General features: G+C 44.4%; 4 protein-coding genes across 6 annotated transcripts; 2 read left to right on the forward strand and 2 right to left on the reverse strand.

Moving 5' to 3' along the window:
• Window positions 1–2,091: 2,091 nt before the first annotated feature.
• Window positions 2,092–7,626, forward strand: LOC132080233 (serine/threonine-protein kinase PAK 3-like). Its single transcript, XM_059483262.1, has 5 exons — window positions 2,092–2,267; window positions 3,108–3,225; window positions 4,481–4,580; window positions 4,698–4,894; window positions 7,481–7,626. The coding sequence occupies exons 1-5, from the start codon at window positions 2,170–2,172 to the stop codon at window positions 7,607–7,609; spliced, it is 642 nt and encodes a 213-aa protein (XP_059339245.1). The 5' UTR covers window positions 2,092–2,169; the 3' UTR covers window positions 7,610–7,626.
• A 1,111-nt stretch (window positions 7,627–8,737) lies between these two features.
• On the reverse strand, window positions 8,738–66,255 carry CAPN6 (calpain 6). 3 transcript variants are annotated; one of them, XM_059483006.1, is made up of 14 exons: window positions 66,036–66,255; window positions 59,116–59,202; window positions 58,119–58,290; window positions 31,979–32,110; window positions 30,934–31,142; window positions 30,060–30,252; window positions 25,638–25,831; window positions 24,000–24,077; window positions 22,636–22,831; window positions 19,969–20,091; window positions 17,387–17,589; window positions 16,172–16,293; window positions 12,690–12,820; window positions 8,738–11,887 (listed from the first exon to the last, which is right to left on the reverse strand). In XM_059483006.1, the coding sequence occupies exons 3-14, from the start codon at window positions 58,281–58,283 to the stop codon at window positions 11,705–11,707; spliced, it is 1,929 nt and encodes a 642-aa protein (XP_059338989.1). In that variant the 5' UTR covers window positions 58,284–58,290; window positions 59,116–59,202; window positions 66,036–66,255; the 3' UTR covers window positions 8,738–11,704. The 3 variants fall into 3 exon arrangements, with proteins under 3 accessions (XP_059338989.1, XP_059338987.1, XP_059338988.1); XM_059483004.1 differs by having other exon boundaries at window positions 12,690–12,826; XM_059483005.1 differs by lacking the exon at window positions 66,036–66,255 and adding an exon at window positions 60,686–60,864 and having other exon boundaries at window positions 12,690–12,826.
• Window positions 66,256–75,743: 9,488 nt separating this feature from the next.
• Window positions 75,744–159,264, reverse strand: DCX (doublecortin). The gene is made up of 7 exons (XM_059482863.1): window positions 159,238–159,264; window positions 157,355–157,745; window positions 147,176–147,516; window positions 101,346–101,448; window positions 96,522–96,659; window positions 89,362–89,456; window positions 75,744–86,946 (listed from the first exon to the last, which is right to left on the reverse strand). Exons 2-7 carry the CDS (start codon window positions 157,716–157,718, stop codon window positions 86,890–86,892), a joined length of 1,098 nt encoding a protein of 365 aa, XP_059338846.1. The 5' UTR covers window positions 157,719–157,745; window positions 159,238–159,264; the 3' UTR covers window positions 75,744–86,889.
• Window positions 159,265–189,703: 30,439 nt separating this feature from the next.
• Window positions 189,704–196,762, forward strand: SERTM2 (serine rich and transmembrane domain containing 2). Its single transcript, XM_059483046.1, has 2 exons — window positions 189,704–189,912; window positions 192,858–196,762. Exon 2 carries the CDS (start codon window positions 193,437–193,439, stop codon window positions 193,710–193,712), a length of 276 nt encoding a protein of 91 aa, XP_059339029.1. The 5' UTR covers window positions 189,704–189,912; window positions 192,858–193,436; the 3' UTR covers window positions 193,713–196,762.
• The last annotated feature ends 12,421 nt before the right edge of the window (window positions 196,763–209,183 follow it).

Below are 209,183 nucleotides of genomic sequence, written 5' to 3' on the forward strand. Positions count from 1 at the left end.
TGCTGTAATATCAAGTGTGAATCCAGGCAAGCTCCAAACATGATGTGGGTTTAGATCCTCCATCTCAGTACAGGTCAGAATTAATAATTGTGGTCAGAAGCTGTTGTCAAAGAAAACTCGATGCTGGCAATGCCTCACCTGCAACAAGGAGCAGGACCTGAAAAATCTCCCATCCCTCAAACCTTATTGCCTAAAAGAACACCTTACCACCCCACAGCTGTCAGATAAAATTCTCAGTAACACTTGTTTCAAATATTTTGCTAAAAAAATATTTGGTACTCTGGATTATACACTTGCGGGACCTGCAAGATCTCTCATCCCTCAAACCTTATTGCCTAAAAGAGCACCTTACTACCCCACAGCTGTGTGATAAAAGTTCTCAATGACATTTGTTTCAAATATTTTACTTAAAAACCTTCAGTAATCCAGATTATAACCACATCGTTTAGCAATTGAAACTGGAGGTGAAATAATAAATTTTTGCACTGTCATACAAAATCCCACCCTGTGTAGTCTGCAGCATGCATTCTGTGGGAAAAAAAGACACACAGAGATACAAAAAGAAGGAAAAAACCCAATGCAATAAGGCAAAATTGATAAAATTTAAATATTTCTCAGTTTTTGTAGGCACACCCTCCCCCTGCTCTTAGGTTTTGAAGATCTGTGCTCCAGCTCTTTTTCTTCAGAGGGCTGCTGTGCTGCTGTTTGAAGAATAGATGAACCAAGGTGTTTTAAAACACTTCATGCAGCAGAGATCTCCTGTCTGGGCGGGCTTTCACCCCCAGCACCTGAACTGCTTCTCCTTTCTTCACTGCTCTTTTGTTTCCAGGGGTTTCGGGACTGTTTACAAAGCCACGGACCCAGCCACAGGAGATGTGGTGAGTGCCAGTGTGCTCCCAGCACACTGAGCGGCTCTTCAGGGCTTTCCCCTCTGCTGTGAGCTCTGCTGGAGCTTTGGGTGCCCAGTAGAGCTTTCCTGCACAGCCTTTCCTCAAGCACAGAGCAATGGCAGCCTGCAAAAAACTCATTTTGGACAAGCTTTGTTCCTACTCAGGTGCAGAAAGAATGCTAGAGGGCCAGTGGTGTCTTTAAGAGAGGGACATAATTAAGGCTTAAAATACCAGAGAATGGGTTATTTCTTTAGAAACCCAGAAAATAATTGCAAATCTGAACTGTGGAGTTCAGATTGCTTATGGAGTAGCAAAATCGAAGTTTAAGAGCTGAGAAATTTTGTGGGATCATAATTTTTTTTTGTGTGTGTGTAACTGCTATGATCTTTTAGGATGGGATTTTATCCATCATGTACACATGTGTTTGCTTTGTTATGCAACCAAGACAGGCAGCAGTTGCTGAAATAATGGCCAAACCCCATTGAATTGCTGAAGGATTCCCAGCTGTTTTGATGTATTTTCGAAGTCACTGAATCCTGCTTGCAAAAACCTGTGTGAATAACAACAGAGGTGATAAACTGAGGCCATCAGGGAAGAATGTGGGTGCAGGGTGTTGTCAGAGATCTGTGGGTGATAGTTTAGGGAAATTTTTGCAGAGTTTAGAAGGCAAAATGTGTCTGGCAAGTGTCCTGTAAGTGGCACCTAAACAAGTGGTGAAACCAGCTGTTGTCCTGTCACTTCCTGAGCCCTGGTGTGTGGTCACAGGGCAGTTGGCACAGCCTGGCCCCATCATTCCAAAAACACTCTTTCCATGGTCATTTTGCTCTATCCAAGCTAGGCACCCCCAATGCAGCAAATAATGTGCTCTGACTTCGTGATTCAGAAGGTTGAACAATTGCTTTATTAAAACTATACTATATTACACTAATACTATATTATAACTATACTAAAGAAAACCCATAACTGTCTCCAGACAAACACAGCTTTGAGCGATTGGCTAATCACTCAAAACTACTTTCACTTGTGTCCAATTAACAACTCACTTCCGGTCAACAATCTCCATAACACATTCCACATGTGAAAAAACAGGAGCAGTGAATAGGGCTAAGAATTGTTTTCTCTTCTTCTCTCTGTGCTTCTCACTGCCTTCCCCAGGAAAAATCCTTGGGGAGTTGTGCCTGCTGCTCTCTGTGAAGAGAGCTGTGGCCACAGTGCTCTCCTGCAGCAGAACTTCTGGAGCCCCTGGGCTCCACTCTCATTTCAGGTGGCCCTAAAGAAGATGCCTCTGCGCAGACGGAGCAGGAAGGAACTCCTTGTCAACGAGATTCAGATCATGAAGGAAAACAGGCATCCCAATATTGTCAATTATATAGACAGGTGAGTGGTTCTGCTGTTAGCATGGGAATGTTTGTTCACACACAGCAAGGCAAAGGTTAAAAAACCCCTTTGGGCACTGGCAGAACATGGAGCTCTTTCTTATTTCTCTATTCATCTCTAGTGGATGGGTGGAGATGGCCTTGGGTCTCCATTAATCTTTTCTCGTGTTTGTAGTTGGAAACCTCTTTTCAAAACCCTGGATGTGCCATGTCTTACTGAAACAACAGCCTGTCAGTTCATTACCTCTGTGTTGTTTGGGGGGTTTGGTTTTTACAGGTTGATCATATTTTCTATGCCTTAATGACAAGTGCTGATAAACCATCATAGAAATTATCTCCCTTGGGCTGTTTTCCATTTTTCATTGCTGTGGAAGCCAGGAAGACTAAATTCTCATTTGGAGATCCACATAATTTGCCAGGTTTTACATAGTTTTTCCTGTTTCTGACTGTATTTTATGCAGTGTTTTCAAAATGGTTGGCCAACAGCTGTCCTCAGTGCTCCAGAGCCTCCTCCCACAGATAACTCTGGAGTTGTGTTGCCTTGTTCCTGGAGTGAATGGTGGAAGTGATAAATTAAGACAATGATTCAGTTGATGGCAAGTGTCCTGGTTCCAGATTGGTCTCTGCTGTTACTAAATTGTATTTTTCATTTCATTTCTCATGAGCCTTTCTCATTTAGACTGCACAGGTTCCAGATACTCTGTAGCCTACAAGGAACGTCTCTCCATTTCATTCTGCCTCCATTTACAAGTGACCCAGAAACAAAACCCCCCTGCAGTCTTTCCCACAAGGTAATTTAGCTGTGCACATTGATCTCCATGCCATTGCTTTCTTCTCTCAGCTACCTGGTGAATGAAGACCTGTGGCTCGTGATGGAATATGTGGATGGAGGCACTTTAACCAGTGTTCTTGTCCGAGTCTTAATGGAGGAAGGAATGATAGCTGCTATCAGCAAGGAGGTGAGGGACCCTGCTTGGGCTTCCAATAGCTTGGACAGGAGTGACTTCGTGTTCAGAGCACTTTATTTCAGTGCTGCTGTTATGAAATGTAAAATAAAAGGGTGTCTTGGTTTGAAAAGACAGGTGTCTATTAAGCAAGGCAGGAGCTTCTCTTGAAATGGAAAATGTAAACCCCTCTCTCTGAATTATTATAATTTTGAAATTAAGAGGCTCTCAGGAAAGATAGGGGAATAGGAATAACAGTTCTTTACTAGGAAAGTTAAAAATGCAAATGAAATAGTACACTGCCAACAGAACCACAGGCAGTGGAGGACAGAAAATGGGCAAAGTCTTGGAGGAGATGGGGTCACTCACAAAGATGCATTTTGTGGGAAATAGACTTAAAGAAACCCCAAAAAGCCGTGCCACAAAATCACAAAGCGTACCTAGATCCACACCTCTATTCCCTATGGCTCTTCTCCCTTAACAGAATTTCCTTTTGTCAGAAGATTTGACTAGGAAAAAATTCCATTTTTGTGAGGTGTTGTGAACTGTTTTTACTACTTGTAATAACCATCCCGGGTCTGAGTATTCCTGTAATGCAATGCCATGCAGCAGAGAACCTGTCCACTTTATAGCTTTGCTCTCAATATTTGTTACTCATTGTTTTCTCATCTAAATGTACATTTGCAAAAAGTGTGTCAACCTAAGACAAAGGGCATCTAAGTGAGCCTCCTGCCAATACAACTGCATTTCTTATACTCTGTTATTAGACACTTTTGTCAGTCTCTTTTTTTATTTATTTAACATTCTAAACTTTGCCTCATTAAACTGGAGCATGTCTGCACTGCATTCTTGGCCAGTAAAAGCAAACATGCTGGTGGCAGAATTTTAAACTAACAGCAAATTAAAACAGAGACTCATTTCTCACAGCCCTCAGCTTAAAAGGAGAGCATTGCATCCCAAATGGTGTTTGTTTCTGTAAAGTGACTAATGTGCTGCTTAATGTGCTGTTGAGGCCAACATAAAACCTCTGTCATGCAGCCTCCCACACAAAACTGATCCACCTCATAATGGAGGGAGAGATTTTTTTTTTTTGGCAAACTTTCCTTTGTCACCTGGATGGAGAGAGCAGAACCACTGGCTGGGTTAGGAATGGACAGTCTATAGCAACAATTGGTGTTTCACCTAGAAATTCAATCTTTTAGAGCCATTTCCTTGTCTTGTGTGATGAAATGAGGTTAACTAACTTTTACCCTCATGGGTTTTGTCTCAGTGCCTCAAAGCCCTGGATTTTCTTCATTCAAAGAATGTGATCCACAGAGATGTCAAAAGTGACAATATTCTTCTCGGGATGGACGGCTCTGTGAAACTGAGTAGGTGTTCTTGGTCGGGCACAGCATCCCTCTGTTCTCAGACACAGAGTGGGGAATTCTTGTGCTTGGTTCCATGGTTCAAGCTGGCTTTGACAGTATTTTTGTTTTCCTCCTCAGCTGATTTTGGCCTGTGTGCTCAGCTGAGCCCGGAGCGGAGCACACGGTGCACGATGCTTGGCTCTCCTTACTGGGTAGCACCAGAAATTGTGAAAAGAAAGGAATATGACACCCAAGTGGACATCTGGGCCCTTGGGATTGTGGCCATTGAAATGCTGGAGGGAGAACCTCCATACTTTAAAGAAAGCCCCATCCAGGTAAGGTGCGAACACTGTCAGATGCCACTGTCTTGCCAATCTGTCCCATTCTTTGTCTCCCATGAACCAAAATCCCACTTAAATCAGCCTGAAATAGTTCCACCAAGGCCTACTTCTAGAAATGTCCCTGCAGAGCATCTCATCAGAGGAGAAGTGACCTGTTCCAGTGCAAAAATGTGCCTTTTTTTCCTCCAGCACTGTTTGAGTTCCTCTTGCTGTGTTTGATCTCTCTCTGAGCTGGAGCTGGGAATGACAGCAGCAGGTTTCTCCAATTGGGAAATTATTATGAAAAGCATTACAAGTGTATCTGCAGGCCCAGGAGCCTCTTCAAATTCTGACCAGTGCCTTTAAGGGAGAGTCACTGGCTCTAGTGATGCCATAATTATGTATTACCATAAAAATTTCTAAAAGTATATTTGAGCAAAGCTACTTGTAGTAAACATATTTTGAAGCTTTCAGTTTTAGATCCTAATTCCTTAAAATGAAATTATGAGTTCTTATACCAAACAAGCAAGGAATAGTGGAAGAATGTATACCAGGATAAAATCTCATGGCTATTAGCTGAAACCAGGTTAAATGCTGCACAGTTAATTCCCGAGGAATACAACAGTTTTGAAGATTTCAGTCTTCTACTCTTTTTTAAAAAGTTCCTAGACTTTTCTTGGAAGACCATTTTGGATTGCTTTTGCCTTGTATAAGGCAGCAAACCCAGATGAAGAGAATGATTTCCAGATCCCAGAATATTCTGAGTTGGGAGGGATCACCAAGTCCAGCTCCTGAGAGAATGGCCCATCTGGGGATTGCTGTTACCAGCACCATGCTCTGACCAGCTCGGCTACGCTCAGGCTCATTGTCAGCACTGCTCTGGAGGCTGACAGTTCCCGCCTTCCTTGCCCTCAAACGCTGATCACAGCCCCTCGAGAGGCACCAGGAGCTCTCAGACAGCCAGGAGGGGCCTGCAGTGGAGCTGTCAGCCCAGGGATGGTCAGTGGCTGTCCCGTGCTTCCTCTGTCCCCAGGCTCAGCGCCTGATTGCCCGGAACAGGTACCCCCCTCTGAGGATGCCCAGCAAGATGTCGATTCTGTTCCACGCCTTCCTGCACTCCTGCCTGGACACCAACCCCAGCATCCGCTGGACAGCCAGGGAGCTCCTGCAGGTACAGGCCCAGGGGCTGCAGGGGGAAGTCTCCTCTCCTGATAATCCCCAGTTGTGAAGGTGTTCACAGGGTTTCTTGGATGAGGGAAGAGATGGAGATCTGACTCTGTGTTTCAGAAGGTTTGATTTATTATTTTATGATATATTAAAACTATACTAAAAGAAGAAAGGATTTCATCAGAAGGCTGGCTAAGAATACAATAGGAAAGAATAACAAAGCTTCTGTCTCAGAGAGTCTGAGCCAGCTGACTGTGATTGGCCATTAATTACAAATAAACCAACATGAGCCAATCCCAGATGCACCTGTTGCATTCCACAGCAGCAGATAACCATTGTTTACATTTTGTTCCTGAGGCCTCCCAGATTCTCAGGAGGAAGAATGCTAAGGAAAAGATTTTTCAGAAAGGATGTCTGCAACACCCAATCTGGGTGCTTTGCAAAGTAGAATCATACAAGAATTTGGCTTGGAAGGGACCTTTAAAGTCCATCTGGTCCAACCTCCCTGCCATGAGTGGGGATGTCTTCAACTTGATCAGGTTGCTCAGAGCTCTGTCTGACCTGACTTTGGATGCATCCAATACCTCTCTGGACAACCTGTGCCAGCGTTTCACCACCCCTAGCATAAACAGTTTCTTCCTTAGACCTAACCTGAATCTCTCCTCTTTTCATTTAAAACCATTATCCTTTGTCCCTTTGTCCCTTTGCAACAGGCCCTACTAAAAATGGGTCCCCTTGAAGTTTTGAAAGGCTGCAGTAAGGTCTCCCTGGGGCCTTCTCTCCTCCAGGCTGAACAATCCCAGTTCTCTTGGCCTTTCCTCAGAGGAAGGGTGTTCCATCCACCCTCTGACCATTTCTGTGTTGTATTTTGGGAGTGCATTCAGTTTTAGCTGGTGGCAAGAGAACTGCAGTAGAATGGTGCCAAAATGGTGTTGGTGGAAAAGGAACCCAGTCCCAGCCCAGCAGTCAGAGATTTGGCTGTTCTTGTCTTGGTGCTGAAAACCTGCACCTCAGTGTTCTTCAGAACAGCACAGCCCTAAATCCTCATGGGATCAGCCTTTCTTAGAGGTGCTGGAGTTCCCTGTGGAACAGCTTGCACTCATCTTTTCTGACAACTGAAGCAGCCCCTACCTTTAGAAAAAAGGAACCTAAGTGAGTCCTTTGAGTTTCCTGAAATGGAAAAAGCCCTAAGGCAGCAAGTGGCATTCCCAGAGTGCTGGCAGGGTCAAAATCCCAGCAAGCTGAAGACACCTTGATAAATTGATTATTGCCTCTGACAGCAAGGTCTGAATATTAAGACTGAAGTAGAGATGGTCCCCTCAGTCCTATTTATGTGTATTTCTGGTAAGCAGAGAATTCATGCTTCTTCTTGTGAGAAACTGGCTTTGGAAAGTAACAGTTCCTTTCTTTCTTTCTTTTTTTCCCCTTGGGCAGCATCCATTTTTACGAACAGCCATAAGTCTCTCTGTCCTGCCTGACTTGATCTGTATAGCCAGGAAAGTCTGTCAGACCACGGAAACAGCTCAGGACAGCAGTGCCAACACAGAGGAAAAGAAGGAATAAAATTTTCACTCCTTTGGGAGATTTGCTCCCTTCTCACCCAATGGTTCCATTCACTTCTGAATTATTGGTTGCTTCTCAAAGATGCAAAGTCCCAATTATGGGGGTTTTGGAATGGTTTGGAAATGGGGAAGGGTCTCCTTCATTCATCAGCTCCAGACCATGCTGGCTCTGAAATGCCCATGGGCTGGGATTTGCCCACTTGTGGCACTTCTGGGTGAGGGAGAAAGTGCAATGCATTTCCAGCCAAATGGGGGAGGCAAAACATCCTGTTGGATACGCACAGTCAGCTGGGACTGTGGAGTGTTTGGAGAATTCCCTGTCCTCCCTCCACCTGGCAGAACACATTGACAAAAACAAAAAAAAAATAGAGATTACAGAGGAAGATATGTATATAACATAGATTGCTAAATGGGGGGGGGGGGGAGGGGTGCAAATGTACATAGACACGTGATATACTGGATAATTATTACATGTGTAAATATACATGTGTATAATTATTATATGTATAAATATTTATAGAATATACATACTTGTATATATACTATATATGTATAAACACTATATATATAATGTTTTTATATAATTATATGTATAGATAGCGTGTTACAGAGCTGTGGACATATATTTACCTTGTACCTTATATTGTCCCCTATGCACAAACCCCCCCATAACTCTCCTGAACTGTAGTTCCTTATATAATGCTCCTTTTATATATATATATATATATATATATAAGATATAAAAAATATGTATCAGTATATACATATATGGAATATATATCAGTATATACATATATATATTGGGGGTGTGTATTATAGTGTGTGAATATATGTATAAATGCATATATGTACATATATTAAAAATATATTAAATTTTTATATTAATATATGTGTATATATATATATAATTTTTATATTAACTCACAGGTGCTTCTATACCTGTTAGACAGTGTGTAGAGAGCTATAATAGCGTGTATAGGGCAACTATATAAATTAAACACCGTTTTTATCCGGGTGTGTTGCACCCACCGCGGTCAGGTGTCGGTACCTGGCCCTGGTCACACCTGTGTGGGTGGACACCGAGCGCCCTCTTGCGGCCGCAGCAGGCGCAGAAATCACTAAAATGGAATTTTTTGGTAACATTTTATTTAGGTCACTTCGTATTGAAAAGTTCCAAAATGTTGCAATGAAATATTTTACACCCTTTCCCACCTGTTTTTATTTTTGAGGTGGTTCGAGTGTGTACATAAATGCAGCCCTTCTCCCCTCCCAAAAAACCAACCCCAAGATATTTTCCCACGTGCTGATATTGTTACAAAATGAACAATTTTAAGTACCAATGTTAAAAGCAGGCAGCAGCACAAGCCCCTATCAGTCTGCCCTTGCCTGGCTTCACCTGGGAAGGCAGAAGCATCTGTAAACCAGCAGAGTCAGCTGTGTTCCCAGGCTGGATCAGCTCCCCTTATGGGTAAACCAAAGAGTTTTCCCAAAAATAATCTCTGCAGAGGTGCAGGCATCCTGCTGAGCCTCCTGCAGCTCCCAGCCCTGCCAGTCCCTCAGGGCAGCACTGGCCAGCAGTGCCTGTCCCCATGCCACAGGGACAAACTGGGGCAATGTCTGGAGCTGGCACAGTGATCAAGGCCTAGAAGTCACCCTGTCTGTGCCCCCCACCCTGAATTCCCACTTTGCCAGGTTGTACATGCCTGAAAACTGCTGGTCACACTCCCTGTGTCCCACTGATGCTGGGGACAGCCCTGGACAGAGCCTGGAGCAGGCTGGTGGTGCTGGCATTGGGGCCAGGGCTGTGTGGCTGCAAGGAATGAGCCAAGGGACTCCCCTCCTGCTTGGGGCTGAGCTGGCTTTGTGCCCTCAGTGGGCTCAGGAGCCTTCTCAGCCAAATTGTGGGGCAGGCAGGCACAAACCTCTGCTGCCATCTCGGTGTGGAACGTTTTTCAGGATAAACACTGATCTTTGGGCAAGCCATGCCCTGGGAATGGCCCCCATCCCATAGGGAACACTGCAGGAAGCAGCTCCCACAGCCTGGAGCACAGTGTGAGGAAAAGTAAAGCAAACAGCTCTCAGTGCAGGACGAGGGCAGCCCTGACCTTTCCAGTTCCCCTCGTCCAAGCTCTGGTCTGCACGAGACAGTTATGCTTTATGCTTTTAAAGAGAGAAATCTCAGTTTACAAACATTTTTGGAGTCAGCAGCCCTGCAGCCATGAGATCACAGAGAATGTCACCTGCCTGTGGGGCCTGTAGTTCACACCTCTGACAAGATCTCTGTTGTGCCAAAGGGCCTGAGCCCAAACTGTCTGAAAAGAGCTGGGTTTTCATCCTTGGTAGGTGCAAGCTGATGGCACTGCAGCATCATTCACAGCCCCGCAGACCATCTCTGGCATGTCAGAAAAAGCATTTTCCTACCACAGCAATGATCCTTTTGCAGCCCTGAGGAGACCTTTTGTGAAAACATTAGCTCTGTCAAGGGCCATTTCATAAACTGTAAAAATCGCAGTGTGGCTGAAGTGGCTACGAGGCACTAGAAATCCAAATTTCCTGGCTGTGAAAAGGCAGAATGGTCCTTCTGCTTAGAAATCCAAATTTCCTGGCTGTAAAAAGGCAGAATGGTCCCTCAGCTTCACTTTCCCACCCGGAATGTGCAGCTGTGTAAAATCCATTTCTGAGTGTGTGGCACAGAGCCCCTGCACTGCCAGGGTCACTGCCCAGCGTGCCCACCCCAGACAGCTGCTGAGGGAACCCTGCCCAGGGCTGCAGGGGAAGGGGAGAGCTGGCACCAGAGCCCTGCTATGAGGGAAATGTGAAATAACACCCATCCTCCATGGTACCCGAGTGAAACTCTAGCAAACATCAGCGTGCCAGCAATAAACGACTGCAAAATTTTGAGAGTGGGACCTGACAAGTGCCAGGGAACAGCACCCTGCTTTTAAAAACCCACCCTTCTCATGAGCTCATTTTCTCCTCTTTTGGGCTGGTGCTACATCCACCAAAACAAGAGGGCTGTTATCTCATTTTTAGCATTATGTGGCTTAAACAAAGCAAGGAGGCTCCCATTACTGAATCTGTGCTCTGAGCAAAGCCCCAGCTGAACTGTGAGGTGCCCTTGGATAGAAATATCAAACTGTGAGTCATCAGCTCAAGGTGGAGAAGAGAACAATCAGAAAGTCAATCTGAGAGCCTTTGGGTGGACAAAGTTGGTATTTGCTGTGGTGTTCAAACAGGCACTGCAAGATCTGCCCCTCTATTCTAGTGTTGTCCTGGCAAGACTGGTCTTAAGGCCATGAGCTATGACTGAGCTCCTCAAGTAGTGACATTTTCACCAAGGAACAGAAACACCTAATCTGTAGTGAAATTCATCAAGAAATGTATACCCTTCTATGGGAAGGATATGGAAAAAAATCCCCACGAATCCCCCTTGTATTTGCCAGTCCCCAAGCTGCTGGTGGGTGCCGGAAGGAGCTGCAGCCATTCCTGCCTGCATCCTCAAGGATGCTCCCATCCTCACAAGCTTACCTCAGTATTCCATTTGGCCCCTCTCCTCTCACCCTGTTCTTCTAAGTTCTTCTGATGTTTACATTCTTGTAATGGAGTTTCTCACGCACTTTTATGTAAATAATTCTTGTTTTTACATTCCTCTCTGGAGGAGGAGAAATTTGATGGACTGTTGGTTTGTCCAGTGTCATTGGAGAAGTGGCACTTTCATCCTCCAATGCACTGTCACTTTTGAAAGTCTATAAATGTTAGAGTCCAGAAATAAACCACCCTTCTTCTTCCCTTGCTGGTCCACGTAGTTTTGTTTTGTGTCCTACTGCATGAGCTGTACCATAGATATTAATATGCATTAATATGTATTAATAATACATATTAATAGATATTAATAATAGATATTAATAATATATATCAATAATAGATATTAATAATAGATATTAACATATATATTAATAATACATATTAATAGATACTAATATGTATTAATATGCATTCCCCCTTTCCCAACGGAGGGCTTTTCTTTCCCCCCTTTATAGCGATTATGCTGATGCGCTCCCCGCGCTGCCCAGCGGTGACAGCAGCTCCGCGGCGCTCAGAGCTCGCCGAGGTCATCGCTGCACAGCACGGTGACGCTGATGTGCCCCGGCACCTCGGCCGCTTCCCCGCCGCCCCTGCCCCGCAGCTTCAGCCGCTGCTGCTGGCGGGGCTCGCCGGGGGACGCTGCCAGCACCGCCTGCCCCAGGAGCCGGTCCCTCAGGAGGTTGCTGTTCCACACCTGGGCGGCGAGGGGACACAAAGAACGCGGCTGTCACGCTCCGCCGGGAAGGGTCACCCCCGATAACCCCTTGGAAAAGAGTGTGTCTAAATTTAGCTAATTGTCTAGAGAGCATGAGGGAGAGTCTGGATTTGCATGCTCATTTACACAGACTATGCAAATAAGGAGAGAAATGCAGCGTTTTGCTTTCTAGGTCAGAGCCTGCCTAGGAGAGGAATAAAAATGACCTTTATTAGCTCATCAGCAGTAAAACCTACCTAGTGTAGCCTGTCTGCTGCTCTGCCTGCCTGTGCCTACCTCTGCCCCTCCTCAGTGCTAGAGTTTTAGAGCCTGGCCCACAGACTAGGCTGAAGACAAACTTTTCCTGGACTGCATCATCTCAATGCCAGGCTCTATTTCTCCAGCTAGTGCTGAGGTAAAGAGTGAGGTCTCGTTCTCACAGGACTAGAACTCAGGGTAGAAAACTTCTTAATAGCATCCTTAGCTTTGGGTTTGTTTCCAACACTGACTTGAGAGAGCACTTGGCTTTTCTTTGTCTCTGTTTCATCAGGGGCAAAAGAAATTCTGTAAATTCCTTCAAAGCCTTGGAATTAAACATTCCTTGGAAAGAAATATGCATTGGAATGAAACATTCCTTGTGATCCCCAAGTGCCATCAGCTGGTGCTTGTGGAGCAGCAGAGCTCCAGGCAGAGCCCAGCAAGGGGAGCAGAGGCTCTCACTCTTCTCTCATGGGTCACACAAAGAATAGCTGGCCCAGTGAAGCCCAGGGCTGCTGCTGTGCTGCCCCTGAGGCTGTCTCACCTGGATGGTGACAGGACTGTCGATGTCCTTCCTGTAGAAGATCACCTGGGTGTTGAACACGGGGCTGGTGGTGTCGTGCTGCACCGGGGAGCGCCGGCTCTGGTTCTCACACTTGATGAGCACATAGGGATCTGCCCCTGGAACACAGTGAGCAGCACAGCTCTGGGCACACAGAATGGCAGCTGAGAGCTGCCCAGAAACCCAGCAGAGACAATCCCCTCCTGTGCCTGGCAGCACCAGAGCACATCACAGCCACGGCTCCCTGTCCCGGCGAAAACACAGAATCATGGAATGGTTTGGGTTGGGAGGGACCTTAAAACCCATCCAGTTCCACCCCCTGCCATGGGCAAGGACACCTTCCATTGTCCCAGATTGCTCCAAGCCCCATCCAGCCTGGCCTTGGACACTGCCAGGGATCCAGAGGCAGCCACAGCTGCTCTGGGCACCCTGTGCCAGGGCCTGCCCACCCTCACAGGGAACAATTTCTCCCTAATATCCAATCTAACCCTCATATATGACCCCCTGCAATTGTTCAACATTCTAAAAAATGTCTTGTTTAGACACTGAGCTTTTTTTCTTTCTTATTAAAGTTGATATTCTCTTTCCTTTACAATGAGGAGCAAGATCCATTTTGGAAACACCAAACACATTCAAATAGAATGGGCCATTCAATTTTCTAATTAATTTTTAATTAAACAAATGCAATACTATGTTTTTATTTCAACACAACTCTATCCCTTTCTATTGTTAATGACAGAATACCTTTTTTTCCCACACCTTGCAACTTCTTAGATACAGATTTTAAATAAACTCAGGGTATCTGTAAGTCAGGCTCATGAGAGTTTCTAACACACTTTATTTCACCGTCGACTTGAAAATACCATTGCAGCCAGAAGGCAGCACAATTTTAGGCAACTTTAGCTTTTTAATAAACCATAGCCAGATGATTTCCCTCAAACTCATCACTCATTTACCAACACGACCAGGTACCAACACGAACAAACCACACAACAGCTGCATCCAAGGCAGACACAGAGTTTTCCATATGTTGCTCTGTGGTTACACCTGGCCAGAGCTGTTTCCCTGACAACCCCTCACAGCTCCATGGCAGGTAGCAGGATATTGGCTTTTCTGATGGGCAATTGCCTTCTGTGTCACTGAGCTGTGAATTCAGCTCTGGGGCATGGGGTGGCACCAGGCTGTGTCACCAGGGGTGGAAGAGCTGCCTTCCTTGCAAAGCAATTTGGAAAATGGATCTGGATAAAACGGGGTCTTGCCTGTTACCCCAATGGTGTTAACAGCTTTGTTTGAGGGCAAAGAGCAGAGCAGCACCCGATCATTAGCAGTAATTATGAGATAGAGAGCATAAGGAGGGGTGGGGAAAGGGCACAGAGCTAAAGAGGTGACAGGCACATCTGCTGGATGGATGAGGGAGCAGTTAATGAGGGAACTGGCTAAGTGAAGGGAAAAGGAAAGAAAATATCTGAAGGAAACATTCACATTCTCAGCAAGACCTCACAGAGGGAGGTAGAAGGGGGACACAAAATATTCCTGTAGCCATGATGCTCCAAAATGTTCTGACCCCGTGATGGCAGTGCTGGATGGGTCAGTTGTTTTAGGAAAACTGGCTCCAATTCCACAACAAAAGCAAGCAGTGGGAGAGCACATGGGGGATCAGATGTTCTCAGCTATGGATGGCCCAGTTCTGCGCCTGGTTTATTTACAGGACAAAGAAAAAACACCAAGGTCTGCTAGAGTGGAAAAGCAATGTCCTGGTATTGGCCATGAGGTGGGAGTGAAACTGGAGCTGCTGCTCAAGGGAACAGCTCTGGCAGAGGAAGGAGGGCTGGGTTCAGCTCTGGGGCACACAAATGGCTCCAGCCCTGCCCTGAACCCCGAAACAGCTCTCCTGCCTCAGCCCTGGCCATGCTGCTGCTTTGGGAAGTTGTGCAAAAGAACAGTGCAAAGGAAAAAGTTGGAATCTGTAAAAGCCAGGAACACCTGAACAGTAATGGCATTTCTAAGGCTTAAGGAAATCTGTGCTCAGTAGTCTAAGGCTTAATTTTTGGGTTTTTGAGAACTGCTCCAAGGATCTAACACCCACACCCTGCAGCACTGTACCAAGGCAAAAGGCTTTCAGGAAAACACTCCTGAGGGAACATTGCCAGCTGCATTCCCACTCCTCTGCTGCTCTTCACAGAACCTGGGGAGCTCTTACAGCCTCAGCCACTGGAAAAGGGCATGGCCCAAAGAGCAGGAACAGTGCTGAGACACAAGCACTGCCCTGGCAGTCACAGCAGGTTGTTTTGCCCCTTGCAGGTGAATCTCTGCTCCTCCTTCCTCCTGCTTCTCAGGCTGCTCCCACTAAAGATTCTCTGCCTCCAGGGCTGTCACACACCACAGATCTCAGCACTCAGTTCATATTCTAAGAGGTGAAAAACAATTCAATGTCCAAATCCAACGTGGAATGTCAGCAGGAAGACTTAAAAGTGCAAAAGGTGATTTGTTCTCAGAGAGAAACTCAGGGAAAAGGCCTGACAGACAGTAGTGAGAGCCATTTTAAAACCAGGCTGGGGAATGAGTGACAGAAAATCCTCTAGCACAGAGTTTCCTCATCATCCTGCAGACCTGCCACTGTGCCTGGCTCACAGACAGCTGGATCCACTTCAGAACACTGACTTGGAGAGAGGTACTTCCACAAGGAGCATCCAGGACTGAGTCTGGATTCATCCACTATTCCTGACAACAGCAAACCATCCATTATCTTGTCCAGACAGAGCAATGGATCAAAGACAGCACCAAGGAGGAGCTTTCCAATAAACATTTAAAATAAAAATAAAATAAATTTCCTCTGGCCTGGAACAGGGCTCTAATAACAACCAGCATTGAGCTGTGAAAAATGAAGACTATCAGACAGAGCAGGAGTAGAAAACGAAAAAGCAAATGACAACTGGGCAAGTTTCCTAATTAACTCAACATCAGGTGCTATAAAGCCATTTTGATGTCCTTCAGGACACTTCCTCTGACAGACACAGTCATGTATAAAGCATATAACCCCTGTTCTACTTTACCCAGCTGAAAATGAATGTTTGAAAACCACAAAGTCCTCCCTGAAGTGCTCTAACGAGGTAAATGTAACACACTGCATGAGTCTGTGCCATTCAGCTGCCTCCTGGATATTTTCCATTTAGAAAACACACAGCCCTGACAGAAGAACCTTACTAATCCCCACAATTAGCTCCTCAGGAGGGTCTGGCCACTCCTGCCCATCCTGACCAGCTACGGACCTGCCCATAACTTGCTGTTGTGCATTCCCATATTCATCTGATCTCTCCACTGGGGCAGGTTTTACAGCAAGATGGAAAAAACAAGTCCCATGAATCCTCAGTTTGGATAATTTCTGATTGCTAACATATCAACCCAAATCATCTTTAGAGGACCGAAAAGCCAATCCCACTCGTCCACACTCTCTTTCCACTTACCTCCTGATCTGTCTTGTTTCTGCAAACCCTCTGCAGAGTGGACTTTGATTTGGGTGACTCTGCGTGGGTAGCCACAAAGAAGACTCCAACACGTCATTTTAGGCCTATCTTCCTTCAGCTCCCTGAAAAATCATGGAAAAAGCAACCTAAGCAAAGAGTGTCAAGCAAGCAATCAATGATTGTGGAAATCTGGCATTTTTAGAACATGAGATTTGTAGCTTTTCCTCATCTGCCGTTTTTGAAGTCTGTGGTGCAGAAATGACAGATGTAAGAAATAAAAATAGAGCAAAGCAAAGTAAAACAAATTTGTGTCATCTTTTGTGTAGAAGCAAAAATGGTGAATAAACCCGCAACTTTAAATAGTGGAAAATACTATCAAATCAAGAAATAAATGCAGCGGGCCTGATTCATGAAGCACTGGTTCTACTCTTGCAGCAGCCACTGCTTTCAGAGGAGATGGCCACAGAAACAACAAGTATCACTGTAACCACAAGCACCAGTGCTCAGGGTCCTGACCTAGAACTGGGGGCCACTGCAAGAACTGAACTAAAAAAGCCAAAAGACTCAAAGTGAATCATCCAAGATGCCCTTAACTAAACATTTCCTGACTATGTACAATAAAAACGAGAGCAGGCTCCTGGTTCTAAAGTGATTTCAGCATTTATTATAAGAAAAGAAAGGCCTAAAGCAAGGGGGCCCTGGGCAGGAGCGTTCCCGGTGCTGGGGCTGCTCAGCAGCGATGGCCCTGATGTCCCAGATGGAACAGCACATATTCAGTGGGTCAGAAGCCTCTTTTTATCCTGTTTTTTGTCCCTTTGGATTGGTTTCTTTCTGGATCCTTCATTTTCATGAAGGTTTAAAGCGCTCGATTGGCCATTACAGTTCTGTCCAGGCTGGCTGGTGCTGCACTTTACTGAGCTGTGTTCTGGTACCTTGAGTACCGTATTTCTTACAACTCCCCTTTTAACCCCCTTTACAATATAATAACCAAACTAACAGTACATCCCTAACAATCTATCAACTATTTTACAACAGCTTCTAACCTATTTTTAACAATGGACAAACCTGGATATCCTCAGAGCTGCTCATGATGTCTCCAAGGCCCAGTTCTGGAGCCATATGTGCCAGTGAGCTGCAGGACAACCTGGCAACCCCTTCATGGAGCTGCAGCCTGTGGGCTAAGGAAGACCTCCTGCAGCTGTGAGTGGCACCCACCTGAGTTTTGAAGGCACATCTGTGTAGAGCCTGAGGATGAATTTTGTGGGGACACCTGGGATGTAGGTGGTGGGGACCAGGACGTAGCGGCCTTGCTGCAGGGTCCTTCTCAGGAACACGCTGCGAGTGTTGGAATAGGGAGACGTGGCCACTCTCTCCTGCACCGTCAGCTTGTGCAGCCTGTACCTCCTGTTGTCCTCCACCTGCAGCAGGAGAGGGGTTAGGGACAGCAGGGCTAAGGGCAGGGCTCTCCCTGAGCACCACACAGCTTCTCACCCTACAAGGCAAATCCTTTGGGAAGTGTTTTCTCATCCAGTTAAGCTGTGGCAGGTGAAAGTTTGGGGCTGGCAAAGACAGGAGCCCACTGAAAGAGATGATGTGATGCTGCTGCAGAGCTTGGAACACTTCCAGAGATGGACAAACAGCCCAAGGATTGCACCTGCTCAGACAAGGGTGAGACAAGGCTGAGATTGCATGGAAGAGGTTTCACAGTGACTTCTGTAAGCCAGAGAGAAATTTAATAAGAGGATCCATGTTTGATAAGAGAATCCATGTTTACCCCTGAAAGAATTTTCTACCAAGGTCATTGACGTAGAAACCAAGAAAGAAAGAAGAATAAATAAGAGAAACCTGCAACTGCCTATTCCAATGAGCATTTTCTTTGTCTTTCCTGACCAATTGTCACAGACATCTTTTATGAAAAATCCTTTCCCTTGGATTTTTTCCTCCTGAGAAGCTGAAAGGCCTCAGGAACAAAATGTAAACAATGGTTATCTGCTGCTGTGGAATGCAACAGGTGCATCTGGGATTGGTCTCATGTGGTTGTTTCTAATTAATGGCCAATCACAGTCAGCTGGCTCAGATTCTGTCTGAGACAGAAGCCTTTGCTATAATTCCTTCTTTTTTTTTCTATTCTTAGCTAGCCTTCTGATGAAATCCTTTCTTCTATTCTTTTAGTATAGTTTTAATGTAATATATATCATAAAATAATAAGTCAATCCTTCTGAAACATGGAGTCAGATCCTCGTCTCTTCCCTCATCCTCAGACCCCTGTGAACACTGTCACAACCAATGAGTAAAGTGTAAACTGATGGGTTTTGTTAGGATGTATAAAAAGCATACAGGCTATAAAAACAAAAAAAACAAAAACAGTTTGAAGCCTTCTGAAAATGGAGTGTTGCTTTGTGTGGTCTCCATCTCAACTACAACAAGATCCCTCTGCCTCCCTCCTCTAGCCTTTCACAGCAGGCTCCCAATCCAGAAGCGCACAGCTGGATTTTCCTTGCCCTTTCCTGAATACAAAAGCCACAGAATAACCATGAATGTTTTGTTCTAAGCCTTGAAGTCGTGCTTAACTCATCCTCCTCAGAGTACTGTTATTGCCAGAGTACAGTTTAAATCTAAACCTCTCTCTCAAGCAGCTCTTGAGCAAAGGCAGCTCTTCATTCTTTTCTGGAAGCTCTCTTCCCAAGGCCTTTAGTCATGCTAATGAGCCTGGTGTGTTAGAATATATCTAAAATAGAAAAATTATTGATCAGAAATAAAAATAGAGCACTGAAGCTTTTAGGAAGGTGTGATTTTCTTTTTCAAGCCTTTCCAAATTACAGGCAAGAACAAGGGAAATTATTCTTTCTGCAACAACACATTTCAATATATGTGGTTAACAGGTGATTGGCAAATGAGTAGGTGTGATGCAGATGTCAGCAGCTCTAACCAACTGTTAAAAATTGACTTTTTTTTTTTTTAGCAGGACCATAGATTTAATGTAGTCCCAGGAGCTGTGGCAACAGATGACAGGATTACCCCAATCCTCAGTGAAAGAGTAGAAAAATTGCTGTTTCTTTGCTTCCCTCCCCTGAGTTTGAGTGTTTTCATTTTACTCAATCTGCCTTGAGAGTGCAATTAAATTACCTTTTGAGATCCTGTGGTTCCTTTTCTCATATATTCATTTCCTGCTCACAAGTCCAGCTTTTGAAAAGACTTTTTTTCTAAGTGGCAAAAGACAAACTGCAGACTTTTCAACTTCATTCTCCTGGCTGTATTTGTTGGTGAAATGGAGGCAGAAGGAGGAGAAAAACCCTCCATGTTTTAAGTATTGATATAATTTTCCCTTTCTAGAGAAAGTTCTGAGGTAGGAAAAACACTTAAAATTCTTTTGCAAGGTGCAAAATTTATTTATCTCAAATAAATGAAATTTATTCAAATAGAGTTTGAGCTGAACTAAAATCAATTGAGTTCCCATGGCCTGAGTGCAGTGCCCACACAGAGTTTGAGCACAGAGCCAGAGCCTAGGATAATCCTGGTATATTATCTGAAAGATCCATTTTCAAAGTAGTAACTACCAGAGTGAGTGCCCAGCACCCACAGACAGTAACAGAAGTTATAGGTCTGAATTTTCATGTGCTGGGAGAGAGAAGGTCAGGAAGGTGGGAAAGGGAGTAGGCATGGATGAACATATCACTGATTATCTAGATTTATCTATCTAGAGATGATCTCTAGCTGCCAAAGACCTCACTGTCAGGGAGAAGCAGGACTGAGCAAACTGAACAAGCTCTGCACCAGGAGCACAGCTGGCTGCCTACCTTGAGGATTTCAAAGCCAATGGTGATGTTGTCTCCTTTGCCTTCTTTCTTGTACTTGCGGCGATCCTCCTGCTGTAAGGACACCAGCACTTTGTCCTGGGCCTTCTTAACATCAAAGAGGTACTGGGAGGAGACAGGAGAGAGAAGAGCTGTTGGAATTTTACCCTCAGGAGGCTGAGGGTAAAGCCATCATCAAGGAAATATGTTATCTTAGGTTAGAAATGGGGCTGTGTGTTCTATTTGCTATCTGTCAGAGCTGGGGCAGTTCTCTGGTGTCCATGGGCAGTTTTTCCTTTCTCTCTCCCACACCAACCCTCCCTGCAGGAGATCTCTGCTGTCCATGGCCACTGAGTGTCCCTGCAGGGCTGATCCAATCCCAGCATCCCATGGGGAGCTGCTCCGCCCAGGGGAGGAGCCAAGCATTCCTACCTGGGCACAATCTGAGCCTGGCACAGCACAGCAGCCTTTGCCCCCTGCATTGCCAGAGGAGCAGCTTTCTGCTGCCCTGCGTGGCCAGAGGGAGCCCAGGCCCATCTTACTAAATCCCACTTGAACAGTTACCTTACTAAAAATCACTACCAGACCAGTTCATAAGTATGAACAAAAGAAGGTCAGACAGATGTCTCTTTATATGATAAGGAATTTAATTAATTTGTTCATTATTAGAGAGTCCTTTAAATTTTGCTTTGTGCATGCAGAGACCAAACCTGAGTTGTCAGGACCAGAGGAGAGGGGATAATTTACCCCAAGTTTGGACAGATGCTGTACTCTCCCATCCTCAAAAACATTTAAATGTGAAGAAAATAAATAGAAACATAAACCTGCAGCAGTGCACAGCTGGGTACCATGTGCACCACATGTTCTGATTTAAGCAGAAATTCTTTGGCAGCATAGAGAGGGATATCATCATTGGTTCAATTCCCCCTTCCCTCTTCCTTTGACTGCTGCTAAAACACAAATTATTGAGCTTTGCTTTGAGGTAGATATTGAGATTGCCTTGGTTGCAGAACCATCCACATCCCTCTGCCTTGGAGCTCTGCTGAGCAAGGCCCCATCCCAAGCTCTGATTTGTGTTTTATACCACTTACTGCAGCAGAGAAAGCACAGGGCCTGGGAGAGTCCCAGGGGTTGTAAGAGAACCTAGAAAGTGAGATATAAAATGCAGCAACACCCAGTAAGGCACATTTTAATCGTTGTCCATGTTGAGCCATGCACAGGTTACCCCCAGGATGCTCCAAGGCCATGGAGGGGTGGAAGGGCAACAAGTGGAATCAGGAAAGTTCTCCTGGTATGGTGACAGCTCTGCAGCTGTGACCTTCTTCTGATGGCACCTCAGCTGTCCCAACGGGAAATGATCTAGAATTCAGCACATGAATACACAAATACTTGGCTGAAATTGCCTTATCAAAGGGACTGCAAGTGGCACAGTCCCTCTCTGCCCAGATAAACCTCACAGGAGGCCTCAGAGCCAGGAGAACAGAGAGATTATCTCTAGATTATGGTGGGGTGTGCCACAGTAGCCTAAGATAACAGAAATGTGTTCCAGCACTGCTGCTAAGAGCCTTTTAATCACCTGGCCCAGAGATAATACTGGAACACAGAGGCCTTCCACTGCATCAGGCATTGCACTCAGCTGGAACTGTGCATTTTGTTCTCTGTGACAGCTAAACACTTACAAATGAGACCAGACAAACTCTTGGAACACATCCAGAATCTCATCCAGGCCAATACCTGAATTCCATCACCCCCTGGAAATGAGGCACTGACAGAAGGCAGAGCAGTGAGGATGAGCTGGGAAGCTGAGACCTGATGTGAGCAGCAGAGGCTGCACTGCTGCAGCATCCTGCTCTGAAACAGGCTGCAGGCAGAAACCTCCCCTGCAAGTGCACAGAAGCAGATGCAAAAATATCTTTAATTAATCTGGACAGAAAAATCCATTCTCAAAGTAGTAACTACCAGAGTGAGTGCCCAGACCCCACAGACAGTAACAGAAGTTATAGGTCTGAATTTGCATGTGCTGAGAGAGAGAAGGGCAGGAAGGTGGGAAAGGGAGTAGGCATGGATGAGTAGATCAACTGAATAGCTTGAAATGACCAGGTAGGATGAGACAAGGAAAATTCCATAATGCTGATGAGAGGGTGAGCTTGCAGAAGAGATCAGGTACTTCCAGAATCTCACAGTAATGCCAGTGGATACTAACTAAATACAGTGGATCAAATCCCTGAGCTGTTTAAGGGGGTTAAGTGGGTTCTGTCATTATAAAATCAGACTTGCTGCCTTTCTATGACTGGGAAAATGAAAGAAGTCCAGGCAGGACATCAGTAATTCTGTTGTGTGTGTGACTCACCAGCCCCAAGCATGATCAGTCCTAAGTAAATACATAAACCCTTCTGAGAAATTGCACCAGAACATGCAGCACACAGCACACCCCCAGGGCAATGAGATTTTTTGTTTGGTAGTCACTGCCAACTCCTAAACAGCATGGGTACTTCAGGAGCCCCAGTTAAAGTGGATACACTTGAATCCCTCACAAAACTTCCCACCTGGGGGTTCTGCAGGAAGGTCTCTGTTATCAAATACCCCACAAAACACAGGAGTTCCCACCTGGGGGTTCTGCAGGAAGGTCCCTTTATTATCAAATACCTCACAAAACACAGGGGCTCCCACCTGGGGGTTCTGCAGGAAGGTCTCTCTGTTATCAAAGCAGCCCCCAGATCGGTTCAGCAGGGCCTCTGGATGCTTTGCCCAAGCCCCATACATCATTTCCTTCTCCCAGGTCTTGTGGAGGCTGAAGCAGGAGGTGTTCACAGTCCTGCAGATGTCCACATCTGTGAAATTCTTACACCAGTCCTCAAACGTCATCCTGCTCCAGGCAACACCAGGGAAGAAATGGTTTGTTTAAAAATAAACAGTGATATTCACGCACAGAGCCAAAACAAAACACAAAATCTTCCAGTAATTTGAAGAGGAGGCATTGCTCAGCTGTCCAGGGGACAAACTGATTCACTGGAAAGCTTTCCATGTGGAAATACTTGTGAAACCACAATCACAGAGTTTTAATTCAGAGCAGCATCACTCAGTGTGTTTGGTCAGATCAGGATCTGTCCTGTTGCATCTCCTAAGCATAAATGACTGCCTGAACCTCCAAGGTTGGATTTGATAACACATTTTACAAAGGCCAGAGAGATCACCTGCAATTAAAGCAGGATGCACTCCTCACTATTACAGTCCTTATTGTCACATCTGTCCCTGAGCACAACTCCAATCTCTGCCCTCTGGACAGAGCTTTCCTTTAACCCCATCTTGCCTGTGCCTGCTAAAGGAAGAGGCTGGACTGCAGAGCAACTGAAAACCAGCTTGGTTCTTTGAATTACCATCATGTCCTGGCTAATTCATGGCCCAGAGCCAAACCTTGCAGCTGCCAGTCCTGACAAAGCCAACAGAATGATTTCCACTGTGAGCCCTGCCAGCTCACTTGATGCAATATTGATCATCTCCTGAAGGACCTGCTGGGCTAAGGATCTAAGCTTTAAGCAAGGTCAAAATTAACAGAGCTCTAAACATTGGACAGAGAATGAACACTTGGAGAACACCAACAAATATCAAAATTCACTGGATGCAACTCTATTTTTAGGTGCCTCAGCCATGGCTGACTGGAGACAGGCATAGTGCTCAGTAAACAAGGTGTGAAATGCACATGGTACTTTCTCAGATATTTTTGCCTATTTCAAAATTTAACTGGTCTAAACAGTGTTCAACATTGGGCATTGTGTCCTGTAAACCAGCCCATGCTCTCCTCGTTTCTGAGAGATTATCCTAAATATAGGCAATAGATTGTGAGAGCTACTAATTCTGTTCTACTAGTTTTAAATCCATTTTTATTATTCTTCCCTGTGACCCCTTGGGAGTTTGAAAGAAACAGACATTGGGATAACTTTGCCCATCTGTTTTTGAAGCTGTTAAATGGCAGATTAATGACAGTTCCTCAGTGTAGCCAGTGTCTCCAAACCTTTCTCATCACTCCCACTCACCAGAACTCTCCATCGTTCTCAACAGTGAGCCCCAAATTCTTGCGCTCAGAATCGCTGACTTTCTTCCACTCTTTAGAGCTAAAAGGAAATAATTAAAAAAGGGGGAAAAAAATCAACAATAAAGATGATTAATAATTTAAAATAAAAACCCTCATCTGGAAAAAAAAATGAAGCAAAAAAAAATCTCTCCTGCTCTGTGGTTTTAAAAAGAATATCAGGGTACTGAAAGGGCAGATGATATTGATGAAAGTGTGAAGCTTTCAGGAGGGGTTTTAAAACATTAATTGATTTGAAAGCTACTAAAAAAGAAAGAGATTAATAGGAAATAGGCTCAACTAGAGCAGAACTTTATTGATTTCCTTTGTCACACCCTCCATTAGGACTCTTAAACACTTGAACAGCTGGTTTCCAAGGTCACAGGAGATTGACTCCATTCCCTGAAGGCCCCTCAAATGAAACCTGGTTTTCCTCCTCGGGAGCTTATTGAACGCTTCACTTAGACCAGAGTATTCTCTTTGTCTTTTAATCACCTTAATAAAACAGCCCTGAGGTCTGAGATTTCCCCGGGGGCCTTTGAGCAGAAACTGCTGGAGCCTGAGCTCACTGTCCAGTGTGCAGAGGGGTATTCCACTGCACAGACCCTTCAGGCACACAGCCCCTGCAGGGGAGCACAGACCCTAAATTCCAGCAGCCTCCTGCTGAAACCCAACCCAGACCCTGGTCCTGATGGGTTACACCAGACAAACAGAGCCACAACTCCTCCCTGCTCCTCCAAAAGCACCCGGAGGCTAAAGCTGGAAGAGGCCGGAAGGAGGGAAGGGAGGCTGCTCACCCTAACAGTCATTTTCTTAACCTATTTGGAAATTGTCAATTTAATTCTGCTAGACCAAAGCCATGGGCCACTTTTAGAGTGCTCAGTGCTGGCATGAGTGGCATCTGTGCCAGGCTACCAGAGAACCCCAAGGGCTTCAGCTAACAGCTCTTTTGTGCATTCTCTTCATTTCACCCAGACCAATCTCTCAAAGTAGTAGATTTTTGCTTGCTAAAGCAGGGATTATAAGAAATTAATATGCTGCTGTTCAGAGCACTGCAATTTAAATACTAAATGCTAGCTGGTGAGCCCAGTGCTGAACTGTCACATATTTTTCATGTATAAATCACCCATGATAGGAGACATCCCCTCCAGCAACAATTTCTCTTGCTGTGGATGTACCTGCCCACAAGAAAACTAATTAGAAAAAAAAATCACAAATATGGCACTTTTACAGCATTTTTCACCAGTCACTTAAACTACCTACAATACTTTTACCATCCTCATCAGCTGGAAATGACAGGTGAGAAACTGAGTCACAGACAAGCTCAGTGGTGAAGCCGGGAATGATCCTTGTGTTCTTGACTCCTGAGCTGTTTTTCTTCCCGTGTTCCAGTGGGCCAGAAGAATGATGTAAACAGTAAATAAGGTCGAGGGAGCCAGGACAGTAAATAAGGTCCAGACTCCTCCAGGACACGCTCATTTTCTCAGAGGAAAATGGGCAGAGGTGGCAAAGAGGTCCAACCATTTCTGAGTAGGAGTGTGTCCCACAAATTGCAGTGCCCCAGCACAGCTTCACCCCTTGACACTGGGTTTGCAGCTCTTACCTGTCACTCCAAGCACCATGCCACTCCTTCTTGCCCCAGGGGTTCCTCAGCCTGATCATGAACAGCTTTTGTGCCTTGAAGGAGAGCACCATGGTCTCCCCGAGGCGCAGCTTCCTGATGGCAGTCACAGAGTAGGCATGGCCCACGATCAGCCCCTTCTCTGTCTCTGCCTCGCTGGGCCGCCCAGGGGACTCCTGGGGCATGGAAAATGACAATTAAACAAAAAGAACTCACATCTCTGAAGAACCTGATGTGGCAGCAGCTCTCAGGCCACAGAGAGAAACAGACAACTTTGCCAGGCATCGTTCTGGGAAGGGCTGGGAGAAGATCAGAGAAAAGAATGAGAAACAATTCTTATCTTCACTTGCTGCACCTGGTATTGTGAACATGTGGAATGTGTTATGGAGATTTGTTTACCAAAGGGTGGTTTCTTAATTAGCCAATGGTGATGGTGTTTTAACTAAAGGACCAATTAGGTCAACCCTGTAGCAAACTAGAGTATAAAAAGTATGGGTTTCTTAATAAAGAAATTATCATCCTTCTGAAATACATACAGTTTATATCAATTATTATCTAGCTGGGGAACTGTTGTGCTGACAACCTGACAGCTCCACCTTCAAGGGGAAGGACAAGAAATATTTGTTTTTCATTCTCTTCCTGAGTGATTTTACTGTGCATAATAATGCCACTAGGAATCAGAACTAGGGGCTCACTAGCGTGGTGTTGTTAGTGCCAGACAATCCCAGGGCACGGGGGAATCCTGCCTGCTGCAGCCAGTCTGTCTCCTCCTGGCCTCAGAGTTAGAAAATCAGCCCTCCCAAAATCTTGGCATCTCTACCAAATGGCTCTTCTGGACACTGATGGCTGTGCCCAGACTGTCTGGGGTGTCCTCACCTGGGCACTCATGAATTTATTTGGCTATCCAATGCTTGTTCTTGTGTTGGAATAAATTAATAGGAAGAGCTACTGGCAGTGGGTAAAAATGGGAGAGCACAGACACAAGTAAAAAGGCTTCCAAGGCATTTGTGTCCTTCACCTCACTCACTCCTGGCAGGGCTCTCTTACATGGCAAAGGGAAGATCTTTAAGGTGCTTTAGGAACTGTGTTTGCTCATCATAAACTCCACATAAGAATCCCAGTTTCCAGCAGTGATCAGGCTGTCCCTAAACTAACCTGTTTGATGTCCCTAAACTGTCCTGTTTGATGGCCTAGGCCTGATCAGATGCTGATCTAAGAATACAAAAAGTAGTCAAGCTCTGAAAAAGAGCACAGTTTCATTTAATGCATCCAAATCTCCTGATCTAAACCCAGAAAAGCAGCACCATACAAAGATGTTGGAGTTGTTTTGATGGTGCTGGATCCAGATTCTCCTCACCCTCACTGAATCCAGCCAAACCATCTTTGAGTCTCTCATCTATCACCCACAGGGCCTGGAAACACTCATTCCCTTGGACATCAAGGAAGGAAAATTTGACTCAGTGCAGATCCTTGTGTGTAAACTTGTAATTACCTAATTAATGCTCAATCAAGCCTTGGCTGGGGTGGAGAGAGCAAGAGGTGTGGTCTCTTGGTGTTACTAATGCAAATATTTAAACATAAATATGTTTTTATAATTAGGCATTCATATATTAGTATAAATATATGAATATTTAAATATAAATAAGGACTTACCACAAGTGTGAAATGCACATAGTATTTCCTCAGATATTTTTACCCATTTCAAAATTTAACTGGTCTAGACAGACAAGATCTTTGTCCTAAGGCAAATGTTGCACTGATACAACAGTGCTCAGCCCCAAATGTAAGAAATCACATTAAAAAAAAAAAAAAAAAGAAAAAAAAAGAGGAAGGAGAAATTCCTATCAAATTGGAGCTGACAGATGGGCTGGCAACTGTGAGAGTGTCACCAAGGCCTCTGTGCCTCTCACTGACAGCAGCTCCCAGAGAATCAGCTCAAGTGCTCCCCCAGCCTGGCTGACATCCCCTGGCTCTGGGCTCCCTCCTGTGTAACACTTTCACTGGCATTTTTCACAACTAAAAGCAAACAAAGAGTCCTTGACAGCACGGGAGTCTGTAACTTCTCCTGCTGCCTTTATCACCCCCCAGGCTTTTCTCACTGCTGGCCTTTCCCACCTCATTCTGCAGATACTTATTTATTTCTTTATTCAAATGAGATATTGAAGCATCTCCTGTCTGTTCAGATTTCCAAATGGTGATGCTCAGGGCCATTCTGTAATCCAAGGCAAATGATGACATGTTTGTAAGGCAGCAATGAAGCCACTCGAGTACTGAATATTCTACACCTAGCAAGCTCCACTGGGTGCATATTACATCAAAAAGTGACAAATGCAGGCAAACTTAGGAATGGCCTCTCTGCAATCAATGTTTAGAAGCATTTGTGTTTAATTTGGAAGGCAGAAACATAATGCCAGGAATTAGTGGAAGCACTACAACTGCCTAATTAATTGCTCTTTAAAATACAGCTCCTTGTGTCCTGGTCAATCACCTCAGTAAATTCTTGTTAACAAACAGAACTGCTCTAGCATTTGGGAGCAGCCCATCATTCTGGAAACAATGTCTGCAGCAACAATTCACACCAGGCAGTCTGCTCTGAGCAAATCAGATGGAATTCTTGCAAATAAAAATTCAGGTCTTATGAAAAAAAGGTAAAACAAAACCCAAAGACCTTGAAGCTTTTGTTTCTGAGCTGTTTCCTGATGTTGCTGAAGGGACAGTCCCTGTTCTATCTCAGGGTAAAGTTTGTGTCCCAGAAAGTACCAAGTGTATCAAATTCAGGTGCCCCTGATGTGAGGAATGATTGGCATTGATTCAGAATGCTGAACAATTGCTTTATTAAAGCTGTACTATATTACTTAATACTGTATTATAACTATACTAAAAAGATACTATACTCTATTAAAGAGATACTGAAGAAAAATCCATAACTGTCTGAGACAGCCAGGACACAGCTTTGAGCCAATTGGCCAAGGAATGAAAACAATCCTCAGCAGAATCCAACTGACAAATCCCTCCAGGTAAACAATCTTCCTAAAACATTACACAACAGGAGCACAGAATAGAGATAAGAATTAAAAATGCTGTGTGGATTTGTGAATGTGGAAAAATCCAGTGTGGATTTGGGAAAGCTTGTGCCTCCTGCTTTCTGTGAAGAGAGCTGATGCCACACCAGATGTTCCTCTTTGGTGCCAGGCCCTGATGCAGGACCAGGGCTAGATCAACAGGTAACATTCTGAGGAACCCCCAAAACCAGCTGGTTTTCTACTGTTCTTGACAATTCCACAGCTCTCTTTATAGTAACAAGAATTTCTGAATGAATCATCTTCATTCACAGAGAGGGAAATTAAAGCAAAATGTTTAAGTGATTTAACTAAGATCAGCCTTAGCTAAGGCCTTAAACTGAAGCAGGGGCTGTGGGAAGAAGATGCTGAAATGCACTTAGACGCCAACCCTGCAGCTCCTAGAAAATGATCCCTTTTCTGTGGGCTGCTGGATTAATGGTTCATTATAAATTATTAAAAAAATAATTTTAAAGTGATTTTTAAGGAAATATTCAGGTGCCATTGCAGTTTGTTAGCCCTTCAGATGTGATAATAACTGTGGACCAGATGAGGATTTCAGACTCTCCAGCCAGGGTCTGACATTGCAGACTTAGGGGAGTTCAGTCCAGCTGTCAATGGTTTGCCTCCTGTGGCCAGGGGCTGGGCCATAGGTGCTTTGTGAAGCACAGAGCATCCTCTGGGAGCTGTTATTCAACCATCTTCTAGCATAGGACTGGAGAGGGGTAAATCTTCCTCAGACACCATCCCCTCTCTACTGACTGCAGGAACTTCAGGGCTCCTAATGTGGGCACTGAGATACCTGAGCCCCACATGAGCCAGCATAGGCAAGCTCTGCAGGTTAATTCCTGTGGGGAAATTATTCAATATATTGACTGTATTTAATATATTCAATAGCAAATAGCTGAAATATCAATTAAATATCAAATACCTGAATAACCAGGTGAGCTCAGCCCTTCAGCTCAGCTCCACTGTTACCCAGGGCTGCACTGGCACAACCAAAGTCAAGAGGTCTCAGCAGCTCTATGCCAGAAGTGTTTTCTCTAAAGAGATTTCTCTAAGAAATAAAGCAGTTGAATGCTGCTATCTGCTGTGTAAATTAAGGTGGATTTACCTCAGGTCAGTTCACAACTGTGACCATGCAGAAAAAAAGAATTTCAGACACACAGTGAAGTGGCAGCACAAGCAGTTGTGATTGTATTTAGTGGCTCCTGGAGCTGGAAGCACTTGCTAGATTTCTCCATACAAAGCTTTTCCAAACATGCCAAGGAAGGACATACTCAATATCCTAATAATGGTATTTCTTTCAGAGTATTTTCATTGAAATCCAGCTCTCTGTACTCACCGAAATGGAGCAGCTGATGAACCCTCCTCTTTTATGCACTTTCATCAAGTCTTCAAACAGCTTCATCTGCTCAGGAATAACCTCACCGTATTTGCCCTCCTCCAAACTGATGGATTCTGCCACTGCTCCAGTGAAATCCACCAGGGCTTCTGCAGCACAGCCCCCATCCAGGGCTTGGTAGGATCCAGCCAGCCTGGGGGCAACACAGAACATCCTCAGTTTACAGGGGGCTGGAACAAGTGCTCTGATTTGGCTTGAATGAAGGGAACATGTTTGTGTTTCACCAAGAAAATCAGAACAAAAAAGAACAGACCAAAATAGAGGTGGAGAGAGCAAGAGGTGTGGTATCTTGGTGTTATTAATGCAAATATTTAAATATAAATATGTTTTTGTCATTGCACATTAATATATTAGTATAAATATATGAATATTTAAATATAAATAAGGACTTACCGCCAGTATGAAATGCACATAGTATTTCCTCAGATATTTTTACCCATTGCAAAATTTAGGTGGTCTAAACAGACAAGGTCCCTGAATTAAGGCAAATGTTGCATTGATACAACAGTGCTCAGCCTCAAAGGTAAGAAATCACATAAGTGAACAGAATCACATATAAGAACAGAGCAAAAAAGCCTGAGCAAACTGCAGATAAACCTTCTCTGGTTTCTAGGGTCCTTAAGGATTTGGCTGCTGAAGTAAACAGAATTGCAGTAATTTATTATTTTAACAGAGATTAAAGGAGTTTGCAGTCTTTTTTTAGGTTCTCTACCAGCAGCAAAACTAAAACCTGTGGAAAGTTTGACAGAATTGAAAGACAAATCAGACAAATGGACAACACTGAGGACTACAAGGACAAGGAACCAGCTCATACTTAGCATAAGCTTTCTCCAGCAGAGCACTCCAGAATTCATTCCTCACATTGGAATGGCAGTAGATGAGCCTGCCATTCTCAGTGGGCAGCAGATCATCCACCACCACCTCTGTCCACTCTCCAAAGCGCCAGAAGCGGAAACGGAAAATCCCAGCGTACTTCCTTGGGCTTTTGGGGTCCCACTCCTGCTCACTGTAGTCTGGAATCACCTGAGAAACCATGGAAGGGTTGGGAAAAGGCCAAATCACTTGGTTTTAGGATTTTAAAAGTTTAATAGTAATAAAATGGTTATGGAAAGAGTAATATAATCAGAGTAATAAAAATTTGGACAATTAGGATTTAGGTAAATACGAGACAATAAAAACAAAGAGTTATGGACAGTCTGGGTACCTCTTTTTGGGCAAAATAAGCCCAAAAAAGGACCCTCGTTAACAGAGCACTAACCCTTAAAAGCAATAGCCTGCTGCATATTCATACACCTCATACACGATGTATAAATTTCATTCAAACACAGGATTCTGTCTGGTCAGTGTCAGCTTCTTCCTCTGAATCCTGACAGCATCTTCAGAGCTGAGTAAGGTGGGGAGAAGTTCATTTCTCCTAATAAAGGAGCAATAAATTCTCTTTCTCTGAAAGATTCAGGTGTCCTATGGCTGGTATCTGGTGTGAGTACCTCATTCCTCTCTTTAAAAAAATATCTTACATACATAGTTTCTATTTTAACGTTATGTTAGAACCTAAAACTATATTTAACACTCTACTTAAGAAAATTAATACAGCATAACTTTCTAACATAACAAATGTAATATTCATTTTAATATTTGTGAAAAGCCAATCATAAAATATGCATTTTTCACAGAGGGGAAGTTCAGCAAGTGCGCTGTGCTGAGGTTTATTCCCAGGGCAGACTGCCCTAGAACATGTTAAAGAAAAGGAAGATTTGAATCCACCAAAATTCACCCCTTGTTAGTCTAGGGAGAAAAACAACCAAGGCTAGCTTGGTTTATCAGTTTTATTTCCTGCACCACACACTCCGATCACCCACCTGCTGCCAGAGGCTCTTCCTCAAAGCCAGGCAGGAGCACGCAGCCACAAACCAGCAGTTCCCCAGCTTGCCCTGGTGGAAGTCATGGGAGCTCATTCCGTCCACAAGCAGGTGGGGATCGTCACAGAGGTCCTGGCAAAACAAACCAGAGATTGCTGGAGACTCCACTCCCAAAATGAGCACAGCATCCTTCTGTTGTCTTATATATTACAACAGTTCTCTTATCATTAACAGTGCAATGTTGTCTTATATGTATTGAGTTCTATTATCATTATGGTGCAAGGATTCCGTAGCTCAGAGTTGGATACCTCCTCAAAGTTTTCTGTAGGCAGCTCCTCTAAGCACTGACTGTTCTTGGTCCTTGCAGCAGCCATCTGACTCCAGTTCCCACTAATCCATTCTCTTATGCCACTTGTTTTTCTTGGCTACAGGTGTGGCCTGTAAAGATCAGTCCTGCTCCTAATCTTTAGTAATTGGTTCCAGTTGAAACTCTTTGGGGGATAAGATTACATTCTACATTACCTTCATTTATCCATACTGTGTCCCCCTACATCCTTCCAGTCAAGAAAAGCAGCGGGAATTGATGCTGCTGACACCTGAGCTCTGAGATTCTCCTTGTCAAGCCTCTAAAGGGGGGGAATGCCGCCTTAAGACTTTAGCCTTTATATTTTTCAAATCCTGTGCTACAATAGTGCATAACTCTACACTTCATATAAAGTATTAACTACTGTCTTCAAACTTTGGTCAGACAAAACAATTCCTCTGGACCTGGAACCCAAGGACAGCCTACAGCCCCAGGCCCCAAAAAAGTACAAACAAAAGTGAATTGGGGAGAAGCAAACTGAGGGAATGTGACTTCATTACCTGAAGCTGTAATTGGGGAATGAACCTCTGATATGCAAATAGACCAAACTTATATCTGTCCAAAGAACTCGTGACCATTGTCCATCTTGGGTGTAGCCTCTGCCAGGCTCCTGCACTGCCCAAGGTGTGCCTGTTAAAGGCCTTTAATAAATACCCACTTTATTATTGTAACTTTGTCCTTTGCCTTATTCTAGGTGGCCACTCCAAGGCATCATCTCCACTGCCATTCCTTTGGCTGACACATTGGAAACCCTCCTTCACCAACAGCCTGGGTCACTGCAGTGACCCCAAGAGAACATCCCTTTGTGAAGCACACTTTTCATTCTCTGGGTCTCACGGCTCTGGCTCCTGTTAGAATTATTTGTCCCTCCTTTCCTGGCTCCATTTCTCTCCACATGCAGATTCCCACCAGAATGTGGCTGGGATGTCTCCCTGCTCCTCCCTGGATTACACCTTGCACTAAAGGGAGTGTTTCATGGACCATGGGAAAGCCACAGGGGTGCATTTTGCAGCAGTGATGTGTTTGTCCCCACAAAATCCTTGGCAGAGGTGTCCTGCTGAATGGAGAGGGAACCTCCCACCAACACTTCATCCCTAACTGGTGTGGAACCTGCAGGGTTCACCCCAGTCACTACTCCTGACACTCTCCTGTCAGTCACAGCTCCTCCTGACTGGCTGAGAAGATGGCAAAGAAGTTCTGCTCTTTCACAGTTTAATAACCCTCAATTTCAACACTGTGAAGATGATCCTGTACCCAAGCATTAGAAATGCAGAATAAGTAACTCCATCTCATCTCAAAATGGCAGGAGACCCCAGATCTCCTGCAGTCTGTCCTGTCTGCCATCAGCAGCAGAGGAAGGAGCTGTGCTCCTTAGCTATGGAATCCTCTCTGCCCTTTGGCAATTTAAGATGATGATCCCAAAATAACAGGAGTGCAACGCAAGCATGGCTACACACCACAGGCATCCATCCCTCTGATGTGACTCTGACAAATCAGTGCCAGATTAACTCATTTCCAGAGAAAGAGCCACCTCAGTGCTCAGCTGATGGTTTCAAAATCTGGGCTGGTTTGGGTGATAGATCCTGAAATCAGCTCACAGCATGGAATTCATAGAGCTGCAGCCATTCTCCTTAAGGAAATTATATTTTGGGCATGAGGCTTTTCTCATTAAATAGCAGCTGACATTTTAAATGCCTTTTGAGAAACAAGCAACTGATCATTGCATGATCCTGCTCTCCTGTCAGGAATTCTCATGTGTCTGCATTTAGAGAAAATTCAAAGCTTATTAAGAGACCTCAACAAAAATCTGAGTAACAAACTGGTGCCCAGGAGGAAAACTGAGCACAAACAATATGCTCATCAGCATTATGGACACATTCATTGAGCCTCCCTGGATGTTCTGACATGGAATGGCACCTCAGAGATGTGAATCCACCTGGCTGCAGGGGTGGACATCATTTGGCCACTTGGCTTTCATGGTGGTAGCACACATCCCACATCCACATGGGCCAGATTCCATTTTATATCCCATTTCCTGGCAGCTCTGGCATTAATAATTTCTAGTTTGTTTTTCCTTTCAAAATGTTATTTTCTTAGAATAGTAAATGAGGGATAAATGGAGCCATTTGGGTTAGAACTGTCCAAACTTTTCTGTCACTAGTGGAAGCCAAAGCTTTAATTGGTTTTAAAAAGAAATTAAGCACTGCTGTGTATTATGAATATCTTATTTGGTTTGTTTTGATAAAAATAACCACATTAAACTGCCATTTTTTAATTGAAGTGTGTCTTGCATCTCACAAAGTCCTCAGAGGAAAAACAGAGCAGCATGTGCCAACTGCCAAAATTTATGGATGAGATCAGCATTTGCTGAGTGCTGGGGTCCAAAGCAAACAGGGAACAGCAGAGCTCAGAAACAGAACCTCCCTGCTTCCCCCAGAGCCACCAAATCCTCCAGGATCCTGCCTGATAAACCCTTTCTGATTAAACCACCTAAGAACCCTGGAGTTCTGGGGCTAAAGAACAGTGTAAGAAAATGCCACAAATTCAGTTTCTTTTATTAATTAATAAATTAATAAATTAAAGAATTAATGTCATTATAACACCTTCTGTGGTGACTGTCACTATGTGGCTCAGATGAGACACAATAACACTGAGGCACAGCCCAGAGCTCACTTCAGCTCTTTGCTCTCTTCTGGGCTTTGGGATTTTCACCACTTATGCCATATAGTCAATTCTTAGGAATACTTTTATCTATCTAAGCCACAATTCCCCCAACACAAGTTAGAAATGTGCTATTTCAATGTATTATTCTGCAGTCCTTGTGAGGGTCTCTAAGCATTTTTGGTTGCCCTAAGCATGCAAAAATAGAAATTAAAAAGAAAATATATTAAAAAATTTAAAAATATGTTTGTCTACAATGCTCCCAGCATTTAGTATATCTAATGTGACCGTGTTCACAGGGGTCTCAGGAAGAGGGAAGAGACGAGGATCTGACTCCATGTTTCAGAAGGCTGATTTATTATTTTATGATATATATTTTATTAAAACTATACTAAAAGAATAGAAGAAAGGATTTCATCAGAAGGCTAGCTAAGAATAGAATAGGAAAGAATGATAACAAAGGTTTGTGGCTTGGCTCTCTGTCCAAGCCAGCTGTGCTGTGATTGGCCATTAATTAGAAACAAGCACATGAGACCAATCCCAGATGCACCTGTTGCATTCCACAGCAGCAGATAATCATTGTTTACATTTTGTACCTGAGGCCTCTCAGCTTCTCAGGAGGAAAAATCCTAAGGAAAGGATTTTTCATAAAAGATGTCTGTGACAATATAATGTTCCCAATTTAGGATAGCTGAGGATCAAGCCAGTTACTCTCAGAGGAATTCCAAGGAGGAGACACTGACAGGAGATGTGATCCAGGCACTTCAGGAGTCCCAATCCCTTCTCTCTCTTGCTGCCTGAGCACCCAAGCACTGGGGCTGGGAGTTCCACCAGAACCTCCTCCTTTGCAGACACAATGGTTTAACCCCAATCCTTTTTCTCAGGATCATCTCGCATCATCTGTGCTGTGAAGGAGAGAAATATCTTCCCATTTCCAAGGAAACATTTAATTGTAGTTACTACAGGATCCCACTACACACCATTAATGCCTAACAGCCACCCTGTTTCTGACACAGCCCCACAATAAAAGCAGTTGTTGCAGTATTTGTGCCTGCAGGGAGCATCCCAAATGGGAGAGCAGAGCTCTGCCCATTTCTCCCCTCACACAATGAAATAAACACCATCTGCAGAGCTCTAATTGGGCTGGGCACAGTCTGGAAGTGAGGTTGGAGGTTTCAGGGCCTCCTGGCTCTGCTGAAAGCCCTGATGCCCTCATTGTCCTACCAGGCTTTGATTTGCATGGCAGAAGTCTGGTTGTGTCACCTCCCATCCTTGCTGTGCAGTTGAAATATCTGACATTCAGAAACTGATGCTGTGAGGAATAAAGTGGCTAAGAAACTCCTTTTTCCTGATTTTAAATGGTCCCTTTATTTGTAACAGAGCAACCTTGTCAGCTGGCTTGTAATCTTGTCCCAGTCTGGATCCTACAGAATTCCCATTCCTACCTTCCTAGCCCCTCATCCAAGCAGCAATGAAAATTGTGATGGGGGATTTTCCTGTAGGACTCCTGCAACACAATCTGAGAGTACTACAAGTAATTTATTTCACCAGCTATGCATCCCCATGAAGGAGTTTTGCAAAACAGTGTGAACCATGGTAGACAACAGACACTCATTTCACTGGAGCCATGAAATGGTTTGTGTGTTGTTCTGCCACAATTCCCTAAAATTAAAAAAATAAATAAATAAAAAAGAAAGAATGTGCTTTTTTTGAGACCAGATGCACCACTGAAAGTCCAGCAGGTAACTGATTGTGCATTGATAAATGCATTGACTCTTGGAGTAATTTAGCTAAAGGAAAAAAATTCCCCTTAGCTCTGAACATGCATCTCCTGGTGTGAGTATTACAAATATTCATTAACTAAAGGTTATGCAGTATTGGTTAGAGATAGGGAGAAAGACATTCAGAGGGTTATTAATTAGCTATGTTTCTTCACAGGTGTTAGCTGAAGCTGCACTGTAAAAAAATGTTAATTATTGGACGATCTCAGATGTCCAAGAAAAGGGAAAGATTATTTTTAACAGACTGGGGACTGTCAACTGTCTCAGAGACAGACCCTCATTATTCAGAGAATATACAGGGTCTATATAACAGAGATTATATAGAGATTCAGTCAAGGGAAGAAAGAAGAGCAGTAATTTTTTGCAATTAAGATTTTCAAAGGTTTTTTAATATTTAGAGCTTCCTTTCTCCAGCACCCTTTAACCCAGCCCTAGCATGACAAATAATCCACCTTTGCTTGCACATGAGACCTACAGAGGCAGGCATTATCAGACTGATCTACTTAAGCCCAGTCACCATTCCCTTAAATTCTTTAAAGCAGGTTGATTTCTGTCAGAGCTGAGAATTGTTTCCATTTTGTTCCCTTCTCCCACCCTCACATCATCTTGAGACAACTCCTGTAGAGACAGTGTAGGGAGCAAGGGAAAGGCAATTCTTTCTGAACATGGATGGGAAAATTCAGCTTTGGCTGCAGCTGACACTGAACCAAACTCATCTAAAGGAGGGCAGCAAAGACAGCACCCTGTGATTGTGGAGCTGAGCAGGTAAATGGGGTTGTCCATCCTGTGATAAACCCCAGCTGTGCTGGCATGGCCACAGAAGCTCTCCCCAGAGCAGGCTGTGTGCCAAAGCATCTGCAGTTAGCCCCAAGAAGCAAAAGGACCAAGCCCAACTGCACTGGATATTCCAGTGCATGCAAAAAGACTTTTAAACCTCGTTGTGGCTGAAAAAAATCTGCCTGTGGAGTGGAAAAAGAGAAGTGACCCCACAGGAGGCATCCATAAAAACCCAGGGTCAGATGTGACCTGACTGAAACAGCCCTTGCTTCTCGGGTTGCTGTTGATAATTGCTGCCCAAGATGTGCAGGATGTCTCTGCTTCAGCCCCACAACTGAAGAACGAGTCTGGACTCTTCACTTTTCGGTCTTGAGGTTGTTTATTAATTCTTATCTATAAAATTTTCTCTCTGCCCAGCCGAGGTCTGCTCAGCAGGGCAGCCACAGGCACTCTGTGTTGTCCTTTTATACTACAAACTACGTATAACATATTTACACTTAATTCCCAATACCCATCACCTATGTTAGACAGTGCACTTCTACTCTGAACCAATCCCAAAGTGCCAACATCACTGCAGAAAATGGAGAACAAGAAGAAGAAGAAAGGCTGGACATGCCCAAGTTCCTCCATCTTGTCCCCATAACCCCCATACCAAAAATCCTAAAATCTACATTTTCACCCTGTGATCATTTTGTTACTACACCATTCAAACCTGTGTGACTTTCAGGTCCTCATACAAAGCTGGCAACTTGCTCCAAGGGTCAAAATCAAACCCGCAGGTGTTCTGGGCTGTGTGCCAGGGTCTCTGAGCCCCCCGGCAGGGTCCCAGCAACTCGGGATGCCTGGAGGGATGCACTGAGTTCTGACACTTGCTGAGATCAGGAGGGGGCTTTGGGCAGGTTTAGCCCCAGGTTTCTGTCTGTCCACCCTGAGCCCAGGATGTGCAACTCCTCTGAAAGCTCTGAGCCCATCATCCAGCAGCATCAGTTCTTGAAAATGAGATAATGCCCAGTGCTGCTTCAAGAGAAACTGGCCAGCACAGGAGCAAGGGGGAGGACATGCCAGAGCTCTAGCCTTGTGTAAAAGAAAACTCAGATATCTGAGGATTGAGAAATGCTTCTTTCCCCTCCTCCCTCTCTGCTAAATCCTGTTACAAAACCAAATGCATCACAACATTTTTATAGTGTTCTTTTTTTCCTTTTTCAGTTTGGGGCTAGTGGTGACTAATGCTCAGTCCATGGGTTTCAGCCCTGCCCTGCCTGTGGGACACGTGTGTTTGGGGAGGATCTGAATCAATGTTTTGGAAGAAAAAACCCCAAAAATTGCAAATTGCAATTGGGCAACATGGTGTGTGTATCTTGGCTGTCTGTGGGTTTCACGTGACCCCTGGAGCAGCTGTGCTGCTCTCTCCAGAATGCTGACAGGGCTGGGCAGGGCTCAGTGAGTGATGGGCCCTAGGGCTGACCTCCTCCTGAACCTCCTGACAAAGCCTCTGCTGAAGCTCTGCCAGCCCTCTGCCAGTGCAGCCCAGAAATCACTGCAGACTCCAGTGAGAGATTTGCTGTTCTCCCAGAGCCTTCAGACAAGGACAAACCACCTCAAATTACCTCTTGCTGCACCATCTGAGTTTGTGATGCTCCAGAACGGCAGCACATCCATAACACCTCTAGAGAAAAGCTGCCTTGTTTGAGAAGAACACTTTGATTTTCACTGAATTTACCAGAACCCAGCCTTTGCCTCCTGCCTTCTTCCCCTTGGACCTATTCCCTTCTCTAAACTCAATTTGTGTGACTTTTCCCCAGCAGCAGCAGCAGCAATCAGAGATGCCATTCTTAGGACAGGATTCACCTCAGGGAACATCAAATTCTCTCAGCCAGATGTCCAAGCCCCCCTGGAAGCAGAGCTCAGGTTCTTCCAAAGGGCAGTGCACAGACATCACCCTGCCACTGCCATGGTGCTGGGACATGGAGAGAGCCCTGGGTCTCTACTGATCATTTAAACTGTGATGGTGTTCACAGGAGTTTTCAGGTGAGGGAAGAGACGAGAATGTTGACTCCATGTTCAGAAGGCTTGATTTATTATTTTATGATATGTATTACATTAAAACTATACTAAAAAGAATAGAAGGAAAGGTTTCATCTCAGAAGGCTAGCTAAGAATAGAAAAGAAAAAAATGATAACAAAGGCAGCTGCCTCAGATTCTCTGTCTGAGTCAGCTCTGCTGTGATTGGCCATTAATTACAAACAACCACATGAGACCAATCACAGATGCACCTGTTGCATTCCACAGCAGCAGATAATCATTGTCTGCATTTTGTTCCTGAGGCCTCTCAGCTTTTCAGAAGGAAAAATCCTAAAAAAGGATTTTTAATGAAAAGATGTCTGCGACAATAAACCTAAATATAAAATTGTTCACAGCAATTCCAACCCCTATGAAACTTGATTTTCAGCTATTCCAAACTACAACAACTGTGACATGATGTGGGGAAAAAAATTAATCAAAGTCCCAATTTAATTGGCTAAAAATGTATATGTTTCAACTTTCTGGGAAAAGTGATAGGACCATTTTGGGATCACTAATCTGAAGTTTTCTTGCAAACTGCTTTTACAAGGATTCATTCTGATTTTGAGGTGGTGATGCTCCATGAAAAACAGGTAGATACAGTAGCAGTATTTGAAAGAAAATCTGAATGTAGCCATGCACCAAAGCAGGGAAAATGTTTTTGCATTAAATGCAATAAAAGAGAATGGCCAGGAACAAAGCCAGTCCTTGGAGCAACTCCCTGACATCATTTCCTAAACACCCTGACGTGGTGAGGTCAGACATGGGCTGTAAGGCCACTCATCACACTCAAAGGCCACCCACTGTTCAGCTCCAGCTTTTTACTGCTTCCTCAAAATATGTTTGTCCATCAAATTCTTGGACGAGCTTTCTCAGATGGGAAATAAAAACAATAAGAAAAGGAGGTTGGAAAAAGTCACACACATTTTTTCACAGCACTGACATATTCAGCACTGGAGCAGTGTGGAATAAACTATTCCCAGGTCAGAACTCCTGACTGTCCAGCTCTGCCTGGGGAGGAAAATATTTGTTTGCCTGATAATGAGCATCATTTTGGCTCAGGGGCCATGATCTTGTCCAGTCTGACCTTCTGCTTTGTCTCAGGGGGCTGGCAACAGATGCAGATGGAATTCTCCATCACTGCCTTGTCTGAGGAAGGGAATTTGCTGTTTACAAAAGAGTATCAGGCAGATTTCAGCAAAGTCACATTTATTTTTTTTTATTGCATTGAGTGTTTTGTGGCAAAACTAAAGTCAAGTCATCTAAACATTGTCTGGAGTGAAAATTCAAATTAGTCTGGGAGATGATTTGTTTTTCCTTAAAGGAGATATTTCTCCCCTGCCCAGTGGCAATGCACAGACTATAAAGATTAAAAAGCATAAGTCTAAACACCACATTAAAGAGCATAAACCCCTTTAGCAAAAAGTTCTTCCTTTCCACATCCCTTTTCCAGCAGGGTTTGTTTCAGCCTAGATTCCACTATCTACCATTTATCTCAGGCACTTAAGGATAAAAATCTTCTATTCTCTTCACCCAGACTCCTCTTCTTTTTCAGGCTGCACCTTGAGGTGCTGTCCCTCTTATTTGCTTCAGGCAAAAATCTGTGAATGCCTGGGATAACAGTTCAAGGCCTATCCAGTGACACCTTGCACAGAAACCTTTGGGATTGTGATTCACCCCACACCATTCTGCACTAGATGTTTGCATCATAACACAAAAAGAGGAACTTTAAAATTACATAAAGCCCTGAGCATAAGACACAACCTTTTTAGACTATTAGTTGTAACAAATTTTGGATTTTAAAGTGGTTTTTAATAGAAATTTTGTTCTAGCCAGCACAGCACAACTTTGCTGAGCCTGTGAAGGGCAGAGTCTATGTCTCTGTCCCAACATGACACATACCAGACTTTAAATTCTAGTCTGGACATCCTTTCTGGCAAAGAGCAGCCTTAGAACATGTAAACAAGAGTATTTTTCTGTCAGGAAGATAGAGGGCTCAAATTCTAAGCTATAAAAATATTGCCTCGAAAGTGACACAGCAGCATTCATTTTACTCCTGAATACTGAAAGCACTTTTATGACTCCGCCAAATCAGTGTATCACAGACTCATAAATTCACAGGAACAACCAGGAAGGCTTTTATTTACACATCTTGAAAACAAACAGCAGCTTCTATCTATCTATCTCTAACACATCTTTTAAAACTTTGTCTTGGAAAGATTTTCATTTAGCAATTAAGTTATCAGCATGTGAGATAAGTTTCTTCAGTTTTGAGTGATGACACTGAAAAACCCACATCAGTTACTTCCAAAGAAAAATTAAGGAAAATTACAGTTGCTGTATCTGCCAGGCAATCAAGTCCATGCTTTTCCCTCTATGTAGATGATTTTGTCTTGCACAGATGGCTATTAGAGTACTAAAATGAATAAAATATGTTTGGATAACATGCTGTTGTTATACAAAGTGATCTTGAGAATTTCTTCATTCCAGCCTCAGGAGAATTTCCAGGATAAACCAGTCTGAATATGCTTTAATGTTTTTACAAACTCTGCATGTCACTTTGGATATTATTACTGTGCAACTTAAAAGCCCAAACAATTGAAAAGCCAGAGGAACTTGGATGTTTTAATCACTTAAGGACTTGTGTAAATGTGGAGCTCTACCACTGTTTAAACAGTCAGTAAGTTTCCTAGCACCATTAATGATCATTAATTTTGGATTCTCCTTCTGCTTCAACCCAAAACAAGGACTGGAGCAGATTCAGTCAGACAGATCCATGGACAAAAGCCTTTGGCTGCCTGGGAGGACCCAGCCTGTCAGGGTGTAGTCAGAATATTTACTTGGTCATGACTTTATCCCAGCTGAAGCACAGTGAGTTTCATCTTTGTGATTAAATTGTTCAGACATTTAAGAGACTTCTTGCTTGCAAAGACAGAATAAGAAACTTTTTTTTTCCTTCTTTATATCAAGCTGTTTCTTTCCATAGCTCTTTCACGGCTTGAGCTAATTTTTGATTTTTTCAACTGAGTTGAATTCACCACTTCATTTCAGACAAATTTCTCTATTAAACACTAACATCAGTGCCATCCATCGCTGAGAATTTACCCTCCTGATTCACCAGCTTAGAAATCTTTGGAATCCCAATTATCTCCCTCCTATCTTTTGCAATGACTGCTGGCAGCCATAGGAACATTCACAGTGCCCAACCTCACAGCACTTCCCAGAGAACACAAAGTGTTTGATTTGGAATTATGGATCTGAAGCCACATTCTGGGTAAAAGAAAAGGGATCCAGAACTCTAGCTCCTGTTGTGTGTTCAAAGCACCATAGAATTTCCTCTAAAGATGAAGATTCTCAAAGAATATCCAGGAATTGCTGTGAGAAGTTCATCATCTTTATTTAATCAGGGACTAACAGCTAAAGTGAAGTCAGTGAAAAACCTAAGGAAACATTTCTTAACTCTCAAAAGACAGGAGAAGAGCCTGTTTCTAATAATCTTGAGGTTTGTCAGTGTTGCTTTTCCCTTGTCTTACAACATAAGTATTTACAGTTCAGCCATTATGTTCATTGGGAGGGATGTCGGTTTTAATTTTTTGCAGATTTTGGGATATCTGCGCAAGCAGCTTAACCTGGTGTCTTCCAAGCACACCCTCCCCCTCAGGGTCTGCAGCTTGCACTCCACCCCGATGCAGAGCTGCAGGGCAGATTCTGAGCTGTAAATCATCCTCACTGCAGCTAAACCATCCTCATCCTCAGATTATCAGCTCTAAATCATCCTCACTGCAGCTAAACCATCCTCATCCTCAGATTATCAGCTCTAAATCATCCTCACTTCAGCTAAACCATCCTCATCCTCAGATTATCAGCTCTAAATCATCCTCACTTCAGCTAAACCATCCTCATCCTCAGATTATCAGCTCTAAATCATCCTCACTTCAGCTAAACCAAGGGCTGATGGTGCTTGCAAGTCTCCTCAATCCACCTCTGTCCATAGGCACATACAGCTTTGGTTTGGTTCATGAGACATTCAGCATTTTAAGGGAATAAATGTGCTCTTTAAGATCAGGAGGGAGAAATGCCATGCTTGGGTTTCATGTGAAATATTTGGATTGAATTGGAGTTATTCCCCTTATGGTGCAGACACCAACTGTTTGAGCAGTTGGGTCATGTGCCCAAATGTGAAAAGCAGCTTTTAGGCAACTGTCACTTGTGAGGAGTTTTATTTGTGGAGAGCAGACTCAGAGAGTGAGGGAGGAGAGGCCAGAGGACAAGGACCTGCATTCACATCTCCATTTAGGGAGGAAAATCAGATGTCCAAGGCTTAAATGCCCTTATCTGAAGGGAGGAGGAAACATATAGCAGTGGTCATGCACAGCAAATGCAGCTCTGCACACAAATGGATTATCTATAGTTATCTTACTGACCTACGGAGAGAAAATTCCTGAACTTTTGTCTTTTACAGTCCCAGAAGTGCTCCTTAAAGTTCCTGAGGTAAACTTGTGGCAGCAATAAAACTCTAAATGTGCAGACCAAAGCTCAGTCCACAGGGGGATCACTGCTAAATGAGATTTAATTTTTTACTTACCATCACGGGACTGAAGATTCAGTACAGTCTTAGGCAAAAAAACAACCCCATTTTGATAATTATTCACTGTATCGGACTGGAAAGTGCTGTGTCCAGACAAAAATCAGACCTCAGAGTGCTTTCTACAGCACTGACAATCTTTATTAAGCAGATCTTGGGAAGCCACTTGTGCACCTCCCAAGCCCAGGAGTGCCCAGATGGCTCCTGGATAGCTCCAGACACAAATTCCATTTCCTGATGCACATAAGGAGCTCAAGGTGACCACTGGCCAAAGTTCAGTGCAAGAACTGAAAAATTGTGAGATAATTGTAGGATAACCCTTGCTCTTAGCAAAAAGTGTATTTTTCCAGAGGAGCAGCATTTTATTTCCTGAAAGCTGGAAAAAAAATGCAAATTCCAAATTGTTTAGTCTTTGTGATTAAGTTAGAAACATTGCTACATACAGGCAAGAAAGCAGTTCTAAAAGGTTCTTTCAGCTGTGAAGGATTTTTAAAAGCTTCTTTTTAGCCAAGAAAACATACATATTTATTTAATCTTTAAATAGAATTAATCCTGAAGGAAACATACATTTGAATCACAGGAACACAGCATGAAATTCAAACAAATTACTCTGAAAATTGAAGGCAGAATGGCTTACTAAACCTCCAATTCCTGCTCATCCCCAATACCCTTTTAAATATGGAAATAATATGACAAAAGCATGAAGCTCTTCACACAGAAAGCATTTTTTGGATATGGATGCTTTCCACTCTTGCAGAAGAGTGTTGACAGAACAATACCTCCATTTCCTTTGCAACTGGCATGTTTAGGCTGTAATTTTTGCTTCAGACAAGTCAGACATTTAATTCTTTTGGAAGACTAAATCAATGAACTACCAATTACTGTAAGAAGACTTATGCTAGCAGGGGATATGATCCTCAGGCTTTTTGTTTTACAGTCTCAAAATAAATTTTACCATGTCATTCTTGCCATCACCACATTGCCTCAGGACAAACAGAAACCAATTTTCATCTAATGACAACTGAACCAACTAAATGAAACCTGACATTTTAAACTTTAAAGAAACATTCAGAGCCTTGGAGTTGTACTGTTTGTGCTCTAGAAATGACATTAAGGTTGTTGAATATTTTTTTTTTCTTTAGAGGAAACAACCACAACGACATAAGAAAGCCTTCATCCAGTCTGAGGGAGGGAAATACAAATTGGAAAAAGTGCCAAGAGAGAAGATAACAGAATACTGGCATCTGGACAGCTGTCTGCTTGGCAAGCATGCAATGTCATTTACAAATGTTTGCCTTTAATTATAGTCCTGCAAGACTTGGGTGAATAATCCCACTGAGCAAGCTGCCACTTTCCAAAATTGCCACTCCATCCTATGGAAATAAAGGGTGGCCACTGAGGGGTTTTTGCTTCCTGTCAGGATGCAGCCAGCAAAAAAGGGCACAACTAAAACCAAAGAATTTTCTGACTGACATCAGGAGTGGGATTGAGCCATCAAATTGATGTCATATGGGGTCCACTCAGTCACCAGGCTGTACTGGAGAGCTCAGACCTCCAGGATTTATGGTGCCTTACTCAGCTCTTCTTCTGGGCAAGCCCCATCTTAACAAGACTTTCCAGGCAAAATAAAATGATAGAATTCATAGAATTAGGGTGAGCAACAGCTCAGTTCTGGGAACATTTAGGCAATTCCAGAAAGGAACATGTCACAACTTCCCCAGCTGAAAACATTAAGGACAGAATATTATGGGAGGAATGTTTTATTCAGTCAGAAACCAAGATGGAAACATGCCAAACAGTGTTTTCATGATGCCTCCCATACTCAGCCTGCTGGGGGACAGACAAGGTGACAAACAGAACACAGTGAGATTCCCAAAGCTTTGAAAGGAGCCAGGGACCAAAAACTCTGATATTAATGTACCAGCATAAATTACTGGTGGGACTAAAACTGAATTAAACTATGTTTATAAGTTTCTATTGTTTAGAAAAGACACTTCTCTAAAATAACATCTCCAAGAGAACACAACAGTATCTGTTTCAGTCTCAATAGAGCTTCTTAAATTAAACACTCATCTCAAAAAAAAGTGAGGCCCTCCCAAGTTCTGGAGCACTGTGTGCTCCCATATTTTCATTTTTCAAATTAACACACAAGATCTCTTTGGGGTGAAGCACTCTGCCAGAGCTGGGCATCACCAGCCTGCTGCAGAAAGGTGAGGAGGACACAAAATCCCAGAACAGTGTGGAATTCCTGATCCTGTTCCTGGTGGACCTTCTCAAACACAGAAATGGAATTTTATGAGGTTCTCAGGGTTTCTGGTCTAGAGCCACAGCACACTGCACTCAGTGTTAGTGTTCAGGAACACAGAATCACAGAATGTTTATATGCAGGTGCTTTTATTGAAGAGTGGGTGTCAGGGGTGCACAGACCCAAATCTGACTCCAGCATGGGTTTGGGATGAACATATTTTTATATTCTATCATTGTAAAACTTACATATTAATTATTAAACTTACATTGCTCTATTGTATACATTGATTTCAAGCATGGGTTGAAACCCAACTCATGATCCCCCTCAAACCCTTGAACACAGTTTCTCATGATTCTTCGTACAATTAAACAATAATTATATCTAATTACTAAGCAATCATCAAATTAACAATTATATCACTTATCATATACTGATTACACAGGTGCAGTTTCACATGATCTGGCAAACACAAGGCCTAACACTTCCCAGGGCCTACCCTTAACATTTTCCCAGGGCCTACTAAGCCTGACTTTCTTTCTAACTCCCCTGAATATGCCATCATTTTAGAAACATTTTATCCCTATACTATCAACCCCAGCCTGGATGTGGCCTGTAGACTCTTTCTTTCTAACTCCCCTGAATATACCATGATTTTAGACACATTTTATCCCTATACTATCAACCCCAGCCTGGATATGGCCTGTAGACCCTTTCTTTCTAACTCCCCTGAATATACCATGATTTTAGACACATTTTATCCCTATACTATCAACCCCAGCCTGGATGTGGCCTGCAGACCCTGGCCTGGGAAATGGGGCCTGGACAAGGCTCACACAGCTGGACACAACCCCTGAGAGTGGAACCCAGCCCCTGCCAGCAATAACTGCTGGGAGGGACTCAGGGAATTAAGAGATCCCTCCTTGCTTGTTTGGCTGTGTGAGAGGAGTCCTGGGGGCACCACACACATCTCCACTCCCCTTCCTGCCTCCAGGACCCAAATAGCTGGCAAAGAAAGTGCTCAACAACACATCTGCAACAACCCTTTGTGTCTGGTGCCTCCTCAGCCCAGTCACTTCTCCTTGGACCCATCCTCTTTCCCATCACTACTCTTAGTACCAAAAAAAAAAAAAAAAAAAAGTTCCTTTATAAAGCTACCACCATTGAAATTGTACAGCCCAGATTCTGGGGCTCTGCCTGCCTTCCAAATGCCTCAGATTTGCTCTGGGATGGTGTCAGAACCCAGGACATCCCTCTGGCTGCCTTGGATGGCTCAAGCACCTGCCAAGGGGCTCAGAGACCTTGGCACAGAGCCCAAAACACCTGTGACTTTGATCTTGACCCATGGAAAAAATTACCAACCTTGTATGAGGATTTAAAAGCCACGAAAGTTTGAGTAGAATGATAGTTAGTTTGTCACAGGGTGAAAAATAGATTTTTGGGATTTTTAGAATGGGGGCTCAGGGTCTCAAGATGGAGGAATTTGGATGTACCCTGTTCTTGTTATTTCTTGTTCCTAGCCTCCATGTTCTGGGTGATGCTGGCACTTTTGGATTGGTTTAAGGTAGAAACTCAGTGTGTAATATAGGTGATAGGTATTGGAAAATAATTGTAAATAATGTACACGTAGTTTTTAGTATAAAAGATAACACCACTCTGAGGGCAATCAGTGTGCCATGGACTGACCTGCTGGACAGACCTCGGCAGGTCAGAGAAAGAATGTTAGAGATAAGAGAAAATAAACAACCTTGAAAACCAGAACAGAAGAATCCTGACTCCTTCTTCGGTCTCGGGGCTGGGAAAAAGAGATTTTCTCACACCTTGGGGTCATCTTGACACCAGAGACCTCATCAGGGTGGCAAAGCAAGCCCAAAGCCTTCACCCTTCAGCATCCTGCTTCCCAAGCCCCTGCCCCATTCATGTACACACATCCATGTGCATATATACATTTAAACAGCTCCCTGCCTGCCTGCTCTGGGTTCATGCTCTCACAGCCCACCATCCAGGCTTCATTTTCCTGTTAGAAATTGGGTTGGTGTCCTCACAGACAGAATGCTGTTGCAAATAAATCAAGATTTCAGCTTGCTGGGGGTTACATTGTGAAATTGATAATTGTATGTGAAGTTTATATTGTTCAATTTAAAATCCTCTTTAGCAAAACACAATCCAATATGAAATATTTGCTGTTAACAGGATTTTCTCACGGTCCAATGCCCATCAGATTTCCAGAGACAAGCCAGTTAATTATTACTTTGAGGCTTTGGTGACAAAGGTTACTTTAGAATAATAATAGGCCAAACCTGCAGACAAAGTCAACACACATTTTCTAGTTTGTCTGGTGACAGCAGAACACCTGCAGAAGCTGAGGCAGGGCTTGCAGCAGAGATGTCATAGCCACAGAGAAAGGATCAGTGTCATGTTGAACATGAATTAGCACAGTGGCCATGGTCTGGACATTTCAACCTTCTCATCTTCTTTTCCTGGGATCAACATAACATTTCCTCAACTGATTATTGAGTATTTTTACTATTTATAGTAAAATAAATATAATTACACATTATATATATATAATTTATTTATTTATATAAATAAATAAATAATTATATATATATAAAAAATTTATTCAACAAGGTATATTTTGTGGCAGCTCTTCTGATGTAGCAATAAGGGCCATTCCCTTTGCACTGCAGGCTGGCTCCAGAAAAGATAAGCTAACAAACACATTAATAATAATATCAGCCTGGAACACAGGAGACTCCTTTGGAATCTCCCTGGCTCCTCAGGAGATGCTCTCAGATATTGTGAGCTGTCAAGCACGTTTTACATGCCTGATGTAACAAAAATCCTCCTGTTTGGTTCTTCCTTTTCCATCCAGCTATGGGAAAAAAATCCCAAATGAACTTCCCAGTTGTGAAACACACAAACACACTCCCCAAAAAAATACACCTTTGCTATTTCTCAGCCAAGAAAGGGCAATGGTCTGTAGGAAAAAGCTTTCTGGAGCTCCCTACCTTCACCTGCCAGGGTGCTAGTAGGTGCCACATTTTCTCTTCAGAACATGTTCAGTGAAAAAAAAATAAAACAACTCAACCTCAAAATCTTAGGAGAAAATAATAATGGGAGAAGGGCAAAAATAAAACAAAGCCCACAATGTTTTCAGTGAATTGTTTGGCTGGACACCATCAGAACATGCTGTTCTAAATACCTTAAATCACCAACAAGGGATTTTCAGGGCTGAAAAATGTTTCCTTGCCTCCAAGAAAAAAAATTCAATAAATATTTCAGATTTATTAGCACATTTGGGGAAAAGTTGCAACATTAAAATTAAACCCAAAAAGTATTTTAACTGAGTATTTTTCCCCCACAGAAACCCCACTATTTCTCCCTTCCATTCTTACAAAATGCGTGTGCTCCTCAAAAAGATCAATTCCTTGGAACAACTGGGACTGTTCTTAACTTCAAAATTATTACAGGATTGTATTAGGGTAGCATAAATAATGACAATGTTATTCTATCATGATGTGCTCTATGAGAACTTCCATTCTTGGTTGGTAAAATGAGAATTCCAGTTCCAAGGGGTTCCAGTTACTTTTTTGATCTCTGTAGATCAGTGCATCCTATATGTATTTGAGTTATGAGAACTCTTATTTAGATTAAATTTAGATTTCAAAATCCTGGCTGCTAAGTGTTGTAGAAAGTTTTGAATTTCAGTGAATTCCCATGTATCTCATCATCAAATCACAATTGACCTCCTCTGTCTCATCATGCCAGGGCAAAACCAGGTGGGCACACTTCTCTTGAAAATGACATTACATTTCCAGCTGCTGGTAAAAATATCCAAATAAACAGATTTCACCAAATAAAAGAAGAAAGATTTTGAACCCATCTGATCCAGAATTGCAGCCATACAGGAAGGGTAAGACTTGTTTTGACCTGGATTTGACAGACCTTGCCCTCCGCTTTTGGACACCTCCTCCTAGGAGCCCAGTGCCCTGGGATCTTGGTAATCCCTGCATTTCCAGTCTGTGCATCACCAGGATGCAAGAGCAGCAATAGCTGCACAGAAGATCACTCACTCCACCAAACCCACCCTCATTAAACAAATAAAGCTCCCGAGGCTGATTTTTAGTCTCTCCAACAAAAAAGCCCCCAAGGTTCAGAAGCCAAGTGCCAGCACTAATTTACCCTTAGAGAAGCCCAGAGCACGGCGAAGCCCTGCCCAGCCGGCATCTCAGAGGGGTGGCAGCTCGTTGTCCTTCCCCCACCACCCCTCCCCTTCTCTCCCAGCTCAGAATTAATTCAGACAACGTGAAGACAATTCGACTTAATTGCAGCTGCATCATCTCCTGCAGGATCCCGCTGCCAATCCCGCCCTCTGAATGTGCAGTTGCCAGGGCAACGGGCACGGAGAGGATGCTTTTGTGCTGCCACTTGCATCCTCGGGAGCCGTGCCAACCCTCTGCAGCTGGGATGGGGTTGGGTTAACGCCTTCCTGCCCGGGAGCCGTCTGTCTGTCCTTCCAGCCCTTGGCAAGCAGCTCCTTGTGAGAGTCTGACTGAAATATGCTTCATTTTTGCCTCACGATTGTCATGGAGAGACACCACCGAAAAATTAAAAACTGCTGTCTGCTGAACCAGTGTGGTGGGGAAATCATGTGCCTGATTCCTAGCTCACTGTTTCCACAGGTGTTGTTTGTTATATGCCACACTGAACTCGCAGGGGCACCCTGCCCTTTTTGCACAATGGCCCAGGAATCCTCCCCACCTCCCAGCCTGGTTGGTTTGAGCTTTGGGGTGGTCCCTCTTCCAAGAGAAGACCCCTCTCGCCCGTCCTCAACCATCGTGACAGACAAGTAGAGCTGTAGACCTCTTCATCAAGGAACTGAGACAAGAAACCCCTGTGTGAGAAGGCCCCCTCACCTTCTTCCAGAGACTGGCACTGAAACCCCCAACTCGGGGCAGGTGTGCAGGGAGGGGGGGGAAAGCTGCCCAAAGCAAGCACAGGTGAGAGCACTGGGCCATGAAAACCATGATTCTCGCTTGCTGCCTGGCTCGACTTTGTGTACCCCTGACCAAATCCATTCTTTCCCCCCTGAAGACCTTTGTTTCGGTTGTGAAATTCACTCCCCCTTCCCCCAACAAAAAACAGTATAACTGGGGCTCAGATGAACTGTGCATCCGAGATCTCCCCGGACGTGGCCTGGTGAATTCTGTCGGCAGGATCCCAAAGGATAATGCAGTACCATGTTTGGTAGCTATAACCCACCCCTCCTCTTCCTCCCTCTTTTCCTTATTTTCTTCTTTTTTTCCCCAGTTCCCCTCACCAACGCCTTTCTGTTGTGGTTATTTCAACAAAATTGCACTTGTTGATTGTTGCTGCAAATCCCCTGTGCCGTGTTGGTTCTTTGCACCCTGAGATCACCCCTACGAACCATCATGTCATCCATTCACTAGGATGGACGGTGACACTCCTCCCGCTCTGCAGTGACACCTGCATGGCAGGGACAGATGGCTGCAGCTCAGCTCGACAGCTCCAGGCACCCAGGGTGCTGGAACAGCTCCCCTCAAGCTGCAGCAGTGCCAGACCCCATTTACAGGAGCTTTGGGGTACATGGTTTGTCCTTGGTGAGGAAAGAAAAGGTGCTTCACCATCATTCAGGAATTATTTTCTTCTTGTGGTTTCCCATCTGCCTGTTGTTGTCCCCTCACCCATGCCCTCTACACTAACAGAGGACTGCACTGTCACAGACATCTTTTCATGAAAAATCTTTTCTTTAGGATTTTTCCTCCTGAGAAGCAGGAACAAAATGTAAACAATGATTATCTGCTGCTGTGGAATGCAACAGGTGCATCTGTGATTGGTCTCATGTTGGCTGTTTGTAATTAATGGCCAATCACAACCCAGCTGGCTCAGACTCTCTGTCTGAGCCACAAACCTTTGTTATCATTCCTTGCTATTCTTAGCTTAGCTAGCCTTCTGATTAAATCCTTTCTTCTGTTCTTTTACTATAATTTTAATGTAATATATATCATAAAATAATAAATCAAGCCTTCTGAAACATGGAGTCAGATCCTTCGTCTCTTCCCTCATCCACGAACCCCTGTGAACACTGTCACACTGCACCATGTCTGGAGGAGTACACGGTCCCTGCCTCCACAATTTTAACCTAAAAACCATGATTAATGTGCATAGAAACCTCCCCATCAATCTGTGATTATCTTCCAGGGCAGACTGCTTCCCAGAGCTTAGCTCTTAATAGCTTTCCTGTTTCTTTAAGATGAAGGGTTTAAACTTAGATCAGAGCCTACTTTGCCTATGACCTTTTATACCACTTTTGAGCCTGCAAGGCTTAAACCCTTCTATAAAAATTAAGGTGCACAGCAATCATCCTCTTTATACACACACACATGCAGTTAACAAAGAAATATCTGACTTTAAACTTTTCCACAGATAATGAGCTGTAGCTGAAGATCACGAGCTAAATCTGCTTTTAATGGCGAGGAAAACTATTTGCAACAATGGCAAACAGCCTCCCTGCTAGTGCACTCACAACTAATTACAGCACACAAAGTGCCTGCTGAAAGGATCACCAGTGTCCTCTAGGAACTCCTAAAATCCTCCAGTACAGCTGTACTCGTGGAGTGAATGTCTGAAAGTCACCCACTGAAGGATGCTGGACTCTCTGTGAGGACAACATTCACGGTGTTGAAATCCAGGATGTGACCAACACAGAAGGAAAAGAAACCAGTTCAGGATTGATTTCATCTTAGTGCAAAGCTGAGTCTTTCACAGCCCTTTTCTGCTACAAACAGGTCCCAGAGAAGCCCAGCAAACCACAAGACACTGGCTCACACAGCCTCCAACCTGAAACCACCTTTGTGTCCCCAGCTGTGCTTGAGGCACACGAAAGGATTTGTGAGCTCCCTCAAAGCTCAGCAGAAGTTCAGCACCTTTTGAAACACATTTCCTCATCTCCCAGATGCCACATGTGCCATTATTTCCAGTGCAAACATGAATGTCAGCACACAGAGCTTTGCAACTTGTGTTTACCTACACTTGAACAAGAGTCAATAACCACCAACAGCAGAGAAATGTGCACAATTATGGGATAGGCAGGGAAACAGAAGCCTAAACTTCTGCTTGTAGCCTTTGCAGAATAAGTAATTTTTTCAGGAAAATAATAATTCTGTTATTATACTATTAAAGAACTGTTATTTCCTGCTCCCATATTTTTGCCTGAGAGTCCCTTAATTTAAAATTTATAGCAATTGGGAGGGGTGGGGAGGGTTTACATTCCCCATTTCAGGGGAGGCTCCTGCCTTCCTTAGCAGACTGCTGTCTTTCCAAGCCAAGACAGTCATACAGAAGGCAGCAGTGTAGCTGCTCTGAGAGGAGTGCACATCACTGCCATGCCAGCTGATGGCATTTCCCTTTAATATCCACTCTCCTCCAGCTCTGGAATCCCCCCCAGGCCCCATCCTGGCAGATATCCCAGGCTGTGAGGAGCTGTCACTCCTCTTGCAGTGGTCGTGCAACTGCTCAAAGCCTGACACAGAGCCAGGACACCTCCCTCTCCTGCAGGCACCACTGGGCTCCACACGAGTCCCGAACATAAGCAGATGTCTCTGGTCTTATTCAAACTGGAAAACAGGGTCAGACTGCAGTGACACAGCTACAGAGGAGACAGGAATTAAATGAAGAAGAGCATTACATCTGAGGGACATTTAACCTGACAGCCAAATCTTTCATGACCCTCTTTCCATGAAATCTATGACAACTGGGTTATTGCTGAATATTCTGGAGGACACTGAGACCACAAATCCTGTGGAATAAAGAACATTAATGCAAAAGGTAAAGCTCACCCAGACTAAATGCCTACACAGGGATTTGCCCCAAGCTTCCTCTGCCTTCCAAATGAGAGCAAAATCTTAAACAGGTAACAAGGTAGAGGAGGATTTAGGGTTTCAATCAGCACTTGTAAATATGAAGTTGTTTCAGCTCCTGAAACAATGGATCATTTTCCACCAGTTACAAGCAAACAAAGTTGGTGCTGCCTCCAGTAAACATGTGAAGGTGCAGAAGTCAGAGCCCCTGAATTCTCTGGGACCTCAGCCCTGGATAAATCAACCTGCTCATCTCACACCTCCCAATTTGAGAAGTGGGGAGACACTTGTTCCATCTATTCCTATCACTGTATCATTCCAGAACACAGTACTGCCTTATTTCCTGGACTTTTCACTTGCATGGTGATAACCACCCTGAGAAGAGTGGAGAATGGGGCCCATGGCATGCAGTGTTTCCTGGGAAAAGGGCACTGGGCTGTGCAGAGGCAACTCCCCACCTTCAGCCAGGTAGCTGTCCTTTGGAGTTAATGGGAATTTAATCAGTGGGCTGGGACACAGGAGGGGTTTCTGGGGAAGCAGATCAGCAGCCCTGTCTCACGGTGCCTTTCTGTGCTGTTTTCCTGGACACAGACCAGCTCTGTCTTCCCAGAACATCAGGGTGCAATCACAGCCCTCTCATAAAGAAAAGATGCAGATGAAGGCAGAATTAGGACTTAAAAAACACAGGGTCAAACAGGGAAACCAGGAAAGCACATGATAAAAGTCTCATTCTGTAGGATCAGACTATTTTCCTTTGTGAATAACTAAAGAACACTGGTTATCTCTGAAGCAAGCTTACCCACTCCTTCCTCACATGCCTGCCTGCCCTGCTTGGGGGATCACTGCTGTTTGTTTAACACTGACAAAGATGTCCTTGAGATTCCATCCTTTCTGCAGGGTCAGTGGTAAAGTTCACACAAACCCGAGGTTTAGTTAAAAATAAGTCAAAGCATCCATTCAGCAGGGACAGGAATTCCTGGGTATTTTCAGGCCATGCTGAGCAGGACCACCACACAGAGGCAGTGTTAACCAGGACAGGTGGCCACGGACTCCCCTCTTGGCAGAACACAGCTGCCCCCAGCCCCACTTCAGCCTGGCAGAGCTGAAGGAAATCTTTTCCAGGGAAAAGAAGATTTTTTTTTTCCCAGGGAAATCACAGGAAAAGAGCGGGATGATGCTAATATCAGTGGGCAGAAAGAATGTCCACCAACCAGAGGCAATGTTTCTTACCCTTTTCCCAACAAATCAGCAGGTTTTCTCCACAGAGTCTCCCCAGAAGGCTTCCTGCACGAGCTGAAGGGCTCTGGAAGATGCTGCACCTTTGAAATGGTCATGCTCAGCTCAGTTATTTCACAGGTTTATCTCAGAGGAACTGGGGTATTAGCAGAGCCCAATGTTCTGAAACACCAGCAAAGGATTCACACACCAGGAGAGGCTTAGATCAGATACAAGGAGGAATTTATTTTCCAAAAGGGATGTCAAGCACTGAAACTGAAGTGTTTTTTTAGAGACCTGGTGCTAGGGACATAGCTTAGTAATGGACTCAGTAGTGTCAGAGTAAGTGTTGGACTCAGAAGGCTTTTTCAACCTAGAAGATTCTATGGTTCTGTGTTGTTGGCATCAACACCAGAATTCACCCTCTGAACTTCACCAGGGATTGGTGGGATATGGTTCAACATCTCAGGAGGGTCAGGGTTGATCTGTGCTTGGTTTTGTGATAAATGATAATAAAATTTATGTAACTAGAACATTAATTAATATGTGAGGTTTCCTACATTAGCATCATGTTTAATGGGTAATAACTGAATGCAAAGGTAATCACTGACCTACAATTAGACTTCAAACCACTGACCACCACCTTGAACAAACTCATAGGCACAAGAATGGTCCCAAATAGCATCCTTGATAGAGTTTAGCTCTTGCTTCACATCTTTTATGAAGAACAAACACTCTTCCTGACCTCACTGTGAATGGTTGCACAGTAGGAGGGGATGAAAGACTCCAATAAACAGGAAAGTGCTCAGAAATGAAAATAAACCCACAGACTTTGGAATGTCTTCTTTTTCTTTCCCAAATTACTTCTCCCCATTCTTCAGTCTCATGTCTTACTTGAAAAGCTGGAATGAGAAGCAGGGAAGCAACCCTTGAACTGCTCATTACAATTCCAGTAGAGAAACTGCTGTGAAGAATGAGTACCACCAGGAAAGAAGAAGAGAAGCAAGAAAGAGAAGCAGCCTCAGGGCATCCTGGCAAAGAGAGTCCAGCCCTGGTCAGCCTCATCTGCTGTTCCCCTGCCACAGAGGACACAGAACAGCCCCAGATGCATATGAAGGACATCACATTGGCATTGTGTTTTCTAAGGACAGACACCCAAGTCTGTGCTTCCAGAAGATTAACTCCAATCCCAAAAGTGGACATGGGTGAAGTAAAGGAGTGATTCATCTTGCTTAAGGGCAAAAATACTGCATGCATCTAGCTGGAGGCTTCCACTGTCCTCTCCATTACACTTGTCACAGTAAGAGAATAGATGACACTGATGGAAAGCCAGACTGGGGAATGGGTTTGTGTTCTTCTCAATGGTTTGCCTATGGCTGTGAACCGATTTAAAAATACATGTAAAGCATAAAACCTCAGAGTAAACCAACTAACAGACCACAGATATAGGTGGTATTAATGATTTGAAATGCCTACTACATTAGTTACAATTCAAAGCAAATGACATACTTGTTTTCCTGTTAAGATGCCAGTAAAAGTGGCAAACAGACACAAGCATTCTTGGTTACTTACAGATAATAGCTGATCATTTGGCACAGAAAATCACTAGTGAGTAATTGAGGTTCTACACAAGTCAGAGACAAAATTCACTGGGAATTCAGCACAGCCATGCAGAGACCAGAGCTGGCATTAACCAATAAAGGAGAACTTCCCACTCTTTCTGTGTAGAACTTGCTGCTAAGTCTTCACCAGAACCAAACAGCTGAGGGAGAGGGTGGCAATTCAGAACAGAACAAAGTGTTCCAGATTACAATGCAAGATGTTTTCTATTACCATCTGTATGGCAGATTATCTTTGTCAAGTGGGCACTTTGCCTTATCTCTCTCTTTGAGTGATCACAATCACACTCCCTGTGGAGGGGACATCTGCTGATAACAGCTATTGAATGTCACTGCATGGCTGATAAGAACTACAGCATCCCACTGGGAGATGTGAGCCCAGAGGGAGGAGCCAAGCATTCCTTGGCTATAATATATAAGATATAATCCAGAGGTTTTGAGACACCAGCACGGCTTCTCCACTGGATTCCCCAGAGGAACAGCAGCTGCCTCTCCTTCCCCTGGATCTTCAGAGGAAGAATCCATCCTTCTCTACAGGATCCCTGCTCCAGCAGAACCACCCCTGACCCTGCAGGAGGGCTGAGCCACAATTCCAATGGGACTGCTGCCAACACCCTGACCCACAGGGTGTCAGGTTGGGTTCTGACTCTGTCAGTGTTGTTCTAGTGTACTGCATTGTTTATTTTATCCTTTTATTTTTTCCTTTCCCTATTAAAGAACTGTTATTTCCTGCTCCCATATTTTTGCCTGAGAGCCCCTTAATTTAAAATTTATAGCAATTGGGAGGGGTGGGGAGAGTTTCCATTCTCCATTTCAGGGGAGGCTCCTGCCTTCCTTAGCAGACTCTTGTCTTTCCAAACAAAGACACCAAGTTTTGCTCAGACCCCTCTTGGTGGAAGTGTCTCTGCTGGAGGAGCCACCAGCAGTGCAAACACGCCCATCCATTACCTTTGGCCGCTTCCATTCCACTTTCCCTTTTGCTGCTGAGTCGTAGTACAGGGATTCATCCGAGGCTGGAAACTCGGGGTCCTCAAAGGGGATCCCCTGCTGGAGGCACTGCCCCTTCAGCTCATGGTACCTCTGATCTCGGAAGAGCTGCACTGATGAGGACATCTCCTGTCTAGATAAGATCAATATTGGAAAAACCATGAAGGCTCTTGAAAGCCCATAGCTGATAGTCTTGAACAAGAGAGCATGTGACTTGTTCTAAATGAAGTCACTGATTTATTTACAATAAAATAAAAAACCCCCAGATTATAAATTAGATTAGGTTAAAGACTGGGAAAGTATAAACCCAAGAAGATCTTACAGATCCTTATAGATAAGGATCATATTTTTGTCTGAACAGACGGAATTCTTATCAGGAAAGAGCCCAGGCCAGGCCCAAACTCAACATTTTGCTTTGTCTAATTGATTGGAAAGGTAGCAGAGTGAGGCTTGGCTCTCAGTCTGCACCATGTGTGAACGGCTGGGCCATCTTCCTGTCCTACATTCTTCTTCTGGTCTCTAAAGCTCAAATTATCTACTGCAAATCTTGTGCCTAAAAAAACCAAAACCAGATTTCCACATTTCTCCATCTTAATTTAAGTGACAATACTTTGGCTTGTACTATTGTCTTTGAACTTTATGTTACTTTTCAGAAAACAGATTTCCCAGAAGGAGAAAATATTTGCAAATAATTGACGAGAACTAAAAGTATCTTTAAAAAAGCACAACAACAACAAAAAACCCAAACAATGTGTTTCAAACCATAATTCCCAGAATCCTGATAATCAAACTTGGCAGGTTTATGGTCGCGCCCACAGAACTCAAATAAATTGCTTTAAAACATTTTACAAATGAGGAATCAATTACAGAAATCACTCAGGATAGTTAGAAATTTGGAGGACATGAGGGATGCTATCTCTACTTCAAGAGAGAGAGAGGTGAGAGCACCTGAGCTTACCCTGTTTGGAAAGGTCCTGTGTGTCAGTTCCTTTCCTCTTCCTTCTGGACACAGGCTGGAGTTAGAGATGTATCTCCCCTTCCTTGCCTACAGCAATAAAGACAAATGCAGGCTGAATGAACCAACATCCTGCTCTGGAGCATGGCACCACATGGTCCTGGCAGCCACCCGCTGTGTCCAGCTGCAGGGAGCTCAACTGGTGCTCCTTGAGCCACCTGCAGCACAAATTGGATGAGATTCCACAAATCTGCAGGAAACTGAACCAAGCTTTTGCAGGTGTGCAAAGTGAGCACAGCAAGAGAAATACAGAAGAGTAATGAGGAACACTTGGAAATGTCAAATTTATTGTGGTCTTTGTTCTTGTGAGTGAAAGCTCTTCGTGGGTGCCCCATCCCTGGAAGTGTCCCAGGCCAGGCTGGATGGAGCAACCTGGGATAGTGGAAGGTGGCCCTGCCCAAGGCAGGGGTGGGACTGGATGGGCTTTAAGATCCCTCCCCACCAAAGCCATTTTGTGACTCCATTGCTTTCTGCTTAATTATCTCCCTCAATAAAAACTCTCAAGGCTTCTCACTTGGCAGGTGGCCTCCCCAAGACAGGGCAAATAGATTTGCTTCCTTGTCGCAGACATCTTTTATGGAAAATCCTTTCCTTAGGATTTTTCCTCCTGAGAAGCTGAAAGGCCTCAGGAACAAAATGTAAACAATGGTTATCTGCTGCTGTGGAATGCAACAGGTGCATCTGGGATTGGTCTCATAGAGTTGTTTCTAGTTAATAGCCAATCACAGTTAGCTGGCTCAGACTCTCTGTCCGAGATAGAAGCTTTTGTTATCATTCTTTCTGATTCTATTCTTAGCTAGCCTTCTGATTAAATCCTTTCTTCTATTCTTTTAGTATAGTTTTAATATAATATATATCATAAAATAATAAATGAAGCCTTCTGAAACATGGAGTCAGATCCTCAACTCTTACCTCATCCAAGAACCCCTGTGAACACAGTTACACTTCCCCCCACAAACCAGTTCTTCAAATTCAAGTGTAGAACAACTTGTCAATTTTACAGAGGTACCTCGGGGACCACAACAAAATAGTCTGACTAATTTGGGTGGGATATAGATTATTTCATGATAACTGGCATTCTCAATCATTAAAAATTCCGCATGAGCTATCTAACATTCTAAACCAAGCCTATTTGCTTTTAAAATAGCCCCTGGGTGATGAGATTTCTGTCACTGCCTAATTCATTGAGACAGGTCTTTCATGACCTCATTCCCTTGCCCTTTCTCCCCACCTATCAGCCAGACAGCAACATGAGTCCTTCCAGGATTAACACTCCATTCCACAACAGCCTGCAATGTTCTGCGGCCATGCACAGAAGGTGGTGATAAAGCAGAAGTATGGTAGGTCTCACATTACTGAGCTTTCAACCTCACAGCTTTTAAGTCCTTCTCTGCCTCTCTGTTTTTCCAGAGAATTTCCCATTTTGATTAGGAAAAGGAATTCAGCAGAAGAGTGGAGCTGGTGCAGAGTCCCCTCTTCAGCCTGACCACAGAACAATCTCAGTTTTACTTACAGTTTATTCTCAGAGATGATTCCTCTGCCAGAGCACAGCTAAATCCCATTCAGCACTGGGCAAATACCAGCTCCTGGCCTTAGCAGCAGCATAAATTAAAGGGACATTCACTTGAAATCCAGGTATTCACCAGAGCATTAAGGTAAGCTTCGAGTGTTAAACTTCCCAACAGTGTTTCTTTACACTCACATTTCCCTGTCTTAACCTTTCTGTCCCCCAGCTGCTGCACAGGAGATCCAAACAAACAGCACTGACTGTCCAGACCGGCATGTGAGGGAGAACTACACCCTCCTTATCCTTGAATTCATGCAATAAACACACAAACCTGAACAGAATTCACCTGCTCTCATCCCAGTTTGGTTACTCTGCGTGACCAAGTGACACGCAGGGTAAAAACCCAGGCAGAGCAGTTATTGCAGTTGCTCAGCCCAGCCATCCCTCCCACTCCCATCCTGGCCCAAGGGGCTCAGGAACAGCAGGGCTGGGTTTTTCCTAACCAAACCCAGCAGTTTCAGCCCCAAATCCAAGCAGCTGCAGAGGGTCCTCAGTGCCAGATGAAACTCTCTGCAAGGAGGAGGCTTGATGTGTTGTAACACATAAATTCTATCACACACCCCACTTTGCTGTTCCAGCTGCAGGATTCCAAGGAATTTCCATGCACAGCACCAGGACTAAAAGGGCAAAGTGCATTTCCAGGCAGGATTTAAGGTCACAGTTGGACAAAACATTGAAAATGAAACTGCTCCTTCCTGAGAATCCTGAGTTCAGGCCCACATTCCTGCTGGTTCAGGAGCCCCTGCCTGGGAAGGCCATGGAGGGATGCCAGGAATGATGCACACAGCATATTCCATGCTCTGAGGCAGCCTCCCAGGCTGAGAGAGCTGGGGTGCCTCAGCCTGCACAAGAGAAGGCTCCAGGGAAACCTTAGAGCAGCCTTTCAGTTCCTAAAGGGAGTTTATAAAAAAAGAGGGAGAGCAACTATTCACATGGGCAGAGAGTGGCTTTAAATTGAAAGAGGGGAGGTTTAGATTAGGATACCAGGAAGAAATTCTTTCCTGAGAACTGGCACAGGTTGCTCAGGGAAGCTGTGGACTCCCCATCCCAGGAAGTGTTCAAGGCCAGGCTGGACTGGATTTTGAGCAGCCTGGAAGATATCCCTGCCCAGGGTGGTGGGATGAGATGAGCTCTCCAACCCAAAGCATTCTGTTATTGTATGAACCAAGTTTGAGGATTATTGTCCATTTGCAGGTACCAAGTTGTCACCTTAGCAGGACTAACAGCCACACCTGGTTCTCAGGTTTCTCTTTTGTACCTGCAATTGTGTGATGGTGTTGACTGGGGTCTTGTGTTGAAGGAAGAGTGTCGTAGACATCTTTTTGTGAAAATCTTTTCTTAAGATCTTTTTCTCTTCTGAGAAGCTGAGGCTTCAGAAACAAAATGTAAACGATAGATATCTGCTGCTGTGGAATGCAACAGGTAGATTTTTGATTGGCCCATCTTAGATGTTTATAATTAATGGCCAATCAAGGCCGAGCAATCTCAGACAGTCTGAGAGAGCTGCCTTTTGTTATCATTCTTTTCTATTCTATTCTTAGTTTAGCTAACCTTCTGAGAAGAAACTCTTCTTTCTATTCTTTAGTATAGTTATAATGTAATATATATATATCATAAAATAATAAATCAAGCCTTCTGAAACATAGATTCAACATTCTCATCTCTTCCCTCATCCAAGAACACCTGTGAACACCATCACAGAAGAGACAGAGATCTGATTCCATGTTTCAGTAGGCTTGATTTATTATTTTATGATCTATATTACATTAAAATTAAAAGAATAGAAGAAAAGTTCTCCTCAGAAGGCTAGCTAAGCTAAGAATAGAATCAGAAAGAACGATAACAAAGGCAGCTGTCCCAGACTCTGTCCGAGCCAGCTGACTGTGATTGGCCATTAATTACAAACATCCAACATGGGCTAATCAAAGATCCACCTCTTGCGTTCCACAGCAGCACATAATCAATGTTTACATTTTGTTCATGAGGCCTCTCAGCTTCTCAGGAGGAAAAAATCCTAAGGAAAGGATTTTTCATGAAAAGATGTCTGCGACACAGTTGTGTGCCTGTCTTGACAGCACACAAAAACATCCCAGCCCCAAACTCCGCTCCTTCAACACTGACTCCTCACCAAACCTCAAAGCCACTGTTTGAACTATGAGAGCAAAAGAGGGACTCAAGTATTTCACTGTTTGCAAACATAGTTTTGTATTTTCCCAAACATCTCTGTCTCCAGAGTTTGCTTCAGAACAATCAAACCAGTGAATGCCTCCAAAAAAGCAGCCCTGCAGCCAAAAGCTTTAAATTACTCTGAACTGGGTTTCTGTTAAACTAATTAAAGGAACTTCCAGATCTCCAGCTGGAAAAGGTTATTGCTCTTTCTTGCTGTGCAGAGTGATCACAGGTCCTTACAACACAGTGACTTTGCAAATCTGTATTAAGTGCAGGGAAACTTAAAGCAGTTGAAAATCTTCCACTTCATAAACACTGTGGTTTCATGATCTTGGCTATTCCACTGCTACTGCTGCAGTAGAAGCATCATTTCTGGAGAAATTTACTCATTCAAATTCTTTAAACAGCCCAAGACATTCACTGGGAGACTTTGTACTGGACTGGATCTCCTCTCTTCCTCTGCATAAGCCAATAAAAATGTATAAAGTCAGTGTTAAATCTGTGTTGTGTGGATGTGCAATTGCATTAGTAAGAATATATTCAATGTTGATCAAATTTGCTGCACAGGATAATTTAATAGCCCCCTGTCCAGTATAAATGACTGTGATCCAGGATCACAGCAGTTTTGGATGGCAGTGCTCTCCCTGACTGGGTGAAACACCAAGTTCATTGTGTGCTCTGAGGATGCCAGGATTGTGCAGCATTAGCCCTTCTTTCATCCAGTATTTGGGTTTTCCAACAAAATAGGGTTAGTTTGACTATAGCCTCTGTAACTCAGGACTTTTATAGGCATATAAAGAAGGTTTCTCTCTTAGCTCAGCTCAAAAATTAGCTATGGGAAGGAGATACAAGCATTTGCCTTCTTGCAGAAACAGGACCATGCCAACCTTATTCTGCTGTGCAGTTTTGCCACACTTAAAATCGAGAAAGAAAACCGCATATTTTCATCTGGGAGTATCCCAGCCCATATCCTATCAATTCTGAGCAGGAATGTGGGGGAGAGCAACTGGACAGCCCACAAGCTGTTTTCTTTCACCGACAGCATCACGGCCTGGCAGAATCAACAGGCTATCAACCAAAGTTTTTCCACAATAAAATTAATTACAACATTTGTACTGCAACAGCACAGTGCTTAACCAGGTTCTTCTTTCACATCTCACTGGGATAGGAGAGGTTGTGTGATGTCACAGACATCTCTTGTGAAAAATCCTTTCTTTAGGATTTTTCCTCCTGAGAAGCTGAGAGGCTTCAGGAACAAAATGTAAACAATGATTATCTGCTGCTGTGGAATGCAACAGGTGCATCTGTGATTGGCCCATGTTGGATGTTTGTAATTAATGGCCAATCACAGTCAGCTGGCTTGGACAGAGAGCTGAGCCACAAACATTTGTCATCGTTCCTTGCTATTCCTAGCTTAGCTAGCCTTCTGATGAAATCCTTTCTTCTATTCTTTTAGTATAGTTTTAATATAATATATATAATAAAATAATAAATCAAGCCTTCTGAAACACGGAGTCAGGTCCTTGTCTCTTCCCTCATCCAAGAACCCCTGTGAACAGTGTGGTACTTCAGAATTCTGGGGGTCAGAATTCAGATTGCACTGCAGAGGGTGGGTGCTGGGTCAGGACCAGGCTGACATTTGCTAAGCCCAGGAGTGGAGCAGGAGCTCTGCCAAGAACTGATTTTCACAGCTTGTTCTCTCTCTCCATCTCTCCAGTCCTCGGTGAGATCAAGTGCAAACTCATTCTGACCCTTCAGGATGGGAGTACAGAAGCAAACAGCTGCTGAGGAAAGCTGCCCTCGCAGGTGAGTGTGCCCAAGGGGGAACAGCTGCACCTGGCAGGAGCAGAAACACCCCAGATTTGTAGGGCTGGCTGATGGTCAGGGGGTGTGCGATCCTTTCAGCTTGAGAACAGAGTGATATCAATATACACCTGTGATTGTTCAGCAGTACAATGCCGACTCCATAGTCAAAGCCACTCAAAGCCCTGGCAGAACACACTCAGAGGGGATAAACTCTGGCTGGACTCCCTCTCTCCCCTCCTTGCCTTTCCCATGGGAGTTTATCCACAGTAGCTGAAACACTTGAACTGCTCTCTCTTCCCCTCAGGCAAGGGCAAAGATTTAAATAGCAATGAGTTTAAATCATCAGAGCAGACTTTTGCCTCCACCTGACTTCCAGGTGAAACCTCCAACAAAATCCTGGAATTCTTAAAGATCACTGCAAGCAGAGACAAAACCCATGGCTCCTTTTAGGATTTTCCAAAGTGCACAGGTGTCCTCATGTTTTAAGAAACCTTGTCCTTCAGTGGCTTCCAGTATAGCCTCAAAATCAGACACATTTTCAGTTAACATCAGAGAGGTACAATTCCAGTTAGATTTTTTTAAAAAGTCATTTAGTACAATGGCAATGGTTACAATTAACATTAATCCAATCAAGTGACCTATAAAAAGCTCTGAAGAAAATGCAAACAGCTTTGTCACTTAATTCATTCAAGCCAAAGTTTTGTGCTGAAACCACAGGAACAGCTTTCTTCAGAATTCCAGTACCTCTCCATTTTGCCTTTTCATAAAAGTTAGTTTAAATAAAGAGGGTAAAAAGAGATTGCAAATTAATCAGTAACTCCTTATCAGGCCAGTCCATTATTTTATATATCCCCTTATCAATTATTTTAGATACAGTACAAAAATCTCTCCTTCACAAGACCAATGAAATAAAGTAAAAAAAAAAAAAAAAAAACCACAAAAAACCCCCTTGAATTTCACAGTGAAAGAATCCATGGATAGAACTGACAATATTTTGGAAGATCAGAGACAGGATGGCAAATGGAATTATATGAGCAGAGATCAAACCACGCTTTCTCAGCCTGGCCCCTTTCTTTGGAATAACTGTAAAGGATGCCTGTAGAGAGAAGAGTAGAACTGGTTATCCCAGAAGAAAGGAGAGCACCCACGCTTTGGTAATAAATCCTGCAATAAATTTGGCTCAGAGTTGGCACAGACTTTCTGAAAGAACTATATATTAAACAAACGGAAGTAATCCAAGGCATTTTCTGCCTGTGTTCACACAGAGCTTTCGTTCCTGGTGACAAAGGTGTTAATCAGTAAACACCAGTCAGGCACTCACCTGGCTGGGGTCAGACCCTGCTGCTGGGGCACATCCAACTCCAAAGCAGCTCCTGCAAACAGTGATCCCTCGGCTTCTCAACGAGGAATTCTCTGGGCTGTACCACGGTCACATCTCTAGGGGCGTGTGTGTTGGGATAACTCTTCCAGGGATGTCCCAGGGAAAGCTCCGAGCTGACCAAAAGTGCAGAGGCTCATGTGCTCCTGACACACAAACCATCAGTGCGGCTGTGCCTGGAACTGTGAATGAACTCTTAAAGAAGGAGATAAGGCCAGGCTGTTTGGCAAGAGTTGCAGTGTTTGTTTGGATTTTTTAAATTTTTTTTTTTTCGGTAGGGAAAGCAACAGATTAATGCGCACCGTGAAAAAAAAAAAAAAAAGTTACATTCCTTATTAGACTGCACAGCACTCATTCTTTTCTCTCTGTCCTAGTAAAGGAATTGGTATCACTTCATGGGGATAACAAAGTTTAGAACACAGAAAATAATACATTTCTCAGTGCTGTAGCAAAATCAAAAGCAGGACACAAAGAAATTCTCAACAAGAAATGGTTTTGGAAAAACAAGCTTCTCTCCATACTTTGCTCAGCCTCAACTTCCTCTTGGGTAAATCCTAAACATCTGGGTTAATTTGACTTGAATTTTTTCTGATTTGAGGACTATAATACTTTTATTTTGCCATTATGTGGCTTTTATTTGTGTTTTAGTAAACGTAGTCCCATTTTTGAACAAGCACCATTTCAAAATGCATTACAAAATTTCATCTGTACCACAGTTTTATATATTCTCCCCAGTTTTTTTCCTCCAGTTAATCCTCATTTTAGCATAACTGGTCTAAGTTTACGAATAGGTTAATTCCTTCTCCTCAACATTATTATTGAGCAAATTTCCTAGAGGAGATTGGACCTCAGGGGATGAGTTACATCCACAAACTACTCTGAAGATGATTAAGAAGTATCACAAATTTCTGTACTGCAAGGTTCACCGCAGGAATATTTGCTCTTTTACCCCAATTCCTTTAGAACTCACGCTGAAATTTGGACTGAAAGTCCCTGGAAGCTGCCACTACAGTTTTACCATTTCATGAGTAAAAAAGCCTTACAAACTAAAGCCATGTGTTTCCAATTCCTGATTGAGTAAGTAGCTCAGAGTTTAAATCATAATAAAAAGCTGATGCCTGTACATTACACGCACACTGTGATTCATTTGCACAGTTGAGGGAAGAACACGAAAACTCCCACAAGAGCACAACAAAATTCCACTCTGAGCTGATAATAATATTCACAGCTTATAAGAAGCGTTCTCGCAGTAGCTGCCTTTGCTTTGATCCAGTGCAGAACAAAACCATGAGAACTTTTTGATGTGAGCGGTGTAATCCAAGAACTAGATGGGATTTGTCTGGGCTGAGGAGGAGCTCCTGCTGGAAGTCTTGTCAGAAACAGAAATTCCTTTGGACAGGCAGCAAGATCAGCTACACAGATGGCAACTAATGGAAAAAAAAAAAAAAAAAAACAACCTGGAAAAGAGGTCTCAGTTATTGTGAACCATTTAACCTTACAACATCGTACCTGACATCCTTGAATGAACCCTGCAGCCTTTGGCTTCCTCGATGGATGCGTCACCTGCTCTGGACTGGTTTCCATCCATGACTGTGCTGCATCTCCTGGTGTCCCCAGTTTTCTCAGTGCTCTCCTGCCCAGCCTGCAGGCCCTCCCTGAGCAGTGCCCCACCACAGACTTGCTGCTTTCCAAACCTGACTCCTCCTGCGCCCTCAGCAGCAAACCAGAGCCCAGAGCCAGCCTGGTTTGTAAAGAGACACCACAGTGCAAGGAAACCCCAGAACTTGCTCCTTCACAAGGTTTTCTACACCCCATATCTGTGTGTTCATCACCTTGAGCTCAGAGCCCATCACGGCTTCAGAAATTCCTGCCTGTCACCTTGCCAGGTTCTTGTGTCCCGCCAGAGATATGTTCATCTATTATTCACTTAATTTCATGGGGCAATTTATTAATAAAGCATGAGGTGGTTTCCAGCAGAGATTCAACTTAAATCCTACATGTTTACTCTACCCTTTCTAATTTAAGCAGTTTGAATAGAGAAATCTGAAAACTAAGCAAGATTCACTGAAAATTTTCAGAGCTGTGTGTCCAGTCATGCCTGATTTTGCTCAACAACAGCATTTTGAACCTGGATCACTCATCCTTCACATTGTGGAATTTTGATGACAGGTTCCTTCCTGCTTTGTCCTAAAGCATAAATGACGTGAAGGGTTGGAGTAAGGGATCAGTCCCAGACTGGTGGCTTGCCAGCACTGAGTTAAAGGAAGACAATCCCTAAAACAAAACTCACAGAAGGGGCTGTGCTTTGCCTCTGTCTACAGCTGCGACAGAGGCTGAATGTGTACAGAGCAGCCTTTATCCCCCCAACCACCTTAACCACAATCAGAAGAAAAAATTCTAAAAAGACAAGGGAGCACTGCCCTGCAGGGTTTGAAGTGGGGTTTGGAGTTATCTTCCAGCAAGACTGGTCACAGGGGGAAGGAGGAGCAGGGGAACAGCCCTGGAGCGAGGGAAGGGCCCCGGGATTTATTTCTCCGCAGGACACACGAAATCCTCCCTCCCTCCTGTGAGCCCGGGGAGGGGGAACGCGGCCGCGAGGTGGCGGCATCAACCAGGGATGGGAACGACAAGGAATGGGTGAGAAAAACGAGGCAAGGGAGAGGTGGGAAAGGCAAGGATGGGGAGGGAAAGGCAAGGGAGAGGTGGGAAAGGCAAGGATGGGGAGGGAAAGGCAAGGGAGAGGTGGGAAAGGCAAGGATGGGGAGGGAAAGGCAAGGGAGAGGTGGGAAAGGCAAGGATGGGGAGGGAAAGGCAAGGGAAGGGACGAGTAGCTGAGGTGTGATAGCTCCCCTGCCTTACCTCGCATATTCTTCCCTTGCTTTGTGTTCCCTTTCCTTAATGCCCCTTCTCTTGCTTTGCCTACTGCTCCCTTGCTTTGCCTTCCCTTCCCCTCTTGCCTTTCTTTGCCAGCCCAGCCCCACCATGAGCTCTGCCACTACAGCTGTTCTCCCATCCCAACCCCACAGTTATTTCAGCTCCAGCCTCACAAGCTTTACTTCACTGCCACCTCAGTTTCCACCCCAGCTCTCCATCTCCCCGCTGCTGTCAGGTGAAGCTGCTCCAGGTCCTTGGCAGCATCTTTATTTTATCTCCAACCCTCCAGTCCCAACCCTGGCCCTGCCCCACAGGGGTTTCACCCCCAGCCATAACCATGTTTATGTCTTGCTAGCTGTGCTGCCTCTGCCTCCAGCTAAAAGCTGCTCCTGGTTCTCACTGCTGCCCAGGGCTGTTAACAAGGACACAAACCAGTCACTGCCATTGCCACTTCAGTATCTCCATGGGCTGTCACACCCATCCCAAATGGGCTCTGCTAATGAGATCTGATCCCAAACACACATTCCATCTCATCCCAGATGGCAACAGGGGCAAGGAACAGCCACTGTGCTCCCCAAGGTTTCCCATCCCAAAATGTGCCCTTGGGCTGGTTCTGAGCCCCAGGAACCCACCCCTGGGCAGCTCCATCTCCTTCCCTGTGGCATTTATTTCAGCTCCACATGGGTTTGGGTCTGCCTCCAGTGCCAAGCCCTTTATGTTCCCTGTGGCCCCAGTCCTACAACATTTATTTCATAAACACTACTCATCTAGTAAAAGAATAGAAATTACAATAAAAATACTCTATTGCAAAACATTAGTGGAACATAAAAGCAACATAATAACAGAAGAAAACAACTTTATTGGTTATATTTTTAATACTACTTCAAGCTCTACTGGGCCGTATCTCGCAAACCCCTCATTCAAGGGCAACTCTCCACACACAGGCTCTGCACCAGCCTCCAGTGGCACCCAGGGTTAGGGTTGTGCCTAGGTTAGGCTTCTGAAAACCACAAAGCCCAGAGCTCCAGGCACACTGCAGCTGCAAAAGGCATCCCAAGGGGAGCACAGTGGCTGTTCCTTGCCCCTGTTGCCATCTGGGATGAGATAGAATGTGTGTTTGGGATCAGGTCTCATTAGCAGAGCCCATTTGGGATGGGTGTGACAGCCCATGGAGATACTGAAGTGGCAATGGCAGTGACTGGTTTGTGTCCTTGTCAACAGCCCTGGGCTGCAGTGAGAACCAGGAGCAGCTTTTAGCTGGAGGCAGAGGCAGCACAGCTGGCAAGACATAAACATGGTTATGGCTGGGGTGAAACCCCTGTGGGGCAGGGCCAGGGTAGGGACTGAAGGGCTGGAGATAAAATAAAGATGCTGCCAAGGACCTGGTGCAGCTTCAGCTGACAGCAGCAGGGAGATGGAGAGCTGGGGTGGAAACTGAGGTGGCAGTGAAGTAAAGCTTGTGAGGCTGGAGCTGAAATAACTGCGGGGTTAGCATGGGAGAGCAGCTGCAGTGGCAGAGCTCATGGTGGGGCTGGGCTGGAGCTATGGCCAAGATCCTGCTGTGAGAACCTACCTGATGGCAGTGGGAAGAAGTAGAATGAGCTGAATGGGCAGAGCTGGCAGTGAAATAAAGCTTGTGAGGCTAGGATGTTGTCATTATAGTGCAAGAGTTCTATTGCCATTACATTGCAAGGGTTCCATATTGCTAGTTTCATACCTCCTTGATGGTTCTTGTAGGCAGTTCCTCTAGACACTGACTATTCCTTGTCATCACAGCAGCCCACTAACTCCAGTTCCCACCAATCCACTCTTTTATAACACTGTTCTTATTGGCTACAGGTGTGGCCTGTTCACATCAGGCCTGCTCCTATTCTTTAGTAATTGGTTCAGCTGCAACTCATTGGGGGATAAGATTGCATTTTATACCACCTTCATTTACCCACACTGTATCCCCCTGCACTGGGACAGGGATTGAAGGAGCTGAAATCACCAGTTCTTCCCCACTTTTCTGGCAGTGAAGGCCCTGTGCAGCAGAGCAGGATGGATGTTTTTGGGGCACACGGGACACATCCCTGCTGCCATCTGCCCTCTGTGTGGGCAGGCATCAATCAAGCAGAAAAACACACATGAAGAGAAAACTCCCTGAGGAGCTCACAGAGACAGGAGTTCCCTTCCCTTTGAATTGCCATTCGTATTCCGAGTGTTGTGTAAACATTAAATATTTAAAACATTGCCTGTAGCACTCTTGTTTCGCGGTGGGATTTGGATAAAGCCATTCCTGTCTCAGGGTCATGAGAAATGTGCTCAGGCTTAGCATGTTCCCCTTCTCCATCAGAGATTCCAGGGCCTCCAGGAGCGCTGCCCTTCTCACACAGCCTGAAATCAGAGCCTTGTTTAATGCTGTCAGGAGCTGGACGGGGTTTGGCTCATGTTTGCCCTGTCATTCCTGGTCTGTGGGATGCTGGAAAACTGTCCAAACCTCCCTCAGCATAGGAGCAGCTCTGCACTCCCAAACACAACCCACTGCACCAAGCTTTAGGGTTGTTTTGCAGTGCCCAGGCCATGCTCCCTGCAGTTCTACATCTGCATTGAGCACTGGGATGTTCCACCTTGGAACATGCCATTTTTGGTGGCGTGTTGATCATGCAATGACATTTTTTTATTTAGTGAAGGTTTGTCTTCTTGCAGTTTCAGGTGCCAGCTCTGCTCTCACAGTGCTGGTGATTTCTTGTGCTGTTGTAGATTTCCAGGTGAAACTCTTCACGTGGAGCCTGAAGGTGTGATTATCCCCATCCTGCTGGTGCCTGGAGACCAAAGAAGTTCTAAGCCCATTTTGAGCACTCGCTGTGTTTTTTCTGTGGTCCCAGGTGATTCCCTAAGTGACACAGAAACCTGTGGCCACATCAAGAGCTAAAAGTCTCCTGAGTTTTATCCTACTGCTCTAAACAGTCTTTTCCTAGTTCTGGTGCCTGGCATTTAGATGATCTACTTTTCTGACCAGAAAAGCAGAGTATGGTGAGTAATTTTAAAAAGTTAAGGATATTAAGGGCAGGCTTGATTTTGTGTACCTAAATCTGTGTCAAGGGGACAGAAAGGTGTTTTTTAGTTTCTGTTTTAATGGGGTATGCCTTGTGGGGATGCTGCACTGGCCTGTGTGTGCCTGGAGCCTGTTCCAGGGTACCTTGTCACAAAACACAGGAATAAGGGAATTGTCCTTTAAGAGGAGAGCATGGGAGGACACGTTTGCCTTTGTCCTCAAGTTCTCCAGCACGTAACTGCATTCCCCCATCTCGTGTCCCCTCCCCACCCAAAGCCTGACCCTTTCATTTGCAGAGCTACAAAAGCTTGGCCTCATCTCCCTGCACTTGGCTCCTGCTCCTGCTGTGTGTGCACAAGCAGTGCCTGGGTGGGCGACCTCATTTGAGAGCTGATTTCATTTTAGATCAGCTGTGTTCCTCCCCTCATGGATCTCACAGTTATCTTCCTCCCTGATGAGGGCTTCTTAATTAAAGCATGGACAATTTGTGACAGAATGGCATTTTCCAAAGATTTTCTTTCCTGCTTGTACAAATGTGTCTCTCTCTCCAGAGGCCAGGCTGGTCATGTGTTAATTTAAAATGAAGGTTTTATTGCTGCACCCTGCTCTAGGTGCTGCTCACCTTTCTAGGCAGCACTGGAAGAAACACCATTTACAGGCTGATTTGGCTGTAGATTATTCCAGGCTTCTGTCCTGTGCTAATTCCACCTTACGTTGACATTGTGCCTTATTTTTCAGCAAAACTGAGGCCGTGTCAGAGTGGCATCTTTGTCCCCCTCCTCTTCCCAAGAAGAGTAATTGACTTCTCCTGTTCCACCAACCCTGAAGAACTGAGCAGATCCCAGGAAGGTCTTTCTGCTTCCCCCAGTGTTTTCTATGGGCTGTGGCACTCACAGGGACCCTGCTGTGTCCCCAAATTCACCGAGGCCACATCAGAGGGAGAGGGAGCTGTGCTGCCTCCCAGCAGGGCTGCGCAGCTCAGGCCCTGCCCTGGCACACTGGGGATGATCTCAGTGGCCTGGTTTAACCCCATCCCCTGTTTAACTCCATCCCCTGCTTTAACCCCAACCCCACACAGCCACTCACTCACTGCCTTCCCAGGGTTTGACAGTGCTCACAGGGGTTCTTGGATGAGGGAAGAGACCTGGATCTGACTCCATGTTTCAGAAGGCTTGATTTATTATTTTATGATGTATATTATATTAAAACTATACTAAAAGAATAGAAGAAAGGATTTCATCAGAAGGCTAGCTAAGAATAGAATCAGAAAGAATGATAACAAAGGCTTGTTGGCTCGGACAGAGAGTCTGAGCCAGCTGACTGTGATTGGCCGTTAATCACAAACAAACTAACATAAGCCAATCACAGATCTATCTGTTGCATTCCACAGCAGCAGATAATCAATGTTTACATTTTGTTCCTGAGGCCTTTCAGCTTCTCAGGAGGAAAAAGCCTAAAGAAAGGATTTTTCATGAAAAGATGTCTGGGACACCAGAGGATGGGGAGGAGTCAGAGGGGTAAAAGTGAGAGAACTCGTGGGTTGAGATAAAGATAATTTAATGCATCAGAAATTAAGAAACTAATGGTGATGATGATAAAAGAGAATTACAATGTGCAAAGCAAGTGATGCACAATGCAGTTGTCCAGCCCATGGATGGCTTTCCCTCAGTTTATGTGATAAGCATGACTCCAGATGGTCTGCAATATCCCTGGGTCAGTTGAGGTCAGCTGTCCTGACTGTGACCCCTCCATGCTCCTTGTGCCCCGAATCTCCACACTGGCAGGGCATGAGAGGCTGAAAAGTCTGAGCACAGACACTGCTTAGCCATGGCTGAAAACAAGTGTGTTACCAACATTATCCTCACACCAACTCCAAACCACAACAGTTGAGGCTACTGGGAAGAAAATTAACTCTCTCCCAGCCAAAACCAGGCCAGGGAACTCTTAGTCAGGTCTCTCATGTTCAGAATATGAATATTAAAAGCTTTTGCACAAGTTTTTAAGGTAGCTAAAGATGCAGGTCAGGCTGATGAGGCTGACAAAGCACTGACACAATTAAAGCAGTGCCACTGGGATGTTCATCCCACTCAGGTGTTTTCACAGCTCCCTGGAGAATCTCCTCATTGTTTTGGTCACTCCCACCCTTTGGGACACCTCTGCTTTAGAACATGGTCCAGCGCTGCCTGGTGTGTTGTGTGGAGCACAGCACAGAGCCAGCCTGGGGTGACAACCTGGAAAAAGCTTTTTAAATCACAAGATTTGATGGCAGATTGTGAAAGGGAGCAGCAGAAAGTGGGGTCAGACTCTGGATTTGATGGCTCAGGAAGCCCAAAATCTGAACACAGATGCTGAGCATCATTTCCAGGGGTCTAAAATCCTCCTCTGTGTTGCCTTCACAAACCAGGAAAAGTAGAAGACAGCAGCCAAGGGGTTTTGAACCAGGCCAGAAGTTACTTCAGTCCAAGCAACTGATACCACATAAAGGCTGACACACTTGGACTGAGACTTTCCAGGAGCAAACACTGCTCTGATGTACCAACATATTCCAGGATCCCTGATGTTCATTTCTGTCTAGATCCAGGCTGATGCAGCAGGAAGTCCAGGCTGTGGAAGCTGGATTTTTTGCTCTCACTGACACAACAATAAATCTGGAGTGATTCCACATGTGCCAGAGGAGTTCCTGCTAAGACAGCAGCATCATTTCCAATGGCTTGCAGCGCTGCTTGGGGGTGCCACACTACCATTTAGATTCCCTTTTAACTCTCTCTCCAGAGTCCCTGGGATAGCTGTGATAGATGCACACAGCAGGTTTTTCAGAACATTTTGCATGGGCAGGAGCGCTTCCTCCAGGATTTTATTGACCTGATCCAACACACAGTCCCTGAAAGAGACACCAGGCTGCTTTGTTGCTGGCTCCTCGAGTGCACAGGGACACAAGCAGAGAGTTTTCTAAAGCACTCGTTCTGCTTTTCTGATAACATTTCCTTCAGTTTCAGCCCATGCACATTCACATAAAGGCTGCCCTGAGTGTGGTTCTCTCCTGGTTTCATGATGGGAACTGCATATTTTTCCACGAGGCCTTTCCCTGCCAACAGAACTGCACTGTCTGTGCTGCCCTGGCCTGTCCAGGCACCAGTGGGTGCCAGCACTTTGCCAAGAGGGGCCATGGGTTGGTGGCCCAAGCTTTATTGTCGTTTCTCAGGGCTCACAAGGAAGAAAGCTTTTGTCCTCACTGTGGTTCTGACAGAGAGGCCGGGAAAGGAAAACTTGGAGCTTTGTCAGGCCTGTGTGGGAAGGCAGGACAAACACAGTGCAGCTCTCAAATGTCACCAAACTTCCCCAAACTTATGTGGGACTGCACAGGCCTTGCCCAGGCTCTGGATGCCAGGGCAAAGTTCAGATGGGGGCCACGTTTGCTGCTCTGAATCTGCAGTTTTATCTGCAGGGCTCACACAGGGAAAGATTTGCCCCTATTTCCCCCTTTTCTCCCAGAGTGGGACGCACATAGAGCTCATCCCTTTAGGCAAAAGGATGGGTCCTGCACAGGTTGGGCTGCTTCAGTCAGCAGATTTGTATCGTAACTAATTCAGGGGCATCAAATTCCCTCCCCAGCCTCTTTTTTTTTCTGCCTTTATACAAGTGGGGCAGATTGGGAAAGCTGAGGTACCACAGTGAATGAGTGTTCTATAATTCACAAGTCACGGTCAACACACACTCGACAAATAAAAGCCTCAGAAAGGTTTTTATCGGCCTAAATATTGAAACCAAATTTTATTTTTTGAAAATGACATTACACACATCTTGCAAATGTACATTTAGATGAGAAAACAATGAGTAACAAATATTGAGAGCAAAGCTATAAAGTGGACAGGTTCTCTGCTGCATGGCATTGAGTTACAGGAATACTCAGACCTGGGATGGTTATTACAAATAGTAAAAACAGTTCACAACACCTCACAAAAATGGAATTTTTTCCTAGTCAAATCTTCTGACAAAAGGAAATTCTTTTAAGGGAGAAGAGCCATAGGGAATAGAGGTGTGGATCTAGGTACGCTTTGTGATTTTGTGGCACGGCTTTTTGGGGTTTCTTTAAGTCCATTTCTCACAAAACGCATCTTTGTGAGTGACCACATCTTTTCCAAGGCTTTGCCCATTTTCTGTCTTCCACTGCCAACAGAACCACAGCTAACAAACAAGAAGCCCCTTGTACTCAACTCAGAGCTCAGGAGTGTGGAGAAGGAGTTGTTTACAGGCCCCCCAACAACACAATTCCCGTATCCCATCCCCACCCCCTTGCTGTGTATCCAGGAAAATCAAAAGTGTGTGCAAACTCCGCAAATCAGGGGCCGTGGGACGCGTCCCAGGGACATCACCCCCACCACCACCAGCAGCAGGAGTGGAGGCCACGGCCTGCGCCGCCCGCGCCTCTTGCCTCAGCTGCAGAGGTCCAGCAGCGCCTCACCCTCCAGCAGAGCCAGCCTCCCCAAGGCTGCACTGGCCCCCCAGCTCGGGCACAGGCACCGGGGGCTGAGCTCCTGCTCCTGCTGGGTCCTGCAGGTTGGATCTGATCAACGTGCCAAGGCAAGGCACCGCGAGAAGTACGTTCCCCCAGAGAACCTGTTGAGAACTGCTTTTCAAACCTGGTCGTTCACCATTTTATTTATGCCCAAATCTGTACTTTACAACCACGAGAGAGAGAGAGACAAAGACAGAGTAAGAGAGAGGGAGAGAGAGAGAATCTTTCCAGGAGGAAAGGAAGAGCTAATTAAGAAAAGAGAGGTACAGGACCATGCATTTACTCTCAAGAGCTTGTTCACGAGCAAGCCAACATTTCTAACACTACAACCACTCATCTACATCTGTTTGCTAAGTAACTGAGTTCTACCTACAACTAGAAAGCAGAAGGGGTCTTTTTATTTTCTTCCCCCTCCCTTTAAAATGTCAATAAAAATGTTTTCTGTACAAGTTGAATGGCACAAAAGGTGGTTAAAATGCTAAGTAACTCACCACAAATGGAGAATGCAAAATTAGTTCAAAACATGCATGGACTGTGTACAGGTAAGCAAGGAATCATTGGCATAAAGCTGCAATATATTACAAGATGATACAGTTGAGATCTTTTGGAATAACCTCTGCTTGTTCTGTCCCTTTGAAGAGACCTTCACATAAAAACTCAGCATAAAGGGAATTCAAGGTACATATCCAAGCAGGAAGTTAACTATGGGCAACGTTATTTGTCTGAAGAGAAAAGCATTTCCCCTCCCCTTCCACACACTCCCCCAAGGTACAAAAGTCAATATGATCAGCATTGCTGCAGGCTTGCCAAAAAGAAAGGTTAGACAGGTCTGGGGTAGGAGAACAAAAGCACCATTTAAATTAATAACTCTTTGTACAATGTCATTAATTAAATACCTTACTCTTTAAACAAAAACATCCTGAAGTTTACCAATCCCACCAAAATAACCACGGACCCCTTCCCACCCCCGTGTCCTCCAAGGTTATGTACACAGAGTTTAAAGTATACCAGCTAAACTTTAAACCCAGCTGCCCCTCCAACCCCCACCCTCTGAACCACGAGAGAAAATCCATGGTGGCCTCTCAGTTCTGTTATATTATATTGCAGCTTTGTCGTTAATGAGGAAATCATATGAACTCAATGCATGGTCTGAGACAGAAATCCACCATCAGGTTCCAGTTGAGCTGCACATCTCCCTCCCTCAGCACTGCTGGGTGCTGGCTCTGAGCTCTGGGTCCTGAGCAAAGGCAGTTCCTGGTCTCCAGACAGGAAGGATCCTGCTTGGGACAGGGTTTGTCACTGAAAAAGCAGACAAAGGCTGGTGACAGCAAAGCCAGCAGGCTGATCCTCCTTTCCCGTGCTTCCAGGCTAGCTTTGTGACACTTCTGTGTCACAAAATCCAGAGGATTATGGAGGGGAATGTGTCATTTCAGAGAACAGAAGAGTTTTGGCTAGACAGGTTTCCTCTTTCCAAAAGACCCTGGGTGTCTTCTAATTGCTAATCACAGCTGTGCTAGGACTGCCACGGTGCTCAAGCTGCTTGGATCACCCATCATTTAAATAAGAAGCAAACTAACAACAATTTCACATGTCAGAATTCAGCATGTAATTATAACTCACAGGCTCCCTTGTTCTTACATTCAATACTCCTGCTTCACCATATCTAAAAACACCAATTAAGTGCAATTAATTCCCTAGACATTCTTCTTTTTAGGCAGATGCATCATTAGACATCACACTAAATCTGGAAAAAGCTCCTCTGTCTTAAAGAGAGGGAGAGAAAGGAAAAAAAAAGCTGTGTGTTCTGTAACCCCCCTGTGACTGTATGGTCAGCATGAGAGGGAAACAGAATATCACAGGATGTCACCTGCCACCTGCTAAGGAAAGTGAATTACAAGTCCATCAATACATGCTCTGCAGTGATTGGAAGCAGATAGAGAAAAGCAGCCATGCTGTAATTTAAAAAAACTGACAAAATATTCCATCAACATAACCCCAAAAACCCAAACAACAACGAAAACAAACCCCACAAAAATGTTTCTCAGGTATTCTCTGAAAATAAAATCTGTCATGTTAAGAACTGGGCCTGGACCCAAGGTTGGGATCCTTTGGTCCCTTTCAGGTATTTCCCAAGTCTCACCCTGTGCATGGGTTTCCCAGAGCTCAGGTTTGGTTCTGGCTGTCTCTGACCAGGTGCCACCATGTGTTCCATCCTGCCTGCATGTCCAGGTGAGTCCCAGTGCTCTGCAACAACCCCCCTGTGCAAGTGTGACTCCAATTTAGCTCCATTTCCTATCTATAACTCCTGCAAAGAGAGATGGAAGAACCAGCTTGGATAAAACTCAAAAGCAGCCTTGAGTGTAGATGAGTCACCTAAAATGAACCCAACCTTCCTTTTTATTTCAGAGGCATTTGGCAATGCTTTTCTCTAAAAACCAAGCCAACCACAAATCTCTATTCTGCCTGGTACTAGCTGGGACTGGAGTAGAAAAATACTGGTAAAAATAGAAATACTACTTCTAGTCCCATAAACCTGCTGGGTTCAGGGCATGTCTGTTGGTAGACTGAGTGAGAGTGAAGTGAGATAAAGTCAACACTCTTTAGAAGCAAAAGATATGGAGTAGGCCCTGATTTTACGAGGTTCCTTATTTAATTTTCAATTCTAAAACTTGTAATGTATTTCAGCAAACTATTTCAGTAACTATAATTTTATCAGTAACTATAATTAAACTATACAAAATATCTCCCATCTACAACTTGCTATTCAAGGTCCATACAAGAGATCACTTGATAACTGGGGTCAGTGAGCTTTTCTCTGCAAAGGCTGCAGCTGTCACCCAGGAAACTGAATCTGCACTCAAGTAATCAATCACACAAGAATTATCAACTGCAATCAATCTTTGAAACAGGAGACCAACCTTGGACCAGATAGATTCATAAATTAATTACAGAGGAGCTTCTGCCTGGTTAAAGCAGCAGAAAATTAGGTGTATTGGGTTCTGTTTGCATTGTATTGAGTGTCTGAGAATTTATGGAAATAAAAGAGATGCAATCTTTATGCCACAAAACGAATAATCTGAGATTGTACAGCAAAAAAAGTGTTTGCATGAGTCAGTTATTTTGTGGTTTAGGATTAAATTCACAAGTAACTCAACTGAATTTAGGAAAAAGGTTTGGCTTTACTTCTGCCAAGGGGAGAGGGACAGACACTGCTGTGGACAGACACCACCCCCTGGCCCAGGTACCTGCAGGGACATCACTCTCAACAATAGCCAGGAGCTGCTGCTGCTCTTCTGTCCACACCAAGCTGATCCTCAGTGAGCCCCGGCCTCCTTCTTTGTTTGTCCCTGGAATTTCTTGCCTTTTGTCTCTCATTATTCCCATACATCAGTGGCACTGACATGTCCCAGTGCCCTCTCTGCCATTGGAGTTTCTCTGAAGCTCCAGCTCATTTCATGACTCACCACCTACCTCCTAACAAACATCTCCCACCATTCCTCTAAGAACAGGCTTTCCCCTTCATTCCCTGTGTTTTCCATCATGACATCTTTCCCTGATGATGCCAGCTTTCTCTTTTTCAGCTGACACATTAATTACTGCCAAGATTTGTTAATTCCCTTTGGGCATCCTCCTTTTTCTTCACTTTGAGTGATAAACTGTCAGACCTAGGGACCCTCCAAACTGGCTCAAGAGCTCTGAGTTCAAGAGGGAAACAGAATATCACAGGATTTCACCTGCTACCTGCTAAGGTGATAAAGAGCAAGAGTCACAAGAGGTGAGCTCAGGTGCACTAAGCAGGGACACTGCTCTCTCCCGTGCAGACATCTGACCATGAACAATTTCTAAACAAGAAGGTTTCCAACATCTGGTCCACTGTTTTCTTGCTAGAAAGCCACTGAAATAATTAGACTTATTCACTGTTTATAAACATAAGGCCCATATTTTGACTACTAGCACGAATTGCCCTGATATGTGCAAGTACATCTAACAAAAAGAGGGGCAGTGGGGGCTGTATGAGGCAGGAAAGAAATGGGCTGCTGGATGAGGGTATCTCCTTCCTCCCAGGGATGCTGCTGGCTCCCCCATGGTTTCAATGGGGAACTAAAAATGAGGTGTCTCTCTTTCCCCATGACTGAAATACTTATTTACAGCAGAGTTTTGAGGGAGCCAGAGTTCTGTGAGAGACTTGCCAGTTTGCTTCTGTAACATGCTCAGAATTGCTGAGCAATAAATACATTTTAAAATCAAGCTCTTTGTATCAGCTTATCTCAAAGCAAGCTACAGATGGAGGGAAGTATTGGGCCCACCCCTCTGTGCACTGGCACAAGAAGAAGTGATCTGTCCAGAGTAGTGCCACACCCCAACAGCTCTGAAACCCCAATGGCTCTGAAACCCCACTGCTGAATCCACTAGGTTTGATTCTCATTTGCCCAGAAGCTCATCTGTTGGCCAGAAATAGGTGTTGATGTGTTTAACCTCCTCTAAGCATTGTCCTGAGGGGTGGACAGTGGTCTGTGATCCCAAAGCTCCACATTTTCCTCTGCAGGTATAGTACTCACACCTGCCCTGCAGCTGGGATCCTGTCAGAGCAGCTGTGCAATGGCATTGCAGGAAAAACCCTTTCCACCCACCTACCTAAATTCCCTGAAAATCTCCCCTCTCCCTGTTAAAATGTGGGCTTGTCACCTTGGCCTCAAACCTTCAGCCATCACTGACTAGAGCTGTTCCAGAGGAAACAAAACAAAGCAAAGAGGGGTCTGTACATTGCTGCTCCCAGCCTTTCACCTGCAGGCACCAGGAGAAGCCAGCTCTCGAGCCAGGAGCAGAGGAGGAGGAGGATGAAGAACATCTGAACAGCAGAATCAACAACCACTGCAGCAGAACCCAGCCCTGTTCTCTCCACACTGAGGAGCAGCTGTGAGACACAAGGCTCAGCTGTAACATTTCCTGAGATACTGTGGAGAGGCTCAGATTCATGCAGATGGGACAGCCAGAAGAATTCTGTGGTTCTGGAGACAGCAATATTTAAGAGATGTGCTAAACACCTCGAGAATTGAAGTGTGCCCTGTCTCCTGTGGTCAAGGCCATTGAACCCCAGGCCTTGCTGGGCACATGCACAGTGCTGCTTTTCTGAAGCCCAGGGCGTGTTAGAAGGCACTTAAGTCTTCACCTTCCTGCTCTCATCACAGCAGGGTGGGGTTCCAGCTGGATCCCTTCCAGGTGTCTTGATGAGTGTCTTGTCCAACACTCATCCTGTTGTATGGACTGGCCTGACTCTTTAGATACACTGAAAAAAAGATCCTCATCTCCTGCCATCCATTTGCTTCTACAAAGAACCTCACCAGTCCCAAACACTGTCCCAGCCTGCTTCCATCAGCAACCAGAAAATTGACCTGGAGCCTAAGTCACCACGTGGAAAAAAAAGCTGTTTTATTCCATCGTGGCCATGATCAGCACCTGGCGTGTGGCAAACACACCACTACAGAGCTTTCCTCTGGTTATGGATTGTCTTGGCTTGAGGAGACACTTTCTAGGCTAATTTTATATCTACTTGGCTATTTTTTATCTCTTTCTCTAAAAATGATTCTGCCTCTGCTACAGTGGAAGAGAGCCCTTGGTTACTTTGCATGGCTGTGGGGCACCACAGAGGTCAGCGGTAAAATCACTCCAGTGCTCTCAGCACACTGGAGAGGGCTCAGGCTGCAAAATCCACACTGGAGCCCTGCAGAGAAAATGTCACTTCCAGGGATGGCTGTCCCTGGAACAGTGTCTGGGTAGGGATCCAGCCTGGAATGCCAGAGCATCCCACAGGCTATGCTGGGAATCTTCAGGAAGAGCAGCACTGACCTCAAAGGCATGAAAAGGCAAAGTCAAGGCATCCTAGGAAATGTTATCCATGTGATTAAAGAGAAACCAACACTTCAATGCCCTTGCTTCCCATTGGAAATGCCTAGGTGTGACACTGCTTTGCTGTTTGCCACAATTTTTGGTTCTGCCTCCTTTTTTTCCCCTTCAAAAGTACTGAACAAGCAAATGAGAGAGAAATGGCAGCTCGACCAAGTGTGTGGATTTTTATGTGCCTATACATGTGTTAGCTGAGGGTGAGAGAGATGTGGAAGCTGTTTTCTAAGCAGGATTCTTCTATTATCTATGGAAATAACACAATTTGGGTTTCTAACTCCTGAGAAGACAATAAATAATGTGCAGATATTGGAAACACAGACAGCGGTAGGGAAAAGCTGCTCCCAACTCCCACCAAAAAGTAAAATCTCATTATCAAACTCTTTCCAAATCACTTCAAGATATTTAGCTGGTGGAACTGAACTAGCTCCAAATCATATACCAGATGAGGCTTTAAACCAGAAACTTCAGGATTATAAATGCTTTTCAAGTGATAAAAATCCCAAGGCTGAAGGTTTTGCTGCATTGCTCTCATCTTCTACAGTCAAGACCATCACCTGAGTGTAAAAATGCTAAACCTTTCTGTCTGTACAATTCCTTCCTAATGACTGTGCCTGAAACAGGGATCTTAATATGCAAATTTGCTAAATTATTCTGAATAAAGACAGATTTCAAAGAAACAAAGCCCTGCTACTTCAAGAGTTTCTCCAATTTGTTTTTAAATACTGTATTGTTTTAAAACAATATAGTCTCAGTGATTCAATTAGGCTTTGAAAGCACTAAAGGCAGCCTCATGAGGCAAATTAGACAGGGTTTTTATAGCAGAATTAATATGGCAAATCCTCATATCATGTGGAGCTTTATGTGCTTGTAAGTGTAAAAAAAAAATATAAAAATATGAAAGGTGAACTGTGGAGTATATAGTGGAATTACTATCATTGCTCCAGGATCTCACAGGGTCTGGAATTGCCATAGTAAATTGGAAGTAATTACTAATTCACAGCAGTTCAGGAAAGCTTTCTGACCAAATCGAAGCTTAATCTCATGAAAAGTCAACAGGAGTAAAGCACGTGCTAAAATTTAAGCTTTTAGGTTTTTTTCCTGAATCACAGCTGTTCTTCTGGTTCAGTGACTAAGGTCTGATGCCTGTGCACTGTTTCTCTTTGTATTCAAATCTAGATGAGGGATCCTACAAAGCCGAAGATAACTAGTTCTGAATGTGTGTCACATTCCACATGCATTTCTGTACAAGAACTCATGCAATATTGGCATTAATACAGACTTCACTCTATGCTACAGCTGAAATGCTCACTGACTTCTACTGCCCAGGCATTTCTACCTAGAAAATTGCTTCTTAAAACTTGGGAGTCTGACCTCATACCCTGTTTTCTTTGTGGCTTCTGCTGGTTTGAATGGCTATTTTTCCCACTGAACAATTAAATTTAATCCTTTTAGGCCTTTTCAAGGTCCCCCTAATTCCCTGAAGGAATTGCTGGGCTCAGCCCCACCACAGGATGATCCTGATGCAAACAAAGCTGCATTCCCAAGGGAGATCAGGTCTGGGATGTGTCACCAGGTGCAGCTCAGGAAGAAGAGCTCAGTGATTCCTCAGTGATGCTGCACCAGGAAAAGCATCTCCAAATAACCAAACAGAGCTTTTGGCAGGAAGAAAAGGAGCCCCTGCTCAACAACCATCCAAACAAAGCATCACTCCTCCCTTGGGATCCTGCTTTCTCTTACACAAACTGGGTGAGAGCATCTCCCAGATTCCTTTCGTCCCACCAGCAGCTCAGGCTGCAGAGAGCAGCCCAGATTTGGGTGTCCTGCTGGATCTGTGGTGAGCATCCTGCACTGAGCAGCACGAGAACCTGGGTGGGACTGCATGGCTGGTCTCCTATCTGAGGAAAGGTGGCAGGACAGGCTCTCCCTGACTGTGACAGGAGTGGCCTCTGTCACAGTGTGACAACACCCTGGGCTGCAGCTCCAGTCCATCCATGGAGACTGCTCAGGGTCCCTGCACAGGCAGAGACTCAGGGAGGGACTCTGAGATTTCCACCAGCACAACAGAGGAGAGCGTAAAAGCATGTCAAGTTATCTGTCCCACTAAAGCTTTCCCTAAGACAAAAGCTCTGATGAATAATATTGTTATTAGCATAACAAAGGCCTTTGACATCCTTATGCTGAAAAAAATCCTTTTTGCTCATGACCAGCTTCTGCAGTAGCACTCACAGGATTAAACAGCCAAAAATTAGCACCCATAACCAACTCTGCACCCAGAATATTTCAGCACCTTCTGTTAGAGGATCTGAAAGCACTTGACAAATGTTAACCAACATTTGGCCTCACAACCCCCAGTGAGGTAGAACAGAGCTGTCCCTGCAGGGACAGACAGACAGATTGAGGCACAGGGTTACTCAGAGACCTGCTCCCATTCAGACACAAAATTCAGCAGTGCCAAGGGCTTAGAGGTGTGCTGACTGCTGCACCCAAGCTTTGTCCACAGCACCATCTTTCCCCCCCATAAACCCTCAACGAGCCCTTAGCCTGTGAACTAACCCCAGATTCTATTTACAATATTTAAAATGACCATTTAGCAGTTGTGCAGTCAGAGAAGTTATTCAATCAAATGAAGCTATCAGTGAGAACAAATGGCTCCTTGTGCAAAACTCTGGCTGTAAATGATCATGCACTAAGACCACTGGGTGCAAATTTGGTGCATGATAACTCTGACCCCTTGACAATTCCCAATCCTGGCCTCTCTCTGATAAATCTCTTTTAAAAAGTTGCATTGTAAGTATGATCACACGAGCCTCAAAAGATGCAGCCTGCACAGATTGTTTCATCCCAGCAATGCAAGCAAACAAAACATGGAGTGGCTTTGGGAACAACCCAGCATTCATGGAGCATCAAACATCACGAGGATGAAATCCATCCTAACCACAAGGGGCTGCAAGGCAACAGGGAGTAGGTGTCTATGTTGGGGAAAAAAAAATAGAAAAAAGCAAATAGAGCAACAAAGAAAGGCTTGATTGCACAGATTTCAATTAGGTAAAGTTCTGCAAGAATCAGTTTCATCAAAGCTTGTTCCATGAGGGAGGGAGGCAGTGGCAGCTGGCCTAGGACGAAGCTTTGGCGCAGTAAAAACCACCAGCCCTGCGTGAGGAGATGAATTTGCATTCTGGAGGAGGCATTACTGATTAATAAAAAGCAAAAGCTTCTCTAAATACAGCGAGTTTGTTTTTTCTCAGATAGAAGAGTTTCTTAAAATACAGGTTTTTAGAACACCACAAAACTTCATTTGTTATATAAGTAGAGAATCTGGCCATAGTTAGGAATACTGAAGTGTAAAAAACCAAATACGTAGTCTTAAACATTACAAAAACTATCAAAACATTCAATATTTTGAACTGACCATTTTCCCCCCCCTACACGTGTCTGTTTTGGCAGTGATGACAGGATTTCTAAACTGAGTTGCTGTTATTATTGTTCTGCAGTTGTGGTTGGTTTTTTTTGTACATTTTTTTTTTCTGAACGTGTTTTTTAAACAAAAGAAAATTACCAGCTTTTATAAAAAAGAAGGAGCTTGAATCCTTACTCCCAAAACACAGATAAAAGGTTTTCCTTTATAAAAAGTGTATTGATTTTTTTTTGCTATAAAAAGTGACCTATAGGGTGTCAAACCTGAAAACAAATTCTCACAGTGTTTTCAGTGTTGGCTGTTCACAAGGCATTACTGTTACAAACAGAGATAGAGAGATACCATAGGGGAGGTATAAATATTTGTTACCAGCTAGCAGCATTGCATGTGGAAGATGTTCTACACCAGATAACTCAGCTGATTTATGGGGGTTTTTGCTTAATTATTTTTAAAAAATCCCAAACAATATTTGAATAATTTGAATTATTGTACTAACCTTACTTAGCATCTGACACAATCGTTCCTAATCTCATCCAAGCTTCTGCTGGCATATTAAGCATCCAACTAGAAATTCCCTTCCTGCTCTCCACAATAAAACCAAGACTCTTTAGAATGCAGGTGCCAAAACTGGGGCTGTGAATGAGGAGCAGGTGAGCTGGCAGTTTGCACAGGTGGGGAACATCACCTGCAAACTGCCCAGCAAGGGCTCCATTCGCACACCTCCAGGGGAACTACTTTACTAACACCAGGAAAACCACATGGTTGCAGCAGCAGAGGAAACAACAGAAGAAAATGGGAAATGCACAGAATCCTTGGCACGGAGGCCCCAAATTTCTCACAATGCCCATTTTGCACCCCTGTGACTTAAGAAGAATGGTATCCCTCTATCTCTATAGACTGGCAGGTGTTGGTTTGTGGCACAGAGAGGAGAAATCACAGAACAAAAATGACATTTAACTGCTTGTCCTTTGACTTGAAAGCACCAGTCACCGATCTGCTTGTGTGGCAGAGGAACTTTGCTGTATCCCAAATGCAACGTGGACATCTCGCTCTACATGGAGTCTCCCAGGGAATCCGAGTCATCCAAAGACAGAGGCAGGTACAAGTCCTGTAGGGAGAAAGGGGAAAATGTTAACCTTCACCATCAGCTCCCACACTTGGCCACGCAAAGGGAAGCAGCTGAGAGGCTGAAATTCACATTCCAGAGGGTGGAATGTGCTGGTGACTGGGCTGGGATTACCAGAATCCAGGGAGCTCCAGGCTAAAATCAAGGCAGGCTCCTTGCACAGAGGAACAAGAGCATCTCTGTTCCTGATGATTGGTCAGGGATAAGTTTCAGGCATTTTTTTATTGTTCTGGATCAATGTGTCCATTCCAGCAAGTGCATCTTTGTTCCTGATGACTGGCCAGGAATAAATTTCAGAACTGTTTATTTTTATTACTCTGGATCAATGTGTCCATTCCAGCAAGTGCATCTCTGTTCCTGATGACTATTCAGGGATAAGTTTCAGAAGTGTTTTTTTATTGTTCTGGATCAATGTGGCCATTCCAGCACATGCATGAAAGAGCAGCATCATTCCTTAAACACATCTCTTTAAACCTGAATCCAAAATAAAGAGTCTTACCTTGGTTTGACAGCTGCCCTCAGGACAAATCTCCAGGAAAATCACATGTTCCATGGTTTATTCTTTATTTTAAGTGACTTCTAATCAGTTGGAAAGGTTAATAAAATAATCTCAAGTTTGTTATTTGGATCAAATGCTCAATGTAAAGCTTTTGCTGTGTCCCTTTCTGGTGTAACCATTTCATTGCATTTGTTAAAAGTTCTGTGTGGGACAAGGTACAGGAATGAGCTCAAGAGCTCTCCTGGGACCTTTTTGAGCTCTGACCCACACACAGGTAATAACTGTGAGCAAAATGAAGAAAATACCAAGTATTTGGGAAAGAAAACCCAGAAATCTTGATATAAGAAGAGGTAAAGTAGGACTTTGTGGTGAACTCAACCTAAGCGTTTATCACTTGAGCTTTAAGGAGAGAAAAGTGGTTTTACCATAAGCAGGAAATTGCTTCTGGGAGAAAGACAATGATGCATGAATATTCTGGTAACCTAAAATGCTGAATTAGTGTTTGCTGATTGGCTTAACTTAGTGGAGAAAATCATAGCTGGGTTGGCTTTGCCCTCAGCGGTCTCCATCTATTACAAATGGTCTCAGGGCTGCACTGGAAAGGTCATAAATCAGCCAGCTGCAAACATACATAAAACATTAAAAAGGTGAGTTTTACTTGTCTTGAGCAAGAAACAAATCCTCATCTCCAAAGCTCTCAATGAGATGGAAAGTTTGGAAAATATTTATTGTTCCTAATGCTGAAGCAAAGGATGCAGGTTTGCAGCATTACTGCTGCTGAAGGGATGAACTCAGACCATGGGCCAGATTCTGTCCTCAATTATAAATGAATAATAAATCTGGACACATTGTGTTAAATTTGGTGTGTTTTCTCAAACTTAGAGTGAGCAGCTGAGAACAGAGTGAGGTCCTGAGGAAAACACAGTTTGCATTTGGATCCAGCTATGCCTTTGTTAAACAGAATTGGTTCAACCATTGCAAGCTGCCCCACGGTGGGTTCCACGTGGCTGCTGACTGCAAAACCTCAGCACCACCAGAATTTTTAAATTACTCTTCAAAATCTTTGAGTCAATGCTTTCAGAGTCAGGCTGAGAGGTGGATTCTGTTTTACTAAAGAGAAACCCACCTGACTTCCTCTCACACCTTCTTTTGTGCCCAAGCTCCAATTCCCAGAACAAGTGAAAACTGTTGGAAGCAGCACTGTGGCTATTCCAGAAATGCAAAGGCCCACAGAAATGAAAGTCAGAACTCAGCACACAGTGGCCCTGAATAACAGGAACTGAACAAGCTGTGACAACTGCTGTACCTTTTAAATAAATCAATGCATGAATTATCCATGAGCCAGCACAGGTTTCCTGGTCCCTGCCAGGATGCTGTGCTACCTGTTGGCCTGTTCCACAGCACAATTACCACACCATCTGTAAGAATCACCTGATTCCTGTAAAACAGAGCACTGCCTTAAATAATTAAAAAAAAAAACTTAAATTCTTCAGGAGCATCATTAAAGTGATGTCTGAGAGCTCCAGTAACATTTGTGTTGCTTCTGCTCTTTAATGGGCCTGATTTGCCAGCACTTGAAGCTTTTCAGGCCGGGAGGGTTGACATGAAACCACATCCATCAATGATTTTTTCAAATAGTGGCACAAGCTCATGGTTAAGTTGTCTCCACTGATCCCTTTGGATGATCTCCAGCACACATTAACAACTCCAGGGGAGGAGTCAGGCTTTGCTCACCACCTGGCCCTAAAGGACAACTTTTACAGGTGAAGAGCCAAACTGCCCTGTTTGAACATGAGTTGTTGTTATTCTTCCAGAGGATATGGCCATGACATGAGTGTCCCCCAGAGCTGAGGGGCTGAGGCAGAAGGAGGTGTAGTAAGGTATAAGAAACGTAATACCTTGTGCTTGCGGAGGCTCCCGGGGCTGGTGGGCGTGGAGATCGGCGACTGCTTGGACTTGGGGGTGGACAGCTGGCTGCTGGAGGTCCCGTTGGCTGCCAGGAAACAGAACACAAGCTGGACATCAGGCAAGCAAGGGTGTCGCAGACATCTTTTAATGAAAAATCCTTTCTTTAGGATTTTTCCTCCTGAGAAGCTGAAAGGCCTCAGGAACAAAATGTAAACAATGGTTATCTGCTGCTGTGGAATGCAACAGGTGCATCTGGGATTGGTCTCATGTGGTTGTTTGTAATTAATGGCCAATCACTAGCTCGGGCAGAGAGTCCAAGCCACAAGCCTTTGTTATCATTCCTTTCTATTCTTAGCTTTGCCAGCCCTCTGATGAAATCCTTTCTTCCATTCTTTTAGTATAGTTTTAATGTAATAGATATCATAAAATAATAAATCAGCCTTCTGAAACATGGAGTCAGATCCTCATCTCTTCCCTCATCCTAAGACCCCTGTGAACACCCTCACGCAAGGGGAAGGGTTTTCCCCTTTGGGGAGATGGAAGGTCTCCGAACATTTAACACCAAGGTTTATTCGTGTTCGCAGGAGGAAAAAAAAAAACAAAACAAGTGAACAGCATAGCTTTAAACATAACTCAAGGATTCCAGCTGCAAAATACAGGGAGACACAAAATAAATAGAGGGAGCAATATTTCACACAACAAATACTCACCAAGACAATCCAAGGCACATATCATCAGAAAAACCGAAAGACAATTTCTGTGTTCTCAAACTGTTTAAGTGCATGAATGGAAACCAGAGGCTGAAGATATCCTGAATCTTACCCAAGCAATGTCAAATGTCAATGATAGACATAAAAATTAGACAAACAGCATCATGGAATGCCCTGGCTGTAGTTGCTGTGGGTGGGATTAAGTGACCAAAGAGCCTGATAGAATTATGCTTTCAATTGTGACAGCTGAATCTACAAATCAGTTACTTAAAATTCATCAAGTACTTGAGTGTCTGGAGGAGACTGAAGAAGTGTATAAAGTATCATAGAGTAAAATGTGTGGATATTGTATTTTTAAGAGCCAAACCAGCACAGCTCTTGCTTTAAAGCCTCACAAAACCTCACTGCTCTTCTCTGTTACCTCCTTGTGAGGAACAGGGGGAGCTCAGCTTTGCAGCAAAGGCAGAGGTCAAGCAGGTGTGAAAAGAAACATGTGCTTGTGAAAAATGCATATTTTATGATTGGCTTTTCGCAAATATTAAAATGAATATTAGATGTGTTGTGTTAGAAAGTAATGCTGTACTAATTCTCTTAACTACTGTGTTAAATATAGTTTTAGGTTATAAAAATTGTTAAAATAGAAACTATGCTATGTAGGATACTTTTTTTAAAGAAAGGACTTGCAGTGAGATAGCAGCCACAGGACACCTGAATCTTTCAGAGAAAGAGAATTTATTGCTCTCTTATCAGAAGAAATGAACTTCTTCCCGCCTCGAAGGCGCTGTCAGGATTCAGAGGAAGAAGCTGATGATGACCAGACAGAATCCTGTGTTTGAATGGAATTTATGCATCATGTATGAGGTGTATGAATATGCAACAGGCTGTTGTTTTTAAGGGTTAATCCTCCGTTAACGTGAGTCCTTTATTGGGCTGGTGCTGCTCAGAAAGAGGAACCCAGACTGTCTGTAACTCTTTGTCTTTATTGTCTCATATTATCCTAATTCAAATTGTCCAAATTATTATTCTAATTGTATTACTATTTTTATAACCATTTTATTACTATTAAACTTTTAAAATTTTAAAAACAAGTGATTGGCTTTTTTCACATGCTCAAAGCCCTGGGACAAAGGAGGAGCTGCCAGCACCTAAAAGCAACAAATTCATGGTGATGTGGCTCCTCTGCCTTCACATCCATCCTTACCTGTTGCAAGAGGAGGGTATTCATCACACACAGCTTTTTTCCTATTACAAATGCACCTAACTGAGGAAATGAATATTTTTAAAAGGTGGTAGAAATAATGATTTATAGATAATTGGGGAACAGAGTGACACTTCACCTCCTTATCTTACTCAAACCATGCTTTATTGATAGTGGGAAAAATCCGTTCTGGAAAGGCAGGAGCTGTTTCCTGCTGGCTCCTGCACTGAGCTGTGCCACTCTACAAAATGAGCTGCCCTCCAGGCTGGTGGGAAACAAAGTAGAGTTCTCTAACTGTATGCCAAATAATGAAGGCAATTCAGTAAAAAAAATAACTTGGAACTCTTTTATGTTTTATTTCACTGAGTGAATTTGTGTTTCCTATTAGAGAAAACGTGGGGAACAAGAGGACTGATATAATCTCCATTAGCTAGAATCCATTTCCAATTTCTAAAATGCCTCTTGCTTTATCTCCAATTGTCACTGATCCTAAGCTGAAGAATGCCACCTAACAACTCTGCAAGAAACTCCAATTTCCTTTCCATAAACAAGACTGGAACAACAGCAGAGCCAGTGTGCAGCAAAATGAATGTGATTGCTGCAGGGCAGGACAGAAATTCCCTAATACAATGAGAGTTTTAAGTGCTACAGCAGGCATTGTAAATATTTTATGAGCATCAACAAAAAACCAGATGTGACATCCAAATCAGAAATGGAATGAGATGGATGGATATCATTACAAAGCAGAATTTTGCAGCAGGAGCAACAATGAAGAAGCCCAGTTAAATTTTCTTTGCCTGCTAATGAAGAATAGTGCTCATAAGCAAACTTGCCTTTTCCCACCATTTTATTCTTTGTGCATTATGGCTTATTCATGGCATTGTATTTGCTTTGCAGCATCAATTTACCTTAATATGTAATATACTTTAATTTCAGGAGCATATGCACTTTTTTTCCAAAGGATCCTCACCTCCCCCTGTGCATGAGGCACTTTTTACTCAGGAGAGAAATCAGGCTTGTCAGCACATGAGAGGGAGGATGGAGAATATTCCTGTTGTGTTTGAGATGAGAGATCCAGGGAAGCTGAATTCTCTGTCTGCTTCCCCCACAGATATTTCAGAATCACAGAGTGGTTTGGGTTGGAAGGGATCTTAAAGCTCATCCCAATCCATGTCCCAGGACCTTCTACTGTCCCAGGCTGCTCCAAGCCCCATCCAACCTGGCCTTGGGCACTGCCAGGGATCCAGGGGCAGCCACAGCTGCTCTGGACACCCTGTGCCAGGGCCTGCCCACCCTCACAGGGAACAATTTCTTGTTTATGTCTAAACCTGCCCTCCTTTAGCATAAGTCCATTCCCCCTTTGTCCTATCACTCTATGCCCTTGTCAAAAGACCTTCTTCAGCCTTTTATAAGGCCCTTTTTTAGGCAGTGTTGGAATTTTTTGGGTGGTATGGAATCATTCACTGAGTGCTGCTTAGGTTTGCTGGGGCTCTGGATCCAGAGTTAATTGTCCCATTCCAGCTTTAGCCCATGCAGTCCCACCCTGCTTGTTTTTCTCTCTCAGCCCTCGGTGTTTGTGCTCTTGGGCTGAGATTTGGATCATTTGTCCTTGGTCCCCAGCTGGAGCAGGAATTGTTTTGTCTCCCTGCTCTGTGCACAGAGCTCACCATCCCCTCATATGAAGCCCAGACCCACCCACTAAAGCAGCACAGAACCTGAGAAATATAAAAGCCAAAACCTGAGGCTTCATGGCATCCCCCAGACATCTGCTGCCTTGGACACACTCATCCATAATGACCCCTGGGAGCAGCCCTGCAGCCAGGACAGACAGACACTCTGGGTCTGTTTGCTAATTGCTGCTGCCTGCTGAATGTGCTTTTGTCCCTCTGTCCATTAGTGGACTGAGACATTAAAGGTCCTGCAGCAGCCTCAGAGCCCTGCTCCTATCCTCCCCAAGCCAAATCAAGGCAAAGACATTTTCAAATTTCAGTGACTCTGTCCTGGTTTTAATAATCACAAGCTCTCCCATCACAGCACATGTTTTTATACATCTGAACCCTTGTTTGGCATGTCAGTTTGTGTAAGATAAATTCAAGTTTTTATAACAAAGAAAGAATGGTAAATGACATCATTATTTTCTCTCCTGTACTTCTCCCCTGAGATTTAGCTCTGGCTTTTGCTTAGCCTGACTCCTTATTGGAGCAGCCTGTTAAAGAAATTCTGCCAAACTTCATGCTGACCCTACTCTGTTTGAATCTCATGGATCAGAGCAGAAGAACAGAGGCTCCTCATGCCCAGTTTTTCTCTGCCATGTTAGGAGAAGGAATTGGCTGGTGCCCTGCAGGTGAGGTTTGTATGGATGTCACTGCTCTGACCTGGCTCTTTTAGCAAAGCTGAGTCCCTAGGAAGAAAGACTGAGATTAGAAATACACAGAAGCTTTGTAATGACTCAAATTCTGCCAGAAATCCACTGGCATTGCTTAGGAAGGACAGATATGGGTTGGGTGTTCGTGAGGGAAGGGAGAAAGGATTTCCTTGGGAATACAAGGATTGGGGTGAGTTCCCATCTCCTCAGAGCAGGGAGACATTTCTTTCTTCTACTTCATTCATTTAATTTTCATTCATTCATTTAAATGACTTCATGGTAAGAGAAATGCACCGTGCCAAGAAAACAATTTTTAAATTGCTTCTGTGGATTTGCCACCTCACTTTTTTGGATATCCTGGGAGCTGAAGGACTCTGGCTGCCTAAAGGGATTGAGCTTTTCAGTGAGGCTCACTGTGAGGTGGGTTCAGACTCCTCTCACCCAAAGATTCCCCTCCAAACCTGCCCAGACATCAGTGCCCAGATATGTCACAATGGCCTTGGAGACCTTGGTGGGAGAATAGGATACAGAAACCTGCACAGAAAAGAACTGGGAAGAACAGAAACAACACAAAACCAAGGAAATGCTCATGAGTTTTCACATGACAACCACAGCAGAGGGAAAGATAACAAAGACAAAAGGTACAAATGGGTAGGAGAGCAAACACAGAGCAGAAATATTGCATATATTTGAAGTAAAACTGCTTTTAAATAGTTTCACACATTAAATGAGTGAGATTCTGGGGGGAAAACTAGGTCAGATCATCTTTTATTAATCAGACTTCATTCAGCTTTCTTTGCTTTTTGAATGTGATAACTCCAAAATCTCATCTAAATGTAAATATTGGTTCTTATAAGATGTGTAAATCCACTTAGTTTATTACCAGTTCAATACAAGAATACAAAATAGTATTCTTTTTTCTCTCTGTCCTGAGAAAACAAGAGTCTTCTATTTTTCAGTACTAAAAAAGCTCAGTCTTTTTTATTCTTATTAAGCAGGACAAGTGCCATTTTTTCCTTTATTGAAATTACAGGAAAGCACGAAAGACTCTTGTCTGGATGGATTAAAGAAACCTGATTTGCTCTTCATTACTGACCTTAACTCCAGGAACTGGTTATTGTTCAGCCTTTCTGGTTGTTTCAATCTCCCCCTGAAAAGCTCTGCTAAGTGTGTTCATTAAAGCTCATCAGATGAGTCACCATCCTGGGCCTGGAGTGCCTCAATCAGTTAAAATCAGGCACACAATAATTGCCATTTCATAATAAACCCTATGCTCATGCAGTAAGCTCTGCTTCTGGTGGGAATCAGCACCTGATGCTTGTAGAGGAGGTTTAAAGCTGCTCATGCATGAGCCGACTCCCACAGCACTGAGTGTTACTTCTGGGTTTTTGTAAATCACATTTCCCATCGTGCCTTCAGTGTGCCCACACAGCTTCAGCAGGCATTTGGGACTGTGGAAGTGGGTAAATTATGGCAAGCCTGAGTTTGAGAATAGCCATTCCAACAATGGAATCTTGAATAAAAACTTTATGAATGCAAAATCACCTCAGAGAGAAATATTGTTTGAAAAATACAGACTCTTGGCATGTGCCAACCCATTTCACACTGTCCCTTTAGGTAGCTGAAGAACACCCACACACCCTAAACAAATGAATTGCCTCCTGAGGGAAATTCTTCTGACTGCTGCCAAGAGAATTTTCTGACTAATAATCCCATTTCTACTGATGGTCAGCTGTTGTGTGATGTTCCCATGCAATATGCAGCACGTTAGCATGATGGTGAAAAGGAATTTCTGGTTTATGTCACCTGTGTGATGCTGTGGGACACCTGAACTCAAGCTATGAAGCTCTCCTGGAATTCTGACATGTTTAATTGATGATTTGGCAGTTTTAGTGAGAGGCCATGTCTGGTTCTCTTTTGGAACATCTGAAGGGTGGTGATGGACTGAGAGTTGGTGATCTGAGGGATGGCAACTGAGTTGAGAGTCCAAGGTTTTGTCTTACTGTGATGTATTGGGAACTTGGTTGGGGGGAGGAGGAATGTTTGGAAGGTTTTCATCCTGAGTTCTGTGTGTTTCTTTTATATATTGTAAGTTAATAAAGTTTTTTTTTCCCCTTCTATTCCTAAGCTGGAGCCTGCTTTGCTCTGTTCCTGGTCACATCTCACAGTAGACACCAGGGAGAATGCATTTTCATGGGGGCACTGGCATTGCACCAGCATCAAACCGTGACATTTTTGGTCAATCATAGCCCCAGAAACTCTCCATGACTCTAAAGACTGTCAATTACCAGAATCACTGCAATATGCAGCCCAGCCTTGGATTGACAGCCCTGCAGCTCCCCACATGTGCTGCCAACCCAGGTGCTGCTGCAGAAGGAGGGAAACCATTTCAAATGGTGCAAGCTGCTGCAGCAAATTAGGATTCCCATTTTCCCTCTCTTCCATTACTGGATGAGTGTCTCAGTGTCCCATCAATAAACCCATCAGCAGTTCTGCAATTGCAAGGTCACTTGTCTCCTTTAAATAAAGATTGCGAGGAGCCACTCCTGACCTGTGCAATAATCACCATTTGCTTTGCACAGGAGGTCACCCTAAATCACTCTGTATCTGCAGGGACCATCTGGGAGCACTGTGGGCCTTGATTTCCTGCCTGGGGAATAGAAACTTCTTTTAAAATACTTTTTGGGGAAGGAGCTGTGAGCCTGTGGCTGGAACAACCCCAAGCTGCAACCGCACTTCACCAACCAGGAGATTCCTTCCTAATATTTAATAGCTTCTTGTTTCCAAGAGACACCCAAGTTTTCTTTACAAGCACAGGGAGTTTGTGCTTTTCCCTGGAGCACAGTGGAAGGCAAACACCAAGAAACAATCACTCACCATCTTGGTGGTTACCTGAATCGGCCGGGGACTTGCTGCGGCGCATGGGCGCGGGGCTCTTGGCCGAGCTCTTCTGAGGGGTGGGCGAGGATTTGCTGCCCGTGGCACCTGCTGGGCTCCCCTTCATCACCCGGCACTCTGGGGGAACACAGACACACCTGGTTATGGCCCTGCTGTGAAACAGCTCGGTGCCTGGTCCCCAGAGAGATGCAGGAAATGCCAAGGGCAAGGGAAAAGCTGAAAAGCTGATATTGTCCCTTGTTCTCCAGGGCTGAAGGGAGACTCATCAAGGCGAGGGCAAAGAGAACAGCTCTGCTCCTCTAGAGGAGGTGCTGAGACTCTGTGGGTGCCAGGCTGGCTCCCACCAAACATTTTCTGCCCTTCCCTTGGTTCTCCTGAGCACAATGAAAACGGCCAACACTGACTGAGGGAACACTCAAGAAAATTCAGTTATTTTGCTGTAACCCTCCCATGTCGCAGACATCTTTTATGAAAAATCCTTTCCTTAGGATTTTTCTCCTGAAAAGCTGAGAGGCCTCAGGAACAAAATGTAAACAATTATTATCTGCTGCTGTGGAATGCAACAGGTGCATCTGTGATTGGCCCATGTTGATGTTTGTAATTAATGGCCAATCACAGTCAGCTGGCTTGGACTCTGTCTGAGACACAAGCTTTTGTTATCATTCTTCTTTCCTATTCTATTCTTAGCTAGCCTTCTGGTGAAATATTTTTGTCTATTCTTTTAGTATAGTTTTAATGTAATATATATAATAAAATAATAAATCAGCCTTCTGAAACATGGAGTCAGATCCTCGTCTCTTCCCTCATCCTCAGACCCCTGTGAACACAGTCACACTCCCGTGAAGACCCAGTACCAGGAATGATGAGTGCCCTTCCTGCAGGTGCAGAAAGCCAGCAAATAGCTCATGGTGTGCTGTAAATGAAGCCTCCAAGTGGCAGATGGGGCAGCTGCCCCAGGAGGCTTTCACCCAGCTGGAACCTGCCTCTTCTGTCCTCAACAAGCTGCAACTCTTCAGACGCACACAGCAAAGGAGACAAAATGGTTTTACAAAGCACATCCTCTGTCCTGGCCACTCCTCCCTTTCAGCAAGGTTTGTACAAACAAGCCCAGCTGATTTATGTACTGGAAGATGTGAGCAGATGAGGACCCCAACTGTGCTTCCTTAAAAACTAAATAGGCCAGGAAGAGTGGAAAATGTAAACATGATCCACAGAGTCCTGCAGAGGGGAACTGAAATGCTAACAAAGCTCCACGTGTCCCAGGATTTCAGGCATGCCTGATCTTCAGAACTGGGTTTTATTTACATTGAGAGCTAACAGAAAAGGAACTTTCCACCCCTCAAGTTATTAACTTAACCCAGTTAAGAAGAAGGCAATAAAAAAGGGATTTCCCTTTTGTCAAATGTTAGCTGGTTCCACCTCATCTCCTCCAGCAGCTTGTCCTCACCAAGATGTGAAAAATGTGTGTTTTTTACAGATGTGAGTTACGTGTTCCTCATGCAGGCAGTTTTTTATGGAAAAGTTCAGCTCAGCCCCACATGCTCCACACTGAGGCCCCCTAGAATGGAGTCCCCAGTGGAATTAAGGCAGCACAGAGCAGATAAATAATTGGTCAACCAAAATCAAGCTGTATGACCTAAATGTATGTGTTATTTAATTATATATCAGTGTATCTATGAAAATGTAATTGGCTTCAATTTTTCCCCAGGCTTTGCTCATTCTCAGCCAGCCAAGGCTCCATCTCTGCTCCTTCTGGATGGTTTGAGAGAGTTTTGCTGTTGGGCCATGCAGCACAAGAATGCCAGGAGAAGAGGCCTTGTGCCCCAGGGATGCTGCAAGAATTAATCCTACAGTCAGTTTATTTTCTCTCCTGCTAAACCAATTTTGGAAATTCTAAATCAGGGATAGAAAAAGTTGTGGGTTTTTTTTCTTCAAAAATACTTGGATTCTCACAGATGATGTCACTTGAAAGGCTTGTAGAGGTCCAGCCCCAATATAGCCCAAATTTTTTGGAGCTATATTATACATGAAGAGCAGTACTGGTGCTGTGAGGGGACTCAAAGGGTGTCAGGCAGCTGTGTTTAGTCACCTGAATTACTCACTAAAAAAAAAACCAAAATAAACTAAAAAAGTAAAAATACTTCATGTTAGGTCTTTGCAAGAGCTTCCAAATTTATGCTCTTCCCAGGGGAGTAATTCCTTGGAAGGAAACCTGGCTTTGCATTTTCCAGCAGAGAAAGGCTGACTCTGAGGAATTCCTCCAGCTCAGCCCTTGGCAAGTCTCAGAGGCAATCCCTGAGCTTTTGCAGGAGGTGGAAACCTGGCTGTGCTGAGCTTGGTGTGAAAAGGCCTCTAAATGTCACCAAAGTGTGACATTTCCACAGTGCTGAAACCAGGGGGTACAAAAGGGACAGAGCAATGTCATCTGGAAGGTGCTCAGAGCAGGATTAGAGGGTGGAAGCTCTGGTGGGCAGCCAGGAGGAAAAAGATGACATAATCCTCTCTTGTGCTGCTTCTCTTTTTGTTTCCTGACGTCCTGCCAGAGTGAACATAATAACCAGCAATCCTGGAGTGTGTCATCCAAACAGGCAGGAGAAATTTCCCCATGACAGAGGAGATTTTATGAAGTGACACTCATCTGCAAAACCTCAAGATTTGCAGCTCTCCTGGCAGCAAATGGATGGAAGGAGGAAGGGTGATGGGTGTGCAATGGGGAAACACTGCTGGGGCTCCTCATCTGCTCCCTGGGAGCTGCAAGGCTCCTCCAAAAACACCTCTGGAGCTGCTCACTGCCTTCCCAACAGCAAACTTGGCTTTTTCCTGCCAGAGAGATCCAAGCTGGAGAAGTGAGCAGTGCCCAGGAGTGGAGGCAGAGGGCTGGGATTTCCATCCAGTTGTTCTGCATCCAAGCTGTTTTCCAGCGTGGAGCTCCCTGTGGAGCTGACTCAACTGCTGAGTGGTGAAAAACAACGAGAGGTGCAGCTCACTGATCACTTCCACAGGCTTTATTCTCCGCCTGCAAAGTCTCAGCTGAACCTTGGAAGCTTCTTTTGAATTACCCCAAGACCATCAAATGGGTTCATCTGGAGTACACAGGTCAAAAGTACCTAAAGAAGCACTTTAGAAGCACTAAAATAAAATCAGGCTTGCAAGGGAGTAATAAAAAAGTCGGTGTTTGGAGATTAGAGGCTGCTTGGCTTCCTGGCATCCAGCAAAAATCCTCTTTGGTCCTCAATACTGAGCCAGTTTGCAGTTTATAGGACAGGATGAGGCTTGTGTTCCTCACACAACATACCTAGAGCTTTGGGAAGTGTGCCTAGATGCTTGGAGAGCATATTTTTTTCTGTTTAAATGGTTAAAATGACATTAATTTCCTCTTGCTGCACTCACTGGCACCTGCAGACAGGCGGGTACAGTTGCCAGGTGGGGTGGGTGGTAAGGCCTACAAGTAATCTCTGTATATTCTGTAAAATCAAAGATTTCATGGTGTAATTGATCACAGAGACTCACATTATTACAGACTTCTGGCAGTGGTGACAGGGAAAAATAATGGTGCTGTCCCAGTCATGCCCCCAGAAAGGGAATTATTGCCCTGCTTTTTGAAACAGCAGAAGTAAGCAGTGGAAATGTGATTTTTTTTTTTCAACTGTTTCTTGTTTCCATTTTTAATTTGCATGTGTCTACATAAGGATGATTAGCTCTCAAGAAAAATGCACCTATCTGAATGTGACTGGAGAAAATTGAAAATATAAACACTCCGCGATTTTGCAGTAAATGTCAAAATGCTCCAGGATTTAATTTATTCTGACTATATCTCAATCAGTATTTGCCTGATTATAATAGTGCTGACTGGATAAGTATCCCAAAAGGATGTTAAGTGTTATAGCAGCCTTCCTGAGCCAGGTTTCATAAGCTCTTGGAGGTCTATAACACACCCAAGATAGCTCAGCTACCCTTGGAGACATAAAAATCAGCAGGATGGCTTCTGCTGCAGTGTTGGAAACAAAAAGGTTTAAGAAAAGGCAAAATAACAAACAGAGAAAAAACCAAGCCAGTTGCAAGAGGTTCTTGCTCTTGGTAAAACGCCCCACAAAAGCCATTAGTTTCTTTGCTCACTTCTATTTCTAGTAAATTGCCCAAGTGAGACTTTTTAGCTTCTGTCCAATTGGCTATCCTTAAGTTTGAAATGATGTCCCCATAGCATCTGAAGTGGCTTTTTTCAAAGAGAGAAACTTCTGGGCTTCTTTTATTTTGAAGAGACAAAGGATAGCTTTGTCACTCCGTCAACAGAAAACATATTTGTCACAGACATCTTTTATGAAAAATCCTTTCCTTAGAATTTTTCCTCCTGAGAAACTGAGAAGCCTCAGGAACAAAGTGTAAACATTGGTTATCTGCTGCTGTGGAATGCAACAGGTGCATCTGTGATTGGCCCATGTTGGATGTTTCTAATTAATGGCCAATCACAGTCAGCTGGCTTAGACAGAGAATCTGAGCCACAAACATTTGTTGTCATTCCTTCTTATTCTATTCTTAGCTAGATTTCTGAGGAAATCCTTTCTTCTATTCTTTTAGTATAGTTTTAATGTAATATATATCATAAAATAATAAATCAAGCTTTCTGAAACATGGAGTCAGATCCTCATCTCTTCCCTCAACCTGAGACCCCTGTGAACGTGGTCACACACATTCCTAGAGTTAAATTCCATGTACTGGGTCTCATAAAGCAGACCAGAAGCATTGAGCTCAGACAGGAGCAGGGAAGGGCAGTGCAGTAGAGGATCAGGGTGGGTTTGATGTTACCGCTCTCGTCCAGGGAAAAGTCGTCCTGTGCATAGCGGAACTTCTCAGGGCCACAGGCGATGAACACATCATCATCCCCAAAGAAATCGTGCAGACAGGTCACCTGCAGAGAGAGCAGAGGCATGCATTTTAGTGGTAATTAATTACTTTATTATACTACATTATTCTATACTATGTTACACTATGTTACATTACATCTAAACAGAATCTGCCAAGCATTCAGCTGCAAGAGCTTGAATGAGGGATGTGGGACTCCAGGAGCTCTCCAAAATTCAGTTTATTCCATCCAAGAGTTACAGCATCCAGGGCTGTGGGTGACAGAGCTGTGCCTACAGCTGTCAGCTCCAGCTGCAGGCAGGCCTGGAGACCCTGAGTTTAGGTTACAGTGCATTTTCTTTGCTGAGCATCTTAATACAGTAGAACCAATCTATACCTTAATTTTTACCTATAGCCTGTCATAACTACTATCATTACCATATTCATGTTACTGTTCCCCAATCACTAAAAGTTAGTACATTACAGTTTAAGCTAGAAGTTGTTTTTCAGTTTTCTTGCAGTGGAAAATTCTGAGACCTTTTTTCTACTTGCCACATTTGCTGACTTGTTGCCTGCTCTCTTCCTGCTTGGTAAAAACATCTTCTTGTTGGGGGGGGTTTATCCTTTGCTCTAAGCCATAAAAACCCCTTCTAACTAACACATCCTTTGCCTCCTTGGTTATCCAATAAGACTGGCTCAGCAATTCTTCTCTTCTATATCAAAACTTGCTTCCATCTCTATTCCTTCTTCAGATTCTACATTAAAAATCTTTCTGCCAAGCACACATATCTGCGAGACTTTCTTGTCAAACTTTCATCCTTCCCAACACTCAGCTCTGCACACACTGCCCAGAATGTCATTACTGTCCCCCAACAGTCCCAGCTCACACACACATACCTGGGCCTGACAGGCCAAGGGAAAAAAACACCATCACTCTGGGTAAACAATCTCCATATTGCATTCTACTTTAAAATCCCATCAGCTGGGAGCTCCTCCCCATTTTCAGCTAACAGATGTCGCAGACATCTTTTATGAAAAATCCTTTCCTTAGGATTTGTCCTCCTGAGAAGCTGGAGGCCTCAGGAACAAAATGTAAACAATGATTATCTGCTGCTGTGGAATGCAACAGGTGCATCTGGGATTGGTCTCATGTGGTTGTTTGTAATAATTGGCCAATCACAGTCAGCTGGCTCAGACTCTCTGTCCAAGACAACAGCTTTGTTATCATTCTTCTTTTTCTATTCTTAGCCAGCCTTCTGATGAAATCCTTTCTTCCATTCTTTTAGTATAGTTTTAATGTAATATATATAATAAAATAATAAATCAAGCCTTCTGAAACATGGAGTCAGATCCTCATCTCTTCCCTCATCCTCAGACCCCTGTGAACACGGTCACAGAGATCTGCAGATTATGGACTTGCTTTAACATGGCAATTCCTAACAATATCCTGATATCCCAGATATCCTGACCAACAGTTGTGTCAGGAGCAGCACAGATGCTCATCTGCAGCCACCCCAGTGTGGAACAGCTCCAGCAGAGCCAGCCTGGGGCAGCCACACACCTGAGCACCCAGCAGAGCCCAGGGTGGCTTCCCAAAGCTCCACTTTCCCAGGAAATCATTCCAAGCAAGCCCAGGGTCAGCTCTGGTGTTTGTAATGGAGGGGAGAGGCTGAGAGCTGCTGCTGCTGTTGCTGCTGCTGAGCAGTGTTTTGCCATGTCTGGGCACTCAGAGGGACTGCAGAGAGCACTGGAGATAACCATGGGGAACTCACTGGAGGCAGAGCTGAGCTTCTCTATCTACCGATCTCTTGGAGCTGGACTGTGAAAAGTTAATTTCAAGCTCTAATAAATCAGCTCTAAAGAAGGCTTTTGGCTATCTCAATAAGGCTCAGTATTTCACACTGGTTAGTATAATGTGTAATTAAAGCACTGCCCATGAGTGCCAGCTCTGGTTACAATGCCAAACCTTAGTGAAAAGCCTTTTTTTCACATTGTCATGACTTTCAAAATGGAGCAGGCTGAAATCTGCTGTGGCTCTGATGATCAGAGTTAAAATTTCCTCTGCTAACTCCAGTGAATTCCTATTTTTGATTGTCTAAAATTAGATTGAAAATAGCTAACTTCATCTATAGAGAATTCTCCCAAAGAAAAGATGACATTTCAAACCAGCACTTGGTATTAAAGCCCTCCCCCTGAGGATGTGTGGCACTGGTTCATTTGCAAATAATTGGGTTTGGCTCAGCACACCAGTTCCCATCTGAATGTTAAGTACCACGCTTGTGCCACTCAAAAGTCCTATGGGTTGCTCTGCTCCACTGTGCAGTTAAATCTGTGATCTAAACTCGGATCAAAAGGCTTCAGAAATTTCCCAGCCTTTTGCATGACATCAGAAAGGGCCCACAGATGCTTTTGTTGTCTCCAGGTCAGAAGTCCAAATGTGGATTTTGTCCTTGACTTCCCACAGCCACCCTGAGCAAAAACAAAATCCAGGCAATCAAGAAAATCTTCAGATCCAAGGGTCCAAATGCGATGGAGAAGTCCCAGAGTGTCCAAGGACAGGAACCTGACTACATTTCAAACAGAGACACTTGCAATTCACTTTTTTGCATGCCTCTCCCTCCAGAGAGCAGTTATTGTGCATAAATACACACAGTAGTTATAGCTATATATATATAAAAAAGAATATATATATAAAATAATTGTGTTATACATATCTATGTACATAATAAATATAATATATATTATAGATATAATATATTATATTATATATAATATATAAAACAATATATACAATATGTACATTATAAATATAATATAATATAATGTAATATAATATAATATAATATAATATAATATAATATAATATAATATAATATATAATATAAATAGTTATGAACAGCTGGTGAGCACTGGAGGCTGGTAGAGAATTCAATAATCTACTTGCTGAACTCTGAATATTAAGGAAACAATCACTTCTGCCTTCGCCCTATTTGTTCCTTTTTGGTTTCCTGTTGTAACTTCCACTACTCAGAGCTCACCACAACACAGCAGAAAGGACAGCCAAAACCCAATCCTAGTCTCCTTAAATAGTGCAAAACATTGCAAAATTCAGAAAATAGCTGGGCTCCTGTGCTATGGGGCCTGTAGCTCTGTTGCTTATGTTCACCACGTGTGTGGTATTTTCTATTTACCTTTTGTTTATTCAACCCCAGACCTTGATCACTGCCCTGAAACACGTCCCAGATGGGTTCCTGCCCTCAGGAAGCCACTGGAGTAAACTTTCTTTGGGAAAAAATGTGATTGCTCTGCTGGATCTGAGAGCACCAGAGCCAGCTTGACTGAGGGGGGCATGGAAAAAGGAAAATGGAAAAAAGAAACCCACCAGGAAAAAGCCTTGGATATGCTCATCCCTACAGGACGTGAAGCTGGGAAGTGGGGCCATGCTGGGATAACTGGTTTGAGACCTCATTAACAAGTATGGAACGTTTAAGGGTTGTTCTTGACAGGCAAGGCCAAACCTCTGCCTGCAGTAATGTTGGAGAGGCTTTTAGTGACTCCCAAATAACATTATTGGTCTTCTCTGCATTCTTGAGAAGTCTTTTTTCTGATGTTTCCTCCATTTACATAAATAAATAAATACATACATAGATAAATAAATACATAGATGATAGATAGATAGATAGATAGATAGATAGATAGATAGATAGATAGATAGATAGATATAGTACAAGTCTCCCCCCAAGTAGTGTAGACTTTTCTTTTTGAAAGAATATTTTCTGCTTTAGCTTACTTGGATCTATAACTCTAATTATATCCAATAATTCACCTGGAACACCATGAAAAAAAAATCCCTGAAAGGCTCATAACAATAAAAAATTTACCCCAGATGACAACCTGAAAATATTTTTTGTAATGCTGTGTTTTCCTTTTCATTATAAATTTATTAAAGCACAGGACAAAAACCCAATAGTAGCCAGATAGTGCAAGGAGCAATGCTGCCACTTGAAAATGGTGATTTTGTTGGTGGCTGTTGTCATGCACCCTCAGCAATGACACCAGGAATCAGCAAAATAGGAAGAATTCGTCTTTCTGCAGTTTTCAGTCTTCAAGCATTCTCATCTATAATAAAAAAATTAAACTGGTGTTTATGGCTACAGTAGACAAGGTAAATAACATTGATTTCCAAGCATGCCTTTGTTTAAGGAAGGATAATATTGAATTTGAAATTCAGCACTGAAGGGACAATATTGACTTGGGAAAGGATCATACTGCATGAAATGTTTACTCTCCAATTCCTGTAGCTGAAGCAATTCCAAAGAAGGAAATCATATCTTCACAGCCCAGTCAATGAGGCACAAATTTATTTCTTACAAAGTCATTATTCCTAATAGGTCTGATGGTAGCATTTTTCTTTGTGCCAAGGTCTGATCTTTAAAAACCCTTATAATATATATTATGGAAGAAATAGAAGGTTGTAGAGATTAGTTTGCAATTCCTTAGGTTTTCCTTGTTAAATTAAATCCTTCTCTGCTTCTATGAGAAAAAGCTTCCCTGAGAGGGCAGCCTAGCTGGGCTTTCTGCAGTGAGAGTCCATCAGTGCCTGCTGCAGCAATTTTAATTGCAGAGAGGAAAAGCTGCAGCCTTGTGAGAGCTGCTGAGCCCCTGCCTCATTTTAATACAGCACTTGTAGAACTAAGCATTTTTCAGGATTTTGACAAAATGGAGTTTGCCTCACACACACATCCCTGTATGTGAGCTCACAGTTTGCTGAAATGCCAGAAATTCTGAGTTCACCCAGAAAAGGAGCAGTAAAACCACAGGATCTACACTGGCCCAGCTCAGAGCAACTGGCTGTCCCCAGCTTCCTCCAGGAGGCAGCAGCACTATTCAGAAACTGTGATTTATTAATAAATAAAACAATTGAAAAGAATTAGAAATGAAAAGTTTGAGGACTTCAGCCTCAGCCTGAATCACCCAGTGTCTTGGTTTGGACAGACAGGAGTCTGCTAAGGAAGGCAGGAGCCTCCCCTGAAATGGAGAATGTAAACCCTCCCCACCCCTCCCAATTGCTATAAATTTTAAATTAAGGGGCTCTCAGGCAAAAATATGGGAGCAGGAAATAGCAGTTCTTTAACAGGGAAAAGAAAAAAAAAAGGATAAAATAAACAATGCAGTACACTAGAACAACACTGACAGAGTCAGAACCCAGCCTGACACCCTGTGGGTCAGGGTGTTGGCAGCAGTCCCATTGGAATTGTGGCTCAGCCCTCCTGCAGTGTCAGGGGTGGCTCTGCTGGAGCAGGGATCCTGTAGAGAAGGATGGATTCTTCCTCTGAAGATCCAGGGGAAGGAGAGGCAGCTGCTGTTCCTCTGGGGAATCCAGTGGAGAAGCCGTGCTGGTGTCTCAAAACCTCTGGATTATATCTGGGTAGGAATGCTTGGCTCCTCCCTCTGGGCTCACATCTCCCAGTGGGATGCTGTAGTTCTTATCAGCCATGCAGTGACATTCAATAGCTGTTATCAGCAGATGCCCCCTCCCAAGGGAGGAGTGAATGTGGTCACTCAGAGAGAGATAAGGCAAAGTGCCCACTTGACAAAGGTAATCTGCTATGCAGATGGTAATTGAAAACATCTTGCATTGCAATCTTTAACGCTCAGCAGTGCAGAGCCTGGGCTGCTTTGAAGGGTTGGGATTCCCCAGCTCCTTTTGCCCCTCTCAGCCCCTCCCTGTCCCTCACAGGTAATGGACACTGTCCCTCACTGTCCTTCACTGTCACTCCAGGACAATCATGGGCACAGCAGTGACAGAGGGTGAGCTGAACCATCCTCCTCATCCTTCAGAGAAGGGTCCTTTTCAGACAGAAAATGTTCTTATTTTCAGGTCTCTCCCTCAGTCATAATTATTTTGTAAACCATTCTCTCTCCAATCTCCTTCCCATTTAGGAATTTAGGCAGCAGAACAGTGATAAGCACATAAGTAGCTTCAAAGTCCCTAAGTTTCTGCAAATCTAATGGTTATGTTCAAAGATAACAGATCTCCACTTGCTTTCTTTAAATCATCACAGTTCTTCAGCTTGTAGGCTTCCAAAGGCCAGAACAGGGGGAAAACTGTCTACAGAAAAAGCCAAAAAAGGGCCAAAAAGACCCCAGAAGACAATTGCATGCCTGCAAGAACAGAGATGAATTAAGACACACTTTTCTTGTCTAGGCTGCTTTGATAAGTGCTGTAAAATTGAACACGTCCAATAATCAGATAAATACAATAATGTACTATAGGTGCCTGCTCCTGTCCTTTCTCTCTCAGCACTGAGCTGAGCAAGTCAGACCAGCAGCCAGACAGGCACCAAGAGCTCACTGAGCTGAAAATGACACTAAAACCTCTTTAAACTCTGTTTTAACTCACATCAGCAATCTCAGGGATTTATTTACCCTCCATCAGCTGGACTCCAAGTCAGATTGGCAGTGGCCTGCTTGTTTCAGGTCTGAGGAGCCCAAGCCCTACATCACAAAGGAAATTGTGCTTTATGATGTGTCACTTGGGTGTCTGCAATCAGCAAAGCCCACACCAAACACACTCAGAGTGACCCACAGAAAGATTCAGAAGGAATATGGGAATTGATGAACATGGGTAGCAAGCTCCTCACCACACACCCACAAAGAAAAAAAATTTCAGAAGACTGAAGGGTTAAGGCAATGCAATGGAAAAAAAATATGTTGGTATTGGAATGCACAGCACTTAATGCATTTTTCTTTTTAACAGTCTGAAGACTGCAAGCCCAAAGCAGACACTGAATTGATTTACATTTTATTAGATTCTGGTTTCCTGCATTTAAAAATAAGAGATGTTTGGATTCAATTATTTCTTTAAAGTATGCACACACCCACTCAATAGTTTCCACATTTGCATTCACAGAAAGAGAATTACTTATCTGCTTTCCTGGAAAAAAAATACTACTTAAAATTGATAAGCAATAAAAAGAGGAGCAGGAAAAGCACAAATATGAACATTGCAGAGTGGACCCAGAGTACTCCTGCATGCCCAGCCTGTGTGACACAAATATTTTAATTGCACTTTGGGGAGCCCTCTCTGAGCCACCCAGCAGTGAGGGAAGGGGCTCTGTCACCTGTTCTTCCATCTCTGCCCCCCTGTGCCACCAAATGTCCACGTGGAGACCTGGCCAGACCATGGCCATGCTGTCCCCTCACTCCTGTGAGGCACCATCAAGGGCAGGAGAAGTCACCTCTGCCATCTGGGTTTCTCTGTGACCTCTCAATAGAAACGCAGAGATTTTTTTCCCATTCCTTCATGCATTATTCAGAGATCTCAGCTTTTTCTTGTGTTCACAGAGACCACTCAGGCCCTACCTACATGGTTTGATTGAAGCAATCAAACTCCTCTCTCCTGCAGAGGTTTTTTCTCTTCCTTTCTCACCTACAGAAGAGAAAGTTCTGGGCCAGTCAAGACCATCAAATGTTTTCTTTGACACCAGAAGGAATCTTTACACCTTTTTGCTGCTGAAAAATGCAGATTCTCTAAATTAGGCTGCATAACTCCAGCAGGTTGATCATGACTGATTACATCCACTTTATGAGGCAGCTGAACCAGAGTAGGGACACCAGCTCCTGACCAATATGCTTTATTTCTAGGATAAGCACTTGTGATGCTTATTTAAGTGGAATAAGGAATATTCATGCATGTATGTCCACAGCAGCTTGTAAGAGTTCATGCATGAAGAAATGCTGCTCTCAAGGGGCTGCAGCACACAGGGCCTGTTTATCCAAGTACTGGAAATGGGTAAGTTTGAAGCAGAATGGAACAAAAAGCAGGAGGGAGGGAGGTCAACAGCCAAGCTACCCAGTAGGAATGTAAAAGCTGAATTTTAATATCTCTGATGAATTAGTGGTGCTTCCAAACTGTGTGAAATCCAATTAGCCTCTGGGAGAAAGGTTAGTTTGTTATCCCCCTTGCCTATACATATGGAGGAGACTGTGAAACAGATATTCAGGCTGTTGATTCTTTTTAAGCAGAAGAAAGGCTTGCTCTTGCATTCATGAGGGTATTATGCTGAGATAAACGTGCTGTGAAGTTTGGGGGAACAAAGAGCACAGCCATGCACACCAATATATAAAACATTACCATTTCTCCATTGGAAAACCATAAAATGAGGAATTCTGGGTGACAGATTGACTTTGAAAGGAGAGATTGCCAGCACAAATAGCCCCAGAACAGGTAGCACTTAGCAATTCAGAAAGCTGCATCCTAATCAGCATCCCCTCATCACTCTTGAGAGGAAACTGTAGTTTTGGATGACAGAAGAGCAGCAGAGACTTTGGAAGTAGCACAGGTACATGGCCAAGGTCAAGCAAGACTAATAGAAATGGGAGCCTCGAAAGTAAGGACACAGAGAGCCTGTAAAGGTGATGCTGGAATATCCATTAATGGGATTTCCAACTCCAAAAAAACCCTAAAATCTATAGCTGTTGCTGTCCTGTTGTGCACAGTTTCACAAAAGGGAAAGGCTGTTGTTCAGCTTTGTGCAGGTCTCTCTTGAATCAGGCACTGCCAGTGATGAGATTTTGGGAAATAAATCCTTGCTTACAACACAAACACAGCACTCTGTGGCAGCATGGAGTGCTTTGGGACAAAAGTGATGCATCCATGCATTTCCATTTCCAGAGGGAAATCCAGTGTCTTTAAACCCACCCTTCTTCCCAGCTGCTGCCCAGCACAAAGCCATAGGAGGACAGGGCAGCATCCCAGCACAAATAAAGTTCTGGGAAAATTGGGATTACACAAAATAGCTGTATTTGTTTCTACATCCACTGTGATGTGGTGTAAAGAGACGTGAGAGAAAATTCTGTCCTCAGTAGTCGCCCAGAGTGACAAAGGAAATGACATCAAATATGACTGATGCGTTTCCCTGTAACACGTGGATGTGCTTTACTCACTGAGGCAGCCCCTCAGTGGATGAGAAATGGAGTTATTTCAGGTTGTCCCACATCCTGCTGACATCAGTAACTTCCTTCCAAAATAGATGCTGGGGAGAAATGAGAGTCAGACTGGTTGTTTTTATCAGGGCATCAGGAGAGTTTGGGGACATTTCAGTTTGAGTCAGGCTTCAGGATTCCTCTGGAGGAGCAAATTCTGCACTGGCTGTGTCTCTCTCCTGGCACAGCAGCACACTGACACACTTCTAAGGGACACCCTCGTCCTCCTTGGCACTTGTGATAGACAGAATATGTTGGGTAGGATTGAGTAAGTCACAAAAACCTCACAAATCTCACTCAAAAAGACACAGCAGCCTGGCCTTGTTTGGCCTACATCACCTTCTTTTCAAGAGTGGCAATAAAAAATAAAAAAAAACCAACAAGACACAATAAATCAAGAGAGTAACAGGATAAATGCTTTCCCTCAATATTATTTGGCACTTTGGCAAATGTTTTCGGACTCATGTGTGCCATCCTGGGTTTCCCAACCCAGGGCAGACACAGGTATAGTGCGTGTGCCCCACTATATATCCCCATCCCTTTGGGATGTGTGTGCCCCCCTTTGGGAGGGGCCTGGGCACAGGTACAGGGTTTGCCCCTCTGTTTTTTACATCTCTAAAATCCTACACACATCCCCATCGAGGGACATGCTGAGGAGATGACATTTTTACTTCCTTCTATCAACCTTCATGGAAAAAAGACACCAGTGTGAGGTCTTCAATCTCTAAGTTGTGGCATTCACATTCTCTGAAAAAATCCCTTTGCCCAGGATTTTTCTCCTGGGAAGCTGAGAGGCCTCAGAGAAAAGGAAAACAATTCTTATCTCATTTGCTTCTCCTGTGTTTTGCTCATGTGGAATGTGTTTGGAGATTGTTTATCCAACAGGTGATTGTTTCATTGGTTTCTGCTGTGAGTTGTCTTCACTCTTTGGCCAATCAGGGCCAAGCTGGTACTCTGGAAAGAGTCAGGAGTTTTCATTATTGTCTTTTTAGCATTCAGTAAGTATCCTTTCTGTATTCTTCAGTATAGTATAGTATTCTTTAATATAATATAGTATAATAAAGTAATAAATTCGCCTTCTGAGAACACGGAGTCAGATGCATCATTCCTGCCTAGGTCAGGGGTGCCCTGCAAATACAATACTAAATAAACCTTCCTAATACATCTACAAACCTAGTGAGGGACAAATGTCCCATCCTCCAGCAGTATAAATTAATTTACAGCCTATGGATCCAAGTCAGCCAAATTCTTGAATTAAGGGAAGATGCAACTGGTCTGTGTCTAATTAACACTGGCTTTGCATTTCATCTCACCCAAAGCATCAGTGCTGTTGCTCAATTCTTTAAATATTCTGTAAAGGCTCCTAGAGGCATTTTGACTCGTTAAATTTCAATGTTTGCCAGGATCTTTATCACAGTGTTAATTCTGCAGATTAATGGGAATTAAAAATGGCGGCCTTTAAAAATTAAATTGTAACAGATGCTACATGAAATCTAAAGGAAAGTAACAATTGTTATCAAGCTGTTCCTTCCAGGGAGCTAAATTTTCTTCCTTAATTACAAGTCTGAACCTGTTCTTTGTGTTTTGGGAGATATCCTGAATTTACAGCTAATGCATATCCCTTCCCTATCAGAAGAGTTTTGTTTTCACCCTAATTTCTGTTAATCTTTGAATAAAGCTATTATTTTTTTTTCTCTAATTAACAGGTCTTTTCAACTCAGCTGACAGAGAACAGAGTAGTGGAAAATTCAGCTTTATATCCTGAGCTAAACCATATTAGGGTAGAAATTAACAGTGTTAAGCAGGCTGGGAGATAAAAATACTTTGTATAGCACATGTAGAGAGGCTGCTGAAATGGATGTCCCAAAGCTTTTCATGCGAAAACACCTTTTTTTTTCTTTTTTTTTTGCAATGTATTTCATCCCTTCTATGCCTGCAGGACCAGTGACAGGTTCTAGCTCAGTATGCAGCAACGTTAATGGAATAATTGATGCAGGAATAGTGAAATAGATGATGTGTAAAATGGCAGGCTGCATAATTGTCTGGAGTGAGTTCAAGTATTTCTGCAGTGAAAAATTGTCCTGTTTTACACTCCCCTCACGTCTCCTCGCTGCTGCGTGGCGAGCAGATTTCATTTGGAGATGATGCCAAGATGCAGTTGATTTACTGGAGGGATTCCAGAAGGCAGGAGGTCAAAACCTTCCTACCCCAACGAAACAGCACCTGGGAGAGGCATTACAGGGCTCACACTGCTTTGGGGAGCAACCACTCAAATTACAGCTCAGTAATAAACACACAGAGCCCATCAGGGTGGAGCTGTGCCACTGAGCAGTGGCAGAAGAGCGCCTGATTAGAGAAACAAAAATATGACTTTGTAATATTTGACCTTTCTTTTTTGCAATGTAAAATATTATGTGGTGGAAGAAAAGGGGGAATGGAAAGAACATGGGTTTTTAAAATTATGATGCAATTAATTTCTGCTCCTGTGAAACATGCAAGAGCCATTACATCTGCATGGCATTTCTCATCAAATCAGTTGTAGACTACTGAAGCAATTAGAAACTAATTGCTATGAGATTCCCCCAAGAGGTGTATGATGGAAACAGGAGGTGGCCAGAGACTTACAAGCAGAAGTGTGTCTGTTTCTTTGCCAATCTCTAGGAAACAGCACATTCCAGCCCTGGAATGGTGCAGAGGTGGCTGCAGGGCTCCCAGATCAGCCTGCTGCAGATGGCTGCACTCCCTGACATTCCCTTTGTGCACTGCCTGGGATAATTGGGGGTTGCTTTGCTTGTTTGAACCGCAGGAATGATGCATCAGGATTTTTAACTCCTCTGTCTGCATGAATTCCTCAGCTCCTCACCCATCCTTCCCTCTCCAGCTCTTCCCAGATCCCATCCTTAGAGACTGAGTGTCATTTCCATGGTAAATGGATCCTTTCTGCTGGTGTGCAGGACACCAGCCTGGCATCTGCCCCACAGTGCTTCCCTGTCCTGCCTCAGGCATGGGCTGAGCTGGCATCCCCCCTAGCACTCTGCTGTGAGGCAGGAATGAGCACAGGGGGCACCTCACAGTGTCCTTCACCTTGCCTGGGGTGGATATTGCAGATTCTTTCCTCCCCTGACCCTTCCTGCTGGTCCTGGATGTTGGGGAAGATGAAACAGGAGAGCCTTATAAATATGATTGTCTTGCAAAAAGATTTTGAGAATATGGAAACTATAAGCGAGATTGAAATGAAAGCAAGCTTTGAGATCCCTCAGTTACTGAACAATTGGAAAACAATGGTGTGGCCAGCTGAAGGTAATCCCCTTTTGATGGAACAACACCCTCTGCTTGCAGAAGGGGCCCAAGAGTCAGAGCAGACCCTACAGCTTGGCAGAAGGGGCCCAAAGAGGAGTTTTTAGGGTTTAAAATGTAACACTGTATAGTAATGGAGTGATTCTTATAGGCTGTATGTAAATGTTATAGGATTTGTATAGCATTGTACTAGATTGGTTAGTGAGAATCAGAATATTCAACACAGAAGAAGATTTATTTTATTGGAATGGTAACCTCACGCCCTTTTACTCTCTTACCCTTTTGCTCTCTCACCCTCTCTCCCTGTCTCTTCTCTCTTTGCTGCTCTGAGCTGTGTTTGGCAGCTCCCAGCAGGGCCCTGCACCCAGGCCCTTTGCAATAAATGCAATAAACCACAAGTTCCAAGCCCTGGCTCCAGACATCTCTGTCCATCCTGACCGTCCGAACCCCCAGTGCTCCTACACCTCACATCTGCACAAAAGAGTTTCTTGTTCCTTGGCAGGTTTTGAGTCAGGTTCTGATCTCCATTATGTGCCCACCCAGGGTCAAATCATTCTGAGTCCTCTTTGTGACTGTGATCAGAAACTCTGCAACTACAGTTAAACAAAAGGATTTTAAATAACCCTTTGTTAGGTTCAGCAAAGCTGACACATTAATAACACCCATTTAAAGATGCAGGTGTCTTGTGGGCTTGTAATTGTGGAGTTTTTTGTTTGTTTCAGAGTTTAATTTTGTTGTGAATGCCAAGAAAGAAGCGAGGTTTGTTGTCTGCTCACGATGGGAATGCTGCTCATACATAAATGGATATGTAGGCATTGCACAGAGGCTGAGGATGCAGTCATGAGCAGGAATGTAAATAGAAGCACCAAGGCTATGCTGACACAGGAGCCTCTTGGTGCAAATCCACAGGAGAATTCCACAGAGCATCACTCAGGCTTTGCTCCCTGATCATACTGACAGCACTTCTGAAACTTTGTATTTTTAGTTTTTCCCCCTGAAATGTTTTACAGCCTCCCTTTGCTGCCTTCCCCTTCCATCTCAGAGGCAGATCATTTCTGACAGGTAATCCAGCAGTATCAGCCTCTCCCTCCCCTCAGTGGTGTGCTTTCCATTTGCTCCTGCACTCCCATAAACATCCAGCACAGACAGCCAGGGCTGAGCTTTTTTAAGAAATATTGAATGTCTGCAATTCCAGCTGGGCTCAAGAACTGCAGAAAAACAGCATTTCTGAGGCTTGGGATAGCAGGGATAAGTGCAGAGAGGTCGTTGTAACAAAACCAGTGTTGTGCTTTCCCTGGTGTCTCTGAAGAAATCCTGTTCAGAACACACATTTCCATCCGGAATTTGGCGCTGGAGTTCACTAAAATGTCACTGTGCTAAAACAACTTTCTCTAATTTCCCCCTGTGTGCCCAGGCAGTGCAACATCTGTAACCAAATAAGGCAACACACCAGCATCCTTATGAAAGAATTAGGGACTCATGTCCTGACAATTAACATGCTGGTGCAGTCAATTCCTGGAACATCAGCTCAGCCATGATACTTGCACACTACAGCAGCTTAACAAGCATTTTGCTTTTGCTGTCTTGAACTCAAACATGCCAAAGTAATTTTTAAAACCTGACACTCTTCTCCCTTTGTAGTCCAGGCGAAATATTTTGTTTCTTTCCCCCAGAGAATACATAATCTACACTATTGTCTTGTTTTAGTTCCAAGGCAACCTTCTTAAACAAAAGAAAAATACCGGCTGCCTAGAAAATCAGCCTTAGATAATGAATGGTACATTCTCTTTGCAACTCCTTTTCATTTCTTCTTAACAGCAAGGCAAATATTAAATTCATTTATCCTAGCTGACTTATATTTCAGTTTTTACAGAGAACTCTGCTGTCCCTTTCCTCTGGTTCTCTGATCTGGTCCTGTAGATGCACCCATTGTCCCTGGGTGTGTTTGATTAATTCACAATTTTATTCAGCTGCGTTCTGACCACGTGTGCAAACCAAACTCTCCTGGTTACTCAGTGAGATGCTGTTTTGCACCCAGATCTCCTTCACTGGGAGACTGTATAAATATACATTTATTTATAATGTATAAATGTATATTTACACATTTTGTGTAAATATACTTTTGTTTAAGGACCATCAGGTGGTCATAGAACTAAGCATTATATCACAATAACATACTGACTCATAACAAGAATGCTATTCTGGCTACTGTGTGTAAGATTTAGGCCAGTGAGTGGCAGAAAAATTCCCAGTCTTTTCCAGAACAGATTTTTTTCTTCTCTTCAGGATGCAAATGGAAATCTGGAAAGTCTTATCTTATGATGAGCCTCTGCCTTTCTAATGCCATTTAAAGAGCCAATTTAATCCCATTTCAACTCACCTATATTGAATTAGAAATAAAGCATCACTTTTGTAAGGTCTGCCACTGTGCTGCAGCCATCCACTGCAGTTCTGCATTAAAGGACATCTCTGAGGAGCCCTGGGGTGCTTTAATTCCATCCTTTGCAGCTCCTCTAATGCTGATGAGAGATGTCCCAGAATTTGGGGGAATTTTGGGCTTTTCCTGGTGAGCAGCACACCCAGAGAGAAAGTCAGAGCCCTTGAGAACAAGGCTTGAGAGCGGCTCCTGGAGCTGTGTGTGGGGCAGAATTGGAACAATGGGAAACAAATAATGGGACACAAGCAGCAGCTGTGTCCCACCTGGAGGTGCCTTGGGTACCTGTGAAAAATTGTGCCATTCAATGTAAAATTTCCTTGAACTAGATTTAATTTTAAATGTGCTGATGACAACTTGATTTTCTTTTGTTTTGTTTTGTTTTTTGTTTTGTTTTTTCAGCAGGTAGCATCATAGCAACACACAAGAAAAGGGATCCCATTTGAATTGTGTACATATTCATCATGCTGTAATTTCCCACTCATGCTTACAGCCCCTAATAAGATGATGTTGCTCTCTTGTTTGTGTACACAGCCCAGCCTGCTGTTTGGGGGTTAATGAATGATAGCAAGTGAAAGCATGGAAATAAAATTAGCAATGCCCAGAGCAACCCACTTTATCAAACTCACCAGTTTATAGGATTAGCAATGGATTCTGTACAAATCTCTGCTATGGGTATTACAGGGCAAGATTCATGCCAATTAGCAGAAACAGTGCAGATTAATTGGGAAGAGCATTGACAAGAGTTAAAAACTCCCTCTACTTTCAAACTGTGTTGGTGGGACATCCATTTCAAGCATTCAACTCCACTTACAAGGTTATTTTTACTCAACTCCCAAGTGCTATTTGATTTCTTACATGTATCTACAGCATTGTTTCCTGAGGCAGTGAAAAAGGCTGAATTGTTCCTTTCCTAAGATAAATCTTGCACTCTGAACCTTCTCTGGGTCCAGGTCAGGCTGCCCTCAGCAGAGCCCCACGTGTGTCACATTGTGCACTCCTCTGCAGCAGACGTGATTCCAACCACACAGACCCCACTGGGGAAATTCCCTGCTCAATTCCAGAGGGATCAAGCCCAAATCCCCATGGCAATCAAGGACCTGAGGGAGAGAATTCCAGACATGGGTTGGCAGGTGCCACCTGAGCAGCAGCAGAGGAACACTGCTGATGGAACACAGCTCCTAAACCTGCAGCTCTCCTGTGCGCATCAGGATGGCAAATCAGATTTCATTGATAATCAGATTAGAAAAGGAAAACTTCATGGAAAGTGGACTTTTCCCATATACTCAAACCTACAAGACAGGAACAAGCCTGAAGCTGGTGACATTGAAGATAAAACATCCCTTGGAAAGCCAAGTTTTTGGGGGAGGACCATTTGTTCTGCTTCTCTACAGCCAAGTTTTAATAAATTAATGAACTTCTAAGACAGCATCCTCTCATCTCTGCACAGTGGATGATTTGGAGCCCTGGGGGATGTGCGAGCTGGTCTCACTCTGAAGGGACAAAGATGCTGAGTTTGGTCTAATTCCACACACACACACGTGCCACAGATCCACTAATGGGTTTTTGCTCTGAAACAGTTGATAATCTCCCAGCCAGTTTATCCTGAAGAAAAGCTGGTTAATAGAACTAGGTATTTACAACTGCAACAATTGCATTGAAGCAATTTGTGTGCAGACATAATTATGTTTCTAATGAAGATTAACTTAAATTAAATGCTTTTAATTACAATTTGCACTGCCTTTGGCTATTGTGCAGACCGTGTTCTGACACTCACGCCTCACCAGACACAAGATTTACACTTTGCTGTGTCAAAGCCGACCATAATTATTGGCTGGATATTTGCTGTCAGGTGCTGCTGACATTGCAAAAGGGCTCAGTGCTGGAAACCACAGTGTGGAAGGATCAGAGATTGAACCTTTCAAGAGCTGTTTGCTCAAACTCCTCTGATAACACCCTGTCTGCCCTTGTGACTGCAATTCTTCTACCTGTCTGCTCCAGCTTTACCCAGAAGGAGAGGGAATGTTGCTTTTTATTTCCAGAGGAGCATGTGGAAGCCTCTGTATCTGTATAATTTGCTGGAGTCCCTCCTTCTTGATAACTATGAGAGCCCAGTTTACATATTAGATCCAAATTTGAAAAAAATTAATTCCAAAGGGTCCTTAGGGGCAGCGTCTTCATTATTCAGAAAATCTTGGCATGTAAACTCCACCTACCAGCATTCAAAAGGAATGAGTGATCAAAGCCAGATTACAGATTCATTAGTGATTAATCTGTTCAGGAAAACCTTCCCTGGTGCTTTGCAGGAATATGATAGGAATATGATTAATAGTAATAGTTACAATAGGATCACAGCCAAAGCTATAAACAGCTACTAAGAGACACAACCACAGGAGCCTTGGAGTTTCCCTCCCGAAGTGATTTTGTTTGGTGGAGATGTACTCAGAGCTCTGTGTCCCTACACTCTGACTGGAGCCCTTCACAAGCCTCCACATCCCTGGGAAGTGTTGGTGATAAGAGACCTTAGAGGTCACAGCCTCAAGCTGCTCCAAGGGAAATTCAGGTTGGATATTAGGAAAAAGTTTTTTACAGAAAGAGTGATAAAGTTCTGGAATGGCTGCCTGGGGAGGTGGTGCAGTCCCCATCCCTGGGTGTGTTTAACAAAGCCTGGATGTGGCACTGGGTGCCAGGGTTTAGTTGAGGTGTCAGGGAACAGGTTGGACTTGATGATCTTGGAGGTCTCTTCCAACCTTGTGATTCTGTGAATTCTGTGATTCTGTGACTTCAGTGGCATTTCACTGTCAGAATTGCAGTGCCTTGCCTCCCTTATGCCCTGTCCAACTCTCATATCTTCAGGAAAATTGATGATGACATAAAGCAGGGCAGAACTTAGCCCAGGGCTTCCCCTCTTGGGGATTGCCTTGTTCTTCCTGTCCATGTGTTGGAGTGGGAATGAGTTACAGAAAATATTTCATCTCTCCCTTCTTTCTGTAAAGACTGTCACAAAAACAGCTCTCACTGTGGGCAGACATGCGACATTCCACCTCCAGCACAGCCCTGTGGAGCCTGCATCAGCACATTGTCCTTCCCCAGGGGTTGTGACAGCCTGCCTGCTCTCCTTGGGAAGGGGAAACCAGCAGGGGATAAATCCCCTTTAAAGCACAGTCTCTGCATAGAGAAGGAGCATTTTGTGCAGCAAGAAACATTAAAAATCTCCAGCAAAAGTTACAGCCTGTCTGATTTGCCCCACAGGAAAGAATCTCAGAATGGTTTATGTTGGGAGAGAGCCTTTAGATCACTGAGTCCAGCCACTAAGCCAGCCCTGCCAAGGCCACCACTCAGCTGAGAGTAATGCTCATCCCACTCAGCGTTCATTCCAATACATATTTCATCATGTTGATGCATATTTTATTGCACTGTTTGTTCCAACTCCTCCAGCATTTTGCTTTTGCAATGGTGCCTAATAACCCATGATTGCATGGAGCCCTGTGTGTTGGTGACTGCTGGGATTGCCTCCTGTCCCAAGGAGGGAATGATCCTTCCAGGCTCCTGTTTTTCCTTGTGTATTGTTCCCTTCCTGGGTTTCTCAGCCCATGATTTTCCATCACCATGACGATCCCTTTCCCAGCTCCACTCATTCCTGCAAACTTCCACCCTCCAGCTTTTTAGATACAGGATCCATGGCCACTCTACCCACATAAACCAAAAACACTTGGAATTTTTACTTTCACCCACAGTCATCCTGATTGGACTAAGTTTTATTCATAGAAATACAGATTATTATTTGGTAAAATACTAAGAAAATGGCATATTTGCACAAAAGACAAGTCAATGCTGACCATCTTTTTTTTTTTTTTTTATTTTTTTCTGAGCTGCTGTTTCTAAGTTAAGAAGCTGGCTTGTGGATGGGCAGTGCAGTGCACCACACTCTGCAAGATCAGGCAGTGGAAACCATGAACATTTGTGCAGTACATTATTTGCAACAGGTTATTTCACCCACCAAAGGAGTCTCCCAGCTCTTAAGAGCTCAGCAAGAAGGATGTAGAGCAGTGTGGTGATTCACTTCACTCCACAGCCCAAGGTAATCCTATAAAGAGCCACCTAAAAATGCATAAAAGATCTTGTCTGCAGAGCTGTTCATGTCTGTTTATGTTTATATATTTGATGTGTATTTATATCCTTATGTGCAAGCACACATTTTCACATCTTGAAAGAGCACACAAAATAATATAATATTTTACAATATCCCAGAGGAAATGAGGACATGGTTTCACCATCAGATCCTCAAGGACAAAATGTCAAAGCAGCTATTGAAGGTCCTACATCAAATTAGTTCCTATAAAGAAATAGATTACTGTCTACAGAAATCACTGGTGGCTTTAATCACTTTCTGACCCATGTTAGAACTTGTGCATTTGAATAAAGCTCCATGAAGGTATCAAAATAATTTAAATCAATCCACTTGCAGAGTGATGTCTTTTTAATCAAATGCCATATGTGTTTTTGCACTCAAATTTAACACATGAATTTTAGGCCATTTTCCTAAGAGAAATTGAATAAACAAATTTCATATGTATTTATTTCTAGCAGTACAAAATACATCCTCTTCCCAACACACATCAGGGCAGATTCACAGAAACTAATTAAAGAAACAAACACATACACATGCATATACATGTGCGTGTGTATATATATATAAAAATGATAATTTTAAAATATGTATACATAATATATATATAAACTATATATAAATCTATTTTAAAAATAACATTTATTTTAAATATATTTAAATATATATTATTTATATATAAAATATATTTAAATATGTGTTTTATATATTATATATATTTATCTATATAATAAATATAAAATTATTACAAATATATAGATAAATGAATAATATATAACATTTTATATAAATATATATTAACAGTACATTATAATATATTTCTAATATTTCTATATAAATATATAAAATACTGCTATAAAATATCAATAAAATTATTTTATTTTTATTCAATAATTTAATTATTTCACTTAATTATTTAAAATTGTCCTATTATTTCATTTATTATTATTATTTATATATTATAAAATATATAAAATTATTTTATATATAGATGTAAAAATTACCATCTTTGTGGACACCCAATGATGCCCAGGGAAACATGAGAGTGAGGAGCACCACTGATAATTTTTCAGTGTAGTTCTGGCCACTGGGAAGGCAGTGTCCAAATGTGAGGGCTTTCAAGGTAAAGTCACCCCTGAGGTATTGGATTTTGGATTTGGGAAACTCTCAGAGCCCCCACTTTGCTGGTGCCTCAACACTTGAGGCAAGAGAAACCTCCTCAGGAACTCATGCCCCAAATTATCTGCAGTTCTGAAAATCCAAGTCAATACCCTGATTTTGTAACAGAGGAGCAGGGAAATAAAAAGAGAAATAAAAAAGTGTTTTAGCAAATGACAGCCTTACAGGTTTTTTCCCCCCTCTTGATGCCCTCTGGGTGGAAGAGCAGAGAACAAAGCCCAGCCTGGCCAGTTCCAAAGGGCTGGATTAGCATCCTGACACCCAGCCACCAGGAGCAGATGGGCACAGGAGGCCCCTGGGACAGGATCTCACAGACACAAAGCCTGGGACAAGCCTGGAGAACAGGTCAGGATCCCTGCCATGGCTGCAGCCAGAATCCTGCCTGGGCAGGTTCAAAGTTTGCTCTTGGGCCAGCAAAGCACAGGCACTGAACTGGCTGAATTTAGCTAAATTCAGTCATTCTGCTCTCTCTCTGAGGGTGACATAACCCAGCTGGTTCCCACCATCCCCTGTCACCAAAGGGGTGTTGGGGACAGCCAAAGGTGATACAGACTCCATCCTCTGAAGGCATCGAAAGACACTTTACTATTAGAAATTCAGAGATCTTATAGAAACCATGGTGGACCTAAGACCTGGTTGGCCTTTAGGAACCTTCTCTCACCTATCTTCTCTCACTATTCATATGTGAACTTATGTACACTCTGGAGAACCATATCCATAAACAATGGCTACAGAAAGAGAGATAATAGTTGTTGGAATTCTTTCCTCTAAGTCTCCCACAGCTTCCACACAGCTTCCCAGGATTTTCCTGGGAGAACCACGTCTCGCTCTGCTCAGAGGATATGTAATTATGTAATTACTGTAGTCCTCCATCTACACAGCATAAGGAGCACTGGGCACAAACCAACATGACAGATGTGTCCTGACAATGCAAAGAACTGCCCCAGTGCCACCCCTGCAGGTGACAGGCAGTGCCATCAGCCTCCGGTGGCCTTTGCTAGATGTTTACCCAGTTTTTAAGAAATCCCCCAGCCAATGCTTTCAGGGTGGTTTTTATCAGTCCATTGTAGCTCTCCACTTTGCCTGCAGCTGGTGCATGGGGGATACGGCACACCCACCCAATGTTTCTGTGGTGGGGCAGGAGGGCAGGATTGGTGTGGTGAGGGCAGGATTCCTGTCCTGCACCCAGGATCAGCAGGGGCAGGACATTCCCTGTGCATCCAGGTGCTCCAGGAACAGGTAAAGCCATTTATCCAACCAGCAAAGCAGCTTGAAAAGCGTCTTCTACTAAACAGAACTTCAGTGTTGGCAAAGGATGCTGAATAAGCACTGCTGACTCTGTTTTAGCTAATTCCCTTCTCCTGCTCTTTCAAATCATTCCCTGTGGTAAAATAATGATAAAGAGGTTCTTCTACCAGCCACAGATGTGGCAAGTAATGATCCCAAGCCTCAGGTCACCAGCCTGTTTGTTGCCCTCTCATTTCATCCTGTACTCTCCATGCACACCTCCCCCACAAGGAATTCTGTGTTCATTTTGAAGCTGTGAAAAAAAATTCAGTTATTTCAGCTGCTCACACCTACAGGCCCCATTTCCACCTGGAGGTCCTCCAGGGATAAGTGGAGATTAATTGTGCTCTCCCCCAAGTCCTTACTTTGATAAATGGAATTTGCCTATGTTCTTTGTCCAGGAAGAGCAATTTCGAACAGGTATGGAGTGCACACAGTGCAGCATTCAGCACAATGCAGCTGGGAGCCTGGTTAATTGACAAGGAAAAATAGAAATAAACCTTCCAAGGACTGTAGGGAGCATTAGTGGGGGGAGTGAGAGAGGTGTGGAAAGGATCACTGAGCTGGGCAGGGGAGGAGGGAAATGCTGAAACCTCTCCACTGTGTCACCTGCTGGGCGACCTGGACCAGCCAAGAGGGCTGAGGGTGTAAAATAAAAACAAATCAGTGAGGGAAGGGGTCTTGGCTGCTTTTAGGACCAGCGTGACATCTCCTACCCACATCTCAATGCAGCACTGGCTTCATTTGTAACACACCTGAGCTGCACTGTCCTTCCTGAGGATGCAGCATCACCTCCCACACCCAACACCAAAGGTACTTGATTTCCCTGGGTTTTGGTCTGACTCACCCTTGAATAATTTAATCAAGCATGAGGTGCCTGGAGTGTTCTTATGCTTGACTACCTGCTTGTTTAGGAAGGTGCTCTTTTCCCCTCAAATTAAAAGGTGTGCTCAGCCAAAGTAATCCTGTTTTGTTGAGGCATAAATCCATTTATGCAAGTTACCAAAGGTACCACTCAGCTTTTGAGGGCTGGAAAACTTAAAGAGTGTCCTATATTGAACTGAATCATAAGTACTTCTCCATTTCATTAATATTCCCTGAACTTCCCACTCTGAATTCCTGCAGGAGCAAGTGCCTCTCCCTATCAGAGTCCTTACATTAAAATATTTAATCTTTCATGCCGCCTTCTGGGACCGTCTGAGAAAGGAGCCCAGAATAACCACAGTGATCACAACAATTCTAAACTTTAAACTTAAATTCATCCATTTGGTGCCTGTGATTACTGAATTTGAGCCCAATTTGACACCACCCTTATTTTGAGGCAGATTCGCTCCAACATTTCTTTTGCCATGTGCCAGTTCAATTACAAATACTCTGTCTCCACTCTGCTGCCTTCCAGATGCACTGAACTTCCCTCCTGCAGACTGCAAGAAAACGACTTGGCTCCCTTTCCACTGCTTTCTTTTTATTCCATTACATCAGGCAAATAAACAAGACTAATTTGCACTAACTTAGTACATCACTTAAAATTTCCTGCACTGATTTTTTCCTCTGAAGAGATACCAAAAAACCCAAAGCATCCAAGCCCCATGCATTGGTAACCTGTATACTAAAACATCCATATTCTTTCTTATTCTAGGCAGAAAGAGAAGGATAGCAAGCAAGAGGAATTATTATAACATCTTCCCAGGAGGTAAATGTTGGTTCTTTCATATAATTGAATTTTATAACTGGTGTTCAAGGACCAAATCGTGTTTCAGCTTAATTTTCAGTCTACCTATTTTATATAAATGCTGGATTAAATGGAGAATCTGGTCAAATTCACTACAGTAGGTTAAAAAGGCACTGGATACTTGCCTCCTACAGGTTTTGGGGGTGGAAATTTTTTTGGTTTTTTGGTTGGTTTTTTTTGTTGTTGTTTGTTTTTTGTTTGGTTTTTATTTGGTTGGTTAGTTGGGTTTTTTTTTTTTGTTTGCATTTTGTTTTTTGGTGACTTCCAAGATCTGGTCTCTTGGTTATAATTCATCCAGTCACAACTTTTAGAGCAGCACTGATCCACAGATGGAGATGCCAAGCAACTGGCTCAGTGTCCTTATCCCTAGTGACAGAATCCTGACAGAAGCAGTGCTTACCTTTACCCAAGGCCTTTCAGACTTCAGATCTGCCCCAGCAAGCAAATGCAGGTGACCTATTTGATAAGGCTGAAATAATCATCAGACTGGATACCTCTTATAACCAAGGAAATGAACTTTGGGACCTCCTGATGCCCCTCCTGAGCGCCACAAGAAGATGAACATTTCCAGTCTAGCGCATCGGCCATGATGGATTTAGAGCATTTGGCCTCCTACAAGAATTTTATTTCCTTTTGCAGGAAGGAGGCAGCACATCCCACGGGCACCCCTCCATTCACCTGTGCAGATATTTGAATCCTCTGCCCACTGGGCTGTGCAGAAATGTCTCTTTCCTCACCTCCACGGGCACGTGTGGAAGCTGCTGCTGCTACCCTGCCAGCCACCCGCACTGATGGGAATCGCTGCAGCCCCTCGGCCTTGACCCACGTGAACCAGGGCTGTCTGCAGAGGAGAGCTTCCACAGCAAGGCACAACAGCCCTGTATTTGCCCTACTTCTGATCTGTTCTGGCTTTGGGGACCTCACAGCAGCAGAGCTCCCCTCAGACCCCACTGCCAGCAGCACCAGGCTTTGTTCGGCCATTTACACCAATATAAAGTGAGAGCAAACTGCAAAGGAAGACAGAAAACCAGGGGCTCTGTGGCCAGCTGGGCAATAAACAGACACCTCCACTAATAGGATTAAACTCTTGCTAGATTACAAGTGTGTCAAGTTTACAAACAGTCAGATTGGGGCCGTGCCCTCAATTTGCAGCGCTTGACACTACAGGTGGCAGCTCTGAGGCAGACACACCGAGCCTATTGGTACAGACATTTGTAGTTGGAAGTTCAATATAATGCCCTCTTCCTCTTCAGTCAGACATTTTCCTATTTTCCTTTTAGCATGTTAAGTGGATCCCCACCTCAGTACCTCTGTCCAGGTTCATTTCCCTGTCACTTGCTGCTGCACTGACAACTCGTGTCTGCTGATGGCCAGCACACTGGGGAAGCGAAGAGCAAGCTGGAGTAGATGTCTGCTCAGGGAGCAAAATAAAAATCTGAAAATTACCTCAAAAAAAATGGAGGAAACCTGGAACTGGGAGATTGTTTTGTGCTCTGCAGGTAAACACACAAATGGTTGGATTAATAAAGTCCAGTTCTGCTTACAGATTCTCGGATGAGATTTGAACCCAGTATTCCTGACTGCTCCAGTCTGTCTGTTCTGCACATCCCTGTGAATTAATGAGCCAGAGCAGCATCTCAGAAGGTGCTTGTCTTACTCTTCAGTGATGCAGCAGAGGGAAAAGGGCCACGTTCTGGACAGCAGGCTGAGAGTCCAGCTCTGATCCGTGCCAGTGGCACAAACAGAATGAAAATAAGATAATTAGGGAAGCACCTCAGAGGAAAATATCCCTTGGAAGGCAAGCAGAAGTTAGTTCTTGGAGCTCTCTCCTGTGCAATGCAGCTCCTCTGGCACAGCCTGAGCAGCTCAGCTTTTCCACAGGGCTGAGGCAATTCCTCAGACAAAGGATGTGCTGGGCTCCATCACTGCTGCTGGGGAAGATGTGTGAGCCCAGCTGCACTGAGATGCTGCATGCTCACCCCTCACCTCCCCTCTGCTCAGAGAACTCTGCTGCAAGGATGCAGAAATTACCCTGAGCTGCTCGACTGGGATAAATTAGGAGAGATTTTTCTTCTGCACATTTTGTTTTTTTCTCTGCAGCCATGAAGAGGACAAACGCTGAACCTCCTGCCTGGAGCTGCCTCAGATGCTGGCAGGGAGAAAACAGTAAAGGTTGTTTTGTCTGGTGCCTAAGTGAATAAAATGGCAGATTTGCCCTAAGAGAAAACTGGGTAATTTCTGAGACTGGCAGTACAGTGCTCCTGCTAACAGTATCATGCTCAAAATCCTCTGTACACCCTTTCCAAATGCATTTTTAAACTGTTAGCACTTAAACAAGGGACAGAAGCAGCACTACTAGGAAGGACAAGGAAAGCAATATGAACTACACTACTTTGGTTTTAAAAGCAGCTTTAGGAACAGATTATCAGCCAGTGTAAGTCAATAAATCTGCACTGTTTTTAATAGAGTGACCCAGGCTTATGTGAATTCTTCCTCTGCAAATAGCACCTCAGACCTTCCTGTTTACAGCGTCTCAAATTCATGCTTTGGGGATATTCCATTGTCAAAAGGGATCTATTTTTCTAACAGTTCTCTTGCAAATACATTCCCAAATGTGACAGCCAGACAACTCGCATACCAGCCCTGCTAATGGATTTCTGCAAAGTCTAGACCTGCATGCACTGTGCTTTGGGAATATGTCTGTTTTGAGTGCTACCAGAAATAGCATCTCCACCACTGTGCCATCAATTACATGGGTGCTACCCACAAGTAATTCTTCCACAGCTCTCCAATGAGAGCTCAGCATCTTGCTCCCAGCTAAAAGGAAGGAAAGGGATGGAAACCTTGAGTATCATGCCTGGTTATTACAAATACACTGTGGCACTGGGGATGTTCCCAGGCTGGGGCTGAGGTCCTCACCTGCAAAGTGTCACAGAGCTTCATCTCTCCCTAAGCCTGGATATTTTCCCTCTTACAGGTATTATTTAAAATCTGAAATAAGGCTGAGGCAGCTCCAGCCGTGCCCATTCCTGCATTCAACAAGATGCACTGTTTTTATGGGAGAACAACAGAAAGTGCTGAAACAGCACTGGGCAACAGAGAACAGGCTCTGCTTAGGCACCTTTAGTAGAAGAAAATGCTGATGATGCAGGGCATCAAGACCAGAAAACATCAGAATTGCTTTAGTCAGGCTGAAAAAATGACATGCAATTATCAAAACCATTAGAAAAGGCTGCATTTGCAGGGACCCACCCAGAGACTGGATTACTGCCCCAGCTGCTTCTGCCTTGCTCAGGGGTTCCCTAAAACCACACACTGAGCCCAGCCAGGCCAGGGACATCTGCAGGAGGGCACAGACCTGCACACAGGTCACCAACTCCATGCTAGGCACGAGTAAAACAATACAAAATAAAAGCAGCTCTTGGGGATGCTGTGACCTTTGCTGTTACAGATGAGTTTATTCCAAATGACAGAAGCATTTAAATGACCGGGTAATGGTTTCCCCTCCAAAATTGCATTTCTTGCTACATCAGACATTGCTGATTCCCAAATTATAGTTTGCCTTTAAGTAGGTTTTTCCAGTCCTTGCTGGGACAGTGATATCATTCCTAAGGAAAAGCCACAAACTTTAAGTGAGCTACAGTCAAATCCAATTTGAAACAACACAAGCATTTAGAGTTACAAAAGAACAAAACTTTCTACAGTCAGCTGGCCAGGGGGGAAAAAAAACATAAAATCAAGGCTTATTTTGTGCAGCAGCAGATTTCAGTCAGTGTGCTGGCATTTTGGATGCAAATGCTGCAAGGGGAGAATGGGCTCTGCTGAGAATGGGGATAAAGGGGGGGACTGTTGAAGAGCCTCATTCGTGCACTGGTGAAAAGCAAGTCCAGAGTGCAGCATGGAGTAACAACAGGGCAGACAAAGAGCAGCCCAGAGGGGCTGGAGCCACAACAAGAGACCAGGCAGGGAGTAACAAGCTTCTGCAGTGAGGAATGAAGTGAAACAAAAGGCTGGTCTGGGAAAGCTTTGGCAGGGGGAAAAACAGGACACATTTACACAGGTTTCTTCCAAATGGCCAGCTAACCACTGCTGCTTGTAAAGCTGTGCACACACCATGCTGGATGCCAGGTGAGATCCATGCTTGGGGCACGAGGAGGAAAGCAATGTCTTGCTTAGTCAGTTCTTGAATGATAAGTCATTTGGGCAGGAATCCTGTCAGGGGAGGGAGTCCTGCAAGGGAGAGCAGGGTTAGGAGCAGCATTGTGTTCAAGGATGGAGTTTTGGTTCATGCAGTTATTAGGGTAGACAGCTTTAGGACTTTGGTTGTGTTTAGAGTGAGGAAAACGGTTGCAGTTATTACAGCGTACAGGTAGAAGTTGAGGAGGGTGAGTTTAGGGTTGTAGATGATGATGATTGCTATTCAGCCTAGGTGGGAGATGGAAGAAAAGGCTAGGATTTTTCAGATTTGTGTTTGGTTGAGACCCATTCATCCTCCCAGGGCTGCTGAGAGGATAGCCAGGATGGTTAAGAGCGTAGGGTTTAGTGATGGTGAGGTTATGTACAGTAGCATGGGGGAGTGGTGCTCCATAGCAGCACATCCAGGTGTTTACCTGGCACCCAAAATGACCCCCACAACCAGGAGCACAAGGGGTACAAACATGGCCCTTCTGAGGCAGAGAAAGGAGCCTCTGTGTGTGAGACAATTTCCCCTCCCTGTTGTGAGGGGAGAGCAGAGCATCCTTATTGTCACAGGTGACAATTCAGGAGCAGTGCTGGTTTTCCCCTTGCCATGGAAGGCACAGGACCATCAGACTGAGGTCATGGCCTGGAGTGTTCTGTAGATTTCAGTGAGCTTTGGATAAGGCTCTGCAGCTGGGCAAGAAATAAAAATCTCCATGCCTGAGAGATTCATGCACATCTCTATAGAAAAGATGAGCCAGGCCCAGTCCCTGCCACGTGCTGTACTCCAGCCTTTTTAGAAACTCTTAGAGGTTACATAATAATATAAATTACAGGTTTATTCAGAATGACACCCCTGCACTGATGGACACTTCCTCCAACCTGAGCAGTGGAAGCCCAGGACTGGGGAGCTGTGTCAAGCTGCAGAGCACAGCCTGCATTGCTGCAGGGCTCAGGAGGGAATCCTGTTCCTCCTACTCCTGCACACCCCACTGCTATGCCCAGGGAGCATTTCCAGCTAAAGCAACGAGCCAGCCAGGGGCAAAATGAAGGACTTGGAAGGTTAATGGTCTCATTTGGTGTGGCAAATCCTCTGAAATCCATTGACAATTTAGGAACATAATCCCCTCTCTTTTATTAGTGGCATGCTTCAGTCTTCCCTACAAATCATAGACTATATTTCCCCTGCACCACAAACTTATAGCCAGTGATTTCCCTCAAAAAGGATGGGCTCGTCAAACTGCCTGCTAGGAATGTCTTTGCCCCTGAACACAGCGAGGATTAAGGTGTGAAATTCCTATTAGGGCAGGGGGATTAGGCTGTTGCATTTACATAAGGATTTGACACAGAGGATCAGTTCATCGGTGCTGATGCACAGCCTCTGTCAGGGGCTCAGAGCTGAATTCCCTGTTTCAGCAGACAGGGAAGCTCCTCCTTCACAAATGTACTTACATCTTTCAGCATGATGCTGCCTGGAAAAGCCCTGATCCCTTCAGTGATCGCTGTAAACCCCAAAGCATGAGCTGGAGGATTGCCCTGATTATTGTCTCCATACATCCAAACGTAATCGGTGAGGAAACTGCTAGATTGAGAATCAGCAAAATCCATGCAAATACCACACATGCAAAAAGTATCTGGGAAGCACCAGCTCAGGGATGAAAACTGTGCCAGAAGTGCCTGTATTAGAGTGACAAAATGTTTTCAGGGCAAGAAAGAGATTATGGCTTAAGTATGTGTTTTTTAAGAAAGAAATTCCACCCTGGCTGTGGTTTATTCACTCAAAAGGTTCATGTGATAATGCCCTGTGCAGGCATGTGGGCATAAATAAAAGGCCCAAAGCCCCCAGGTGTCCACTACAACACTGGCTATGACAGCTCATGAGTGAGAGGCACTAAAATTCAGAGTCCTCATTCTCACAATCAGATCAGAAGATCACACCAAAGCAGCCCTTTCCCTTTCCCTCAGCAGCTCTGCATGCCACATTTAGCACTGAGTGAGGCAGGTTCATTTCCACTTCAGCTCATGTTCCTCAGTCCTTGACTTTAGCCCTGGGAGCAGGGCAGCCCAAACTCTCAAAAGGTAGTTTTACTTCTTGGCACATCAGGGCTTTTGATCTGGGAGGAAAATGCCAGAAACCAACAACACTTCCCAGTCTGGAGTTTAACAGCATTCATACATCAGTTTATCCATGTTAGTGTGCATTTCGTCAGTGAACCATAAACATTTAGGGTTTATTTGTCACCACATAGCACCTTGCATGAATAAATTACCAAAAATCCATTAACACCTGACTAGAACTAACATATTATTCATTGTTTTATTTTTCACAATATCTGAGGAGCAGTGTGCTTTTCTGAGGCAGAGGAGGAGCCATTCATGGCTATTTCACAGATATGACCTGCACAGCACAGGATTATTACAAAGAATGAACAGGCAGGCAGTCACACACTGGATTAAGGAACAATGATTCATAAATCCAAATCCCCATCTCACATGTTGCTTTTATATAGAACCTGGTAAAAGCCTGCCTGAACCAGCAGTGGCAATCACAGCTTTTCATTTCATTGCTGCATTTTTTTCTGAAATAACAGGCCACTTCTGCACATGCTGTCACCTCCCTGACTCAGGGAGAAAAAGGTGCATGCTAAAGAAGCCATAAATAGTATCTGCTGGTGCTCCCTTTTCTATTATGTTGACTTTGATTCAGGTCCTCGCAATTACTGGGAACAAGAGAAAGACAAATAAAATTATCCCAGCTGTTTGTGGCGGACAGACAGCCCCAGCCTCCCAGCTGAGAGCTCTTTGTGCTGCTGAGAGCGTCACCAAGCAACCAGCCCTGGCAGCTGCCAGGCTCAGGGAGGTGAAAGCATGACTTATGGAAAGGAGGCAGCACACGTGAAGGCTGGGACTGAATCAATCTCAGCTTTGTCTCCTGCCTAAATATGGCACCAGAGTGCCCTCAGTGCATCCCACCCGCTGAGAGGGCAGAACCCGGATGCTTACTCTGTTTGAGAAGCCAGACCCTTGCAGAACTTATTGGGGAAGATGAAACAGAAAAGCCTTATAAATATGATTGTCTGGCAAAAGATTTTGAGAATACAGAAACTAAAAGCGACATTGGAATGAAAGCAAGCTTTGAGATCCCTCAGTTACTGAACAGCTGGAAAACAATGGCATGGCCAGCTGAAGGTAATCCCCTTTTGATGGAACAACACCCTCTGCTTGCAGACAGGCCCAAGGGTCAGAGCAGACCCTGCCAGCTTGGCAGAAGGGGCCCAAAGAGGAGTTTTTAGGGTTTAAAATGTAACACAGTATGATAATGTAGTGATTCTTATAGGCTGTATGGAAATGCTATAGGATTTGTATGTTGTACTAGACTGGTTAGTGAGAATTAGAATATTCAACGCAGAAGAAGATTTATTGCATTGTAACAGGAACTTCGCTCTCTTAGCTCTTGCCTTTTACTCTCTTACCCCTTTTGCTCTCTCACCCTCTCACCCTCTCTCCCTCTCTCTTCTCTCTTTGCTGCTCTGAGCTGTGTTTGGCAGCTCCCAGCAGGGCCCTGCACCCAGGCCCTTTGCAATAAACCACAAGTTCCAGACCTGGCTGCAGAGATCTCTCGTCTCCGTCCATCCCCACCGTGCTACCCCCCGATACTCCTACAAGAACTAAGATCAGGTATTCTGTAAGCTGTGCAATGAAAAGAAGGGGGGTTCAGTCTGCTATGATGCTGTTGAGACTTCTCCTCTCCACCAGTCTTAGCTGGTGGTCCAAAAAGCAGCAGAAGGTGGCCCACGGTGCAGCTGCCAGAATGACTGCATTGTCTCAGCTGTAAGGCATACCCACGTGTAAGTCAAGTGGAAGTGAAAAAAGATTGTGTGGTAATTGGAACAATATGGCAAGGAAAGCAAAGCAAACAGGCAAATCCCCATGCACACAGGCAGGGAGTGAATAAAATGGGAGGAGGGGAAATTGAGAGATAAATGGCCATTCAAAGCGAGCTCTGCTTGCTCCTGATTGTACATCACTGTTAAGAGAGGCATTGCTCTCTTAGAATAGACATTCCTCCTGCAGGATTTAGGCAGGGCTGAGAAACCCTGGCTGGCACCTTCCCTGAGCCCCAGCATTCCCCAGCTCTCAGCAGTTTTACAAATGAGTCCTGTTTTACCTAAAGGCAGCTAAGACAGGGATGCGTGGAAACTCTTCCAACCTGGACATTAAAGACAAATTGACAAACTCATTTCAGCTCCCTGTGAGTTTAAATGTGTCACAGCAGCCCAGGCTGAAAACAGCAAATTAATTGCCTTGCTCATGGTCACACAGTGCAGTTGGGTTGAGGCCAGGAGCCCTGAGAGCCACTCCTGAATACCTGCAGCACACTGCCCCTCATTGTGACATCAGATATTTCCTGGGGCAGTTACCTTCTTCTGCTTTGGAGAGAAAGAAGGTCTTTGTCAGCTGTGCTGGGAAGAAAAAAACAAATTGGCTTTCACTCATTATGAGATCTGTAAAACAGCGATCAGTGCAATTTTGGCCCAACTTTATTTTTCCTTATCTGCTGTCCGTTTTACAGCACACTGAACACACGCGACTGGAAACAACCCAAACAATGAATGTCAGGATCAGACAGCATTTTCTCCAGCATCTCCTTTTGGAAGAAAGGGCCTTCTGGAGAAATGGTGTAAAATGGAGCAGTTCTGCACTGCTTGGTACGAAATCACTACCTGCTGCCAAGAGCAATGCAAAAACTTTAGGAAGAAATTCATGATATGGATGAAAATTCAAGGAAAAACAGACATTTCAAGAGCTGTTCTCCATTTTAAAACTGCAAGAAATGCCAAGGCTGTAAAGATCTCTGTTGCTCTACGGTGCTAAAAATAACATTTGCCAACAACTCCATCAAGTCTCTTGCACAAAATTCAGCCTTATGGCTTTCATTTTGATTGTGAAATGAGCACATCATTTTGCAAACCTCCATGACTGGGGCTGTCTAAAATGAAGGAAATCCCCAGTACCATTTTCTCTCAAAATATTAAAATTCACTAGAAGCAGAAAAAAAAAGATGCTTCAAATTTCAGCTGGTATTAAGAGATGTTAGTTCTTGTTTCTAATCCATTATGAAGGGCTTTCAAGTAGGCAAGAATAACGTTCTTAGATCCCAATGTTGGCTACCTAACTCGACTCTTTGATACACTTCATTTACATGTAATCCTGCAGCCTGCCAGCAGTTGATAAGGTTCCTGATATCTGCACATTTGAGAAAGAGAAGTTTAGTTCATGATGGGCTAAAGCTGAGCTCCATGATGGAAGGCTGCTCTTAGGGTTTCCCACTGATTTTTTGCTTGTCTGCAAATGTTTCTCAGCATTTCTCCCCAAATCATTTATCTGCCAAGATTAAAGTTCTTGACCAAGTTGAAATGGCTGCACTGGATTTTTGCTTTTTTTCCATTAGTAAAATATTTTATGACTTCCTGTTAACACTGGGTGGTGGGGAGGAAAGTGAGGGGTGTATTTTTCTCTCCACTCCATTTATACTATCTGGTAGTTAAAAAGAGAGCAAAAGTTACAGAAGTGGCTGAGAGAAGCCACAAATGCTGAGTTAGTGGCTCTGCAGCACATCTGACTGAAGGATGGACAGGTCCATATCCACCAAGACATCTACAAGCACTGAATTTTATGTCCCTTGTGTAAAGAGCAGGGTCATTCCATGCAGTTTTGACAAAAACTTTCATTTGACAAAAACATTCATGAACCATTTCAAAGGTTCCACCACAGAATCATAGAGCAGTTTGTGTTAGAGGGGACCTCTAGAGGGAATCTCATCCAAGCCCCCTGCCATGGTCAGGGACACCTTCCACCATCCCAGGATGCTCCAAGCCCTGTCCAACCTGGCCTTGAACATTTCCAGGGATCCAGGGACAGTCACAGCTTCTCTGGGCACCCTGTAGGGCCTCAGCACCCTCATTGTAAAAACCTTCTTCATTTTATCTCATCTAAATCTACTCTCTTTTAGTTTAAAACCATTATACCTTATCCCAGCCAAGAATGTCCCCCTATCTTTATTAGAAGCCCCCTTTATTTACAGAAAGGCTGCACCATGCCATGCCATGCAGGGGGATAAGGTGTGTCACCTGGCTGTAGAAATTCAGGGTATTCCCCACCTGCAGAGCTACAGCTGGAGCTTCTCTCAGCATCTTTGCACAACTGGAAACTTTGGGTCTCCAAAATAAGTGAACCTGGCAGCCAGATCACCTTCATAGCCAAACTCCTAGATTCAAAGGCACAAAAATACAGCAAGACTGGGCAGCAGGGGTGATTCAGCACTCAGCACTCCAGAGAAAAGAGGCTCTGACCATCTGTAACCCCCTTGGTGTCTCACCAAGCTCCAAAACCCTGCACAAACTCGAGTTCCCAAGCACCTGCAGGAGCCAGCCCAGCCTGCAGAAGGTGGGAGCACAGCACAGCCACTGGGGCAGCTCTTTATTTCCTTCCATCCCCTGAGACACATCTGAGAACGTGGAGAGGTGAAGTGGAAAGATAAATGGAATGCAGCAATATTTTTAAAAGCTGCTCCTTTCTGTGTTAAATTTTGAATGGGTACCATATGCTTTAGCATGCTGTTTTCATTCTCTTCTAAGATATTATTTACTAGCCTGCCTCAGCAAGGCAATCCTCTCTGCAGAAGAGTTATTTTTAGTTTAAAAAGACAAATATAAGAGTAATTTCTACCAGTGCTGCTTTGAACTTACAATTATCCATTACACTGCCTGTTCATCTCAGTCCTCCATGCTTTTTATTACCACAGTCCTTTCATCATCTTCACCAAGCGCTCCCACCTCCAGATCACTTCAGAAGATAGTAAACACCACTAGTTTATTGGTATTTTTCTTTACTCTGATAAGAAGTTATTTCTACCCTGGTTTCTTCTTCTAAACCTGTTTCAAATCTGTGATAACATTTTTACTCCTTATCACTACCTCAGGTTTCTTCATAGGTTCTTGAAGGAGCCTTTCCTTCCTTACGAATTTTGAAGTCCAAATATTTATTAGCTCTCCCCCATCCATGGTTTTATTATTTGATATTAATAGATCAGCAAGGTGAAAGGGGTTTTTGCATGTTGTAGCACATTTTTGCATAGGTTGTTTTTTTTTTTCACAATTTTGTCTTTCACTTGATTTATTCAGCACAGAAGCTGAATTTCCTGGTGTATTTTCACTGCCAGACACACAGAGGAGAGCAGGTACCATTGGTCCCACTCTGCTCCTCTTCCTGCACTATTTTGGGCATGAGGGAGTGAGGAAGGGCACAAGAAGTGACACAGCAATAGCTTGAGGAAATGCTTCTTTCACAGAAGAGTGCACACACCAGGAGATGCTTTCCCAAACCTATTTCTGTTCCCTGCTCAGAGAACCTGAATAAAGACAGAAAAAACAACACCTGCAGCCAGAAACTGTTCTGCCAGGAGCACAGGGAGGTGCTTCAGGTGAGAGATTAGGCTGCTCTGCCACAGCCAGGAACTGATGCCCACAGGCAGGGATGGATGGATGGATGGATGATGGATGGATGGATGGATGGATGGATGGATGGATGGATGGATGGATGGATGGATGGATGGATGGATGGATGAGGGATGGATGGATGGATGGATGAGGGATGGATGGATGGATGGATGGATGGATGGATGGATGGATGAGGGATGGATGGATGGATGAGGGATGGATGGATGGATGGATGGATGGATGGATGGATGGATGGATGGATGGACGGACGGATGGATGGATGGGTGGATGGATGGATGGATGAGGGATGGATGGATGGATGGATGATGGATGGATGAGGGATGGATGGATGGATGGATGGATGGATGGATGGATGGATGGATGATGGATGGATGGATGGATGGATGATGGATGGATGAGGGATGGATGATGGATGGATGGATGGATGGATGGATGGATGGATGGATGAGGGATGGATGGATGGATGGATGGATGGATGGATGGATGGATGGATGGATATCCACAGCCAGGGATGGATGCATATGGGTAGGAATTGATGCCCACAGGCAGGGATGGATATCCACAGGCAGGAATTGATGCCCACAGATGGAGATGGATGCCCATGGGCAGGGATGAATACCCACAGCCAGGGATTGATGCCCACCTCCAGGAATGAATGCCCAGAGCCAGAAACTGATGCCCATGGCCAGGGATTGATGCCCATGGGCAGGGATTGATGTCCACAGCCAGGGATGGATGCCCACAGCCAGGGATGGATGCCCACAGCCAGGGATTGATGCCCACAACCAGGGATTGATGCCCATAGCCAGGAATTGATGCCCATGGGCAGGAATTGATGCCCACGGGCAGGGATGGATGCCCACAGGCAGGGATGGATGCCCACAACCAGGGATTGATGCCCACAACCAGGGATTGATGCCCATGGGCAGGGATTGATGCCCACGGGCAGGAATGGATGCCCACAGACAGGAATGGATGTCCATGGCCAGGGATTGATTCCCATAGGCAGGGGATGATGCCCACAGACTCGAATGGATGCCCACAGGAAGGGGATGATGCCCACAGACTGGAATGGATGCCCATGGGCAGAAACTGACACCCACAGATAGGAATTGATGCCCACAGCCAGGGATGGATGCCCACTACCCCAGCAGTGGGTCCTGCAGCCCCAGGGCATGCAGCAGCAGCAGATAAGCAGCAGGGAGCAGATGGTGAGGGCAGGGCAGGGCAGGGCAGGGAGGAAGGAGCCCCAGCCCTGCTCTCCCCGCTGCCCCGCAGGCTCAGGGGCTGCATAATGATTCCTGGGGAGCCAATCAAAGCTCCTTGAGCTCATTGTCCTCCTGATAACAGAGCTCAGACCTGGAGCACTGGCAGGACTGACTTCTCATGCCAGCTCTGACTGGAGCAAAATCCCCTGGAAAAAATCCTGCTAATTAATGGGGCATATTATCTCATCTTCCTCATCTTCATAACTAAATCCCCCATCTGGGGAAAAAAAAAAAAAAAAAACAGAAAAAAGAAACAGTAAAAGGTAGGATAGCTCTAGCAGCCACTCTAGCTGAAAAATCATTGTTCTGAGGTATTTTTTAAGATAAAAAATTACAAAAGTGCCATGAACTAATACACATTAATTTTCTACTTATTTTAGATTACATGGATAATTTAAAAACTAGTGATAACACTGAGGTTTGCATTTATGTCAAAGAATAATGTAAAAGTAAGCAAACATTTTCAAAGTGCAGTTACAGACCACAGTGAGATGCCTTTGCTTTTGATTTATTAGGGTTAGGGAACAAAAAACAATAACGCGGCTTGAGGATATCAGAGCACAAGAATTCCAGTCCCTGGGATTCTTTAACTACAGGAAGAGTTAGGATTGCTTAGACAGCAAATTGAGCTGCAGAGCTGTGTTGTAAAAACTTAGTAAAATGTATTTATACAGACAAAAACGTGTTTACTCACACACACAGTGCTTGCAGTTAACCAGGGAACTAGAACTGGGTTTAATAGTGTAGATTTTTATTAAATATCCTCTATATAACACCCAGCAAGGCCTGGCTGCACATTGACATGGAACAGGGTGTGCCTGTGGCTGGGAGCAGTGAATGCTCTGGTTATTAGCCCTGCTTATTCCCCCCTATTCAGCCTGAGCAAATCTCCAGGAGCAGGCCTGCAGTTCCTGCTCTGTTTTAATCGATTTTCTGCAGCCTGAGGAGCACAGGGACAGCCCTGAGCTCTCACAGCTCCTCTCTGCACCTCCCCAAGTGTGTAGGGCTACCTTAACAAGCTAGGAGAAGCGTTGCAGACATCTTTTATGGAAAATCCTTTCCTTAGGATTTTTCCTCCTGAGAAGCTAAGAGGCCTCAGGAACAAAATGTAAACAATGATTATCTGCTGCTGTGGAATGCAACAGGTGCATCTGGGATTGGTCCATCTTAGATGTTTATAATTAATGGCCAATCAAAGTGAGCTGGCTCGGACTCAGAGCCCAAGCCACAAACCTTGTTATCATTCTTTGCTATTCTATTCTTAGCCAGCCTTCTGATGAAACCTTTTCTTCTATTCTTTTAGTATAGTTTTAATGTAATATATATCATAAAAAATTAAATCAAGCCTCCTGAAACATGGAGTCAGATCCCTGTCTCTTCCCCAATCCAAAAACCCCTGTGAACACCATCACAGAAAAGCTCCAGGGATTGCATCCAACTTGGATTTTTCCTCCTCAGTTCCTTTATGCAGACACATTTCTGCATGCCTTTTGTCACTCCTGGCAGAGCTGAGGGTGGATGGAGGCTGCATCCTCTGCAGGTGAGCAAGGCTATCCCTGCTTCCCTTACTGAGCCATAAAAACACCTTTGTGGCCACTGGCACCATGGCCAAAAGACAGGGTGAGGAGGGTCTTGAAAACCTCTCACACTCACAGAGCCCTTAATATTTAAGCTCCATCCAGATACAGGCAGTAGGCACAAAAATGGATCATCTGGCTCAGCCCATGTGCAGTTTCAGAGGCAAGAGAGAAGGAAATGCTGTTGTGCTGGCTGACAGCTCTATCCCAGCATTACTCCCAGCCTCTGTTACCTGGTTGTTTGCCTTTATTCACACCTAGAGCAGGATTTTCCTAGAGAAAAGTGTGAACTGTCTCATAACTTGCCTGCCACTGAGTGAAAACAGTTTTTTGGTTGAAGGCCAGTAAGAACTGGTCTTTGGTTGAAGGCAGGGAAGGGAAGGGAAGGGAAGGGAAGGGAAGGGAAGGGAAGGGAAGGGAAGGGAAGGGAAGGGAAGGGAAGGGAAGGGAAGGGAAGGGAAGGGAAGGGAAGGGAAGGGAAGGGAAGGGAAGGGAAGGGAAGGGAAGGGAAGGGAAGGGAAGGGAAGGGAAGGGAAGGGAAGGGAAGGGAAGGGAAGGAATGGTTTCAGGCAGTCAAGAAAAAGAGATGAACTTGCAAGAAGATGTGGAACGTGGCACCAACCACCAGGACATCCTCAAGGTGTGTCCCCCTGAGGGAATTCAGGGGTGTTTGCTCAATCTCTGAGCTACTGCAGGTAAGGAGAGGTGAACAGAAATAATGTGTGATGCTACTCACAGCCCAACACTAAGGACCTTGGCACAGCAGAGTAAGCACTGAATTCTCAGAATTCTGCTTATTCTGTGAATTCAGAATGAATTCAGAATAAGCATGAATTCAGAATAAGCAAGATATCTTCCCCAATACCAACAGGGGAAATTCACATATTTGATCTTTCCAGATGATCAAAAAAAGACATATACAAGAATCCACACCCTTGCTCAGGATATTTTAAGTGTAACCTCCCTCTCAGAGAAGGAGGGATTTTCATTCACATTGCTGGAATTACTGCTGAAGCATCAAAAAGGAACCAGAAACTCAGGTTTCACATAATGACACAAACTCACAATAGAAAAAACAACAAGGCTTTTTTGGCCTGTCCACAGCTCCAGATATTCAGCCTTATTTCCCTTGCTCATTTTCAGCCCATTTATTCCAAGATAAACCCTCTGGCACTACAGTGAATAATCCTCTTCTCTCTTGGGATTCAGAGTGAAAAGGGAACGTGTCACTCTGTATGACAGACAGAGCTGCTAAAATAAAGATGCTGCTGAGGATCGAATTTTGAGCACACGTCTCTTTGGGGGTGTGAATGGCACCAGGATGCAGAACCAGGGGCCAACACCCCCAGGTCACCAGGTCAGCTCTGACTGCATCTTTCAATAATTCTGACAGCCTGCCATCTGTGGCACGAGGAGCAGGTGTTCATGTGGAGCATGGTCAGTGCATGGCTCTCAAATCAACCATTTCCAGCAAACAGCAGCTCTGGAGCCTGCTTGTGGGCTGGGAGCTTCACTGCCTTGAGAGAAAATGGATTTACAGAGATTTTACCCCAGCCAATGAGTACACAAAGCCCTGTGCATGGCAGGCAGGGGATGACACCTCCTCCAGAGCCTGAGAGTGAGGCAAAGCAATGGCAAAACACCCAGCAAAGTCTGCAAGATGATGATGTCCTCCACTGCCTCCCCTTGCTCTACACACAGAATTATAGAGTGGTTTGGCTTGAAAAGGATCTTAAAGCTCATTAAGTGCCATCTGGGCACTGCCAGGGATGGGGCAGCCACAGCTTCTCTGGGCAGCCTGTGCCAGGGCCTCACCACCCTCAAAGGGAAGAATTTTTTCTCCCCAATATCTAATTTAAATCTGCCATCTGACAGTTTAAATCCATTTTCCCCTGTTTCCATCACTCCCTGTCTTAAGGAGTGGTCAGACACCACACCAGGGGTAACCAGGTTACAGGAGAACAGGTCTGATGGAGAGTTCAGCTGCTGGGATCAGCCTGTGCCAGCTTTAGGAAGCACAAGGAATTAGGATCCACATTGCTCCAGACAGGCCCCTCTTCACCCAGGTTCTGTGGCCCAGAGACCCAGGAGAAACAGAAATTAATAAGCATGAGGTTTCTAAATAACATCTCAGGAAGTCTTCTGAATATTTTATCCTAAGTACTTAGCTACACACTCATGGAAGCTGGGCTTGCTCATTCTGCTGAGTGCTGAAATCCTTCTGGGATACCTGTGGACTAATTGGTTTTGTCTGTGTTAGTGTCTAGTCACTGCATGAATCAGGCAGTGCTGGAGCTGCAGCTTGCACTGAGAGCTCCCTGAAGAAGGAGAACTAGGCTGTGTTGTCTGGCTCTGTAAGTGGCTGGGTTCAGAAGTTCTCCAGCCCATACATTATTACTAATCCTCCCTGCATGACTCCCTGCTGCTGCAGAGCAGTGATCTCACGCGAGCACCCCGAGCCAGAGCATCTGCAGCAGCCCTGGGGAGGAGGGAGCCTGGGCTTCATCCCCATCCTGAGGGATTTGGGCTGGAATCCTGCCTGCTCAGCCCTGGGGAGGAGGGAGCCTGGGCTTCATCCCCATCCTGAGGGATGTGGTCAGGGATCCTGCCTGCTCAGCCCTGGGGAGGAGGGAGCCTGAGGTTCATCCCCATCCTGAGGGATTTGGGCAGGAATCCTGCCTGCTCAGCTCCTCTGCCCAGCCAGACCTGGACTCTTCTATCATTTACGTGGGGCCTGGCAAATCTCAGAAGAAGCAGCAAGAGGAAAGGGCTGAGGAGCAGATGCAAAGCAGATCTGGGTTTGTTGTTCCAGCTCTGTGAGGCAGGGAGGGAAGGGGGGACTCCCCTTAGCACTGGCTGTGCAGGAGCTTTACAGAAGGTGGGACACAGAACACACATCTCTCCTCTCCTGCTCGTCTCTCTGATTTCCTCTGAGGCTGAATTCCAGTGTCTCACTATTAGAGATATAACACAACATGCACACACAGCTCTCTTAAGGTAGAGAAGAGGGTGTTTAATCTCTGACTCCAGCATTTATAGATTTATAAAAATGACAGGGGATTGGAAGGTGACAGTGCCACCTCTCCAATGACACTCGACAAACTAACAGTCTATTAAATTTCTCCTCTTCTATAAAAGAATGCAAAACAATAAGTTATTTACATAGAGTGTGTGAGAAAGTTCGTTACAAGAATGTAAACACCAGAAAGTTTAAAAAAAGTTAAAAAACAGGACAACACCAGTGCATAAACTGAGTATTCTGGGGTCACTCCAAGGCAACTCTTCAGCATCCTAAAAGGCAGCCAACAATCCAGAGGGAGGAGTTGTTCTGACATCCTTCACCACAACATGTGCAATAGCACAAAGCAATTTGCTCACTTTGTAGCCCTGAACCTGGTGCCTCAGGGTGTGAGTTAACTCCTGCCAGGGCTCTGAAGGGAACAGGCTCCTTCTGATCTTCCAGAAGTGCAGATGTTATGGGCACAGCCACACAGGTGTCACCTCCTTCCTCAGCACCAATTACAGATTACAGCTATTGGAGGCACTTTTATATTTCAGCACAACCTTGTTCCGTGTCTCATTGATACAATTTCATTAATACAATCAATAGATCTACATTATCCTGGAAGAGTTTGGTCCACTGCTGTTATCAACACTTGATTGATTAATTTTTTACTGGTTTTTTTTTTCCCAAATACCAGCTTAAAATCAGTGCAGCAAGTCCAAAGTTTGGTTTCTTCAGTGCAACTTGTAGGGATGCCTTAGTGCAGGGAGATGCTTTATTATCAACTAATTTAGGAGATGCTAATCAACTTATCAACTAATCAACATCTCCTATTATCAACTAATAGGAGATGCTTTATTATCAACTCATTTATTGAATTTGATCACAAAGTCCCAACCTTAAACTTGCTGTAAGCTTTGTCATCCTGCTTCTCCCTCTGTGGCTGCTGCCCTTCCTCAGTGCAGGAAATCTAAAATGAAATGGCAACTTTTTGCCTGGCCAGGAGAGGTGTGCTGGCCCCCAGGGCACTGGCATCAGCTTTGCAAACACAGGATGGACTCCCCTCATCACCTGCCACTTGATATCCTTATCAAAGCTCAGGCTGCTAGAGGAGACCACTTTATTAAGACTGGAAATTCTATTGGGAGTGCAGTCACAAGTGCCCTGACATATGGAAATGGATGTAATTTCATCTGATGAGACAGCTAACACTCAGCTGGAGCAGCAGCACTGTGTCTGGGCAAGGCAACAGCCAATGAGCAGAGCATGGGAGACTTCTCCCAGTGTTTGAAGATTTCAAAGGCCAGAGGAGATCACTGATGTTATCATGGCTAAACCCACAATCTGCTCCCTGCTTCTTGACCAGAATATCTCTATTTAAGTGCAGCTAAAGCACACTAGCTCTCCCTGCTCTGAACAGCACCTATTCAGCTTATCTTTTGGTGATGATAATTGTTGGGGCACGCAATGGGGTGTTTAGTTAATTAAGGCATGGCAATAAAACAGCTGGAGAAAAAGAAGAAATTCCACACCACAAAAGAATATATTTTGTAAATAAAGTACAAAAGTACATAAAGTGTCTTTTGTACATAAAGTACAACTGGACTGATGAATTTCAGACTGATGCCTGATGAATTTCAGAGTATCACCAAACTCAGACAGCAACCAATAAATAAAGGATTGATTTTTGTCACTGCGTCTCTTCAGGCACTTGGCTGAACAACTCACAGACCTTGGAATAAAATACAGGGCAGGGAAAGAGGAGCTCAGGGTGCAGAGAACATCAGCTCTCACAGGTCACAGGGAGGCAGGGAGGAATGCAGGCAGAGCCCACCTGCAAGGCAAGGTGCTGACAGCAGCTTGGGGCTGACAGGGGTGCAGCAGCCTCCTGTGAACACCGACCCATTGTGCACCATGGTGAGGAAGGAGCTCAAGCAGGAGCAGGACAGGAAATCCACACAACCTCTGCAAGGTCTAGCTCAGCCTGCTGCATTCAAAACATCCCAATGCAACTCCATCCAGGGTCTCAAATTCTGCTTTCTAATTTGGCTTGTTAACAACGCGGGGCAGGAGCTGTCATCGTGTGTCTGTGAAGCAGCCAGGGCTCCCAGGAACCCAGACTTATTTGGGACATTGGGTAGAACTAGGAGCTTAAAAAAAGAGGAAGAATCTACCAAAATAACTGTTTTCCAGCATGATCCACAGGCCTGACCAAATTAAATCCTGGATGTGTGTATTTTAATTGTCTACATTTACATCTCAACACCACAGCAGTTGTAGTCACAGAACCAAGTACTGAATTTGGCCCATTACAGCACCTGCTTAATGCACTGAATTCTCTTACCCACTCAATTTCCTGCACAGCCATGAAGTTCCAATGTTAAATCTCTGTTGTGATCCCCTGTCATGCTCATTTTTGGTCAACTATTTGAAAAACCTTTTGAGCTCAGGGGTGTGCATCCAGAGGTAATGCTGTGCTCCAGGGAGGGAAGGAGCTTCAGTACAGACATCAGAAATATGTGCAAGTTAAATAAACTACTTAAATACAAGATGCTAATTTAGCAGCTTCAAGGGCCATATTTCTCCAGCCAACCCAAGACATAAAAAGACACAATTTTATTAAAATAACCTAACCCCACTGTTGTTTTGAGTGCTACATTTATTCAAACACAGCCCACCAGCTCTCAATTAGCTGCTTTGGCACTCCAACTGGAGCAGGTCTGCAGTGCACAGAAATGTAATTATTCACACCACCCTGTCACTGCCACCACTGTCTGTACTTCTAAAGCATCTTGATTACTGCACTGATGAGCACTATGGAAATGCCTATAAATAAAATAATCATCTCCCCTCATTAAGTTCCAGCTCGTGGACTGAGGCAGGATGATTTCCCTTTGTACGTTCCTTTTGTAAATTTTATCATTTCACAACAGAGGGAGCAACGTGCCTCTGATGGCACTCAAAGAGACAGACTGTCAGGATTCTTGTCAGTATTTCAGCTTTGAGTAGCTTGCATTTTTGCATGAATATTTCCTCCCGAAAATAAAGCGCTGTTTGTCAGAACCACGCATGCAGTAATCTCTTTCTAATGTCAGCATCAGACATGCAAAACCCCCTAATGTCATGTCAGGAGGTCAGATTTTATGGAGCAGTATGTCATGGAAACCCTTAGAGCCAGCATAACCTTCTAGCTCAGACTTCCACACTAAGAACACACATCTGTAATAAAGAACAAGCACTGAAAGAAACCTTTCACTAAAAACAAAGCCTTGCTGAACCAGGTTTGCTCCCCAGGAAGCTTCAACAGCAAATGGTGCTGCAAACAAATACCAAACATCCCATTATTGCCAAATCACATTCCCACTGTTCACAATAACTGCATTACTGGGTGTACATTTGCACACACAATCTCCCAGCAACATCTCCAACATGCAAATATCTGATTTCATAAAATGGTGAATTATAAAGCCAGAGAAACAAGTTAAATGTTATATCAGGGCTGATCCTATCTTTCTCTAGAGCCAGAGGTGGAAGGGAATCACCACTTGCCCCTGCAAACAGCTAAAAGGGGGAGAAGAGGGCAGGAGCATCCCTATTTCTGCACCTTCCAAAGCAACATCTCACCCCCAAGCTGCCAGCAGCTCTCAAAGAACTGAGGCCACTCACAGGCTCAGATTAAGATCCCCCTTCCCAGCTAGAAGAATAGCGGGACTCTGTGTCAGCATGAGCAGGGAACTGCTCTCAGGCCAGATCCAACCATGGAACCCTCTGCAGAGCTGCTGTGACCCCAAGGGCATGGCCTGTGCCCAGGTGTGATCACCTCAGGGAGCACAGGTCATTTGAGAATCTCCTTCCTCTGTCCCTGGTCTCTCCCAGGGTTTCCAGTGCACCTCTCCTGGTATCACTGCTCATTTCCAGCAGGTTTTTGTGTCTGTGGACAGGCACCCTCTCATGTTCAAACTGTGCATCTGAGGAAGGAAAAGGGAAAGCTTTGGCAGACAGATGGGATTTTTTGTGCATCTGAAGCTGGAACCAGACAGTAACTAATGTGCAGGACACAGGATGGGACAAAGCAAGAATCACAGAATGGTTTGGGTTGGAAGGGACCTTAAAAACCACTTAGTTCCATCCCCCTGCCATGGGCAGGGACACCAGACTATCAGGTCAGAGTGACATGCTGCTCTCCCAGGAACTACACTGCACTCCTGGACTGTGCAGGACATTTAGGAACTTGCATTTGGGATGAGCATTTTTATTTGTAAAATCTGCATTTCCTTGGGCAGAGTACTTGAATCATTTTCTTGAATAATTTTCTCCAGAGACAGGACAGAATTAATTTAATGCAAACCCATCAATCCCTAGAATAGCCAGTGTCCAAACCCACACAAGAGATGTGCTGCCAGGCTCCAGAATCTGGACCAGGAAAAATAGCGACAAAAATAAGATCATTCCTCAATTACAATAAACAGAAATGTTAAATCAAGCTCAGAATCGTCCTTGAAGAATCTAGCTCTTCCCAGCTCTAAAAATGATCCCCCACATTCCTTTAAGGCTTTTCATAGATACAGCAATACGAAATGGCTCGTTGCTGTGTAGCTGCTAACAAGAGACAGATGTTTCCTTCAGCTCCAGCAACATGTAGACATGAAGCACATTTTGATGACCTGCTAAATATTTCTGACTCTTTCTGCGCGTTACCTCCTCATGCACTTAGTCAAGGAAATGCTCCCCAGTTCCACACTTTCCCTGATCGCTCTGGAGCTGGCCAGAAGAGCATGCTTGGATCAATCGCTTTATCTTAGCAAGCCTTCACCAGAGGGCAAGGAAAGTCAAGCAACACGTTTTCTCTGAGTGGAGCCAAAGCTGGAGAGCTCTTCCAGTGAGTCCAGAGCCAGAGCAGCTGGAGGCTGTGAGCCCAAGCCCTCCTGTTATTTATTTAGCTGGCCCAGAGGACACGCACCGCACGCCGGCGTGCAGGGCGAGCATCTGCTCCACCCAGACCCACGGCTGCATTCTTTACTTGGTATTAATATCAGGGAAAATTTAGTAACCTAACCACTGGCATGAGAAGCCATACTTCTAAGGCAACAGATGGCAGCAATCATCTCAGCTTAATTTTAGCCTTCAAGAATTGCTCTGAGTCAGCAAAGCCGGGCAACGAGAAGAACAAAAAGACGTAACATCTGTAAAAACCTCCTACCTGCTTCCCATCCAAGGTGTAGAGCTTTTTGACCACCCCTGTCTCCAGCTTGATAGCTTCAGTGATGTCAGTGAGGACCTGCTCGAAGGAGTGGGCAGTCTTCTTGTTGAGGAGCACACGCACGGCCTTGCGCGGCTTGACCCCGCTGCGGATGATGGTCACCAGCTTGGGGCGCACGAAATCCTTGTTCTCCTTGGCCTGGGCACTGTTGCTGCTGGCCAGGGACTGAGGTGCTTTCTGGTTGGCAGAGGTCTTCACGTTGACAGACCAGTTGGGGTTGACGTTCTTGGTGTACTCCACCTTCTTGAAGAAGTTGTCGGACGAGCAGACGTAACTCTCGCCTTGAGGGAGAAACGAGATTCTGCAGTAAGCTCCAGCTCTGTGCTCTTCCCCCATAAATCATGCACATCACTGATAATTGTTCCCATTAGCACTCCCACGACAGCTTGTTCTTAAAACATTCTGCCTTGTTTTAATGCTATATTTATGGTCATTTTAAATATTGCTGGTATTTCCACAAAATAAGCTTGTCAGCCATCAGCAAATACATAAAATCACGTGAACCAGGGGTTGAGAGAGGTTGAGTTATAAAGGTATTTAGGTACTTGAAGATGCATCTAAGCCCTCCAAGAGCTTCAAAACACCAAATTCATTTGACCACCTTGATTATTTTATAAATTTGCCAGTTTTTCCCTTTATCTTTACAGACCTAGATGCTACTTCAGTGTGTCATTCCCTGCCAAGAGGACATCAACATTCATCCACAAAGTGCCTTCTGCATCATGACTGAAGAATAATCAAAATCTTGTCCTGAACAGTCTCCACTAAAAGCAGCCTTGATAAATCTAGCAGGCATAACAAATATGCACTGTTGGAGCATCAGTGGTTTATTAGGGAGCAGACCTAGTGGCAGCTGAGATTAAACACTGCACCAAATACCACTTCTTGATTTACATGGCTGATACCAACCAAAAATACATTAAATCTGAATTTAGACATGGCAGAGAAGAGTTACAGGGTCTTTTTAGTAATTCCCAAAAAGCCCTTCCCTATCCCACCCAAAATTAGTTTCAGGCTTTGTCTGTAATTTACAGGATCCTATCTATCCAAGGTTTTAAAAGCACCTTAAAGGATTTGTAGGAGCTTCTTTTGGGCCTGCAAATCTGATGGATGCTGATGAATTAGAGAATGAGACTGTAAACCAGTATCCCTAAGGGAATGTAGCTGTCTGGTCTGAAATGACTCAGGCTGCACTGAAAAAAAGTCACTCACTGCTGGAGGAAGAAGCTTTCGTCTCGCCATTAGATAAAATTTTAATAGAAACTGAAGGCATGACCTGTAGGATTTTAAAGTCTCTTCTGGTGTTTTCTTTGTCTGATCTTACAGAATTAAGTTTTTCATGTACTATGATATGTTTAAAATCAAAATACAGATTTAACTATTTTAAAAGACTTTAAAAAAAAAAAAAAAAAAAGAAACTCCTTCTTTACCAAAAACAGATTGGCTGCATTTCCTTGTCTGTCCCTGACTGCACACTGCAAGGCTCAGACATCTTTGAAAAGCCTATCCCACAGCCAAGTCTGGCTTCTCACCAAGGGATCTCTAGGACAGGATTTGACATCCAGTTGGCAAAATATGGATTTGCAAACATCCCACTGATTTTCACATGGCCCAGGCACGTAACATGCCCAGGATAAAGTTCATATTGCAGCTCCTTCTGCTGACTAAACTGCACTTCTGATGGAGGCACCAGAACCCATAGTGAGACCACAACAGACACACAAAAACCAGATTTGAACAGGCTTATGACAGCACTATGTGTATTTCTGTCCCTATTATTGACCAGGGTGTGATGCCACAAGCAGCCATAGAAAAGATGCAGGATTCTCACTTATTTCAACCCCACCTTTGTACCCACTTTGCCACCGTGATGCCCACTCGTGGTGTTTGCATCACCAACTGCAGCTCTTCTCCATGTGTATAAAAATGACCAAAATACTTGATCAACAGGAAGCAGATATTCCATTTCCCCTTCTAAAGATGGAATACAAATACAGAAGAGAGCTGACAAGGTTTGTGATGAACACTCAGTTGAGCATTTTTTGTCTGGGTATACCCCAAACCAACAATAATCCCACCAGCAGGTTCTGTTGGCCTGAACAAACAGTAAAAATCTCTATTTGCTGACAGCAACACCCCTCAATAAACCAACCCTGCAGCCCTGCCCATAGCTGGAGCTCCTTAATCCCCAACATTTTGTGAATCTGACTCAATAAAAACTCAAATATACCCTCCAGAATACCACGCATTATACAAAACTCCCTCTGGGGATATCCTTTTCCAGAAGCTTTGAATACTTCAGATCTCTCTGATTAATAAGTGATAAGTTGTGGTTTATTCATCTGCTTCAGCCAAGGAACACCTGGTGCAGAGCAGGCCCAGGCTTCTCTCCAGTTTCATGACTGAGAGAAGGGCAGCAAAGAGTCTGGAATGCTCCCAGGAATTAACCATCCTAAGAACATGAGCCCTGCCAAGCCCATAATCCCCGGGCAGCAGAGCCCTCCTAAGTGTGCTCAGCAGAACTGTGCATTATCCTCTGAGAAAAGAGATTTCTCTGTTTAAATGCAGCACTAAGAATTAGTGATTTGAGTGCTGCTGTCACCCCAGCTTCCCTGTGCCAGCTCCTGACCTCACATTCACCTCTGCTTCCCCACCTGAAAAACAGAAATAAACTATCAGCCACTGAAGTGTGGCAAGGCTTGGCTTTCATCTGCATTTGACCTTCATCTGTATTATTTTCACAGTGAAAGAAAGTGCAAATTTGCACTGTGTTCTGTAGACACCTGAGGTGCTAGAGCATATTTTTTATTAACAAGTTGCATATTTTAAAGTAAGCTGAAGAGATTCTTGATCTGTTTGATACAGTACCATTACCCTTAGTTCGAGCTGAGTCCTTTTGAGCTGCTCACCGCACAGCACAGCTGTTTGTGGATTTACACCACTGTACACCAAAGGGAACAGTGGCATGAAGGCAGAGCTCTTGTAGGGTTTGCTCCCCAGATGTGATCCTGGGCAGCTGTGCAGATCCACACACAGCCTCTCCAGCTGTGCCCACACTCACAAGTGCAAAATGGAATCTGCCTTTTCTCCCTTTGGCTCATTGCACCCAAACTCCAGCAAATAAAATCCGTGCTGTATTCGATTCTAAAACTGGAGACAAATTTCCTTGGAGAGACACTCCAGAGGAGCAGTTCAGAGCAGCAGCTCTTCTCAGCATCATCTCTGCAGTCACAGCAGCACAGCTCCAGGGAAGAGGAGCTTTTCTTCCCTTCCTCCCTGACCTAAGGATGTGACCTGAAGCTTTAACTTAATTTAAAAACCACTTCAACTAATGTCTTCCCTAACTCAGTTTATGAGCCTCAAACAGCAGCAAAATCATCATTCAAGTCCCTCAGTGAGGCACACGCATTTTTCAGCCAGGAACACACTTCCCACACTGTATTTCACATCCCACAGTGGAATTTTACCCAAACCTTACCATGGTGGCAGCAGGATTGAGCAAGCATGGGCTGGAGACCTGTGAACTTTGCAGCTTTGAACAGCACAATGTGTCCAGGAGATAATAAAGAAGAGAAATCTTAAAGGGAATAGAGATACCATGGAGGGAGGAGTGGGCTCTCTGTGGGTTTCTGTGCCACATCTGTCTGAGCTAAGCCTGTAATGAGAAGTCAAGGTGTACAACTGTGCCAGGCACAGAAATGTGACTGACAGACACAGCATGAGAGCAGAAGATGTGCTCAGCATAACAGAAGGGATGGGAAGGGGATGTGAGATCTTGTCACGAGCAAAAGAAACAGCTCCAAGAAGAACATTGCTCCCCCAGCCCTAAGCACAAAAATCTGTGCACAAATATTTTCAGGAGCACGTCTTGAGCCAGCAAGCAGCTGTGCAGAAATCCCACTGCAAGCCATGAGAAGGTACAATGGACAGCCAGGTCATTAATTCCAAACAAACCCCAAAAAGGCAGCCCCAAAGAGACACATTCATGCACTGGGGCTGGGGAGCATCACCCTGAGAAAATCCCTGGTGCCAAGGACAGTGTTGGTTCAGTGCAGGGCCAGCTCAGAGCATGAAGTCCTTTTTACACTGCAGAGCCAGAGCCCACAGGGGGATGAGCATTGTCACCATGCCAGGCTACTCCAGACGTGTCACGATTCCTATGGTGCCACCAAAGCAGCCAAGGCATTTCCTCAGTGCTCCTGCCTGTTCTCAGCAATGCTGGGCTGGCTGCAGACCTCAGAGATGCTGTCATGACCATCATATTTGCCATTTGAAGGCAGGCTTGCATCACACAGAACTACTCCAAGTGCATGACACATCCCTGTGGTACCAATTTGATGGAAGCACAAGGAGATTATTCAGCTCCTAAAGAAGGGATGATCTCAGCAAAGATAAGGTTTGCCTTGGAGAAGGTTCCTTAGAAAAACCCTAAGCTCCAGATGAGCGCTAATCTTCCAACCCTCTTAGATCAGCTCCCTGTGACAATACCAAATGTGACAGGCTGTGCTTTCAGGAAAAGTTATCCTTCCTCAGCATGCACCAGCAACTTTCCAAGGATAATGAACTGTGGGCAGAAGTCTTTTGAGAAAAATCAAGAAAGCTGGATTGAGGCCATTTTAAATGTCTAAGTGTTAACAGTTATTCCAGGAACAGTCTCTGTGGGCAGCAGTCAATTATTCTGGCTGTTAGATCTGCAGTTGCAAAGTTGAGAATGTGCTACTGTGCCCAGCTTTTGTGTTTCATGGAATTTACCAGGGCTGCAGCAGGAATTAAGTGGACTTAACACCATGCAGAGTTCATTCCACGTGGTGTTGGAGGAGACCTTGAGTTTCAAATGCATGAACTTGCTGCTGCTTCATAAGTTAAAAAGATCTACTCCAGTTAGAAATATCTACTCCAGTTGGAAAGGCCTACTACAGTTAGAAAAGCCTACTACAGTTAGAAAGATCTACTCCAGTTAGAAAGGCCTACTCCAGCATGGCAAAATGAGCCCTGGAAGAGCTCCCTTCCCTTGGCTCCTCCATGAACAGAAGCACCTCTTGCTCTGCTGGAGAAGTGGAAGAAATGCCTGATTAGAAATCATCTTCAGAACCACAAGATGCCCCTAAAGAATTTTGGGACCACACCAGTCTTGGCTGCACCTAGCTGGGGTAAGCAAGCAAATAAAACAGAGCCCCATGGAGAAATTTTGTTCTGTAGGATGTAATTAGCTGAGCTATCAGGCCAGCAGACACCCACAGAAAACAATTCCACAGGTTATCAAGGTTTCAGGATGAAACTACAGGAACTTCACTTTCCCAGGCAAACTGGAACACACACATTGGGTGGAGGTTCCAGGATGTTTACTATAAACCCCTCAGTCCCAGCACACACCAGACTCCTCAGTTCCAGGGTGGAGCCCCTCCTATGATTACTTTAAATGCTCCTGGACAAGATTATGGAAAATATTCCCAAGGGCATGACAGGATACAAAAAGCTTGGAATCACTTTGTGGAATATCTCACACAGCCCAAGAACATTTGCAATAAAACCACACTGAGCAAAACAAATCCTACTCAGCTTTTTCTGGAGTTTGATTTGAAACAAAGACAAATTTCAAACAAGCAGCCCAGGACAAGGCATAAAATCCACCTTGGGATGTGCCTTGCCTTCCCTCCCAGGTTGTGCCTCACTGTCCATTATGCCAGGAAGTTGAATATGGGAAAGCAGCAAAATTATGAAGAGAGCTAAAAAAATCCCTTATGTCCCACAAAGAACTCATTTATGGGACAATGGGAACTGGAAGAAGTGACCAAGAGCAGCATTTCCTAAGCCACCTTTGCTGCTGAAGTCAATGCACAACATCAGCTTCCACCTCTACCCAGCTCTCCATTCAAGGACAAAAAATAATCAGAGCTGAGGTGGGGCAACTTCTCATCACATGAAATCTTCAAGAAGAGGCTCAAAATGAACAAAACCACCACATCCAAATACCAAAGGAGCTAAATTTCAGCTGAAACTTGGATGAAAAATGTGAATTGCTCTATGATCATCATGAGAAAGGCTGCAAAGGATGGCACATGATTATTTTAGCATCTTTCACATGCAAGTTTGATCACAGCACAAGGCACAGAATTATCAGTTACAAGTGACTCACCAGTAAATGCAGATCTATAAATCAACTTCCCAAAGCCCTGGCCACTGGAACCAATTCTAAATGAAGGGGAATAAAGCCCACATGGTACTATTTTCCAAAAAATTCATCTGCCACCATAAATAGCAGCACCTTGGGCCAACATCCACTCCTGACCCAGCCAAGGCAGTGGGACGTGAGTGGAAGGATGAGCTGGAATAGGATTTGCCTTGCACTTGACCAGCACAGAAGTTAAGGAGGAATGCAGCTCTAAGCAACATCAGCAGGTGCGTTCTTTATTTATATTAAAGTTTATTATTATATTATTATTAATAATTATTATAGCTTATTATTTATTTCTATTAAAGCCGAATGCTGAAAGTAGGAAATCAGGATTGAGACAATGACTACAGTGATGGAAGATGGCTGCTAGGACTGAAGAGGGGAAGAAAAAATTATCATTGGGAGGATTTTGAGAGAAAGTCACTGGGAGATGAGACAGCTGCCTGGAAAAGAATGGAAAAAGCAGCCTGTGACCAGTGAGGGAGAACTCAGCTGGCAGCAAAAGGCACCTGTGTGACAGAGCTCTGAGGGCTTCCAAAATGTGAGATGTTAGGGTGCAGCACAGGAAAAGACCAAGAGGCTCAGCCCAACAGATGGAAGGAATGTGACAAAAGACATTAAAAACTTCACTTGTTCTCATTATGGGAGTAACCTTGAGTGCCAGGGAAGAGCTCTGGGTCTGGAGAACAAAGGGTGATTCCAAGCCCCAGTTAACTAGCTGCACACCACGTGGGTTTTATTCACCTGAAATCTCTGTCTCTAGATATTGGTGCTGTGCAATATCATTCTCTACCCTTCAGAAGTACACTCAGGCTACACTATGTAAGTACATTTTTCAATCAGAAGTAATCAGGTGAACATGATGTGAAATATTGTCAGTAATTCACAAGTTTTTTCCATCAAACCACTGAGATGAGCCTCTTTGATGACTTTTCCTAGATTCTACCTGTTTATTGGAAATTACAATGATAAATTAGTCCCATTATAGCAACAAGGACTGGTTTGGTTACCCTCAGTCTCCAAGCAGAAAGTCAGTTTATAAAGCAGACATGCACTGGTTATGTGTGCACTGTTTTGGTGTGTCACAGCAGAACTACTCCCAGATTTTGGGTTTCATGCAGGTATTTGGTATTTTGGCACACAGGTATTTTGTACATAGCTATGCAAACAGCCAAGCTGAGGGCAGAGTTCACCACAAGGGCTGGTTATACCCACAGTGTTGTAAATTGCTTTTCTGCAACAGCAGTGTAGGTCACCCCTAGAAATATGGGATCAATAACAGCATGCAGACCTACTCTGGCATGGTCAAAAATGGATTCCTTTGTCTTCACTCTGCTCAGGTTTTATTTTCCTAGATGATGCTCTGCTGAGGACACAGTCATAGAGACAATCCCATTTTGGTTTAGTGCCTCTTCTTCAGTGCTGTTTTGGCAGAACAAAGCCAGAACCCAAATGCCAGCATCTCCTGTCTGTACTTCAACCAGAAAAATGTATTTTCATGAAGTAGGTACCTCCTTACCTGCAGCAAAACCCATTTAAAGGAGGTGTAACAACTAAAGCTTCCTTAACTGACAAAAATCAGGCTGAGTATAAGAGGAGGAAGAGGGTAAAAAGAGAATAAAGAACTGCATTTTGTCCTGGAGTTATTTCTGAAGATTTGCATAAAACCTAGGACAAGCAGGACTGAGAGCTGCCATTAGAGGAAGGCTGTGGCCATATTAAGAGACCAGAATGAAACATGGCAGAATCTCTAAAATTAAGAGAGGCCACACCTCCCTTCGACAGCTGTAAATGGGCTGAGAATAACTCCACCAGGAAGCATCGCAGCTCTGAACGGCAGCGATTTCTTCCCAGGAAAACTCTCCTCTATGGAAACCAAGATTTATTCCACGTCCTTGTCCCTGAGAAGTATTTTTGGGAGATGAGTATCCTGCCTGACAGGGAAGGAATGAGAGGGAGAGCTGCTTTAGTCAAGGTCACACAATGACTCGCAGCGACGCTGCCCCTGCAGTTCGTGCCTCACTTCCATTGTCTTTCGCTAAAGGCAAAAGCCTCGTGGATTTTTTGGTAGTCACCAAACTGGCCAGCGATATCTGCTTGGGATAAAAACACCAAGGAAAAGGGAAGAGCACCTCCCCTCCTGCAACAGGATATTCCAGGTCCGAACAAAGAATGAATGGATTGCTCGGGGAGGAGAAAAGCAGCGTGGCTGTGGTGCCCTCTGTCCATCCCACTGTGCTGTGGCAGAGCTGCCCTCGGGCAGGATGCACTGCCCATCCATCCCTGCAATGCCATCCCAGGGCTGTGCTGACCTGCCGGGAAATCGGCGAGCAGGACAGCACCCAGGGCTGGCACCTGAGCAAACCTTCCCCAGGGCACCCCGTCCTTCCGAGCAGCGTCGATTTAGGCTCATCCCTGACCCCGCAGAGCAGCAGCCACAGCCCCTGGGGACACGGGGACACCTCGGCCCTGCCCCGAGCACCCCCAGGATGCTCCAGAGGCAGCGCAGCGACCGCTCCCCAAAGGCAGCGAGGCGCTCCCTTCCTCAGAGCCCTGCAGCGCATGAACTCCCCGCGCCCTCCGTGCACATCTCTGACAGACACCCAGACCCCCTTACAGACCCTCCAGGCCCTCTTACAGACTCCCCAGACGCCCTTAGAGACAGCCTCGCACACCTCCACACCCCCTGAGCACGAACTCCAGCGCAAAGAAACCCCCACAGCTCCCGTCATTAACCCTCCTCACGCATAAACCCCAAATTTCACCAAGCGCAACCTGTCAAAAACGCCCTTCTCTATTCACGAGCCTCGCTCGTTAAATCTCCTATCTAATCAGGCTGTGTGAACTCCCAACACATCCCTGCATAGCTCCCCAAACAGAAACCCCCGCGCCCTCCCAACACCCCTCACATCCCAGCGCCCCTCTCCACACCCCCAGCTGCCTGCCCAGCCCATCCCACACCCCTGAGCACTCACACCGTGTGTGCCATACCCAAAAACCCTATACAGAGAGCACAAACCCTTCCCACCCCATCCCACACCCCTGAGCACACACATGGTGTGCGCCATACCCCAAAAACCCCGATACAGAGCACACAAACCCTTCCCAGCCCATTCCACACCCCTGAGCACTCACACCGTGTGTGCCATACCCCAAAACCCTACACGGAGCACACAAACCCTTCCCAGCCCATCCCACACTCAGGAACACCTCAGCCCCTCTTCCCTTTCATTCATCCCCACCCACCCCAGTGGGAAACCCAGCCGGGGTCACCCCAGCCCGGACAGACATGGGGACACCCCGAGGTACGGACACGGACACACGGACACGGCCAGGAGCCGGACACACGGACACGGTCAGGACACACAGACATAGCTAGGAGCCAGACACACAGATACGGCCACGGGTCAGGCACGGACACAGCCCGGAGGCGGACACACGGACACGGCCAGCAGCCAGACACACGGACACAGCCAGGAGCCGGACATGGCCAGGGGCCAGATGCATGGACACGGCCAGCAGCCGGACACATGGACACTGCCACGAACTGGACACACCCCTCCGGCCGCGAGCCGGACACACGGCCTGCAGCCGGACACACGGACACGGCCAGAAGGCGGACACATGGACACGGCCAGCAGCCAGACACGCCCCTCCGGCCACGAGCCGGACACACAGACACAGCCAGGAGCCGGACACACGGACACGGCCACCATCCGGACACACAGACACGGCCGTGAGCCGGACACGCCCCTCCACCCGCACGCCTGCGGGCACTGGGCACACAGCAGGGTGGCCCCAGCCCCGGGCAGGCACAGCGGGGCTCGGCACCCCCAGAGCCGGAGCAAGGTGACCTTGCGGGCAGCCCCGAGTGCTGCAGCCCCCTCCCCATCCCTCCCTCCTCCTCCTCACTGCACCAAGGGATGCTGATGGATGCTCGTTACCTTCCTCCAGCTCGTCCATGCTGCCGATCTTCCTGGAGCCATCGATGGTGTAAATGTAGCGCACGCCCTGGGGCAGGTTGATGTTGTCGGACAGGGAGCGGGTCAGGTCCGCCAGGAGGGCATCAAAACTTCGGAAGCGGTCGGAGGACACGGCGTATACAATCCCCTTGAAGTAGCGGTCCCCGTTGCGATAGAAACGAACCTTCTTGGCTTTCTTCTCGTTACTGAGCGCCTGTAAGGTCCGGGTTCTGTAGAAGCTACAGTGAGCGCTGTGAGTGGGGCTGGGCAAGCCGTTCATCCGTGTGCCTCGCATGTTTCTGGACGCCTTGTCTCGTTCGTCAAAGTGTCCAAAATCAAGTTCCATAGTTTGGTGAGCCCTAAAGATCTGAAGCTGAAGGGCAGGAAGGAGATGGGGAGAGAAGGAGGGCAAAGGGACGGGTTAGAGCCGCGATCCGGAGAGCAAAACCACGCTAAGGCTGTGCCTGGAGCAGGACAGATGCATTTGGGAAGCGCCCCCTCCCCTGACCCAGATTTGTATCGATTCTGGGGACTGAGAGTAGGAGGGGTCCTCGCATTCTGAAAGGGATCCAACTACTGGGGGCAGGGAACACGTTTCCAGAGAGCTGCCTGCTCCTCCTGCACCTGGGAGTTTTCAAAGTGCAGCAAATTGGGACTCGGGGCCAAAGGGATACATGGCAATCACAACTCAGCCCCAAAAAACTCATCCAAACACCAGTTGGCAATGAATTAAACCTCTGAGCCCTGTGAGGTTTCCTTTGGCAACAGAAAACAAGGAGATCCCAGTAAGTCAGCCCTTCAATCTGTCGAATCACGGAAGGACCCAGAGCATCTGAATGTTTAACATTAGAATAAACTGGCATTTATGAAAGAATGGTCGCAGGGGAATAAGCAGTTTCTTTGTGACAGCCTGTTCAATAAGGGTTAGCAATGAGATCCAGCCCACCCTTCCCCCTATCCGCAGCCCCCTCCTAGCCCATCAATCAATTCCCAGGACCAGCCTACATCTCCAAGAAGAAATGACTGCAAAGAAAAAATCTGTCATTGAAACGCAGCTTCGGTAAGCTCTTTTCAGCCCGACCCTCCTCTGAATTGCATTTTCGCTCCCGTTTAATGAGGAGGAGAAAATAAAGGGGCTATTTCCACCCCCCGCTCGCAGCCCTAAGTGATTTAATAGCTGGAAGTGCCCGCGCCCCAGGGACACGCCAACCCTGCTCCTCACCTTTCATTGTTCTGAGCACTGCAAAGCCCAGGCTGGAGCTGACACCCAGCCAGCAGGAATTCTGCACTGTCTCTAGTTTATGCTCGAGAACAACCTTTCCCCTGCACCAAACCCCAACACAAAAGGAGAAGGAACCCCCTCAATGCTGCAACAGAGACCCTTCCTCTCCCCCAGCAGCACCAGGCACATGCACCTCTTGTATGCATTTCTCACGTTAACACAGGGCTCAGAGGGGATTTACAGCGCTCGGCAGCCAGCTATAAACCCAGGAAAAGCTGTTGCTATCTCATCCCCGCCCTTTACACTCGCCGGAATGAAGCTCCTTCCCTGTATTTTACAATGTCAGCGTGACCCATGCGAGAAAAAAATCATTGTCCCCAGGCTGCAGGGAGGCAGGTGACAATGCAGGCATTGCACACAGAAACCTCGAGTTGGGAACGTTCCCCCCACGATGCCAGCCGGGGTAGGTTCAGTCTGGTGTCATGCACTGAACAATGAAACAGCCGAGCAACTTCGGGAATGAATCAGAGGATGCCGGGGTTTTGATTTTAAAATGAGCTGCAGATGCTGTAAAGCAGCAAGAAAAGATTCCTCCTTTCTGTTACTTTTCTGCATGCAAGTCACTCAGGAAAGCTCTACTCACCGGTTTTCAGCGTGCAGGGTGGAGATGCTCAGAGAAAGAAAACCAGGCTCACTCTGCCTTTGTTGTCTGAGCTCCAAGCAAGAAATTCCTGCCAGGGTGGATGAGACGCCTCCTAGGTCCTAGTGCCTTGTTCCATCCCCTCACGGTAACTTTGCCTCAGTGATTCTCACTCTCACCGTCAGCTGGCTGCTCACGGGCTGTGCTTGAGGGGAAAACGAGGTGCTGATTCCAGCTCTGGAGAGGTCAGCAAATCGGTGAACAAAAGGTTTAGAGGGGCACGCTTGGGGGTGGTGTTTGGAAGGATGCAAATTTCCCCTTGAATCCAGTTGTACCAAGAAATCATCTGGCTCAGCAGAAAAAAAAAAAAAAAAAAAAAAAAAAAAGAAAAAAGGGGAAAAAGCCAGGATAATTGCCCCAATCCTACAGGATTAGCAGTACAGAGGGGTCACAGTCACAATCCCACAGTGTGGCACAGTGCTGGCACAAGACACCTGTGCATTAGGAAGGCAAATGAGAAAATCTCTGACCAGTAGAACTGGGCACAGTTCTGCTCCTGTGCTGGTTTTACACAGCATCTATGGTTTACACTGGCAAGCAGAAAGGGAGAATTCACTTGGTGGTTCTGCATGAGGTGCCCCTGAATACTTTTCCTCTGTTAACATTGGACACAAGCCAAAGCCCGAGTGCTGAATCCCAGTTCATTCAAATCCCCAGGGGCTTCGGGATGGAGTCATCCAGCACGAGCCAAACCCAGCAGATCCAGCGTGGCTCATATCCCACTGTAAGAGAAGTTTGTTTTCTGATTCCATTACAGGACGAGCCAGCTGTTAAAAAATTGCACTGAGCTCTTTCACTTTGACAGCAAAATTTTTCACCTGCTTTCTGGGTGGAGATTCCTGTGCTGCAGCACCACTAACCCTGCTCCTAACCCCACTGGTGCTGGCCTCATCTTTGCATTAGAAAAGAATAGGATTTGGAAATGGGAGAGGTTTCCCATCTGTAGAAGGAAACCTTTCCTAACAACACTGTGTCTGTTTCGAGTGAAAACATCAGATGTTGTCATTTTGGCACATCCCAGCAGTATCACATTTACACAGAAGGAGTTGGTATTTATTCCAGCTTTGTCTGCCCTGTGCATGATAGTCCAGGCAACACTGACACAAACCCACTGAGAGCTCCTCTCTGTCTGCCAGCAACTTTCACACATGACATTTGTAAAAAGTTTCTTATTCCCTGAAACCAGCCTTTTATTCAAAGGCTCCCACACATCCTCTGCTGGGGCTTTTGGCTGCTCCCTTGTGTGCGTGGTCAGATCACTGCAGAGGAGGCAGAGCTGCTCTCCTCCCTCAGGAATCAGCCCTTGAGAGGAAGAACAGGGTCTGCCCTCTCCAGGGTATATTTCAGTAAGGGGTATGTGGGACTTCAAACCTTGTCTTGCCCATTTGGTCCTATTTTCTGAATTAGATAATTCCTGGCTGCTCATCACCATGAGCTTAATCTGTCCAGAATTAACAATTCTTTCCTTTAACACAATACTGCTGTAAATATAAATCTGCCTGTGCTTTAAAAAATTGCCAAAAATATAAATCATTCAGCATGTGCCAAGTACAGCAGCAGCAAGAACAGAGGAAAGGAGAGTCTTCATTCAGCCTTCAGTGGCACACAGCTTTGACAGAGAAGAGGAAGGTTTTTGGGATGATGGCTCAGGATCCAGGTACCACACCAAAGAAACCAGGCAGGATGATGTAGATCCAGGTGGAATTGTACCATAATGTGTCAATCTCCCAAATTTGACTTGTATGGGAAGTTCTGAGGGCAGCAAAAGGTGCTGCACCCCAGCCCATGCCCTCTGTGAGATGAGCACATCTGCATGGACACCTCTGCTCAGGACAGGGACAGAAGCTTTTTGAAGCATAGGCACTTCCTTTGAAAAGCATTTTAAACTAATTACTCCAAGAAGAGAACTGGAATTTGTCTCTGACTGAAGGATAAGGTTTCTACAGGAAATCATGGTAATGTTCATCTTGTATAAAAACTTGAGTTCCTCCTAAACAGTGCCCAGAAAAACCTCCTTTAATCCCTCCACAAGACCAGGAGGATCTCACAAGCCAAAGCATCATCAGAGGTGAAGAGCCCAGGAGCCAGACTGATTTCACATGTCCTCAGTGAAATCACACCATATTTGCTTCTCTCCGAGTGAGAACAGAATCACCTCAGAGCACAGACATCAGCCCAGAAATCAGCAGCAGTTTCTTGAGGAAAGCAAGGGCCTGCTCCTGACTTCACTTCTTCTTCAGAGCTTCTTCCCTGGCCTTAAGGAGTTAATGCCAGTCAAAATTTATTTACATCAGAAGAGACTCACCCTCTGAGACATCACACTCTAAACAATTTTAGGCAGTGTGAGTGATTGAGAATTGGAAAGAAAATTCCACTTCCCATCAATAATTTCATCTAGTTGCAAAGGAAGGATAAATTTAGCTCTTCCCATTAAATTATCTATTTCAAATCAGGTGAATCATCTTTCCTCCAGGAAGGTAATATTTAGACTTTTGCCTGTGTCACTAAATCCATATAAATACATGTTTGTTGACATTGCTGAGCAACTGTGACACTTTGGAAAGGGACAGACTGCAGTGACAGGGGTTGTGTGACGCTGTGTGCCAACTTCTTCACATACACCTAGAAAATCCAGGTTTTAGCATCACCAGGATCTGCAGTCTCAAATACTCTGTGTCAATGCCCTGTTGCTTTGCTGTGCAACTTCCTGACTTGGATAAAAATTGCCTCTAATGGCACAGCACATTGTCTGAACAGGAGATAAGGTAGGGTGGTAAGCAGCCAAGGTCTGGCTGTGCCACAGAAACACAGAAAAATCAAGTGATCACTGGGTTAGAAGAAAGTCTTGGATGAGCATCTCCATGTCAGTCTATTTGGAAGCACATGTTTAGTTACATTTCTTACTTTAACCTCTGTGGTTCTGGACTGTGTAGAAATTGTCATCCCTGATCACTGCTGTCACAGCTCTGCTTGATGTAACTTAAACACCAAAACTCTCTGAAATGACAAATTGTTATTTCAGGGGTCTGACAAGGGTGTCAAGGCACTCACAGCTGAAATCCCATCAAGTCAGTGCCTCAATCTCAACCCTATAGAGCAACATCCTTTAAATTTGAATCGTCAAAAGAGCTGAGAGTTCATCAGAGAGTTATCCTATATCAGGATATAAAGTTCCTCCTACAGAATACTACGAGCTAACAAGCAATGGGGACTTGGCAGACTTTCACCACATAATATTTGTTTCCTTTGGAGATTTATTTTTATAGGGACCACACACACATCTGAAAGGCTTTTAAATAGCAAAGCTGGAGAGCCAAAGTCAGCCCAGGCAGTAGGGAGAGGAGGGTGGATGGAGGGTCACCTCCAGAGCAGCTGCCCCTCTGCAAGCCTTGGAAACATCTGCAGGGGCTGCTGTCGTAGACATCTTTTCATAAAAAATCCTTTCCTTAGGATTTTTCCTCCTGAGAAGCTGAAAGGCCTCAGGAACAAAATGTAAACAATGGTTATCTGCTGCTGTGGAATGCAACAGGTGCATCTGTGGTTGGCCCATGTGGTTGTTTCTAATTAATGGCCAATCACAGTCAGCTGGCTTGGACAGAGAGCCAAGACACAAACCTTTGTTATTCTTTCTGATTCTATTCTTAGCTTAGCTAGCCTTCTGAGATTAAACCTTTTCTTCTATTCTTTTAGTATAATTTTAATGTAATATATATCATAAAATAATAAATCAAGCCTTCTGAAATAGGGAGTCAGATCTCCGTCTCTTCCTTCAACAGAAGACCCCTGTGAAGACCATCACACCCCTGGCAGATGCCCTCAGTCTCAGCAGGTGACTTTAGCTTCAGGTACTTGTGAAATCTGGGAGCCAGGGGCTTTTGCATCCTCTGAGGGACCATCAGGAAGCAGGGTGGAAGGGAAAAGGCAATTTTCTGTGCTGAGTATCTGGAAAATGTGCAGCTCAATGAACTCAAGATATTCCAAACAAATCCAGATACAACAAAGCACTAAACCCCACATCAGTCATCCAAAAGGAAAATACCTTCTGCACTAGATCTCTTCTGGCTCAATCCCCTCCCTTCTACAGCAAACCACCACAATTAATAAATCTTTCCCAGCTGAAAACAAATTCCCTGACAGCAGGAAGGGAAGCACCCCACCCCAGCATCCCACCCTGTGTATTTTGGGTGAACTCTGCCAGAACCAGTGAGTTCCTGGAGCCAGTTTCTGGTGGCAGCACAGTAGCAGCATTTTCCCTTAAAATCCAAGAGCAAATCTTGCAGAAATCCATGGCTGTGCCTGCCTCATGCACTGTCTGTATCAAGGGATGTGCAGAACCCCCCTGAGCTTGTCAGAACATTTGTGCTGACCAAGTTATGGATGGTACATGGTCTGTGAGCCCCAGGTCATGACAAATGGAACAGCAAAACATCCAAATTCTCCTTTTTCCAAAGTTGTCCATGGGCTTCATCATAGTAGTTAGGAGACTTGTGACCAAGAATTTAATAACTTCTTGATAATTTCATTTTATACAGTGATTGGAATTGAATACCTGATTGCCAGCCTCTCTCAAAATGCCTGCTGAGCACAACACTGGCTTGAAGGACTTTCCTGATGGAATTCTAAGTGATGGAAAGGAAAATCCCATCAAAGCCGTCACGGGGGATCATGTCACATTCAAGCTGGAAGTGCAAGATGTTTCCTCTCAAACACAGATCCCTTCTGTCACTCTGGAGGCAGTGACAGTGAAATCAGGTGACACTGGGGAAGCATTTGTAAAAGAGACCCGACTAGATCATCTTAAAAGCATAGAAATCCCAGCAAGAGACCATTTCAGAAGTTGTTTTCCATGAGATTTCCACTCAGTAAGTGTCATCCCAGACCAAGCCCAGCAGAGGCTGCACTGATTTGTATCAGTGTCCCAGGAGTAGGGCAGTAGAGCAGGAATGAAGAGGTAGGAAAGCAGGTAAAGAAAGATTTTGTGCCTGTTTTAGAGATGGTTCCAATCTGTTTTGTCCTAAAAATACAGACAGCACTATTGAATGGTGATTTTTTTTTCACGGCAGCAAATATTCCCCAGCTATTTTGCTATTGTTCCTCAGGCACACATATCATGTACCTACAATAAACTACTGAAAATCGGTGCTTTGCATCTGTACTGGCATTTAGAGGTAGATACAGCAATGAGAAAACTCATTTAGCTACATCAAAAGAAAAGCTTATCTGCCCCAAGTCTCATGCAAATGAGGAGCACGCTGACAGACCATTGTTTAAGCATCAATGAGCTGGGGGCTCCTGTCTGCAGAGCTGCAGACAGACACAGAATCCGAGTCTGACACGATGGAGGAACAATTAAACACCGAGTACAAGGTCAGCGTCTTCAGCCCCCTTTCCCCAGCAGGGAGAGCCAGCACTGCAAACTCTGCCCCAAACTGAACCAAATCTGGTTTTTTTCAGTAATTCCTGGGTCTGGCACACAGCATTGCCCTGTTGTTTACACGGCACCCCTGAGCACAGGAACAAAGCAGGTTCCAAACACATGCTGACAGGCAAAGCCTCGACCCAAGCAGCCCCTGAGGCACCCAGGGATTTCTAAAACACCTCCTGAAGAGCTGCAGAGGTGGATCCCTGTGTGTTTTTAATCTTTAGAGCAAAGGTTACAGTATGGAAACACTGTGGGACACTCTGCCTTCTAAATAGCTTTATTTCAAGTACTGAAACTGGAGCTGAACTTGCGCAGCTCCTCCCCTGCTCCCTCCACACACAGCAGAGCTGTGCTGAGGTGAGAGATGGCTGCAGGCAGGAGTTCTCCCTGTCTGCAGTGAGACCACCAAGAGAAAAGCACTGAGCACCATTAATGCCCCTGGACAGATGACTGGAGAGAAGCACCATCCAGCAGGGTGACAATGACTTTGGCACTTGTCACAGATATCTTTTATGAAAAATCCTTTCCTTAGGATTTTTCCTCCTGAGAAGCTGAAAGGCCTCAGGAACAAAATGTAAACGTTGATTATCTGCTGCTGTGGAATGCAAAAGGTGCATCTGTGATTGGCCCATGTTGGTTGGTTTTAATTAATGGCCAATCACAGTCTGCTGGCTCCAACAGAGAGTCTGAGACACAAGCCTTTGTTATCATTCCTTCCTATTCTATTCTTAGCTAGCCTTCTGATGAAATCCTTTCTTCTATTCTTTTAGTATAGTTTTAATGTAATATATATCATAAAATAATAAATCAGCCTTCTGAAACATGGAGTCAGATCCTCATCTCTTCTCATCCTAAGACCCCTGTGAACCCTGTCACAGGCACTCACCTTTTTAGGGAAAAATGTAGTACCTTTTACCATTACCTTTTACCTGTGAACATCTGCAGCTTGCTGGAAAAGCCCTTTCTGACATTGCAGAGAAGTAGGAGATGATTGTAGGAGCTACTGGACAAGAAGCCAACACCAGAAACTCCACAGAGATGGTTCTGTTGCTATTTTATTTTCAGTTTAGGCAGGTTCTGTTCATCAGGAAACCCTCCCAGAGGGGCACACACTACTCACAGATTGCTTTATGAAATTCCCAGACTGGAAAACTTTACGAACCACAGAGTAACTGAACAGGGGAATGACAACCATATCAGAACATCATGATTGGTATCCCAAAGTTTCGATGAAGAGCCAAGTCAAGAAGAAACTCCTGGTCTCCTCTGAGGGTGCTGTCAAGCACATTTCTGATTCCATGAGCTCTCCTAGGCTTTACCCAACATCAGCTCTGTAAACACTCACACTGAGCAAGCACAGCAGCTGCTCAGGCACCAAAAAAACAGCAGGTTTCCAGTTAAAATCCATTCTGAGCAGTTATCAGTCACCACAGAGCTGGAGCCAAAGAGCAGCTACCTGCAAGGAGTCACAAGGGAATATGGCTGTTTCCTGTGGCCCCAAACTCCAGGGAAACAAGCCCTAGAACCACTGAGTGTGCAGTGTGTAAATTCACTCAGTGTGAGTTTGAGCCCTGTCTCTACATGGGATGCACAGGGCAAGTGGCTCAGGCCAGAAAATCAACTGATGAAATGCTGTGGTAGTGAAAAAAAAAAAAAAGATAAAAATGATTTTCAATGCTGGCTAGCTGCAAGCAAAGGTGTGCTAACTTCTTCAGCAGCAGCCTGACTTTACCCAGGGCCCTGTGGGCTGTAACCACAGTCATCTCTTTCATTAGAGCAGCCAAACTGCAAAGGCAAGGGCTCTTCCTGCAGCAGCAGCAGTGCCCAGTGATGTGTGCACATTAAACCCCAGAATGTGCCCATCCCACCTTTGCACTGTGGGATAATGGTTTATTATGATATAATTGCTACAGGCACTGCTTTTGCCCAGCTCCTGCTTTGCTGTAACTCCCAGAGCTGCAGCTCAGCTGCTGCAGCCCCAGAGCAGAGCCAGGGTGAGGCACAAGCACTGACAGGACATTGTTTGGTTCTGTATCCATGGAATGCTCTGCTGCTCTGAGCCCAGGTTTGATTCTGTTTCCAATTAGAAACCCAAACTGCCTGTTGGATTAGATGACTTCCACTCTCTAGGCAACCCAACAAATATTTTCCATTTTCTCCCTACTTTTCTGAGCCCTGCAAGCACAGGGAGCACTCTGCCCAGTTAAACCCAGTTTAACTCTGAGCCCACCCAGCATGAACAGCCCTGGCCATGGCCATGACTGGTTCCACTGTGCTCACCCTGCAGCCCCAGCTCTGCTGACCAGCCCAAATCTCCAGTTTGTGGGCTCAGGCTGTGACCATAACCCCGGCAGAGAGTTATCAAAGGCAGGGCTTGTTTCACTTTTAGGCCAAATTACCTCCAGGCTGGTCAAGCCAGAGATTCTTTCATTTTCTTCTTACTTCACTGTGGGACAGAACATCCATTCCAGGCCTCCTTCCTCACCTCTTCCATGGAGAGAGGACCTGCAGGGAGGTCTGCATGTGCTTTCTGCAATGCTAATTATTATATTTTTATAATTATTAACAAAATAATTCTATATGGTAATCATAATTATTATGTCACGTACCCCAGCTAAATTATTATGTTAAATAATTTATATTAAACTATTATTAAATATATTTATAGTATATATATTTCTATTCATTATTAAGTATAATATATTTCTATTAAGGTATATTATATACTATTAAATTATTATAATAGTAGATATTATTTCTATTAAGTATTAAATAATAATTTAATAGAATTTTAATAATTTTAAATATAATATTAAAATAATTTTAATATATAATATAATATAATGTAATATAATATAATATAATATTAATGTATATAATATTTAATATAACTTAATAGTTAATAGAAATAATATCTACGATGATAATAAATTGATAGTATTTAATATAATTATTGTATATATTATAGTATATATTATTTATATTAAATATTAATATTAATTATGCTATTAAATAATTATGTCACACACCCCAGCCAAAGAGAATACCTGGGTGTTTAGACCCTAGCCAGCCACTCTGCAGCAGAGACACCTTTGTGGTACTCCCCAAAATCCTCATTTCAGTGATCCTTTAAGTCACCCCACTCACAGACAGTGACATTATTAACAAATGTGTCCCTGTGAGCGTGGAAGAAAGGACAGGAAATATTGATGAGGCTCCAATATTGGTGAGTTCAGTGCCCTGGGCGCGATGGCCGTGCCAGGCTCGGTCACCGGAGGGACCCGCGGTGCCACCGCCCCTTGCCAGGCGACAGCGGTGCCACCGCGTGGTGACACCGAGCAGCGGGACGGGCACGGCTCGGGCTGGCAGCGCTGTCACACAGCGCTGTGCTGTCCCTGCACACGAGGGTGACCAGCACACACCGACAGCACCAGCGCCTCTGGGATAATGTAATTAAAAATGGAAAAAAACCCCAAAAACTGCACAGCACCATCAGTGCTCAGAGAGGAGCGAGATGTGTGAGAGGAGAAGCTGAGCCCAGGGAGAAGGGAGGGCTGGGGGGAAGATATTTCATTATTTGCTTTTATTTCTTGCTGCCCTGCTCTGATTTGATTTGTAATAATTAATTTCCCCAGGACGAATCTGTTTTGCCCGTGACAGTAATTGCTGAGTGATCTCCCTGGCCTTATCTCCCCAACGAGCTTTTCATCACATCTTCCTCCCCCTGTTCAGCTTCTCTCAAACCATTCTGAATGGTTATTCAGGTATGGACTGCCTGACAGGATCAGAAACAGAAGATCCCTTCTTAGGTTACACCAGTTTATAAATTGGGCTATTTCAGGGGGAAAAAAAACTCTCCCTAGATGGAGTTTTGGCTCAGTCAATATTGCATTGAAACAGCTGTAATGAGCCTTATGGGGTCAGCCCAAGGAAGACACTCGAACAGGAGTCGTCACAGGACGCTTCACCTCCTGTCCCGGTTTGCAGTGTCCCCTCTGTCCCCAGCAGTTAGATGCGGTGCCAGCAGATGGCAATCCAAGAAGGGTTTGAGCTCCCAGCAGCTGCCACAGCCACGGGGCTGTCACAGCCTTGGGGACCAGCTGCCTTCCCTGCCCCAAGCTCTGCTGGAACCCTGGGTGCTGAGAATGTCAGACTTTCTGTGCTGCCACACACTGGCCCCCAAGAGAACACTGCACTGACCTAAGGCTGTGGAGAAGCTTCCAAAATGGAATGATGGAACTGGGATTGTGGGTGTGGAGTTTGAATAGAAGTGTGCAATATCACAGGGTGGACAACTTAGAGTTTAAGGGTTTGGAATATAGTAATATTTTCATCACATCTTTCTCCCCCTGTTCAGCTTCTCTCAAATAATTTTGAATGGTTACTCAGGCCAGGATCAGAAGCAGAATAGCCCTTCCTTAGACTACACCAGTTTATAATTTGAACCAGGTCAGAGGCTGGTTCTTCTTCACCTTCTTCTCCATGGGTTTGGGTGGTTTTGTGCAATTGGATAAAAAAGTCCCCATTGCAGGCCATGGGTGGTTGGTTATTGGGTTAAAAGTGTTTTCATCTTATCACAGGGGTTCCATACTGCTGTCTCCTTATCACAAAGGTTTCACACCTTCTTGGTGTTTCTTATGGGCAGATCCTCAGAGCACTGACTCTTCTTCACAAAGCACTGACTCCAGCTCCCTTCTCAACACCACCCCACTCTTTTATAGCATTTTCTTCTCATTGGATACAGCTGTGGCCTGGTAAAATCAGGCTGTTCCTAATCTTTGGCCCAGCTGCAACTCCTTAGGGGTAAGGTTACTTTCTACATTATCTTTATTTTCTTATATTCTATCCCCCTACATAAAAGTAAAATAATTTAGGTGTCATTTCATAATTATACAGTTTATCCTTAAAAGGCCTTGTAGAGAGAGAGATGGGGCTCCATTTTTAGTTTGTTAGGGTGAAGTGCTGTAGAACTCAGGGTCTGTGAGACTGTAACATGAATAAGAACTAATAAACATCTGAGCCCAAACAAGAAATAGCATCTCACATCAGGCATTTAATCCCAACCCTGGCAAAAATGAAGCAAAGACCCCACACTGTACCATTGCAGCCAAAACTCTGAAGGAGCTCAGAGGCTGAAGAGAACACCTGGGTGCTTTAGACTGCAGCCAACCACTCTGCAGTAGTGACAGCTTTATGGTATTCCCCAAAATACACATCTCTGTTATGGATATTTAACTCATTCCATGGAATTCTTACCCATTTCAATAGCATTTAACTCATCCCATGGAATTCCTGCCCATTTCAAAAGCCTTTAACTCATCCCATAGAATTCTTACTCATTTCAAAAGCCTTTAACTCATCCCATGGAATTCTTACCCATTTCAATAGCCTTTAACTCATCCCATGGAATTCTTGCTGGCCTCTCAGTGCTGGCACATGGAAGTTGACCCCACTGCACATGGTCACTGTGATTTAGCAGTGTCAGAGTCCCTTTCCTCTCCCACCCCTGCAGGCTGGGTGCAGGTGGTTTCCTTTGAGCAGTGCTGTCCAAGGCACAGCATTGATCTTACACACTCTGGCATTTGAGGTAGCACAAATCCATCTGCCCTCAGCCCATCTTCTCACATCCCCATGGCCAGGAATTAATTTCAGCCAGCTCTAGAAGAGTTCCTAATTTATGCAGTGAATTGCTGATCATATTTCCCTCTTCCTCCAACAACAACTGATTAGGGTTTAGATGCAGAAACATTTTCAGTAGTGCTTTAAGCAGAGTCCTCCTGGATTTTTCAGAGGCTGTCAGGCAGCAGGTCTGATGTTCCCTGCAGACTTGCTGTGCTGCCTGTTTTGAAGGAGCAAAACTCATCTTGGTGCAAGTCCAAGTGAAAGTAATGGACCTCTCACTGGTCCTAAACACATTTATGCTCTTAACCCTAGTAACCCTCTCCACCCCCATCCTATTCCCTCTTCTATCCAACAACCTCAAAAATACCCCTAGCACAATTATAAACACAGTCAAAACTTCCTTTTTAATCAGCCTAGTCCCAATAACAATTTACATCCACTCCGGAACAGAAAGAGAAATCAGCCACAGAACCAGGGTGCCCAGGGACACAGCAGGACCCCAAGGGCTGAAGCTAGAGCAGAAATTCAGACAAGCCACAGCCCACATGCTTTTCCCTCATGTTCCTGTCAATGGCTCAGCTCTGTGCTGAGAAAGAGCCCACCCAAGGTGCCTGTCTGGTGACTGGGTCTTACCTGGTCTACATGAGAGATACCAGCTCAGATTAGAGTCCAGAATATTCTTAAACCTGTGCTTCTACATCTACAAAATGGAGAATTTAGATATGAAATGGAGAACATTGCTCAGGATTCCCAGCACTTGAACAAACCCCAAACCCAGGCACATTTTCACCAATGTGCTTTTTTTGAGAAGAGACAAACTATTGATTATCCCTCCACAGGGCAAAGCAGCTGCTGTGGCAAACACATCTAGAAGGACTTGTAGTGACCACTTGGAGCCATTAAAGGGGATATGAGTGATCTGCCTGGTGAGGGATGAGATTACAGCAGCATCCTGCTAATTAATAGACAGGAGGTCCCATCCACTGAACTACTGATTGAGCTGGTGCTTTTAATTAGACTCTGAGTTGCTGTGCTGCGGGGCTGCTTTCCAACCCCTCACCCAGGACAGAGATTAGCAGTAGTTTTATGCTAATTTATGTTGGCTGAAAAGCTGGTGATTTCAGGAGACATTTAGATTTCAGGGAGGAACTACTTATTAATATTCATCTCAGCTCCTATAAATACATTTCTAATCCACTGCAGGATTTAGAAGGCTATGGATGGCAGCTGTGTCACTGCTCACATTGGATTTGTTGCAGAGCAGGGGTCATGTTGGGTCAGGGGGTGTTGGAGCAGAGCTATGGCAGGGTGGGCACAGCTCACAGCTGTGGGATGTGGTAGGTGGCATTTCTGTGTTTCTGCCACAGTGACAGGGGCTGGACAAGTCCCAGGATGAGCACACACAGTGTCTTGGGCTTTTCCTAATTCTGGCTTCTCAAACTAACTTCAAGTTACAGAGGAGGTAGAGCTCAGCTTTATCTTATGGCTCTTCAGGGGCTCTCTAAGCCTTTGCTTTGCATAATATTTGTTCTCTGTCTTGCGTTTCCCAAACACCTTCATACATCCCTTTGCCCCAAAGGAAAGGAGAGCTCAAATCCAAATTATACTTGCTAATATGAAACAATCACTCACCACACTTTCAACTTTGCTACTCCCCACCTAAACTCCTCTCTCCAGCGTAGCCACAATCCAGCTGGGTGTGGGCATCCCAGAAAGTGGCACCTTTTTCTATATTCTCTGCACACACATGGCCATGCACTGACCTTTCCACATGCCTCCATTTACTTTCCCATCAATAAGAACTGGCTCCAGTGTTGCAGCAAACACCACAATCAAGCTGGCCACAATACACAGAGCAGCTCCACACTACATCAGAAGGCTCCAAGCATCTGCCCTTCTTGTTCTTTAGCCCAATCTTTTACCCTCCTCATGTTGAAGCCCTGTCCCTGTGTGCCCTCTGCTCCCTTTGGTGGTTGCTCAGCACACCTGGGCACCCCATGGCTCATTGCTGTCAGTGCTGCTCACCTGCTGCTCACAGCTGTGCCCACTGGGGATGGGGCTGGGCCAGCCCATTCAGTGACCCCAAACTGTGCCTGCAGCCCCATCCCAGTGACCCCAAACTGTGCCTGCAGCCCCATCCCAGTGACCCCAAACTGTGCCCACAGCCCCATCCCAGTGACCCCAAACTGTGCCTACAGCACAGCCCCACCCCAGTGACCCCAAACTGTGCCCCTATATTCCAGGATAACATTTTTGCTGTGGCCATCTCATGATTGTTTCAGCCACAGCAGTAGAAAAGTATTATTTTCTAAGAAATATACTTAGAAAAGTATTACTTTTCTAAGAAAACTAATGCCCTATTGTAGAATCTCTGGTGCTATGAAGTCTCCAGAGGGTACAATAGCATCCATAAGCAAAATCACAACTTACAAGACCTAAAGCCCTAAATCCACATTTCTAGAGCACTGAAACAAAGAGCACAATGTGAGTGGAGCAGTACCATTCCAAACAACCACCAGCAAGCTCATCAGAAGCTGGGAGAGGTTACATCACACCAGCTGGCAGAAGAGCTTTTGGTTCCTTTCTGTTTGCCACAACAGCTGGGAAAAACCCACAGACCATGGGGTGGATAAAACCAAGAATAACCAGCCCCAAAGTGACAGTCCTCACCAGGACAGCAGCTGCAAGGAGGAGAGGTGCTAGCTCACCTAGGTGAGCAGCAGCCTGCCCCATGCCTCAGCCAGGGAGCCTGGAGCAGATTCAGATGGTGCTAAACAAAGATGCCTTCAGGAGGGGTGAAGGCATCCTGGCACTGTCATATTTTCTGGAAAAATCCCTTTGCCAGGATTTCTTCTTGTGGGAAGCGGAGAAGCCTCAGAGAAAAAGGAAAACAATATTATCTCGTTTGCTTCTCCTGTGTTTTGCTGCTTTGGAATGTGGCTGGAGATTGTTTATCCAACATGTGAATTGTTTTTGACTTAATGGCCAATCACAGCCAGCTGTGTCGAGATTCTAGAGAGTCACAGGTTTTTCATTAGTATCTTGTTAAGCCTTCTGTAAGGATCCTTTCTCTATTCTTTAGTATAGTTTTAGTATAGCATAATATAATATAATATAATATAATATAATATAATATAATATAATATAATATAATATAATATAATATAAGCCTTCTAAGAACATGGAGTCAAATTCATCTTTCCTCCCCATGACAGGGGACCTCAAAAATCCCAGAGCATCTTTCAGGAGGGAAGCAGGGAGCAGCTCCTTCCGGTGTCACCATTCCCTGATGTGAGGGGCTGTAGGGACGGTGGGTAGGACAGTCAGGACAGACAGAGACAGAGATGTCTGAAGCCAGGTCATGGAACTTGTGGTTAATTGCATTTATTGCAAAGGGCCTGGGTGCAGGGCTCTGCTGGGAGTTGCCAGCCACAGGATGAGGTGAGAGATGAGTGAATCTGACTCCATGTTCTTAGAAGGATCACATCATATCATATATCAATCATATCATATCATATCATACTAAAACCATACCAAGGAATAGAGAAAGGATACTTACAGAAGGCTTGACAAGATACTAATGAAAACTTGTGACTCTCCAGAGCCTCGACAAAGCTGATGGTGATTGGCCATTAAGTTAAAACAATTCACATGAAACCAATCAAACAATGACCAGTTGGTAAACAATCTCCAGACCACAGTCCAAAGCAGCAAACACAGGAGAAGCAAATCACATAATTATTGTTTTCATTTCTCTCTGAGGCTCCTCAGCTTCCCAGGAGAAGAACCCTGAGCAAAGTGATTTTTCAAAAAATATGACAGTGACAAGAAAGAAGGCAAGAGCGTGGTAAAAAGGATGAGAGAGTGACGTTCTCATTACAATACAATAAATCTTCTTCTGTGCTGAATATTCTGGTTCTCACTAACCAATCTAGTACAAGATACAAATCCTATAGCATTTACATACGGCTTATAAGAATCACTACATTACCACACTGTGTTACATTTTAAACCCTAAAAACTCCTCTTTGGGCCCCTTCTGCCAAGCTGGCAGGGTCTGCTCTGACTCTTGGGCCTGTCTGCAAGCAGAGGGTGTTGTTCCATCAAAAGGGGATTACCTTCAGCTGGCCATGACATTGTTTTCCAGTTGTTCAGTAACTGAGGTATCTCAAAGCTTGCTTTCATTTCAATCTCACTTATAGTTTCCATATTCTCTAAATATAATATATATAATATATATAATAGATAGATATAATAGATATATGTAATATATTATATATTAAATAGATTATATATAATATATATACTATGTTATATAGTATATATTTAATATAATATATTTATATATTATATATAAATATTATACATAATATTTATATATTGATATCTATAAGGCTTTCCTGTTTCATCTTCCCCAACATTTGGATTTGTGTCTGGAATGAGGAGCTGGTCTCCAGAGCCCCTGGCAGGAGCAGCAGGTGGCACCATCTGGGCTGTGAGGTGGCCCCGTGCCAGCAGCACTCGGGGCTGGGTGACTCCGAGCAGGGAGCACAGGCACAGCCTGGAGAGAAGGGAGAGCAAGGGAAGGAGCAAACTGAGGGAGAGCTACTCTTAAAGAGCCTGGAATTGATGTTTCACAAAGAGCAAGGAGCTGTAGGAAATGTTTTCAGTCTGTTTGCTCACATGAAGAAAGGGAAAGGAGAGTTAACCTGAGAGCAATATTAGGAGGAAAAAATAAGAAAAACAGTCATTCAGGGAAGTTCCTAACCCCACTGAGTCAGGAAATCACCCAGCAGTGAAAATGGCAGATGTGAACACCAAAATGACAGCAGGGACATCACAACAGGCAGTTCTCTGCCATGCTTGAAGAAACAAAGATTGCCTCTCTGGCTAAGGGAGTGCAGAGTCTGTTAAGTTTAGCACACAGGCTTCTGTAGGACTGCCTGGCATCTTTGGCACAAGTCAGGATGCAGACTTCCCTTGCCTTGTTCTGATACTACAGCACAAAAAGCACTCAAGTGAAACCAGGCCTTTTGCACAGTGCAAAGCATTTTTTTTTTCCTTTTCAGGTTAGAATTCCAGTACTATTGGTGGTATTCAGTCAAAGGCTGGACTTGATGAATTTTAAGGTCTTTTCCAACTTCAACAATTCTTAAACAAAGGTCAGGTCTTGCCATTCCGAGTACTTTAAATAAAAGAGATTATTTCCTTGGTTTTTTCCTAGTGTTTGCTGATACTGGTAGGATGTGGTAGAGAAACTATAACACTTCAAAAGTATGTAAGTTTGTAGTACAACGTGTTTATTTCTCTCTTCAGTCATTATGAGCTCTTGAAGTCCAAGCCCTTTGTGCTTCAATGGGTTACAGGCAAAACCTGAATAGAGAAGCCAGGAAAGCTGGGTTTGCCCCCTGTTGGTGTGAGGATATCAGTCAGCCTGTGGTACTCTCCTCTTCAGAAATCAAGGCTTGGAATGGATGCTTCTCCATTTCTCCTTCCTGATTCCCTCAGGCTCCCATAAGAAAACTGTTCCGGTGTTGGAGGCACACGTGAGGGTCACGCCTGCAGAGAGCTGAAGCAGCAGAGCTGAGCTGGGCCCTGGCTCTGCAAGCACAGGACAACAGGCCTGTGAATTACAGGCAAGCTGGAGTTTCAGGTCAAACACAACAAAGAGGTTTGCCTTCCCCCATGTAGGAGTGTTGGGGGCTAGGATGGTCAGGACGGACGGAGACGAGAGATCTCTGAAGCCAGGCCTGGAACTTGGGGTTCATTGCAAAGGGCCTGGGGGCAGGGCCCTGCTGGGATTTGGGGTTTATTGCAAAGGGCCTGGGTGCAGGGCCCTGCTGGGAGCTGCCAAACACAGCTCAGAGCAGCAAAGAGAGAAGAGAGGGGGAGAGAGGATGAGAGGGTGAGAGAGTAAAAATATAAGAGAGCAAAAGCATAAGAGTGCAAGGTTTTCATTACAATACAATAAATCTTCTTCTGTGCTGAATATTCTAATTCTCACAACCAATCTAGTACAAGATACAAATCTTATAGCATTTACATACAGCTTATAAGAATCATTACATTACTGTACTGTGTTACATTTTAAACCCTAAAAACTCCTCTTTGGGCCTCTTCTGCCAAGCTTGCAGGGTCTGCTCTGACCCTTGGGCCTGCCTGCAAGCAGAGGGTGTTGTTTGATCAAAAGGGGATTACCTTCAGCTGGCCATGCCATTGTTTTCCAGTTGTTCAGTAACTGAGGGATCTCAAAGCTTGCTTTCATTTCAATCTCCCTTATAGTTTCTATATTCTCAAAATCTTTTGCCAGGCAATCATATTGATAAGGCTTTTTCATCTTCCCCAACACCCCCCAAATTAAAATGTGCTCGTTTGGGCTGATTCTAGGGGGAAATGTGACACCAGATGATCAGGAGGCCAGCAGCTAACACTGATTTAGCCAGCCACCAACTAGAAGCTAGATCAGAGCAGGGTTGATCTGGTTTTGCTGGTCAGGGACAAAGTATGGCAGCTGCTTCTGAAGCTGCTGTACAATCTGAGCAGTGGGGCTGGGACAACAGCTCATCCTGGGATGTTGGTCAGCCCCAGCTGGGTGCTGGCTGCTCATGTAAAGTTTTGGCAGTGCTGATGCCAGCAGGATCCTTTTATGTCAGCTACAGCTTTTGGGGTGTTGATTTTCAGTTTCCCCTTTCTTCTGGAGTCCCAGTGAACCTGCCCTGTGAGCTACGAGCAGTTCCTATCCCAGCCCAGTCCCTGCTTGGCTCCTGTTCTCCAACCTTCTCTCACTGCCATCCTCAGCCACTTCTGCCACCACTTGCATCTCCTGGGTTTTAACTGGCTGCCCATTACTTATCAAACATATTAATTACAGAGATATTTGCTTTTATCTCTGCAGTCCCAGAGGGGTTTGGGGATTTGTGGTTGGAGAGTGCAGTTTGATACCACCTGCCCTGGGGGAAGGATGCAGAGCCAAGGACCATTACACCCCTCTGATTTCTGATGGAAAAAACATTCAAGCTTCATCCATGGGCAGCAACAACAGAAATCCATGGAGTTTGTTTCAAGTGGAATCCTCCCTGAAGGTGCTGCATCCTCTGGAGCAGCTGGACTGGGATGCAATGGGGAAAAATTGTCTGCTGGCACTTCCAGAGCAGGGGAAAATCTGCGCTCTCCAAGGCAAACCTGCGTGATGCTCTTCTTAAAAAAGGTATTTATGAAAAAGTCTGTGCTTTTCAGGCCAAACCTGACTGCTGCTCTTCTTCCCTAAATAGGGATTTATGAAAACTTCATTCAGTTCTTAGAAACAAACACTAAAGAAAAGGAAGCATAGCTGAGTGATGGGAGAAAAAGAGTAAGAAATCCGAATTAATCTCTCCCTCTCCTTTCCATCAGGGTCTCCAGGGCCTCTCCAGTGAAAAGCATCTTTTTGGTTCCCCTGTGCTGGGAAGAAAGCCATGCTTTGCTGGTATCAGCCATCTAATTAGGAAAGGGATTGTGTGAGTGAGCAGGTAGCTCAGGAGCAGATCTTTTGTGAGCAGAGCTAATTTCATTTGTGCAAAGAGAAATGTGGGGCTTAGGCTGAATTATCAAATGAATTGTACCAACAGATCATTTGCCTTCAGAGTGATTTAATTATCAAAGATTTTGCAAGTGAAGGGAGGGGGGGAACCAGATGAGGGACAGAGAATTTCCTGAGGGAAATGTCAGCTTGGCAGCTGCATCCCTCACCTGGCTGTGTCAGGCCAAGGTTATTAAGGGAAGGTGACATGGTGCAATCGTTTGTGATGGAATTCTTCTGTACATCTGCTCTCCCTTCAGCTGTAGCTCTTTCCAGCACACAAGCATTTTCCAGTGCAAGGAACTCACCCTCTCTCTCAGATGAATTATCCCAAGCAACCTCAGACACTTCAACATTTCTTGTCAGGCTCATCAAACAAATCTTACCTCAGCTGGTAATGAACCTGATGTGCTGTGACAGCCACAAGCAGGGCAACAAAGAGAATCCTCACATGTCAGCAGATCTGAGCAAGACCTCAGTCTCCCAGCACCAGAAAGAACAGGATGTGTCTCTGAAAGTGACAGCCACAATTTCCTCACACAGGAACCTGTGAATGCAGGGACTGATGTGCCAGCTTCTATTAACACATGATTCCTTTATTATTCTTTTGTGGACTTTGTCTTGGATTCCTTTGGAAAGAGTTATTTCTTTGTGGACCTTGTCTTGGATTTCTTTGAAGAGAGTTATTCTTTTGTGGACCTTGTCTTACCATCAGGTCTGATGTTGTGCTTTCCTGGGACAAAGAGCAGGAAAGAATTCCAGATTGTTTTATTTTCTTTTAAAAAGTGTTTTCCTGCCTACAGGAAATATTTGATGGGAGAAGGCAGTTTCTGTACCACAGGTCATCCACTGCAAAGTGTCTGTATTTTACACAACATGAAGGTACCTTGTGGAATTATAGGCACTGAAAATGAAATATCTCAAAATGTGAAAAGGCAAGAGGGATTTTATGAGTAGAAAAAGTAGTGGTACAAATCTTCCTTCTTCTTGAAAGGAGATCAGCTGGTTCAGGAAGATTCAAAGGTTTAAATTCCCTTCAGAGGACTTCTATTTAAATCAGCAGAGTTGATTACACTGCAGGGTGCTGTAAAGTTCTCCTGCAGTGACTGGACTTTAGTGATCCCCAGTGGAATTTAAGCTGCACTCTCACAGTTATCTGTGAGATTAATGATTAATTCAATTGTTTGCATTAAACCAGGCAGGGCACTCCTGCAGTCTGGTGGGGTTCACACACATGACATTTCTACAGAAATTTCTACAGAAATCTCACAGCTGATGGTTCTGGGTCTACTCCGGGCTTATGACTATGGAGATTTCCTCTATTCTCTTACATTCTGATCCCATTTTAATGCATATATTTATTCCTAGGATAATCTTTGCAGGACTGGCCTCTGCTGAGAGCCCCAGACCATCACACACAGGTTCCACTTGCTCCTGGTGCAGCTTAAGGAGGACACTTCATGTGCAGTCCAGCACATTATTCCTGCACTTGCTCCTCTTTTTCTTTGTTATTTTGAGCCTGTCATCAGAAGCAGAGCTGAAGCAGGAGGAAATGGTGATAATAAATTGTATGCAGAAGCAGATGATGTGCCTTGTCCTCCCTGTAGCACAGGACTAAAATCCTTGGGAATGGGAACAGGGATTTTGCTGGGTAAGACAGAAAGCTCCTCTCCCTTCCAGAAGTGGAAATAGATAATTTGAAATCTTTACAGAGAAGAGCACTAGCACTGAAGAGACACTGACACAAACCTGACACTCCCTAAAACCATTGGCAGAGAAGGGTTGAGAGCCTCTAAAATTCCAGGGGGAGTCAGGTGTGCAGAGCTGACCTGGGATGTTTAAATGTCCCTTAATCTGGGCAAATGGAACTGCTGTTGAAATATCAGAGGGATATAGGAATGTTGTTGTGTCAAAAAGTTGTTCATCTACCTCTATGTTCAAATCATATATAGCCAGAAATTTGAGGCTTGCTTAGGAAAACATTTCACCAAATTTAAGATAGAAAATTAGAACCAAATTTAAAAATTATTGGCATAACTACAAATTGTCGACAAGGGAGAGACTTTTTCAATTCATGTTCCTTTCTCCTCCTTCTTTTTAGATGTATATAAAGGGTGAGATATAGGAATGTGCTCCCTGTTGATGGAGTGACAAAGCCATCCTTTGTCCCCTCAAAAAGGAATGAAGCCCAGAAGTTTCTCTACTCAATTAGGTGAAAATGCCACTTCATAGGCCTGGGGGACCTCACCTCAGACTGAAGGATGGCCAATTGGACAGGAGCCAGAAAGTCCTGCTTGAGCTATTTACCAGAAATAGAAGTGAACAAAGAAACTGATGGCTGTTGTGAGGTCTTTTACCAGGAGCAGGAGCCTCTTGCACCTGGCTTGGTTTTTCTGTTTGTTATTTTGCCTTTTATTAAATCTTTTTGTTTCCAACACTGCAACAGAAGCCATCCTGCTTGTTTAATGCTTCCAAAGGTAGCTGAGCTATCTTGGGTATGTTGTAGACCTCCAAGAGCTTATGAGACCTGACTGGAAGAGGCAGCTATTACTGAGGGACAGAAGCCCATCTCCAGCAGCAGCCTGGCATCCACACCCTGCCTCTTCCCAGTGTCCTCCCTGCAGCCAGGGACTCTCAGCTGGTCACTGCTGCCCAAAAAGGAGGAGGACAAAAGCCCCTCTGTCCTCTCCAGAGCATCACCTGATTTTGCACGAGATCCACGTGGCAAAATGGTCAGAGTTTGGAACTGATGCCCAGGCACTGGAAAAGTTTTAGAAGTTTCCTGGGGTTTTAGAAGCTGGGACTTGCTGCAAAGTCAGTCTGGAGCATGGATGTGAAAAACGCCAATCACTTGGGTTTTTTTTAAATTTTTAAAGTTTAATAGTAATAAAATGGTTATAAAAATAGTAATACAATTAGAGTAATAATAATTTAGGCAAATTGAATTAGGATAATATGAGACAATAGAAACAAAGAGTTACAGATGTCCTGGTACCTCTTTCTGGGCAGCAAGAGCCCTAAAAAGGACCCACCTTTACAGAGGATTAACCCTTAAAAACAATAACCTGTTGCATATTCATACACCTCATACATGATGCATAAATTCCATTCAAACACAGGATTCTGTCTGGTCATCCTCTGCTTCTTCCTCTGAATCCTGACAGCGCCTTCGAGGCGGGAAGAAGTTCATTTCTTCTGATAATGGAGCAATAAATTCTCTTTCTCTGAAAGATTCAGGTGTCCTGTGGCTGCTATCTCACTGCAAGTCCTTTCTTTTAAAAAAGTATCCTACATAGCATAGTTTCTATTTTAACATTTTGTTATAACCTAAAACTGTATTTAACACACTACTTAAGAAAATTAACACAGCATTACTTTCTAACACAACACATACAATATTCATTTTAATATTTGCAAAAAGCAAATCATAAAATACACATTTTTCACAACGGATAAACCTGCATCCAGTGAGAACTCAGAGAGTTTGTGTAGGGCAAGGCAGAGGAAAAGACCCATGTGGTGAATCTTTCTGGGTAGAGATCTTTGTCCAAATTGAAAACACATCTTCAACCATGAAAAGTGAGGCAATAAAGCAACATTTGTTGTTAATAGGCTAAAAATAAAAAGAGGGATCAGTCTTCTGTTCAAAAGGAAGCATTGTTCAATAAGCTTTTTGTCCAGTGTTTTCACAGAACAGTTTCTTCCCAGACAGCCTGATCCTGGAGACAGAAGGATATTTTGTATATTTTGTGGCACATAGGCTGAAAGGGAGACCAAAACTGGCTATTAATGACCAGACACATCAGTTAAGCAGAATCACACAGGGATGTTTATTCTTTCCTTCACCAAAAATGAGCAATAATTAAGTGGAACTGGCCAGTGAGCTTGTTCTGCTACTGACCCAGAGGCTGGGGAAGAGGGAGCTTGTTATTCTAGTATTCTAGAGGGAACTTGACTGCTATTAGACAAACAAAGGCAACAAATGGAAACATTCTCCCATTTCGATTTACTAGAAATGTGTAGGAATTGCTGCCACAGCTCAGAATGAGGGGCTGCCTGGGCTGACACCATCTCCACTCTCCCATGAAAACAGCACAAGTTAAAAACTGTTGTATAAAACAATTTGTTTCACAAATGTGGAACAAAATGGGAACTGTGCAGTCGTTATTCACATCTTCATCCTGCCTGCTCTCTCCTTCAGCACTCCCCAAGCACCAACTGTGTGGAAGAGGTTTTACAGTGACTTCTGTGAGCCAGAGAGGAGTTCGATAAGAGGATCCATGTTTGATAAGAGGATCCATGTTCACCCCTGAAAGAATTTTCTACCAAGGTTGTTCACATAGAAACCAAGAAAGAAAGAAGGATAAATAAGAGAAACCTGCAACTGCCTATTCCAATGAGCACTTTGTTTGTCTCTTGTGACCAATGAGTAAAATGTAAAGTTATGAGTTTTGTAAGATGTATAAAAAGCATGCAGGCTATAGTAAAACAGGGTTTGAAGCCTTCTGAAAATGGAATGTTGCTTTGTATTGTGACTGTCCCACCTATGACACAACTGGGCTCCCCATGAATCAGAAAGGATTTTAGGATTGGTTTATGTGGTTTAAGTCTCTACTCATTGCCTCAGTGCAGCAGAATAAAGTGGGATAACATTGCACAAGGCAACACATGGGCTCAGTGTCAGTAAATGGCAGATGCTGAGGTACAAATGCTTTGGGGTGGAAGCCAAGGGAGCCATGGCAAGAGAGGGATCCCTACTGTTGAGAAGGGATTAAAGAGAAACACCTGAATGGCTTTTGCATCACTTGTAATATTTTTTTTTTTTTTTTTAGCTTTAGCTACAACAATTCTTTCAGTACAACTGCCAGCAGCTCAGGATTCCTGTGCTGTGCTCTCCTGTACAGAACAGATGCGTCCAAACAGAGGATTTCCTCAAAAATGCAGTGGAAATGGGTGGCACAGCAGAGATGGCAGTGTTTGCATCTATCACTGTTTTTCACTCTTCTGCTGTGAAGATTTCAACCATGCTTCCTCCAGACAGGTTTAGAAAGAGTTCATCCAGCCTGCTTGGAAATGCTGATATCTGAAATGTTAAAGTGTGTGGGTGGGCAGAGCTCTCTCAGCTGCATATTCTGTAAATGGGAATTGAGAAAAGAGACCTTCTTCCCCAAGACTGGAATTAAAACAAAAAAACCAAGGAAATAAAAATTGGTGTAATGTGGTCACCACAAAATTGTTTTCCTTTCAGTGTAAACGGTCATGATTATTATTTAATGATGGTAATTGAAGAACTGGTCCCCCCTCAGTATAGGCAGAAGCCCATCTGTCAACTGTGAATCATGCAAATAATGTGGCACCAACCCTTCAGAGAAGGCTTTAACTGTTTTGCAGCTCACATTCCCCACCCTGCACTCAGCTTCGTGGCCTGGCTGGGGGGATTTGGTCACAATCCAGGAATTATCTTTTCATATTTTAAAGATTTGCCTCGTGGGTCCCTTGGCAGGAGTGAGTTGGTCAATACCTGGCTCTGTGAGCACTGGGCTCAGACCAAAATGCCATCCTGCTCAACAGGGAGCTCCAGCTCAGGGATGGCTCTGCTCAGGAATTACTGATCAGTGTTGTGGTCACAAGGGCTGCCTGGAAAGCTCAGGGGTGCCTTGGTTTTAACATGTGTGACCTTATCTGAGACCCTCATGTCATCCCCTGTGCTGTGAAAAGCACCTTTCAGAGGATCCTGCATTAACCCTGCAAGCTGTTCCTGCAGGCAGAGATCTGGGAGAAGCCCCCAGGAGCCCAAGGGCTCTCAGCACACAGCTCTGCTGGGCTGGGAGGGCTCTGTGGTGACAAGGTGTCCTCCAGTGCCTCAGCAGTGACCATGGGCTGACACCAAGGCTGTCCTCACCCAGAGCATGGAGCTGGCAGGGGGAAAGTGAGCTGGGAATACAAAATACATTTCCAGGCTCCATCCAGAACGCCCAGAGGAATGCAGAGAGCACAAAACCTTCAAATTTCACTCATTTATACACCTCAGGTGTTGGTTAGGTGCCAGGTGTCCCCTGGGGCACCAACCCTGCCATGCAGATGGGAAGGAGAAAATTCCATGGGTGACTCAACAGCCCTGCATTGTCCTCATGGGTGATTTGTCCATCAGGCAGGGAGACAGCCTCATCTCCTGGAGGCTTTCAGTGGCTACAGCCCAGCCCAGGTGTGGTGTTCACTGTGCAGCCCTGGTGAGCTCTGGGACAAGCTGGGTGAAAAACGAGAGCCCATTTATTGTATTTGATGGGAAATGTCCTGATGAAGGCAGGAATGATGCATCTGACTCCATGTTCTCAGAAGGCTGATTTATTGCTTTATTATAGTATATTATATTAAAGAATACTAAACTATATTAAAGAATACTAAACTATACTAAAGAATACAGAAAGAGTATTTACAGAATGCTAAAAAGATAACAATGAAAACTCTTGACTCTTTCCAGAGTCCTGACACAGCTTGGCACTGATTGGCCAAAGAGTGAAAACAACTCACAGCAGAATCCAATGAAACAATCACCTGTGGGTAAACAATCTCCAAACACATTCCACATGAGCACAACACAGGAAAAGGAAATGAGATAATATTGTTTTCCTTTTCTCGGAGGCTTCTCAGCTTCCCAGGAGAAAAACCCTGGGCAAAGGGATTTTTCCAGAGAATGTGAATGCCACAGCCATTCTCAGTGACTGAAGTACAGTGGCTCACTGTTGTCTCTCAGGTTGCATTTTAGCAACTGGCCAGCCAAAACCAAAGGATCAGCACATCTCAAAGTTTCTCCAGACCTGCATGAAGCTCCTGGGTCTGGAGTTTGTGCTGACCTCCCTTAAAAATAGGCACTGCTGCAAGAACTATCCTTCTTCAGGAGAAATAATAATAACGTTCCAGACTGTGGGCTGGAGAACTCAATATCTGTTTATTTTTCAATAAATTTTTGCCAAGACCCACGTGATCCATGTGGGATCTTGATGGAGGGTGGCTGACATGAACTTGTAGCTTGGATCCTGCTGGAATCTGCTTCCCAAACACCCCCTGCTCCAAAGATGTTCACAGGACCCTGTTCACTGCCAGCTGCCCTGCCTGAGCCAGCCCTCACTGACTTTTCCTTCTGCAAACAGTGCTAATGCCATGCTGGGGAAATGCAATGCCTTCCCCCGAGCTCACTCACAAAAATGAAGCCCAGGGCTGTTCCAGACAGAATTCTGTGCAGAACAATGCAGCCCTTCACTGACAACTGTAAATCAAATTAGAAACGTTCCTAAAAATTAGCAGCGACATCAGACAACACTGAGTTTCTTCAGTCATCTGTGGGAGACTAAGTTTCTATAAATAAACTGAAGCATTGCCATGATGAAGTTCCAAACAAAGCCAAATTGTCAAAACAGCCCTGGAGCCTTTCAAAGCAACAAAACTCTTTCAGTCCAAACTCAGGAGCATTTTCAGGCTCAGTGTGCTGGAGAAAAGGAGATTGTGTGGGAAAGCACAGAGGGGAAGGGTGCTGCTGGAGCAGGGCACACATGACCACTGCATTTGTGTAGCCTTTATGGGGGAAGGGAACAATAATTTTTTTTATTTTTTCATGAAAAAGAAATGAGACAGAGAGAAGTCAGTACATTTGGCTGGGGCCTAAGCAAGGAACAAGCCTGAGGCAACTGTGTTTGCTTCCAAGGTTGCCACCCCTTGCACTGTGGGGTTTCTCCTCAAAGCTGCTGGCAGCTGGACCCATTTCACAGGAACCTGAATATTTATCATATTTTAAATTCCATCCTTTAGAGACCCCTGGCTCAAAGCCTACCAGAACATGTCTTTTTACGTGTTCTACAAGCCTGTTTGTGGTACAGAACAAAAGACATTAGAACAAAAACAGATCCCACTCTGCCAAGACAAACAGCTACCCCTTGCTTTAGCGTGTCCCCAGTCACTGCAGCTGCACTGAAAGGAAATTTTAAAGCCCCAAATTATGCATTTACTGTGTTGATAGGATTCCTGAGTTAGGGTAACACAAGAATCCCTATAGGGACACACAGATTGTACTCACTAACAATAATGTAGAGATCTTGTGCCGGTTTCTCGGCCGTTTGGGTGACCTGGAAAGGCCCGGGGTGGCCTTGGACAGCCCGCGCTTCAAAGGACAAGAGGCTCCAGATATTTTCTCGGTCTCGGTGTTTATTAATTGTTTATCTAAAAGATTTTCTCTTGGCCCGACAGAGGTCTGCTCAGCAGCCAGCCATGAGCACACACTGCGAGCCCCCGGGGCGGTCACCTATCTTTATACTCAAGGTTACGTATACAATATTTATCATTTTTCCCCAATACCTTTTACCCTTATTAACCCGTGCACTTTTAGTAATAACCAATCCCAAAGTGCCAACATCACCACAGAAGATGGAGGCCAAGAAGAAGAAGAAGAACAGGACACGCCCCAATTCCTCCATCTTACTTCTTTAGACCCCCCCCTGTACAGAAATCCTAAACCCTGTGTCTTACACTCTAATTAACTTATCCCTTCACCATTTACCCCAGTGAAATCCTCCTATCCTCATACAGGTGTCATCTCCTGTGTAGGATCAAAGTCCAGCCACCAGACACTTCTGGCAACATTCCAGGACTCCCGAGCCCCCCAAGGGTGGTCTCGGTCCCTCTGCACCTCAGTCCTGAGGTGCTGAGATCCCACAATCTTGTTTGCCTCTAAAACCCAAATTTCACTCTAAGACTGGTGGGGATTGTTATAAGATGTGCAAAATGACCTGATTAAATCTTGAGACATGGGCCAAATGGTGCACAGGAAAGAGTCCAACAAGCTCCCTGGGTTTTTGCCCCCAAATTCCCAAGGGCTATTTAAAAATATGCATTCCCTGGGGCCATATCTCTGAGCATCTCCAAGGGAGTTTGTACACCTTTATTTTATGTCACTGATTGCCCCAAAAATTTAGATACTTCTCAACAATTTGGGGATTCAGCAATCATTCAGTCGAGTATTCATCAGCCTCAGCTGGTATAAATTGTGGCAGTATTTAAAATTCATCTGTCATTATTATACCCTGCCACAAAACAAACAAGAAATCCAAGTGCACCCACCCAGCAAGCAGCAGCTTGGTCCTACAAAAGGGAGAGATAATTTATTGCAAAATCAACAAAAAGAAGCTGGATGGCATGGACAGGGAGAGAGCCTTTCATTTCTGCTCATTAGCATTATATAGCAAGCAAGGATGCAAGGTTTCAAAATATCTGTCTCTTCTGGGTCTCATAAATTCAACCAGCAACATAATTCCTGCTTAAACAGAGCTCTCACTTCTTTCTTCTTAAATACAAGGATGTGTACTAAGGGTCTGGAGGTGGTTTGTTGGTAAAGCAGCAGTTGTAGCAATTCCAGGGGAAAAATACACAATCTTCCTTCTGCTTTACCACTGTACTTTCATTCCTGTGTGCCTAGCAGGGAATGGTGGCATAGACTGCAATATTGGGGACAGCACTTGATATTGCAACAAAGGAAATATGAACGAAAGTCAGCAGTCAAAGCTGCCTTTTATGTCTTAGTTTACAGAGTTCATCCCTGCACAGAAGCATGGAGGAATTGGGGTTTCTTTTAAGGGACTATGTTTTATTTATCTAAAGAGTGCTGCATTGTAATAATACACTGTGCTTGTGAGCTCCAGAGACTGAAGAGCCTTTGGAGAGATGGATTTATAATGCATCCCAGGAGGATGAAAGAGCTGTGCAGCTCTGGCTTTCATTACCCTTTGGCCCCTCTGCTCAGGCTGTGGCCATGGGGAACCAGGGAGGGAAAGCTATTCTAGGAGACAGCTTGGAGATTAAATGTCTCTATTTTGTCACACAGAAAGCTGCAGAGACAGCGAATTAATAGGTCTTTCCAAAACCCGTGTGCAGGACCTACTTTTCAGAGGGGAAGTTTATTTCCAGTGCCCCAAACACGGGCCATGAACAACAACCTAGGAAATTCCACAAACCCAGAGGCCAGAGTGGAGCTGCGGGTGAGGTCCACCCCATGAAGGTGCCTCCAGCCCTTGCTGGGGCACAGGGACATGGGCACATGAAATACAGCTGCACACAGCTGCCCAAGCTGCTCAGAGGTGCAAACTGCGTCTCATGTGCTGGTGACACCTTGGGGACAGCTGCAGTCTGTTGGAACTCAATACATCCCTTTGGATACCCAGAGTTGCTAAGAACCTTGTCAGCGGGCTCAGAGACCCTGGCACACAGCCCAGAGCACCTGGGGATTTGATTTTGACCCTTGGAGCAAGTTGCCAACTTTGAGGACCTGAAAGTCACAGAGGTTTGAATGGTGTAATAACAAAATGATCACAGGGTGAAAATGTAGATTTTAGGATTTTTGGTATGGGGGTTATGGGGACAAGATGGAGGAACTTGGGCATGTCCAGCCTTTCTTCTTCTTCTTCTTCTCCATTTTCTGCAGTGATGTTGGGACTTTGGGATTGGTTTAGAGTAGAAGTGCACTGTCTAACACAGGTGATGGGTATTGGGAATTAAGTGTAAATATGTTATATGTAGTTTGTAGTATAAAAGGACAACACCACCTCAGGGGCGGTCAGAGCAGACCTCGGCTGGGCAGAAAGAAAATTTTATAGATAAGAATTAATAAACAACCTCAAGATGGAAAAGTGAAGAGTCCAGACTCGTTCTTCAGCTGCAGAGCCGAAGCAGAAACATCCTGCACATCTCAGGGCAGCAATTATCAACAGCAACCCGAGAGCAGTGCATCCCAGACTGGCATCTGTCACAAAACATCCCCACTCTGTCAGCCCAGGAGGGTGAGGAAATGCAGGCTGGGAGGTGTGGCAGTGAGAGGGATCTATGTGCTTTGGGTTCTCACTCAGCCCTGGCTCCTCCTGCCTCATTTCTGTGTCTGTAAATTTGTGCTTCACACATTCATAAATCAGCAAAAATCATTTTTGCCCACAACACTGCAGGGTTGGGGCTGTGCTTATTCTTGCAGTTCCAAACTACTCAGGGGGGTCAGGACCTGTAAACTCAGCACAGCCCTTCCCAAACCACCGACCGGCAGGCACAGGGACAAAAATGCACCAAAACCTGCACGGCCAAAGAGCAACCCTTGGGGACTGTCCTGAGGGCTGGAAGGGGACAGGTGTCCGTGCTCTGGACAGGATGCATATAACAGGGTCTCCTCCCCCTGCAGGCTCGAAGAATGTGGTGTTAAGGTCACGGTCTGTAAGGACTGGAAGGGACAGAAGTAGGGTACTGCGGTAATTAGGACTGATCAGGCGAATAGGGGGGTTAGGAACCCTCACCAGGAGGCACAAAACAAACAAAAAAACCCCCAAATTTTGAACTTCCCTGGAAAACGAGAGGAACCCTAAGCTGCTCTCCAGGGTGATGTCTCACTCCTCAACCAGCGGGCAGCGCAGCCTTGCAAGCACGAAAGGGTTAAACGGAGAGAGAAAGAGTTAAAGCGATAGAGAAGGAGTTAAACCGAGCGAGAAAGAGTTAAAGCGAGCCTCGCACAAACTTTGCAGCGAGCTGAGCTCAGAGCGTCCCTCCCTTCGCTCGGAGCCGGAGCTCGGCTCATCCCCTCCTGGTGCTGCCGAGGGAGGGAGAAAGGCAGGGAGGCTCTGCCTGCATCCATCCCACAGAGCAGCTCAGCCAGAGCAGCTCCCTGGCCCTTGCCCTGCCCCTGCAGGGACCCCGGGGTGCTCTCCATCATCAGCTGTGCCCTCCATCAATCAGCAGTGCCCATCATCAGCAGAACCACCGTGCCCTGGTGGCATCCCAGGGTCGGGATTTCAGTGCCATCCCTGCCTCGGAGATCCACAGCAGAGGAGGAAAGTGCACTGGGCTGGAGGGCACTGTGCTGGCTCCAGGACAGCAGAGCCTTCTGCACAGACCCCACCGAGGAGATGCTCCTGGGGACACCAACAGCAGCAAGCTCATGGTGTGGAGCAGGGGCTCTGGAGCCTCATCCCAGCCCTGCTGCCAGCTCTGAAAGGTAATTGTGCTTTATTCTCTTCTCTCCCTGTGCACCAGCATGGCCAGCACCCTCACAGGTGTTCAGCATGAGAACAAAATATCTCCTCTGCCACTAAAAGAGGAGACACAATCACCCCCCTTGCCTGTCTGAGGGAGAAAATGCAAGCCATGGATGGAATTGATAGTTTTGATGGTTTTTTTGTGTTTATCAGTGCTGATATTTTTCTGTAAGGGTGATCTGAACAGAGCACACCTGGTGCTGTGTGTTCAACCCCAAACCATCCTGGTGCTGTGTGTTCTGTTCAACCCCAAACCACCCTGTACTCGCCAGCCAGCTGGGTGCACTTGAAGAAGCTACACAGGGAATTGTTCTATTTTGTCCCACTCACCTGTTTGTAAGTTTGGGGACTGTCCTGAGGGCTGGAAGGGAGGACAGGCCAAGGGGAGCTCAGGGAAGTTGCCTGCACTTTCAGAGGTGCTGTGCTGGCAAGTGGTGCTCACACTGAGCACGGGAGTAGAAGGAAGCAGGTGGGCAAGACAAAAATATTTACTGAAGCTGCAGGGTCAATTTGTACTGCCTGTGTGCAGTGTTTCGGGAAAATCTTTCTTTCTGCTCCCCTGTGACCTCCAAAGGTGCAGAGCAGAGCAATGCAGGTTTCATAAACGCTCCCCAGAGCTGAAGCTCCCCACACCCTGAGAGCTGCAGTGGGAGGCTGCTAATGTCAGTGCCCATGAAGTTTTGGCTGATGAATTTCCTGGCTCAGAGACACACTGTGGGGAAAAAACCCTTCTCCTGTTGTGTATGAAGGCTTCTATTTTCATTGCAGATTTTTATTAAATGAAATGTGCTGGGTTTGGGTTTTTTTAAATTCCTGATTAAAAAAAGCCACAAACTGATAAAAAAACCTCCAAGTGTCTGCTTGGAATCAGTCTGCACCCACTGAGCACCAATGATCAGTCAGAATTGGAGCATTGTTCAGCCAGAGAATGACTGAATCTTGGAAAATGAGATCACAGGGAATGCTCCTGTGTCCATGAACTTGAGGGCTCCTCATGGTCACCAGTGAGATTCTGCCTCCTCTAATCTGAGTCATACACAGCTTTACACACAGAATTATTGTCTACCACTTGTTTTCACATCATGTTGGTCTCTACAGTCATTCAGCTTCTCTTCCTTAGAGGGAAGTGTACAAAATCTGAATCTAACGGTATCCAAAGAGATGTGCTCAATGGGATAATTGGTAGATTGAAAAGCAAAAAATCTTTGGGGTTGCCTGGAGCTATTGAATTATTTCTGGCTCATTTCTGGAGAAGATACAGTTAATGTTGCAGCTTTCAATAGTCTGAATAGTTGATTGCTCCTGACAAATCTATAGTTGAGCCTAAAAAAAAGCCCAAACAGTGTCAGCTCCCCATTCCTAATACTTCTTACTATTAATCTGCTCCTTTTTTCAATAAATACCCAGCTGAGCTTTACTAATCCAGCATCTTGGTTTGTAGTTAATTACTGAACTTCAGACTAATGTCCTTAGCATTCTGCAGTCTAATTTTATGAAGGATATAAAGCAATTAGGCTGTCTGCTCATTAAGGAGAGAAACCAGCTCTGGCTTTTTCTCTCAGCAGCAGAGCAGATGGGATGGGCAAAGACATGGCTCTGTGCTTTAACTCACACAAGTGTCAGATTCCAGGCTGGTTGCACTTCATTATCAGCAGAGAAATCACATTGTAAGAACAGAATTTAATACAGTTACCTTCACACCCTCTATTCCCCACCTGCTGTGTAACACGAGAATATTCTTCACGGGAGAAGAATTTCCATTTATAGATTCCAAGTGTGAAAATCACAGTTATTGCCCTGTAATTGAGAGCAGAACAGCCTGGCTGCCCTGCCCATACCTCTGCATCAGCACCAAGCCCTCTGCCAGAGTAACTACAGGTTAATACAGAAAATAAATACAGAAAATACAGCTCCAGAAGGGCTGGGTCAGCCCCTGCAAGAACACTGAGCTCAAATGCTTTGGTACTGAAGGAGGAGCTGGGAGGCAAAGTGTACCCAAGCCCCCATGTCCCTTCTCCAAAACTCAGCAAATCAGATATTTCCTCATCCCATGGGCCAAAGCAGGTCTTTCTTGCTTGTAGTGAAAGTTTGAGCCCCTGGAAAGTCAAAATGTTTTGCAGCAATTTGTCATTTAGGTGAAATGTGTCAGAGCTTTTATCATATTGATCTCTTGTTTCATTTACTCTGATTATCATAGTATATTACCATGTTAATATTACTCTATTTACCATGTTAATATTACTCTATTTACATCTTGTGTAGGTTTATAGGCAGTGGACATTATAAATTATTGCATCAGTTTGTTCAGTGCTTCCATTTTTGTTTCAGCTAAAACCAAAATTTTGGTCTTATCAGAGCAGACATAATGCTTTTGAATGCACCATTTACAGTGAAATTTCAGAATTTTCATTTCTGTTTCCAGCTGGAAGAACTGAAACAGCAAAAATGTTAAAATTCCCCCAATTTCTAGTAAATTGTACTACCAGGAGAGGGAAGTGTCACATCCTGCAGCAGGGGGACAGGTAGGGCTCTGGACAGCTGCCAGGTGCATCCAGCCACAGAAAAAGAGGGTGCTGAGACACAATAAATGAGACACATGGTGAAAAACACTGATTGGATTCATATCTCCCCTTCCTCTCTTACATCTGATTGCACAGCTTGTGCAATAATGTATTACCCTTATATGTATTACCCTTAATAATGTGTTACCAGAGAGGACATCAACCATTAGATTTGCACTGTGTTTTTTCTAAAGTTAAATACTCAGTGCTTCTCCTCATCTCAGAGTGTCTCCCAGGAGCATTACAGGGGTTTTCTTATCTATTTGCTCTAAAGATACCACATCCAGGCTAGGCTATTTTGCTACCTGGTGTCATTTATCTCTCTCACGCTTTTTTCCCTTTAGAAATCTGACTTTTTGACCGTTCCTAATGAGAAACTCGGAACTCCAGACTCTTAAGCCCTGAATTAGGAGAGAACAGATCCTCCCAGACGTTTGGCAAAGCAAAAAACAACCTTCCCCAGCTCACCCAAGGATAAACCACCTGCTGTGGGAGAGAGAAGCTGGCAGAAAGCTGATTGCTCAGTCTGTCTGGAAAAACAACACTTGCAAAGACCAAAGCTGTGCCAACCTTCGCAGCTCAGCTTGAGACAAGAACCAAAGCTTTTCACCATCCAGAGGAGGTGACCTACCAAGAGGAGCCCCAAAGTATTTATAGGATGGAATAAAAGCCAGAAGGAAGTGTAAAGCACAAGTGTGATGCTCGTTGTCATTATGACAGCAAGGTGCAAAATGGTCTGCACAGGCCTGTCCCTCAGTTGTGTGAGCAGCAGCCTCAACACCGAGGGGATGGAGCAGCTCCTGCTGAAGCCATCCTGCCATCTGTGCTGAGTTTCCTCTCCTGACCTCCTCTGTGAGCCTGGTGAGGGGAGACAGGAGATCTGAAGGTAAATACAGAAAATGGACCAAAGCTGACAGAGAGCAATGACTGAGATTTATTTCAAGTTCCGCGGGAACCTGACTGGCCGTGTCCACCTTCCAACCCTGGCTACTGAAGTAGACACAACAGCAGACAAATATTCTGGCCTCTATGTGTACGTGGGGCTGTTCCTAACCCTGCTGGCTCTCCTCCTGATCCTGCTCTTCTCCATGCTCCTGCGCCTCAAGCATGTCGTGTCCCCCATCACCTCCCCAGAGAGCACTGAGAACGTGCAGCACTTCACGGACGTGGAAATGCACAGCAGGATCCCCACCACGTAGGGAGCCCACAGCAAAGAGGGCTCTGTGCTTGGGAAAGGTGTTTTTTGTTCAGCAAAGGTGGTGGACAGAAGCTCTGGCTGCCTGCTGAGCCCCACAAGTTCTTGCAAAGCCTCAGCAGCATCTGGAGGGTGTCGCTGGTACCACGGGCAGCATGTGTGCAGCAGCCTCTATAAAATGGACATCACAGAAACCTGCTGCTGTCAGGGAAGGCTCACACCCCCCCAAAAACCTTGCAGAAAATGGGAAAAGCCACATTAATGACAGCCAAAAACCCAGAAAAACATAGCAGAATGTGTCCTGGAGCCTGTGCTTGCTGACCTCTCTCTCTGAACCAACAAAGCTGAAGTGGTGTAAGTGGGAAGAGCCCACAGGGCACACACAGAAATTGTGGGTGGCTTGAAAATTCTCAGGCATTTCTCACATTCAAGAAGGAAAACATTAAATTGTTCTCTTTCACTTGAATGGCAATTAAACAATGGATCTTCACAAATATAGAAATCTTTCATCACCTGCTGGAACTACGTCTTTCTGACATTAGAACCCATTTAGTGAATAGTTGCACACCAGATATCAAAAAGAGACAGAACTTTAAAGGGGAAAGAGAATAAAGCCAAAATTGAAGCAAGGTTTAAAACAAAAAGAAGCAGCAGCAGCAGGAAATGAGATTTAAAAAATTATAAGACACTCTACCTCTTCCTTAGTCCTTCTTTATATTAACTGAGCAGAATACAAACATTTTATGCTCCCATGCTTTTAGGCTCCACAGTATCACTCAGTCATTAAAATGCAGTGTAAGTTTTGGGAGCCCAATTGACATTGCTCTCCCAACAGACTCCACTTCATAATAACATCTTCTCTCATATCCATATTGGGTTTTCTTCCTCAAAAGACAGACGAGTTCTTCCAAAGATTTTTCATTTGTTTTCCTCCAAAGAAAGCTGAGGAGATGCCCAGGCCTGGCACTGCAATAAGGAATAGTGGGAACAGCTTTGGACACAGACTAACAGGGAACATGCAGATGGAAAATAAACTCACTGAGCACTGAAAGATACGATTGGATTCAAATATCCTGATGGAATCTCACGGGGGAAAGAAATGTTTATTTGGATTTATGGAACAACAATCTGACCCAGTCCTATGAGTGACGTACAGAGGTAGCCTTTGCTGCTGTGGATGGAAAAGATGGAACCAAATATGGCAAAGCACTCCTGGGACAGCCACTGCCTCTCACAGAAAAACCTTCAGTGAATTGTTTCAGCCACATCTCTAAAGGGCAGGTATTTCACACAGCTTGTCCACTTTATTACAGTCTAACTCTAGCTCAGCAATAAAATCCCCTGGATGTTTTCCACACATACCTACACTCTTATTTGCCAATTCTCCTCTCTCCAAGGGATTGGACAGTGCAAAGTCCTCACACAAACCCAGTGCAAAATTAGAGAAAACGCTGTCACTTGGACCTGTGATAGTAGCACAAAATTTTTCTTGAAATGCTCTGTGTACAACAGGTTCTTTTGCTTACCTTTGAAGGTCTGGGTGAGCTGTTTGGACTGGGGATACCTGGGCTTTTGCAGATGGTTGGGAGGGAAACAGAATAACAGGTAACCCCCCCCCGGATACACTGGATCCATTGGCAGGACTAGTGCAACTTCTCACTGATGTATTGAGTACAAAACCATTTAAACATTGCTTCCTTATACTGAATAATTCCTTTTACTTCATTAATCCCTGTGAATCACAGAATCCCAGAATGGTTTGGGTTAGAAAGGAACTTAAAGATCACCTTGTTCCACCCCCTGCCATGGGCAGGGACTCTTTCCACCATCCCAGGCTGCTCCAAGCCCCAATGTCCAGCCTGGCTTGGACAGTGAACCAGAACAGTGTTTGTGTGAGGGAATACACAAAAAATTCACTCTCAGCAGTGTCTCTCCATGCCATGCTTGGCTGTGTTTCCCTGGAAAAATGGCAGGATGCAGGTTATCCTCTGTGGAGACAACACCAGGCAGGATCACACCGGATCTGAAGATTGGCTCCTCAACTCTCAGAACTGCACAAGAGCCAAATTTTTTTGTGATGATCAGGATATTAATCCAACTAAGACAGATGGCTACTGAGTTAGACAATGACATTTAAAATTAACAAAAATCCACGCTGCTCAAATTGGTTTGGTATGTGTCATTCATTGAGCCATCATGAGGCAGCTCAGCCCAGGCTCAACATATGACTTGCCCTGGAAAACTTCTTCATTCAAAAGCTACCACTTACCTAGACCCTCTTCTAACTTACTGAATCAGCAACTCAACTCAACCACATCAGCTTCCCAGCACAACTATCTGCAGAAAAGCCTTGTATCCAAGAGTCTGCAGGACAGACTCAGCTTTTATTGATATAAAATATCAGACCTACTGATGGAAAATGACAGTATCAAATTCTGAGTGCTCTGACCTCAGCCCAAATGGCCCCTGAGGTACAGGTCAGGACTGAGCTTCTTTCCATCACACTAAGGAATGTTAATTCAGAAGAGTCCCACAACACTTTAAAACTTATTCAGTAACTATCCTTTAAATAAATGAGTAATCTCTTTATATATCAGATGGTATCTTTGGGCAGACTGGGTATTTTTATAGAGTACTCTTATGGAAGGCTGCCCTATCTTCTCACAGGAAAATGACAAGTTTTCCTTTCCAAAGCTTGATTTCACATAAAGTCTCTGTGTCCCACTTGACACATCTACAGTGGCACCCAGGGTGCCTCATTTGTCTGCAAAATGCCAGTATATTTTAAAACTTTTCCCACTGAGAAATAGAAGAATGCTTTTCCCTTCTTTTCATTATCATTTGCAGTGTCCCAGACCTGAGGGATGTGTCTGGGAAGAGAGAATGTTGGGGTGTGCTGGTCTGTGCTTGGTGAGTGGCCTCTAGTGGAGTTTGGCATCCTTTGGCCTTCCGAAGTGGTTATTGGAACTTTTGCACAGTTTTGGAGCATCTTTTGGAACTTCTGCTGCATCTTAGAGCACTGCAGGTCTCACAGCCATACCCTTCCCCTCCTGCAGGCTGTTTCCTTCCCTCTTGTCCATGTGCTATAGAAAATAGGGTTTTTTACAAAAATAAAGAGGCACAGTGCTACCAATGCTGTCACTGACTGCTCTGTATGTCCTCACCTGTGGGTCTGGAGGACCAGCCCACAAAAAGGCTCAGGAGGTGCCGCTATTCCAAACCAACTGGGCAAGAAAACCCTCCACCACTCTGTGTGAGTATTAATTGAATCAACACAGTTTGCCCCCACCCTTACTCCCATCAGACACTGGGAATAAATAGAGTATTGAGTAAATTCCTCACCTCCTCCACGCCCTGCCTGCGGGGGAGGACAGCCACCTGTTGTTGGGAAGGAGCAGAAAACACACCCAAGCATCACCACCAGTGCTCCCAAATCTCGCAGGGTTCTTAGCCTGGGAGCTGTCAGGAGCAGGATGTGACTCCCCAAAACACACAGCATTAATCATTGAGTAATCTCACCCACGTGGTTTCCATCCACAAGCAGGAATTTTCTGTATTAACAGATCCTTAGGGGTGGATATGTAGAATCTGTTCCTTCTCTATGTCAGAATAAACATAAATATTTTCATACCCTGTTGTGTTTGCAGGGTCCCCTGTGGCAGGGAGGAACGATGCATCTGACTCCATGTTCTCAGAAGGCTAATTTATTACTTTATGATACTATATTATGTTAACAAATACTATACTAAACTATACTAAAGAATGCAGAAAGGATACTTACTGAATGTTAAAAAGATAATAATGAAAACTCCTGACTCTTTCCAGAGTTTTGCCAAATGAGTCAAAATAACTCACACCAGAATCCAATAAAACAATCCCCTGTGGGTAAACAATCTCCAAACACATTCCAAAGGAGCAAAATACAGGAGAAGCAAATGAGATAAGAATTGTTTTCCTTTTTCTCTGAGGCTTCTCAGCTTCCCAGGAGAAAAATCCTGGGAGAAGGGATTTTTGCAGAGAATGTGAATGCCACAATACCCTCTTAGAGCTGCAGAGAAAAACTTGATTTTGCAAACAACATAACTCAGCAGAGGTTCAACCCTGATCCTTGATCCTTCCCAAAGGATCTTTTTGGATTTTACTTGAAAAAGAAATTAAAAATGTTCAAAGCCTCAAAATTTTGTGAAGTCACCCATCCATTTAACTGACAGCATTAATGGAAACTTCGATGTATGATTTATCCTGACTAGGAATTGATATTTCCTTACATATCTTTCCCTGGAGTCACTGATGAGGTGACTGCTGAGGAGGGAAGTACAGACAGACAGCTCCAGCTTTAGGGCAGGTTGGGGAGCAGGACACATGCAGACAACTCCTCTGTGATAATGCCACAGATCTGCTTTTGCTACAGGTTGGGCAGCAAGGGAGGTGAAATTGTGGAATGGCTGCACTTTTTTCCAAAGAAATGCATCTTTTTGTTGTGTCTACACTTCAGCTTAATTCTGGTATGGAAAGAAAGTTGGTTCAGTTTATTCATGTGCCTGCAAAAAATGGGAAATGGCATTCATGACTACAAATTCAGATGCAGATATATCTGGAAAGGGGAAATCCCAAACAGTGTTTTGTTGGTGCATGAGCTGTAGACTCAAATGTTGACATTTTAGTAGAAAAATAAAGCTGGAGATGGTGAAGTCTGCTTGATCTTTGCAGTGGGCTCAAAAAAAGGCTACACAGAATGTTAAGGAAAAAAGAGAAATACTTGTGGATCAGGGAAGGTATTTTCAGTTATGGTTCCTGACACAGATTTCACATTTGTTCACTAAAAGGAACTGCATGTTATGCATTCCATCTGCCAAAACCTTACCCCATACAGCCTTCTCAGATCTTCACCTTCCTCAGGCTTTTCCAGAAGGCTGTGAAGTTCCAACAAGGGTAAGAGCAGTCTTCAACTCCTGGTGTTCACTCATTCATGTGGGGCAAAGATATCAAAATAAAGCCTAAAAAACCCACAGTGATCATTTGGTTTCTTGTACACTTGCTCTCCAGAATGTGATATATGAACATTCCCTCCTCAGCCCTTTCATTATCAAGAATAGTTAAATTGTCATCTAAATTGACTAATGTTAAGAGTGGAAAAATAAACTGGATTTGAATTTTGATGGATTGGATTTTTCACTTAGAATTTCTTCAGCTGAAGGCAAAAAGAATTTGCCCAGCTGTAGTCAAAGCTAAGTTGTGAAAGCAGATCTGGCTGCAAGAGGGAAAGGTCTGTGCAACTCATATGTAATTAATAAATAACCCACTCCTTATACTCCCACCTGCATTTCATGCCTATGTAAACTTGTCAAACAAATGATGAATAATTCAAAATACCTTCTCCTCCCTCCCTTCTCCTCTAGATTTATTAACCCATTTTCAAAGTATAATTTGATCAAGCTAATAGCCACAGACTTCCTAAGCTGACTCTCTCTGCATTAATTCTCTCTGCATGGCCATAGTCCTACTCCCACAGTACCAGCTAATAAAAATCAATTACAAAACAACAAAAGGCACCTGAAAGCCAAATGAGAGCTCAGCAACATTCTTTGATGCTTGAAGTCTGTTCTTCTCTGCAAGCAATAAATTTATCTTATTTAAGCTGGGCTGTTGTCCTGAAGCCAGTTCCTCTATAAGTCTTCAAACACTGGATGAAGTTTATTTATGCAGTTTTGGTAAAAACAAAAACAACAAAAACCACCAAAACCAAAACAAAATAACCAAACAAACAAAACAAAAACCCACACACAAAAACAAAAGAAAAAACCAAAACAATACAAAACAAAATAAGAAAACCAAAAGAGACCCAAACCAACAATGCTGAAGGATCAAGGAGGGCCTGTCTGGGATATTTCTGTGTGACATTTTGCTCACATGTGTGAGCAAACAACAGGCAGAGAAGCTCCTCCTTGTGTGGGCTGATTTGGAAGCAAACTGGCCCTGGGCTGCCCTTTGAGCTGTGTGGGCAAGCAAGTTCTGCACTGGGAAACTCTACAGGACAACACCTGAGCTGCATTTGAGTGTTCCACAGGCTTTGGCATCCTCCAGCTTCCCATTCTTCTTCCCATACCAGAATTCTGTCTCACAAGTGAGCGTTTCCAGTTTATTCCTTCTGCCTTAGCAACCCTAATTCAAATTAATCCATGCTCCCAGCAGTTACATGCAGCACTTTTTGTCATGTTACTCCATAATCTTTAGGTAACAAGGACGTGTCCAAGTTGGTGTGGCATGAGCAGCACACAATGCCCCAGGAAGCTCAGATCTGGGCTGGGGTGAGGTTTGCTGCAATGGACTCAGTGGCAAATCTCACAGCTTGTCACTGCAGAATCAAACTGATGTGGGCTTGCTGCTGTTCACAAATTTTTCATGCTTTCACACCCTGGGAAAGCTCCCAACAGCCCTTTCAGCACTGACTCTGTCAGGATGGGAACACCACAACAGTTTGCACTTCATGTTGGCACCTCCAGGGGAAGGAATGTGACTTCTTCTTTGTGTCCAACAAAACAGAGGAAAGCAGGAAGCACCCTGAATGCACCTGGTTTGGGCTAATGCTGGGCTGAATTCCCAAGCTGTTTATTCTTTCAGAGCATGACCAGCACTGAAGGGATGGGTAACAGATAACCCCAGCACAGCAGTATTCTCCACGTGCACTTCTGCAAGCTTCTCAGGAAGAAAGAAACCGCTGGGATCAGAGTGCTGAGGCTGCTTTTCCTTTGTTTGCCTTTGCTGGTAACTATCCATCAATTTACTAGAGATACATCATCGTTCTGCTGACCTGCTTCCCTCCACTCACACTGCTCAGATGAATAATAATTTGTGCAAAGCAATTTAGAAAATAAATGCTGACAGGCTGAGGGTATACTTAGCCTAGGTGAGATTTTGTTCTATTTCTACTTTTTCAATGAATTTTGCTGGATTAGAATTCTAAAAAGGTCTCCAAAGGAAACTGCTTTTGTGGAAACTCAGTGCTGTCACTATAGGACATGAAACAACACAATGCACACACACTGCTGTTTTTAAGGTGAAAAAAGGGAAGTTTATTTTCTGACTTAAACATTTATAGATTTCTAAAACTGATAGTGGATTGGAGGGTGAAAGTGCTACCTCTCCAATGACACTGGACAAACTAAGAGTTTATTAAATTTCTCTTTTTTAATAAAAGAATGCAAAACAATAAGTTCTTTACAGAAAGCGTGTGAGAAAGTTTGTTACAAGAATGTAAACATCAGAAAGTTTTAAAAAATCTTTAAAAATTAGAGTAACACGGTGCCTTCAAGGCCCATGCTGGACAACAGCAATTACAAAGAGATTGGGAAGAGTTTATCATACTTTGAGTAGTGGGATGTCTTGAAGGCCTTTCTCTAGAAAGCTGCCTTCCATATCCATGAGCAAGTCACAGCTCAGACATAAAGCTTGTAGACAACACCTTTGCATTTGGTGTCACTTCTGCCACTTAAAAGCTCAGATAAGCCTTTCTATCTTATGAATACTGATTAGTTCAGCATTGTTGCCTCTTTTTTTTTTTTATCCTCCTGAGCAAACTTGAGAACACAAGAATTATTCATACCTCAAGAGCAGGGGACAGAAGAAGATGTTTATAATGAAAACTTTGGGTCAGAGTGTCCAGTTCATGCAGGCACACAAGTACCCATGACACAGAGAATATTAATCTATAGAGGAGGTGTGCAAGGCCAAGGAAGGTCTGTTGTGGATGGATGTGTGACTGTAGCTTTCTCCTACTGTTTTACCCATAATCCAGCTGAATCCAAACACAACAGTAAATCACAGGAAGGAATCACAGCAGAGTGCCAGCAATGTTCATAGAGAGTAAAAATACGTGTTAGGATACATCAGACAAAAAGCCCAGACATTTCTCACTTCAGAGCAATGTGCCCTCCCTCTCAGCAGGCAGCAGATGCTGAGAAACCAGAAACAGCCAAACCAAATGCAGGAGTCCAAGCTGCACTGCCAGCCTGGGACTTGGGAATGCAGACAGACCAGGAGTCTGCTTTCTCTAGCTATGCCCTGCTTTGAAAATCTTTTGGGACAAGCAGCCCCTTCCACTGAGGTCAGGTTCAGGAGCTGCTGCTTGGCTGTGCCCAGTTTGTCCCTCCACACATTCCGTGTGCTGCTCCTTCCATTTTCCTTGGCACATCACTGTGACAACCACTCCCAGAAGAACACAGCAAACCAAGAGCAAGGAATTAGCTAGATAAAATCTTTGAATGTAATTTAAAGGTAAAATAAGGAGAAGACAACCAGCTCTCCCTGGACTGCCCCTACATGGTTTGAGTTCAGTGTTATTGAAGCAGGCAGGTCTGAGAATTGCAAGGGCTTGTCTTTCTGGGTGTATGAATTCTCTCAATGGTTTCCTTGAAGGAAAGACAAACATGACAAGCATCCCTACAGCCAGGAAGCCTGAGAGCTGTTGTCACCCCCTCCACGTGATTAGATCCAGCTGTACCAGGTTTTCAGTTCCCAAGGTATCATTTTTCAGTAGTAATCATCATTTGGTTTGTTTGGGTTTTTTTAGCAGATCAATTTGCAAATAAATGCAGTCTTGCTCTGGGGAAGGCTGTTTATTCTTTCTTGTAAGTGAGTCTGAAAGATCTTTCATTCAGTGTTATGAAGTATGAACATATATTGCTTTCTATTGAAGGGAAATAAGAGCTTGGATTCAATTTCACCAGACAGCTGGGAAAGGCAATTTCAATATTAAACATTGCCTCTTTATTTAATACTGCTGGTTTTAAACTCATAAGAGAACATCAGGCAAAATAAAATATGTGTATGTGGAGTTTTCATCCCCGAGTGACCACAGCCTAATCTTTGTCATTTTCATCCTCCACTGTGCCAAAGAAGCCTCGCAGCTCTTCTCCCTTTTTTGTCACTCAGCAGTCTTTTGAACAACCCTCAGCAGAGCTTTGCAGCTTAGTGAACCATCTCAGATCTGCAGAAATCCAACCAAATCAATGCTGGAATTTAGGATGTAGATTAGAGCTATGAGTGAGGAAATCAGAGTTTTTCCCTTCTTGACCACAGGCAACCCATTCTGGGATGTAACATGCCTGGTGACAGAACCACTGGTCCCATTGTCTCAGAATTTCTTAGTGGTGTAGAACATGTTTTCAGCCATTTTCTCCCCAAATTTCTCAAATCCAACAATATTTCTTGATTGTATGTCAATAAATCCATCAGCAATCAATTGACAGTAACATTTCATAGATCAGTCATTTTATTTAATACAAGCCTAGGTAAAGTATGAGAGGAGTTTATACAAACTATTACACATTCCTTCTTCGTCTCCAGGCTAGTCCTTCATGGTTTTCTGGGGGGTTTCTTTGAGGTTTTTTTTTCGTTTGTTTTGTTGCTGTTGTTTTGTGGGTTTTTTGTTTTTTTGGTTTTTTTTTTTTTTTTTTTTTTTTTTGTGGTGTTGTTGTTGGTTGGTTGGTTGGTTTGGTTTGGGTTTTTTTGTTGTTTTGGGGTTTTTTTTTCTGTGGCTGGCGTAGGCTCTCTTTATCTATTGCAAAATTCATTGTAATTGGAGTTCTTTAAGATTTTTTTGCATTTCTAAGGGGAATTAGTTCTTCACAGAGGAAGGGTTTCTCCATTGTGGGATTCATACCATAATTAGACAAAATGATGGGCTAAGTCCCAATGGAAAAAATGCACTGTAATTGGTGTTCATTTTTGTTACATAAACCCATGGAGATCCTGGCTCTCCTCTTGCATCCAGAGATGCTGGCTCTCCTCTTGCAGCCACTTCTGAAGCACAGAGTTCAATTTAAAACTGATGTACCATTATTATCTAGAACCCACAAATATCTTCAAAACTTTCATCTGAGTCTGACATGAACCTCCTTCCTCTGAGCAAAATAAAATTTAAGATCAGTTTAAGGCATCTGCATTACCCAATCTCAGAAGCCACAGATTACAACCAGCTTTGCTTTGTGTTTGTTGAGGCATCCTTGAAGTCAGAACACAAACACCTGGCATGGCAAAAATGATATTTGTATGTCAAAGTAAGGCACACAGAACAATTTCTTCCAGCCTGCACAGCACCTGGGACAAGAAAATAGCTGGTGACAATCACAGAACAAAGGTACCAACCCCTAAGAACAGATCTTACTGAGTGCAAACAAGATGTGGCCAGATTTTGTGGAAGATAAACAAAAATATTTAAATGTGTTTATTGCATCTAACAAACCCTTGTTGAGGATAGTTGTTATTAAGAATTAACCAAATATTTGTAAGTAGTTTTTAAGTGAAAAAATACCAGTCTCACAAATTTTTGCCATTGCCTTGCTGATTTCAGAAAACAGAGGATGTTCACAATTAAGCCAAGTCACATCAACCCCAAATGTATTTTTACAGAGGAACTAACCATGCTCTGTGTACATGCAACTCCTGCAGCTAATTAGCACCTTGGGGTAGGTTGTTCATAAACAGAAAACAGTAAGGGACCACTACATCCCAGCAGTGCCTTGTGTAATACCAATTTCAGAATCAATGAAGATTTTACCTGAATCCTCACCAAGTCACTGCCTCAAAATAAAAAATAAAACTCCAGGTTCAAAGAAACCAAAGGGAATGATTTTGCCTATGATGACAGAGATCTAAGGCCCTGGAGGGACATGGGACACTCCTTCAGAAGACATTTCCTTTTGATCTTAGGCATGAATCATTTCTTTAATATCGAGCTCATTACCTTTGGAAAAATTAATTTATTTTACTAGTTATGCCACAAGTGTCAACATATAAGTGTGGGTGCTGCCAGGCAATTCCCTCCTTTTGATAAGGGACAGAAAAGGAACAACATTTGCTTCATGGCAAAGACATTGGGTCAAATTTAGCACTGGCTGACTGCTGGTGGCACAGCAGCCTGCAAGGGTCCCCAGTCCAATTTCTGGTGGCCAGCTGCCCACACCCACACTGAAACCTCAGAGCTGTCACCAAAAGGATCAAACATGGACCATGCTGCAAAGTGGGAAGAATTTTTCAGCTTTAATAATTCCACCTTCCAAGCCAGGCACATAAAGCTGAGCTGTCTGTACATCTGCCATGCTTCACCCCACTTCTGAGAGATTTAGGGCTTCAGCCATCAGCCCAATGTGCGATACACTTACATATCAAAAAACAAAACCAAGGCCCTTCTTTTGGATGGATTTAACCATGAATCACCATTTTAAGATGGCACAGGAAATGTTGGTACACAAAGCCTCATTTAATGAACACAAACATTCAGCAGCTGAACAGCTCTTGGTTTCAGCAGGGAAAGAGGAAAAGGAAAAGGAAAAGGAAAAGGAAAAGGAAAAGGAAAAGGAAAAGGAAAAGGAAAAGGAAAAGGAAAATTACTGTGGATGAAGTACAGGTGGCCATGCATAAGTGTGCTAAGGGTGAAGCAAACAGGACTAATTTGAGTGCAGAAGATTTCTCTAGAGGCAAGATAATGAAAAATATTTTTGTTTTGACATTAGTGCATGCAGTAATAATGGCTCTCCCAATTGTAACACCAAGCTCTGATTTAGATCTAAGCTAGTTCAGTCACACCTGGGATGAATCTGGTCCAATATCTCCCAGCAAGTTGTAGAATGATGATTTATTTTAAACAGCTTAATGTTATCCTGGAATTATGACACAAGAAATCCTGAAAGAAGATTCACCTAAATAGCAGATACCTAAATAAGAGGATTTATTTGTAAAGTACACATGCACACACACTCAAAACTGTTTTCCAGGCATAAATATGACTTTAGATGTCTCTTACATGTCTCTCTGCATATATCTTTAGAACATTAAAAAATAAGAGCCACAATTTTTCATCTTTGTGAAATTCACTGCATACCATTAACCTCCTGGTTTGACTCTGCATAAAACATTTCTAGCATTTCTGGTGATAAAAAGAAGGCCATAAACAGGAAATGCATGCAAAAACATTTCTAGTATTGATTCTTCTCAGTATACGCTGTATATCATGCACACAAAAAAAACCTGGTGGCCCAGAGCTGTTAAAGAATCTCCAAATTGAGCTCAGTGGTTTTGCTGGGTACCTTGTGGCTGCTGTGATCCCTAATGTCTAATGGAAACTAGACTGCTTGTAAATAATAAGCTATCATCTTGTTAGCACAAACAAACAGCAGAGAGAAATGAATCATGACTGACACTGCTTTTAGCACCCCTGCTGCTGTTGCAAAGCAGCAGGGGATGCTGCAGAGGGCACAGACCCTCTGAACAGGACTGGCTGCAAACAGGCAGGCTCAGTCCATGAAACATCACTGGATTCTCAGACCTTGAGCAGATCTGTGTTGGCTGTGGCTGGGAAGTGAGCCTCAAATGCTTTCACTGTTTCTCTTTGGTTCTGAGAGGCGGATTGGCAATTAAAAGCAGGCTTTGCAAATGGGAAGATGCTAATGCTGTGCAGGAAAGATGGAGTAAAATGGAGCCTGCAGGCTGGGCGCCCTCACTGCAGCGCAGGCAGGCAGCCCTCTCCTGGTGTAAACACACTGCTCACGTCTGCCCAACAGCCCTTTGCTGTTCTGGCAGAATCACAGCAGCTTTTCATTCATTGTAGGGCATTTTCAGCAAGTCTGCATTTTTCCAAAATCCATTTACTTCATCAGTGGGCTGACTTAGGAGTCCCTGGATACTTCTGGAGAACAATACAAACTGTCTACATAGACTGCTGCTGTCTCAAGCCAGCTTCTGGAGAACAGCAGGCAAATGGACAGAAGTGAAATTTAGTGTGAGTTCACACTGGGTTCACCTCCTTACCCATTTTTATGCTGTGTGACAAATAGAGATATTCGTATGCACTTGGATAATTGGGACTGTCTGGGAAAAGGAATTTGGCTCACTTGGAGTTCCTTCCTAAAGATCTAAAACTGTTGGTTTACTTGAGCATAATATTCTAATTTCCTTTAAAAATGTACATCAAAAAGAATAATTGAAACATGAATTCCATCTCAGTGCTTGTAAAAATGCATGCAAGGCACCTCAGGATTTGATTATATTTGCACCAGCACAAGCTGCCCTGAGAGAACAAAGCTCAATTGATTTCAGGGAGTCTGATTTGCCTGGATGGGAATGAATTTTTAATAGATTTGGTTGTCAGAGGGATTATGCAGGAATATGAAGCGGCAGGGTGCTGCTGTGGAGGTGTGTGCTGGTGGCCAGCAGGCAGGAATGGTGGTCAGTGTTTTCCACAGACAGCAAGGAGCATGATCCCAGGGGAGCTGAGGGGACCAGTTGCCAGGAGACACCACAACACCGAGTCCTCCTTGCAACAGACCTGACTCCCTCCTTGCTCTGCACACTGGCCTGGTTTGCCACCGCTCTTCAAATTATTTCCTTTAATCTCCCAATAACCCAAACACTACTGCAAACTGACAGCTTTGAGAAATGTCATTTATTTGATATGAAGCCCATTTTCTGGTTCTTTAGGTGAGCATTTCATTTATGACAGAAAACTAGCAGAGGCCTTGAGCATCAGTAAGGATCCAGCTCCAGGTACCAATCAGCCCAGCCACAGTCCTGTAACAAGGATTGAAACACAGCATGTGCTGTATCCCAGGGCAGAGATCCCCTCCTGCTTCATGGCAGGCAAAGGCCAGCAGCACTTCACTTCCATAAATGAGTAAACACTCAGCTTCCTGAAGCTCAGGTCTGCATGAATCATTACATTGTTTAAATAGGGAGCAAAACAGGAGTAACAAACAGATACATAGTTATACATCTCCAACAAATTTTGTTTGTGTCCTGAGAGTCAATGAGTGGTTTTCTGTCTCTTCTTCAGAAACATAAAGCCTTAAAAACTATGATTCCATAGTTCTAGAACTAGGGGCCTCAAGGCACACGACAAAATGTGGCAAAATTCAGAAAAATCCATGAGAGCTGTCAGATGGTGGACACACATTCTGGCTGAGCCACAGCCTCCTGTTCCACTCCACATGTGAGATGTTCAGTCAGAGGAGTTCCTCCCTGTGCTTTGGTGTCTGTCTTCTGCCATCAGCCCTGAGGAGGAGGTGATCCAACCTCTCCCTGTCTCCAGCCAGCCTGAGCCTTTGTGTCAATCCAGCTGCTAAATAACAACCCCACAAAGACACAATTCAAAGGATGTAGAAATGTGATGAAATATTTCAAATTGACATTTGCCTGACAAATGCTACTCTGTTATTTTCCCAGGCCAAGCATCTCTGAATCACAGTAATATGAAGGAATTATTCCCCAAAAGATCCTTCATCTGATTTTTAAAGCTCCCTATAGTAACAAAAATATCAACCCTCAAAGGTACAGCACTATATCTCAATGTGAGAGGAAAAGGAAGCAAATATTTTTTCAGTTCAAATTTATATAAAGCAAATCAGAAAGAGAAGTAAGACTACCTTTACTCTTTCTGCACATTTATAAACATAGAAAAACGATAAATTTAGTGTGGAGAAGTCTAATTGCTCTCCTGTGCTTCATGTCATCCACTGCAGCATTATATCATAAGCCATATGGAGAATCAATCTGTGCACAAAGTACAAGGGAAAGTCAATAACTAGCCAGCCATTGGCTTTTTTTCCTGCAAAGAAAATCAAAGTTTGTAGACTCATACAGGTTTCCTGCCTTCCTGATGGTGTGTATTTTTTAATGATTCATTATTTGATACATGTACCCCATGCATTTCAAGGGTCATCTGAGTTTTTTCTCCACTGTTGTGGGTCAGCCTTTAGACTTCAGGAACAAACTAAAGGCAGGATATAGTTTTCAGAAACAAAGATGTGAGCTGACTAGTTTATTTTCATTCACCTTCTTACCCCTGAATAACATAATTATAGAGCTTTCTGGGCAAATTGTGGCAAGCTGAACTGAATACAAAGCAACAGTGCTCAGAACTGAGCCATCCAGAAACATTTCAAACACCAGCTCAGGAGAAGAGGGGAGGGATATGTCATTCCTCCCTCAACAAAAAACAGCTTGCACTCATGACATCTTCACTTGCTTGCCCAGATGTTGTCACAGGAAGAAAATATGAGAATATAAATTATGCCCTATAAAACACAGATGGGAGCAAGCTCTCACGAGAATCTATTTTCCATTTCAGCCCTATCCTAGCCCCTCCCTGGGGCCCAGGACCATGTTATGTCAGATTGAGCCACTAGTTCTGGACTCTCCTTGATAATATCACACACATATAGACTGGAGAGAGACAATTGGCACTGCAAAGAGAGACTGGCCAGCCCAAGCAGGGCTAGGTTCACACAAGGTTTGCCCCAAAGCTATGGGCACTCAGCTGCCTGAGCCACAGGGCTCAGAAAATGTGCCTGCAGCTTTGGCAAAAACAGGATGAATGCAGGTGCAATCCCCCAGTGTCTAAAACAGACTAAATCCAATGTACCGCAGCTCTGCCACCTCCCTGTGCTGGCAGTGCTGCTTGTGCAGCCCAGTGAGCTGATCT

This window comes from Ammospiza nelsoni, chromosome 15 (genome assembly GCF_027579445.1).
Source record: "Ammospiza nelsoni isolate bAmmNel1 chromosome 15, bAmmNel1.pri, whole genome shotgun sequence".
NCBI lineage: Eukaryota > Metazoa > Chordata > Aves > Passeriformes > Passerellidae > Ammospiza > Ammospiza nelsoni.

Excerpts from the sequence above, each read along its gene's own strand:
- LOC132080233 (XM_059483262.1), top strand. The coding sequence starts at position 2,170 with ATGCCTCTGCGCAGACGGAGCAGGAAGGAACTCCTTGTCAACGAGATT. Across the intron at positions 2,268-3,107 it reads ATTGTCAATTATATAGACAG|CTACCTGGTGAATGAAGACC; the intron begins GTGAGTGGTTCT and ends TTCTTCTCTCAG. Across the intron at positions 3,226-4,480 it reads TAGCTGCTATCAGCAAGGAG|TGCCTCAAAGCCCTGGATTT; the intron begins GTGAGGGACCCT and ends GTTTTGTCTCAG.
- CAPN6 (XM_059483004.1), bottom strand. The coding sequence starts at position 58,283 with ATGTCCTCATCAGTGCAGCTCTTCCGAGATCAGAGGTACCATGAGCTG. Across the intron at positions 25,832-30,059 it reads TCATCAGCTGCTCCATTTCG|GAGTCCCCTGGGCGGCCCAG; the intron begins GTGAGTACAGAG and ends TCCATGCCCCAG. Across the intron at positions 16,294-17,386 it reads GATGTGCCTTCAAAACTCAG|GGAGCTGAAGGAAGATAGGC; the intron begins GTGGGTGCCACT and ends ATGATTTTTCAG.
- DCX (XM_059482863.1), bottom strand. The coding sequence starts at position 157,718 with ATGGAACTTGATTTTGGACACTTTGACGAACGAGACAAGGCGTCCAGA. Across the intron at positions 96,660-101,345 it reads CTTTTCCCTGGACGAGAGCG|AGTGCCGGGTGATGAAGGGG; the intron begins GTAACATCAAAC and ends GTGTTCCCCCAG. Across the intron at positions 86,947-89,361 it reads GGAGCCTCCGCAAGCACAAG|GACTTGTACCTGCCTCTGTC; the intron begins GTATTACGTTTC and ends TTCTCCCTACAG.
- SERTM2 (XM_059483046.1), top strand. The coding sequence starts at position 193,437 with ATGACTGAGATTTATTTCAAGTTCCGCGGGAACCTGACTGGCCGTGTC.